Source organism: Protomyctophum parallelum (genome assembly GCF_964188405.1).
Source record: "Protomyctophum parallelum genome assembly, chromosome: 3".
Classification (NCBI taxonomy): Eukaryota; Metazoa; Chordata; class Actinopteri; order Myctophiformes; family Myctophidae; genus Protomyctophum; species Protomyctophum parallelum.
Window position 1 is genome coordinate 11,641,792 of NC_139698.1, and position 250,736 is coordinate 11,892,527.

At 41.6% G+C, this 250,736-nt stretch overlaps 3 protein-coding genes across 19 annotated transcripts; all 3 read left to right on the forward strand.

Annotated features, from left to right (window-relative positions):
- Positions 1 to 5,852: 5,852 nt before the first annotated feature.
- Positions 5,853 to 124,929, forward strand: plecb (plectin b). Of its 15 annotated transcripts, none has more exons than XM_083761880.1 (36): positions 5,853 to 5,913; positions 74,053 to 74,114; positions 79,431 to 79,445; positions 80,301 to 80,390; positions 82,386 to 82,463; positions 82,649 to 82,741; positions 84,038 to 84,204; positions 87,938 to 88,053; positions 88,630 to 88,745; positions 90,112 to 90,231; positions 91,773 to 91,868; positions 92,149 to 92,276; positions 93,865 to 93,958; positions 95,093 to 95,247; positions 95,786 to 96,107; positions 96,256 to 96,333; positions 96,421 to 96,582; positions 97,032 to 97,136; positions 97,510 to 97,605; positions 97,811 to 97,936; positions 98,095 to 98,247; positions 98,508 to 98,662; positions 99,340 to 99,466; positions 100,211 to 100,394; positions 100,722 to 100,745; positions 101,787 to 101,944; positions 102,731 to 102,909; positions 103,140 to 103,278; positions 103,781 to 104,137; positions 104,261 to 104,344; positions 104,452 to 104,556; positions 105,386 to 105,484; positions 107,518 to 110,871; positions 115,969 to 123,082; positions 123,784 to 123,900; positions 124,080 to 124,929. In XM_083761880.1, exons 1-34 carry the CDS (start codon positions 5,868 to 5,870, stop codon positions 122,143 to 122,145), a joined length of 13,560 nt encoding a protein of 4,519 aa, XP_083618006.1. In that variant the 5' UTR covers positions 5,853 to 5,867; the 3' UTR covers positions 122,146 to 123,082; positions 123,784 to 123,900; positions 124,080 to 124,929. The 15 variants fall into 15 exon arrangements, with proteins under 15 accessions (XP_083618006.1, XP_083618007.1, XP_083618004.1 ...); XM_083761878.1 differs by lacking the exon at positions 5,853 to 5,913 and adding an exon at positions 37,746 to 37,812; XM_083761877.1 differs by lacking the exon at positions 5,853 to 5,913 and adding an exon at positions 46,018 to 49,763.
- Positions 124,930 to 165,912: 40,983 nt separating this feature from the next.
- On the forward strand, positions 165,913 to 168,747 carry LOC310856447 (microtubule-actin cross-linking factor 1, isoforms 6/7-like). The gene is made up of 5 exons (XM_083761893.1): positions 165,913 to 165,975; positions 166,380 to 166,497; positions 166,944 to 167,095; positions 167,420 to 167,543; positions 167,791 to 168,747. Exons 2-5 carry the CDS (start codon positions 166,404 to 166,406, stop codon positions 167,811 to 167,813), a joined length of 393 nt encoding a protein of 130 aa, XP_083618019.1. The 5' UTR covers positions 165,913 to 165,975; positions 166,380 to 166,403; the 3' UTR covers positions 167,814 to 168,747.
- Positions 168,748 to 173,657: 4,910 nt separating this feature from the next.
- Positions 173,658 to 182,617, forward strand: slc52a3-2b (solute carrier family 52 member 3-2b). 3 transcript variants are annotated; one of them, XM_083760356.1, is made up of 4 exons: positions 173,658 to 173,735; positions 176,222 to 177,297; positions 179,437 to 179,560; positions 180,952 to 182,617. In XM_083760356.1, the coding sequence occupies exons 2-4, from the start codon at positions 176,267 to 176,269 to the stop codon at positions 181,162 to 181,164; spliced, it is 1,368 nt and encodes a 455-aa protein (XP_083616482.1). In that variant the 5' UTR covers positions 173,658 to 173,735; positions 176,222 to 176,266; the 3' UTR covers positions 181,165 to 182,617. The 3 variants fall into 3 exon arrangements, with proteins under 3 accessions (XP_083616482.1, XP_083616480.1, XP_083616481.1); XM_083760354.1 differs by lacking the exon at positions 173,658 to 173,735 and adding an exon at positions 175,055 to 175,188; XM_083760355.1 differs by lacking the exon at positions 173,658 to 173,735 and adding an exon at positions 175,105 to 175,192.
- Positions 182,618 to 250,736: the final 68,119 nt, after the last annotated feature.

A 250,736-nucleotide genomic window follows, 5' to 3' on the forward strand; every position in this document is an offset into this window, starting at 1 on the left:
AATGCTCCAACCCAAAAACCAAAACACACAACACCCCTTGGAACACCCTGGGTAGAGAAAAACACTCTTGTTTTGCACAGAGTGCAGCTGCAACGGGCCACCTCCTGATGTCGCCCTCGTCCCATTGCTCGATTCGCATATCTCTTAGAGCATGCATTGGTCCCCCACCTCTACCCCCACTAAAACCTATCTGAAATTAAGAAAAGAGGAATACTAGGGATACTTAGCCCCCCCCCCCCTCCCTCGGCAAGCACCCCCCTTGATGATACTGAAATAAAACCATATCGAGGATATTCCCATGTCTCGCTGTCCCCAAAATACACTTGTTACCCAACATATATTTGCATAATTGTCATTAATAACCAAACCAAAATGATACCTCTGTATTTAGCCTGCCGCCCCCTTCATATATTATTCACAAACTCCACATCAGTCAAAAATAAAACAAAAAAAACAACTTAACAAATCCTTGTGGACTGACCTTCATTTTTACACATTTTATCTGTCCCCCCCCTCCCACATTCCCACCCTCTCCCAAAGCATTCCCCTATATTCAAATAATAACCATTGCCTTAGTTTTCTTTTTTTACCTTAAATTCTTATTATACTAACAAATGTTTCAATTCGTCGCAACATCCCTTCAGATGATACTGACCTCCAGGACGTTCATAGATGTGATTCAGAATATCTGGATACCTCTCTGTCCTAGACGTCCTTGGCTGGGATACTTTAATGTCCGTTGCTATTCTTCTTGGTCGTCATCTTGAATGGTGAGTCTGTTGTCATCGGGATTCAATGGACTGCATTTTTTTATGGCTCTGATGTCCTCCAGGTTCAGTTGACGGCTCCTTCTTTTCCCTCCTTGTGTCTTCCACCCGTCCTGCGCCAGCTCCCTGTCGAACATGTCTTGTTCCTCTGCATCCACGATGATTTCAAACTGCTTCAGTGTCTCTCTAGCATCCAGTAAAGATGGGAAGACCTTCTCCCCGGTGTCCAAGAAGATCTTTATTTGGGCCGGGTAGATGGTGCGGGCTTTGATTTTCTTATCTTTCAGCTTTTTAATCACTTCCCACACTGCCTTTCTCTTTCTTTGTAGATTCTGTGAATAGTCGTGGTCAAATGCCACTCTCCTTCCCTCATACTGGATGTTTCCCTGTGACCACGCTTGCGCCAAGACTGTCTGTTTTACCCCATAGTCAAGGAAGCGAATGATTATGGATCTCGGTGTTGCTGTCGGCTCCTTCGGTTTGGGCACTGTGGCTCTGTGCACTCTCACCACCCTTACGGACAGTTCTTCTTCTAATTGCAAATTTTCACACAGGAATCTTTGTATAAAGCCAGGCATATCATTCTTTTCTGCGTTTTCTTTTATGCCATACACACGGATGTTGTTTCGACGTGACATATTTTCCATTTGGTCACACTTAGCAGCTAGGCTGGACTCCTTTTTTAGCAAGTAAGCTAATGCTCTGTCATGTAGCATGCTCCTGTCTTCTGCGTCACTTACTCTTTGCTCTGCCGTAGCGACTCTCTGGTCCAACATGTCCATCCGTTGTTTTATTTCAGTCATGGATGCTTCCAGTCTGCCCAATGAGGTCTTTGTGTCCCTATAAAAGTCACTGTTTTCCGCTCGGAGCTTCCGCAGCTCTGTTAGCATCTCCGACTCCACGTTCCCTCCAACAGCCATGGCTTGCAATGATTCACCGGTTAGCTTTAGCTGCGTTAGCTTCAGCTGCCTTGTATTTGGTCTTAATTCAGACTCCTCTGTGTTTCCTTTGCCCGAACTTTTCGTAGTCTTGCCTTTCACCATTCTTTGACGACCATTTCAGTATATTTTCGTATTCATTTGTTAGGTTTTGATTAGTTTTAAGGCTATTTTGTAAATAGGTTCAGCGGAGCTAGTCTTTCACACGTCTACCTCGGTCATGACGTCACCGGAACCCCCACAGGTTGTTATTGAATCTGCAAAGAACCACCATTAATAGACCTGTCTCTCTGGCAACCACAGATTTCTTTTGAGGAATTTTCTATGAGGGAATTGCAAGCTGCTGACCTTGTGATGTTGGATGTTAGGACCAGGTTTCAATTTGTAAAATAAAAACGGATTGAGGGCCATTTGGAAGTTTAAGTGGTTAAGTGGGTAAGTGGTTTTAGATTTAAAAAAGTGTTAAATATAGTACTTGAGTAGAGTGTTACTCAGTAGGAGCCTCCATTTCTCTCCAGCTCATTTTAAACAGAAAATGCAAAATGCAATTTTATCCAATCAGGATAGAGTACTCAGACAGGATAGGCTACAGATTAAACAAGTGAGAGTGGAAAATATATGAGCAGATAAAAATAAGTGAGTCTCGACTTTAATCGGAAAAAATGTGTGTACTGTTTCTGTGATGTTCTGTTCTTTAGTTATTGGCAGTTAAATGTAGTTTGTTTTCACCAAAAATGCTGTCTGGGAACAGAGGATATTTTTGTGAAATCCTATTATAGAGATACAATTTGTTGTATAACAAATAGCGAAAACATCTATACAGCAAAAGCCTAGGAGAAAATAGCCGATCTACTAACCCATGTTGCATCGGTTATTTTTGAAAAAAAATAAATAGTGAAATATTTAGATTATTTTTCCACTTGTTCCTGGAGAACAATATGTGAATGTGTAAACTACTGCCCTTACTGTGGTTTTAGCTGCTTTGTGGCTGTAATAATGTCTCACTGTGTTTACAGAACCTTTCAGAAAATATGAGTCAGGTTGATGGAATGGAAGCTATACAATAATAGCAGACGATAGGTGGGCCAGGCTGGTACAGCAAAATGCATTGTGGGAATTGTAGGAACACAGTGAATGTCCGAAATCGAAGGAAAAATGTTTACTTCCTCAGTCAATATAAGCTATATCCGGATGACTGTATTGTAAAAATAGTTGTTTCAATAGACTAGAATAATCATAAACAATTAACAGAGATGGAAATCAACAGTGCTTTGAACCAACAACAAACAGGAATCATGCCTGCAAGTGAAACACACAATAAATTAGTCAAATGTGACTGTTGATAAGATAAACATTTCCTCCTTTCTGTTCTTATCTGTCTAGCCGTAAATTATAAATAAAAGAGCTAGCTAGGATTTCCAAGCCCTTGACTCTGGGTTTAGTCATCATGGTGTGAGGGATGTTTGGACCAGGCCCTCTGCTTTCCAGCTCATTATCACCTACCAGAGACATTCCCCATGCTCTGACATGTTCAAGTACAAATCACCCTGAACAAACTACCTGCTCTGTTGTCATGTAGGCTCAACATTTTACAATGTTCCCTGGTGGTATATTTACCTGCGTGTGTCAGAGAGTGAAAATGACTGGAATGGCGTTCCAACATACTGTACCTAATTCACACTGATCACATGCGCTTCACTCTAACCACCTGCAGTAGCCTATACTTCATTGTACGACAGTGTCGCATGGTGAAAATGGCAGCTCTACAGTACAAGTTTATGCAGACATTCTTTTGGACATTTTTGACCGTCAAGTTCAAGTGCACGGTCATGTGCCCGAGACGGAGATTGATAATCTCCGTCAAATTAGTGCTATGAAAACTGATCGCATCGCTCTACAGTCTACAGCCTAGAGGCGCTTGCTGACGATGGGCACATTTTATTAATGGATTAAATAGGCCCGGGCCCTCAAGGTGTTAATATTGGCATGTCAAAGCGGTTCCAAGTCTAAAAGTAGAGGGGTAAATTTTTATGCTCTCAGAGTTAAATTAACGTGGATTAATCAGGATGTTACCGTGTGCTATTGTTAATATCTGATTCAAATTCCTTCTGCCTTCCTTTGCACAGTGTAGATCTCCTTAATTCAACCCATCACTTTGACAAACCAGGGCAGGAAGAGAGAAAAAGAGAGAGAGAGGCACAAGTCCAAAGGGCCACTGGTGTCAGCCAATTTAAACAGTCAAACACATACTGTACGCTCACAGCTGTGGCCATGTGTGTGTCTAAGTGTACACTGTTGGCTGTTAGCTTCTTCTGCTGCTGTGCAAATCGGTGTAAGACGTTATTCAGAAGGAAGTCGACACGTACGACAACCAAAGCTTGATCCAAGAGCTTCATGCTGGCTTGGGCAGTGTGCAACTGTGCACATGAATACATGCAGGGTTTTTGAACACAAGCTATTTGCATTTGCTGAATACTTAAGAATGTTTGGAATTAAACCAAAGGGAACTTATTCAGGTGTTACAAATAATATGTCATCCATCTATATCTATCCATCCATCCTTATTTCAGTTTTAGTTAACTATAATATCCTTGGCTAGACGTCCACTGTTCCCTGTTGCCAAAGATGTGTCACTCCTCTCCTCCCTTTAGTGTTTGTGAGGGCCGGGGGCCTTCCTAGTGTTGAATCAAAATTAGCCTGAATCAAGGCTGTGTCTAGTGTAGACTTGCTCAACAACAGTGGCTGTCATCATTTATTCCCTTGTCTAATTCATATCCTTTGGCTTTTGACCACGGCTTCTGCTGCTGACACTGCAACTGATTTCCTTAGTTGATAAGAGATGACCAGAGGGCAGAGGTCGATATAAAATATCCTTACAGCTTGTTTATTTGTCGTCCTCAGCTGGTAGCTGATGTGATATCTCAGATCTTTAATGATAAGTCTGTCATAAAAGAGATTCAGTTTGTTGACTTTGGACATTCGTTTGTTTTTCAGTAGAGTTTATTTTGGAATAAGTGAGTTTTTATGATAATAGATTGGGTATCATGTAAATGAAAGGGATACTCCCTCCATATTGGCTGCAGATATAATATGAATTTATGGCGATGATTCCTGGGCAGGGAACCAACTGGCACTGCTTTATATTTGAAAACAGGATCTTTCCAACAACAACACTGTCCCATTGTATACTCTAACCACTGTGTTACATTGTGTACGACCCCCAGGGTCAGTACACCTCCAGTATACCTCCTTTTACCACTCTGTTACATTGTGTACGGCCCCCAGGGTCAGTACACCTCCAGTATACCTCCTTTTACCACTTTGCACCAAATCTCTTGGCCAGAAATAGCCGTGTTGTTGTCCCGGAATTGAGAAGCTAGGGTTCACGTGGCTTGACTTTTATCTGTCTTGGATGTTTGTGGTCAGTCTGGGGAACAGTGTCATATGGGAAAAACAAATCAACGATTTGATTTGCTTCTTAATATCATATCCTCCCCCTCTTCTCGCCGTCTTGTTTCTCTGAAGCTGTTATTATCTCCAGCTCTCTCTCTCTCTCTGTGGTCACTTTGTACAGTACTCACATCCTCACATTAAATTATTATTAGGAGACAGGATGTCCAGAGGGGTTGAATCCTGATTGGCTGAGATGCAATTAAGCCGTCCGCCTTTTTGGGCGAATTGCCGAGTGATGGATATGGGTCTCTCACCGAGGTATGCCTCACAATGAAAAGCCCGGCTTTCTTTTAGGTGAAACAGGAGAAGGAGGGAGAAGAGGAGGGGATGAGGGAGGAGCTTCCCCACTGTTCAGATTCCTGTGCATACACACACACACACGCACACACACACACTCACACACACACACACACACACACACACATGGACAAACCCACAGAATGGGTGTGTTTGTGCACATGCTGGTGTATTAGAGGGACCAAAACAGAGTGGCTACCCGGCTAGGAGACCTGGAGTAAGAGAGGGTGGAAGGTGAACGAGAGAAGCCAGATCAAGCTTAGACATTTCTCAGCCTGTAGTGAGAGTTTGGTAGCCGCAGCCTGAGAGGAGAAAGACATAATACCAAGGCTTGTAACCTCACACATCATCACTTCATCTTTCCCGTCATCATCATCATCATCACCATCACCATCACCAACAAGGATTCACAATGGATGGCTCCAGGTCAATCCAAAAGGAGATTATGTCTCTTAAAGGTATTTGAGCTGTTGATTTTCCTGTATATTTGTCAGAATAATAGCTGTATAGCAGGTGCCTGGTGACTTTCTCCAGTGATCCTAGCCCAGAACAATGAGTCATTGATAGGAATAGATGTGTGTGGATGCAGGACAACAGAGTGTGATCAGCGCCGGGTAGACAAACAAAAATATTTAGTTTGTTATTGTATTCCAGGGAGGCTGCCTGGGAGGGGTGTCCGTCCGGCAGAGGCATTGTTTGAAGAGCAGTGGGAGTTTTGCCTGAACGGTCCCAGACTCAGACCTTTAAACCGAACGCTATTGTGTGATATTTGTACATCTTGAGTCATCGTCGGAGAGGGAGAAAGAAATGGAAGTGGAAGGAAGCAGATCAGACGTAGAACGGGCTCCTCTGGTCTGTGTGCTTTACTCACTGTACCTTTGCACTGTTTACATAAGAAAGTGTGTCAGTCACTGTCATAGTGCAGCCGGTGCACAGTGCACTGCACACAGGACAACACAGCTGGTACTAGAATGCATGTAGGCTCCAGTGACAGACCTCAGATTTCCCATGCAAACCCACCAGGCAAATGTGAACAGCCTCTCGGCTTACCTAAACGTAGTAGTTCTCCTACTGTACTTAATGCATGGACGGGGGGGAATTTCTGATCTCATCTGTACTGTACACGACACGTCAAAGCGACTTATCAGGTTTATCTTTCTAAAACCTGTTCCTTTGCTAGTGCAGCATTGTCTGTTGTCACGTTAAAATGAATGACAAGCCGGCTCACTGATCTCCAGAATGTGGAGAATTTGATTTCCCTTGTAGACTCCTCTGCATGGCTTTTTTTTAGCAAGCAAATTGTAGGGGCTAGGCTGGCCGAGAGGAGGGTACATAGCTGTGTATGTGTGTGTGTGTGTGTGTGTGTGTGTGTGTGTGTGTGTGTGTGTGTGTGTGTGTGTGTGTGTGTGTGTGTGTGTGTGTGTGTGTGTGTGTGTGTGTGTGTGTGTGTGTGTGTGTGTGTGTGTGTGTGTGTGTGTGTGTGTGACTGTCTTGTTGCTCGCGAATAACTGGACCGATCACCGAGTGCAGTACTTAGTTCCGACCAGTCATTGGTCCGACAACGACAACATACCTCAAACCCTAACCTAACCATAACCGCAAGCACGGAGCACCGCCAAATGTGTTTTGCACGTTGCCAAGTAGTCCAAGGCAGTGCCTATTATTATTTATTTATTTTAATATTGAATCTAATTTGTGTGTGTGGATATTTTTCACATTTCGTGAATTCATAATTCATCCCTCCATCATCTCTCCAGATGGACGTACAGTTAATTAATATGACATCATCCACAGGGAAACGCCATATGCCATTATTAGACACCGTCTTGTTTTTAGAATGATGAGGAGATGAGGATGACCATGTTTAAAATGTCATCACTTTGTCGTGTGTACCAATAGCTTCACTAGCCTGTGGTAACCTGTGGTTACGGAGCCCTGGTGACAACCATCACCGTCTGTCCGCTCCGCTGTAGTGCTGACATAATGAAGTGACATTATTCTGTTAGAGTGTCTCTGCCCTGCGGTCGCTTCTCGCCTTTAAGGCGTCTTACTGGTGATGATGGGTGCAGTTCACACTGACCATACCCAGCTCAGTGGACTTGTATTTAGAGTGTCCGGCACAAGAGTAGGAGGTCAGTGCTGTGGTTCAATCCCCGGTCGAGTCATACCAAAGACTATAAAAAGCAGGCTCAATGGTAGTGGGGTAACTAAGTCACTACGACATACTGTACTATAGTGTCTTGTCCAAGGGCACACATCAGACTTTTATACATATCAGTCTGCCTCATGCTTCGGAAACGGGAGCTGCACTATATGGGCTAAATGGCTTGGTTCCCAAGGCTACTTTAATTACTCACACTGACCTTGAGGGACTGGCTGATTCATTATGCAAGGAAAGGTCTTCAGGCAAAGAAGTTAGAGGTGGTCTCCGAGATTTACTGTGGATAAATTATCCACCACAGGATCCTTCACCTCATCTTCCACCCCTAACACACACACACACACACACACACACACACACACACACACACACACACACACACACGGCTGCCCCAAGTTTGACACTCCTCTCACATAGCATGCTCATCAGTCTTTCTGCGCTGTCGTGATGTGACGTCAGACCCAAGTCTCACTCTCCTACACAAACTCTCACTCTCAGAAACTTCACGGCTCTCTGAGACAGTGTGTGAGTGTTCACACAGACACACTAATAGCAACACTTTTATTGCATCTCACCGCTGTGCAACATTTGAACAAGGATATCGGTGACCTATTGGAAGTAGGCGATAGCTTGTCTGTGATGCCTGTCCATCACCAACTGCAGCATCAGGGCGCTGGGCACTGTGGCACTCTCTTTAGCGTCAGGGCGCTAGGAAGGCACTGTGGCAGCATCAGGGCGCTGGGCACTGTGGCACTCTCTTTAGCGTCAGGGCGCTGGGAAGGCACTGTGGCAGCATCAGGGCGCTGGGCACTGTGGCACTCTCTTTAAGTGCTGGCGTGGATTGCATGTGTATTTAGCAAGCAATTTATCGCGACATCCATCCGTGACATTTATCGTGACTATCCATACATGATTTGTGCAGTGTATACTGTATAAGTACATCACACACAGCTTCCTTACGGAAGTAATATGACCTTATATTGCAGGTGAGTGCAGCCAGGAAGGAGCTTGATTGATGTGTGATTAATCCAATCTCAGAAGCATCAGAATAGAACTGAACAGTGGCAGTGGTACAGTAGCACAAGAAGATCATATATCAGTCATTGATTCTCTCTCTCTCTGTCTCTCTCTCTCTCTCGTCCCATCCCTTCCAGTCTCTGTATCTCAGCTTAGGATCAATTTCAGTCGGAGCTGCTCTACCTGGGGCCATATAAAATCTGTGATGCATTGCACCGCTCTGTCTTGATAGATTGCTACAGACACCTACTGTACTGTGGGATAATGTGTTCTGTGATAGAATGCTATTATATCTCCTATTGTAATCCTGCAGTATTTTATGGCAGTTGCAGCAAATTAACAGCTAGTGTAGAAGGGAGATAAATGTAAGGCAAAGCAGTTTTATGTGTGAATCTTATTTCAACAACAAGGCAATTCAATGTGCTTTACACACAGAACACCAGGAAACACAATTTTGGAGGTTGCATAAAACAAAAGTGAAAATTAAGAAGTTCAGAATAGGTAATGCAAAATAGGTATTAAAGCCAAAGGCTTTTGGCTCATGTGCAGACATCCCAGTCTCAATGCATAACAATGTCTCTTGTGATTGTTGTGCTTTATTTAACTAAATTGACAAAAGCTAAAAGTAACGACATTTTCTGTATTTTCAGTTAGTTTTCTTTTTTCTTCCCACCCCCCCCCCCCCCCCCCAAACACACACACACACACACACACACACACACACACACACACACACACACACACACACACACACACACACACACACACACACACACACACACACACACACACACACACAGTCAGTCAAGCATGTTGTCTAAAAGGAAACACTCATAATTGTGCAGGAAGCACAGCACAATCATGTGTGTGTGCAGCATTCCATTCTAGGTGCATTCCACACCATAGGTAGTAAGTGAAAGGAAGTCTGCTTCAAACTTGAACTTAATGCTTGCAAAGAAGGTTGAAAATGGTTGACCCTGTTGTAAACAAGTGTAAAGCTTTATCATGTGTCGTCCACACAGTAACGGTTCTTGTATCGAGTTGTGCTTTCGTTTGAAATGTACCCATTCTGCATACTGTTAATAAATACTTAAATCAATTAAACAGTTTGACTGAACTGTTGTTCACTTCTCTCTTTCAGAATCTAATGAGAAATTATTCACCCTGAAAGGGTTTAAAAATACTCTTCTTTACTTACTCCTTATTCAGCACAATACACTGCCTGTAGCTAGTCTTGGCACATTCACTGAACCACACACACTGACTCACGTGTAGACAGTGCAGCACACACAGAGCACGTACACATTCACGCACGCCGCGCGAGCGTGTGTGTAGTGTAGTGTAGTGTACGCACATGCACATGCACACGCACACATCACAGTCATTACAGAGGGAATTCCCTGGCCTGTCTGGGAGTGTTGCTCAGGGAGTTACTGCACGCAGAACCATGCTTGTCATTTCCCCTTTCCCAACTTCCCAGTCAGCGGTGACAAAGGAATCAGTCACTAGAGTGAGCAGAGGAGGTTTCTGCTCCAGCCCTGTTTCCGCGACTTCATGCGTAGCCCTCATTTTCCTCTGTCACAGTGTAGCACACCCCTTTTTCCTGTCCAGGACAGGACTGTGGCATATGGAAGGTTAAAACCTCCAGCCTGTGGCTAAAGGTGGAGGTGGAGGTGGAGCAACGCAGTGGTGCTTGAAGAGCACAAGATTAATGTCTCTGCCGGACAAGGAGGAATTCCCGTGTGAGTGGTAGATATTTGATTTCCCATGCGGGAGTCCAGCATTTGAATCCAGGTGGTTACAGAGGCATAGTTATTGTTTTTAAAGCATAGTTGTTGTTTTTAAAGCTCTAAACGGGTTGCCTCCTCTGTACATTTAGCTTAAAGTCCTACTGTACATTGTCACACGCCAGCTAGAGCTCTGAAGTTGGCTGACCAGCTGGGAAAAAAAAGAAAAGAGAAACAAGAGAGATGACCAAGCCTTTGCGGTGACTGCCCCTAGACTTCTCCATTTTCGTTCTGCCCAGACCCTAGAGGGTTTTAAATCTTTATTAAACACTAACTTTTCCCCCCCTGGCCTTCAATTCAAATTGAGCATTAAACCCTGGCCTTTGCTGTGTACTGCTGTTGTAAACCCGTACTTTTTCGTAATATTTTGTTTGTCTTTTCTTGTTTGCCAATTTATTCTCATTTTAAAGCGACAAAATAGGCCTCTTTTAACTTTCATAAAGTATAAAGTACATCTATTTTTATCCACCCTCTCACCCTCATTTTTAACCTTTTGAGTGCTCGGATCGCCGCCTTGTCTTTTATTCTCTTTTTAATTGACCAGACCTCTCTTTTCGGCCCAGTTCAATGTGTTTGCTCAGTGATTTGTGCCAGTGTGAACAGGGGTAATGCCAGTCTAACTCCTCTCTCAGTTATTTGTGCCAGTGTGAACAGGGGTAATACCAGTCTAACTCCTCTCTCCACTCTGGCTCAGTGATTTGTGCCAGTGTGAACAGGGGTAATGCCAGTCTAACTCCTCTCTCAGTTATTTGTGCCAGTGTGAACAGGGGTAATGCCAGTCTAACTCCTCTCTCAGTTATTTGTGCCAGTGTGAACAGGGGTAATACCAGTCTAACTCCTCTCTCCACTCTGGCTCAGTGATTTGTGCCAGTGTGAACAGGGGTAATGCCAGTCTAACTCCTCTCTCAGTGATTTGTGCCAGTGTGAACAGGGGTAATGCCAGTCTAACTCCTCTCTCAGTGATTTGTGCCAGTGTGAACAGGGGTAATGCCAGTCTAACTCCTCTCTCCACTCTGGCTCAGTGATTTGTGCCAGTGTGAACAGGGGTAATGCCAGTCTAACTCCTCTCTCCTCTCTGGCCCATTGCTCGTTCACAGAATCATGGCCTAGTTTCTTCGGGGGTTGCATGGCAAAGGCACTGTGGCCTAGCTTATGGTTTTCTTGGCTTCTGCAGGCTTGTGTTAACCTCAAAACCTAAATAATAATTATAAAACTTGTGAAGCACCTTTCATGACATGAAATGCAGCTCAAAGTGATTTACAGAGCAAAGAAAAAAGAAAAGCATAAAACAACATTAAAATAATAGCAGTGAATAAGGCAGTGACAACTGTGACATGACGAGCATTTAAAAAGCTCAAACACAAGAGTGTAGAAGTAGGTCTTGAGCTGTGCTTTACAATTGTCTACAGAGGCTGCCTTTTGAAGGTATAGTGGGAGTTTGTGACGGTAAATGACCGTCTTACATCCATCTTCGGAATTCATCTTGTTCTGCATACACTACAGCATGCAGGTCACAGGATTGGAAATGTGCCATGGCACTGAGTTAATATTGTACCTTTTGAAATACCCTTTCTTAACGCAATACACATGCTCATTTACACGAGGCTATTCTCTCACGAACACAGACGTGCCCAAAATACTGTAGCATTTCAGGTTGTTGGTAATCACTCCTTTGATGCATATAGTAGTTTTTCGGGTCCATGTGATCTCAGTGCATTCATGCAAACGGAGAGCAGTGCCAACAACAAACTGAACGGTCACATTATCAGCAGTTAGCTGATTACAGGGTAGCACTGTTTGTGTTCAGGATGGTTTTTTGACCTCCTTTTGCTGCCAAATATTATGAGGCGCCACAGTCGCGGGATAATAATGATGCATGGAATGGATAGGCCTACTCATTTGACAACACAGTGAGAAGCTCTGTGTGTTGTGTATCTGTTTACTTTGCTCAACGGACGTGTGAGTGTGTGTGTGTGTGTGGATGTGTGCCCTGAAACTAGATGTGGAAAAACATTGTGTGTATACGTTTATTAATAGTATACGTGTGAGGTCTACAGTAAATGTCTCCACAATTATAGCAGAATTTGAGAAATGGACAATTTTCTTGGTCATGGTTCAAAAAGATTTGGGGAGTTAGGCTTACAATTAGGAAAATATTCAGATTAGAATCAGGATTAGGATTATTTCCAGGTCATGTTTTATTTAGGGGTTAGGATTTAGAGTTACCTAATTTATCGGTGTCATGCACTGAAAATAGACGATCTATAAGCTCACAACACATCATGGTGTGACGTGTTGTGAGTTTATAGATTTCAGTTATAGTTTATAGTTTTTCAGTGCATAACACCGGGGCAAGTACAACGAACTGAGGCTTTAGGGTTAACTTTTTATATCCTCACACTGTCAACTACAGTAATACTAATGTGTGTATGTGTTTAACTATTTATTTAGCTGACCCATACGGCTTAAATTAACACTCTGGGTTTTACTAGAGTGTACAGTGTGTGTGTGTGTGTGTGTGTGTGTGTGTGTGTGTGTGTGTGTGTGTGTGTGTGTGTGTGTGTGTGTGTGTGTGTGTGCGCGCGCGTGCGCGTGTACGTACACGTACGTGTGTATGATTGGCATGTACGTGATCTTGTGAGAATAGTTTTCTATCACTGCAGCGCTATGTTCCATCTGGTCATCCGTCACCCGTTGTCCTGTAGCTCCACTCCCCGACTCATTAGGCACACACTGAGATGTGAGGGCAGTCAGTTCAGGTTGGCATATCAGTCAGCGGTCATGGCCGAGGAGGAGAGAAAAAGAGTGCACTTTGTACGATCTCAGTGATGTACACGATCCTTCACGATACTAGCAGCAAGATATAGCCCCGCTAGCAGCAAGATATAGCCCCACTAGCAGCAAGATATAGCCCCGCTAGCAGCAAGATATAGCCCCGCTAGCAGTGGGGCTCTGAAGGTCTATTCTAGGGATCTCCCGTTCATTCCCGATCCGATCCCGATACCACAATTTCTGTGTTAGCCGATACTGATAACGAATTCCGATACCAGAGAATAATATTCATAATAATTAATTACTTACTTATCCTAATAATAATAGAGCGAATGTCTGAATGTCTGTCTGTCTGTCTGTCTGTCTGTCAGAAACAAACACTTATCTCCTCATTGCCTGCACCAATCGCTCCCACTTTTCACACAGGCATTGACCATAATAATATGGAGGTCTTAACGAAGCCATTTTTCCAATAAGATTAATAATGAATTTATTAGTGAATAAAAACCCGTTTATTTGTCCGTGCTCTATCTCCGACCGAGCCACACTATTAGCACACATCTCTCCATGCCAAAAAAAATCTGCACGCTCCCACAATCCAGCTAGGCTACTTTTTTACCGACGCAACTGTCATATTTACTGTACAGATATTGTTTTTACATCACCACACGATCATGGAGAATTGTAACTTGAAGAATTGTGTGCCTGTGGAGGGGGTGTGGGACGCATAATTCGATAGGTCACCGTTTGTAGTGTGACGTAGGAAGCGAAACCCAGCCCCGTCGGAGCATCTGTTCTGTGTCCGTGTTGGATGTGAATGACCAGCGACACACAGCCAGGACTGCAGCCGCTCCGAGGACACTGTTTCTGGGCTTATGATCAGTGACACACAGCCAGGACTGCAGCCGCTCCGAGGACACTGTTTCTGGGCTTATGATCAGCGACACACAGCCAGGACTGCAGCCGCTCCGCCGCTATATATAAATGCACCATTTACACTGTCCGCCCCCTCCTCAACCACCTCCTTCGCCGTGCATTATTATGGAATGGATAGGCCTACTCATTTGACAACGACAGCTTACAGCCCTGCGCGCACCCAGCGTGGCTGCGTGACACACTGAACAGCACGATCACAACGGAATGCTTATCTGTCGGGGTCTCGGGGTGGCCAAATGGAGACGTTTGGAGAAGACACATCCCGTGCCGTCGGAACAACACAATGACAAAATACATACAGACAGATGCAATGACAACGACACGTTCCTAAATCACACAAAACATCTAATTCTTATCCTGATTATATAAAGAACAAACTACAACTTGCTTTGAAGCCCAAAAAGCCAACCTCCGCGTTCACCGTTTAATAGCTTATATCTCCACGGGCAGCAGACGCTGAGCGGTTAGGGACCGTCTACAAAGTGCAACACCGACCTTGAAAATATTCAATAACTTCCATTTATAGGCAGAATATCACCACCATATTTACATCACACATCAATGGTGTACTTATGATTGTACTACAGCATTTAATTAGCCTATACTTTAGTGCCCAACCCAACTTCCCAAGACCATCTGTAAACAATTCCCCCCCCTATCAGTAATGTGATCTATTACATCACACACTGAACATGATTTGCTGTTTGCATATATTCAGAACGGGTAAGGACTAGTTTAATTAATTACTTATTTTTATCTTGTGTTGTTAATAGCAGACTCCTCACTAAAATGTGTGCACTTGCAGTTTGGGAAACTCGAACGCAAACTCCACATGCCCCAATATTTTATTTACCCGCCATATAGTGTCAACCCCTTACCCCTGTGTCGGATCTGTGGTTAGACTGGCATATTCGCAGATACCAATATGATCCGATATGACCAAAAAGGGCTGATACAGTATCGGGACATCTCTAGTCTTCTCACATAGGGATTAGTTGACATGCCTAGTAATTCATATGAGAGGCGAGTGGGCAGCCAATCACACAGGCATAATGACAAGCAGGTGCGATCCAGTGAAACTGTTCGTGTTCATCTCATGCACATGCCCGTTGCCAGAGTCAAAGTCCATTTAAACGTTTTATTCCCTTGAGGAATACGGTAGACAGCATCTATACACTTCAGTCACACAATTAGACCATGTAGTTGCTCAATCTTTATTCATTCAAACTCATTGCTAGTTTAAAACTTTGTTTTCAATTGTCACTATACAGATACAGAAGTCTATTTTCTATCAGATTCTTGTCAATCTCAAGTGCGACATATCCATGCCCACAGGCGTCAGGCGTTGAGTGGAGCATGCGTGAGGCTCATTGCATGTGTGTAAACGTAGCGGTCTTGTTTAAATAAATATATTCTCTCCACGTTTACAGCTGAAAGTCTCCTTCACCTCCTTGACTTTTGTAATCGGTCACTTAAAGCGGTCCACCTCCTACAGTACGTTGTCAGAGGTGTGTTTCTGCTGTAGATATCAGATTCACAGCACTTTTCAAATTCTCCTCATAAGATTGAAGAAACGGGAGACAACAAAGACAGGAAGGAAAGGCAGCAGGAGTCGTCGTCTTCTTTTTTTTTCTTGGAAGACTCAGGAAATGAAGTTTCTTCATAGAATCTGTTGATATTAGATGAAAGGCCAGCATGCTGTTTGTCCCTTCACAGGCTACTGTGCAGCGATGCCCCCTTGTGTGTGTGTTTGAAGTTGATATGTTTGCTTGTTCATGTTCAGCATGAGCCTCATGGTTAAGGTGAAACAATGTCGTACTGCGGGGGAATTCTATAACCAAATAAACATTCATAGCCACGGTGTGTCTGACCACAAAGGATTTGCCTCTGTACAGTTGGCTAGGAAGGAATATAACGGAATATAACGAGACCCAGATGAACCTGTGTGTGTTTTTTCTCTCTCCCACAATCGCATTACAATCTATGGGAAAACCAATGTTTAGTTTCCTCATGGGTGGTAGAGTCTCAGTAGACCAAGGCCAGACTGATGATGGTTCTTATCTTGCACGGCAAGTGACTCACTCACCAGGCAACAGAAGTGTCAGACTTTGCCATCTCTGTTGTGGAAATGACAGGCTGGATGAAAGGACAAATGCTTTTATTGACAGACTATATATTTTTCCATTTCAATGTCCAATTTGTGGCAAGCCAGGCTTCATGGCTGTTAGCTTTTTAAGAGCAGTTTATAAGCGAGACTGATGAGCAGACAGACCAAATCTGGCAGTTTTTGACCCGGCTATCAGTGATGGGAAAGGGATGAATCACCATCAAAAACGTTTTGGGGGTGTGTGTGTGTGTGTGTGTGTGTGTGTGTGTGAGTGTGTGTGTGCATTGAGTGCGTGCATGCGTGTGTGCGTGCGTGTGTGTGTGTGCGTGCGACACACAACGGACTGTAGCATGTACCATCATAGCAATCTCTGAGTTGTAGTAGACACTAATGGCCGGCAGGCTTCAGTGTGGTCTATTTGCAACCTAGGTTGCCGCTAGATAGAACAATGGTTGGGGTGACTTCTGTTATTACTCAGGGCAGGAAATTTCCATCCAGTCCTTCCACTTGTTTTCCGCATGTGGGAATTCCATCAAATTCCTTGGCCATGATCCAAAGTGAGATGCTAGTGTGTCTGATTCCACTTTCAGTGCGATGGCCTTGAATGAACCATTTCCTTTACCAAACTATGTCATATTATTCTGAGAACTAAACATTCTTCTAACAGGGCTTTGGACATGCATGCTTGCGGTTTCATGGCCATTTCCATAACCACTTTAAATGTCCTTACATAATCCATAACATCCCTGTTAGGAAAAGCATCAGAGGGTAGTTTCCCTTCTCTGTTGTTGAGCTATTTGTGATAGTGGGGCCCCCATGGGAAAGACCTCACGGCAGAGATAAGCATAATGTCCTCCAATTGATATGGCCTCAGTCATTGTCCCACTAATGGACAAATAATTGCAAAGAGGAAGTACTGGTGAGGTGCTTGTGCTACGTAACCTGAGCACCCTTCACTTCAATTCCTCATATTGTAGTAAACAGTGAATTTTGTGCGTGCGTATGTGCACAAGTGAGTGTGGAATGGATATTTGTGCTGTATGGATGGATTTAAATTTTTTACCCTCACTCAAAATCCTGTATTGTATTGTCACTTTATATAACATCTGATGAATATTTACAATGCTCAATGAGTCATGATAATTAATAGGCATTTATATATGATAATTAATTCAATATCTAGCAGTGAAATTGTACAGAGCATCAAGTACAAATAACTATCAATTAGTAGGACATAGCTTCAGAAGTCAGAACCCAGAAATGGAACTGTCAGAATAGGATTAGCTGATCAGCTAAGGAGGTTTTTAGGGAAAAACTTCTACTACTGGTATAATAATGGCTGTAAACATGTACCATAAACAAGCACTCAAATTGAAAATAGTTTTGTAGACTTTTATTAGCATTTTATTTAGTTTGACATCTTCACTTTACAACTGTTATTATGGTTAAGTTACTGTCATGACACAGTCATCCATTACGTCCCATCTAGCTGACATACTGTAGTGCATCTCCTCACTGCTCTCTCTCAGGTGCATATTGCCTCAAAAGTGAAGCACAATACCAACATACAAATTGACGTCATTCAATTCAATTCAATTTTATTAAAGTTTTATTAAAGTTTATTCAATTTTATTAAACCAATAAAGATCCACCCAGAGCAAGCAATATTGCATTCAGAACTTCTGATGGACTCATTTTTTTACGGAAGCTCCTGCACCTCTGAACTAGTCTCTCTGAAATAAAAAGTGACACATTTTGGGACTACTCATGTTTTCATAATTATTTAAAATACATACTGCAGATAAACTATGTCACAGCTCACCTTGTAGAGACGTAAAGCTTGAACAATGAACATCACTCTCAACTTGGTTCAAACAAACAGTGGAACTACTCATGTTTTCATAATTATTTAAAATACATACTGCAGATAAATTATGTCACAGCTCACCTTGGAGAGACGTAAAGCTTGAACAATGAACATCACTCTCAACTTGGTTCAAACAAACAGTGGAACTACTCATGTTTTCATAATTATTTAAAATACATACTGCAGATAAACTATGTCACAGCTCACCTTGGAGAGACGTAAAGCTTGAACAATGAACATCACTCTCAACTTGGTTCAAACAAACAGTGGATGCCCCCCCCCCCCCCCACCCCTCTAATATTCTCTAATATTGGATCAACAGTTTGGTTCCCTTATCCCAAGTAATAAGAGCCAGAAGGAGAATGGAAAATATTTCCACTTCTGTTCCAAAAGCATGTGTGATTTAGTGTTTTCATCTTCCATTTTTCAGCCAAACAAATTCCTGTTTGCCATTTATTGGTGGTGCCTAAAACGTGAAGGTAAATCATCTGTTCCGTTGGGCCGTCATAGAAGCACGTTGCACTTACTGTATAATGTCTTATGTGTGTGTGCTGGAATTTCATTATGTCAGAGGACATGTAAATAATTAACCCCAAGCACCATCCCCTTCAGCTCAACACCTGCTCATTACGAGTCCAACTTGATACTACACCACGCTTTGCAACTGACCCTCTGGAGACCCATTCCCTGTATATACACACCTGCACTGATTTAAAAATGAAACCCTAGTTGGAGGCAATTCAGTCAGATGATTTAGTTTGTTGCGTACACCTATCTATTAAATCACACTCCTACCTCTCTGACTTACCATACATGCCTTGTTGACATCAAATAAGGCCTAATAATAACACAATATTCTTTCATCTTTGTTTGTGACCCTGATAGAGCACCACACAGAACCCTCTTTCGGGTCCAGACTTGCTGTAGTGTATACAGGTTTAGAAACACAAGTCTACATTGTGCGTTTATTGTGAAGCCTGAGTAGGCCTTCCCACTACACCCACTGGTTCCTCCCCCTCAGCTGACTTCGCACAAAGCCAGGTCGACAGTACAAGCCCACGTGGCGCTGTGCCAATGCACTTAAAGGCTGCAATCCCCTGGCACACTATGAGCCTGTGGGGACAATGTCACCCCTGGGTCTCTTTTCACCTCAATGTCATTTGCCTGACTCACTCTCTCCCTGCTTGCTTGCATGTTGATAACTTCTATCTCTTTCTATATATTCATGTATCCATCCGTGTTAATAACTTGTTTTCCTCAATCCAATATCTCCATGCATCTCTGTTGGATTTATTTTCCCCAGCTAGTGATGTGCCATGTATTCCATCTTCTTGTTCTGCTTTACTGACAAAAATGAAACCGTATGAATCTCCATTATCCCACAGCCAGCCATGTGCAGGCATTTCATTTAACTCGTTTTTTTGCCATCTCCATAAATATATGTACCGCCCCTTTACACGATATATGAAGCCGTTGAGCCGAAAATCAGCTTTTAACATTGGTCCGGTTGCTAGGCAACGCTTCCGTCACCCCCAGCACCAGGATCTTTGCACACGGCCCCATAGCTCCCGTCATTTCTGGCGAAAGATAAAGAGCGTGAGCTAAGAGTTGGACGGGGTCGGGTTATGCTTTTTCTCTTCGTTCCATTTGTATATTAGCAGAATAACTCGGATGGATGGATTATCAAATCATGAAACTTGATCAGTGGGCTGCCCTGAAGAGATCATTATTATTAAAGGTCAAGGACGCAATCAAGGTCATGGTTAAAATTGAGAACGGTTGGGCAGATTTTCATGGAATAGTATAGTGGGAATGATCAGTATAGGCTGTCCAGAAGAGATGATTCACTTTTGGCTTGATTTACGTTTCAAATGATGAACTGGTCCACCGGGTAACTGGACAGAAAGTTGCTACGTTTATAACTAGATTTCACTCATTTGGTCAAAGAATTACGATTTGTTTTCCCCAAAATTAATAAAATAATTCCTACCCTAAAGTATTATTGATATTTGAATTATCTTTCCCGCTCTGCATTTTAGAACGAGCCTAAATGGAGCATGGATTGAGAAGTCAAGTGTGGCCCACTTGATGTACAGTACAGTACTATACAGTATGTATCAAGTGTCCAGCACAAGTAGACCTGCATAGTCTTGTTTTACAGTATGCACGCATTTGTGCAATAGCTATACTGCTAGTGTTACTGTTAATTGTAATTCAAAGTTTCATATTTTAGTACCTTTTAAAAAAAGAACACAAGACACTTGACGTCTTCCATTTAATGGACAGACAGGGTGGTTGTCTGTTTTGTGTTTTCTTTTTCTATTATTTCACTTTCATATCCATCTATTCCCTTTGTGGCCTTGTTTGCTTTTGTTGCGGCTCTGAAACTTTAGCTCTCTGTCAAACACTTGAGCACCACACACACACACACACACACACACACACACACACACACACACACACACACACACACACACACACACACACACACACACACACACACACCACACAGAGGTTTTATTATGGAGGGCGGCTCTGACCTGTGAAGGAGGGGTAGACTCCCATTCTGTTGCTCTGCACAGCGTGACGTGTATGAAAAGACAGAGTGAGAAAGAAACCACAGACTGCGAAAGAAAGTTAAACACCCAGAGAGAGGTAAAGAATCGCGAGGAATAACAGCCGTGAGAGGTCTCTGCCGTGGCAGTTCCAAAGGTCTCTGTCCGTCGGTCGCTGTTCGGCATGGACTCGTACTGCTCGAGCAAAGGTAAGCTGAACCAGCGTGTGAAAGAAAGGAACAACGCTGAGGCTGAGAGGAGAGAACAGAGACGGTGCAGTGGAACAGGTGGAGAGCGTGCGAGAGAGAGAAGGAGGGGGGGGCTTGGCTGTGGGCAGAGGTGTGTATAGAGGCATAGGGAAGACCATAGCAAAAGCAGCTAATACACATCAGTGTCAAGTGTCTATGGACCTTAACCACTTGAACCCTATAGGGTTCAACCGTTCAAGTATAGTATACTACTATTGTATGTACTGAGTTTACAGGAATCCCCAGGGGGTCTGTACCTGCCATGCAGGCCCCCAGCTTTTTTTCCCCTCTGCACTAAATATTTCCGCAGAATGTTTGCTAGGGTTCAAGAAATTGGTTAAGAATCCCGAAATATATTCTCTCACTTCATCAATCATGCTCTGTGTGTGTATGTGAGTGTGTGCATGCTTGCGGGAGTGCGTGTCGTGTGCGATCTTTGAAGATTCAAAGTGATTTTCCTGGTTCTTCTCCACATTATGTAGTCCAAACCATTTATGGTAAAAATGATGTGCTGTTCCACTGGGTTGAGGTGAACATCATTTTTTTAGACAGTACGTTGGGCAGCAGTACAGCAACACCTCAGTGGTCATTTAACCTTGGGAGTTAAATGGACCACTCAGGATTTTGTAGTGTACATGACTCAGAAAGACATCAACAAACACTGCATCCGTGCAAACAGATTATTATTATTATTATTGTTTGTACTGTTTACAGTACATGCTCCTGTCTGTGCTTGCAGGGAACACCAGACAGAATGTGTGAATACCATGCACTAATGACGGTGTGTATACCAAAGTATTTGTAACACTGACTGTGACTGCGTTTATGATCCCCACTCCTTTGGCTATTTAAAAAATAAATGTAAATAAGATTACATTTTTAGCTTTTTGCCTTTATTGATAGGACCTTCTGTTTCCCAGGCGGCCTCTCTATCCATTCACCTTTGGCCACCCATCTCCCACCACACCTACCTTCTACCTACTTATCTAGGTAGGTAGGTAGGTAGGTAGGTAGGTAGGTACGTAGGTTATTCATCCATGTGGGAAAATTGTTACAGAAGCAACAAACAACGCAAAAAACCTTAATAAAATAAGAGTAGGTAGTAAATAGGGGTAAGCTAGGGATAAAAAATACATGCCGTATACTGTACAAATTCAAATAAACAATACATTCAGCAGATATACAGATACTGTAGAAATAATATAACAGGAGAGCAAATCCAGGTCCAGGTGCATAGTTTACAGTATGTCTGTGATTGGGGGTTTAGGGACGAGTGATGGAGTGTGATGTGTTGCTTACCGAGGCAGGATGAGCCAGAACGTGCTGCCTTGCCTGGCCAGAATATGTCATGACGTGGATGAGAGGGGGTTGTCTATTATGATGGCCAGCAGCTTGTCCACCTGCACTCTCCTCTCAGCCACCACATTCACTGGGTCCAGGCAGGCCCTCAGGAAAGAACCACACCTTCCTCAGCAGTCTGTTCATCCTGTCTGTGTCTGCCAGCTTTTATGACGCGGCTTTATGACACACCACCACACAGCAGCGCCACTGACCCATGGAAGACATTAGTGTGATTCTGTATGGACCTGAGCCTCCTCAGCTCTGGCTCTTATAGTAGGCTGGCTCTATGGACTCTGTTTCTACTCCAATCCAGCTCCAGTACAGCTCCAATTCACCAGACATCAGGTTGGAACAGTGCACCTGGTCTAGTGGTCTACTGGGGTCATTTTGAAATCCACCACCATCTCCTTCCTTTTTTGCATGTTCAGCAAGATATTATTTTGGCTTTATTGATAGATATACAGTAGGTTGACAGGAAATGGGGAGAGAGATGGGGGGGGGGGGGGGGGGAGATATGCAGCAAAGGTCGTCGGGGGGCGGGACTCGAACCCGCGACACTCTGGGCCAGCTGCATACGTGTGGTCTTCATACTATTGTTTCTTTGTCTTCATACTAGCTTTTCAGTCAACCTATACATTAAAAAAAAAATGCAATTGTGTGCCATATTTTATCAGAGAAAGGGCAAAACATACTATGTGCAGGTGTCACCGTCAAGAAATGTACAATTTTGTTCCCCCATTTTATATAATGTTTACATGTGCCAATCACCACATCATAATTATGCACTCCTAATTTCCCAACCTTTATCCATGTAGACAACACAGTGTCCACCTCTGGTCCATACAGATGGGTCGGCCGTAGTGTAGTGGGCCTAAAGGTCACTGCCATGTCCACGTGTTGAAGTGACAAGAGACTTGACCCCCTAACAGCCCCCCGCCCCCATCCTGATTCCTGAGTGAAGTTGAAACTTTCCCCCATGGAATTAGCCAAGACCTCCCCTTCCCAAGTAATTGGATGCCAACAGTGGCCTTAAAAAGATGCACTGTCTACACAGTACACACTGTGAGCTTACTCATGAGCCATCATCGTCTCTGTTCCAACATGCCAGTATGTTTGCAGCTCTGCTGCCTGTGTGACTAACTCACTCTAGAGTCCAACAAGCGGTAGTTTGTTGTTATTCTCACTGAATAAGGCCCTTGAATTAAGGCCCTTTTAATGCCAAACTGTCATCAAGCTGTGGCTACATTTGAAGACCCCCTACAGAGTAAAAATAAGTATCTTTCTGTCCGTCTGGGTGGCGTTTGTCTTTCTGCCAGGGACTGCTGTCTCTAGCCCTCCAGATGAAAAGGCATAAATATGAGCTTTATATCGGCTGTTTTCAGTAAAGATATTTAGTGTAGAACCGAATAAGGGGGCCAAGTATAGACCCTGGTCAAGGGCCTAAAGGGTTAACCCATTTTGACCTGAGATCAGATTAAAAAAATGTCTTCTACATCCTCACAGTTTTCTGAAAAAGCTATGTTTCTATGTCAGTCGTTCTTCGATTTTTCAAAAATAGCAGACCTACAAGCTCGTAGCGCGCCACTCGGTGGCGCGCTACGAGCTTGTAGATCTGCTATTTTTCAATAGCTAAAGCATAACGTAATGCTAACACCAGAAGGGGTTCCCGCCTAAATGGTTAAAGTCAATGCAAAAAGTACACATCCATCTTTAGCAAACTGTTGTCAAACAGTGGACCTTTAGCCCAGCTATATTAGCCTGGAAATCAGACAAATCCCTGGGGAGATTGGTCTGGCAATTGCTGTGCAGAACCGGTGCGCCCCAAGGCTGCTGCCTCAGTCCTCTGCTGTACAGCTTGTTTACGTTTGATTGTGTCGCCAGATACGAGAATAACATCATAATTAAATTTGCGGATGATACCACAGTGATCGGACTAATAACCGACGGTGATGAGAGGGCCTATAGGAGAGAGATAGAGGATCTAACTCTATGGTGCGATAACAATAACCTCTCACTTAACACCAATAAGACCAAAGAAATCATTGTAGACTTTAGGAAGTCCAAAGGCATCCACACCCCCATTTCCATCAAAGGGTCATCTGTCGACATAGTTGATAACTTTAAATTCCTGGGCATACATATCACAGACACATTCACATGGTCACTCAACAACGAGTACATCCTCAAGAAGGCGCAGCAGCGACTGTACTTTCTGAGGCGCCTTAAAAAATTTGGCTTAAGTACAAAAGGACTAGTGAACTTTTATCGCTGTATAATTGAAAGTGTCTTAACTGGCTGTATCACAGTGTGGTACGGTAACACGACCGCTCAGGACTGCAACAGGTTGCAGAGGACCATTAAAACAGCAGCTAAAATCATCGGCACTACAGAATTACCCAGTCTCCATAACATCTACACCACTCGCTGTATGAAAAAAGCCCATAACATCATGGAAGACACCAGCCACCCCGCAAATACCCTGTTCAAACTACTCCCCTCCAAAAAACGCTACCAGAGCATCAAATCTCGTACCACCCGTCTCAGTAACAGTTTTTACCCCCAGGCAGTCAGGCTGCTGAACAGCTGACCTTGAACTGTATTGCACTTCACTTCACTTGCACTTTCTTTTACTGTTTTTTTTTTGTCTTTTCTTGCACTATAGATGTTTGTTTATGTCCTGTGTATGTAAGACGGAGAGTGCTCTGAGCAAAATAAATTTCATTGTATGTATACTCTGTATCTATACAAATGACAAATAAACCTGAACCTGAACATTTCACTCACCCCAGAGTTGTGGGTGACCATTCAGAGCCCACTATGCAAAGTGAGATTTTTTTTAATTTTATTTCCCCCCCTGTGATGCTGGAATCTGTCACTTGGAAATAAATCTTCCACACCGAAGTTCCAGACTAATATCTACGCAGTGGTATTAGTCTGGCCATGACAGCCTACAGCTATATTGCTCTACATTTTGACATTTCCTGTCTGGCTGTTATTCAGCAGCAGCAGTTCTCAGATCATGGAATTCCAAGTCCAGGTTTTCATTTTTTTTACAATTGTTTGATTGTATTTACCGTATGTTTTATCTGACTCACATAATATATGCAAAACTATTCACTGTTCTTTGTGTCAGTCTGGGTCATACATTATGTACTGTATACTGTATGTCACTCTGTCCACAGATTTGGCCACCAGACGGTGCTGAAAACACAGCTCAACTATGCACATATAGGTTGTGTTGATTTTAATGGTATTCCAGAGCCGGATTGTTGGGGATGGGAATCTCGCTCAAAACCGCCCAGAAAACCATTGAATGATTGTCGGGGGCATCCTATAACATAAATACATAGAACCAGTGCACTGATGGGTCTATCTGTCACTCTTGCAGTAAATAAGCTCATAATTCATATTGTGTAAATACTTTATCATAAATAACACTTTGCCTCTATTGATAGATTACAGTATAGTTTGACAGGAAAGGGGGAAAGAGTTGGGGAGTGACACGCGGCAAAGGCAACTCTGGCCTGACTGTTGAAAGCAAATGTCAGAGGTCTGAGAAATCCCCCTTTTTAGAAAAGAATGCTGTGCCAATGAATTCACCACTGTCAACTGGGTGGTGATTTATAACCGTGTTGGTTACACACTCCAAACAGTAGGAGGAGAATCGTGGCGGGTGGCTAAACGCGTAATTGAGGAGAAACTGTAGCGCAGCATGAATAGGGTAACTGTATGTGTAATGTACCAGACAATATGGGTGGTCGACTGGTCGTCACTGTTGAGGGCAGACTGGAGTGACCCACTATGTACTATGTATGAGGACACGCTGTAACGCATCCGCCCAGAGCCAAAATAGTTGTGGCATTGATTGATTGGGGCTGAGAGCATTTTAAGTCCACGGTAACACGGTTTTATTTCACCGCTGGAAGAAACTGCAGTCGCTCAATGTTGATAGTATTTATACAGCAGCACTATTTGAAAATTGCACCCTATATGGCCAGAAAAATAATGTAGTCTGTGTGTTTGACTAGGGTTTGACTGGATTGCTGAATTCCTACAATGACCATAATGATGGGCGGCGGTGGCTCAGGGGTAAAGTGGCTGGATGGAAACCGCAAGGTTGCCAGTTCGAACCCGGGCTCTCCCAGAGTTAGTGTCGAAGTGTCCTTAAGCAAGACTCTGAGCGTGCTCCTGATGTGCTGGTTGGTGCCTTGCATGGTTTCCTCCACCATAGGTGTGTGAATGTGTGTGTGAATGGGTGAATGTAATGCACAATCTATGTAAAACGCCTTGAATAAAGGCGCTATATAAATGCACCATTTACCATTTATTTTTTATAATACTTTGGTGCACTGCTCCTCCTTGTGGAAAGGGGAGAGGGCTGTCTTACTGAGACAACATTGTGTAGTCCAGGAAGGAAGTGAGACCAATGTCTGTGAAAAAGAACTAAACAGGAAGATGTTTCTTGTGTCCTAAACAACATTAAAATAAGATCTGGTTGCAAAAGCGGTGAAGTCGCCCTTTAATGCAACCCATAACTAGTACATCTGCAATGGTTGTGGAGGTGGTCTCAGTAATCTTATTCATAGAAATGTAGACCCTGGTGTCATGTATAGGACACATATACTAGTAGAACTTCCTGAAGGTTATATATAAGGTTATCTCCCCCAGTCAGCTCAGTGGCCTTGTGGACAGGTAGAGTGTCTGCCTTGAGACTGGGAGGTCGGGTGTTCAGGTCATACCAAAGACTCTGAAAAATGGGACCCAGTGCCTCCCTGCTTGGAACTCAGCATAAAGGGTTGGATTGGGGTAAGTCCCTGCGACATACTAGCGTCATGTCCAGGGGGTGTACTAGTACATCTAGCTGCCTGACGCTACAGAAACAGGAGATAGGCTCCTGCCCTGTGGGCCTCATGGCTCGGCAAGGCTTACTTAATATCTCCCCCAGCCAAGGAGGTTGCCTCTTGAATGAGCAGTAGGAATGTTGTCTCTCGTGTGGGAGACCAGGCTTTGAATCCCGGTTAGGACATAAAAGTTACGGCGTTGCAGATTTAAATGATGTTAGCTAAATAATATTTTGAATTGCAAGTTATTTGTTTTTATCAGGAGATGCAAGGGGCATAGCCCCATAGCATTTGAAACAACTGTATCATCCATGGTGTAGCTGTAGCAACTCCGGAAATTGGCAGCTGTTGCTCTTAGTATCCAGTAGATGGCAATATTTACAAGTTAACAAGATGTTGGAACATGAGGTTGTCTGGCTGGCGTGCCCAGACACAATAATTGGTCTTACATAATCCCCTTAACAATCACTCCGAGGCCTAGAGAGCAAAAATACTTAGCCTCACCACCACCTTGTCCAAAAGATAATTGCATTACATTCTCACAGTGCATTCACGTAGACCTAATGCAATGAAATTGAAACGAACTTACGTCATAGTCAAATGCATTGATTCAGAACTTCTTGGTGCAGCTGTCAGCTATTAAAAACCAGCAGATGGAATAAAGTTCATTCTCATTGACGTATTTGTAAAGGGTCAGAGGGCATGTTCATTCGCGTCATGCACTACAACTCCCAAGTTTCTGTCCTCAGTAGTAGTTCATTACTATATTTCACTATGTTTCCTGATATTTCACTATATTTTCTGACGTGCCAACTTTGTTCTTTCTGTGTTTTTTACAGGTGAGTGCCTCTTCCATTGTTTCCCTGATGTATGAAGAATGATCTGGATGACTGATGGCATCTCAAACCAATGAGTACTCTAATTCAATGATTCTTAAATCTTAACCTTTTTAATTTCAAGGACTCCCCTAGTTTGATATTAGGCCACAGAACCAAGTTCAATATGATTTTTTTATTTGATCTCTGGGACCACAATCTGGTACACTGTAAAATCCTCAGTGTACAAAATACAAATAGAATCAAGTGGACCCGTTCCATTAGTGGTTCCATTTGTTCCATTTCATCATCACCTTTATTTAAAACTCGGAGTACAGTTGAGGGGCAAGCCCTCATTTAGAATTTAGCCGAGGTTACAATAATACACATTTTTTGTGTCTATCAATTAGATGGGGACCTCGTGGACCCCAGGGGGTTGGCAGGACCCCATGTTGATACCAGTGCTCTGATCAACACCTGTTCGACCTGTTCTTTTTTTATAATTGGGAGCTTGTCCCGTGGGCTTTTAAATACATACACACATACATACATACATACATACATACATACATACATACATACATACATACATACATACATACATACATACATACATACATACATTTCAGAAGTTTTAGCAGTTTTTAAGGACCCACTTTTAGGCCAGTGCACCAGAGCAAGCTCTTGCCTTTTTTTAAACCCTACCCATTTTAACCAAATACATACATACAATATACATACATACATACATACATACATACATACATACATACACATAGTTCATAGTACAAAAAATACAGTTCATAGTACAACAATATATATATATCCTACCCACACTGTGCAAATATATCAAGGTTCAAGTATTGCAGTATTGCACTCTCCCATCATAAGGTCTTCCCCGTTCCCCCCAGTAGTTATAGTTATCTGTTATTGAGTGCTTTGATTGACAGTGGAACACAGGAGAATTTATATCTGTTGAGCTTACAGTATGGTGATCTCACTGATCTGTACCGTCTGCCAGACGGCATCAACTCATATTCCTTATCATTCCTTAAAATGAATGATGGCAAGGTCCATATGGAATGCAGAGGTCTACGGTTTTGTTCTCTGTGATTTGTGCCTCACAGTGAAGCGCTGCAGCTCAAAAGAAGGTGGGTTATACTGACCGTTATATGAAGCTTGGGGAGTGGTAAACTCCACCTCCCGTGACATAACAGCTAAATGGAATGTGATGTATGGTAGTTAAAAGATTTATTGGAAAACAGGAAAAGATACAGTGGTGTAATTTTGGGTTTAGTCTCTTTTACAATGTTTGCAGGTAGTACTGCATGTGTAACAGACACGGCAGTCACAAATTCTGACCCATATAGCATAGAGCACATTCCATATTCACATTTTGAAGAAAAGAAAAACCTACAGGCATGTTTTAAATCACTCAGACGTTTCTGATACCTCTGTTTGCACCATGTCATGTCATGTTTTTGAAGTGTGTCTGCGAGAGCTGTAGTAAAGGGTTGGGCCGTGACTTGCCCTTCCAGACTGTCATCCTCCTCTGAGGTTTCTCTGGAATGCGTGTTCACACTTCACACACCCCATAGGAGTTACCCTGGGTGTTATTGTTACACCTGGGTGAGGCCTCACCCCTATAGAAGAGGTGACATCTCTACATTGGGTTAATTACCAAAGATGCATTGCATGGCCCTGCCTGGGTAAAAAAAAGTTTAAACTGAGGTTTCTTTGCATGCATTTACAGTATTTTTGCTTTGTGAATTTATCACTGAAGAAGGGTGAGAATTTAAATTAACCATGGTTTATAGAGCAGTCAAGGGATGATATTTTGGGGGCGTACGGAAATTGTCTCCCTAAAAAGGATTTTTGCATTGTATTTTGGATTATTGCTGAATAGAAACTCTGTGGCAAATAAAAGTAAACATTACTTAGGCTACATGATTTATTTAGCAAGGTAATCGTCACAAATTAACACGACTTGTGATTTTTGAAGCATAAATGCAATCACCGGAAGTAAAAAGCTAATGTTGGGATATAAAAAAACTACACCATAGTCACATGATTTCAACGGCACCACAGCAAATGCTGTGTGATATGTTTAATATTCCCGACAACCTCTGTAGTCTCATTTAGCTACAGTACATGTTTGCAGCAATCTTTTTAACAGACGTAAAAGCTTTGAGCCATGAGTGAGGTATTCACTCTACGTTGTGTGAAAAACACAACCTAGACACTTTATTTCATGCATCTAACCAAAACCTCACAAAGAAAAAACGCCTATAGACATTGAGATGAGTTGAATCGGAACTGCATTTGTTTCCCCAGGGTTTTAGAACCACAAACTTTAGAACCACTGTTCAGTGCTCTAAATGTTCAGTGGAAGTGGTAAGATTCCCACACTGGATGAGTGGGAATGTTATATACAGTATAGACGGGTGAGGGATAACAATGGTTGTACAGTAACTTTGAACTTTACAATGTGAACAGTTGAAAATGCCAAGAATATAATATACTCTCCAGTAATGATGATACTGTAGCTTCACTGTGATCAGAACCTTCTTTGTGTGTTTTATGAAGGATAATGCCATAAGAATACCTTTTTTTGGCAGGCTTATCAAAGGGGACTGAGATTATAGGCTTTAGTGTTGACTTGGCATGCAGGTTCTCACATCATCACCCGAGGTGCAGAGAGATCTGAGACATGGGTCCCCTATCACTATGACAAAGGAAGTTGAGATCATTTTGAAACTTTAATGCAGTGGGGTTTTTTTGTACATGCTACATTGCTGCCTTTCTATTATTTCTCATTTCCATGCACCAGCTGCAGGTATATAAAATACACAATTAAAATAGAGCCTACATTTCACCCAATGAGGCTATTTACACGTACAGTATTACATTAAACTACCTCGCCCACCTCGCCTTGTTTTGGTTCAGCTCTGGGTCTCATTCATGAAACATGCTTATATTACTTCTTCTTAGCTGAAGTTGTTTGTTGGTGCACAGTACACTCATTCTTAGCTGAAGTTGTTTGTTGGTGCACAGTACACTCATTCTTAGCTGAAGTTGTTTGTTGGTGCACAGTACACTCATTCTTAGCTGAAGTTGTTTGTTGGTGCACAGTACACAAAACTCATGTCTCCTCCGCCCGAGACATGTCTGTCTATGCATCTGGAAATGTGTGAATGCCCTAGGAATGTCACATTCTTTATGCAAAAAGTATTGCCACACGTGGAAGCATCACTCGTCAAAATCTACAGCTGCTGACAGTGAGTCGCAATGCAATTAAGCATTGTCAGATTGTAGATTTGTTATTTTTGACGAATGACAGTGTCGTATCATGGGGTAAAACTAGGCTTTTTATGGTGTTAAACAGGGCGTTGATCTTCTCAAATTATTTAACAGGCACGCGTATCCAATATACGAACGGAACGAGTGTCATTCATCATTAATACACCTGTTTATGCACACAAAGCAAGGCAGTACACACCGTTTCAGTTTCATGAATCATTTACTTGGCACCAGGGCTAAACAAAAATATAGTAGAAATGTAAGAAGAGTTTCTTGAATGAGGAATGTCTCTAATGGTTTTAGGTGAAACCCTCGGGGGAGTTGCAAAGACTTGAAGCGATTTTCTGAGTTGTCAGCGCAGAAACCAGATAGGCTGTTGGCTATAGGAATACTGTGTTCCTTTCTCCCCTGCGGGGCCACACTCCGCCAAGGTCAAAATGTTAACATACACTTAGTGAGAGAGTATAACTTCATATAGTCCCTCTATATCTTTTTAATATAGAACTGAACAGTCATTTGTTATTAGTGTTGTCTGCGGTGCTGGAATGGGTCCACCTGACTCATAGATTGTTTTATGACATTTGAGTGGAAACGGATGTACATAGTGTAGTACTTCACATTGTTTGGACTGGCATTCCCTGTCTTCAACAGTGAATGTTTGCTCTACGGTTAGGTATCACAGTGGAAAACAGGATACAGCTTGACCCAAGCCAGCAATAACGTTATGAGCCAAATGGGAAGCCTACTGTAAGTCTGCTTTTTTTTCCCACTTAATATTTATGAGAAAAAAAGACAATGACAACAAACGGGAAAGAAAAAGAGACAAAAACAAGAAAAAACAAAACCAGAGACAAAAAAGAAACAAAACAAAAAAGAAAAGAAAAGTTACATTTATTAACTTTCCTCATTTATTGAATTCCTCATACATATCAATAGGCTGGAAGAAGAGATCCCACTTTTCCCAGTTTTTATAGAACTTATCCTCTTGTAGTCTAAGTATGAATGTCAGTTTTTCCATGACATACAACAATTCCTCAGTAATGTCCATCCAATGTTCTTTCGTTGGTGGGTCCTGTTACTGTAAGTCTCATTTAATGCAGGATTGGTGGAAAATGTAGGTTTTTTTTGCCCCACCTCAGTTCAATGAAGATAAATGATTGACTATGACATTTATGGCTAAAGGAGAAAACCCTTCGGCAAACATTGAGTTCTGTGATTGCAGGGTTATTTGGTACTGTTCAAATACCTCACCACACTTTTTACAGATAAACTATCTATCTATTATTATCTATGAACACCTAGCATAGGATATTATTATACACCTATGGAGCAGTCAGACCATGAGTCTCCACTGGGTGTGGTTTAATTGTTTGCAAGCATTCAACGCTTGGACACTGGCCAGATGGTGTCTCAAAGACACCGGTGGAAAGAACATTAGAACCCCTGTACGTAGTAGCCGGCGGTTCAGTAAAGCCAGAACAATGAGACATGATATCTCATTCCACCATCAGGGCGTTATGCTCCCTATACTCTTGTAAAGTTATATCTCTTGATTGTTCGCCTGCAGTCAGCGGCAGAGAGTGGCATGATGCCCATCTTATCACGAGTACCACGGCTGTGTGTGTGTGTGTAGTGAATGCTTTACCACACCGCATTGACAGATTCAGATCTTCTCATCACATAGTAGCATTGCTGAACACACCTGTTGAGTAACATTTTATGTTGGTTCATGTACAGTATTCTGATGATTACTTATTTCCGAGGGTGTTGAGAGACTGCTGACAACCCGTGCAAGATCCTCCTCCATGCTCACCTAATTGGATTGCAACCAAGTTTTAAGGTCAAGAATAAAGAGAAAGTCGTTCTACAGTAATGCATTTGTTTTACTACTCACCTATTGCTACTGTAAAGCAACTACAGTATACTGGAAGAGAATTTCCCATATTTCTTTTCATAGACGTTTCAAAACGTATTTATTTATTTAAAGACCTTTAAGCTTCGGACAAAGCCAACAGCCGAGTTGACAAATCATGACAATAAAATTAAAAAATTGGGCCGAACAAATAACAATAAAATAATAACACATTTGTTGTTGTTTTTCTGCTACAGTATTTGTTCGGCCCAAAAAAAATGTTTATTGTCATGATTTATCAACTCGGCTGTTGGCTTTGTCCGAGGCTTACAGGTCTTTAAATAAATACTTTTTGAAACGTCTATTGGAAAAAATAATTGGAAATTCTCTTCTGGTGCCCTAGTCGTTATAAAAGGGACTGCGACGCCCTATATTGTACATGAATTCAACCATGAACTTTATGACTGCTTTTCACAACTTTATTTATTGTGTCCCAAGGATGCCATTGTAAGAACTTTTGCACCCATAGTCTTTAATCACTCTGCAGAGTGACTGTAAAGGTTCACCTGGAAGTCGTTGACTGAAGTCTTTCTAGAAATGGGGCCCTGCTCCTCTGTCCTCACCTCTCAGAAATGCAAAGCAATAACAGGATTGTGAAAAACGCTTAACTGTAACAGATAACATCAAGACACCTCTCAAACCTGCCTTAACAAGAATGCATTTAAAAAAGAAAAACATATTCTCAGAACGAAAGACAGTTAGAATGGCTGAGAGTAGGCCTAGTATATCTATTTTTGGTAACTATTAAATCTTAATTCATGATCTTATTTTTATGTATTTGTTTATTTGATGGGGACAGAGCAGGAGAAAGAGTATCAAAAATAACACTTAAACATTCCAGAGTTAGTAAGAATGGTAGTTTTCATCTGTAGCCTTGATCCGTGATTCTAGTCCCAATGCAAAGCTTGTCTGCAGTACATGGAGCAGAAAGAGCCCTCTTGTGGGAGATCAACTCAGTGAAAGTGAGCGTGCCAAAAGAGCCAAGTAGATAACACTGACGGTGAGTCACTACTGTAACTGATGTGTGTGAAGCAGTAGAATAGACCCTTTCTTTTCTCGGTCACAAACAAAGTAAGTAAGTTACTGCGAGCCTGCCTTTCAGGAAAGGCAGAGCCGTTTATTTTATTTTCTCTCTTCATGCCAGAGGAAAGAATGCAACTGATTCATTCTCTCCAGATGGAAGGGGTTTTTATGGGAATGTGCTTAATAAATCACGCTATATTGTGTGTGTTTGTACATGTGTGTGCATGTGTGGCTCGGACGTGCGTTTCTGTCCCTGTGTGTTTCCTGTACATGTGAGAAACCTTCTCTTCTCTGCGTTTAATCTGTACTGATTGTCAGGACGTCTGTCTATAAATACACCTCAGGCTCTTCAGGTTGCAATGTAAATCTGCCAATGTGACAACGAGCCAGGAAGGCCAGGCTCCGGATCCCGTGTCAGTTTTTTTGTTTGAAGGACTGTTGCCCCTGACAACGGCTAAGCCACATTCCCCGCGACCTCAGCTGCGGACAACACGTGGTATTTACCTAAACTGGTATGAGTGTATGAGTCACGTTGCCATGGCAAACCTATACGGCCCAGCGCGACCACACCCGCCCACGTGCGATTTCTGTCATCGGTGACTCAGTGTGCAAATATTCAAATGTTTTTTTTCATTTAAATCATTAACTGGCCATTTTTTGGGACACTTTTCTTCGTAGTGAGTGATCCATTTTCTTTTTGCTTTGTCCCATGGACAGATAATTTCCTCCCGTGCATTTCCGATTGTGTGCAACCTGAGCACTCTAAACCATAACAGTGTGATGAGGGAATGAATGAGCGCTGCCCTCTCATCATAGCGGTGGTTTGTTGTGCAGTGGGTGGTGCGAACAGGCCGGCCCCCGTTGGCTGGCACTCACCAGCCTGATGTTTCCAACAGCCATTTTATGCTCTCTCTTTCTCTCCACCATCATGGATCATGGATTTCCATTTTGTGCAGGTCTGAGCTCAGCTAAGCAGTGTTGGAAAGTTGGCAAATTGTATTCCCTGAGAATAAGGTGTGTGTGTGCGCGACTGTGCGTGTGTGTGTGTGTGTGTGTGTGTGTGTGTGTGTGTGTGTGTGTGTGTGTGTGTGTGTGTGTGTGTGTGTGTGTGTGTGTCTATGTGGGTGTGTGTGTGTGTCTATGTGGGTGTGTGTGAGCGAGAGAATGAGGATATATGTTTGGACAGGTTGAATTCTGTGGATTAATCAGAACGGCATTCAAATTACTTAGTAGAGGGCAAAATACTATTTTATCTGAAGTGAAGTTTATTGCCTGAGGTCTGGGTTCAGCAGTAGTTCACTTCAGATCAACTTTTAAGCTCCGCTAGTGACGGGCAAGGGATGGCGATGTCGGTCCGTCAGTCCATGCAGCACTTAATTTGTAATCAAATAATATCTTGAAAACTACTGGCTGGATTTCTGTGGAATTTGCAGTGCACCTTTATGTTCTTCAGAGTCTAGACTGTAGTGTACGTAGCACCACTCTTATGCCAACAATTCCACTGGCACACAAGATATTTCAACATTCCATGAATCTTGCTGAGCACATTCAGGCCCCCCCACCCCTAGCCTGGCCCAGCCTGTATGATTTCTGGTCTAGAGGGGCGGGTGTCGGTCGGACAAAAGCGGTGGATCCTATTGGTCCACCGATCTGAGCGTCGGCCCCCGCCCCCCTCCTCCCTGGTAGAAATGGCGGAGAACACTGACGTCACCAAATTTGGAGAGACGCACCTCTGCACTATTAACAGTTAGCGAAATACAATCCTGTATGCCAGATTTTCCAACGTGTTTCCCCAGGTTTTCGCCGAATGCGAACGAAATTCGTCCCCCCCCCCCCAGAGGAAGAACGAGTCATCCCATGCCCTTTCCTCTAGCGCCACCCTCAGGCCAAAATTTCTACTTTTCACACATGGTATTACATAACGAATCGCACTGACTTTAGTGACCACATGGCCTTTCCTAGTGCATTCAGACTGGATCTGATGGAAATGGTGTCACTCCATTCAAGTTACAGTACATTTTGTGAATGGGCGTGCCTGTGTCATTTTGTTGTGCAAAACAAGCAAACAGACTATGTGTTTACCAGAGACCGATTCTGAAATGGAACAACAACAACAAACTTCTCCAACTGGGTCCTGGGCATGAATGTTGCTCCGTTCACTTTGGTGAAACGTCACTTGAGTTGAGCATTTTCAAGTGCTTGATCGTGCATATCACAGTTTGTATCGCTTGAGCGGAGATGCTTAATGTCACATTCTTTACAATGTATTAATGTTGTCAAGCAAACTGAGTTGCATCCCATCTGAATGTACCCTTAGGACACAATGTTCTCATGCTGTCTGTTTTACTACAGAGTTTCTAAATGATGCTGCATTATTTTATTTCACTTTAGAAAGCTTTTGTTGTGTACTACTGTATATACGTACTGTATATCTATCCTTCATTTAATGCTATACCCCCCCTCCCCATTTATAATATTTCTGTCAGGAACACCCTTGTCATATTAACTATTTATTACAACAAATGGAATACAGTTACACACGGCATGATGACTCCGCTCTCAAGAAGCACCTTGAATTAGCCAAGAAGCATGCTAAGCTAAATCTGGGAACGCAATGCTGAAATCCCCCATGGGTGTACCAGAGCTGGCCCAAATTAAGACACTGCATTGAAGGAGTGAAGGAGTGTAGGAGTGAGCCATATTTAAATGGACAACCTAAACACTTATTCAATCAGCAGACTGACAGCTGATACAGCTGGGTGTCCTGTGTCCTGCACGCGATGCTTCATTAGAAAAAGTTTAATTTTATTTTTCATTAGGCTCTTAAAATAATGCTGATCCCTCTGAGTCACAAGAATTTGCTACGTGAGCATGTGTTTAATTAGTTGGTTTACTCTTCTGTTCAATTGGTTCTTTACCCTTCCAAGACTGGGGTTTTTTTAACGGTTTGGAAAAGGCCTAATTGCGCTCCATAAAACATGGTATAAGTATGCAAGAGACACACTCCTAGACTCCTGGGTTGTTCTTGGACACAGTGCTGGTGCCTTTTGCTATTAGCTCAGGTGGCCAAAGTTCGTCATTGCCTTTTGTCTCTCTCCCTTTAGTTCTCTTACCCTCTCTTTTGCAATGTCCACCCATCGTCTTAATGACTTTGGGGGTGAGATTTGCAGGCATTCTCGGACAAGGCAGCCACTGTGCAAGCAACGCCAGTTAGTAGTGCTGGAACAAGACGTGGGTGCTATTCGATGTACTGTATGGGCTATTGGCAGGAGAGGAGGGGCAGCAAAGAGGATGTTTTCTCGCCTTGGATTTATGGCATCAATGTACTGTAGCTTTGTATTTATGGACTGGAAGATGAAAAGAATCCCTTGTTCCTCTGTAACCATCTCCCTCCGACTCTGAATGTGCCCCTTCAGTCCCACCATTCTGTCTTCCTGCCCCGTCTTGCATGACATCAGGCTCCTCCGGACGGCCAGTGGGGTTCACATGGGCGAACACAAGGAGTAGCTCAGTGTGGTTCACAGACAGGGTGGTGGAAACGGGTCCGAGCTGCTGTTATTAGCTGGAGGACGTACTGGACGCACTGGAAACGCCTTTTCACCATCATGTTAGATCAGAGCAGCATGGACGTAGGAGACCCCCTTGGAGACCGCTTCTGGAGGAGCTATAAGAAAGGTACGACCACCGACAGTTCAGTTAGTTCAGTTAGTGCTTGAGAAGGTCAGGTGGGAAAGGAATAAGGTGAGGAAGCAGTAAATGATTCTCCCATTGGTCGGTTTAGAGGCTTATGTCATAATTAAGGGGTGTGGTCATGACTCCACTCATCGTTCCTGTCAGTCATGTTGTATCGTAAATTTCATAATGGAAGTCAACGGGGCTATGATCTAAATATTGGATGAATATTGGTCATACATCATAGACGACTGACGTCATACTGTAGGTGACTTATTTCACAGGCTTCTCATTGAAGTCGGAGATCTTCTGCAATAGTAATGTATGTGGTTCTCAAGATCCACATAGAAGCTAGTTTTATAGCTTTGTATACTTTCTTTATCCGAATATATGTACACATGTAAATCCTGCACGATCCCTCGTTTCTGCGTAGCTGAGCGTGGACTTAAGCCTGATTTATACTTTGTTCCGTGTTGGCGTCGTGCGCCGGAAATAGCCGATCTACAAGCTCCCGGCGCACCACGCCTGGCTGCGTTGTGAGCTTTTAGATTGGCTATTTTCGGCACGCGGCACTGACGTGCAATGAAGTAACACGCGATAGAGCTCTCACAGAGCTTGGAACACAGGAGACGAGGGCTGTTTCAAATCTGTGCACATCGCACTGCTGGAACTCGTTTACTGCACACAAAGACTTTTTGTTCTCCTTCACTGTTGTTTATATAATTTACCACCAAATATCTGAAATCCGATACCTGTTGTTTTTTTCACGTCACAAATGGTAAAGTGATAGTGGTCTTTTGAACGTGTGGCACCACTGAAGTACAGTACAGCATTTACCCCACAAGGCCACATTGAGTATGGATACCAATCTAATTAAAGTTTGGCCTACAGTAGCCCTATTGTGGCTGGAAGTGAGTTTCCACTGGGCTGGTCATTGGAGCTGTAGGGGGCGTAGCTTAGTTGGTCACCATATACCCAACACCTGACAACTTGTTAGACTGAGAGAGAGACAGGGGTGGCGGGGATGGGGGGGAAGGGTGGTCAGTTTATGGAGGGGCAAGGGTTAAGGATGAGTGAAACTTGGCAGCGTTTTTGGGTGCCAAAGATTATTTTTGGAAGGCAAGGGGGACATAATCTGTGACTACACTTCTTTCCACTCTGGAAAAGGAGAAGTCAAAGTGATCCGTGACTTGCAGAGTTTGGAATATATAAGCGAGGCATGTCGTTTTTATTTTACCTCAAGCACATGCATGTGTACTCTATGCCTGTGTATGCCAATTTTCCACTTATAGGTAAAAGAAAAGAAAAATAGGACTGCAGAGAACTTTTGTAGGCATCTTTCGTCAGCTCCCGTTGCGTAGAATGGGACTATAGCTCCACAAGCTCTCTATTATGTAACAGCCAAACTTAAGTGTTGCATGAATCTGAACATATTTATGAGCTACATCTGGAAACGGAGTTAGTTGGCTTAGGTAAGAGAACAGCTCTTAGTGGTCTCCGATTGAATTTCAGCACAGAACTGATTGTACGAATTGTTGCTGTTGAGTGCACAATTTATCTCTATTGTTGGTATAAGTGGTTAACTGACACAATATAGAAATGACAAAAATGAACCACTACAAATTGCAACAATAAACTTTATTTTTTTATTAAGATGGCAGATTATTTTACAAGATGTTCTGGTGTTGTGAAAGACATTCCCCTGGTCAATAAATCAATTTGCATGTTGGAGAGAATGATCAACATGCTTCACTATAGCTCTGAGGCCCCACTGAGCATGTAAGCAATGCATGCAAGCCAAGCACACCAATTCACTTCAATTCATCCATGTTTTATCTCACCAGCAGATCATCTCAAATTAGTTCCCGGACAGTGCAAGCGGGTTAATCCCTGCTGTTTCATCTTGCATTTCAAAGGCCTACTCCCACAGCCTTGCAGTGTGCTAATTCTAAAGTCACGACTGATTGTCATGCCAACATCCAGATATTATTTCAAGGTGACCTCAGGAAGAAGCTGACAACGAGCTATGTGGCATCGATGAAGACACTTTGTGCCATCGTCTTTCAATTACTGCTCACTGTGCTCAGTGTTTAGGAAGCTAATGCAAAATGTTGCAATGAATCAGCATTTAACCTTTACCCTCTGCTAAAGCCCACCAGTCCGTTTCATATTTCAGTCGGTTAGTTAAAAGGTATAGGTTAAAAGGTTCTTTTGAAAGAACACCGGGTGTCAGGTTGCTTTAATCATTCCACACACGCCAAGTACAGAGAGAGGGTCAGTGGACAGTAGTAGTGTCCCAAAATATAGAAATGCTACTATACTGTATCTCCTGTAGATAAAATTATTTGCTTGAATTTGTATGCCTCTGTTGACAGTTGTCCATCTCTCCGTCCATCCCAAACGCAGTAATGCAGTATCTCAGGAACGCCCTAGAGGGAATTCCAAGACATTTGGCACAAACGTCCACTTTGACCTAGAAGTAATAGATGGCCAAAGGTCAAGGTCAATGTAACCTCACAAAACACGTTTGTAAAGTCCTTCAGTCTTCAGAGTCTGAACAGCCAGTAACGGGTCCATTAGTATTTTTTCTTTCATCTTGTTATTGTATTGTTTTAAAAAACAATACAATATAACAAGATGGAGAAAAAAAAACATGACGCAACAAACATTACACAATCTTTAGACATATTTTACACAGAAGCAGAAACAAAACAACTATATTGTATTGTTGTGTCTCTTAGGAACATGTCCACCAACATGTACCTGTATGATGAATGGTAAATAAATCCCTCGCAATTCTTTGTGGCACAACCACGATGCAGTATATCTACCGGTAGTTATCATTTCACCAAAGACACCATAAAGACTGGACATGAAAGCAGGACATCAACAATAAGGGCATTTTATTGACATAGCTGTCAACAGACTAAACAACCGGACCAAAACATCAGATGTTCCTTCGTGGCCTGCATTGATCCCACCAGACCTCACAGTACCGCTCCAGCTGCTTTCAGTAAACTCTATCTTTGAGAGATTCCTGAGTGAGGTGTTAGTCCTCTTACACGTGTCAGCTCTTTCAGAGAGGCAGCTGTCCCCAGGATGAAGCCGGGTCAACCACCCAGACTCACCAGGCCAACATGTTCGATGTAAAGACATTATGAGACACTTTCATTGACAGAAATGTCAGTCACGCTAAACATCTGAATGTTCACGTGCCTCTTTAATTTGTGATTCAAATACGTTTCTCCAAACATGTTTGTGAGTGCTTCTCTCTCTCTCTGCTTCTATTTGCGTAGTCCATACCACCAAATGGATTTATTTACACACATGAATTGTGTTCAAGAATAAAGTCTTCATTTTGCACTCAATTTCGATTTTCCTGCCACATGGCAAAGTACTGTACAGTAAGAGGCATAATTATTTCCAGTTGCTCCTGTTTATTTAGAAAACTCCAGTGCCTCGTCTGTATTGGCCGAGGGAGGGGAGGGAGTCCATTTTGAAGCCCTCCTTCAAACAGAGCTGCCAACTGTAGCTATTGTAAATCCTGCTTGTCAGACGGACCACGCCACTTCTAATTCCAAGACATCATCAGTGCACAGTAAAAATCCAGCGTTAATTTAACGCAGGAAGTGTAAAAAGGGAACGCTAGCCATGAGGACCATTTTAAAACGTCCAGCGTTAAATTAACAATCTGGATTTTTACCGTGTACAGTTCGCTCATGAAATTGAGACACATGGGTCAGATCACAGTGGAAATGTCTGATCGGTAGTTTTATTCCATATTTTCTATACTGTAGTGTCTATGGTATATTGAGCTCGCTGGTATGTTTCAGCTTCAATTGAATTCTGAAGAGGACCGTTCATGTGGATTCATACAATAAATAGCCTGTAGGAAAGGTTCTGCTGACCTTTGCTTTCTCTGAACTCGGCCGTAGTGACTCAGGTCTGGTATCAGAGTGGAAGGCACGTGTGGTGTAGTGTTAAGCCCACAGAGGACATAGCCTTTACGTTGGGCCGCTAGCCAAGCCCCCACAGTCGGTGCCGACGGATCTATTTTGGGAGAAGCTGAAGTGCACTCTCTTACTATATCTATTGAGACCCCCTTTCCCTTATGATTACATTTGTAATCATAATCTGTCTCAATCATATTGCCACACATCATACTTCCATTTGTGGGTGCATATGCTGATCCTCTGAGTCATATTTGTGGTCTGTTTAGACAGTTATGTCCTATCGTATCGAGCAGGGGTTTTCAACTGATTGTGAACGAGGGACCACCACCCTGACTTAGAATCAACCTGGGGACCACTGTTGTGTTGGGTGGGGCTATGGGCTAAGATTAGTGCTTTTGTACCCCTTGCTATGCATCCCATGTGTATTGAATGTCTACAACTTGTCCGTAAATACATGGGCGGTCATCATATAGGTTACCAGGTCATTGAGTTCACTGTTTCTCAACTAGTGGAAAGATTTTTTTTTTTTTTAATCAACAAATCCTATACATTACTAAATGAATGGTCAGTCAGGGACAACATGCAATGCTTCCATGGACCACCAGTGGTCCACGGACCACCTGTTGAAAACCCCTGGTATAGAGCGTGCAACCCCCACCCTCCTCTTTGCATCTATTTTTGACCAATCACTCAGCAGATAATGGCAATCAAATTACCAACGTCCACAGCGTGGTATAAGAAGGCATAAGCACAGCCACAGTCATGGTAATGTGATAGGGACTGCGATAGTTGTTAGGGTACAATTTGCATTTGAAAGATGCTCTTATCCAGAAGTGAGTGCAAAAAAACAATTTTGACACGCACACACGCACACACACACACACACACACACACACACACACACACACACACACACACACACACACACACACACACACACACACACACACAAACCACATTCATATTAAATCAAAATATGTGAATAAGTTACCAACATAGTAGTATATCTGCATAATATAACTAGTCAAAGTACTGTAGGTCAGCACTGACAATTGACTGGGCTCTGGGCCAGTGTAAGGCCCTGTACACACATATCAGACGAACATGCTCTGTGCCGTCCGTGTTTCATGGCGGCCTCAATGCTTTTCCAATGAAAGTCATGTTGTTTAACCAAACAGTTGTGTTTGATGGGGGGAGGGGGGCAATCAAAGTGTTTGGTCAAACCACGTGACTTTCCATTGGAAAAGCATTGAGGCGGCCATGAAACACAGACGGCACAGAGCATGTTCGTCTGATATGTGTGTACAGGGCCTACATCCCCAACTTCACTGAGCTCTTTGTGGACAAACGGTCAACGGTGCATGATTTTTGAAAAATGGCTGCCTTTTTCTTTTCACTTGGTTGGCTTCATTTGCATATGCTCTTGACTTTCCTCCTTCATAGTGAATTTAATTAAGATAAGTTAAGATAAGATTAGATAGGCTTTATTGTTCCGAGGGGAACTTTTCCATGGACACAGACAGTATCTGCTGTTACAAATACAATGACAACATACAGTTGAGTGCATGTATACATTCAGTACATACAGATAAAATCCAGTACAAACACGGACTGCCAACAAATTGCACACTGCCCATGAATGACACTTGAACTGCTTGTTCTGTGGTAACCCATTGTTACCTACACACTGGTAATCCATTGTGTAATCAATGCCATCTTACTTATTCATGCAAGCTCTTTCCCAATCCAAAGTACTCATACTGTACATGCACGCACACACGCGCACCCACACTCAGAAATACCAGTTTGACAGTTCTACAGCCACTCTATGATAGGCCTTGGCATGCCATAAAATATTTCTTTCAAGGCACTTAAGGATGTACGGTACGGGACTTTTGAGAATGTTTCCGCAATCACAGGGTTCTTGGAAAAGAAATGGCATCTCTCAGTAGGGACATATACAATGTTCATAAATCTTCACATACCCTTCTGGCTATAACAGTCAGGATAATTATAGGACACACTACTTGCGTTGCGTGAGGGACATCGCATGGTACATCTGGTGTAGGTGGAGCAATTAATGGTAGAAACCTCTGCTAGCGCCTCCTAATCTAAATAATTGGTCATCAGAGGCAAATTCGTGCTGTGAGAAAGGAGTCTTTCTCATAACAGTCTCAGTAAACATATACGTAAAGTTTATAACCGGCCTGTAGACACTTCCCCAGCTGGGAAGTTTCATACAAACCTTGTTGGTTAGAAAGCATGTATTTAAGGTTCAAGTTTGACAGTTCTTTATTGTTGCGTTTTGTGTACGGGTCGGGTACAAATGACATGTTGACTCCTAGGACAGCAGCAAAGTAACACGATGAACGGAAAACATGAGAAACAAAAACAAGCTGCTATACATTATATAATACACTATGCCAGTGTGTAACTGTAACATTATGAGAGCATTATGCAACTCTAAAAAGACCACTATGCTTTTACTGTAATTACATGCTGTTATATTTAATATACTGTATGGCTTGCGGGTGAAAGCACCTATACTGTATTTCAAAACTATAATGCCTGCGGATTAATTTGGGCAACTTGACTGCTTGCTGACCAAAGGGCCAACATAGCCAAATAGATTAAGGAGTTTGTTTTAGATCACCGTAGGTTTGTGGACGACCGTATGCAGAAGTGACAGCGTCATCCAGCTGTCCAAGAGGGACACATTTATGGACATCCGCTGCACCGCAGCAGCGAAACAGGATATTTGACTCATTCAGACCTGGCTCACTTTATATGGCTGTTGCCATGGCAATTCAAAAGAAAACACTTTCCCACCAGTGTTTGGATGTGCGTAATGGCCTGGGCGGCGATGTGGTTCCAAGCGGTGGACGTATACTATGCATCATCGGTACTGCACGGCCACGGCAGCTTCACGCACTAAAGTCCCTTGAGCTCTTTAACTGCTTCAGTTTCCACTCCGTCTGCGCTTTTGCATAAATGAGAGTAAGTAATTATGTTTTCTCCCTGTCCCACTATCATCTCCTGTCCCAGTACGTCTGGTTAGTGGTAGAGTCCTACTGACAGAGAGATGAGAGCGAGACAGATGGACAGAGTGATCTAGGGGGATAGAAATATGATATCATGTTCCTTAGAGCTTGGAGAAGGTTAGCTAATGGCTACAATGTACACTTCTTTATATAGTTGTGATTGTGGGTTCCCACTCTGCAGCTATATTGAGGTAAACTATCAGCCAGGGGAGCACGACTTTAGCACTTCTTACAGGCAATTGCATCACCTTAAAGAGTCACAACGGGAAGCATTGGTCATTCTCTATATATTTTTTTCCCCACCTGCCGGTTACTCATGACCCACAGAATAAACACAGATATGAATAGGCTTGAACTTGATATCACATCTATTATTGGATGCATTCTACAGGGCTGGAAATAAGCTACAGGTATAAAAGGTTTGTAAAATGTGTGTATATATATATAGAGAGAGAGAGACCATTTTACAAGATCAAGGTCTTGTGTGTCTTTTCTTCAAATGTCAGACTGTGGAGCACATCATAGGCAAAATGTCAAAGCACATCGCTGTCTGACACGTTAATGCTCACACTGTGTTTAGAGGGAAAGTTGTCCAGTGATATCCAATAGGAGAGGTGCAAACTGGACACCTTGAGGTTAGTGACTTACTGTATATGAATGGCCTCGTGTGTCTCGGTGTAGGATAACACTGTCAAATCCAGAGTGTCCGTTTGAACTCAGAGAGTGCGTGTGTAGAAATGAAGGTGTCAGTGTCAGTGTCTACACTACTACACTCTCACAGTTACATTACCTCTCAGTACTTTGCAGTGTACATTCATACGAAATAGGTGTGTCTCTCTTTCATCACTAATCTCCCAGTAGAACAACCCAGTCTTTAAGAGTTTGTGTGTGTGTGTGTGTGTGTGTGTGTGTGTGTGTGTGTGTGTGTGTGTGTGTGTGTGTGTGTGTGTGTGTGTGTGTGTGTGTGTGTGTGTGTGTGTGTGTGTGTGTGTGTGTGTGTGTGTGTGTGTGTGTGTGTCTGGCAAGGGGAGGCGTGTGCTTGCCTGACATGGTATGTGTGTGTAAAAGTGAGGTGGGCGTCTCCGTAAAAGTCATGAGCACCACAGAACGTGCGTGACCATTCTCCATAGGTGTGCTACTCCATTCATTTGACTCTGCTGTCATTCTTTCTGTCCAGCATATCGCTACAGTGTGTCTGCTTTTTTACAAATATTTGTATGTCCTTTTTCCTCCTCGCTGTCATTAGTTTCATTTTATAAGAAGGGCTCATTTTTCCATGCCAGCTTCTCTCCAGCATTAGAAGAGAAGGAAGGTAGGAGGAGCTGTACAGAGTGTGTGGCGCTCTCTCTCTCTCTCTCTCTCTCTTTCTATTTCTCTCTCACTCCCTCAGTTACACACTCTCTCTCTCTCTTTCATTCTGTCATTGCCGTCTCGGCAGCACGGAGCCTGTTCACTTAGAACAGCACATTCTGAACTTTGTTTAGAAGTCTTCCCGCTGAGGAATATTATTTTTCTTCACCGGGGAATCGAGGGGAACAAGAAGAAGCTGAAGAAGAAGTAACGTGAAGAGAGAGGAAAAAAAAAAGGATTTATTAATAGTTTTTCTTTTTTTAATAACAGTTGAAAAGCACGTGGCAGCTGGTTTTGCCACTGGACCATTACACAGTCCAAGGAGTGAGATCATCCAGTTATTACTCTGGTGTCTGGTTCTTTACTGTTAGTCATAGTTTTTGAGGAGACAAACAGTCCTTGAGCACGATGGTGGCTGGAATGGTGATGCCCCTTAGGGAGCTCAGGTCCATCTATGAGCTGCTGTTTCGTGATGGTGTCATGGTGGCCAAGAAGGACAAGAGGCCTCAGACCATGCACCCTGAAATACCAGGCGTGCGCAACCTGCAGGTGATTCGTGCCATGGGTTCCCTCCTGTCTAAAGGCTACGTGAAGGAGACGTTTGCCTGGAGGCATCACTACTGGTACCTCACCAACGAGGGCATTGTTTACCTGCGCAACTACCTCCGCCTGCCTCCCGAGATCGTCCCCGCTACCCTGCAGAGGGTTAGGAGGCCAGCGGCCACCCTGGCGATCGCCCACCGGGCCGCGCGGGTCCAGACCGTTGAAGGTCCCACCTCTTATGTTCCCAAACCAGGGGGCAAAGCCGGGGAAGAGAGCCACGAGGCATTTACTGAACGCCAAGGATATCGCCACAAAAGGACGGGCGACGGAGAAGAAGAGGGCTACTCCCCGCGGACCCCCAGGTTCAGGGGTCGTCAACTTTCTGCCGAGCCCGTCAGACCAAAAGCATCGTGGGAAATGGGGGACCAGGCTCAGCCTCTACCCAGGAAGGGGAGGGGCTTCCGCAGTGAAACGGCAGTGATGGAGGTGAGGAAAACTCTTGAAGTCCAAAGGGAAAACGCTCAGGTGATCCAGGTTCATAAAACAGCCTCAGCACAGGAAGTTTCGCAGACAAAGGCAGCAATGTTAATACCTGTGGCTGCAGTGGCTGCAGGTGTTGCAGCATCAAGGCTTTCTGATGGTCCCCCTTCTATCAAAGCCAATAAGGAGAGGCCCAAGAAAGCTGGGAAAGAGGCTCCCATGCAGCCAGAGGCTGCTGCCATTAAACAGGTTATCTCAGCAGCGCCTGTTGAAGAGGTCAAAGATGAGAAGATGAATGGGGAGGTGTCAGAGGAACCCATTAAAGCAGACAAGATGGCTCCAGCTGAACATCAAATTGCTAAAGAGCAGCCTCAGAAGGCCATAAGTGGCATTACTCAAGAAATCCCCAAATCCCCAGTTGAAACTGCCACAATCAAATCTGTCACCTCAACACCCCCCGCTATGCAGCTGAAGGTAGAAGAGACCAAGGAAGAGGGGAAAGTACCAGCAAAAGCATCCTTTAAAAAAATCGACCAAGAGGAGGCTAAGAAAACTGCCAAAGTTTCTGTCACTCTGGGGACCTCCGCTCTCCCCAATGAAACTGACATTAGCAAGCCAGCACTATCTGCTGATGTAGTCCTGGTGGAGAATAGCATTGAAGTTAAGCTGACTCAAGAGCCTCTTGATGTTAAAAACTTCGAACCCGCTGAAGTGCCCAAAGTTGCTACGGTGACCGTCGCCGAGGAGGCCCCGAAAGTGGCTGTTGATACAGCCATTACAACGATGACTACCTGTATATCGGCACCCACAGCTCCTGTTGAAGAGTGCAACAGTGTCACAGAGGACACTGCAGAGATACACACACTGTCAGACGTGAGTACTAGTGTTACAATGACCTCACAGGTCATGCAAGCTGAAGAAATAATACCAGTGTCTGTGGAGAGCTCCAAATCCGCAGTAGATGACGCTGTGTTATTGCATAATGAGCCCTCTGCACCCCAGCACAATGTTAACATCATCACCACAGAAAGGGTTGTGGAAATAAATACAGTGATGGAGGGGGGCTCTAAATCTAAAAAGAAGAAGAAGAAATCTAAAGACAAGGCCCTTGATGAGGTGACACAAGATGCAACCAAGTCTCCACCACTAATTTCCCCACAAACATCACATGTATCTGCCACCATAATGCCTCTACAAGACAAAAAGTGTGAGGTTAAAACACCTGTTGAAATAGAGATAATACAGGAAGTGGCTGATCAGGTTTTGGATCAGAGCAATGCTAAATTAGGACCAGCTCATTCAGATCAACTCTCTGCAGTGCCCCCGGTGGAGGTTACAGTCACTGCACCGATGGCAGAGAATGTTGAAGTGACCAGTGTACACAAAGTAACACAGGGACCACTATTAAGCTCAACTGATGAGGTCACTGACTCTAAGCTGACCTCAGTGACCCACACAGAGACTGTGAAATTTGAGCAGGTCACAACATTAACTCAGGTGAGAGTAATGACCATGCAAAAGACGGTCAAAGTGGAGCTCACACAAGAAAGCTCTGAACCTGCAGAGAAAGTCTCTGCACAGCCAGTAGAGTCGCAGGAACTTGCAGGTGAGCCTGAGGCTAATTCTCCAGCAAACATAAACATAGCTGTGGAAGAATCCTCAGAGGCAGAGGATAAGGGGGAAAATCAAGCTCCAGCTCCAGCTCAAGTCTCAGAGACAATAATTTCTGAGACTGTCTCCCCACCTGCCACAAAGCCACTAACATTCACAGAGGTGATATCTGTGCCTAAGGCCGCCATAAAACAGGGTCCTGTCAAGGGCCCTGAGCCAGCAGTGACGGATGGACCCAAAAAGATCTCTGCTGAAGGAATGTGCAGCGAGGAAATCACACAGGCAGCAGCTGCTCTCACTGAGGCCCAGGCAGACAAAGGGGAGGAGGAGCCAGCCCTGCTCTCAGAGAAAATCAAGCGGGAGGGCCAGAAAGAGAAAACATCCTCCTCCGCGAGGGAAGAACCCGCAGCCAGAGAATTAGAATTAGCGTCAGCAGCAGCAGAGGCAGTAGGAGCTGAGCAACAGGACAGCCCCCTCACCGAACAAGGGGAGCCTCCCATAGTTGTACAACAGTCGGCCACTCAGGCAGCCCAGCGCAGCACAGAGCAGAGGGAGAAGAGACTCTCCGTGACTGAGGCCTTGGAGCAGGAGGAAGACAGGAAGAAGGATCAGGACACACCCTCTGTCAGTGCCACACCTGCAGCCGCCCAGCCACACCTGGGGGACACCTGTCAGCCCGTAGACCCTGACATTGACGAGGCAGCCATGAGGAGGAAGATTGTAGTGGTCGAAGAGATAATTGAGGTGAGGAAAATCGCCAGTCCTGAGGAGGATGGGGGTCAGTCGCCACCTTCACCGGTGAAAACCGATGAGGAGGGAGAGGAGCTGGACCTGGATGTCCTTGAAGCGCTGGCTATCGAGCGGGCGCTGCTGGCAGGGGCAGCAGCATGTGGCATACAAGGAGCCTCACCTGACGAAGAGTGGGACCACTCGCTGGAAGACCCAGAGGACAAAACCTGGCCTAACTTCATAGAAGGTAAATGACTTAACTTCCTGTCCTGCTTGCTGCATGTGATGTCACTGCTGTTGGTCGGGTTAACGCCCCTTCTTTGAAGTGTGTGAGGTTTGTGTGTATGGGGGGTGAGTTGTATGCTTAGTGGGTTTTATAGCCTTTATAGGTTTTGATATATACAGTAGTTATAGTTGATTGAAGTTACATATCACAGAGCCCATCCTTAATTAACAGTGTAGTGTATTTTTTTATGTGGGCTGGGGAGAGTTTCTCTTTGGGAAATGTTTCAGTGAGATGAGAGTCAGTTTAGATACGGCTGTATAATTCCAACATATATATGTGAATTTACTTGTGGTATTGGTGTCACTGTGATACTAGGGAAGTTGCTCACGCCCTAGTGTAGAATGCCAGATGCTATGCATTTTTACAAAGGCAACAAGACTGAGATTCCTCTCTTATAGACAACCACAGGTGAAAAGTATGTTTATGTTATCCACAAATAGCATACAGTAGGTGGTAAACAAAACATGCCAACACTCATCCTTCATTATCCCTCAGCACATTGATGTGCTTTTAGTGGCAATCATCTCTTAATTAGGAATTTATACTTCTAAAATCACTTTTAACAAAGTTAGGACAACATTCTAGCCATTAACTCAGCTTTTATCTCTCTCTCAGTCACAGCAGTATAGTCTCAAGAGGTAATTGTGTTTATATTAATTGAGCATTCTGAGCTCTCTCACAGACAGCAGTATGTCTCAAGAGGCATCTTTTGTCTGTTTGCCAGCTGAGATGATCCAGACATTCAGTAATTCCGACAAGGTGGAGCTGTGCGAAGCGTGCAGCCTCGCCTGGTCCCTGCAGAGATAGACTGGCGTGCTGGAGACGAGGGGAGAATCAATGACAGAAGGGGGGTGTGGTGCTTTGCTTTTGGGAGCCTTTCTCCACTTTGCTCCATTAGGCCTGCATGTTCTTGGCACAATGAGTATGTTCCTGGCTTTCTACCCTCTCTTGGGTAAGATAAGACTGGTCTGAAGAATGGCCCGGGTGCCCCCTCGCATGTTACGCAATGTTATCGTTAGGATGTGGGGGTTGTGTAGATGATATATTATCGTAACCTGCCACGGCCGCCTGCAGTGCATTTTACACTCCTCTCCCCCGGATTGGAGAACCGACAGGAATGTCCAGAAAATGCTTCTGGTGCACACTAAAATGTCAGAGTTAATTTAACTCTGTGTAAAAATGTATCTGTGATGTTGACTATTTTACTGTGTGTATTGGCTGAAATGAAAGTACAAATCCCTGGGTTTCACTTCTGTCACACACACTGCACAGGGTGAATCAAATTGACACTCTGAATCACAGTCTTATGACTGGACTCGAGTCCTTTAATAAACTTCCTGCTAAATAATTTGGAATTTGGATTTTTGCATTGGATAGAGTGGATAGAGAGCACCGCACATGGGCGTTGCCTGTTGTGGGTGTGAGCAAGAAGAGTCTCGAAGTTGGAACAGTTTGCTCATAGTTCTTTGGGTGTGTTTGTTTGGTTCCACACGTGATAGTTCTGCAGGTCTGGATCTAATTAGCTCCCTTGTTCGTGGATCAATTTTCAGTGTTAGTCATCAGGAAAGAAGTTATTCATTCTGATGTTAGATATATGGTATTAAAGCCACAGAAACAGCCAGCAGAGGCACAGCTTATCATAAGATACAACTCATATTGTATAATTGTATTCATTAACTTAAGGCCTAATAATTTAGGGCATCATTAATATGTAATGATCACATTCTAACTGCATCCACAACAAATAATCATAAAATACAGTGGCCAGAATACAGTGTGTCTCTAGATGAAGACACCACTTTAATCTAAAGTCACATAACAGCTGCAGTACCATCACAACAGATGACCACTCCACACTATTTTAACTAACTCACTGCTGACACCTACTGTCTGCTATCAGTCATTGTCAGCCAGCTTTGATAACCATCTGTACAGACGAGATTTACCATACTGGATTCCTGAAATTCCTATCAACACTTCATATTTCTATAGCCTTAATGTGCTGTAGCTGTGTTTTATGATGTTGTCAATCAAATATATATATAATACAAAATCATATTCAAGATAAGCTTTTTTTTTGTACAGAGACCTAAGTCACTAGGGTATCCATGGTATGTTGGCTAATTGAATAGCTGTCACCAGAATCAGCCACACCCTAGGACCGCGCTTTGGTGGTTTAAATGAGGCATCTATCAGTAATAGCCATGTGGATACCAGGTGCATTTTGGTCAAGCTGGTCACATTAGCTGGTGTCTTTATCTGGAAACATTGCTTCTAAGCTCCTTTTCCAGAAAACAAGTGTCTCCCAAGTGTGAGATTCCAAGGACACGCTCAAACCACTTTGTCGGAGACGTTTACTGTACCAATGGACAAAGGGCGCCTGTGACATTGTGTCACTGACATTTGATTACTGATGAATGAAGCGGGCTGTGCGCCCTCAAACAAAAGCAGGACAACAAGTAGAGTTTGTAATGAGCCCGAGGCGGCATTTAAAGTCTACCCACCACACATCATGGCACCAGGGGCTATTAGAGCAAGTCATATCCCAGACATGCCATTTAGTCTGTATTTCCATCTCTGAAAGTATGCCCAGTGCATTTTTGTGTAATTCATCAAATGCTAGCTATACTCTCCAGCGTGGTCCCTTTCATTACAACAGAACATGATTGTTTATTTTCTCATTTTCTGGTTGCCGTGACTCACCCCAGACCAATCTCAAATCCTAAATTACGAGCCTGACCTTTCCAAGGTGAAAAAAAAAACAACAACCAGGGGACGGAGTCCTGTTAGACGTGTGCCCTCTTATCTATCAATAGCCTGTGTTGTGGCTCAGCAGATAGCCGCCATTGCTGTGTGGGGCTGGCAATCTAGCCACTGTTTTGCTCAAAACATAGTTAACCAGTCTAGCTGCTTAGGCCTATCTCTTACTGCTGACCCTACTATACCTTTGAAATACCATCTAAAGTTCTATTGGACGCATCATGAGATGATATTTCAGGATAGAGGAATAGAGAAATTGAATGTAGAGAAACTAACTAGCATAGATTAGCCTGGCTAAATAGCTACAGTACATAGCATAATGTATAGTATAGTGTATTATTAACTCTGACAGTGTAAAATGGACACAAATTGACCCATTTGTACACTTCCAGAGAAAAATATATTCCCGTGTACACAGTGTACGGGGCCCTAGCTGTGTATAATTCTCCAGAGTGTTAACTGGCACTTTGTATTGCCTCTCGCTGGCATCCACAGAGGAAAAAGGCTGCTGCAAGCAGCTTTAATTGCCGTCCAGTAGAATCTAATGAGCTCTGGCTGGCCAGCGCCAGAGAATGTGTGGGTAAACTGCTGTAGCTAATAGAACCATCTGCTGCCCACTGTAGGCACAACGCAGTGGCACAGATCGATAACACATGGCTTATATTGAGGATTTGGCCACGAGTGATTGGGATGTTAGTCATTTCCCATGGTGCATTTCTAATGTCGGTCCTAACTCCTATGTCAACACAATGCAGAGGCTTTGTGGTTTGACTAATAAAAGTTGCATGCTGGAAGATTGTTTAGCTTTGTGAGCTTTATATAAGTGGAAACACGCAGAGTTTGCGTGTGTCGTACACATACTGTGACGCACACACTCCCGCCCTCCTACTGACGTCTTCCACACATGTTAGAGATTCTGCAGTGTGTTTATACTTATTTCAAAGCTCAACCTATAGCGTTTGACTTTTACCACGACCCTCCAGTGTCATGTCTTTCCTCGGGAGATGTATAACACACTGTCTGCCAGTTCATGATCGATTATTAACGGGAGCAGGACCTCAGGAAGATTTACTGTATATCATAACCACTCCCATATTAGGAGCCTAGGTTAGGTTTCTGTGGCATAAGTGAGCCCATGAGGAATCTCTTTCACAGGGCTCAAGTTTAGAACACCGTATGGGCTATAAGGGCAAACATGAAAGATGAATGGATTGTGGCAGTAGCAGTAGGTCATGGGTTCATGCAGACATTTGAGTATGCCAGCCGTGAGTGTATGCCATGGCATGAACCTCTCTGTCATTGTATAGCCGCCTGCGCTGCACATCCCAATGCACATCCAAACGCACATCCGAACTCTGTGCTCACTTTCATACCTGTTCAGGAGAAGAGACTAGGGCCAGCTGTTCTCCTCCAGAAACTGAAAAAACATACTTAACATTACAGTGAAATGGCATGTACTGTATTGTCTGTCAACACTGCAATTTACAGTGCAATTTACAGGTTGAACGTGCTATTGTTAGAATATGTAGTCCATTAGCGGGCTCCCAAAAGCAAACAGGGATGAGCATTAAGGGAGGTCTGGGCCTCACACCCTGCTAAAACATCCTCCGTCCATCTATCATTCACTACAACAGGAGTTCCACTACTGACATCCAATCCAACCAGGTCAAATTGTGCTGAAAGATTACAGTTCATTCATTATTCCTTATTACTTATTCATTATCTCCTTCCTCTGTTGCTATCATTTGTTTCTGTTTCGATTCAGTTCCAACGTTTTTCCCCTAATGACATCCGATTCACAATCTCAGACACAAACGCGTAAGCTATGTACCGTATGGCACCAATGTGCTTTCTGGCACAGCAGGATTTAGGTGATAAATCTATTGTAAGTATGTGCTGACAGTATGACTCTGCCATATGGTCATCACGCTCTATCTCACTCTATGGAGTCTCAGATGGTGTCGGATCAGTGTCTCGGCCAGGTGGAGACCTGTGACTTAATCTCACAGAATATGTCCCAACGTCATTGCTCAACGAGGGGGGACAGTTTGCCTACGTTTCCCTGGGAATCTCCAGGGACGACATGCCGCCAAGTGGCCGCCAGTGAGCTTCCATCAGTTGCTAAGTCTGACACTGTGTGATCATCTGGTGGATATTTATAACTTGCATGTAGCTGCAGCCCTCTCCCCCGGACCACACTCCCCTCTCAGCCCCCGGGACCCTGCCCCCTTGTCAGTCTGCCGCCCCTCTCTCCCCCTGCCCTAGCAAACGGTTAGGCCAGCAAAGAGTACACTGACAAGAAGAGGGGCAACAGGGCAGTGGAGAGTGAGTGAGCAAACAGGAGCCTCTTCTTCTCCCTCCATTCCCCCCCTCATTTCTGCTCTCTCAACGGCCTCCTCTCTTTCTTCTTCCCGTCTTTTAAATGAAGATCATTCCTGGTAGGTTAACAAGAGTGGACTTGCCATTGTGTGTTTATCTGTGGCCCTTGGCCTGTCTGTCATTCTGGCTATCTGTTTTTAGTTTTCTTAAATTATTGCTGACGGATTGATTTTTGGCAGACACATGTGTGTGGAATGTTTTATGTGCTTATATTAAGAATATCGTTGGCTGGCTTCTTTTAAGGTTTCTTTAGCCTACTGTATGTGTTGCTGCCTGTCGCCGACCCTCTACCTTTAAAACGTGTCCTGCTGTCCTTCCAGTCAGACTGACATCTGATAGACATGTGCATCAACAACAAGCGGGTGTGACTTAAAGAAAGACATGTGTGTCTTGTGTGTGTGTGTGTGTGTGTGTGTGTGTGTGTGTGTGTGTGTGTGTGTGTGTGTGTGTGTGTGTGTGTGTGTGTGATAGCTCTCTATGGTTGGCTTGGCTATTTGCGATAGCTGTAAAAGCAGGGCCACCTGTTATTGTCTCGCATAAGCAGTGGGCATCTGTGAAAGGCCTGTTTGTTGTTGTTGATGTTGCGTGGGGGTCTGGTGGGAGGCGAGAACAAACTTTATAATGTTAGGGTATCTCAGTGACACGCCACCCATGGAGTCTTGTGTTCCCCTACGGGTACGCGGAGGAACTACAGGGGGTGCATGAGAGAATGTGGACAAATGTTACATTCAACCAAATTAAATCAAAAACGTGATTAGTAAAACTGTTGCTGAGAGAAAGCAATACTTGCTTAATGCTTGCTGTTTTATTTTGAACATATTGACTGCATTATTTTGAACATATTGACATCAAAACTTGACTTAAATGTTTTGGCCAACGTTTAAATTAAATCTTGAGACTTGAGAGGCACTAATTGCTCTTTCACTCCATTTCCTTTTTAATGTTGAAAAGTTGTGTTAACATTCATTCATATCATCATTATGCTAGTATGGGTTTTCCAAGCAAAATGTTGTTCTCGAGTAAAGGGAGTACTTGGATTGAGAAATGAGGGAAAGAGAGGGTACTGAAGCCAAAAGCACTTGTATGGCAATGTGGTCCAAGAAACTAGATGACTTTCCTATCTCTGAGATGTTAGTAGTTTTGACTTGAGATATTCATTTCAGTACATGTTGCAATCACAGTGTGATTTAATAGGATGTAACTATCTGGGGATGAGTAAGAAATGGGATGGGAGGATTTCACCAGAGCGATGGATATTTAACATAGTTGTTGGGGCTAGGTCAAAAACAAGCATGGCTCACCTAAGGTACAGTATGTGTGCTTGTGTGGGCTGTTTGACACATACCAGAACACTTCATAACAATTAAGGAAAATTAAAGGTTATTATTCAACACTTTCTGTGGAAACATGTCATCTACAGTAGCTCCGACTAGTTGGACAGACTGTGAAAGTTATCAAATTCATAAGCATAAGCAGGAAATAATATACTGTATCTCTATGTGGTAAAGATCCCCAGGAAACATGAACTATAGCTGATATGATCACATGAGTCAGAGTTACATCAAATAACTCAGTAGGAAATAGGAGGAAATGCCTTTATTTATTAAAAGGCAACTGCCAATATGTTTCGACCTTGGAAGGTCTTCGTCAGAGCGAAGTGAAACAATCAAGCTGTGAACTGGAACCGCAACATTCTCTTTTCAGAAATTAAAACTTGAAAAAGAAGGAGGAGTAGTAGTGGATTCTCAGAAACGTTTTTCGTTAATCCAGATGATTATTTGCTGTGCCAATCATATGTGTTTGAGAGTGCCACGTGAACACTGTGACTAGATAGGCTAATAATGAAGTCTGACAAGCCCATTGTGAGTGGAGTGTACTGTAAACCCTCTGACACACTGACATTTAATCACACATACGTGACGGATACTCCTCTGTACGTTAGGCGGACAATACTGAACAATGGCTCTGCGATGAAGGTCCAGAAGAAGCAGAAAGGGAAATCAAGTAAATAGTTCCAGGGTGGAGAAAACGGGGGGAATTCTAACGGGTCGAATGGCATGTCCTTTTTTTAAATTCCTTGCTCGTCCCCCTTAGTCATACTGCCCCACCCGCCCAACCTCACTCCCCTTTCACCCGATGCCCCCCACCCACCTGTTGTCGCAGCCAAATCTTGTCCCTTCGCTTATCAAGGTCCTAATGCCGGCAAGCCTCCCAGGACACGCACTCCCCGCCCTGGTGGTTTTGGGGCACATAATCACCCTCATCATCGCAGTCTGGCGCTTGAGAAAAAACAACAGGCAAGGTAAGAGATGCAGGATGCATTATGGGATGAAAACTGACCTTTAGGTTCCCATGGAGAGGGAATGCAGTGGATCAACTGGAAGCTGTGTGAGCCAATATTCTCCTCCTCTCTCTCTCTCTCTCTCTCTCTCTCTCTCTCTGTTGGTGGTTAACTCTATACTGCCTGTAGTTTTGTGCTGACACATAGTATTATTATATTTTTGGTGTCTTAAGGGATGGGGACAAGAAGGGAAAATATTCATTCATTCATTCATTCATTCATTCATTCATTCATTCATTCATGTGTTCATTCGTTCATTCATTTATTCATTCAAACAGGCCTAGTGGTTGGAGATGGCTGTAATACACAGTGTACTTCTCTGGTGTGAATCATAGCAGTAAATCAACTTACTTTCATGACTAAATATTGACAGGTCAATCATACATTTTGATATGTAGCACTAGCATACAGTAATGTACACCTACCCAGGCCACACGTCTTCGTGATTTGACATGATGATTTGACATGATGATTTGATACCTCAGACATGTACAGTAGCCAGTGAAGATACCACCACTTGTTTCTCGTGCCAATGCGACGTACTGCCTGGCGATTAAAGCGACTGCCAAAGGGATTAGCCTCCATTACTGAGACTGCACAGTAGGCCTCCAACTTTGTCTAGCATTTGTGTGACCTGAAAGTGACAGTCTGGTATGGCAGCCTCCCCCCCACCCCACCCATAGCCGGTCTCTTCTGCACCTTACACACGTACCCAAACATTCACCGACCACTTTTTGTTGCATAAAAGAGGAAGTCGAGTGCTGGTTCCCAATGTGTCTACGGTCTAGTCACATTTGCTCTGTCTTGATGTGACACACATCAAGACGTTTGTGTGAGACAGGGCGTCTATAGTTTGTGTTTAATTAGGATTAAACACTGGGTGTAGGTGATGGCACAGTGCACCTGTCAGGTTGGAGACTGTCGCAGTACACCAGGACCTGCCGCACCCTGAAATGTCAGACAAAAGTTCAGAGAGAGATGAATGCACAGGTGTGCCCGTCCGTTGAACGGTAACACTTTGATCTCTCTGTTATGTTTAGGTTGGATTCATGTCATGTCTGTGAGACATGAGTGCCCCGGGAAAGCAATAGGATCTCACACTGTTAATGGCTTTATTTTTAGATTCTGCGTATGATTACAATTTTTTTCTCTAGGCATGAAAATGCTACCAAACTTGCCTTAATAATTTACTCTGTCTTGGCTCGGCGCACAGTTAATTTCAGTTCAAGTACAACATTCTGTCAAATCAATTACTATTTAAAATTCAATCATAACAACAACAGAAAGTGTGGAATGAAATTCAGTGTGTTAGATTAATTAACTATAGAAATGATCAAGAAATGAATGTCAAGTATTATGATTTATAGTAATTGGATTGAACAATCCAGACCACTGGTAAGGTCCTTTAAGACTAGTATTACATGTAGGCTTTCCTTGATGATATCTTGACACTAGTCGATATGTGCTCTTCCTCATGTGGAACAAGGTCTATCAGTTGTGCATCAGCTGTATCAGCTGTCCATTTCCACTGGCACTATTTCAGCACGATGACAGCCCTGTCCCCCGTCCCCTCACTACCACCTCAGCTAAAGGCGTCAGAGGAGCATCCGGATCACATGCTAGGCCCTAGAGTCTAGGAGGGGTTTCACCATCTTCTCACTGTGAGAGCTTAGCACGTAGTCAGGTGTACTGTGTTCCGCTGGTGGTCCCAGAGGTGAGAACATGGACACATGCACTTGCACACTCCTTTGACCCTGTTGAAACGAGGTCAGCTAAAAGGTCGTGAGGAAAGGGGAGTGGTTAAGTAAAACTGTAAACACTCTCTCTTTCGCACAAAAGTTGCACCACTCTGCATTCTGTCCGTGACCTCTGACCTCTCGGTCAGTGTTTGTTTGCCAGTTCCCAGGTAGCCATACATGGCACGTTGCCCCTGGGGGTACGCTAGCTAAATATACCGTATTATTTTTTCTGATATGCTCAGCTCCTGTGCGTGTCTTTGTAAACGCATGCTCGTTGAAGGGTATTATTATAAAGCGTGGGTTTTAAAGCCAGGCTTTTAATGGCCTGTTAGATTGCTTTGCATAACTGGCTGGGGAGGGATTTTCCTAGCTAGTTCTCTCAGGCAACACAAGTTGAGCAGGTGCACTACTTGGCTAAATCAAGCTCACATTCTTGCTCATCACAGAATGTTTGTGGATAAAGAATGTGTCAAGTCACTTAAATAAATTGCCACCCAAGTGCAACTTCCTGTTTGAGGTACAAAGGCCAATGCTCCTATTGTATGATGACCATATGTTGTCAGCTCTCAACATCAACAATCGTTTCCCGGTTGTCTCAAATAAAATAAAATAATAGCCGATCTACAAGCTCTCTATGCATTTTGAGCTATTGTCATTCATTTTTGACAGCCATTTTTGCGGTAAAATATATAAAAAATACCGTTATCCAAAATATATATATCCAAAAGTTCCCAGGTTCGATACCCGACCTCTGTGTCGAGGTGTAAGACACTTACTGTAAACCCTAATTGCTCCCTCCCTGCACTCCTCTGTGGGCTGGGTGAAGCTGAAAACTGAAATTATTATTATTCATTAATATCGGTCATTCGTCATCTATTGTTGGTCTGTACTAGTAGTTAAAGGACAACTTTAGTTTATTTCAACCAAAGTTCATGTTTTAGGTTGTTATTAGAGAAAGTAAAGGATGAGTGTTCATTTTCTTTAATTTGCTGCTTTCTTTCGTTTTTGACAGGGGGGGAATTCGAGCATGGGGCTAAATATGTATTTCTTTTTACAAAATGTTATAGCGATTTTCTTTTTTAAGTATTTACTATAGTCCTACTAGACCTCAATAAATTACATCTGGCCACAAAAGATCACAGGATCTACAGAATGTGAAGGTAGCCTACTGGGGGGGTGCCACTGTCATAGGCTCAATATGCCAGTTTGACACATTCAGTAGATCCCGTGATCGTTTGTGGCCAGATGTAATTTATTGAGGTCTAGTAGGACTATAGTAAATACCGTAATTTCCGGACTATAAGCCGCGGCTTTTTACCCATGATTTGAACCCTGCGGCTTATACAACGGTGCGGCTAATCTATGGATTTTTACAGCTAACGCAGAGCCATCTCAGGCTCTGAGCTAATGTAGCTGCGGCTTATAGTCCGGTGCGGTTTATAGTCCGGTGCGGCTTGTATATGGGATTTTCCCTAAATTTGGCTGGTGCCGCTTATATTCAGGTGCGGCTTATAGTCCGGAAATTACGGTACTAAAAAAATAATCCACTTTAGGATAACTTTAGGAAAAATTTGCACATGAACACTCACAATGAACACTCATCTTTTACTTTCTCTAATAATAACCTAAAACATGAACCTTGGTTGAAAAAAACTAAAGTTGTCCTTTAAGTGGTTGACCCTGGCTCTGGTTTGGGCCTGGCCTACGGAAAGAAGTGTGTGCTTCCTGGAAACAACCACAGCTCCTGCTCCGGAGGCATGCAGGCCAGGCATTCGGTGAGGCATTCAGTGAGGGAGAGCAGCAATTGAATTCACCAGTGTATAATTTTAATCATGCCAGGAACTGTGTCGAAACAACCCATGTCCTCCATGCTGCATTGGCACAGCAGACATAACAGAAAGCTCCAGAATTTCTAAATAAACAGTGAACACATGCACCAGGAGTGCATAGGGGACCCAGGGGGGAACATATACTGTATCCGCTGCATTTTGTGGTTGAGATTATTGTTTTTTTTCTGGCCTCTGGGCCCATAAAAAAACACATCCGGTCCTATAATAGAAGGTTATTTATAATCCATCTGGGGGTTTCTCAGTTACCCCCCTTGGTCCCTTGGTCCACTGCGCTGACATCAACACTGTTTACTTTCATGCGCCATGTGTTTTGTGTAGCTGTTGCTATTTCTCAGTCTGTCCCACTGGGGTTTTGGTAAACCCATGGACAGCAGTAGCTGAGGGGGTACGAGAGGCCGGCTGGTAATCAGAAGGTCACCGGTTTGCCCAGTACAGTATACGTGCCGGAAGTGTCCCTGAGCAAGACACTTAACCCCTGCTATTTCTTTTCCAAATGTTGGAAAGGATATGGAGGCTATAGGTTAAAAGTGGATAATAAAGGTCTTAAAAGGGTATCTTTGAAAAACAAAGAAAAGGTCCCACACACTGTCAGACACTTGCCAAAATGTTGCTCTTTATTAGGTCGACGTTTCGGTCGATTAGACCTTCATCAGGACAGACAATAATAAGGTCTGCCTTTTCCTTATTCTACTGAGATCGACTGAGAATGTTCTTACTGTAAATCTTTGGATACTACCCTTTCATCATCTCTCTGATGTAACTGAAAGGGCTTAATTATATGTTCCTTTACAACGGTTGGCTGGTAATAACATGCGTGTCAATTTTGACAGGCTAATATTAATGACACAAAGCATGCATCTTATCTACCGGTTGAGCAGTTTAAACCTGCAGATATTTGTCCATATCAGGCATGACGCGACCCAAAGCCTGGCGTGGTGCCACCCAGGCCAGAGGTCAGTCTGATGTAAAAGGAGTAGACGGAATATTCAGGTCACTGTCCCTTTTAAATGTGACCTAGGTTCTGTTCAGCAGCCTCGCCTGTGACCTGTCATAAAGTCTCACCTCCTAAAGTTGACTGGCGTTGGTCAGTGCGTGTGACCGCCCACGTAGGCCATTCCATCGGCTAGATTATTTATCTGCACTGAAATAACAGTGTGCTATTACATGCATTGCTACAGTAGGTGATGGATTGATGTTTGTGGTTTGTTTATCCTTCAGTGATTTTCCAGGTTACACGGTAACACTGAAAACTTGAGATGAAACAAAATGTATTGATTTATATTAACTCAACCTATCTTGTGAATCACTACCTCTTTATTTTAGTTGGATCAAGATTTTCTTATTTTGTATTTTTTCAGTGTAAGTTCCCCTCCACTGAGTAGGCCTTCATTTGTAATTATGCACATTAGCTGAAGCGGTTTGTGTAAAGTAAATGATGTACTTTGTTGGTTCTATGTGAAATACAACTTTCCGATTGGAACCGGTTTGAAGATGCAATGAGGATCTAGCCTGCATTTCTTCAGGGCTCATTAAACCTGAAGTAATAAAATTGTGACTACTAAGAAGTCCTGTCAAATATCTCACCTCTTTGTCAACTTGTGCCAAATGCTCACACTTGAGCAATATGCACAATGCAATTGTTTATTTTCTTTTTCTTTTGATCATGATGAACTTGCCTAAGCAACAGTACTATTGAATTTATTTATTTTTTACTTGTTTGCTTTATCTAAACTGAGAAAACCCGTTGGGACCATGGTCTCATTTGCGACGTTGCACTGTTACAAGCAAATCATACAATCACATAAAACACAACCATATAGAAATAGCAGTTATATAAAAGTATAACCATATATTCATCATCAGTCAAATCATGAAAAACTATCATGCATAAATCAGCCTATATCAGTACACTTAACATCTGATAATGATTTTGGCAACATTATTTAGAACACAACAGGCTGGAACTTCAAAATCCTTTATAATAATTATGTTTGAATTTTCACAATGGGATTATGGCATCCAATTTGAAGGTCTTGGGAATGCTTTCCATGCTCTAGGAGCACAATAACTAGGTGAAGTTGAGGTTCAGGTTGCTGTGATGATACGGGTGTGGTGATTTTACATTGGACGAGAAAAAGGCAGGGCTTCCACGCAACTGTCACCTGCTGTGAGAAAGTGTTTCTTTCATGGCCCAGGACCAGCTGGCACATGCTGTCAGTTGCACACGTGTGCTGCAGGGGACTATGGAACTACAACCACCAGCATCGTAAAGGGACCTGTTGCTCGCGTTCCCACGGGAATAATGGCAGCCGCGGAAATACCTGATGCTTCTACCGTTAATACGTTGATGTATGCCACGCATACTTTTGGAATGACATACCCGTATGAGCGGCAGGATTATCTCCATGAGATAAGCTATGCAGAACGAAGCAGATTTTTGTATAGTAAAATGTGTTGTGCAGGTGAGTTGACCAATATGGATATGGGGAGGAGTTACACACAGCGCGGACAATGGGAGTGAGATACAGTAGTAGAGCCTACTCCATACAGGCAATGCCTCTCACTTAACGCTGCCATTTATTAACAGATTTTGTTCTCGCCGTTCACTTTAATTTATAGTTAATCTCTTACTTACCGTACTTATTTTTATCTAACAATATTGCTGTATGCCAGATTGACTATTATAAGTTGTTTTTTTGTACACAGAGGCGACAGAGCACTTGTTCTCAGCAGTTATTATTCACACTTTACTATATTCTTATTGTCTGCTACACCAGTTGTGTCTGGAGATACTAAGAAGTATTTCAAATAGAAGTGGTCCAGTACGAGGATAGGTTAGTGTAAAGATTTATATGGTGCTATATTTGTCAAGTCATAGTTAACAATATTGACCTGCTGTTATTGAGTAACTAACCAGATAGGAATTAATGTCTTGGACATAACTCGCTAAATGTACAGATTATTTGTATAGTGAAGGTAGTGAGCAGCAATTTCCAGGGTTTTATTGACTTTCGGAGCTATTTAGGAGTCCATTTACACTTTAATTGTCTACATTACTCAATCATGACACACAATATATATAAAGGTGCACTTAAGTACAATTTTGAGGTATTTGTAGCCTACTTTACTTGAGTATTTCCAATTTCCAGTACTTTTACCTCTACTCCACTACATTTCAGATCCAAATATTGTACTTTTACTCCACTATATTTATGTGAAAACTTTAGTTACTAGTTACTTTGTATTATTATTACAAGTCAAACTTAAATTTATATACATATTTTCTAAATATTTTGAAAACATGAAACTGGATATTCTGCACAGCAAGTACTTTTACTTTTGGTACATTAAGTACATCTATACTTTAGTACTTTTACTCAAGTAAATTTTGATTACCGGGCTTTTACTTGTATTTCTATATTGCAGTATTGATACTTTTACTTAAGTAACAAATATGGCTACTTTTTCCACCACTGTCTATTGCAAGGTATAGGCTACCGTATACTATAGTCTCAGTTCAGTTCCAATCTACGTAAACACACCATCTGGATTTGCTGCTAGGGCTTTGGCACAACCTACTGGTCAGAAATTATAATGCCATATTTTCTCCCTTTTAGAAAGAAGTATAGTGTGGTGGTGGTGGTGGTGGTGGTGTCTTCCTTTCCCCATGATGTCTGTGATTCATGAGAGACTCCAAACACTCACCCTGGGTCTAAAAATACTCCCATGCGTAAGAGAGGTCGGACTAACCCTGCTCCCAGCACACCAGCTACTGTGTGTTTAGGGACGTTGCTACAGCAACACTTCTCAAGTTCCCCTTTTTCCACATTTACAAGGTCCTTTCAAACTCATGAATAAGACCATATGGAACTGGGTTTTTAACGGAAAGGAGATTTGAATGGAACTCTAGGGGGGAATGGGAGGCAAAGGCAAAGGAATAAAGGCTGTTATCTTCCCATACAGTAGCTCTATGAATTTCTTGAGGGAAGAATACAAGCACCTTTGTGATCCATGTAGCTGCAGTTTGACAAGCTCACCCATAGAGGGAGGTTGGGTGTCATATTTAGTTTTCTCGTGTCACAGAGGACAGGATCTTCAAAGATCAACCCTGCGTCAAAACACTCCGAAAGCATTTGCATTGCAGCCAAATGAAAGCTGAGCGAGACAACAATGGTGTGGGTCCCAGATGTGGGACATTCCGTAGAGGGCTTGTGGAGCTGTTTGTGGCTCAATTCGCTATTTTAAAACTCAGCTGTCGGAGTTCATCTAGAGGGGGTTAAATTTGGTTTATGGATTCAACTTCAGCTCTTACTCAGAGCATCTAAAAAGCCTGCAGCCTGGTCGTAGCTCCGTGTGGGTGATGGTGGCCAGTGTGTCAGTCTGGGGACACTGCCAACCATCCCTGTGATTATTCTTAGCTCTCAGACATCCAGTGACTCTTTCTTTTGCATGAACTGTGCCATTGTGTGTTCCTCCAAAAAAAATACTACATACTTTCTTAACACAATAATTTCATATATTTTGTTCATAATTTGGACTTGTTCTTCAGAACAGGCCCAGTACAACTTGCAAGGTTGAATATCACACTGATAGCTTTTTTTTTTAATTGTATTTATTTTTAACCCACTTTTTTTTTAAGGAGGTTTCTTCTTATGTGACATTGAGTTTGGTTTTGCTGTGCTATCACTGTACAGCAGTTGAGACAGTAGAATTCACTATAGCACTATTCATGTTCTGCCTATTCTTCCTGCTCTGTCTCTGCACCACCCGTCTGACCCACCTCTTCATCATGTTTTAACTCCCTCCTCCTTGAACTCCTTCTCCTTCTTCATCTCACATAAGAGTCATAGTCAGATGAGGTGGGTTTTAGGGTGTGTACACTGTACAGGCCGTCTCTGGCTTTATTAACATTCCATTCCCTGCGGGGTGTGGCAGCCGGCGCTTGCTTCCACTTGCTTTTACCTGAAGTGTTAAAAGTGAGGGAAAGTAATGGGGGATTAAAGAAAATGAGTAAAAGATGAAGGAGGGGAAGAGAGAGAGAGGGAGGGGTGTTCACAAAGAATGAAGAGAGAGAGAGAGAGAGAGAGAGAGAGAGAGAGAGAGAGAGAAAACACCCTGTAACCTAACCTGTGTGTTTAAATCCTTTCTAAGGCTTTCTCCTCCCCTACAATGTATGGCGTTGTCTACCCAGCCCCTCTCTAAACCACTTAATGTCTTCAGTAACACTGGATTTATCCCAGTTGTAGATTCTTTGTTTTGCTCACTAATCTGTTTGTTTTCCATGATAATGGTAATGGTTATTGCTTAAAAGCAGATTATTGCAGCTCTGAAACAGCCGCATGTTCTGCTGTGTATATAAATTACCGTGCGGAGAGCAAGAATGGTCTCTGACTCTCTGCACTCACTTTTAAATGGTCTCTCAACCTTTATGACGAGCTGTAGAATAGAAAATAAAATCTGGGAGGCTCCAGAGATTAGAGTTAAAGATTATTGATTTTATCTTTTATGTGAGTTCCCCAACTAACCTCTGCCCTCTTAACTGCAGAGTAAATGTCTCCACTCAGGCGACCTCCTCCCTGCGCAGCAGTAAACAGCATCTGGTTCCATGTGTGTCGTGCATGGAAAATTGTTCAGTGGATTTATAGAACACAGACCAGTGATTAGAGAGACCATTTAATTGAAACAGAGCCCCCAAACTTTATGAAGCACAGGAAGTCATGACACAACCTTGTGCTGGACTATTAAAGAAAAGCTGCTGTGTCTATCAGCGTAGGGTCCATTGGGCCGAGCGGGCCGTGGCCCAGTCCGTTTAGAGCTGGCCCAGTCTAACTTCGAAGAGAGGGGGCGAAAAAACAAGAAAAACAACAAAAGATATGCAAATTGCAAATGTCTGTTTAGCAAACTACAGCATGCAAGCCGCCTTTGTTTTAAATGGTCCCTCATTAGCACGTCAGCAAAATCGTCTCTCCCCCCCCCCCCCCCCCCCCCCCCCACGATGCTAATTTGCCCAGGCAATCATTTGAACCACGCTACGTGCCTGGTGTCTATATTTGAACAAAACAGAAATTTTTTGGACAGCTGTCAACGAGGGCTTATAAGATCTCCTCAGAATGCATGTCTTCACACGGGATCTAGATTTTGTTTACAGTAGTTAACTGGGAAAAAATCCTCAGTTCTTAGGTTAAGCCTAGTATGGGCTTAACTATACCCAGGGGCTAGTTGAGTATGGTGTGTGCAATTTGTGTCTCCATGTGCCTTTAGGTCAAGACTTTCCACTTTTAAATCATACTATATTTGCTTTGGAGAAAGAAAAAAACGACACAGCAAAATGTGAAGTGTTAAATTGACTCTGAGGTTGTAAAAGCGGTCCCAGTAGGGTGCCCCTTTATGCACTGTCCAAACCACAGTGCTCAGTCTATGACGTAACGTCAGTGTGGGAACACGCAGCCCACTGTCCCCATCACAGAAAATAGATAGAACCTCAAACTTTTCATTTACGGAGAAAACGCTGGCTTCGGAATCACACCAAACTGTTTCTGCTTTTAAGAAATATATAAATTGTCCATCTGGTTTTGATGAAGTGAGAGATGAGGGAGCGCTGTAATAAGCATGTTGAGACCTTAATGACATGTCTCTCTGGAGAAAAGAAAAGTTTGCATGACTAAGACGTTCCATGGTCTCTCCGTCCTCGTCTTCTCCCGCGTGGGGTTCCCCTGCAGTATTCCCCATGGTGTTGTAGTAGTGTCTCTACTGGTGATGTCCCTGCCAGGAGGATATCGCTAAAGGCTGTTGTTCCCACCTGTGTGATTCGGGACAGTTACTGTTTTTATACCATTGGGATCGGGACAGTTATTTACAGCAGCATGATGTTTGCTCTGATCTACTTCAGCAGCACAGTCCTGGGACTCTTCTCTTCTCTTCTCTTCTCTTCTCTTCTCTTCTCTTCTCTTCTCTTCTCTTCTCTTCTCTTCTCTTCTCTTCTCTTCTCTTCGGGAAAAGGCCCATTAGAACCTCGTATTGCAAAGAGTGATTTGCACTATAATTAGTTGCACGCCGGTGTCGCACACCAAAAATAGCCCATCTACACAACACTATTCTCAGTGCAAGGCGGTGTACAACCAAGTATAACAACAATGAGACATGAGACGATACAGACCACCCTGACTCACAGATGAAATTTGGCAAGAAAGGTAATGATTTATTCCAACACGCAAATAATTCCCCAGCATGAAAATGCATAATGCATTCCCTATGCTCTAATTGCCATGAAACAAATCGGATCAACTGTTAAAATCCAATTGCAACAGACATGGTGTTTAGCTGTGTGGACTCAGTTGATCTTTTACACTGCATGCCTATGTTCCATAATTCATTTGGACCTACTCAGATTCCCATTAACCACTCCTTAATTCCACAACCTGCCTAGGCGTGGTATCACAAAGGTGTGTCTCCAGATTTGCGAACGTGGCTTTGAATGAAAGAAACATGCACGGTCGGCCACACACACACACACACACACACACACACACACACACACACACACACACACACACACACACACACACACACACACACACGTTGCTTCATGTTCATAGAGGTGCTGTGATGCTGTGCAGAGGGAGAAAGATCCAATGATCCAGTATGATGATGATCTCAGACAGTGAGGGTAATGAGATATATGAATGAACGCTCCTCATGTCTGGAGGATACAGATCAGTTCATTCCTTCTGATGTAGCTGAGCTGTCAGCATACTGGCCTAAAAGGCACTGATTCCAGGTCCCGCACGCACGCACAGCCACAGACACACACTCTGTTCATTTAAAGAGCCAGTGTAACCAATTTGTATACTCTTAGCATGGAGAGTTTTACTGTAGTTTGAGATATACGCCCCCCCCCCCTTCTCTCTCTCTCTCTCTCTCTCTCTCTCACTCTCTTGTTCCATCAGTGTGGTCTGCTATACGATAAACTCTCCTGTCTGTTTTGTCACATGGCTTGAAGATCCCAGCATTACTGGAGTCAACGGCTGTTTGCTTGTTATCCTTACATGTGTCAGGATTAAAACAAGCCAAACACGTAGCACGATTCAAGGAATTTCATACAGAAATGCATACACAACAATGCACTACTGTAGCTTGTTCCTACTGCACTTACTCCTTGTTTTATCACTGAGGGGAGAAGGAATCTCAGAGGAATGCTGTGAATAATGAATGATTAGCCATGCACATGCAGGTGTGTGTGTGTGTGCGTGCCGTGCTTTGCGTTTGTGTGTCACCCTATCTATGACAACCTGGCATCTTTTAGGGAATGAATGACTAATTGTTTTACACCGTTAATCCACGACACTCCAATAAACCAATCATTATTGCGTAGTTGTCTCTGGTGCCACCGTTATGACTTTATTATCACTGAAGTTGTGACTCAGCGTGGGTGCGTGTACAGTATTCGTGTTCAAGCAAGCAGTTGCAAGTACATTGAGGTTCTGGGAGAGTTATATGCTCCTCCACAAGCTACCCTAAAGTGATTAAGTGAGTGAGAGTGTGCATGTGTGTGTGTGTGGCACAGCATGCGCGCCGGCCGCCCCACCACACCTTAGTCCCTCTCTCCCTCCTCTTCTCCCACCACTGTGACGGAGCAGGAAGGGGGCGTGGCGTGCCCACAATGTCCTCCCTCCAAACACGCCGCCACTAAATACACACTCACACATCACGTACGAGGACGGGCCGAGACTCTGTAGCCCACAGGCATCATTTACTGTTCTGCGTTTGAAAGGAGAAGTGAGGGAGGAGGAGGAGAAGGAAGAAAAAGGAAGGAAGGAAGGGCTGAACCCAGAGAGAGAGAGAGGGAGAGAGAGAGAAATCATAGGTTTGTGAAGTGCTGACTGGAGAGTGGACCACAGGACTGCATGCTTGGACTGCCTCCACAGAGATACAGAGGACCGGAGACTGAGGCGCACACACACACAGATTTTAGAGGGATTTGTAATCTTATCATCGTTGTTATTCTGCGAGTGTCGAGCAACACTGAGGGACAGTGACAATGAACTCTCATCAGCAGAGGTACCGGAATGTCTCCTCTGTCTCCTCCGACAGCAGCGTGGGCAGAGACAGAGTGTCCTCTGATGAAGGGTACTACCGGTGGATGCTCAAAGCCACAGACGGAAGGAAAGGTATTCGCATTGATCCGAGTATACGTTTTCATTTAACTCTGAGCTGTATGGGTCCATTTGGTTGCATTTGTACACTTACCGAGACGTACTGTACATTGGTCAGTTGTTTGTTGCTATTTGTGTCCGGTACAGAAGGGATTTAGAGTTTACTGTTTTCTCCTGTGAGACGGGAAAAGGGAAGTATTTTATACGCCTGTAATTTCAGGTTTGGATGGTTTTCAGGTTCTGGGTAACCACTAAGTCCCTAACATGTTGAAGTTGTGGCCTTAATGGCTAGGCTCTGTTATACTTATAATTATCCATCCCATGTGTCTCAGTAGTTTAACTTTCATATTCTGCTGTTGTTTTTCCGCTGAAAGAATGTTTGTTAAAGTATAGTCTTCTTCTACTGCTGTCATGAGGCTTACTGTACCACTTAGATTAATTATATCCTAATGGTAACATCATCAGGGGGAAATGAAACACCAAATGTGATATGATTAACAAAACAGTTGACAGCCTGCTCACTTTGTATTAGAGGTGTAGTGGCATTTTGGGTTGACTTTACCTTGTTTTGCCTGTATAGCATGATTGTATGTATTGCCTGTATTAGGAATTTCACCTACAGTAAATCTCTTTGGAAATGTCAGACATTTTAAAGATGTGCATCATCATGACATGACTTAAACTGCTGACTCTGTTATATACAGTAGATGCACCGTGGCTGTTATGATAGAAACCCTGCCCTGTGCTAGCTTGTACCCTGCCCTGTGCTAGCGTGTACCATGGTTGCAGTCAAGAAGTTGGCTTTAGGCAGCTTAAACTCTTCAACCGTTGTGGTTGCTTGTTTGCATAGTGAGTTACTATGCTATAATTGATGGAATTGATTTACAGTCGAGGCATGGCATGGGTGCTGCAACAGAGCCACCCACAATACTTTGACATTAACATGTCTCTGGAACTCATTTGTTTTCAGTAATATTTGATGCTTGACGTCCAGTGCACCCCCATCACTCAGCATCATAACCTTTCATTCTAAAGGCCAAAGGGGTCCACAAGGAGATTTCATTGCTCAAATATTAAATAATGTGACTTGAAAATAAATAATTTTAGGTAAAGGTGTAGTTGAATGGTGGAGGGCAACCGTTGGGAAACATCTCAGTGTCATTAGCCAGTGGGTTCAAAAGTCACTGACCTTCCAAGCAGAAAGCATATGGACCTTATTGCTGAATGACAGGTGGTGAAAGTTCCACTTGCGTCTCTATGCGACCTGGCTTCAATAACACAACGGTCAGAAATCATTGCCAGAAATAGCCTTATCGTCCTGATGGAATGTAGCCTCTGGGTGCATTTTTGATTTATTATTAAAGCAGCAGTGAATCAATGCCCTGCCTACTGAAACCGTGGTTTTCATTGCAGGGCGTGTCGTCGTATGGACATTTAATAAGGCAGCATGTCACGCCCGTTTGAGACTGATAAGGCATAGAGGACTTTGTCTTTGTGTTCCATATAGTTCTTTCAGATACAACTTGTGAATGAGCTAGATTTATGTTGTTATGTTATGTGAGTCACCACCAGAATGAACCACATGTTATGTAATTCAGAAGGATATGAAGTATTACAATAAACGCTTATATTACCATACAGGATAAAGGCTGTCTCCTCGCAGAAAGCACGCAGATCAGATAGAACTCAATGTATTGTAATAAATCGCAGGAACATGTCTTGTGGTCTGTTGCCAGCATCTACACTCTAAACCACTCATAACACAAAAGGGGGTGTGTTCAGGTGTGTTGTTTTAATGGGTGTACTCCCTAGAGGGAAGACTGTACCTTCTCTTATACTGTTGTCCAAAATCAATAGCCTTTCCGATCACTGATAGGGATGGCTTGATAAACACAACGTGTAATGTTTAAGAAACCATATCATAACACTTCAGCACATCCTTGTTCCTGTGGGAACCAGCCTTCTTCTGTGTGTGTGTGATGGCCCTGTGATGGTGGTGAGAGAGGCATGCTCTTACACACCTTCCTAGACAACGTGGGCACATCTGCCGTGCCGACGATGAATGCTCTGTGATGCAGCGTGACTCAGCTACAGACACGCACCGCCCAGACAGCTGTGGCTGTGATCATGTCTGATTCCACCCTGTGACGTCTTTGTTTCATCAGCACAGCAACTCTTTGGCATCTTGGATAATCCGTTTTCCATTGTTTGATATTGTTTAATATATATATTTTTTTCAAACTCCTCTGCAGTGGTGTTAGTTACAGTGGGGCCAACTGCAAACTAGTTACTGGCTATGAAACATGAAAAGCATGATGACTGCTTGCTCGGCTTGCAAATGTTGAGTTCAGATTTTCCCCATAGCTTTATCATCTCGTCACATGATCAAATAGAGACTTGATATTGGACAACATATTACCCAGCAATCATCCTTGCATATCGGTATAGCAGAACTTCCAAAGAAGAAATTATTCTTTTAATTGAATAGTTATAGTTTATGTGGAATAATCATATTTTTGCTACAAACATTTTCAAACCATGTTGGAAATGGGTTTAGTTTACAATGTACTTCCAAGGTGGCAATCTGAATCGCTCACAAGGGCCCATTCTCTGTTGTTTTTTGTGATCATATATTTTTTCTTTATTGATATTAATTTCATAACATTCATGAATGTGAAAACAAAGTAAAATAGTGAAAGTTATATTAGCATTGTGCACAACTCACAGAAAAAGCTGTCCCCCTAAAGAAATAACCCCCTAGAAACGAGGCCTCCTACCCGACAGGTGATCATTCTAAAAGGCTCTTCAAGGTTCAAAGAGACCGATTTCCACATGCTGCCAGTGACTCCTTCACCTCATGTACACCGGATGTTGATAGCTTCAAGTACACAACTAGATAATGATAATGTTTGCACCACACAAATCCAGCTAGTATCTCTTGTTTGTCGGTCGGTATCTGGCCCACTGAAGGTTAAACTGATCATAATCATTAGAGATGAGTTTAACAGGCAAATGCGGTGCTGTAATCTTATCTCAGACATCTCAAGAGAGGAAAGCGTCTCCCAAAATCTGAACAGCCTTCAAAGAACACCACCCAACACAATGCTGGAGGGGCTGCGCTCTCTATGTTCCCAACCCAACCCCACCCCACTACACCGCAGGCCCCAGTGCAACCGCGGCATTGCCTGCACTGGTTATACAGTACTTAAACCACTGCTCCCCTGTGCAAGCTGTGTGGTCTAATATTTGACTGACAAGTCAAAGAATACATTGTACATACTGTATGTAGCCATACACACTATTTTCATCACTATTCGATCACCATACCTTTACATGTGGCTGCGTGCCATCTACGGTGTGTGTGTGTGTGTGTGTGTGTGTGTGTGTGTGTGTGTGTGTGTGTGTGTGTGTGTGTGTGTGTGTGTGTGTGTGTGTGAAGGGGGGAGAGTGCTACTGTATCTCACAAACCGCTAGATGGCTCGGTGCCAAATGTCTGGCCAAGGAAGCACCTCAGGGCCTTTTTTCCACATGTGTGTAATATTATATTATATTGTGAAATATTTCACTTTCATTTCATAGTGGATGTGAATGGAACCCGGATTGAGCTGAAACTTTGCTCAGAGTCTCATAGTCTGAGATCCACATGGGTGCCATGATGTATTAGACCCCATCGTGTCTCTTCTTTTATCGTTTTGATTTGATTGATTCATTTGATTTGGTTATAATAAAAGAGCACAGAAACTTTCCGACATACAAGTCAGAGGATGAATGAAAACACAAGTAAGCCTTTCGGCTTAAAACAACAACAAAACTAAAAAACTAGCCAACATGACGAAACATCACAACAACAATGCACATAACTACAGACAGATATCAATACACTACATAACTTCATGAGCTCTTTCTAAAATAATGTGCAATCAATACATTTTTCTTTTTTTTTTCTTACCATGTAGGCGAAATCGTTGCAGACAATCCATTGTCTGAAGTCAATGTCTGATGTTCCACTTGTTCATTTTGTGTCCACAGATGAACGGGACCGGGTACAGAAAAAGACCTTCACAAAATGGGTGAACAAACACTTGATAAAGGTAAGGTCCCCGTCGTAGTAATAATAATAATAATGGATTTTATTTATAACGCACTTTATATTCGTGAGAATCTCAAAGTGATACAGCAAATGAATTAAAGCAAAAGAAACAACACACCATTAAAAACATCTAAAAGAACAGGAACATTTAAAACATAAGGGCTATAAAAATGCTTTGGTAAAAAGGAAAGTTTTTAGTGCTCTCTTAAAAGTGTCGACCGACTGTGGGGCTCTCAGGTGGGCGGGGAGAGCGTTCCACAGTTCGGGGGCGACCGAGCAGAAGGCCCGGTCACCCATGGTGGTCTTTATGGGTTTGAGGAGGTTGGTGTTTGATGAGCGGAGGGAGAGGATTGAAGGGTGACAAGTTCCTTGAGGTAGAGGGAGGGGGGGGGGAGGCGTTGCCGTGGATGCACTGGTGGGTTAGCAGGGAAATCTTATATTCAGTCATATGAGATGGGGAGCCAGTGGAGTGAGCGGAGGATGGGTGTGATGTGCTCGTATTTACGCACTCTCATCAGGATCCTAGCAGCGCTGTTCTGAATGTATTGGAGCCTTTGAAGGCTCTTGCTAGGGATCCTGATGAGAATTGCGTTGCAGTAGTCCAACCCGGAGGAGACAAAGGCGTAGTCCTTGATTCAATTCACATTATACTGGAACGCACAGTGGAATTTCTTTGTGCGTTTCTCTGATTTCTATGAGTCATTTTATAACTTTATATTGTTGTTTATATTATTTACTCCTCAAAAGAGGGTGTTTACTGACAGTTACAGATTAATTGTGTGGTACCACATTCATCTCCATAGCTTTAGAAAATGATCTCCTCTGTAATTACTCTGAGAAAGATTATTTTTTAATTTGGGCTTGATTCATGATGCTTGGTGGCCGGATGTTTTATAGCTGGGAGTTTTGGATGTATTGTTAATTTTGTAAAAGGGACAATAAAAGCCGTAATCACAGAGGTTTTGGGGGGGATAGAGTTCCTCAGTCACCTCTAGGCTATGTTTAGGAGGATCATGTTTGGATAGGCTGCTGCTGGTATGCAGATGACATCATGTGGTTTTAACCATCACTGTGACCTCGTTCTGGGCCATTTGGGCTGTAGAACACACACACACACACACACACACACACACACACACACACACACACACACACACACACACACACACACACACACACACACACACACACACACACCATATCCTATTCAGCAGTGGTGGGAAAAGTACTTAAGCATTTCCTATATTCATTAGTGTAGATTTTCGTCTTAAATTCCCATTGACAATGAATGGAGAATGTACGTCATATGTGGACGAGCTAAGCGACATGTTACCAGCATGATGATGTAGGATAAATAAATAATAAGCAATATAGAAATACTATAGAAATACAAATAAAAGGCATCAACGTGTACTTCAAGTACCAAAAGTAAAAGTTATGCATTCGTTATGCAGAATGTATATAATGTAAAGTTTTCATTATGTATACAAATCATTTGAAAATAGCAGATCTACAATGTGTCGCGTTTTCAAATGGCCAAAATGTATATATAGGGCTGAAGTGGTTACTGTATGTTTTGTAATAATAATCTACATTCTACAGTAAATCTACTGTATCTAGTAACCAGTAACTGATTTCAAAATTTCAAAAAGTTTTCAAATAAATGTAGTGGAGTAAAAGTACAATATTCTCATCTGAGATGTAGTGGAGTAGAAGTAAAAGTATCAGAAATGGGAACTACTCAAGTAAAGTACAAATACCTCCAAATTGTACTTAAAGTACAGTACTCGAGTAAATGTACTTAGTTACTTTACACCGCTGCTGTTCAGCTGGTTACCAGGGAGACACAATATTATGCCACCGCGGTGGGATCCCCCCCGTCGAGCTCCTGAAAAGTTCACACTCTTAACACTTGATTGTTTTGAGTCTCGGGTCAGTACTATCTGTATAGCAGGCTCTGACCCACACACGCCTAAGAAGTGTCTGTGTGGGAGTGCAGTGATTACCCACAGGGAAGTCCCCCACCGCACGCACACACCCACACACACACACACACGCACACACACACACACATAGTATAAGTGTGAGGACCTCAAAATGTGTAACCCCCACCAACCCTAAGTAACCTTGCCGAGCCATGAGGCCCACAGGGCAGGAGCCTATATATCTCCTGTTTCTGTAGCGTGAGGCAGCTTGATGTACAAGTTTAGTACACCCCCTGGACATGACGCTAGTATGTCGCAGGGACATTCCCCCCAATCCAACCCTTGATGCTGAGTGTCAAGCAGGGAGGCACTGGGTCCTTGGTATGACCCGGCCGGGGATTGAACCCCGACCTCCCAGTCTCAGGGCGGACACTCACTAACCACAAGGCCACTGAGCTGGTTCAACCAACCCTAAAGCCCGAGTTATTCAGAAAATAACCGATCTACAAGCTCACAACGCATCGCAGCACGATCTGCTTTTCCGTAGAGCATGCTATTTTCGGCGTATGACACTGGCTCACGGCTAAGTATAAGTTAGGCAGACCACCAACCCCTAAACCTAACCTCTAAATGCCTAATCCTAACCCCAAAGCCATGTGAATATTTTCCTAATTATAAGCTTAAATCTAAAATCTTTATTGTAACCATAAAACAATAACCAGAAGAAAAAAATCTTCACAATGTTAACTCTATTTTCTGTACTTGTGGGAACATTTGACCCTCCCAAGTGCGTACGCACGCACGCAGGCACGCAACGACAGGTCTGCTCAAGAGGGGCGCGACAACGCAAGCGAAAAAAAAAAAAGCTAAACAGAATCCAGGTCTGGTGAGTCGCAGGTGTGTGCACGAAACGAGCACGCGCGCAACAAATTCACAGCACCGCGCTCACGTAAATACGCTTGCAAAAATGCAGGTCTCATTGAAAATGAACTATAGGCGAATTAAGCGCGTTATATCGCTTCACGTTTGAAAGGCCCTTAAGTCACATTATTGTCCCACACTTAGCCAGTAGCATTGTGCTGTGAAGCGGGAGGCTTACCAGAAGACCTGCCTGTCATCGGCTGATCGACTGTGTGTAAACTGTCCGTCACCACTCCTCTCCTCTCACCTACCTCACTTACCGGCCCAGAACTCTGGGCTGAAAGGCGGCCAATCTATCACACTGGAGTCACGTCGATGGTGGTATAGGGGTCGGCGACAGGGGTGGGTGGGTCAATTGTAACAAGCCAAACAACTCACTCTGGAGCTTCTCATTAGAAATGAAAAATCATCCCCGCAAAACACACATGGTCCCTCCCCCCACACCCCATGTAAAAATACCCACGGCCTGTATCATTTTGTCCTCCGGAGAAAGAAACTCCCACTGGCAGGCTTAAACCATTAGGGGCCTCCTCGTCATTCGCCATCGTCGCTTGAAAGACCGCTTGATTCAACCTTTTTTAGAAATGAATGGAACAAGCAAAGAAGAAGGGGAAAAAAAGAATTACAGCAGCACAAAGAGGGCATTTTCCTTCCAACAAACGCATGCAGCGCTAACATATTCTATTCCTGATATAAGTGAACGCTCTCCCCCTCTTCTGTGTGATTCTTGTGAGTCATAGACATCTGCGTTCACTTAGCTCCCTCTGAAAAGGCAGATTCAGGTCTGGGTGCATAGTGAATTGGTCAACATTTGCACATGTGCTGCACAGACAGGCTACATGCTGTACAATATGTCTCTGCCAGGCCTAAACTATGTTGTAGTTCCATGTTAAAAACTTAAAATAGGCTGCCACTGTACATGAAAATAGCACATACAATGTATACATAATGAGTAAAATCCTCTGTGTTAAAGTGTGCACAATAATTGAACAGGGACAGGAAAACAATATCCTTGGCAGCAGGGACAGTGTTGTAAAAAGCCAGCTCCTCCTCCTTGATGGGAAACTGATGGTTTTATTGGCTGGCTCAACAGGGGCCAGTCCTGGGTGGGTGCAGCTAGAAGGAGCTATAATGGGTGGTTTCCTTGCAGGAGGGAGAGAAGGCAGGCAGGAGCTTTTATGCAACGTTATGCAAAAGCACTTCACTTGTCTGTGCAGATGGCAGAATTATGCAGCAATACCTATGAACATACCTACTACCTAGCATGGATAGTTCAGTAGAATTATGTAATTCCAATAAAGTAGCGTGTTCTGTTGCCATGTATGCACACACTCCCCCACCACACAGAGACCTCTGAGTGACCTGTGCAGCTTAATTATGAAGTGTTTTGTTTTGATTCACAGTGCAGTTCCCAAACTTCCCATGTGTCTGTGCCGTGGTTAATTTGACATGAAAGCCTTATTTATACTTCGTCGTATGACGGAGACGCATGCCGAAAATACCGCTAGCCAATGTGAGCACACAGGTTTTCACCTTGGCACCTGGGCAACAACAAAGACAGTTCAAATTAGGCTTATATACTTGGGTCTTTTACACAATAATTGTAGCAGCGTGACATTACTTAGTTGCCAGCCAAAACAATGTGACTGCGATCATGTGGATCACACAAGCACCTTGTTCAAAGAGTAAACTACCGGTAGTTTTGGTGAGACTGACAGATGTTCAATGGCAACGTGTAGGAAGTCCCACTTGAAATACCATCATGGAGTAACTAGTTGTGATATCAGCTCAAAGGATCAATTCTCAAATATTATACCATACAATACTAGTGCAAACAGGTAACACACCTATATTGATTTGATAGTAATTATGCGATTGTAATAGTAACTGGGAGTGTTTTGTATGTGTAAACAGTGACCCCTCGTGGTCAAAGGGTTCTTTACATAAGAAAAACAAAACTGTTATCCTTGACAGGAGTGAGTTACTGTCAGCAGTGTTACTGTATGATGTTTTGGGGAAAACGGTGCCAACATAAATGAATCACCTCTTTATGGCAGAGAATGAATATACCACATGGTACAAGACAAATGTATCTCAAGGTCTGCACAAGGTCTTAAGTCAGGATTTAGAAAGCATTTTTAGGCCTCAGTCCTAAATGGGCTAGAATTGACCCGTTGGAGGCTCTGGTCAACTAAGAATATTCAGGTGGTTCTTTATACTATTTCTGTTTTCAATTTAATGGTCCCATTTATACACTAGTACCAACAATGATCCCACCGCTGTTCTAATACAATTCTCTCAAATTGTCATACATCCGTTCATGCTCATTGACTTTCATCAACCTCTTCTGTTTCTCCCTCCCTCCCTCGCTCTCTCATTCCTTTCTGTCTCTTTCTCTTTTCCATTTTATGATCCATCATTCCTCATTTCTCCGTCTCTCATCCTTCCTTCTTCCTCTCCACTCCACCCAGCATCGGAGAGCAGAGGTAGGTACTCCATCAGGACTGTCTGTACCTCAGTAATTGTCTATAGTGGTGTGTGTGGCGAGTGTCTGATTCTGCATGTAGCCCACAGTCCCTGCGGGTCTGGCAGCTGTTCGCTCCCCAACCACCATGAATCACCTCCTTTTCTGTCACTGCACCATTCCTCATCTCTCTCTCCCTCCTTTTTCTGTTACCACATACTGTACATGCAACAGCACCTTTTGTATTAAGGCAGAAACCACACTATTTCGACCGCTGAGTCAATATGCATGCCAACAAAATAATAAAAACCAAAAGAAATAAATGAAATAACTGCATTAAAGGTTATGTTGACAATGCAATGGCCACGTAGTTTGTAGTTGTACGCTGTGTGCTTTTGCACTGTGGTTATTTGTGTAGAGACTAGCCATCAGCTTTGAAGTTTTACTGTTCTGTTTTTTATTAGGAGAACCATCTATCTATCAGCTGTCAGGCTTGTGGCTGCAGCATTCTCCAAACGGACAGGAACTTTGTTCGGCATCAGTCGACGCCAACAAAGTTTTGAAAGGCACTGGCGAAGTTCTAAGTTCTTGTTGAGTTGGAGTATGCAGCAGCCTATAGAGCAGCAGCCTATAGAGCAGCAGGCATCACAGAGAGTGCTGGGCTCTTGACTGCTCGCGGCTATATCCATTCCTGACCTGTGTAGAATTGTACCGAAGGAACATGTACTGTAGCGTTAGCAATTACATAATGTTTGGAGAAACAATCCTATTCAGTATGGTACAGCTATAATCCTAATTTATGAGCTCTCCATCGCGGGAGCATTTATCATGTTAAAACTCAGTCCAACTCTTGTCTTCCTCTCCTTCCTCCTGCCAGGCACAGCGTCACGTGACTGACCTGTATGAAGATCTTAGGGATGGACACAACCTGATCTCTCTACTGGAGGTCCTCTCTGGGGAGACGCTGGTGAGTGGACCTGAACGTTGACCCTGCCCGCTTCAAGCGCCGCCTCTGCTACTGTACCTCAACCTTTTAACCTCCAAAACCAAGCCTTAATCTTGATTGATATGATCTATTTGGTTGCCATAGGGATGGCATATGGAATATAATCCCTGTGGCAAAACAACGTAGTCGGTCGCATCCAAGTTATCAATCAAAAGCTCAAATTGAGTCAAATCTTGCCAACTAAGCATAATAGGACAAAATCTTGCCAAGCTAGGCAGGACATGGTTGAGAAACTACCTGGTTTGACAACTGAACTCTTCAGTCTAATGTCTTTGTGTTCTCCAATAACAATACCTATCTTAAAAGAGAGTTCCATACCTTATTCTTTTAATGATTAAAATCTAAAGGCTTGCAGAACAAACATCTAATTCGATTGCTGGTGTTCTATAACTCAAACACCATTGGGTTCAGACCTCTACACTGCAAAACCCTTAGTGTTATGTTAACTCATTAAGAGATACTGAGTGTGTACGATTCACACTCTGAGTTGAATTAACACTCAGGATTCAGCAGTTTACAGATGCCATGCTGTGCTGCCGTATCGCTCTGCTAATATACCAGCTCTGCTCGTCTTCCTGACACCTCCATAACTCCATTAACCCCACTTTGGCTTTCTCTCTCCCTCTGAACTCTGTGCTCCTGTCTGTCTGGTGCCTGGTTCTCCTCTGCCCCGTCCTCCTTCTCCTCTTCTTCCTTGTGTATGCCTCTTTGCCCTCTCTCTCTCGTGTATGCTGAACGTTTCCGTGTGGCCTTTGCCTCCTCTCTTTGCACTGCTCTTGCTGGGGCTAGCCGAGGGAGAAAGACGTGGTCAGAAGCTTGCGGTTGGTGAGTGGGTGTCTTTTTGTGCACTGACTTGGCCGTGCATAGTGAGTGTGACATGATTTTGCGTTGTGGCTTTCTGGCTTCTCAAAATGTTATTTTGCCTGCTCCTTCATTTAAAACTCTCTGCCGTTAACATGCTTGCAAAACATCTAGTTGCTGGTTATAAACACATTTCATTTTCAATAGTTGCTGTTCGCATTGCAGAACCGATTGACATACTAGACGACAAGCCGGTGCAAGCTTTACATTTGTTTGATAATTAGCTTGTGTCTTTTGTTCCACACTAATCTAATCCTCATTACATCTTGGTTCAATTACAGTTTTATAACAATTTTGTTTTTTATATTTACACAGTTCTGCATTACTGTAAGATAAGCATTTTACCTGGGTCTAAAATGACCTAGCTAATAACTATTAAATCATGTTATTGGCTCTGCCATTCCATGATAACACACCCCTTCATTATTTTGCTATAATGTACAGTAATCAATCCTTTCCATTATGTTCTTTTTTTAAACTCCCATCATTGTATGGTAATGATGAACAACTGGTTTGCGATGCACAATATTGTCGTTTTGGCTGATTGACATTGATACTGATTACTGATCGCAGTATACTTTAGTTTGGTATTAAACAATTGTGTGTTATCCCTTCTCACGTGACTGAAGTTGAACAGTCATTGCAAATGGCACATTCTTTGTCACTTTGTGGTTCTCGAGACGGCACACTCACTCACAAGCACATCGATATGATGATGCCTATATCGCACATCCCTAACGAAAACAATATTTTTTGAGACTACAGAATAGAATTTTCCCAATTAGAGATGCTATAGAGTATAGACTCTAGTCTACACTCTAGTCTACAGCATCTCTATGGGCAAATTCTAGATAAAAAATTAGGCCCATTCTTTGTTTGACAGATCTGTGAGATTCACCAGTCATTTATGTTGGTCTTTCTATCCGTTTTTCTTCATCATTTTGGTTTTCCCCAGTTACAGTAGGTTAACTACAGTTCTACATGTGGTACCACCCCCCATTCAGAACACTAGAGGATCCTTCCTGATGATGGTATCACTCCATCCTGCCTATCATGTTTCTAAAGTTATCTCCTGTTGTCCTCTTGTCTCTCTAGCCCAGGGAAAAGGGCCGCATGAGATTCCACAAACTACAAAATGTACAGATAGCACTGGACTTCCTGAGACATCGGCAGGTATGATGAAGTATTATATACCTCCTTAACTCTTGAGTGTATACAAAGGTAACCAAATGGATGGACCTATAATGATCTTCCAGAGTTACAAATGGATATATTTAAAATTTACATTTTTACTTTGCATGATGATCTCTGTCTTGGGATTTGGCTTCATTCTACATTCTCTTATGCGTCTCTCCCAGGTCAAGCTGGTGAACATCAGAAACGACGACATCGCAGATGGGAACCCCAAGCTGACCCTGGGTCTGATCTGGACCATCATCCTCCACTTCCAGGTCTCCTACTCTGTCAGTGTTATAGGTTCCATTCCCATTATAGCCGCCAACCCCTCCGTCTCCGACCGGGATCTCCACTTCCAACCAATCTGAAGGGATTCTGTGGTTATCTTTCACTAAGAGATTCAGTGGTTATCTTTCACTCTCCTTGTTCACTTGATAATCTAATGAACCCTTTCCTTATCAGACCATAACCACCATAAGAGATACAGTACTAACATACTAAAAGAGGACATAATCAAGTGATTAATCGCTCTTAATCATGGAGATTAGCGACGTGGACATACAGTGTATAATGTTGCCCTGCAGAGCCATTTTATAGAACATGAGTCAATAGTTGTGAGGATATGAGTCAGGCTGTCGCTGGCGCCCGCTGCATGGGAAGGGCGTGTCAGGGTTACAGTAGAGCTCCTGAAATCCAACACTACAGGCCATTTTGATCTCGCAGCGCGGCGCAGCCAAGCTTCTCTTCCTCACTATGCCCTCTGAGCTGCCTGGCACTTATCCCAATCTTCTGTACCAGCCACACCCTCCCTAGTCGCCAGTCAAATGATTCCGAGAGAAATTAAGTAGGGAAAAGCTAAAGGACCATTGTGTCCCACAGATACACCACCAACAGGGTTCCCTTGAAACAAGTAGGAGGGTGTGTGTGTGTGTGTGTGTGTGTGTGGGGGGGGGGGGGTCTGTTCTATGGGAAACTAGCAGTGCAGTGGTTGGCTGGTGGTGACTCATGGAGCCTTGCAGCTCATCTGAGAGATCTAGGGTGGGGCTATCATGAATGGAAGATTTCAATCATAAACACAAACAAAACAGTGGCCACAGCCATAAGCATCCAAAACTCAAGGGAAGCTCAGTCGGCTATGACTCACCTTCATGCTTAACCATTCCCAAACTCCCCAAATGAAATCAGTAATCTGGATGCATTTACACAGAGGCATCTTCCCAGGCCCCACCAGACAGAAGTCCTGTGACCCAAATCAGAAGCAGTCTTCATGTCAATGAGCTCTGATGTCGCGTATTCATGGTCCAATTAGACGGGCCAGAGCAGCACAGAAAGCCTCTACACGACATAGAATAATTGTGTGTGCGCTCTCACGTTCTTCTTCTTGGCTTGATTACTTCTCCACTTGGGATTGACACTCTTTCAATCAAAGTTCTATAGAATATGGATGGGATTCAACTGAAAGTCCAGCTCGATCCTCATTTCCTCGAATGAATCATTTATTTGTCCACATTATTCTAATCATCTCGCACGTCATTTTATCTAACATTCTCTACTGAAACCGTTCCCCTTAGATCTCGGACATCCAGATTAATGGCCAGTCAGATGACATGACAGCCAAGGAGAAGCTGTTACTGTGGTCTCAGAGGATGACGGAGGAGTACCAGGGCATCCGATGCGACAACTTCACCACCAGCTGGAGGGACGGCAAGCTCTTCAACGCTGTCATACACAAGCACCAGTGAGTGGTCAATTTACCATTGACTATAGTAGTATAGTTTGCATGTTTATCGCCTGGATTTTACATTTTCCGCAAGAGTAGCCAAACATGTATTCCTCAGGCAAAGTGCGATATTAGGCTTCTGGGCATCAAACAGGGCTACTCTGCTACAATAACCCTCCTTTGACCTGAAAGTCCCCAAAGTAACCACATGGATCCATTTCAAACTCAGATCTCCCACGTGGGAAACCAAACTATCTACCTCTCAGCCAAAGAGGGAGCTTTTCCATGTCCACCACTATGGACATGAACTTTATGAGCAAAATGTTTACTCGGTTCACTAAGTCTGTTACCTCAAAGTATTGTTTCCTGTTGTACTCTTCTGGGCTCTGAAATGTGAGCTCGATATCTCTACTCACCTTTTGGGCAGTCTCTGTTTCCTGGGAAACTGGCTCTCTGTTAAATCCTTGGGCCCCTCAATCACTGACTTGAAAAAGTTGTGAAATGAATCATCTGACCTCTGCTGCTCAATAATAGCTTGCTTTGCAGTGACAGCACTCTGGCTGTCTCATAGCATTGTGTCAGTGCCTAGGACATTTCAGTGGCTGTATTTGATACTGGATTTGAACAATATTTCATCACAGTGGTATAAGCACAGAGTAATGGTCAGTGATTGAATTTAAAGTGCTAGTACTGTCAATGTCAATCATGTTGGACAGAGGGGTTGCAGGTTTTGGGTTTCATTTTGGTTTTAGTGTCTAGAATGCATGGTTTTATTTGGGGATTACGTGATTACCCTTCTTTCACCATGTCCAATGCATCTCAAATCACACATTTTTTTCTGAGCATCTTAAAGGGCATACATTTTGGCAGCCAAACAATACACTAATATAGCTGTGGGATTGTGCACTTTAAAGCTTACAATTCAATACAATACAATACACCATTGTATGCCTTCCCTCTGCGTACCCCAGGCAATACAATATATTGCACCTTGTCAAAATCCATTTAGCACAGTGAAAACTTTATATATATAGTTGATGGCAAATCAAAACGACCAATAAATTGTGTGTCATCCACCCAGTGAAGCACACTGACAAGCTCTTTGATAACCTTTAAACTAAAGACTTGAGGGTTGTTGGCATCTATGGCAACATTGCAACACCCATTGCAAAACTGAGAAAAGTTAGCTGTTTCACTCGCATCTCTCTACTGACACCCTCTGGTTCACTTAACTGGTTTCCTTCCAGCTGTGTTGCCTGCCATGCTAGTTTTCTGTGCCATAAGCATCTGAGCCACATACTTCATACTCAGTAGTGTGGTTTCCAGGGGGAGGAGGGCAGGTAGCCACAGCTTGGCTACCTGCAGGAGTTTGTCTTGGCAAAATGTGGCATGATTGTGTATCCCTGCTTTCAGTAGTGTGCCTGATAGTACAGGCCCCATTCTGCCTCAGTAAGTCATGAATTCATGCATTCATGTCAACCTGACAAGCCCTTAGGCTAGGAATACCACCTGCAGTGGGTGTTGCCACTTATAATCCGTGACTTTACTTTATATTTTTCTCATAGAGCTGCTTGAAAATATCACAAGTCGTGGTTTGGGCTTGTTTTAAGAATATGATTGCTTGTTTGGAAAATTTAACAAGTGACTTTATTTCTTTGACATTTTGTGGTATGTTTTCCCCAACGAGTGACAATCTGCCTGCTAGTCTAATGATATAAAATGTGTATTATTTGCCCTCCCCCAAATCACCATGCAACTCTATATATTTTTTATTATTATGAATATGCAACCATAATTGTGTTGACTTGTTTTGGGATTATTTTTGGAGGTTACTTATCTGCCTCAAGAGTTGGCAACCCTGGATGTTACCCATCTTTGGAGCATACAGTCTTTGGAGCATACAGTCTGGTGCAGTATGCACAATCACAATACGTTATAAATATGTAATGGCTCATTTACATTCAAAGCCAATAAAGATTATGTTTTATTGACATCAAATAGCCATTGTCTCTGAGCTGGCCTTGCATTTCAAAGGTGGCTAACTCGTGGACACTACCGAGGACTCTAGAAGTGCAATCGTTAAACAATGTGTGGTTTTGTTTTGGAGTCAGGTAGAAAGAGATACCTGCAGGGGCAGGTTCCATTAAACCTGAGCATGTACCTGCAATAGAGAGAGAGAGAGAGAGAGAGAGAGAGAGGCATGAAGCCAGGGGAGGTGTGGTTACCTTTTCCTTGGGTTGTATTCAGGTCACGCTAGCACAGCATTATGTTGTGATTTCTACATTTTCACCTGCGGAGCTCAAACCCTGGTCCTGGGGATGGGGAGGCTCGCAGAGTCCTTTTGTTCACGGAGAACTTTAATTGCCAGCGGTCACCAAAATGTTCAGCTTGAAGAAGAAGTTGAAATCCAAGAAACAGAGTGTCAGCTCGACTGGCAGCGTCTCGGACTCTGTGAGTGATCTGGACGATCGGGTGGTCATGCTCTGTGAAGATGGCCCCTCGAGATGCTCGTCCTGGGAGTCGGATCGGGGCTCTCTGAGCCCAGGGTCGCCCCACGGCGGCAGTGTGTTCCACTCAGGGGACCACCCACTAAGTTGTGGATGGAACTCTTCTAACATAAGCGGGAGAGAGCGCAGCGGCAGCTCCTCCAGACCAGAGAGGCAGTTCTATGTCCGGGAAGTGAGGCTGACGGAGTGTCCTCCCTTTCATGGAGACCACTATGCCGCCTGCGCTACACGACGTGGCAGAGAGCTGTACGGCTGTTCAATTTGTTTATCTCCTTTTACGTTTTTAATTAAGTACGTTTTAAGATGCATTACATGTTGTAGCCCATTCTGTACTGCTGTTTAACGCATCTAAAAAAAGAGGGAAACAAGGATAGCCTGGAGTAGCCTAAAGGTGTGGTTGGTTGCCAGTAAAGAACATGCGGTTCTGGTTATCGTGTAGCTGCTCTTTGCATGGCAGTGCTTTGATACTCAGCTTTTGTTGGACGCACTGAAATGCCCAAAGGAGTCAGTGTACACCTTGATAGATCCGGTTCCAGCATTGTTCTACTGTAGCGTGTCTCTAACAAAACCATGGGGCAGAGGCAGTAAGCGCGGCTAACCTCAAACAACACATGGCCAGTGGTTTCAACATCATGCTACATGAGTGAAAAGGCATAGAGGTAGTTGGCTAGACCAATTTAGATTGACAGTGTTTGTGTTGGTGCCTGGTGTGTAGCCATTTGCTTTTTTATGTGATGAAACTAATAAATGGCTGAACTCAGTTTTCATGACATTACACAGAGAATAGCCAATAGTGTACTATCGTACTGGTCTGGAGGTGTGACTTTGACTGTGCATGTGGAGATCCACCTGTTAAACTAAACCAATCCTCCCCTACCCAGGACTGATGTGGATAGTATTGTGTTCTATACACATCCCTTATTTGAATAGAATTTAATGTTGTTTTAGACAATGAAATCCAAAACCTTTTCATGCCAGGGACCCCTAAAAATGTGAAATAGCTGGGTAATATTGAAATTATGTACAAGCTCACAACGTGTTGCATGGTGATGCATTGTGAGCTTGTAGATTTTTGTTAATTTCCAAAATATTAGAAACTCTTTTTGCGAAACATTGCCCAAATTAGTGACATGCCCAAATTAGTGTCGCCAGATTGACAGTGGTTAAACTGGCACAATAATCGTATTTTTCGATTTTTTTTAATATACACAATAAATCTTTCCTTTGTGTGTGTTTGCCTATAGGCCCAGACTGATTGACATGAGCAAAGTGTACCGTCAGACCAACCTGGAGAACCTGGAGCATGCCTTCAACGTGGCTGAGAGAGACCTGGGAGTGACACGCCTGCTAGACCCCGAGGGTAAGGCTTCAAATTTGACTAATTCTAACAGATTTTGACAGATGTTGAGTAGACAACACAAAAAGGGATACCAGGGTTAACGTACATTGTCTTAATCCCCAAAGATTCAGTCTGACCAGAAGCAGGGATAAAAACATATCCCCTCATCATCCCCCTACAGCTGTTTGAATCCACACAGTATAGTCCTCGGGAAGGGAGTTAGCAGAAAACTGAGGAGTTTACTGTGCATTGTTCTAGCTTCTAATTACATTTTGAAGAACATGAAATGCTAAATCCATAATTACTAAAGTGAATAACATGTGTGGAACATTAATTTGCACCCGTAAGGGTTGATGTGTGCACTTTTAGAGATAAATTAACAATCAGGATTCAGATTGTGTGTGTGTGTGTGTGTGTGTGTGTGTGTGTGGTGTGATGTGACCACTTAGATAAGCTATTGCTGTTTGTTTGTGTGAGGGTAGCCGAGGCAATAATAACAACGTTCAGTCCTGTGTCCATTATGCACATTTAACAACTCTGCATAGTTTGTGATTGTTGATGTGTTGTTAACAGCATTACTTTCTGTGTTTCTCTCAGATGTCGATGTGCCACACCCTGACGAGAAGTCCATCATCACGTACGTGTCGTCTTTGTACGACGCCTTCCCACGAATTCCTGACGCACGTGGAGGTGCCGCCGCCTCCTCCTCCAATGTGAGTGACAGCTGCCACACTCACATCTAACAGCATAATGCAACAAGCTACTGTTGCATTATACACTATAGCGTCCCTATCCCATTCTGACCTGAGATCAGATTCATACAAGGTTTCCACTGGACACACACTGGTCTGAATAACCCATTCTGACCTGAGATCAGATTCTAAAAATGTCAGTCGTTCTTCGATTTTTCAAAAATAGCAGACCTACAAGCTTGTAGATCTGCTATTTTTCAATAGCTAAAGCATAACATGATGCTAACACCAAAATGGGTTCCCGTTCAGAATGGACTATTAGAAGTTTTAAAAATGTATACACATCTTTTGGTAATAGCAGATCTTTTGAATCGCAACGTGGTGTGAGCTTGTAGGTAGAGGGCTCCATCTTGCGGCTCCCTTATCCCTAAACTTATTTGCCTTTTCTTTTTTTTTACTATTTTGAAAATAAATTTAAAATAATTCAACTAGCCAGCTATTTTAACTATTTTAAAGCAGCTTGGACTCCTCATGCATAGAAGGAGGCATGAGGTCAGTCTGCTGCCCCCCCCCCCCCCCCCCCCCAGGTTGGCGGGGACCAGGATTACATTAGATAATTGGCACTGGGTGAAAAAAACGGGTTGCAAAATCGTGGGATAAAAATTATAGTAAAAAGAAAAAAAAAAATCAAATCAAATGTAAGCACACTGAACAGGCTTGGGACTGAGCCAGACAATGAGCTTTTGGACCTCATGACCCGAAGCTCACACAGCAATGGAAGTCCTGTGATCCCAAGTATGACAGGAAAGGATCAGCCCTTCATGTTTTTCCTCTACTCTCTGCGGGACAGGGATAGACCCAGATGTGTGTCATCGTCACTCACCTCTTCACACTTTACGGAAGGTTATTCTCTCAGCCATTACACTGTAATGGTTGTACATGATAGTAGTGACTATTGCATTTACAGTTGTAAAGCAGCATGTTCAGTTATATAGCAGAATCTTTCTGTACTGATTCAGTGCAGCATTGAAAATTCATACACACGCACGCCAACAATGCACACGCACACATGCACTGAGAGAGAGATAGAAAACAAAAGTGTCACTTTCTGTCTCTCTCAATTCAGTTGAATTCAATTAAATTAAAATGCGTTTATTGGCATTGGAAACATACATTTATATTGCCAAAGCAAGTGTGAATTCTCTCTCTCTCTCTCTCTCTCTCTCTCTCTCTCTCGCCCCTGCCATTGCCCCCCATTCAGTCCCGCCTGTTTCTTGTCCTCTTATACAAGACCAGGGTTGTCGGTGTTCAATTGAGTTAGCGTGGTCGCCGTGGTGTGTGTGTGACTTAGCGTGAGACACTGTCGTCTCTGCTGTGTTTACTGCAGGCTCTGGAGATCCGCTGGCAGGAGTATTACGAGTTGGTGACCATCCTGCTGCAGTGGATTCGCCACCATGTCATGATCTTTGAGGAAAAGAAGTTCCCCACCAGCTTCGAGGAGATCGAGGTAGGAAACCACACGAATTACTGCTAGAGGTCGGAGTGTCTAAGTGTGTGTGTGTGTGTGTGTGTGTGTGTGTAGCTGCTTACAATCAGAAAATCTAATCTTCCGTTAGTGGGAAGTAAGTTACTTCATTAGGTGTTTATTACATTCTTCCACATACAAGAGATGTTATGCACAGCTCCTTTTTCTACTAAATAGGTTAGTTGGAAGACAAAACGCAGTAACAGTTCCAGTTAACAGTGGAAATACAGTTTACAAGCTGATCAGCTATGCACAGGGTGGAGCATTGCAAAGACTATGAAAGTATAACGGTAAACCCGGATTCCTATACTTCATTGTACAGTGGTAGTGGTGTCCCATGCCGAAATGTACAGTATTCACAATGCATTGTGTGGATGTGATGCGTTGTGAGCTTTTTGATTGGGAAACAATTTCTTTGTGGTGAAGTCACACAATGATTTAGAAATATCTTTAAAAAAAATGATATCATTTTATCATTTATCTTTCTATTCAAATAATGAGGAATGCAGCATCATCAAAAGCAGAATGCTTATTATTTTAACACTCTTCCAGACAACAAAGTTTACAGCTTAGAGGTCAAACAAATTACATCTCTTTGATAATACAGGCGAACCAATTATGTTTGACTCGGTCATGGGAATACAGAAAGTACAGGTAGAAGAGTTGAGATGAAAAACTATTTCGGTCCATAGTAATTATCCATAATTTATAAATTATAAGGGTCAGGACAGATGTGGCTTTGGGGGACGGTGAGAATAAATTATGCACTTAATTGGTTCTTCGTTTCAACTCAGCGAAACTTAACTAACTTAGTTACTCAGCATCATGCAATCATCTCAATTAGGAGTTGTTTCAGGAGCCCTCGGACAAGGTTTATTTGACTATGCATGCACCTCTTGGTACAACAGCACCTCAAAGGCACTTAAAACAAGGCTCCAGACTTCCCAAAACAAACTGGTCAGGCTCCTACTTGGCCTCACCCCCGAAACCACCTCACCCCTGCCCACTTTGACAGGCTGGAATGGCTTAGGGTCGATGACAGAGTACAGCATCTTGCAATGGGTCTGGTCCACAAGATTCAATACACCACCAAGATACCCATGTACCTGTCTAAATATTTCCTTAATGTTAACGAAGTCCACACCCACAACACCAGAGGGAGTGCAACAAACCATGTGCAACCCAGATTCGGCACAAACAAGGGACTAAATTATTTTCGCTCCTATGCCACCAAAATGTGGAACGCCCTACCAACAGTCATTAAGACATGTGAATCCCTTGACTCCTTCAAAACCGCACCTACGGACGGCTGCAATTCGAAACTGGCCCCCGTAAAATCGGACTTTCACAGTGTATGTGGTGGTGTGTGTGTGTGTGCGCGCGCGCGTGCGTGTGAGTGTGTGTGTACTGTATGTAGAAGGTATACCGTAATAACATCAAGGAAATTAGAAAATAGTCATCCAGAATAAAACAGTGAATACATTATTGGATCGATTTTTTTAATGTAATCTTTCCCACTCTAGATCCTGTGGCGTCAATTCTTGAAGTTCAAAGAGTCAGAACTGCCAACTAAGGAGGCTGACAAGCACCGGTCTAAACTTATCTTCCAGTCCTTTGAGGCAAGTCTTCTCTTCTCTCTCTCTCTTCTCTTCTCTTCTCTTCTCTTCTCTTCTCTTCTCTTCTCTTCTCTTCTCTTCTCTTCTCTTCTCTTCTCTTCTCTTCTCTTCTCTTCTCTTCTCTTCTCTTCTCTTCTCTTCTCTTCTCTTCTCTTCTCTTCTCTTCTCTTCTCTTCTCTTCTCTTCTCTTCTCTTCTCTTCTCTTCTCTTCTCTTCTCTTCTCTTCTCTTCTCTTCTCTTCTCTTCTCCACTAGTTAATGATGACATGTTCACCCCCCCACAGAGTGCAGTGCAGGCTGGCCAGGTGAAGGTCCCCCCAAGCTACCACCCCTTTGATGTGGAGAAGGAATGGGGTCTACTGCATGTGGCCATTCTTGAGAGAGAAAAGCTGCTCAGAACAGAATTTGAGAGGTGAGTAAAACGAAAAAATTGCAGTAATGATATAACTTCTACTTGAGTGCTTCTAATACAATTAAATTAAGAAACAATGTCAGAGAAACAAATTATGCATAATTACATCTGTCAGTGTTGCTATGAAGTAAATAGACTTCTGTCGCCAAGTAAATCAAACAAACAAAAACAAAAAAAGCACAGGTTAAACCCTAAATTTTGTATTAGTGGCATACAGTATGGCTTATTTCATCATTTTGTCTCTTGGTTGAGAGATGGACAAACATTGTGTTTGATGAAAGGCTGCCTTTGTTCACAAAGGAGAGCGATTTATATCGTCATGAAGTGTATTGTCCTGATTGCATCAGGCAGTACTGTAGAAATACTGTAGACCGAATACAAATGTATGTCTCATACTGTAAATGGAGAAGATAAGCCATAGCAAATGTTGTGTTTATTCGGTAGTGCTGGTGGTGTGTTATGCATGGCAATGTGCTGGTCCTTGTCACAAGATTGACCAGGTCATCTGGCGCTCTTGAGTGGCTCGTTCATGGTGAAGAGACATGGAATGGCTGAACAAGCAGAACAAGCATTGCCGTCGCAGAACTGAGACATTTGCCTCATTCAGTGCTAAGGCCAGAGAGAATTACCAGGACACAGGGGGACTGTGAGAAGTTCAGGGTCTCTCTTACCCGGAATAAACCGTACAGAAGAGGGTTGTACTGTGAGAGCCAAAGTTGACCAGGAATAATTCTGAGTGAGATGTATTAGGTTAGTAAAATTATAGACTAGGCATATGGTTTTCATGACAGATGGGCTAGCTTACTTACTTTGTCATGGGTCATGGCTAGTATGACTTTTTTGAGAGCTTTGATTTTTTATAATCGTTATATACACTCGTGGCTTTGTGAGGTTTATGAGGTGGTGCACATGAAGTCATATTGGCATTTACATAATTAAATTCAGATGAAATGATGAATATATTAAAACATCTAAAACTGGTGTCATAATCTACTGTATAATGCAGTATAACATTATTGTATGTAATTTAAGATTATTTGGGAATTTTCTCAAATAAGCAAATGAAATAATGGGAGCAGATTCTTTAGTATGAGGATATTCCTTTTATCCTATCTGTATCTGATTCATGTATCTGGGCATTTTTTCCTAGTTTAAAGAGGTCAAAAAGTGATAGCATAGCAGCTAATAAAGGGCAGAGAGGATGAGTGCAACACAGGTCTCCAGCTGGAATCCAAGTTACTACATTGCGACAGTGTCTACTGTTGGTGGTGCAATCTCTTCTTAGACATTTTAAAACTCAACTCAAGACTCACCTCTTCACTCTTGCTTTTAGTTGAGTTTTAATATCTGCGTTCCTACTCTGTCATGACTGATGTGCTGCATGTTATGTTTTATTTTCTTCTATGTTTTTACGCTTTTATTTAGTTTTTTGCCATTGTTTTATAATTTTAACTATTTTCTTGTGTTTTATTGCTATTTTTATGTTCTGCCCTGTGAAGCACTTTGAGCTGCATTTATGTATGAAAGGTGCTATATAAATAAAGTTATTATTATTATTTTAATGTATGGTATTTCTTTGCTCACTCAGACTCGAGAGGCTCCAGAGGATTGTGGGTAAAGTTCAGATGGAGTCTGGGGTGTGTGAAGAACAGCTCAACCAATTGGAGACCCTGCTGCAGACGGTCAGTCACTTAACAATTTTTTTTGTGAACAATGCCGTTTCTGTGCTTGTATAATATTTTTTCTGAATACCCATATGCCAAATCCCAAATCCCATATCCCAAATGCCCATATGCCATTACTATATCACTGTGATACTGCACTACTGTAAGTACTCTTACAATGGGTATAATGGGTATACTATAGACTAGGGTATGAGCGTGACATCATCATCATACCCGGAAGTTATGCTGGAACGCCTACTGAGTGGCAAAAAACTACTTTCTGGCCTCGACAGCTCATACATCCAAACAGAAAAGTCAGATTTTATTGCATTAAATGATTATTATTTTTTTAAGTACATTTTATTCAAAGAGTTTGACATCATATGCAGTTTTCACAGAAAGAGAATACGACTCTTCGTTTTTTACATTTTCTCCCACAATTCCTTTCCCAGTCATTAAATGACTTTAAACAACATTAAATTAACTTTGTCACTCACTTTGTCACTCACTTTGCCACTCGATCTGCCATTCACTTTATGCATGCGCATACCATCTATAGTACAGATACATACAGTAATGCCTAAACATATATTCGCACTTCGATCATGTTTGCTCTGTTCGTAACCTCAGCTTCATGGGTGATCCCAGGCCACAGATTATTTCAGGGAACCTAGATAAAAATGAGAACTCTCATCTCGGTCTGTAGTAATTGCTGTCAAAACCAGGGAATGAATGCCGTGTTTAACTGGGGTCAAAAGATGCTAAAGTCTACGGACAGGGCCATTGTCCTCAGCTATGTGGCAGGATGTTTTTTAAATGACACATAGCAGTCATGTGACCCAGTGTCCCATCATGAGCAGACTTACAGCCCTCGTTTGAACCAGCTGGCCAGGAAATTATTCATTCCACAGTAACTCAATAAGAAGATGGATTTAAGGTTTAAAGTTTGACATGTGTGGGTGTCGCATTGGAATGCAAAAACATGCGATGCCACAACATACCAATTTAAACCTACAATTCACAACCTAGAAAACCCCTCGGGTAGAGAGGGATCTTTTCCTATGTGTCAGTCACCATCCCTTTTTTTCCCTTTGTGAATGGTTTATGTTAGACATGGTAGAAGATCGTGTGTGTGTGTTCTCATCCCTTCAGGACATTCGTTTGCTGAATGCTGGGAAACCTGCTCAGCACACCGCAGAGGTTGAGAGGGAACTGGACAAGGCCGACGGCATGATCCGACTCCTGTTCAACGACATACAGCTGCTCAAAGACGGGCGCCACCCGCAGGCCGAGCAGATGTACCGCAGGTGAGAGGCACTTCTGCCACGTGAAATAATTAGACGGCTATATTAGCCATTCCTTCACATATTAAAGAGGGAATGCCGTGATCCCCCCCCCCCCCCCACACACACACACACACACACACCCAAAAGGTACTATGATTATACAAGTAGAAAGATTTTTTTCAAAAAAGTGTACAGAAAATGTTCAAATGTTTTTGTGGCCACACGCACTAGTTCATTAAGTATGCCTGGTTTTCAGGTGGGGGTGATTCATCTCAACTGAAGCTACACCCACAGCTGTTAATAAAGGGGACTTTTTGACTCAAAGGCTTTGAGCTTTCAGGAAGAAACCAAAATTACACAGGGAACACATTTCAATATTCTAGCCACACCCTGGGGGCCTATTAGAGTAATGTTAACACATACAAAACTGAAAAAGTACAAAAATCACGGCACTCCGTCTTTAAATACACTGTAAGCATATTGAATAATAATCCGAAGATCAAACATGAACTGAAAATAAAACACTGAAATAAACGATAACCGTCTGTATTTTCCACAGGGTATATCGCATCCATGAGCGCCTGGTGAACCTGCGCAGCGATTACAACCTGCGTCTGAAGTCCGCCGTGACCGTCGCCCAGGCCCCCATGACACAAACCGTGCAGAAGACCGTCTCCAAGGCCCGGCCTGAGCTGGACGACGTGACCTTACGCTACGCCCAGGACCTGCTGGCCTGGGTGGAGGAGAACCAGCGTCGCGTTGATGAAGCGGAGTGGGGCTCTGACCTGCCCACCGTGGAATCGCAGCTGGGCAGCCACAGAGGCCTACATCAGACCGTGGAGGACTTCCGCAACAAGATTGAACGGGCCAAAGCTGACGAGGTATAGTACCAAAGTAGTAAATCCATTTTAGGGTTAGCTATAGGAATTACTATCCATCAATGTGTAACTGTGATTTATGTGTATATAGAGGCATCCCTGGGTTACACTATAAGTTTTATTTCTAAAGTTTCTCTGTGATTTTCTTCAGACCCAACTGTCTCCTGTCAGCAAGGGGACATACAGAGAGTATCTGGGTAAACTGGACCTTCAGTATGCCAAGCTACTGGTAAATACAAATTTGAAACTATTGAAATGAACTTTTTAACTACTACTAGTTAGATGACTATCTAACACCTTTACATGAACTTCCCAGAACTCTTCCAAGTCCCGCTTGAGGAACCTGGACTCCCTCCATGCCTTCGTCAGCGCTGCCACCAAGGAGCTGATGTGGCTGAATGACAAAGAGGAGGAAGAGGTCAACTTTGACTGGAGTGACAGGAACTCCAATATGATCGCCAAGAAGGACAACTACTCGGTAGTGTGCTTTTCAACTTGAACATTCATGTCGTTGTCTCTGAATGTTCATTTTAAACTTCCAAAACCAACACATATTTCTATGCTTAGTCAGTTAGTTTCACAACCATTGTTGACACGGAGGATGCCCTTTTGCGTACAATGTTTATGATGAAACTAACTGATTCCCACCGTTTTAGCACAGGTTGCCACAGGCTTTCGCTTGGCCAATAAATTATTTATGGCAATATTGCCTCGTTATCAATCAGATCCACAGTCTGCCATCAGTCATGTGACAGCACAGTTGACTGGACTACCCTGACATATTATGCAAAACATGGGTTCGTTAAAAAGCCTGACCAAGCATAGACAAGAATAAGAACAGGATAAATGAATGATGGAGCAAATTAACATTAATGTGGTCCCTGCTCCCTGGGTTGTATTATTAATTATAATGTCTCTGTTCTTCAGGGTCTCATGCGTGAGCTGGAGTTGAGGGAAAAGAAGATTAATGACATCCAGGCCATGGGAGACAAACTCCTCAGAGATGGTCACCCAGGCAAGACGACGGTTGAGGTGAATAATACCAATGTTTCCTGTTAAAGCAAAAATGTGCATATTTCCTCAAAACTGTTCCTGGACATACAGAGGTATGTATCAGAGACTCCCAAGGCTTCTGCAACAAAAGCCAAAAAGTCGTTATATTGTATTGATTGTTCAACATAGTTTCTTGGTTCATTTCATATTCTTTTATATAACATTGTTACAGTAGATTGTATTCCTCTGACACAGATTAGAAAGCCAATGTTGCACTAGTAAAACATAATGAGTGTCTCTTATGATGCAGACATTTTCATTTACTGAATACTAGACTGCCACCTGGTGGCGTTCATGTGCAGTGTACATACTCCTTATCTAACCAAAGTAATCTGTTCCTTGACCCTGCCAGGCCTTCACAGCTGGTCTGCAGACTCAGTGGAGCTGGATCCTCCAGCTGTGCTGTTGCATCGAAGCTCATCTCAAAGAAAACACCGCCTACTATCAGGTATGGAACTACAAGTTCATAAAGCGTTGCAGATCAGCTATTATAATGATTCGTTATACAATGAAGTATATAGGGCATACGTGGTTAAAATTATACCAACAGAAAAAGAACATACCTTTCGATAGCGGTCCCATTCAACACTCCACACACGTCAAACCTTGAACCTTAATTCTCTGTCATTTTGTGCCGTTTCTTTCCCCGACAGTTCTTCGCTGACGTGAAGGAGGCTCAGGAGAAGCTGAAGAAGATGCAGGACAGCATGAAGAAGAAGTACTCCTGCGATCGCTCCACCACGGCCACACGCCTCGAAGACCTGCTGCAGGATGCGGCGGTGCGTCATTATTGCACACATAACTGACTTCACAGACCGTGGGACAAATATTCACACAAAGGCTTTTTTACCAAGCGGGGAGATTTTAAGTTGTCCTCCTTGTTTTAGAGCCCAAAGGTTAATTGATTTCCGATTAAATTTATCTTGTTTCACAACAGGATGAGAAGGAGCAGCTGAATGAATTCAAGACTCATATGACCGGCTTGAACAAGAGGTCTAGGACCGTCATCCAGTTGAAGCCACGCAACCCCACCGCCTCTATCAAAGGCAAACTGCCCGTTCAGGCCGTCTGCGACTTCAAACAGATGGAGGTGAGAGTGCCTGCTGTTCACATGTACCATTCTAAATCTATAAATATATCTCTAGACACCACACATAATGTATGGGAAGGTGACCACACATTCTCTGGCCGGTTATTCTCTATAGCGATATACAAAATGATAATATAGCACTTTTCAATAATTATACAATAAACAAAACATACTACAAAACATGAGGATCCATGCAAACACACAAATAGGAAAAGAAAGTGTAATAAAAAATACATTTTGTTTTCTGGCTCCTGTTTCAGATCATTGTCCATAAAGGAGATGAATGCGCTCTGCTCAACAACTCTCAGCCGTTCAAATGGAAAGTGCTGAACCAGTCAGGTCATGAGGCGTTGGTCCCCTCTGTCTGTTTCCTTGTCCCTCCAGTCAACAAGGAGGCAGTGGACAGTGTTGCCAGGTGAGGTCTTGGTCCAGCACAAGCCTGTGTTCATTTGACTATTATGCTTCGTGTGTGCTTCATCGTGCTGTGTCGGGATGAGTTGTTCGCTTTAAAATGTGTTATTTCTGGACGAGCGACACAGTTGTGCAATGTAATATGAAGTAAGATGTGTCGTGCACCGACAACAGGTAGAATGTCTGTTTTCGGTGAGCGACATCATCGTACATTACCGCGTTTAATAATTGCCGAAGTGCATTCTCTTACAGTCTTTCTGACATAGAAGTGCATTCTCTTGCAGTCTTTCTGACATAGAAGTGCATTCTCTTGCAGTCTTTCTGACATAGAAGTGCATTCTCTTGCAGTCTTTCTGACATAGAAGTGCATTCTCTTGCAGTCTTTCTGACATAGAAGTGCATTCTCTTACATTCTTTCTGACATAGAAGTGCATTCTCTTACAGTCTTTCTGACATAGAAGTGCATTCTCTTGCAGTCTTTCTGACATAGAAGTGCATTCTCTTGCAGTCTTTCTGACATAGAAGTGCATTCTCTTGCAGTCTTTCTGACATAGAAGTGCATTCTCTTACAGTCTTTCTGACATAGAAGTGCATTCTCTTACAGTCTTTCTGACATAGAAGTGCATTCTCTTACATACAGTGTTTCTGACATAGTCTCTCTCTGCTCTCTACACCCTTTAGCCTGGATTCCTCACATCAGCAGGTGATGGTTCTGTGGCAGAGACTCCATGTGGACATGAAGAGTCTACTGTCCTGGCAGTACCTCATGAGGGACATCCAGCAAATACGAACCTGGAACATCACAATAGTGAGTTTTATATAACAATATGTTACGGTATACAGTATAGTATACAAACAATAAGATCCACAGTGTCGCTGTGGACACTCTTCGATAAAACAATGTAATGTTTATTCGGAACAATGTTGACCTTCCGGAACTTCTGCACCACAATTGAAAGGAATCCACCTGCGAGTAATTCACATTTTCATATAATGTATTCGTTATGCCCCCCATTGTGTAAATCCACTGAGAAGATTGACCGATAACCATGTGGTAGATTGTATTTATATTGACCACCCACCCAGAGCCGACAATGTTGTTCTAAATTCACTAATGAGTCATTCTGGATATTCGAGATACACTGTAAGACTATTATGAGAGACTATTTAAGACCGCTTTTATGCCTGGACTAAGAAGGTTGATTACATCAAAGAGAATCTAAATTCAATCACAGGGAGAAATTCATTGCCCTGTTCTGTGTCCCGTTATAGCGTGTGTAATCACCAAACAGCAAATAGGAGTTTCTTTGTGCTTGGATGTGTTCTTTGTGCTTTCCTTTTCTTTTGATGCTGTCTTGGGAAAATAAAATAGGAATAGCAACATGTTCTTAATACCATTATACTAGCACATTCTTTTGATTATTTGTGGAATTGCAAAGAATGAATTGCACTCCCGCATTAAAGCCTCCTTTATTTGGCCCAAAATATATACGTATATATTTTTAGTCGAAATTACGTCAATAAGCTTAACTTCTCCTCTTCTGTTGCACAGTTTAAGACGATGAAGACAGAGGAGTACAGGCTGATGATGAAGAACGTGGAACTCCATTACCAGGACTTCATGCGTGACAGCAAGGACTCGCAGCTCTTCGGCCCCGACGACCAAACGCAGATTGAGGGAGAATACGCCAAGACAACCCAGCACTTTGACAACCTGCTTCACTCCATGGAACAAGGTGGCCTATACCTCAGAGTTACTCCAAACTGTTAGTTTTAATTAACCACGTAAACCCTAGCATCCCTATTCTGGGCTCGTCATTTAGGCAAACATTTGGCGGACATTTGTGTGAAAATAACAGATCTGTCTCTGATTGTAAAGCTATTAGAACATACAGTATAGCGTTTAACTGGTTACCGTTGAACGTTTGAACGTTGTTCAAACTGAACTGGCTGCATTTTGTCATTACGTATACTGTAGCAAACATTTGGAATTACTTCTATATGTTGTAGTTAGTGACTGCAGATGTTTAGCAACAGCAGATAACTGTGAATTCACCTTTCAGGAGCAATGGTTACTAAACGCAAAGGTGAGTGATATTAAGCCGAGTGAAGGAGCTCGAAGCTATAGCTCACACGGACAATGTATGGCCATGCGTTTGAGGCTGAGCCATGGATGGGGTGTTCAGTTACAATAGTGCTTTTCACCACACCTGTCTAGAGCAACTGACAGTTCATGTTCCATGTTGTTCGTTGCTATAGCTCATATAGAGTTCTGAGTGGGGCTGCATGTTTATGTTTTTTATTTGCTGAGGATTGTTATCAGGCTTTAAGCTGTGTGATTTTTGCTGTGCGCAAAATAGTTATACCACTAAATAGTTGCCACGGTTGACAATAATAATATTAAGGCTTTTAGCTGAGTGATTTTTGTCATGTGCAAAATAGTCGACAATAATAAAAAGTAAAAGTAATCATAATAATAATATTTGCATATACCGTGAGCGAGCGTGTGTGTGTGCCTGATACAATACACATGCATGTTAGATGCTGTTCCAACGTGCACTCACCAAGCTACCAAGTAAGTATCCACAAACTGCAGTGGCTTGAGAATGCAAATACTGTTCACATTGTGAAAGGACATTGATATGATTTGGCAACCTATCTGCGATGTTATCTCATAAACATGCCATGTTATGCTCCATCACAAACATAGAGCTTCTGTCAAATATTTACCATATAGAATATTGAATCATCTACATTTATTATACTTTATAATACTATTTTAGCATTTTTATTACCTTGACACATACGTTAACCCATTTTGGCGGGAACCCCTTTTGGTGTTAGCATTGTGTTATGCTTTAGCTATTGAAAAGTAGCAGATCTACAAGCTCATAGCGCGCCACCGAGTGGCGCGCTACGAGCTTGTAGATCTGCTATGAAAAATCGAAGAACGACTGACATAGAAACAGCTTTTTCAGAAAACTGTCAGGATGTAGAAGACATTTTTAGAATCTGATCTCAGGTCAGAATGGGTTAATCCTAGTGAGTTCCATCTATGTCCCCAGCTTCAATCAGAGGGATTTCTTTTAAGTATAAATGAAGCCTAATTCCTTGTTGTTACTCCACAGGTGAACAAGATGAGTTCGTCTGCAAGTCCTACATCAGTCAGATCAAAGACCTGCGTCTGCGCATCGAGAACTGTGAGGGCCAAACTGTGGCACGCATACGGAAACCTGTGAAAGAGGAACCTCTGAAACAATTTGCTCAAAAGACCACAGAGCAGAAGGTACTATGCTCACTCAAAATAACTTGGCCATTAGAGTTTATTTATCCATTTATTTTGACCATTTCCTAATCATACACAGTAGTAGATAAACCAGGGGATTTCTAAGACAACAGACAACACAAATACGATTCTGGTACGAGGACAAGCACCACGCAGGAAGACAAAGCTCTTCACAGAGCAGCGTGGAAACATAAGACGGCCTAATTGGTGGACATTTGACACTAATTTTCGCAGAAATTGTCTTCCTGGTTAGAATAAGTAGTTTGAGAATGTATGAAAAAAAGAAAAACAGTCACAGCAGTGACTTAGTGGAAAATGGTCTAGGCGGAGCCGAGTTAGATAGAAAGAGTGAGAGGGAGGAGGGATAAAATTCACCCAACTGTCTGCCAGGCTGAGAACGCTCTGGAGAGGCAAGTTGACATGGAAAGGGAGAACATCGCTGTACCTCAGACTGTTCAGTTTAGGATTTGAATTTGTATGCAACTCAATGGAGGAGGCGGAAGATGGTAACCTTTCTGGCCCGCTGACTACATTACTACTGCAGTTTATATGGTCCGTGCTGGCCCTGGGTTTTTTGGCACTTATTCAACACCTGTGGCCCGTGCAACTGGCACAGAACCCCACACAGGTTGACTCGGATGTGATTATACTTTTTCTTTTCTTTTTTCTTCTTTCCACGAGTTTGATGTATTTTCTTTTTCTTTTGCTGGTCGAGATGTTTTACAAGTTCTCTGTGACTGTGGCTTTGTTTTCATTAACCCCCTCCTTTCTCCTTTCATTCCACAGAAAGTGCAAACAGAGCTGCAGGGCATCAAGCAAGACCTTAGCCAGGTGGCTTTGAAGACACAGGAGGTGTTGACCTCCTCTCCACAGTCCGCGTCGGCCCCCGTCCTGCGCTCAGAGCTTGATCTCACTGTGCAGAAGATGGACCACGCCTACATGCTGTCCTCCGTTTATCTGGAGAAGTGAGTCATGATTTCCCATGAACCTCACTTTTACCATGCATTTATTTGACCTTATTAAATCGGTGGCCATTTTAGTACTTCATTGTATTACTTCATTACTCGGAGTGGGGTTTTCCACCCCGTCCCCAAGTATGAAGTAAGAACAAAATGGCCGCTGTGTGAAGTGAAGTAACGGGAGAATTTCCACAGTGTTTTCATTTTCCAAACTTTCTTATGCTGCTTTGCCTCAGGCTGAAAACTGTAGAAGTGGTGGTTCGGAACACGCAGGGTGCCGAGGGAGTGCTCAAGAAGTACGAGGATAGCCTGCGTGAGGTGCACACCGTTCCCAATGACGTAAAGGAGGTTGAGACTTACCGCACCCAGCTGAAGGTCAGTATCATTAGGCATTGCCTCTGTGTTGTATAAACCTTTTAACAGAACAAACAGGCCTCTGTCCGAGAGTCTTTGGGCAGGAGAGAGCTTTTTTTCCGTTCGGCAGTGTGGAAGTTTGACAGTTTGCACAGTCATTTGTTGTGAGTTTTACTGTGTCAAATTAGGGTTGAGGCTCTTGATTAGCATTATACTCCTGCTCTACTGTATAATGAATTGCATTTTTATGGCGCTTTTCTATGCACTATGTGCCTACTCAAAGCGCTTACAATGGTTCATTCATTCATACATTGGGAGGTGAAGCGGCGAACAGTCGACACCAGCGTCCTCACTTCCCACCCCCAATCCAACCCTTGATACTGTATGTATCAGATGCATTGATTGTCAGTTAAAACCGATTAATGTATTATAGCCAATAGCAACACTGGTTTATATACTACATTATATTGAACATGTGGAAAATCCATTGGTATAAGGACATTGCTTTTTGCTTAACCCTTAGAAAATGCGATCTGAAGCCGAAGGCCAACAGCCGGTATTCAATGCCCTGGAGGGAGAACTGAAGAAGGCCTCTGAGGTCAATGAAAAGATGTCCCACGTGCACAGTGAGCGTGACGTTGACCTGGAGCATTACCGCCAGCACCTGTCTGGGCTCCAAGACCGCTGGAAGCTCGTGTTCCCCCAGATCGACCTACGCCTGAGGGAGCTTGACCAGCTGGGTCGCCAGTTGGGCTACTACCGGCAGAGCTACGACTGGCTGATCAGCTGGATCGCAGATGCCAAGCAGAGGCAAGAGAAGATCCAGGCTGTGGCCATCACTGACAGCAAAACTTTGAAGGAGCAACTTGCCCAGGAGAAGGTACATCGTTTTCCCAGTAATAAAGGTTTTTGTTTTTGTTTGGGTCATTTGTTAAAATAGTGAGATGATCCCATAAACCACATAATAAAACGAACCATGGATTTTTGTTGTTGTTCCAAACAGAAACTTCTGGAGGAGATAGAGAAGAACAAAGAAAAAGTTGATGAGTGTCAAGAATATGCCAAGTCTTACATTGACACGATCAAGGTACAGTAAGCTAAGCATCAACCAAGATGACATAATATTGTGAATATTGTACAGCGTCATATTAAGGAAATATAACTATGATTTTAACCCTTTCTTTGTTTTGACAGGATTATGAACTCCAGTTGATGGCCTACAGAGCTCAAATGGAACCACTGGCCACCCCACTTAAGAAGACCAAAATGGATTCTGCATCTGATAACATCATTCAGGAGGTTGGTTTCTGACAAACTACCGTGGAAAAACCGACGATTAGGGAAAATGTGTATTATGTCTCTGCTGTTGGGAAGAAACCACCTATAGGTAACTCCAAAACGTAACTTTTTCAACAAATGAAAAATAAACTTTTTTCAGGAAATTAAAAATTAAAAATTAATTTTTTGGGAAAAAAACAATACTGCCTCATCAAAGTTGGTGTTGTGACTTTATATAATTATTGTCAATTACTTCCATGAGACGGGGAGAGGTGGTGGAGTTAGTTGCTTTAGCAGACAGTTTGAGGGCCTAATGGAATGAAGAGGTTTTGTCCGAAGCACTTTTTACTACTTTCCATTGGTTCAATATTTTCGAAACGACACAAAACCTCAAAGTTATGTGGTGTCCTCCTCCCAACAGCAACGATATTAGGACTAGGAGGTGACTAACCTCGCCTCACCAGGCTTTCCACCGCCACGGAGGAAAGCCTGGTCTCTGTTTCAAAAGTCTGTATGATCCGGGCTGGGGCCGGATGATGTGGTTACGTCATGTTGTAGTATTGTTTTGTAGTCGCCAGACAGGATGAACAGGCGGCGACAACTTCCTTTTCCCTCTCAATAAAAGCTCTCGCTTACGAGAGCTTTTATTGCTTTTATTCAAACAGGAAGCAACAAACAGCTTCCTGTTTGTTGTAGGCAAACCATTGCCTACAACATGACGTAAGCATATCATCCGGCTCCAGCCCGGATCATATACCGAAATGAAATGGTGCCCAGGCTAGGAGGTGACCTACTCCGGCAGCATAAAACGATGACCTTTATGTATTGTCTTTTTCCTCTGTCTTATCAGTATGTGACTCTGAGGACGCGCTACAGCGAGCTGATGACCCTGACCAGTCAGTACATTAAGTTCATCACAGACTCACAGCGCCGCCTGGAGGGCGAGGAGGTGCGTGACATCTCACTGGGGTTCAGAACCAGTCCGAGGTCTAACTTTAACCCAACCAACCGATTAATCAACCAAATAACCAACCAACCAACCAACCGGTCGACCGTCCAATCAACCAATCAACCAACCAATCAACCGACCTTCCAACCGCACGCATGCATACACACACACACACACACACACACACACACACATGCACGCACATATTATGTTCACTCTTCAACACCCCCGCACACACAATTAATGTACTGGTGACGATTTGTTCCTTTGCATTTACATAAAAGCATGAAACATTGGCATACTGTAGCTAAGCTGTAGTATTTCCCATAGCCATGTCAATATTTTAATAAGATAGCAGTGTTTTAGGGATCTTAATTCAAACAATAACCCGTTGTGGTGGACGCATGCTGTTTGGAACTTTGGAGTGCAGTTTGAAGTGAATGCATTAGTGAAATGTACTGAGAATAATGCGACCAAGGTTGAAGAGCATCCCCACTATAAGTTTAAAATCATTTAAATTGGCCAATCCATCTTCATTCATTGGATGTGAAGTGCTGTGCCATTGTAGATTTGCCATAGGGGGGCTTTCTTTCACTGTGTTGTTTTTTTCCTTTGCTTTTCTCATTGTCTTCTTTGTATTTCAAACTTCTCACTATGCCTCGAGTCAGGCTGTTTTCCATGGTCTTCAAATGGTCCTTTTTCAAATTAACTCGAGTTCAAAGTCTTGATTTCTTTTCTAACCCTTATTTTCCTTTGCTTCTCTTAACTGCTTGCCAGTGCTTTGTCATGATGAATGCTTAACTTGTATGGGCGTTAAAGAGGAGAATTATACACAGTGCGTCAGGTATCTATCTATATCCTTCATTCTGTCTCTCATCCTCACCCATCTCTCTCAAACTATACTATATATATGTATTTGCCTGATCTGCTTTCACTTCTTTCTTATGTTACTGCAGCAACTTTGCCAATTGTCTTTGCTATTAAATACTTTGACCCTGCGAGTACAAGCAACACAATGCATCACATTGTGATGCGTTGTGAGCTTGCAGATATGCTACTTGTTTGCTATTTGTCGTTTGACAAAATATATATACAGTATATAGGGTTTAAGTGGTTTTAACAAATCCTTCCTTCTTCTACTATTTCTATTGCTCACGGGCACTATCAATCTTGTTAACCTACTGCAAAGTGGTCTCTTAGCCTAATGCTTGACCGTCCTTTTGGCCTTGTCTGTCCTTTTTATGTCATTTTCTTGACAAGTGACATAAAGAACCCCCTATGAATTGAAAGAGATCAGAAGAAGTTACTGAGGATGAAATCTGAGAATCCCATCGGCAAATATTCGGAAAAACAGCGACCCCTGTTAACAGTCTGTCTTGAGAGACTACTGAGGATGTAAATGGCTACTTTAAGCAACAAGCCCATCTCCAATGTATAACAATGATGTATCTAGTGTAGTTTTAATATTAGAGTATATATAGAGCAGTTCTTATAGTTTGTAAAATGGGATGAGTGAGGTGTTATACAAGTGGAAATTTGAGCATTGCTCATACCACTATGGTAGTCTAAACCAGATGAGCTCATGTAAAAGGAAAGAATCTTGCTGATATGCAGTTTAATGTTGCGCACATTTGAGAGTAATATTTTAGAAAAGAGCTACAGTTGCATGCCATATGATTTCGTTGCTTTATTGTGAAGTGATCTTTTGTTTCCATACATTAATTGATACATCCCTATCATCCATTTGTCTTGTGTTGTCTTGCCTTGAATAATTACTTTTAACTGCATCGTGAATTTAACATCATCTTAATGAATATGCAACTAAACGTGTGACTTGATCTTTGAGCTAACTTTTAACCTTAACATGGTAATACAATACATTAAAATGCTCATATCAGTGTGTTTATACTGTGATTACCAAAGTAATTATAGTACACACTCATTTGAGTTGGTTAATGTGAAGTGCTACCTATAATTTAACCTTTCATGTTTAATTACAATTCTTCCTTTACCATTTGCTTCCACTAATACAGAAAGCTGCAGAGAAACTCAAAGCGGAAGAGAGGAAAAAAATGGCTGATATGCAGGCCGAGTTAGACAAACAGAAGCAGTTAGCTCAAGCTCATGCAAAGGCCATTGCCAAGGCAGAGCAAGAGGCTCGTGAGCTGAAGCTGAAAATGCAGGAGGAAGTCAGCAGGAGAGAAGTTGTGGCTGTAGATGCAGAAAAGCAAAAGCACAACATCCAGCAGGAGCTTCATGAGCTCAAAAACCTCTCAGAGCAGCAGATCAAGGACAAAAGCCACCAGGTTGAAGAGGCTCTGCAAAGCAGGGTCAAGATTGAGGAGGAAATCTATCTCATCAGGATGCAACTGGAGACAACGGTGAAACAGAAATCCACGGCAGAGAACGAGCTACAACAGCTCCGCAGAAAAGCGGACGAAGCTGAGAAACAAAGGAAGGCTGCCCAAGAGGAGGCAGAAAAGCTCCGCAAACAAGTCAATGAGGAGACCCATATGAAGCGCAAAGCAGAGGAGGAACTCAAACGCAAATCTGAAGCAGAACAGGAAGCTGCAAGGCAAAAGCAAAAAGCCCTGGAAGACCTTGAACAACTCAAGATGCAGGGAGAGGAGGCCGAAAGGCAAATGAAGCAGGCAGAGGTAGAGAAGACGAGACAAATCAAGCTTGCCCAGGACGCAGCCCAGAAGAGTGCCGCCGTTGAGCTGCAGAGCAAACGCATGTCCTACATGGAAAAGACCTCAAAGTTGGAGGAATCTCTTAAACAAGAGCATGGCACTGTCCTGCAACTGCAGCAGGAGGCCACGCGACTCAAGCAACAACAGGGGGACGCCGAAAAGGCCAGGGAGGAGGCTGAAAAAGAACTTGAAAAATGGAGGCAAAAGGCCAATGAGGCTCTCCGCCTGAGGCTCCAGGCTGAGGAAGAAGCCCACAAAAAGAGCATTGCCCAAGAGGAAGCTGAGAAACAAAAAGAGGAGGCTGAGCGTGTGGCCAAAAAGAGAGCCAAAGCTGAAGAGTCTGCACTGAAGCAGAAGGAGATGGCTGAGAAAGAACTGGACAGGCAGAGGAAGATAGCCGAGGGCACAGCTCAGCAAAAGCTCACCGCAGAACAAGAACTTATACGCCTCAGGGCAGACTTTGACCATGCAGAACAGCAGAGATCTCTCCTTGATAGTGAACTTTACCGACTGAAAAACGAAGTCAGCGCAGCACAACAAGACAGAAAGCAGCTGGAGGATGAACTGATCAAAGTGAGGAGTGAAATGGATATGCTCCTTCAAATGAAGACCAAGGCAGAGAAGGAGAGCATGTCCAACACAGAAAAAAGCAAACAGCTCCTTGAGACCGAAGCGACCAAAATGAGGGACCTGGCAGAAGAGGCCGCCAAACTTCGATCAATTTGTGAGGAAGCCAAGCGTCAGAGGCAGATTGCTGAGGAAGAGGCTGCTCGTCAGAGAGCGGAGGCCGAAAGGATCCTTAAGGAGAAGCTTGCTGCCATCAATGAAGCCACTCGTATGAGAACAGAGGCTGAAATTGCCCTGAAGGAGAAGGAGGCTGAAAATGAGAGGCTCAGACGGCAAGCTGAGGATGAGGCTTACCAGAGGAAGGCTCTGGAAGATCAGGCCACCCAGCATAAACAAGACATTGAGGAGAAGATAGTCATGCTCAAGAAGTCGTCTGAGGCTGAGATGGACAGACAAAAGACAATCGTGGATGACACTCTGAAACAGAGACGAATTGTTGAAGAGGAAATCCGAATTCTCAAGCTCAACTTTGAAAAGGCCTCATCTGGGAAGCTTGATCTAGAGCTAGAGCTGAACAAACTGAAAAACATTGCAGATGAAACTCAACAAAGTCGACTCCGAGCTGAGGAGGAGGCCGAAAAATTGAGGAAACTTGCGCTGGAGGAGGAGAAGAGGAGGAGGGAGGCAGAAGACAAGGTAAAGAAGATCACTGCTGCAGAGGAAGAAGCAGCCAGGCAACGCAAGGCAGCACAAGAGGAGGTTGTGCGTCTCAAAAAGAAAGCAGAAGAAGCCAGAAAGCAGAAAGAAGAGGCAGACACAGAAGCAGAGATGCAGATTGTTGCAGCTCAACAAGCAGCACAGAAATGCAGTGCGGCCGAACAGCAAGTCCAAAGTGTTCTTGTCCAGCGGAAAGAAGACAACCTCATAAAGCAGAAGCTCAAGGAAGAGTATGAGAAAGCCAAGAAGCATGCTAAAGAGGCAGAATTAGCTAGGGAAAAGGCAGAGAGGGAGGCAGCTCTTTTCCGTCAACAAGCAGAGGATGCGGAACGGCAGAAACAGGCTGCTGAACAGGAAGCTGCAAATCAGGCCAAAGCTCAGGAGGATGCTGAGAGGTTGAGGAAGGAGGCAGAGTTTGAAGCCGCTAAAAGGGCACAGGCAGAAGCTTCTGCACTCAAACAGAAGAAGCAGGCCGATGCTGAAATGGCAAAGCACAAGAAACTGGCAGAGCAAACACTGAAACAGAAATTCCAAGTAGAGCAAGAGCTCACAAAGGTAAAACTGCAGCTTGATCAAACCGATTCGCAGAAATCAATCCTTGACGAAGAGCTGCAACGCTTGAAGGATGAGGTTGGCGATGCTGTCAAACAAAAGGCACAGGTGGAGGAGGAGCTGTACAAAGTCAAGGTCCAGATGGAGGAGCTGCTCAAACTGAAACTCAGAATTGAAGATGAAAACAAACGCCTCACTAAGAAAGACAAAGACAACACACAGAAAGTCCTTGAAGAAGAGGCTGAGAATATGAAAAGGCTTGCAGAGGAAGCTGCTCGACTCAGCATAGAGGCCCATGAAGCTTCACACCTGAGACAGCTTGCTGAAGCTGACCTCAATCAGCAAAGAGCACTCGCAGAAAAGATGCTCAAGGAAAAAATGCAAGCCCTACAAGAGGCATCTAAATTGAAAGCTGAGGCTGAAATGCTACAAAGGCAGAAAGACTTGGCCCAAGAGCAGGCACAAAAGCTGCTTGAAGATAAACAATTAATGCAACAGCGTCTTGATCAAGAGACAGAAGGCTACCAGAAGTCACTTGAGGCAGAGAGGAAGAGACAGCTGGAGATTAGAGCGGAAGCAGAGAAGCTCAAACTTCAAGTGTCTCAACTCAGTGATTCCCAAACCAAAGCTCAAGAGGAGGCTAGGAAATTCAAGGAGCAAGCAGATGCAATTGCTGCCCGTCTCCATGAGACAGAACTTGCCACCAAAGAGAAAATGACTGTTGTAGAAAAACTGGAAGGCCAAAGACTAAGCAGCAGCCAAGAGGCAGAGGAATTGCGCAAAGCTATCGCAGGCCTAGAACGCGAGAAGGCTAGACTGAAAAAGGAGGCTGAAGACCGTCAAAATAATTCTAAAGAGGTATTGTGTCAAAAATGGCATAACAGTGCAGCTTATGTCATTGTTAACCGTCTATCTGAAAACTAACACCACTTTCCCGAATTGTCTTTAATTATCCTTTATTCTATTTATCAAACCTACTAATCATGAAATCACACCCTTTTCATTGTTTAATTCAATTTCTTTGATTTCATCATCATCATCTTTACGGTGCACTATGTTCATGTTGATTATATCCTGGAATGTTGGAATGCTTTTATATTTTCCCGCTTCATGTTTTGTTTTTAAAAATATAAAAATATAAAATTGCGTTCCTTAAAATCATATCAGATAAAACCCAATCAAATGAAAGCTGTATTTAAAATAGAAAAAAGATAATTGATCTGTTTTATGTGAGGAACAAAAATAATGCAACACCAACCAGAAACCCACCACCGGAACCCATTTATTTTTTATAAACCGGATTACATGTAACACGGCTCAGTTTTAAAATGAATACCAGACTTTTTGGGTTGACGTGAGGTTAATACAGTACATTCCTAGCACAAATCGATTGATTGATTTAATACTTTAAATAAGCGTTATTCATAGTCTGGATTTTCTGTGGTGAGGTGACCACCGCTTCACTCAAAACTACAACATGACGTCACTGAGCCGTGGCGAAGAGCAAACCACCGCTCTCCCCAGCCCTTCTCTCTGTTTTTGAGTGGTGCAACCACTCCAAGGAATTCAATTCATCAACATAGCATAAAAATAACACAAAAATACACATCATCAACAAATATAAAAGTGTACAAAGGAGAAAAAGGGGGGAAAAAATGTCGGCAGTGAATGTCGTAAGATCCTAAATGGAAACACACACATCTCAAAAGTTTGACGGGTGCTGAACAAAAAAGAACATACAGAAAAAGAAGGTAGGATGTCTGCACACCGTTCTTAATAATACTCCCAGTAGTATTTTATTTAAGATTCAACGTTTCGACCCTATCGGGTTTTCATCAGGAATGAAAGGCAGTGAATGTCAAAAATATGCAGTTGATGGAGGTGGTCTATTCCTTTGAGAAATGCAAACCCTGGGGTTGAGTAGGACACCAACTGGTTGACAAGGGCAATACAGTTAGGCCAATATAGGCGATAGTCTCTTAGATCCACCATCTTGGCTGTAGTTCAGACCATAGACATATAAAGGCTAGATGACGCAAGGCGGAGTCTCCAGCGTCGTTCACCGGTGGCCATCTTGCTACAGTCCTACGTTCTGTGGTAGCTGATGATCAGCTCAAACAAAAATACTCATAACTCGCTCAACTTTTGACGGATTTACAAATGGTTTTCGTTTATTACAAACGTAATCAACGTGGCTATGATTCAGGATGTTTATCTGCTGTTATATCATATATTTATATGTCATACGTCTCTGATATGTTTATAACAAACCAAACTGTTTGGAAATTGGTAGAAAATTGAGCAAGTTATGGTTATTTAAAAAGTACATGCCCCATAGACACAATGTTATGAGCGGGCGAGCTACCTAGTGAAGCACACCGCCACGTAGTTGACGTCGCTCTCCATTGGCCAGCAGTGCGGAAGAGGCATCTAGCCTTTCTTATATATATATCTATGATTCAGACATTCTTGCAATTACCTTTCTTCATCAGGAGAGGGAGACAATGGACATTAATTGTAGCTTTAGGATCCGCAATAATAGACGATGATAAAAAATAAAGGGTAACATAACGTCATTTTTTGTTCTTTAAGTTAGTTGGACAATTTGTTTCTATTACAGATTTTTACATTTTCGTGACCTTTGACATTAAATGACTCCTCGCAGCCATCACATAAGAAATCTGAACAATTATACACTTTCAAACTAATTTGACTTGCCCCCCTAGTGGTCGGTTTTCAATGAAACCATTGGCATTTTATGCTCCCGGCAGCCATCGTGGACACCATCTTGAATAGATGCTTTTCTAGTTGTTTGTTTTTCGCACACCCAATGGTAACAGAATCCATTGAAAAACTCTATGGGACATATCTAATAGTGGTTTCATTGCAAACCGACCACTAAGGGGAAAGGCCAAATTAGTTTGTGATGTTTTTTGAAAACCTTATGCCCATACCTAACACCATGCCCAAATTCAAAAAGTAGTTATGAAGTGCATAATTGTTATGATTTTTTACAATCCCAGTTTATAGGCATTTTATCTCATAGCCACCGTGGACGCTGCCATGGTTGTTCATTTTTCCTAAAATTTGTGTATGTTATTTAGCACATCCAAAAACAGAATAACAGAATCCAAAAATCTATTTTATCAATTATTACTACTAGTCCTTACCCCCCCCCCCCCCTTTGTGGCCGTGAAGGGTACTGCGCCCGGGTGCGTTTGTAATTGACTAATAAATAAATAAATAATCATTAATGTTTCTGACAGACACACGGACACACACACACACTCAGACATTCGGTTAATTATAGTATGATACGTATCTAATATTTGAGTCTGTGCAAACAGACCACTAGGGGGTGCACCCAACGAGTTTGCACAGCTTTTTCAAAACCTTACACCCATACCTAACACCACGCCAAAATTAAAAAACTAGTCACCAAAAGCCAAATCTTTACAAGTCTGCCCCCTGGACCAAATTGAACCAGGTAGTCTCGGGACCATGGACCTTTCCTAAAAGTTTCATGTTAATTTTATTCTGCCCTTTTGCCATAAAGTCGATAAACAGAGAGCCTACCGGGAAGGCATAACCCTCCCCCGTTGGGCCATGACAGTTAATTATGCATTAAACAATTAGGAGCTAATGAAAGAAGGGAAGTTCAGTCATGTTTCTAACAATACCTATACAATAACATCTAAGCATTATACAATGATAACAATAACAGAATTAAAAGAAAAAAGCGCCAGATAGGCGTTGTTATTCCCTATAAATTCATGAAAGCTCCTGAATATCCTATATTACATAATATTGCACAAACTAGCTATTGTAAATGTCAAATTAATCAATAATGCATAGCCTAGTCCTAAAATGTTAACAAAATATTTTGTTTTACCGACACGCTTCCATTGTTCTTTTAGCATTTTTCTTAGCTGCGGAGTGATAGGCTATAGAACTGTGCAAAGGCAGACTTCATCGCCATGGTATACCACACCTATCAACCAATCAGATTTAAGATTTTACCAACCCGTTTTATAATTGTCACCATGCTGTAATTACCAATACATATATTTCCTTGTAAGTTGTTCCCAAAAATATGTTGAATTTATCGTCATAAAAAAAAAAGAAATCATAGGTAGAGTCTACATAATACACATGTAGGCATACACGGTATGTCCAGATTGTCTATTACAATACTGTATGCAATGTCCCCCACAATTTAAAATTATGTAAGCTGCCCTAAAAAGCCAAAGTGCAGTAACTATGTTTTTGGACACACCAACTTATTTGTGTATCCCAAAGTAAACACTTTTAAACCCATTATCGGACAATTGTTTTTTTCCAGTAGTGACAGCACTTTGGCTTTGTAGGGCAGTATGGGTGAAAACATTACACAGAAACGGTAGCCGCTCAGATCCCCCTCCTCTCTCATACTATCATTGAACAGGGATGTACAGTGTAAGATCACTCAAGTGCTATTTGTAGTCTGATAGTGTGTGGTTGTCACAATGTCACCACCAAAATTGTAGAAGACAGAGCAAGGCAAAAGACAGTTGTCTCAAAAATTATTAGTTAGGCCCCGTTTACACGACAGCGGTTTCCATAGAAAACGGTAAAATAAAATATCAGATGTGCTTCCGTTTAGGCGTTTATGGGGGTTGCAAATGAAAAAAAAAGAAAACCCCTTCCAGAGTCGAAATCTTCGAAAACTCTCCGTCTTCATGTAAATGGGCAAAACGATGAAGCAAAATGTGAGCAAGCGCTCCCTCGCCCCGCTCATCCTACAAAATGTAAATGTAGCGAGCCGCTGCATTGGTTAATGTAAACAAAAGCCTTGTGTGTGGTAAAGTAGAAGGGAAGTGGTTCTAGTACGCATGCGTCTATCTGGCAGTGTGTCACTCCACCTAGCCACCTGGCATGCACACTACAGCGTTTTCAATCACTGTTGTGTCTCCGTGCAAACGCAGAATAAAATGTGAGAATGGAACGGGACTTTGCCGCTTTGTCTAAGACCAATGGCGTGTAAAAGTGGCCTTTTACTGTAATAAGTGATTTGTGGCATTAAAGATGTTCAGTGTATAAACCATTAAAACCATTCTTCATTAAATACATTTATTATCACTGGCAACGTTTTCCAAAATTTACACAAATTGTTTAGTGGCCAAAAACGTCAAGACGTCTGATTGACGTCTTTGTAATGGATGCCACGGGCGTCAAGACGTCTCTCCCTCATCTTGGCAATTTTTTTTTTTTTTTTTCTTATAAAAATATATATCTTTTTTCATCCATTTTTGAAAATTCCTCTAATCTGGTGTACAGGTGATGACATGCACATTACATGCATAATAGAATTACAAATTATTTCTTTCTTTATAATGGGAGAATTGGCACTCAGAGCCTAAACTGGTGACCACCAGGTGGAGCTTTTTAATATAGTTACTTAATAAGTAACTGGTAATCCTATTGCTATTTCACCTGCTGATAACTACATAATGTAACTAAGCTAAATTATTATACAGTATACACGTTTAAAACCGGTTTAGTTATCTTAACCTTTCAATAATTATAATTATCAAAGAAAATAATCCAAACATTGATTAGTTAATTGATATTGTGGCCCACTACTTCATACCAGCGTTGGGAAATATGCTCTAGCATCATGCTCCATGGTTGTTCGGAAATTAAAATACATAAATTCCATTAAAATGTCATTAAAACAAAACTATTTAAAAAGTAATCCCTGCCAAAACAAAAACAAATCTTATATTAGAACAGAATGGTTCCATAAACTTTTAGTAACTATTAATAAAAAAACTATTGAAATTTGATTATGCATAAGCACAGTGCATTGTACAAATTATACCTTATAAGAAATTAAATCAAGCCGAATGTGTGGAGAATATGCCATACATCATAAAAAACCTTTTTTTAACTTGATTTTGTCTTTCCTCCCATCAGATGGCTGATGCTCAGCAGAAACAAATGGAGCAGGAGAAGACGTTACTCCAGCAGACATTCCTGAACGAGAAGGAGATGCTGCTGAAGAAGGAGAAACTCATAGAGGATGAGAAAAGGAAGCTGGAGAAGGAGTTTGAACAGGAGGTCAAAAAGGCCCAAGTCCTCAAAGACGAACAAGAGCGCCAGCGAAAGCAAATGGAGGAGGAGAAGAAGAAACTCCAGGACACCATGAACGCTGCCCTCAGCAAGCAGAAGGAGGCTGAGCAGGAGATGCTGAACAAACAAAAAGAGATGCAGGAGCTGGAAAGGCAGAGGCTAGAGCAGGAAAGGATCCTGGCAGAGGAGAACCAGAAACTGCGGGACCAACTGCAGCAGCTTGAAGAGGCTCGGAAAGCATCCGAAATGGTCCCTGTGAAGGAAGTAGTCCTAGAGACAACGGTGATGACGACAAAGAGCGTTTTCAATGGTCAAAGTGCCGTTGATGAAGTGGACAGTGTGGTTAAAATTGATCCCTTAGCCTTCGATGGCATACGTGATAAGGTCCCTGCAAGCAGACTCCGTGATCTGGGTCATTTGAGCAAAAAAGACTTTGATAAACTGAAGAAAGGCAAAACAACTGTGCAAGAGCTTGGCGATAATGAGAAACTGAGAACCATTCTGAAAGGGAAGAACTGCATTGCTGGTCTGTTGACGCCATCTAAGCAGAAAATATCAATCTATCAAGCATCGAAAGAGAAGAAGATCACTCCAGGTACAGCCATGATACTCCTGGAAGCCCAAGCAGCTACAGGACACATGATTGACCCCATAAAGAACCAGAAACTCACTGTGAGCGAAGCTGTCAAGGAGGGGCTTATTGGCCCTGAACTTCACAATAAAATGCTTTCTGCTGAGAGGGCTGTTTTAGGCTACAAAGACCCATACACCGATGGAAGAATCTCTATCTTTGAGGCTACGAAGAAGGGTCTGATTGAACATGATCAAGTCATTAGAGTCCTTGAGGCTCAGATAGCTACTGGTGGCATCATTGACCCTATTAATAGCCACCGTGTTTCAATTGAAACAGCTTGCAAACAGGGACAATATGACACAGAGATGAACAAAATTCTGGAGGATCCCTCAGACGACACAAAGGGATTCTTTGACCCCAGCACACAGGAACCGTTGACATATGCTCAGCTGATGGAGAGGTGTATCACTGATCCAGACACCGGTCTGCTTATCCTGCCAATCACAGATAAGGCTGCTCAGTGCTCTAGGATTTACACAGAGGAGGAGACCAAGGAAGTATTCAACAAAACAACTGTGTCTATGCCATTTGGAAGATTCAAGGGCAAAACAGTTACTATCTGGGAAATCATTAATTCTGAGTACTTCACAGAGGACCAGAGAAAGGACCTTCTCCGCCAGTACAAGACAGGCAAAATCACAATAGAAAAGATTATCAAGATTGTGATCACTGTAGCAGAGGAGAAAGAAAAGAAGAACGAAATTGCCTTTGATGGCCTGAGAGCCCCTGTCCCTGCCACTGAGCTCCTGGAATCCAAGGTCATTGACAAAGATCTGTACAACAAACTGCACAAGGGTAATACAACAGTGAAAGAGGTGTCTGAAATGGTGCCTGTCCACAAAGCACTGAAGGGTACAAACTGTATTGGAGGCGTGGTTATTGACTCAACAAAGGAGACAATGTCTTTCTATCAGGCAATAAAGAAGGACATGATGAGGGAAGGACTTGCTTTGAATATGCTGGAGGCACAAGCAGGAACAGGATATGTCGTCGATCCTGTAAAGAATCTGAAGCACACTGTCGATGAAGCTGTTAAAGCAGGTGTTGTTGGCCCCGAGCTACACGAAAAACTCTTATCTGCAGAAAGAGCGGTGACAGGATACAAGGATCCATACACTGGAAAGACTGTATCTCTCTTTGAAGCCATGAAGAAAGATCTCATACCTAAAGAACAAGGAATCCGTCTGCTTGATGCACAGCTGACCACAGGCGGCATCATCGATCCAGTGAAAAGCCATCGAGTCCCACATGATGTTGCCTGTAAGAGAGGCTATTTTGACGATGAAACTAACCAGATTCTGCACAACCCCACAAATGAAACAAAGTGTTTCTTTGACCCCAACAAACAGGAAAATGTCACCTACTCAGAGCTATTCAAGAGATGTGTCACTGACAAGAACACTGGCCTCCAGCTTCTTCCCCTTTCTGATGAAGCCATCAGCACAAAAGAGGTGCAGACATACACTGAGGCACAGACCAAAGAGGCCATGAATAAAGCAATCATAGAGCTTCAGTCTGGACCATTTAAAGGAAGGAAGATGACCCTCTGGGAAATCATTAACTCTGATTATTTCACAGAGGAACAAAGACTTGACCTTATCAGACAATACAGGTCAGGCAAGGTGACGATTGAAAAGATCATAAGGATTGTCATCACGATTGTAAACGAGAAAGAGGCCAAGAAACAAGAGCAGTCCAACTTCAAGGGTCTCAGAACTCCTGTCTCAGCAAGCTCCCTGTACGACTCAAAAATCATTGACAAATCAACCTTTGACCTACTGAAGCAAGGCAAAACTACACCTAAACAAGTCAGTGATAATCCCAATGTCAGACAATATCTCCAGGGTTCTGACAGTATAGGCGGTCTCTATATGGACTCAACAAAGGAGAAAATGACCATCTATCAGGCTATGAAGAAGAAGCTTCTTAGACACAACACCGGGCTTTCACTTCTTGAGGCCCAAGCTGCCACTGGCTTCATCGTAGATCCATTGAGAAACCAGTGTGTGTCGGTAGATGACGCTGTGAAATCAGGACTTGTTGGGCCGGAGCTACATGAAAAACTGCTCGCTGCTGAAAAAGCTGTCACTGGCTATAAAGACCCATTCACAGGTGAGAAAGTCTCTCTCTTCCAAGCAATGCAAAAAGAGCTCATCCTGAAGGAGCATGCCATGCCACTGTTGGAAGCACAGATGATCACGGGAGGAATCATCGACCCTGTAAACAGTCACCGTGTCCCCATTGATGTTGCGTACCAAAAGAATATTTTAAACAAAGAAACTGCCAACACCCTCTCTGAACCATGCGATGATACCAAAGCTTTCTCAGACCCCGAAACTGATGAGAGTGTAACATACAAGCAGCTGAAAGACAAGTGCACAAAAGACCCAGAGACAGGCCTGCTTCTCCTCACACTGTCTAAGCCTCAGTCGCCAACTCCAACTGTTGTGGAGAAGACATACCTCTACACTGAGGAACAGACACAGAGTGACCTGACCAGTACCCATATTGATCTTCCAATAATTGAAGGTCTCGCTGATAAGCAAATGAATCTTTGGGATGTACTGAACTCTAATCTACTCCCAGAGCGGGAGAGAGAGAGGCTCATGGCCGAATATCGCTCTGGTAATATCACTAAAGAACGCATGATCATCATCATTATCGAGATAATGGAGCAAAGGGAGATCATCAGAGGGGAGAGTGCGACGTCATGTACCACAATCAGGCGGAGGATAACTATCGAAGAGCTGTACAATGCCCGCATCATTGACCTGGAGACGTACAATCTCCTCAAACAAGGCAAGAGGAACATCCAGGACATAATGGAGCTGACCAGTGTGAAGCAATATCTGTATGGCACAGGATGTGTTGCTGGGGTCATGACTGACTCCATGTCTAAGATGAACATCTACCAGGCAATGAAGAGAGGCTTCTTGAAGCCAGAAATTGCGCTCAGCCTCCTTGAGGCACAAGCTGCCACAGGATTCATTGTTGATCCAGTGAAAAATGAAACTCTCACTGTTGATGAGGCTGTTCGTAAGGGTGTTGTTGGCCCAGAGATCCATGATAAACTGCTGTCAGCTGAGAGAGCAGTCACAGGATACAAAGATCCATACAGTGGAAAAACCATCTCTCTCTTCCAAGCAATGAAGAAAGATCTTGTACTGGAGGAGTATGCCCTAAAAATGTTGGAGGCCCAGACTGCCACTGGGGGCATCATTGATCCTGAATTCCAATTCCACCTCCCAGCAGATGTTGCCACACAGAGAGGGTACATCAACAAGGAAACCAATGAGAGACTGAATGATTCTGTGAAGGGATTCGTTGACCCTGTCACTGAGGAGAAGCTGTCATATGCTCAGCTGCTCAAGAGATGTAAATTTGAAGGTGGGCTGCGTGTCCTGTCCCTGGGAGACAAGAGGCTTATGTTCAAGGGACTGAGGAAGCAAATCACTATTGAGGAGCTGCTTCGGTCACATATCATTGACCAGGAGACTGTCAATCAGTTGAATGAAGGTCTCATTTCAATGGAGGAAGTTAGCACCAGACTATCACGATATCTTGAGGGCACAAGCTGTATTGCTGGTGTTTATGTAGAGACCACTAATGAACGTCTGTCAATTTACCAAGCCATGAAGAAGAATATGATCAGGCCAGGCACTGCCTTTGAATTGCTTGAGGCCCAGGCAGCCTCAGGGTATGTCATTGACCCAATCAAAAACCTCAAACTGACTGTCGACGAGGCTGTCAGAATGGGCATTGTCGGTCCAGAATTCAAAGACAAGCTTCGCTCTGCTGAGCGTGCAGTGACAGGTTACAGAGATCCCTATTCAGGCAAGACAATCTCTCTATTTCAAGCCATGAAAAAGGGGCTCATCTTGAAAGACCATGGCATCCGTCTCTTGGAGGCACAGATTGCCACCGGTGGAATCATTGACCCTGAAGAAAGTCATCGTCTGCCAGTCGAGGAGGCATTTGAACGTGGACTCTTTGATGAAGAGATGAATGAGATACTGACAGATCCATCAGATGACACCAAGGGCTTCTTTGATCCCAACACCGAGGAAAATCTAACTTACCTTGAGCTCATGGAAAGGTGTTTTACTGACCCAAACACTGGCCTGGTGCTTCTGCTTCTCAAGGAGAAGAAACGTGAAAGGAAATCCTCCTCCAAGTCTTCTGTGCGTAAACGCAGGGTTGTCATTGTGGACCCAGAAACAGGCAAAGAGATGACTGTGTATGAGGCCTACAGGAAAGGACTCATCGACCACCAGACCTACCTGGAGCTTGCTGAGCAAGAGTGTGAATGGGAAGAGGTCACCACCACCTCCTCTGATGGTACTGCGAAATCGATTATAATTGACAGAAGGTCAGGAAGACAGTATGATGTTCACGATGCTCTCACACGTGGTCTCATTGATCAGAAAGCTCTTGATACATATCGGTCTGGAAACTTGTCCATCACAGAATTTGCAGATATGCTCTCTGGAAACAGTGGGGGCTTCCGCTCTCGCACATCCTCCTTTGGGTCGACCACTGGCTCCACCTCCATGAGCCCCATACCCACGATTAAAGCACCAGCAGTCATCTGGAATGACCCAGCAGAAGTGACCGGCCCCGTAGCTGGAATCCTGGACACAGACACTCTGGAGAAGGTGTCGATCACTGAGGCTATGCACAGAAACCTGGTAGACAACATCACAGGTCAAAGGTTGCTGGAGGCCCAGGCCTGCACAGGTGGAATAATTGATCCCACAACTGGGGAGAGATTCACCGCCCCTGAAGCAACTGAAAAAGGTCTTTTGGATAAAGTCATGGTTGATCGCATCAACCTGGCCCAGAAAGCATTCAATGGATTTGAGGACCCCAGAACCAAAACAAAGATGTCTGCCTCCCAGGCTTTAAAGAAAGGCTGGCTGTATTATGAGGCTGGGCAGCGCTTCCTTGAGGTTCAGTATCTCACTGGTGGACTTATTGAGCCAGACCTTGAGGGCAGAGTGACTTTAGATGAGTCCATCAGAAAAGGCACCATTGATGCTCGCACTGCTCAGAAGCTGAGAGATGTCAGTTCTTACTCCAAATATCTAACATGTCCCAAAACCAAACTCAAAATCTCTTTCAAAGATGCCATGGACAGAAGCATGGTGGAGGAAGGGTCTGGTCTGAGGCTGCTCGAGGCCTGCTCACAGTCCAGCAAAGGCCTCTCTAGCCCCTACAATGCCAGCGGGCCAGGGTCTCTCAGTGGCTCCCGGACCGGCTCCAGGACTGGATCGAGATCAGGCTCTCGGAGAGGCAGCATTGATGCTGGCTCTGGCTTCAGCATGAACTTTTCATCCTCCTCTTTCACCTCCTCCAGCTCCACCGGCGGCTACAGCCGCCGATTCTAACCAGGATTAGTTAACCCTGGCCCTTAAAGCACTAGCAGTTAAAAGGCCAATAAGAACATGGGGCCTCATCAATTATGATGCCAATGCACACTACAGTTGCATAATTCATGAGGAATAGTTTAGGTTAAAAATAGATAAATTATTTATTCTGCTATGCACGTGGTCACATTAAGAAATGGCTTGGTAGCTGAAAATGTAGTTATTTCATATATAATAGATATCTAAGCCCATGCCTTACATATCCAGCCTTAACTGCTACGAACTGCGAGAAAAGTTAATATTGAGCATCAAATCAATTTATATTTTTGAAAGAAATACAGTGAATTTCTTTTTTTTCCCAAGTGACCACAACTGATTTTATAGTTTGCCTTTTATTCTTTTTAACAAAACTTGTATACTTACGCGTCTGAAACTAATATATATATATAGTATGTACTTTGAAAAGAGATATTTTTCCAGTATTCCTTCTTTTCCTTTGACACATAAGAGTATCTTCTATTTTTTTGTTATCCTTTTGATGATAGACAATGAGATATGCCAACATAGATATACTGTAGTGTTCAACATTATGTAGATGCCTTTACATTTTGTAAATGTTTGTATAGAGGTTGGCCCGATTTATTTTAGTTTCATCTGGCTTAGCCAGCTCCTCGTCGAGTAAGACAGGAAAATTACACGACCACAATAAAACACTGGAAAAGAGTGCATCCATTAAAATTATGTGGACCCCCAACCATCATTCACAGCCATTCTTACAGTGCACTCATGTCCCCTTGCCAGTGGACTTTAACATCCCATCTGTTGTTCATTATATCATTATTGTATACACTCCATTACTGGACAACCAATTCAACCTGTGTTCCTGGTAAACTCAGTCCCAAGGTGGTGTAAGGCTTGGTCCTGCTGTCCCTGACCTGCAACTGTTGTTTAGGTTCTTGTAAGTTGCTATTTCTTTCTTTTCTTTTTTTGTCTTTACTCATCTGTTATTTTTTTTGTCAGATTATTATTTTCCTGTTTCCATTCCCCCCACCCCATACAACTCGCTTGTAACTTGATTTAGCAGGCAAATAATTTGTGTTCCAACTTTATTATTGCTATGTATTGATGACAGTGTTGTTTTTGGCAGCAAATTTCTATTTTAGTTTTAGTCATATACGGTAGTCTGAGTGAAACTTCATTTAGTTTTAGTGACATTTTAGTCACCTGGAATGTTTTAGTGTTAGTCTAGTTTTAGTCGACTAAATGTCATGAGATTTTCATGAAAATACATTTTAGTCGACTAAATCAACTGTAGATTTAGTCAACTAAAATGTATTTTGGCGGTAATGGCTGATTTTACACTTGCTGAAAATAGCCGATCTACAAGCTCACAACGCGTCGCACTGCGTTATTCAGCTATTTTCAGCATGCAACCAAGTGTAAAACGACTTATACTGGATCTCTTGTCCACTAGTCCCTCATTAACATTTTAGTTTAGTTTTTATTTGTTGACGAAATTGTCAATATAGTTATAGTCATCATGGCTTAGTTTCCATTTAGTCTTTGTCGGTGAAAAAGGGTAGTCGACGAACATTTTTCGTCTTAGTATTAGTCAACTAAATCAACACTGATTGATGAATCTGTATTTCTTTTTAACAGCTACCCCAACCCTTCAGCATCCACCATGGGAGTTCACATACTCAATTAGCAGGGGCTTACGAACCAATCAACTTGGATGGATTTGTGAGCCAACATCACCCTCACCCAATTATGCAGGTAAACAAACTATATAAAAGCCAGTACCACCACATCCATTTGACATAATTTATTTATTTGCATGTTCATCTATGCTTTTTTTCTCTTTTTCATCAAATTTCATCTTTTGTTGTCTTTTTTTATATGATTTGGTTTGATTTAAAATCATAATTGTGTTTTTTATTTATTTTTGTTTCTAGATCTGCCATTGAGTATGTCCTTTCTTCCGTTACACATCACATTTGAAGAAAGTTGAGACTTGTGAGCCTGACACCATCTTGGGATGCATTAGGAACAATTCTTCATCCATCAACTTTCTGTATTTAATCATTACTTGAATATCAATGCCAATCATTATGTCCACATATTTCTTTTGGAAAAGCTGGCAATGCACACATGTGTGGACTTTCATGTCTGTTATTATGAAGATGAACTGTAGCCATTGTATATAGTGCATCTTCATTTACGTAGTCTTAAGTCCACGAAGTAGTTATTTTTCTGTAATGTCTCACTGTAAATTCAGTCAAAACCAAAGTGCTAACATTATTTTTTTGAGAGATGTGCCATTTGTTACAACACACATTGCATGAATGTATGTTTTATATAGAAATTCTACATTTCAGTTGACAATTTGCTACTCATTTTCTTGAGAAACTGAAAATGATTTTGAAGCATTATCTTTTATTTTTGCTTGAACTCTTTTCCTGTGCCAAGTGTTTCTGTTCTGCTTTGAATGTGTTTTACCACTGTAAATCCTTTATATTCTGTTTTCATTTTTCATCATGTTTTTGATATTATTATGCCCTGCATGTTTTATTAACTTTACAAAGAATGTTTTGGGTAAAGATAGATGTAAAATAAAGAAAGTAAGTGAAAATGTAACTACTCAATAACACTTGTTTTTATATGCTGTGTAACGTTAGCAGCATTTAATTAAAACTAACTGGTTGGATATCATTATGAACAGATATTTGCTTTGAAAGGCATGGTGAGTGGATTCTGTATGTTTTAAAGATAACACTATAATGTAAATAAATGTGCTTTCAACAACTACGCTTCTCATTCATATAAACACAAGATAAACAAGGAAAACTTGTATTTAGCTAGTGAACAATGTGTATTGATTAAACTCAACACACATCTCTAGAAAGAGCCACAGGGAAATCTTGACAAGCCTAAATATAATTGCTTTTAGTTACCACGAGAGGGCACTGTAACATTAAGTTACGTATTCAATTCAACCTCAAATTTCCTCCGAGGTGGTGGAAAGCCTGGTGAGGCGAGGTTACCCTGAAATAAGTGAGTCTACTCTAAACTAAGTAAACTAAAGAAAGACCGATTATCTGACACAACAACAACACTTTCCACAGTGTTTAGTTGTTACATACATAAGCCTACAACATGAATCATGACATAGGCCTATTAGTGTTAGTTAGTCAGTACAGTAGCCACGCATTAGCATTTTATCTTTTGATTGTACCATTTGTGTGTGCCAAATGTTAGCCCACACGTGTGATGGAAGAGCCTGTCATCGCCAGCAATGGGACATTCACTTCACATAATTCTTCCCTGAGCTCCCTTGGCGACTCAGACCTCACCCTTTCCCTCCCAACCCTGTACCCTCCATCAGAACCAGGAGACAGGGAGGTAAGGACCCTCAGAATGGAGTAGTAAAATGTAAATAGTAGGCCTAGCAATAGCATCATATGACAGACGGATCATAATTGTACTTCGCCATACAACTGAGTTGCTTCTACTATGGGCTAATTGGTTTTCACCCCAAAATACGATGTCTCATGTTTTTCATTCCAAAATCAGTTACAAGCATATGTCATCAAATAAGTGGTGCAAGCATGATATAGTCCAGGGGTCGGCAATCTTTTTGACTAGCCGCAATTTGCAACTCTAGATTTGCAAATTGCGGCTACTTTTTGACATGAAGTGCCATGTTTTAATTTTCTTGATAGTCAGTGTGCCACAGTTCCATGTCAACATTAAGTTAGATTATTGACACCACATCAAAATTTAATATGTATAGGCCTATAAATAACTATTTTGATTGTTCATATGGCTATACATATACCTTTATTTTCTTCTTTTGAAATAGTTTAAATGAATGTAGACTTATGTGCAGAATGCATTTAGATGTGAGGGGACTAAATTTAACAGACTTTTTATATTTCATTTAAAAAGAAGAAAAACACATGGGGCCTATATGCCAGTGATCTCACCCAGCTCCCTGTGCCAATGTTGGCATCCATGCCTAGGGTGGCCTACCCCTGATATAGGATAAGCTAACCTTAGGAGTAACATAAATAAATATATAGCCTACATGCTTACCATACATTCTTCAATTATAGTGGCTTTATTGTTGCCTCTTTCAGGATGAAAGAGATACTTTGTTTGGGTCACCAACGCTTACGTCAAAGGATCAGACATATGGGTATGGCAATTTTATGTTGTAAAAGATACCTTTTAATTAATAGATGACTGCAGTCAGTTTTGGTGAAAACAGTTTGATTTAAAACCTAGGCTATGTATATACCAATATGTGTTTGGATTGAAATAAGCATTAATGGATGTGTGTGATTGTGTCGTGTGTGGCCTCTTAAATACAACATGACCACCAACTGACAGGCCAGACCCAACAAACAGCTTGAGATGACAGTTGGTTGATTGTCTCAGATTTGTGGCCCAGTGTGACTGGAGCCTCTGGATGTTCCAGCAGTACAAAGACACATAATAGGCCTATATGTAGATGTGGAATGGGTTCTGTGCGCAGTGGACACATTCAGATGCAACAAGCTTCCAGGCCAACAGAAGACAGATGCCTCGGATCTAATGATGCATCTTTTAGCCATTTTCCTTGTTGAGTAAAATCCATATTGATTAGGTACATTATTTTGGCAATTCGCTTCAAAGGAAAGGCTCGCTCGACTCAAGGACATAGTCCATAAGGGTTCAGGCGTATCCTGGGTGGCGGGTGCAGATTCAGATTCATAGAAGGAGAATAAAATCTGCACTCTCAGTAATAGTCTTTAGGAGTTTTGTTTAATAATGATATAGGATCCGCAGCAGCAGTCAAACCAAACAGGCGCGTTTCAGCGCACAGGCCTTCGTCAGTGTGGGAATTTTGTACATTATTTTGGCTAATTTTGCCAATGCAACTTGCAATTGTGGAATTGAGTCCTGGCTTATATTGCGTTAGGCTGTCTATCTCTTCATCAACCTTACTGCTATATGCTAGTGCTATAAGATTATGGACAGATATTAATCATAGGTATAAGATTATGTACAGACACTGGGATGTGGGTCAATTAAGCCTCGTGCATATTACAACAGTAACAATAAGGAATTACACTACTGTATCACTGTACTCAAACAATCAGTGGCGTTTTTTTATTCGTAGACTAGTGTTATTATTATTGCCATTTGATCTGTGTAATCTCTAGTCTACACGTAGGCCAATAGCTATTATGTAATAGTCATCTCTGCTTCAGGAGAGACACAGAGGACCAGAGCCAGTGGCAGTGTGAATTCAGGGAACAAATCAGAGCCCTCAGGCACTGGCTGAAGAGCATGGAGATGAGATTGCCCCCTCAGGAGGACACCACGGTCAGTTGGGCTGTACTGTATGTCTCAATGTATTCCTCTATGCCTCTCTCTCTTTCCATACCTCTGCCTCTCTCATCACAGCACTTGGTTCACTTCATATGGATTTATTTTTTATTCTCACGTGCTTCAGTCATCAAAACGTCCTATACCATACATCAGCCTGCTCCATGGGGATCATTGTCCCCACACCAAAGCATCGCTGAGAGCAAGATGAAGAGCCACCTGGGAGTGCTTGCTAAGAGAAATGGCCATCATTAAATGCACCGAAAGTTTGTGTAAAGTAAAGTTGTTATCCTTTGATATGATGCTCTCAGGACTTGACAATAGCTGTCTTATAGATCCTTGTGGCGGCAGCGGGCGGTTTGTGTTGTAATTGTGAGGGCTGGGTGAAAACTGAAGAAGAGTACAAATGTGGCCAGTCAGTTGTGTCGAACCTCATTCATTTAATCCACTGTCCCCATGGTGTGGGGTAAGCATGCCTAGCAAATGCTTTTGGATCCACAGAGGGTAATGCTGTCCAAACAGTAGTAAACTGCAAAGGAGGAGAGACAGGGTGGGTGAGAGAGAGAGAGAGAGAGAGAGAAAGGGGGGTGGGGGAGTGGGTGACAGAGAGAAGTATTCTTTGACAATGAGAATATGCAAGAACAAGATCATAGGGAAAAGGAAGACAACATGAATGCATTTTTATGTGTTGCAAATAATAAACATGCATAAAGAAAACAACAAAGTCAGCACACTGCTATAGTATACTTTCTCCCACAGTTTAGTTTAGTGTAAGTATCGGATAGAAGTTTCAGTCACGTCTGGATCTTCTCCAGCAATATACTGTCTCACACAGAGACGGTTTATATACAATGTAAGAAGAAGTGCAAGGGATTCTGGGTTTTAGGATGCAGACACATGCATGGACGGATCCTGAGGTGGTCCTTCAGCATGTCCTGCAGTGAGACTTCTTTAGGATAAGAGAGACTGGGTAATCGGGCTCCATTGTGCCAGTGCTGGACAGCCAGGCTCACCAGTGTGGAGGCCCTCGGCACACATGAGCGAACATACTGAAAGGACATTAGACTCAGATGGGAGGATGAGGCAAAACGAGAACGAAAAGAAAAAGCAGGAGCTGGCAGCAAGAGCTTTTTGATGTGGCCATCGATCGAGGAGGCGTTTGTTGTACACGAGTTACTGTTTATATGTTTGGGATTACAGTAGAATGGGTGTGTTGTCTGTGTTGTTGTTGTCTGATTTTATGACTCAACATTGACATAATTAATTCAGCCTTTTAAATAAAGGTCATTGTTTCTACAGTATATTGCACTATTCGGGTAAGCGCACTCCAGTTGAAAGTTCAAAGCCAAGCAACAAAACATTTACATTGATACAGTGATTTAGCAGTTAAGATGGTAAGGGTTCTTTGAATAGCCATAGTAAATGGTTGGTCAACCCCTTCAAATGCTTTGTGCATTCATCACACAAAAGGATTAAGTGTCTTTGATGTATTTTATTGTTATAAATTGGCTTTAGGTAATTTAGTGATGGGGTCCATGCAAGTGCTCCATTGCCCTGATTGTTTGATTGTTTTATTGATTGTATGGTGGGGGGGTTGATTGTAAGGAGCGACAGATGACCGAATGAAATGAGAGAATGTATTTCTCAAGCTAATGCATTCTCTGATGCAGCCCTACTGTATATCAAATGTAATAATCAATGACTAGGGTGAGTTTGGGGAGATATTCTTTTGTAAGAAATTCAATGTTGTCAAATCACTAGCCAGAAAACCGTCTGTTTTCTTTGGGATGCACAGGCATATGGTATGTCTTAAGCCATATTTTAAAAAGAAAAGAAAATTGCAGATGTGCAACAAGCCAGCTCACATTGTGTCATGATGCGACGTTTTGAACTTGTAGATCTGCTATTTTAAATTTCCTGAAATATGTCGCCCGATATAGGGACGCCCGTTTGAAGGTGGCTAAAGGAGTGTTATTACTCTTCATGTGACCACCACACTCCGACTGTAGGTGCGCTACCCGTTCAAAACATATCAAAATAACGGTAGTGGGTCGCACACACCAAGACTTCAGTTAAAAATATTTATTGCATTTTTGAACAGGGACAAACGTTTCGGCTATCCAGCCTTCATCAGTGTGAAAGGAGTGCTGTGAAATGGAAGGTTGTGGCGTTTCGGAGAGCTTTTGGTTTCTGCAGCCTTTTATCTTTATCGCACTGCATCCGACCACAGACCTTTGTCATGGTAATGCTGTCAGTCTGCTCCGCCGCTGGTCCCAGTCTGGGCCTGGGGGACTCGTTAGTTAGTCGCATGAATGAGGACATCCCCCTCGACTCGTACAGACCCTTCAACAGCACACAGGAGAGAGAGCTACACACCTGCTGTTCAGAGCACGCTGCAGCACATCTTAACCTTCTTAACCCAGTTAGAGCAGGGTGGTCCGCTAAATGAAAGACCTATCTTGTGCTTCGTCGTACGGACATTGTCGCGCAGATGTAGCTAAAATAGCTCACAAGTCAGTTAAGTCACAACGTGCCCCGAATGCACAACGTTGTGAGGTTGTAGATTGGCTATTTTCACTATTTCTGAAAATAAATAAATTATTGAATGTTTTTTCTTTGCCTAAAATAGGGGTGGGTCTGTGGGTTTTATAAATATTTAACTAAAGAAAAGTATTAACAAGAGCTTGTGACTAAATAATATGAGTTATTTTCCCCATTTCCTGAAATCCGCCAGACACCAACGATAGGGAATGCCACTCGCTTTAATATTGCACATCTTCAAGGTCACCCCCAAGCTATTTTGTATTAGGATCTCCATTAGCTGAAGCCTTATCGACTGCTTGTCTCCCTGGGGTCCTGGGGGATTATGAACAAGTATAATTTCAAATCAGGTAACCAAAAACAATGTTGTTGTCATATTCATGTAAAGACTGGAACTGGTCTATTGAAATAGAATGTCAGGCTGCTTTTATGTAATGTCTGATCATGGTAGCACCTTCACTGCTTCATGTTCCATGCACTAGACAGACAGGTTTGTTTCTGGTTTGTTTTTGGCTAGATGAGATATTGAATATAGACTGAGCCATATTGGAATAAAGAAAAATGCCTGTTACTCCTGATTAACAACTTTTCATCAACTTTACCTCGCCTTTCAAAAACACGTCCGTTGAAAACACTGTAATGACGTAATAAATTATGTCACTAAGAAGTCGAAAAGGCACTCAGTCTATTTGAACTGTCGGATTAGGGTCAAAAGTTCTTGTGCCTTTTCAGTACCGCCCGCCCCCTTCACCGATGAGGAACTGCTGAATAAAGACTCTTCTGTGTCTTAAAGCGCTCTGGTTTCCCTGAGGTTGTGGCAGACGATGCATCCCAAATAAGCCCGTACACACAACCTACAAACGGGCTTGACCGGGCCCAGCAGGAAGGGTGAAAGAGCAGAGCCTATTATCCTTCCCCTCTCTCCTCCTGACAGCCAGCAAACAGCATCCCTGCCCTCTTATGCGGCCATAACCTGTGGGAACAGAGGCCTGTTTTCACTGCCGTGGATCACCTATAGACTATATAGGACTAAGGATCAAGTTCAATAGCAGGGTGGAAGATAAACTGTTTACAGACTCAAACAGGAGGTTTTACACCCCGATGGTTTATTTTCTATTGCTAGGCCTGTCATGTTTACAGAAACAAGTAATATGTCTACTCTGTAAGAGTATTTCCATTCAAAGAGATTTTCCATTCAAAGAGATGGTCATTGCCACATTACAGCCCCGACATTTGTTTGCCGTATCCCGTTGTTGAATGGAAGATCGGGACTCATCGTTATAAATCCTGTCTTTGAAATCTAAGGAAGAGTTGAGTCAAACACGGCGGCCTGATGATGTGGTTGAACCCTCCTAAATCGTCTTTTCCTCAACCACTGACTATGAGTCCCAGTATCCAGCCGGCCCAGCCGCGTCCAGGCAACCCAGTGGGGAGGACAGCCAAACCCCACATTTTTCTGAGAAGCAAGCTCTTCTGGTGATAAATGAATGGTGCATGCTGAATGGTGCTTCTGCTCTGACCCTTATAAGGGACCCCCCTCTTGTTTCATGTCTCCTGAAGAGGGCCTAATTACCATGTACTGTGGAGGAGCCATTGAGGTTTTATTTAATTTGAGGGCAGAGGAGCAGGGGAGATGGTGGAGGAGGGGAAAACAAGCCTCTATGATTAATCTGCATCAGGTCCTCTGGCGCACACATGGGGCTATGATCAAATTCGGTCACCCCATTCACAGCTAATTTGGAATCACATTCATTTGGGAACGCCCCATGTTACATCTCATTTTGGAGACGATCTTATCCAGAGCAACTTAACAAACGGGAAAAGGGGCGCCCAGTGGAGCGCAAATCTCCTTCCAGAGGCACGCTTCACTGTTAATATTAGGCAGTAACGTCAAACTGGAAAATGTCTGTCTCTGTGTCAGGTGCGAGTGCATGCATGCTCACGCACTGTAGTTGTGCAGGCCCGGGTCGGGTGTACAGTATATTGTCATGTTTAGGATGTTAGTGTTATCATACTTGGGCTTTAACTGAACGGTCATAAAGTGCACGGCCTCTTTCTTTGTATCTCACTCTCTGTGTTTTAGCGTCAAGCCCACTTGTGCCGGAAGGACAGGGGCATTGTAATTGGTTGGTCCCAGTGGCGCCGTCGAGGGGAGGGGGGGTGTCATGACTAACATTGTCTGTGTATTAGCCACGACATTAGACACCTTGATCAAGTTGAGACTAAGAGCAACTGCAGTTAATTCCTGCACGTATGCAGCCAATACAACGACTATTGCGCAGCTAAATAGAAACGGTGCAAGACCATGACATGCACCAGCGCCGGTCGGGAAAAATAAAAAAATAGACCAGGCATCCCCCAATTCATAACTAAATGACCCCCCCTCCGGTGCCTATATAGTTTGTCTGTATACCGGATGAACAGCTTGGTTTTGAATCTTTTAATTGGCTATCACTAGTCTCCATAGTGTCACAGTCACAGACTCTGCCTGTCTAGCTCTTGTAATTCTATGTTATGTTCTAGTTGTTTTGGTTCTATGTTGTCTTCCCCAGGTGTTTCTCATGTGTAATCACTAATCAGCCCTCCTGTGTATATTAGTCTTGTTCCCCAGTCAGTCCTTGTCCAGTCATTTCTTGGTGTCACTCCTTGTTCAGTGTTTGTGTTGTTTTCCCTGTTATTTTATAATAAATCACCCATCTTGCATCTTGAACTCTGTCTGCTTGCTGTCCTGCATTTGGGTCCTCACCACACCACCGGAACGTGACACATAGCCTTGCCAGCACATATCTCCTAGCTTGGACTCATGGTGGGTTTGAGGTTATGTATTCACAAAAAAAACATTGTTGTCGGTAACATTAATCATCATCAAAAACCTGGCACATTGTGAAACTGCGACAGTACAGTAAATGTGGAATATATTGGTGAAAATATGATGGATTATTTAACCCCGAAATATAGTGTACGGAAAATATGTTTTGTTTTGTGTAGTTAAACCATGATCATTCATTTTCTGTTGTTATGTTAGCAATAGTTCCAGGAAGTGAGGTACCAGGAACAGTTATAAAAGTACAGGAAGTGAGGCGGTTCCATTTTAGGTATCAAAATGAGTTTTTGCTGGTGGTTCGTCAAAAAGACTCTTTTAAGGCCAATACTAAACCAGAATCAGACATTGATAAACGACAGTGTAGTGGGACCGGAAAACTTTGAGATCTAGAGAAAGTTTGGTCAAGGAACATTTCTGAGGGTTTAGCTCTGAATCCCTTCTGAACTTTTGGACAAAGGGGGAACCTGCTGTGGCCTCCTGACTGGAAGGTTGGTTGAGGAATTAGCACCTTTCGAGACCCTTGTTTACATTTTCTGTATTTGGGAAGTCGGTAACCAGGGTCCCTTGAATGTCCATTCACCCTCCTTGGTACGCACCCATTACGGGTGCGTACCAAAAAGCGATTGTCCAATGCCATTTCAAATACTTTAGCCACCGTTGCTAAGGATGTCAAGCTTTCGTCATCTCATACAGTAGCTGTCATTTTGTGTAGTGTTATTTTGCATGGCTGTGTTTTATTTGTTTTACACATACACAGCTTAAAGTCAGATTACATGACTGACCCACACAGGTGATGAAAATAATACTAATCACCATGGTTTTACCATGCATTACATGAAAACTCCTGTAGGACAGTCGTAAGTTGATTGAGTTGGATACTGTTTCTCCCTCTAACATTTCCTCGTATTTGTAGTTTATTGAAATTTACCTCCCGCGCCGTGACTTTTGGGATTACTTTTTCTGAACTTTTGAAAGGAACTGTACGTTGTGGGATTTACATTTGTACTTTGAAATCTTGATTGTTCAATTGCATTGAATTATTATTTTGGTTTGATCAAGTTTAAGTCAGATCAAAATATTGCTATTTAAGTTCAGAAGCAACCGTTTTGTGTTTTCCTTTTGGTCTGCAATACAATTTGCCAATTTGGTTACAGTATAAAGAATTACTGACGCAGGTACAGGACCTTTATTTATTTTAGTTCTTTAATATAACTCAGACATACAATGTTATGTTTCTGATTGTTATAACCTCATGGTTACTGTGGAATTCATTGGAACCTTCAACTTGACATCAATCAAACAGTAAACGGGTAAAGTGAATAGAGAGCTAAGCATCGGTTCAAATACCATACGGTAGCTACTATCTAAATAATGTATGCAGCATATAGCATGTGAAGTAAATTAAATAACACAGTGCATCTATATAAATAATGTAGTACATACTGTAGCATATAGAGGGTACATGGGCAACTGGCGGCCCAGGGGCCACATGCAGCCCCCACCTTCACTTAATGTGGCCCTCAGGTTAATATCAGAATACTGATATGTAATTGATTTCAGCTAATTACTAGTATTAAAGTGTTATTGTCTTTTTCATGTCCAATGTATTTGTATTTAGTTGATAAAGTTAACATAACTATAACTAAATGCATTTGAAATTAAATAAAAAGGTTACTTTTCAGGATTCCAATTCAAAAATGGCAAAAAAATATTCAGGATTTCAATTCAAATATAGCAAAAATAGCTGATCTACAAGCTCAAAACGCGTCGCTTGTAGATTGGGTATTTTTGCTACGACAGTAATATGCAATGTGGCCCTCTGGAGTGAGTGTGGAAATATAGTAGCCCTCTCCATCGTCAAAGTTGCCCACCCCTGATATAGAGGGTATGCGCATGCATAAAGTGAGTGGCAAATTGAGTGGCAAAGTGAGTTTAATGTAGCCTAGTTTTAACGTCATTTAATGCAATCAGATAGGACTTTTCTGTTTGGATGTATGGGCTGTCAAGGCCAGAAAGTAGTTTTTTGCCACTCAGTTGGTGATTGTTGTGATTTAGGTTGACCTTCTGTAAGGTCTCGGAAACAGAGCAGAATGTGCAGGAACAAACATGCATCTCATATCATATACTGTATTGCACATACAGTACAGTCAGTCCCTCTGATGCAGTAGTAGACAATCATCATGTCATGGTTATCAATATGCTCATGCAGATAAATGTTTTGTCACTGAGTCAAGGAGCTGAGGTCATATATCATAACAGTGGTGATGATGATGATTATGCCATTGATGATTATAGAGGGTCGTGCACACCCATAGTGACATACAGTAGGTTTCATATGTTTATTCAAAGAAGTGTATAGGTCGCTCTATATCGTGTATAGAGGGTATGCACATGCATAAAGTGAGTGGCAAATCGAGTGGCAAAGTGAGTTTAACGTTGTTTAATGCAAGTCGTTTTTTTGCTACTCAGTCTGCGTTCCCGCATAACTTCCAGGTATGATGATGATGATGATGTGATATGCATACACTCTATTCAGTACTTTATTGATTAATCTCACACATGGGTATGAGTACAAAGCTAGAAGCGTGTGTAAACTTCCCGCGGTGCTACTGTTTTCCTCCACTTCAATTTAATTACATTTCTTATGTAATTTAATCCATCACTGCCAACCCCTACTGTTAGTCTTGCATGTCGCCCCTGCTGCACGTTGACATCGCCAGACACTCCTTTTCACCTGACAGTGAGGACTTTCACCGGGAGGGCATAACGCATGCAGAGAACAGGTGCCCTTTACCAACCTGTAGGCGTCACCAGTACGGTGACCTGCCGGCTCTCCCACCCACCCGCCAACACGGCCAATTGTGTTGTTTTTGGAGCGGCCAGCCAAGCCCGGGTGCACCGTGGAGGAACCGAACCCCATTCCCCCCACCAGTGGTGGGCAGGAACTTTACCCCTGCACCACCCGGGTGCCATGCTCTCGCCTTTTTGGAGGTTTGAGCATTGCATGGCCTTATGTGTGATTACTGTGAAATGGAGGGGGGGGGTGTTTGTTGAAGAGATTTAATTAGAACAGTGAGGGTAGGGGATGGATGCTGAATGCCAGGATCAGGTGCTGTTGATTCACAACAATGCTTAACTGGCGAGGCAGCGCATCCTCCCTGCCAGCTCCTCAGTACCAGAGAAAGCGAGAAAGGGGGGGAGGGGATAAACACAAGCACTTGGCTGCTTGTAAAAACAGCTGAATAAGACACTACAGTGTAAGATCTGGAGCGATACGAAAATACCACACAGATTGTGTAGTGCAGTAGGTCTTATATCAGGGCACGCTATACATTTCAGAGTTTATGAATGAGTCTGATGTGAGTCTTTTGTCAGATGAAGGTGTCTGGGCACATAAAAGGATATTCTTGCATCAATACCAAGGTACACAGGGGGTTAAATAACTTGACCCCGAAGGGGTCATTCCATTCCATTCAATTCATTCTTTTTTTCTCATCAGCAGCCAGAGTGACAGGCATTTTCTGGTTTTCTTTTTTACACCCTTTGCTTTTGTCTTTATCGTGCACTTTGCATACGTTTAGAGGGGGTTGGGACAGAAATGGGTCAGTAATGCAAAAGCGGTGGTGGATACTAGGCACATGGCTCCCATAGTCCTCTGAAAAAACAAAGCGGTTTTTATAGCCTAGTTATCACTCTCACCAGTCTGCTTTGTTTTCATTCATTATGTGTTTTAACTGCTATAGGAAGAATAGTAATATGAACTGAAAAGTTAACTCTGGTTAGGATAATTAACTGTGGTCATTTCAGGTCACAGTCAGGTCGCAGGAAAACAGATTGAACCACTTGTGTGCCTATATTGAGCATGTCAGGCAAACGTTTTCTAAAGAATAAATGGCAAACATAGAAGATCAACATGTTGTGATCATGTAATTTAATCTGATTATTATTGCTGTTCATTGTAGGATGAAGTACAGGAAAAGAGCATAAAAGACAATCCACAGCAGTAGGCCTACTAAGATCTACACACCCAATACTGACAGTGTTAAATCAGACCACACACATCTAATTAACTGACTTTGTATTGACAGATCCAGAGACATATTCTCATCCATAGATTTTCCACAAATCAATGTACACCAGTGAGAGCGGTATCGATTGCATGCTCTTACATTAAATGGTACAGTCGTACAGTATATAATAATATATGTATGTATGCAGGAACAGGGACAGCCAAATTCCTCCACCTCATCAGGATGACGAATACATAATGTAATGGCAGTCTGGAGCAGTTTGGGGGGAAAAACACGCAGAGAGAGAAAGATGTGCTGTGTAATGTGAACCACATGCGGTTGTTCATTGAGTCAATGATGTGGTTCGTCCACCGTCTGCCACTTTCTCCGGCGATTAATCCTCGCAGACACACACTCAAATTAATGGCCATGTGGATTATGTAGGAGGTTTAGGGGCGGGTCATCTGTGTGTCAGAGAGGGAGGGAGAGAGAGAGAGAGAGAGAGAGAGGAGTTCACATCAGTTTGTTTTTGCTCCAGGGCATAAGCAGTGCACCTCTGTGTGAAGGTGCCACCTGTACATGTGTATCTTGGGTTGCAGGCAGTGCACCTGCTGCTACACCTGTCCACTTCCACTATTCCCTGTAGACCTGAAGACACTCATCGTCAATCCTGTCTTGATCCAGTTGAGTCCTGTATTCAAAGGTATAACTAAAACATATTTGTTGAACAAATAACAAGAAAAAAAATGTTTTTGTCGCAACAGTGAGTGGGGAAAAAAACAGATGCTGTTTTCCTGTCGTGCACTTGATGAATTGATGATGACAATAGAAAGTGAGATTGATATGCACACACAGTGGGGGTTCTTCCTTTGGCGTTCCCAGGCCAGAGCCAGAGAAAGGACTTTACATTAGCCATGCAATGATCGGTATTTTGCGTTCGCTCTCCCGCGCTCTTTGTTTTTGGGTCAGAGTTGTAATGGCTGGAAGTGGGTTGAAAAGTAATCTGAGATGTTTTACAGTAATTAGTCCTCTTTGTTGCTGCCGTGGAGACTACTGCACTGCCTCTGAATGGACTGGGGGGCTGGGTGTTGGGGGGATGATGGGGGGGGGGGGGGATGATGGGTGGGGGTCCCTCCTTTTGTGGCCCGTGCACCGCTCTCCCTGTCTATTCGTGAGTGTGCTAGAGAAAGCAGGGGTTGAGGCAGCTGTCACTTAACATGTGAATGTTTTGAGGGCAGCCCGGGGGTCTTTTGAAAACTCTCCCTTTTTTTCTCTTTTCGTGCACACCCCCCCTCATTTTTCACCCGAAGCAGCATGGAGTTTCTGAGTCGAAAGAGAACCCCATAGGAGGAGCTTTGGGATGAGGAGGAGGAGGGGGGATGAAGAGGGAGGGAATGAGGCAAGAAGAAGGTATAGGGTGCACGTTGCCGTCTCAACTGCCTGCTACAGGAACAACCTGAGCAGTGCCGGAGACTGTGCCACTGCCCCACGGCCACAGCACGGAACTGCCCTCCATGCCGAAACTCTTCTTGGCCCAGAACTGTGGGAGTACAAGAGCCGTTGGGCTACATTGTGCCCGCCCGGGTGCAGTGGTGCACTATCCCATTGGCGGCATTAACAAGGAAGGAATTCCTCTATTCGCAGCTCCAACAACAAAGAAGAAAGGGAGAGGAGCCGAGCTGGTGGGAGGAGAAGTGAACGGAGGGGAGGGCAGAGGAGAGGAGGGGTGCACCGTGGAGGGAGAGGAGGAGGAGGAGGAGGACATTGTTTGCCTGTGGCTGTGGGCAACGGAGAAGCATGAGTTTTCAGGGCATGCGCGAGTGTGTTTGGAAAGTGTGTTTGTACTGTATGTGTGAATGAGTGCACCTGTATGTGCATGAGGGTTATGTGTGTGCGTGGAGGGGGAGCATGCATGTGTGTGAGCCAGGAGCGTACATGTTGGGGGAGGCCATTCAAAGGATGCTCAAACAAAGCTGGATTTTTTTTCTCACTCTCTCCCTTTTTTGAATGGTGATTGAAGCCTTGTTGAATTCCTTCACTCTAGCCATCGTGCCCGGCTCTGCTTCAGGGTAAGTAACGCGTCATCATGTAACCGCCAAAAACTGACTGTAGGCCAGGATTGGCTTAAGGGAAAGTTTAGTTTTTTGGAGTTTGCTGGTCAGTGGTTGCACCAGTTGCAGCACAAACCCATGTGACAATGCAAAGTGGGCTATTTCTCTTCACTTGTCTTGAGCAAGCCAAAAGGGACCGGGGGCCATGGACCGTGAAATGCCAGGGGTGTTCTTGTTCCAACGTTCCCAATAGAAAGTTGTGTCGGCAACATGAATGTATCATTCTGTAAGTAGTATACAGGCTTCAGCTTGATAGTCTGGCACTGTGTAAGCGGTGTTTCAGTATTTTTACTGGTAAGATGTGGGATACGTGGAGAATCAGATGTTATGTGGTAAAACTAATTTATATAAAGAAATTAAATGGGACATCATGTGATTCAATTAAAATAATGAGAATTTTTGGGTAAATACAGTATATTTTTTTTTATAGGAAACACTTTAACCAGTGTATGCTGCATAGTGAGTGACTAACAATAGTTTTGTTGTTTGACCTAAGTGCATTGATAAGATCATACAAAACAATTAGCATACCTTGAACCATAGTGAAATTAGTTGTCATTGTCATTGCCCTATACTGATATGTGTTGCATGCTTTGTTTGGGGCCTGTCTTTCTGGTGAACGGATGACCTTGTTAGATATCCACCCCAAGATGTTATGAGTCTCATGGGTGAATGCACAGCTGTCATTCTTGATTAGGGACCACTATCATGATTACTACTATAGGCCCTCCGTGAATGGACGCTGACACAACGTTACGTGTCTCTAGTACTGTTGTGATTAATGTTCACTATTTGCATTCTTTAATTGAGCCAATGTCTGTTGGTCTCCAGGCAGAATGAAATGGGCGTGTGGTTGATATCATGTAAATAGGTCACCAGTCTATTGTACAGTGTGTTGGTGTGTGGTGGGTGGTGCCCAAAACAGGTTGTATTATTAACACGTAATAACAGGATTATCTCACATAAAAAAACCATCTGTTAAAGGATGTAAAGTAATACTTATTTTCTATCAATGATACACCCCATGAAGCCTTATATTCACAGAGATTCTTGTATTTGCATCGCATTCCGAAGCCAAACAGATGCTAATTTCTTCGGTAGGAGACTCAAATGCAGGCCAATTGAGTCTCCTACCGGAGAGTCCGCCTCAGGAATGCGATAAAAACCAAAAAAAAGCATCCATGAATTCAAGGCTTCATGGGCTGTGTAATTGATAGAAAATGTGTACTTTCTTTGAGTGAACTACTCCTTTAAGACTACATTTTACGTCAGGAAATAGATACCAAATTCAAATATATATTCTTTCAATAGGTTTTTAAAATAACAATCTCATTTAATGCTCCATTGAGAGTCTGCTGTACAGTGACTATAATCAGATTCATCAGGAAATGTGAGTGCGGTCATATATATCGTAAATCAAAGCTGAGCACATGTAGGGAGGAAGGCAATTGGTCAGAAGGACATGCGCAGCCTAGTCTCAAGGCAGGTTGAGTGCAGGAGGGGGTTAGGTCATCTCTCTGATACGGGATAAGTGGAGGATTGGCTGTCTGGTTCATGCTGGAGTCATAGGAGTCAAAGGATGTTAAGATGATGTCATTCTGAGATCACTTTATGTCTATAGGTTTTAGTTGGGTCAACCATACCTGTTAAATAAAGCATTAATATACCAGAGGAGCTCAGCTGGCTTGTGTGTGCATGATCGGTTTGTTTTGGTGGCCAGGATAAAACATTAAATAAAGAGCATTTTACTGTACTTGTTAGATGGCATACGGCAACATCATGATCTTTACATGTTGGCAACATGTGTATTGTAAAGATCATCATGTAATTCAGAAATCGATTAAACACATCAGGTGCAGCAGTAACCAGACACGGCACAGCCTTGGTCTTGAATTGTTAACCCATGTGGACGCGGCCTCAGACACACTCTGCTCTCCTCAGGAGACTGCCGGGCCGGGCCCAGTGATGTGAGCTAACTGAGTAATCATTGATCTCAGGCTTTTGTCTGGGCACCACTCTCTGATCTGACTGGGTGCTCCCCGGTGGATCCCATGACCGCATCATGTGCTGCTCGGCAGAGACATACATGATGAAGGTAATTACTAGCCTAATGCAACATGGAGACATCTAATTAAAATAGCTCAGCTTTTTTGCACCCTCATCTAATTAAAGGCGGTGATCTATCTGGGTTCTAATTGGTTTCATCACTTCTAAGGCAGAAGGAAAAATGATTTGATTTGCATACAGACAGTAACAGTACATTTTAAAGTGCTGATGCTAGCACAACAATAATGCTTTGTTCTGCTGCAGACTTTATTGTCGCTAACCTATGTTAGTGCAGTCTGAACTCTGGCTGTGCTATTGTATGTTCATTGTAGCGCAAGTAATAATTAGCATCACAGATAGACACATCATGGTGAAACCGTTGTCTTCTGCTCCGACGACCCAGAAAACGCACTGAGCAGGTCCAGGAACCAAATCGTCCCCATTTCCCCCTTCCCTTTTACCCAGATTGGCCCCCTGCTGATCTGAAGTGACTAGACGTGACCCGGGGTCGCCTGTGGCAGTCTCCATGGGCTGATCCTGGCCATCCCGAGAAGAGGGAGAACACTGAGCCACCCTGTGTTCGCCTCACCTCAGCTCCCCTTGACCAACATAATTACACTCACCTTTAGCCTGCAAAACAATGAAGGCACTGAACTGGGGGGCAGGCACACAAGTCTGTCACTGCCAGTATTAATTTGATCAGATTGCTTGAAGCAGCACGTGTCACATTGAGTCAGATAAGATGTTGGTGATCAATCTAACTTGTTGACGGTCAATATGTCATGATAGAAAATGTACATGTGTAGTGTGCAGCACCTGTGTCATACAGACAGGCCAAGATATGAGGTCTGCCCTGGTTTGTTGTTATAACATTTATGAAGTTTCCTAATAAAACAACAGCTCAAGTCCCATTCACTCCCCAGTCCCCCTGTCCTCTCCTAACCTCTTCAGTTCTCACGTTCAATATTGGTGATTTCAACTGTTGTTTTGACTGTCGTATCTGATCAGAGTGTTAATAGGTTTCCCAGGACTTAATTGACTTCTAGGTCACCTTGGATAGATGCACACTTTATGTAGGTAGTAAATTGTGGGAATGCTGCAGGATTCTGATTCCATGGCTGGGTCTATGAGTTCAAATATTTAAATTGGCATTGACTTTGATAGGGATCATCTATGCTATTTTATTCAGTACAATGTACAATAATGTGGCATTGTCCTCATTCAACATTATATTTCTAAGCAGATCCCTAAATCTGTTTTTCTTTTCTTCTTTTTAAGTAAAATGTTTGCAATCTGTGTTGGACAGCAATACTAGATAATCACAGCCCTACTGATATGCTTTACAATAGCATTAGCTCAGTTCTACTAGTACAAACTACCGTATCAATTGTAATGGGATATTCTGTTGCTTAATTGTTCATTTGATCGACTCCACCATACTTACTGTATAGTCATTTCAGGAATCCTTCAACAAAACATTTTACTACTATGTCCACGATCAGTCCTGAGTCTGACTAGGTGGAAATATAAGTTAGCTAGCTAGCAGAGTGATCCCCTACAGTTCATGTTTTTCGGTTTTGTTCTGTTTTCAACGACTTACATTCATTGTCTTTAAATATTGTATTTGAAACTGAAGGATGATCAAATAAACTAAACTAAACTAAAAAAGAGTGATCCCCTACAGTAAAAGAAAAAGGTCCTGTGCTAGCTGCTGTTGTAGTTTGCGCTATATCGGCACACATGGAAAAGCCGTTTTACCAATCAATACAAACTGTTGTGATTAAAAAAGAAGATATGTTTACAATCTATGATGACCAAGCCCCCTTGTCTTATTGTAGGCAGCTGAAGGATCTTCTGCATGCATGGCCGAGGGGCCTCCCCTCACCTATTACCTCACTAGCTCCTGGGCTGAAGGAATATGGGTAACCTCGTCAGCCGGCCCAGCTGCCTGGGCCAGAAGTCCAAGCATGTGAGGTCAGACGAGGACTTCCTGAAGGAGTGCTACCAGCGAAGGATAGAGCGGCAGACCCCAGAGCGTCATGGGGAAGCCAAACGAGAGGAGGCGGTCAGCGACAAGCCCAGGGAGGATGCCGAGAAGGAGAGCGAGGAGGAGGAAGCACAAGAGGCCGACAAAGAGAGGGAGGAGGCGGTTCGCACGCCCGTCTCAGACAGAACTCTCCGCAGCTCTCCTGCTCCTACGATCGTGAGCACCAGTACTCTGGATAAAGGCTGGCACCACAGCACACCTTCGCCAACAAAAACCTCCAGAAACGGGACGCTGACTAGGATAACCGTTCCACCGGAGATTGGGAGATCTCCGCTGGCTTACCCCGACAAGAGCTCGGCAGAAAGGCGGGCCAGCTTCCAAAGGAGAGACTCCCGGGAAGGAAGCCCCTGGCACTGGAAGACCTTGGCGTCCCGCGAGGTCACCGAGGTCACCGAGGTGACCGAGACGATCGTGACGGAAATCGTTGAGGTCACTGAGTATCCGAGCGGAGATAAAGGAGGTGACCCCGTAGTCACCAGAACTGTTAGGGTCCTGAATGGAGTCGCGGAGGAACTTGCCGAGGTCAATTGAAAACAACACTAGCCAACCTCAATGTCATCTTTCCACATCATTCTTTGTTTCATCATCTGATCATCATCAGCTGTCACACCTCATTATTAGCAATGTTTTCTTTATATTATTGTTTTTACTAGCATATTGGTCGGCCTTAAAATTACTACTGTATGATACAACACAGCATTCTTTTGTAAGGTGTTTGCTTTTATACTGTATTGCAGATACAAAGTGATGGACACTCTAGCTCTGACCAGGATTCCAGCCTGGACAGATGGAGGGTAGGTTTTGACATTTTGGCGTTTCTGGTGTTAAATCTCGTAACAAATTCCATTGTGTGTCCAGCTGTAGCTGTGTCGATACTGTACATACATATACTACATGTCTACTGTAGTAGCTACTATAATCTCTGTATTGTCTGACACATACATAATCCTTCTGATTATCAAGGGAACAAGATCCGCCTTAACTCTGAGGGATGAGTCGACAGAAGCGGAGCCTTACCTCCCAAACCTGGAGGCGTTGCTTACCTGGGTGTGTGAGATAGAGGAGCTCACAGCCAATCAGAAGCCCCCATCTTCAGAGGTCAAAGTAGTGAAAGCTCAGCTGCAAGAACAGAAGGTGTGTTAACACTAACAGAACAGTGACGCCATTGTGTCAGTTCTTAGTTACTGCAAAAAAGAAGAAAGAAAAAAGTACCCATAGGCTATACAGTAGCTGAAAGATTGAGAGACTTACCTATAGAAAGGGCTCATGAGGTAACGGAAAGAAATGCACAAACGCTTCCTTTATGTCATCAATTATACTTTATTCAGTGATGAATAGGTGGGATTCTTTCTCACAAAGAGCATCAGTATGGCTTTGTAAAACATTTCCTGGGGGTTCGAAAAGGAACAGAAAACCCATCCACCATTCAGCTGGAAACGGCTCCTATTGTGAGTTCAGTTGAGTTCAGTGGATGAAGTGAAACCTGCCTGATTCTTTTTAACAATGTAAGCGTGACACATGAGACAGGGCTTTATTTGCACTGACACAAAGGCAAGTTAACAAGAAGAGGGCACACATACATTCCCATTCTCACAGCCAGAAAGTTACATTTATCAGGAATTATACCGTTAATAATTCATAAACAATGTTGAATACAGGTATTTGTACCTGTACTGTATATACTTGTTGTCCTCATTTTAAGTTTTTCCCAGTTTTGGTATTGTCAGCATATTTTGTCAGAGGGACAGACAGAGATTTCACAAATTTATAGCAGGATAAATATAATATATGTGTCTATTATGTGACTATAATTGAAATATTGTAGGATACATGCCTGATGAAGGTCTGAAGGTCTGACCGACCGAAACATTGCTCAATAAATCTAACTATAAGTGAAGACGGTGTGCAAGATTCTTTTTCTCTACTTCTCAGTTCCAGTTATCCGACGCACCTGTCCATTGTAGGTGTTCAGAAGGACTTTTTCGTATAGGATACAGTGAGAAAAACACGTTACATTGCCAAAATGTATTTTTTACATCAGTTCACCGTGTCATTTCTCAGCTCCTGCAACGCCTACTAGCGGATCGGAGGAAGAGCATGGAGGCTGTGATGTTGGAGGCTCCTCGGCTAGCCGAGGCCCACCCGGGAGAGGAAGGGGAACAGGCAAAGGTCAAGCTCTCCACACTCAGACACAAGTGGGGGGCTTTGCTTCAGGAGGCCAAGCAAAGGTCAGAACAATCCCTGCATGGCAATGCTTTTGCATGAGGTCTGCTCTGCTGTGTGACAGGAATTGTATTCAATGACTGGTTTTACGGCTAATGCAGCCAAATGCTTATACATTTTGCATAATTTATCACTTGGATGGTGCATAATGATTTCGTGTTCACTAGTATATTACTGTACGTATATATACAGTATGATGGTGCTATGAATGCCAGCCATGTAAAACTAAGACTCAATAACAACTAATGGTGCTTGTGAACCGCTGTTGGCAGGAGGGCGAGCCTGGAGCTCATTTTGCCCAGGGCCCAGCTCTTCCAGGAAGGGGTAGATGGCCTGCAGCAGTGGCTCATATCTGTGGAGCAGGACCTTGCAGAACTGCGAAACGCTGAGAGGGTGATGCTGCATGTCCCCGAGGCGACACAGCGGGCCAAGGTTGGAATGATAAGGCCACATCATAAATAGAGACTTTCACACTTTTATTTCTATTTCTGCTCTGAGCTAAGGGTAGGGATATCACACATTCCATGTTTTGGGAGTTCTGTTAGCCCGGGGCTAATCGAGCGGCAAGCCCTGGGCTAACAGGGGTCTTACTCCGAGACTATATAATATAAGCATAGTAGGATTCTGCTTAATCCTAGGTTTAAAGCACCGTAGGGTTTCATTTATTGACTTCTAACATTTTCCTTTTGCTCTGCAGGCTGCTGTGGAAGAGATTAAAGTGAAAGGCGCGGAGTTAGGAGAAGTACAGAAGTCAGGTCATGATCTCATGGAGGCAATATCAGGTAACAATGTAAAAGAACAAACTACCGTAATACAACTTAACGTTGCTGTTGGGAGGAAACCACTATTTGTTTTGCATAAATCAGTGCTATTGATTGCTATAGTGTTACCCTTTACGTCTGTGTGTTGTTTCAAAAATATTGAACCAATGAAAAGTAGTAAAAAGCGCTTTGGACAAAACCTCTCAACTCCATTGGGCCCTCAAACTGTCTGCTAAAGCAATTAACTCCACCACCTCTCCCACTCTCATGGAGGTAATTGACAATCTATAAAGTCACAATACCAACTTTGATGAGGCAGTATTGCTTTGTTTTTGGAAAAGAAATATATATTTTTTTATTTCCTGAAAAATGAACATTTTGGAGTGATTTCTTCCTGACTGCAGAGATAATTGACGTTGCATCAGTAGATTTAGACATTTATTTCATCGTCTAATAATGTAAACACGTCTTCGTCTTCCATTTTGCTGACTCAGAGGAGGAGGCCGTGCAGGTGCAGGAGAAGATGGACGCGCTCCGCATCCGCTGCTCCGTGCTGAGCCTGAGCAGCCTGGACGTTCTGCAGCGGCTGCAGCAGGCCCTGGAGGCCTCCAGCCGCTGCACCTCCAGCCAGGAGGACCTCCACCTGTGGCTGGGACGCATCGAGAGGGAGCTGCTGGGGGCCGCGGGGGCCCAGGCGCACGCTGGAGACGCAGTACTGTGTGCAGCGGAGAGACAGAGGGTAAGGACCCCAACCAACACACAAACAAACGAACAGAGCACACACGCCCACTCTTATTAAGTGCCAGCTGGTGCAGGACAGAAGTCAAACTTCCCGAACTGTTTACTGTAAATAATATTCTTTTTGATTTCTAACCGTTTATATGATGTTTGTGCAATGTGCATACTATATATTTGTATGTCATTAAATGTTTATTGTGTGGGATTTGCGTTACATAATATCTTATGGCATAAATGTGACCTTTTCCTGGTGTTAAAGGCTGCATTACAGTACAATAGTGTAATTTTCTTAACTTTTTTTCCCATATCACCCAGCCCTAACCGCAGGCATTATTATCAGCAGATTTGATATCAGCAGTGTTTATATTTGTGGTTGTGTCTTGTTTGTTCAGTTGGAACAGGCGGTGGTGAAGGAGATGGCCTGGTTCAGAGACACAGCGCAGGGTCTGGAGAAATTAAAAGACATAACTTTGGAACCACAACTAATATCAGAGCAGCTCTATGAGCAGAAGGTCAGCATGTTGTTAGAAAACTTTACATTTGGAGAATATAATATAGTAGAACGCACTGTAAACTGGTCTGTGATTTTGTCATTTTGGAGAAATATCTTTGTGTTATTAAAAAAGTTAAAATGCTGATATCCCTTGAATAGATTTTGGCTGTGGAGATTCTCCAGCACAGGTTTAACATCGAGAAGATGGTCAAGATTGCGGAGATCTTGCTAACATACAGTGATGACGAAACCGGGGATTTACAGGTATACAATACCAACCAAACACTGCGTCTATCACCCACTGTGCCACAGTTAATGTCTAATACCAAGTTTAACCCATTCTGGACGGGAACCCCTTTTTACAAACTCAACTACGAGCTTGTAGATCTGCTATTTTTGATATATATATTTTTTTAATGTGGCGCAAATCTTTGAATATATATTCTTTCACAGTGAACGTTTTTAATCAAATCTTTGCTTCTGGGAGGTCCCTGGAACAACACATTTTCAAATGGGGGTTGACGGCCAATACATCACATTTTTTGGGTCCTTGACATTAAATATTGAGCGAGCACCACTGATACAGAAACATAGGTATTTCAGAAAAGTGTCAGGATTTGGAAGACAGGCCTAAATGGGTTAACAACCAATTGTATAAAGCTGTGTAAAGTAAAGAGAAATTGTCCAGTGTACCGGCCATACCGACAATAGCCAATCTGTAGCCTGCTGGTTTCCAGCCTGATTCGCTGAGTTCCGTGAATTTATTTTGACAAAACAAAATCATGGACCGCAGCGAATCAATCTGCACATCTCAACACATTGTGAGCTATATTTCCACTGTGGCATGGCCGTCGTACGACGGAGAGTACATTTTGTCATTGTTTTCAACCGTTTCTCCACGCAGACTCCGTTAGAGGCCTTACAGGAACAATGCAACACCACGTCAGCCACCAACTCCCACGTGGTTCTGCGGCTCGAGCACGCACAGTCACTGCTGCTCCAGTTCTCCGAGGGCCTGGCCGAGGTGTCGCCATGGTTACAGGAAACCCAAGCCCTCATTGGCCAGCTGTCCTTGAGCACCATTAGCTATGAAGCTTTCCGGGAACAACAGGAGCTTTTACAGGTACTGTACAGGAGCAGCCCTGCCTCTTCAGTCTGGAGTGCCAATTTTCCTTCTTTGTGCCATTCAACAATAAAGTCCTTTTTATGCTCCAGAAGCCATGCTAGCATGTTCCCCCTCAGGCACAAGAAGTGTTCTGTTCAGCTTGTACGCTTGGGTTCATTAATGTAATCTACTTCCTGACAGGATTACATTTCCACCACTTCATGAAGGCATTTCTTGTTTCTCTGCCATTTCATGAAAAGTGAGACAATGTGAGATTTCTGCCCTTTCCTATTCCTCCTCCTCCTCCTCCTCCTCCTCCTCCTCCTCCTCCTCCTCCACCTCCTCCTCCTCCTCCTCCACCTCCTCCTCCTCCTCCTCCTCCTCCTCAAGGAATTCAAATAAAACAGCATTTTGTTCCTGAGCTATTCATCATTACTTTCACTATTTTCTGTGAATTGACAATAGACAACCAAACATTTCAAGTTGTTTTTGTGGGTGCAAAACCTAATATGTATTTTTGCTGTGTTTATTCTCCTGTCTTCTCCCCCAGGGTCTTAGGGAGTCGATAGCGGAACACAGGCCCCTGATTGCACGGTTGTGTTCTCTGGGCAAGCGTCTAGCGGAACTAAACCCCTCGGAGGGAGAAGGCTTCTTTCTCAAGGCCACAGAAGCTGAGGAGCAGCACAGAGCCATCAGGGACAGAGTCAGAGAGGCTGCCAGTCTACTGGAGGAGTCTCTGCCACGATACGCCCAGGTGAGAACGCAAAGTTACTATGTTTACCCAGGGTAACTGGACTAAGCTCAAGAACTTGTTTACAGCCAGGCCCTGCTCATAGAACATTTCATGGTAGGGGTTCAATGCCTTGCTCAAGGGCACTTCAGCGGTGGTAATTTTAACGTGCCGGTCCGGGGATACGAACTAGCGACCTTCCGATATCAAGACCGCTCCGCAAACCGTTCGGCCACCACTGCCCACACAAGAACAGCTAGGGCATATATAAGCCTCTATGAACTCAACTAAGGTTTTCTACTGTAGCAGTTCAAATGTCTGCTTTTATATTATGTTATTACTATGCTACTGCAATGTCAATGGAGTTGAAACAAAGTAAATTTTACTCTTATGTACCTGTGCACAAGCAAGACGTGACTATAAAGAACCTTTAAAGTTATATTCAGTGATTTCACTTAATTCAAATATCACTTATTTTTTAGTTTTGTTGTGATAATCCTCCCTACTATAGAGTGTGCTGACCATATATAAAGAGTTCCTCCCTGTCCCCAGTTAACCCCTGGGGGTCAAAAAACCTACGGTTTCATTTTCGGCTAGGTGGCCCAGCCTTCATCCAATCAGTAGAGAGGGGCCGTCCGCCAATCATGATCGAGCGGGGGCGGGCCTTGGTGTGTGTGCTGTTGGCCTGTCGCGTGTCCCCCTCCCCCCACTGTAGTGTGTGCATGTGCACATCTTGTTACCCTTACCGGGGCGGACCGGGGTTTTTTCCAAATCACCCAAATCACTGAATGCTCTTTTAATGTGAGACAGTCACAGACAACATAACTAAATAAAACAAGATGAACACAAGTAAACACTCACTCACGCTTCCATGATGACTTAACTTATTATGGTATTATGTTCTGTGCCTGTAGCTGAATGAAAGGATGACTCTGATCAGAGACAGCCTGGACCGCCTGCGGAGTCGCATGCAGGGTCCCACCTCTCTCCAGGGCCTGACCCCGAGGATCCAGGAACAGCTCCAGGACAATAAGCACACCCTTAATGAGCTCTCCAAACTGGAGCTGGGACTCAGCACTGTGAAGACTCAGGCTGATGAGCTACTGGCCAACACCCAGGCAGCTGGCGATGGATCCATTGGAACAGGTAAACGTTTGACTTGAAATGCTCTGAAAAAAAAGCGTAAGCGTTCCTTTTTGGTGTGTGCCAATTAAAAAAAATTGAAATGTGAGTACTTTGTCCGCCATTTATTCATTTTTTTGGTGCTACCTAACATTTTAGATTAAAGAAAAATCCTACTTTTTGATTGTTTGACTTGATATTTATGTTGCACATGTGAAGATGCATAAAGATAAGATAGTTACATGGAAGAAATACCTTTTTAGTTGTTGTGGCCATTTTGTACAATTGGCCACAGTACAATTGCACATGCATACTTCTATAACTCCCTCCTTACTGGCCTACCGGCATGCGCACTTTAGCCTCTCCAACTGATCCAAAATGCCCCAGCTCGCTTGGTCTTCAACCAGCTAAAATTCTCACATCACATGTCTCTCCCCTTCTCCGCTTTCCCAGTTTTTATCTGCTGTGATCTTAACATAGGAAAACGGTAGGTTATTTACTGTATCTCTTCTTTCTACTCCAGCCATCCAGGAACGTGTGTCTAGCCTTTCCCAGCTGTGGGACGAGACTCAGACCCAGGCCAAGGAGAGGGACTGCTGGCTGCTCAAACTCCTGGACCTCGCCATCAAGTTCTGGAGCGATGTCAACGACCTGACGGTTGCGCTCAACGACGCCCAGCAGGCACTGTTGGACCTCAACTCCAGCCGGACCAACTCAGAGACCATCCGCCAGAGCTTGGAAACCATGCAGGTTGGTGTGCACTGACTAACGTGACTAGAGTGTGGCGCGCGCAAAAATTGTAGATCAGCTATTTTTGGTGTGCAACACCGGCGCACAACTACAGTAAGTATAAATCAGGCCTTAATTGATCATTCACAAACTGTTGGTTAATGAGTTATTAGTGTTTAATGACTAAAAATGTTTAATAGTTGGTTGCCTTATAAATAGATCATGAACAAGCAATTAGTAAACATCCTACAAATGACCTAAAGGAGTAGTTTGCCCAAACAATGACTTATTTTCTGAAAATGACTTATAATGGAATCCTGCAGAGTCTCAGGTAGAACTTAAGACTCAAATAGTCCAAGAGATTCAAAGAGAGGAGATACTGAGTCTCAGGCCCAGGACTGCGACAAAAACAAAACAAAATCTCCATAAATTCAAGGCTTCATGTTGTGTAATTTTTGGGTGAACTGTTCCTTTAAGTACCATAGAGTTCTAAAGGATCAAGGGGGACTGCCGTGTCCCCTACTATTCATTTTGATGGAAGTTGCTCAGTGGCGTTTTGAAGCACCCGGAAGAACGCTCTACTTCGAAATGCGGAAGTGCTCAATGTTAAACCTGAGCTGCATGGGGTTTCCTCATGCTAAATGCATGGGCCTGCCTGCATTCTCGGCTCTCACCAGTAGGGCTCAGCGCTTCAACGCTGGCCAGCCTTACTGGGGGCTTGGTACTACAAACCCTCTCTGTAGCCAACTCCTACTATTCTACCATCATTAGTACAGGAAAAGGCAACACCAGAGCGCTCTTCTATGGAACGAAATGCATTTCTAAATAGATCATACATGAAAAAGAGATTTTGGGGTACAGTAAAAACATATCTACATATCTATCTAACAGGTGGCAATGAACAAAGATAAGTCATGCATTCTGAGGTCCAAATCTACCCCTATGTGTCTGTAACTTTGAGAGTTTACACATGGAATCAAAACCAAGATTTGTACACTCTCACAGTTAAATAAACACTGCGGATTGTACAGTGTGGATTGGTGTCCCAGTCAGAGATAAAGAGCTGGGAAGGGGGGGAGGCTATTGCATATCAGCATCACTGCAGTTGGCCCATGTCTGTTGGCCGATAATAATGATGGCAAATTGATTGCCATAGCAACCTCAGCCCAGGCAGGCTCTGGAAATCCCCCATGCCACGGAGCAGACAGTCTCTTCATGCGGTCACTGGGTCAGAAAGGCACTTGTTATTCATGGTGAACAGTATCAGTATTAGTTATTTTATTTGGATATGATCAGACGATTCTGACCACACAGATTTCAGGGGTGTGTGTGTGTGTGTGTGTGTGTGTGTGTGTGTGTGTGTTTGTCCACGGCTAACATCACAAATTAGATCAAATAGTGAACAATTATTTCTTTTTTATTTTATGCATAGAATCATATCCATAAATATACAATGCTGTATATCATATTTTGTCCAACATCTAGCACATTATTAGTACATCTTAGTAAATGATGAATAGTTTAAACTTTATAATAAACTATTATAATAATACTCATGAATATTAATATAAAATATATGAACTGATGTTTCATACATTGGTTTAAAATGCCTTTGTAAATATTAGTACACGGTGAATAGCAACTTTAGAATAACATTAACATCCCAATTAAGGTATATAACAAATATATTTACTACTAAGTGTTTTAAACATAGATTAATTTGTGTTTAGATAGGTTTGTTCTCTTAAGATAATAATAATAATATCTGGCGGTGCTGATGGCCTGGCCCTAGTGGTTCAAGTGCATATCATATTGGCTCTGACGCAAACTGACAACGAGTCTCAGGTTCGATACCAGAGCCCGACAGAACTTTGCTGTGCATCACTTCCTGATTCATGCTTTTATCACAAATGATCCCTTTATATGTTGGAGCTAAGCTACTGGACTATGAATATTCCTCTATTTCCTGCCAAAATCTCCACTGTACCATATATATATGATCATAATCAGCTTTGTTGTCACATCACAAGGTTTACAGAAGTAAAATAATCACACCCATGTGAAGTGAGGAGCGCTCTTATCATCATACGTCATCATACAGACAGTACATCATCTCATTCTCAACCAATGGCACATCTCCCACCCAATCACTTTTGTCTTCAATGTTTGTCACAAACATTAAATCCCATTGACAATGGACAATTTTGAGTGTTTGTGTAAACACAAACATTACGTAAACACAAACATTGGAGACGATGGTGAGGACGCAAATTCCGATTGGCCGTAATGAGATGATGTATGATGATAAGAGCGCCCCTCACTTCACAGTTCACACAGGTGTGATTTTTATTCATATAAAAAGGATAATAATTATAATTGATGCTTTATGTTAGAAATTAGAACACGTTTCCCTTTCCCCCGCAGACTCTAAGAGAAGACATTGACAGTGTGCAGGGGGATCTGGACACCCTGGGGATCCTGGGAATGGACCTGATGTCAGCCTGTGGGGACACGGACAAACCAGAGGTCACCAAGAGCTTAGATGAGGTTGGCTTTGGAGTTGTCAATTATTTCGACAAACTCATTAACCATGGTTGCCCTGGTTGGAAAAATGATAAATAGCCCTCTGCATGTCCTCTGCTACAGCTGTATTGCTCCTGGAACAACCTGAGCAAACTGTGGAGCGAGTGTCACCGCAAGCTGGAAGAGTCCCTGCAGCTGGCCCTACATTATCAGGACACGATGCAGGTGTGTGTGTGTGTGTGTGTGTGTGTGTGTGTGTGTGTGTGTGTGTGTGTGTGTGTGTGTGTGTGTGTGTGTGTGTGTGTGTGTGTGTGTGTGTGTGTGTGTGTGTGTGTGTGTGTGTGTGTGTGTGTGTGTGTGTGAGCGCACGTGTGTTTGTGCATGCATCTGTGTAGGAATGTGCATGTGTGTGGGTTCCATGGCACAGTGGTTCTCAAACTTTCTCGTGCCAAGGAACCCAAAACTGACATGTATTTGGCTGCGGACGCCAATTCTAAAAATATGTTGTGCCAGGGACCCCCCTCGGCTCAGAAGAGAAGATTTATGTTAAAAGAAATCTAAATTATGCTAAAAAATCTAAATGATTTTCAAAAATAGCAGATGTATCTGCTATTTTTGAATAGCCAACATATTAATGGAAACCCCCCACCCCCCCAGGCCCCAGGACCCCACTTCTGAGAAGCGATGCACTAGCACATGACTTCTCGCATGTGTGCACACACAGCTGAGTTGATGGCGCAGCAGCAAACAAATTCTCCATTTCTCAGGGTCACAATGGGATCGGCCCAGACAGTTGGCCACCACTGTCTGACTCCAGTAGTGTTGTGTGGCATGCTGCCAATGAGAAGGCTAGTCTTTTATCTGGCAGAAATAATGAGTCTCACTTCCCCGCAGCTCTGCCGAAGAGTAGCTGACAGAAAATGCATTCCTTTGCCAATGGGAAACAAATGACCTCAATGGTGTTAACTGTGTGATACACCATTGATGGCACAGGATGGAGAAAGTGGATGAAATGTATCAAAATGTTGCTGTTTCATCATATAAAAATGTTAGCAAGAATTCAACAATGAGCGTACTGTAACAGGCAGTACATAAGAGATGTGATATAATGTTTGTCTATAACATTGTTTCATTTCACCAATAGGGTCTTTTTGAGTGGTTAAAGTCAGCAGAGCTGAGGTCCACAGAAGAGTTTATGGTAGAAACCGACTTGGAATCAGTCAAGGAGCAGCTATGTGACCTCAAGGTGAGTTCATAACATTAAAATACTGTACATCCAAAGCTGGTCTGTAATTGACAGTCAGTGTGTAAATCGTTTCTCGATGAGAGCATCTGCTAAATGCTTACCGTAAATTGTAGGTCCTAAAGTTTATGACCTTCATATCAATATAGTTAAATCCATCAACTATGTTCTCTCAACGACTCTTAACATTTGCTCCAGGAGTTCAAACGAGAGCTGTACCAGAAGAAGATCGAGATGGAGAGCCTGAACCACCGCTTTGTGTGCCGGCTGTCCCCAGGGTCAGAGCGCCCCGGCTCCATCTCACCGCTGTGTGACTTCAGACTGCGCTGGGACAGCCTGGAGGCAGAGACCGTCAACAGACAGGTGAAGGACTTGGAAACATTTTGGACACCCGTGTTAATTTTCACAGCATTTATTTAATTTATTTAGTCTTAGTCATGGTCTTTTCAATACAATTCCATTTAGTTTTAGTCATAAAAAGTATGTTTTAGTTTCAGTCTGGTTTTAGTTGACTAAATATCATAAGACTTTAGTCGACTAAATCTACAGCTGATTTAGTCCAACTAAAATGTATTTTAGTGACCCGTGATGCCGTAGTCGGCGTAGTGCCTGATTTATACTTAGCTGCATGCCGGAAATAGCAGATCTACAAGCTCACAATGCTTCGCAGTGTAAAGACCAGCTATTTCCGGAGAGCAAAACCCGAGCATAAAATGCATAAAGCATAAAGCATTTTTCGTCATAGTTTTAGTCGACCTAACTAACACTTGGACACATTGCCACAGACTTGTTGACTGCCAAACAGTGTCACAGAACAACCTTTTAAAACATAACGTCAGTAATTGTTCCCTCCAGTCCCATGTCGTGTTGCTATATTTCAAGCATAATGTCATTGGCCCAGGCCGTAGCGTAACGGTCTGGGCACCGGACTGGTGATCCAGTCGCGGTGTGCCGCGGGTTCGACTCCCGGACCCGACACGGCCTTTACCGCATGTCATCCCCCCATCTCTCTCCCGTTTCCTGTCAGCCTACTGTCTGTCCCTTAAAAAATCAATAAAAGGCGTAAGCCGCAAAAAGAAAAAAAAAAAAAAAAAAAAAAAAAAAGAAAAAGCATAATGTCATTGATGAATCCACCTCATTATGTCTGCAGCATCAGCTGGAGTGTGCGCTGCTAGGTCTGGGCCAGTTCCAGAACACGTTGGACGAGTTGCACACCTGGCTCTCTCGTACTGCTGACCAGCTGCAGGGCAGCCGGCAAATCAGCATCGATCTTCAGTCCTGTGAGATAGAGCTGGCCAAACACAAGGTCGGTGCTGTTTTAATTACTGTATATACAGTCTACCAAAGCTCTTCAGTCTACACCAGTAATTCCTAATATCTATGCCTAAAAAGCAGATCTTCTTTTAACTATAAAGTGAAGCAGTTATGAACTGAGGCCGATACTAATTACAGATGTGCTCGTCCCCAGGTTTTGCGTAACGACGTCATGTCCCATGTGCGTACGGTGGAGTCTCTGAACAAGGCTGGCAGGGGGCTGATGGAGGTCGGGCCCTGCGACAGCCCCCACAGCCTGCAGTCCCGCCTGGAGCAGCTGAACGAGCGCTGGGAGTTTGTCCGCTGCGAGACAGAGCGCAGGCAGCTGGAGCTGGAGAACAACCTCAGTCAGGTGAGAACACACAGAGAGTGGGATGGAATGGCCTCCTCCCATGCTCAATGTACTGTATACTGTGCAATTATTAACCCATTTAGAGGCCGATTCTATGTCTTCTAAATCCTAACAGTTTTCTGAAATGTTTCTATGTCAGTGGTGCTCAACTCTTTTCATGTCAAGGACCCCAAGAATTATCTGTATTTGGCCGCGGACCCCCATCTGAAAATATGTTGTTCCAGGGACCCCCCCATAAGCAAAGATTTCTGTTAAAAACGTGATATATTCAAGATTTGCGCCACATTTTCTAGATTTTTCAAAAATAGCAGATCTACAAGCTCATAGCATGGTACTCAGTTCCGCACTATGAGCTTGTAGATCTGCTATTTTTTCAATAGCTAAAGTATAACATAATCCTTAAAACACCTAAAGGGGTTCCTTTAAGCACTGGTGCCCTCTAGTGGCCATTGTAAGAAACATGACTTTATCCTGAAATGGGAGATTAATATAGTGCTACCCTACTCATTCCTATTCATTTGCAGGTAAGTCTTTAAAATTATCATTATTTTCTTACCGTAGGTTCAAGATGTTACAATGGAAATTCAGGATATTCTGCAGTGGTTAGAGAACACAGACCTGAGGCTGTCCTCCACTAAGACTGTGTGGGGGATGCCGGACTCTGCCAACGAGAGACTCAACGCACACCTGGTGAGACTATTTGAAATGTAGACATTTAGCAGATGCTCTTATCCAGAGAATCACTCAAAGTGCATGATCTGAGAAATTTACACGAACGCTATAGTCAACAAATGACAAGATAAATGGTCCGCAAAATCAATTTTAAGTTCCTCAAAGTAACTAGAATGCCAGATAAACATCAAACCTAGCATCTACTGTATCTGAACAGCATGCTATAACATAGTGTTTTTAGGCAAGGAAACAGTACTATGTCTATCTAAACATTAAGGGATTGTATCTTTGTGTAAAGCCCATTTGCTCCCTCCCCCTTGACAGGAACTATGCAATGAGATGGAGTCTAAGCTTCATGCCTACACAGACGTGAAGAATGCCATCCACAGGATGCTGGAGAGCAGTGATGTGGCCAGGGGCTCTAGCACCGAGCACAGCCTGTGTATCCTGGAGCAGAAGTGGGCCTCCGTTCATAGCAAAGTCCAGGAGCGCAAGGTGGTTAGACTCTTTACATGATCTGCATCTGAAAAGCACTTCTATCTCATTTCTATAATACCTCACTTTGGAGCAGCTATTATGTTCACATTCACACAAACTGCGACAGTGGATCACCGTTACCCATGCATTATATTATGTGTTCTATGTGATAAACATTAACACACAGACTGGGGAGGGAACCATGCCAGGATGCATGTAAACAAACCTGTTGCTCATCAGGAGCTTTTAGGACACTTGAGCATGGGCTGCATGCAACAGATAGAAACCTGGAACCTTACATAACAACTAACGGCTACTGTACCTACTGAGCCACTGCCACCCTGCCTCAACATTGGGACATAAATAACTAATTAAATTAAATTAACTGCTCTGAAAACTTCAGATTTTAATTAAAAAATGTAAACATACACACATATAGCGGTTATCCTGGTTATTTATACATAATATATAATACATCTAAGGTTACAAAAGGGGGTTCAACCAATAGGGGTTCCCGGTCTAAATAGGTTTGAATAACCAAAACTACAACCCCTCTGTCTTCACAGGCGAAGCTTACGGAAGGGCTGAGTTTGTCGAAGGAGTTCCACAGTAATGTCCAGGAACTTCTCACTAGGATGGCCAAGTGTGAGGAATCCATAGGAGGTCTACCTGCTCCCAGCTTCGTCTTGGATACAGTGTCCTCTCAGCTTCAGGACCACAGGGTAGGTTTCTTTAGGAGGAGTAATGCTCGCAGAAGCATGCAGTAGACACAAACTCTCAGTCCATTTAGTCTGTCCTAGAATTCTAGTTCGATTCAGACTTCCATTCGGGTGTATTTTTGGATTTGCTGCCAGGTAATACTTTTCCCCTCCGTACTGTAGGCCCTGGTGAATGAGGTTAGCTCTTACGGCGAGAAGAGGATGGCCGTGGAGAAGGCAGGCTCCAGACTGACGGAACTGGGCAGGAAGGAGGACTGTGATGTCATCCAGAACCTCATCATGACGGTGCAGGACCGTTTTAAAAAGCTGCACCAGCGCGCCATGGAAAGAGGCAGGACACTGGACGAGGTCAGAAGGAACGCCAAGCAGGTATGGATACAGCACAGCAGTGGTTCCCAAACTTTTTCATGTCAAGGATCCCCAAATTGACACTAATTAGCCCGCCGACCCCCATTTGAAAAGGTATGCCAGGGACCCCCATAAGAGAAGATTTTTACGGCTCTAACAGTGATTCTCAACCCGTTTAATTTCAAGGTCCCCCAGTTTGACATGCATTAGTCTACGGACCCCCATTTAATGGCATTTCTATCTCTGAGACCCCCAATTTATATTGTAAAATCAATGTTAATTTAACTCTGAGAGTGTACAAATGGAACCAAATATTTGGTTCAATTTGTACACTCAGAGTTCCATTTGGTTCCTAGCTATCATTTAGCTGGGGACCCCCTGGAACTCCCTCAAGGGCCCCTAGGGGTCCCCGGACACCACTTTGGGAACCACTGCAGTACAATACATCTATTCTTCAGTGGTACAGTGTTATTGTTGCCTTGTATCTGTTGCAAGAAGTTGTATTTAATTACCGGACCATTCTCTCACGATTCAGTTCAGTGAATCTTGGCACCTGCTTGTGGACTGGATGACTGAAGTGGAGCAAACACTCGACACGCATAAAGAGATCGCCGTGTCCCATGAGGAGATCAAACAGCAACTCATTGAGCAAAAGGTGCGATGTGTAAAAATTACACCCTCAATTATGTGGGTTAGCGCATTTAAAACCGAAAAGTGTCATTTTATTTTAGATATTTTGCTATTCAAAAATAGCAGATATACAAGCTCATAGCACGTCACTTAATTAGTCATGCGCCGTGAGCCTGTAGATCTGCTATTTTTTTATTATCGTGAAAATGTGTGCAAATCTTTGAATATATCTATTTTTTAAAGCGAGCACTTTTAACTCAAATCGTTGCTTTACGGGGGGTCATCAGCCATGTAATGTCATTTTCAAGGAGACCTGCATTTGTGCGCTGAGAAATCGCGATGCGACAACGCAAGCAAATTTACATGAGTGCGGTCCGGTGAATTTGTTGCGCGCATGCTCGTTACGTGCACACGCCCGCGACTCACCAGACCTGGATTCGGTTTAGCTTTTTTTTCCGCTTGCGTTGTTGCGCCCCTCTTGAGCAGACCTGGATCAACCTTTGTTGATCTTCAGGCAACAACGCCTGCGTTCCTCGCTTCCCGTTTGAAAGGCCCTTAATGCTGAGGATTTGTACTGTTTCTCAATCAGGAGTTCCAGAAACTTCTGCGGTCCAAGAGGCCCATGTATGAGGCAACCCTGAAGAGCGGCCGCGGCCTCCACGAGCGAGCTCAGACGGGCCAGGACAGGCAGCACCTGGAGAACCTGCTGGCTGAACTTAAAGACTCCTGGGATACCATCAATGGAAAGTCTATGGAGAGGTAATACGCATGTAATATAACACTCCCAGTGAGATAGTTCATGGAAACAACAATGTAAAATACATAATTTAACCGTACAAAAGCATTAAATCTGACTTTTACTTGGACAGAGCCATGCAGAAAATTGAATGAGTGTCTCATCTGACTTTTATCTTCACAGGCAACACAAACTGGAAGAGGCACTGCTGTTCTCGGGGAGATTCACGGACGCTCTGCAGGCGCTCAACGACTGGCTGTACCGAGCAGAGCCGCAGCTGGCCGAGGACATGCCTGTCGGCGGGGACAAGGACATGGTCAGCGGTCTGATAGACAAGCACAAGGTACGCACGTTTACACCATGCTGGATGGATCATGTAACGCATCGACATTAATTACGACTCAATACACGTGAGCTCACGCACACGCCTCGCGTCGGATTCTGCTTGAACAGTTCTCAGTGCAAATCTTTGGCTTAAAGATATATATATATTTGCCTTTTATTGATAGATTACAGTAGTTTGACAAAGGAAAGGAGGAGAGAGATGGGGGGGGAAGACATGCAGCAAAGGTCGTTGGGATCGGGACTCGAACCCGTGACACACTGTCAGGCTTACCAGCCTAGGTGCCTGGACCGCTCGGCCGGCCCAGGACTAGCATCTGTGATGGGTACAGGCTTTAGTTTCAACATACTATTGGTCCGACTGTCATTAGAACGACAACCTACCTCAAACCCTAACCTAACCATAACCGCAAGCGCGGAGCAGCGCATGTTCGCCAACCTTAATCTGATCGCTGTTTCCGCATGTCGGTCCAATGGTGTGTCGGATAAGCGTGCGCAACCCTCTGTGATTTTAACCAATTTATCCATTAGTTTTTACTTTGGCTTTTTTGAAAAATCGTGAAAATGTGTGCAAAAGTTTTAATATATAAAAAAATGTAAGCAATCTTTTTTTATAACTCAAGTCTTTGCTTCTGGGGGTCCCTGGAACAAAGGTATTTTGGGCGTGTCGGTGGCAAAATACATATCATTTTGGGAGGTTCTTTTTTAGTTTGAGCACCACTGATATAGCAAAATATTTTTTGTTTGTTTTTCTTCTTTTTGTTTTTGAAAACTGTTAGGATTTAGAAGACATTTATAGAATGAGCATGAGGTCTTAACGTGTTAACTGGAGCATCCCTCCCTCCCTCAGGTGTTCCAGAAGGAGTTGGGGAAGCGTGCCGGGTGCATCAGGACGTTGAAGCGCTCCGTCAGAGACGTGACGCGGAGCAGCACGGTGGACGGACACTGGCTGCAGCAGCAGATGGACGAGCTGGAGGGACGCTGGGAGGCCGTGTGCAAACTGTCCGTCTCCAAGCAGGACCGGCTGGAGGCTGCGCTGCTGCAGGTCACTCTATATAATGCTGTCGGGCAGAAACCTCTGATCTTCGCATTTTGACTTTTTGTGTCATAAATTAATGCCCTACTTGTTACACAAAATAGCAGATAACGAGCTTGTAGATCTGCCATTTTTGCTATTTTAGTTTTTCAGGAAATGAAGAAAACCTTATACATTTAAAACAAAGCAATACTGCCTCATCAAAGTTGGTATTGTGACTTTATATATTGTCAGTTACTTGCATGAGAGGGGGAGAGGTGGTGGAGTTAGCCGTTAGTGGGCCCAATGGAGTTAAGAGGTTTTGTCCGAAGTGCATTGATTCATGAAAACGTCAAAAATGTGGTTAGGTGGTTTCCTTCTGAAAGCAATGATTAAATATTAACTTTTTTGGTGGATTTCCAATAATACTCCTCTATCAATGCTTACTCCTGTCAGGCAGAAAAGTTCGACAATCTCGTCCACTCCTTCATGGAACGTCTTTCAGCGTCCGAGAGAGTTCTGAAGTACGGTGTGATCCCTGAAGAGGAGGGCGCGTTGCTGGCCTTCCGAAAACAACACGAGGTCAGTCAGTGTGAATCAACGACTATACACACCAGTTGAAAACTGACCTTGAGGGAAACACTGACGCGAATATATAGAGAATGACTGGGCGGATGATCAGAGGGCAGTAACATTGCGTTTCCCCTCCGACAGGAGTCGATGAGTGCCCTGCAGGCCCAGGAGGTGGAGCTGGAGAACATCAGACGTCTGGGTGAGGAGATCCTCTCCTCCTGTCATCCAGACTCCATCATCACCCTCAAATCCTGGATCAGTGTCACCAAGACCCGCTATGAAGAGGTGAGTGTTCCATACAGCTGCATAGCAAACTGTATCTTATATATCGTTGCTGTCGGGCATTCTTGTTATTATACTTTGGGTGTTTTTTCGTGAATTAACGCCCTACTTGATCGTCATACAAAAATATAAAAAGTAGCAGATCCTTCATCCTTGAACTTTCGAGCTACTTGTTTTTTTGTTTTTTTTTAATCCTGAGAACAGTTTTGTTTTGGACATAATGAGGTTTCCAGTTTCCACCCGGCAGAGACGATTTGCAAACATAATCCGAATGAATTACGATGGAATGGCAATTACTGTAGGTTTGCGCATTAGTGATTACTGAGAGAAAACAAAGCAGACAACCCGCAACACTCCAGGTTAGAAGAATATCCTCATAGGTGCAAGGCTCAGTAATACAAAATGGAAAACAGAAGAAAGTGCCAGCACTCAATAAATCGTGGACGTGTTTCAGCCAAATGGGCCTTCCTCAATGTTGAGACAACGCTGAGGAATTAAGGCCCATTTGGCCGAAACGTGTCCGCTGTTTGTTCGTCAGAGGAAAATAAAGCATGTGAAAAGGACATTTATTGAGTGCTGGCACTTTCTTCTGTTTTGCAGATTAGTGATTACTGCTAATGATGGAAGTATGTAGAATTTACAGATTAATTAATTTACATTTACAGCAGAGCACGGTATAGGCTAGAGCTCCAGGTCAGCATTTTCCAAGACTCGACACATTGAAGTGTAATAGAACAAAAAAAAACGAAATTAGTTTTTTAGCTCTAAAATGACTATAACTGCAGAATGTCAAGAGTTGAGAGAATCTAAATGTGATTGTTTGTGACTCAGGTTCAGACATGGGCTCAGCAGCAGGGACAGAGGGTCCATGCTAGCTTGTCCACACTGGAGGCGGAGAGAGAGGAGGTGCAGAGGCTTCTGGACTGGATCTCCTCGGCAGACGAGGCCCTCAACCTCAGGGAACAAGAGCCACTGCCGGAGACTATGGAGCAGAACCTGGGTCTCATTGCACAACACGTGGTATGATATTTGACGTATTATGTGGTGATCTAACTGACGATATTATCTGCTATGTTTTATTGCATGGTATGAATTACTGTAGCCAATGCTGTTTCGTTATTTTGAGGACAGTAAAAAGCTCTGAATTAGTCAAACCATGGCACCATAATGTAGATCTATGTTTACTGTACATGTTTCATTATGTTTTCATGATACTGTGGGTCAGTGTTTCTCAAACTTTTCAATTTAAAAAACACCCCTTAACTCTGACAGTATACAAATGGAACCAAATGGCCCCGTTAGGGTACATTTGGTTCCATTTGTACACTGTCAGAGTAACAGACTTGTAAGGGTCAATTGAGAGCGCTGAGAGTCCCTGGATCCCACTTTCAGAACCTCTGCTCTGGGTAATCTATAATGTCGAAATAGAGAAGAATAGTGCTACTGTGTCATTATTCGTCACAGTCAGCTTTCAAACATTAGTATGTGCACTCTAGATAATTGACAGGGAATCCCATGTACAGTGCCTCTGTATTCAGACATCAATGACCACCCACAGGTGTTCATGGAGGAGTTGAACAAGAAGCAGCCAGAGGTTGAAAATGCCACAAAGTCCTGCAAACACAAGACTGTTCCCAAACAGCAAGTTTCACCCAGCAAGAGGCCACTGGCAAGTAAGTCGACCCTATGCCAATATTTCACAGTACAGTATCCAGCAATTCTATCCAATGCAATGCAAACAAGGCTAGGAACATTTGGGAATGATACAGTTGAGCTTGAGCAGTTGAGCTTGGTTGCAAAAGTGTGTGAGCTCAAAAGTGTGTGTGTGTGTGTGTGTGTGTGTGTGTGTGTGTGTGTGTGTGTGTGTGTGTGTGTGTGTGTGTGTGTGTGTGTGTGTGTGTGTGTGTGTGTGTGTGTGTGTGTGTGTGTGTGTGTGTGTGTGTGTGTGTGTGTGTGTGTGTGTGTGTGTGTGTGTGTGTGTGTGTGTGTGTGTGTGTGTGTGTGTGTGTGCTTGTGCGTGTGTGTGTCCAGAGAGAAGGAGCACACTGAAGGTGCCGCCTGCTGTGCCCGTTCCCCTGGAGCACCTTGACCCCCAGACCCCCCGGCTCAGTCAGCTGGTCAGCCAGTGGCAGAAACTCTGGCTCCTGGCTGCAGGGAGACAAAGCCGCCTGGAACAGTATCAGCAAAAACTCAAAGAGGTCATTGTCTTATTGTTCTAATCTGGACCCTCGTTGTCCTTAAACATGCCACGCTACTTCTGTAGCAATGGAGCAGCTCCCCACCAGTGTTCATTTAGTGCCGACTAAATAACTATGACTGACGAAAACTAAATAAAAACTAAGCAATGATGACTAAACCTGTGACTGGAGTATTTGACAAAATGTCATCAACGGATAAAAACTAGATTAAAATAGTGGAGGAATTAGTGGATAAGCGATCCAGCAGAACTAAGACGACAACTCATTATGCTTGCCCATCTACAAGCTCACAATGTGATGCACTGTGACGCGTTGTGAGCTTGTAGATCGGATATTTTGAGTATGGCATCACAGCCTTCCAAAATGTATTTTAGTAGACTAAATCAACTGTTTACTGTAGATTCAACTAATATCTTGATGATATTTAGTCAACTAAAACTAAACAAACTAAAACACTTCAGGTGACTAAAACTAAATGGAATGTTATTCAAAAGACTATGACTAAAACTAAATCTAAAACTAAACTTGATAATATATACAGTATACTGTGATGTAAGTTGAAGTGTCTGTATTTTTACCTTTATACAGATGGAAGAATTTGCAAACTTTGACTTCAGCGTTTGGCGCAAGCGCTACATGCAGTGGATCAGCCACATGAAGTCTCGGATCTTAGACGTGTTCCGAGGCATGGACCGGGACCAGGACGGACGCATAAGCCAGAAGGAGTTCATTGATAGCGTCTTAGCATCCAGTAAGAAGCTCACTATCCCAATACAAACTCACACTCATCCCTTTCCTTTAGTAGCGCTAGTACAAAGGTTGAAAATGCTATTGAAATAAATGACACCTACAACGTTTTGAGTATTGAGTTAAATATAAATAATGTACTAATAAACAGTGGTGTAAAGTAACCAAGTACATTTTACATTTACTAAATTACTGTCGACTACAATTTTTTTGTTTTTGTTTTTTACCTTTATTTCCAATTTTACGGGATCTACAAGCTCACTTGTGAGCTTGTGAGCTTTTATTCTGTACTCTGCTATACAGTATGTATTTCTTCATTGCATTATTGATACTTTTACAAATTACGAGTTATTTTTCTTTCCTCTATTATAGAATTCCCCACCAACTCTCTGGAGATGAATGCCGTGGCCAGTATCTTTGACCAGAATGCCGATGGCTTCATTGACTACTATGAGTTTGTAAGTGCCCTCCACCCTAGCAGAGATCCCTACAGGAGACCACTGGATCCAGATCAAATCAATGAAGAGGTATTTACAGAATAGAATACTCTACACATTAAAAGTATGATTACACGATGTTCTGTTTTTTTTTTTAATGTATTATTAGAAGTAAAAGATCGAGCCATATTCACATGGTTCCCATTTTGCTCTCATCTCATACCCGGGCGAAGGAGAACCCTTACCCCACTTCGTTCTTAGACGTCACCAATATTGTACGTTGTTGAGAAAGTGCCTCGTCCATGTTTCTTTCAGGTGAGTCGGCAGGTGTCTCAGTGTAACTGTCCCAAGCGGTTTGAGGTGGAGCAAATAAGTGCCAACAGATACAGGGTGAGTGAAGCTTATACAACACTAACAGAAGGGCTGCAACTATGGATATGCTTCTTAGCAAATATTCTATTGATTACTTTTTCATTTAATTCAGTAATCAAGAAACATATTGGTTGGATAATAAAACAATATCAACAAATCAAAGCAAGAACGAATTTCATTAGATTTCTTTTAGATAATTGACTACATCGATTAATCTATTTAACCAACTTTTTATACTTCATACAATGGTGTTTTGCAAAAGATTGGAACATGCAATGTGACACGTTGTGAGCTCGAAGATTGCCTGTTTTCCGTATTTCAATTATAGATCATCTTTTTCTAATTAAATGGATAAAATGGATTAGATTTGCACTACTACTTCACAAAGTTGTAATGTCTAGATGTTGTTCTGATTGCCACAGTTCGGGGATTCCCAACAGTTGCGGATGGTTCGCATCTTGCGCAGTACCCTCATGGTTAGGGTTGGTGGTGGCTGGACAGCTCTGGATGAGTTCCTGGTCAAGAATGACCCTTGCAGAGGTTCGTAAAAGAAATATCCATATCAGTGTTCCATATCGGTGGTTCTGGGGGGACAGTAAAGTGACAATTTGTGTACCTTTTAATACATACCTAAAACAAGCCCAAATTGATTAAATCAATTAATTACCAGCTGCATTATTATTATCTGCGGCGATCCGCTATAACTGCTTCTGTGTCAGTTTCAGCACCGTAGTTTAAATACTTTAAATGCTCTAAGGCGGAACTATTGTGTTCTGAGTCGTTCGTTTCCGCCCGGAAAATATTTGCGGTGCGCACATACATCAGCCAATGAGAAAACCAGCTGGAGTACAGTACTAGAGGACTACTGGACTAGCTGGCACATGGATTATAGACTCAGCTTGCTATTGCGGTCACGGCCTGAAAAGGAAGATAACCACTGGCCTATATGAACTTCCCTTCTTTACTTGTCTGTTCTAACTCGCCAGTAGTAAAGGGACGGACCAACCTGAAGATCAAGGAGAAGTACCTGTCTCCCGGAGGTGGCTCCTCCAAGGGCTTGTCCGTCAGCAGGTCCAACTCTAGCCTCAGTCTCTACAGCAGTGCCTCGGCACCCACCAGCCCTATGACGCGCAAGAAGGTGAGAGGACTGTCTTGTCTGAATGCTCTCACGATGCGTTCATCAGCAAAATCAGAACATTTTTTGTGGATAATTTACACATAGAATCTTAATTTTGTGTTCTGTTTTCATTTTCTCTTCACCCCATACCAAGTTAGTTTACACACAGTGCTGTCCTTTAACTTTTTTCTAAAAGTGCAACTTGCACAAAATAATGTCATCTCTGGTGTGCCAATAGGCCAATAGAAACATGAATATTTAATCAACCATTTGGCTTTTTTATTTTACATAGGAAAACCTGTTGGTGTGCAAAGTGTTTACAATGCATAATTGTTTCTGTTTCAGGCATTGCTACGCAGGAGTTACTCAGGCGACCGTTGCATTCGTCCTCGGAGCTCCATAGCTGCCTTGGGATCCGACCTACAATTCTCAACTGCAGCGGATGATAACTCCCCATCATCACCATCCGGTTAGCCAGTGGTTCTGTTTTTGATATATAGATATTTGTTCAGTACATAATAATACAATATTTTCCCTAAAGAGTAGGTGTAATGAAACTTGTTTTAGTATGTACAGTAGATTAGTGCTCACTGCATTTTACAGAAGTTATTTCCCAAACTTTATAGATACAGGCTTAGTACTAGACCATAATCTGTCGGGCGATTTCTCCTCGGGGATGAATAAAGTCCATCTTATTTCATCATGTCTTTCAGAAGAAGCTGAGAGATTGCCCACCTGATCACCTCTTCCTGCAGTGTGTATTGTAACAGTGGGGGAACCCCAAAACAGTCTTTTAGTTTATTTTTCCTTTATGTAGATATGAGAGAGAGAGACAGGAAGCTGAGGACAGAGAGGGGGGAAAGCAACACAGGCCTCCCTCCGGCTGGAATGGAACCGGCCCGGGGATGTTGCAATTCTGAGGTTAACGTACTATCCTGTCCTCCACCCCAAGTCTTGGGACAGAAGGATAAAAGGGCTACATGCCTCACGTCTCACAAAGAGACATGAAAAACAAAAGGAATGGACCATTTTGCTCCGAACTGAGTGACAGTGTTCATAGTGAGTTCAAATCTGATGCAATATGAACATTTCCCACCTTACAGTATCTGATTAAACACAAACAAAAAAGGATTGGAGGATTTGCATGGATGTTTCTTGCATGGTAATCTATTGAAAATCAGATTTTTGCAACCTGTCATCAAATATCAACTGTCAGACCTGTGTAATGACTGCCAATTCAGAGCAAATTGCCAATCAATTCCACTTCAAAACCACTTCATCCCTGACATCTCTATTTTGAGCATGTCATTATAGGCAAAAAAAGAAAAGAAAAACAGTGTCTGACACTGTCCTACAGTACGTTGTACAACAAAGTAAACTAGGGCTCAAGTGGTTAATCCAAACAAACCACTTGGATTATGAATGAACTAAAATGGCATTTTGTGGTGTTTTACAATGGACATGATGTGAATTTAGCAGGTGCACTACTGCTGTGTATATAACAACGTGTTTGACATGGTGTGATGGTGGGATACTGTCTCCAAGTGACCGTCAAAACGTGACCATGCCAAAACCATGCACATCTGAAGGCTGCGTTGCCCTTCACATTTGTGATTTTTTTTACATGACTTTTTAAATGTACTTTTCATGGGGAGAACATTGCTGGCAGGGCCACAATATAAATTTAAGTTTTAATTGTATTATCACTATTATTATTATTATTTTAACAGAAACTATACAGTAGGTGCCATTATCTGTTTAAGATGTATTTCTTATGTTCTTCAAGTATTGTTTTAAATGCTACATATCCTGTAATGAAACAATGCACTGAATTAAGATGGGCATGGGTCATTGTCATTTTGTAGAGATTATTTTCTCAGGTTTGGTTCTGCCTTTTTAATTAATGTGTGTTCTGTGGAACGGTTACTGTGAGATTGTAGATGTTGTTGATTTACTCATTCCAATGAAAGTCTCACTTGTTTGTCTGTTCTGCCTCTAAAATGCACATATTCTCAGTTGGAGTTAGTGCATTATTCAGTCGTTGAAATTGAACATTCATGTGTAATCAAGTACACTGTAAGAGTATCAAAACATTTTAGCTGCCTTGTAAAAAAGGCAAATCTTTTTAAGCTGAAGTTTACTTTATGTATGCCATAATATGTTATATTCACAATGTTTCCTATCAATGAGATCGCTTTTCCTTTCTTTTTGATTTCTATTACTCGGTCACTTTTAGCCAAAGCAGTGTACTTTTATGTTGTATGTCCTTCTGTCAATGACATTATTGACTCCATTTTGCCAGTGATTATATTGTTGCTCTCGGGCAGAAACCTTTTATTTATTTTCTTTTTCAGAAATGAATGCCCTATATTTTGTCATATGATAGTATCATCAAAAAGTTGCGAATCTAGCCAATCTACGAGCTCACAACATGTTGCATGGTGACGTGTTGTGCTTTTATAATGACATGCCCAAAATAGGGTGGTTGTCTGCCTTCTTTTTTTCTTTTTTTTTTTTATAAATATTGAATCCATGAAAAGTATTAACAGAAGCTTGTGCCTAAATAATGACACTGAATCTATTGGAACAGGTTATTTTTCCCATTTCCTGAAAAGTAATCTCTCAAGAACAGATTCTGTGCTGCGAAACAAACAGCAGAGGGTGCTGTTTTTCTGTTTTTTTTCCGATGTGTTCCCAGATTGCCTGAAAAGTAAAGTAATAGTTCTGGACATTCAAGGTTTCCGCCCGACAATTTATCCATAATCGATTCAGTAATTTTCATAGCTCCCCTACTGCTTTATATCACACATAAGAGTTTTGTTTTGTTTTGTTTTGTTTTGTTTTGTTTTGTTTTGTTTTGTTTTGTTTTGTTTTGTTTTGTTTTATTTTATTTTATTTTATCCATATTACACTCTTTCCAGTAGCCTACATTACCTCTTAACAGCATCAGCAGAACATAATGGAAAGAAACACCACAGACATTCCCAGAAGATGTGTACCTTATGTACTGTAGATGCATTTTGTACCAATGATGTGTACTATTTATGTGACTGGGTGGCTCAAAGGTAATTCCACAAGCCTTACGACACTAGTATGCACCTTTTTGTCATTATAAAAGGTACACGTTTGTATCTTTTTTTTTAGCAAAAAAAAAAGGATATATCTTTATAGAGCGATAAACCTGAAAGGTACAATGTTACACCTCTTTCCTGAGAGTTTGATAGCTGGTCAGGCTGCTCAGTGTTGTTCTGTGCCTAGCTTTTACTCTGCGTTGTCAGGTGCAGTACAGCCAGTAAATATTTTACAAGATGTTATTACGAGTGTAAAGGTACAGTACTGTATTTGTATGTGAAGTTTGTATTAGATCTACCTGAGGTTGAGGGCAGTAGCTTGCTTATACTCACCAATTGCATTTGGGTCTATGCAGTTCTGGATATGTTTTTTAAGTCTATATAAATGTTTTTACATACAGTACAACCCCGTTTTTATTTTGCCTATGTTCTTGGGGTGCGTGGACAATTTACTGTCCTATAAACCTACAATAGTCTGAATTAATTTGCTATGCACCCTAATATGTCCGTACTGTACATGTTTATATATACCAGCACTGGCTCTGGTGTCTAATTTAGGGAAACTGTAGGAGAATGTCACTAACATTGTAAAAAAAATATATCTTTTTGTAATTAAACAGAAAAAACCTTGGTGTACTAAATTAATACTGTAACTTTTTAATAATGTGATGTTTATACAGTGGAAATGGATGAAAATGTGCTTTAGAACAGTGTTCCCTATCAAATATCCAGGTACCTTACTGCCTCCCACACTAAACACTTAAATGTAAGCATTGTTTCCACCCGGAGACCAGGATACTGACCAGAATACCAAAACCAGGATACTGACCAGGCTACTAACCAGGATACTGACACCAGCATAATATGGTACTGACACTGACTCCAACATACTGGGCAGGATACTGACACCAGAATTTTCACACCAGGATACCAGGTTGCGGATACTGACACATAGCATCACAATAATGAAATATCTGCACATTTATGTGTTTTGCAGTAATGTATATAATCACAAAAGTAAACTATCTTTAATTCACAAGGAAATGTCCACGGGGGTTCATTCACTATTGAGGCAAGCTCAAACGAAGGCGCTCAAATCCAGCCCTACTCTGCCTCTCATTTGTGGTAGAATTTGGGTGTGTGAAATGCAATCAGAGTGGGAATAGAATTGATGTCTCACTCCCATGTTGTCTGCCTCCAGCCACAAACTTGCCATAATGAAAGGTCTATTTTGGTTTGAGACTACATGTATTTGGCCTTGGCCTAGTGGAAGTGCAGGGAAAGAACGTTATCAGCAGGTCGCATAGCAACGCCAGCCTCTGTGCTTTCCCGGTCTATGGCCATCAATGACTGAACCAAGGAAGATGAACTCTACGTCGCTACGCCATCCTCATCCTCAACACTGAGGTGAGTCACAGTTGCAGTACTGTCCTGTGATTACATACAGTAGTACTGTAACAGTACAGTTCACATTTATGTCCGATTCACTTGAAGTTCTGTATGCCAGAACTCCAGAGTTCTTATCACCAACTGTTTTCCAAATGTCATTATAACTAATATTATTTGCAAATGCAGTATACCCACAACAAGCTAAGAAGGCTTGCTCTAATGCAGTGTCAAGGGACATTATGTTCAATCTTGGCAGGCTAAACACACCACACTGACAATAAAACAAAATGGTCACAGCTGCTGAATCGCCACAATAATGCTGAACCTCACTTTTAAGTGTGACCTTGGCTAAACTATCTGCGAGTTTACATGAGCTTAAAACAAATCGTGGCTCTGCTATGGAAACGGCATTGCAGCACATATTTCTCTTGGCAGTTTATTGACTCCTGCATAATTGCTTTCTCTAAGACAGGAAGAAATAGACTTTTTAATTGAGTTTTGGCAGTGTGGAAGATTCACAGCTTGCCTTGAACCGCCCAACATTCACCTTAATCCCACCGCCAGGGTGCTTTAATGAAGGTAACAGTAATAAAGGGCTTTGGGTGTTATGAAAGATACTTTGTATTCATTCACTTCAAAATGTCGTTTAATAGGAGAATGAAGTAGAAAGGCAAGGCGCAATGTGTAGCCTACTGGTAGGTGTACCGTACAAGCAGTGGTGGAAAAAGTACTCACATTTGTTACTTAAGTAAATTTATCAATACTGCAATGCAACTACTCAGTTACAAGTAAAAGTCCGGAATTCAATATTTACTTACTTACTTACTGTACAAAAGTATGTGTATCAAAATGTACTTAAAGTACTAAAATTAAAAAGTACTCACTATGCAGAATGTCCCATTTCAAATCTAAAAAGTAACTAGTAACTGAGGTTTTCAAATAATTGCAGTGGAGTAAATGTACAACAATTGCCTCTGAGTAGAAAGTATTGGAATTTCTTGTAAAGTACAAATACCTCAAAATTGTACTAAAGTACAGTAAGTACATTGCTTAAGTACATTTACGTAGTTACTTTCCACCACTGCGTACAAGTTTGAGACAAAGAGGTGTGGGCAAATATTCAACGGAGGAACTCGGGTCAATAATTCCACAGAGGTGGGTGCTGGGGGCAGTGGGGGCACTCAAATCAAATGGCATTCAGTCAAGCTGCTGCCCATTGATGTGGTCACTCATTTGACAAGGAATTTTCACTGAACAAAAGCCATTTCTGAGCCCCAGCATCCACCCACACATCACAGACCGTTGTCGAGAGTCGTCTTATGGTTGGCCAAACCAGTGGTTTTCAAAGTGGGGGCCGTGGCCTCCTTGGGTGCCGCAAGGGGGTGCCAGGTGGGCCAATGGTAAAAGATAGATGGTGGGGGGCAGGGGAGTTAATTGAAAATATATTAGAACAATATTGAGCGCATGTCATTATTGTCTAAAAAAAAAGAAAAAAAAAGACTTTTCTGCTTTTCTCTCAAAAAGCATTCAGCAATTGTGAAAATAGCAGATCTACAAGCTCACAGCATGATGCGTTGCTTTGTCTTTTTATGGCCATTTCACAATAAGGTAGCTATAGCTACAACCAGAGGCTATGGCTATTTGGTCCTTGTCATGGAAATGTTTCGGGATCCTTGGTCTAAGACCTTAGACCAAGGGTCCCGCTGTACACCACCACCTGGCTCTAACCACGAGGTGAGCCTTCAGAAAGTGTTGGTTCCTTCCAGAAATGTTTCACCTTCTTTACCCCATTTGACTCCTTCTACAGTGAATGCCTCTCCCTCATATTCTCATCCACCCCTCTCTCCTTCTTCCCTTCCAGCTCCTCCCAACCCCTGTAGTCTGGGACTGTTTCTCAGACTGGACCCCCTCTGACCGCTGGCTCAGCCTTCGGTGGTCATGTGACGGTGAATCAGAACCAACAGTGAAGTAAGCCGCATACTAGAACGTACTAGGCACAGCAGTCCAAGATAGATACCATAGATACATTTGCAACCTGCAGAAGGTCATTGTCCTGTTTGTTACATTGCACTCTTACTGTGTTGTGTCTGCAGGCGAGCATCTTAACCGTCGACCTCTTGGATAAGAAGCAACATATTCTGCCGATTCACATGCATTCCAGCACCCGGGGGTGTTTCAGCGTTCAAGGAGTTAACATCCAGGTAGGTTTTTATTGTGTGGGATATAGTAATTTCTGGGGGTAATATATGGATAATGATTATTCTTTTAAATCACCAATGTGTTTGGAATTGTGTGTTTGAGCTATGACAACATTTCCCATTTTCAAATTATATTCTTTTGAATTGTTTGCATTTTGTGCTGTATTTATTATTGATTAAAACATTTTAATTAGGCAGCTGTACGTGGTAAACCACAATTCAGTGAGCCTTTAGTTGTACTGCTGTTTGAAACGAAGGTCTCATGACTCTCATCTGAGAGATCAAAGACAAGTCTGTAATCTCAAATATGCAATATTTCATGTTGTATTTATTTCAACACAAACACATTCTGACTTAAGGATTTATCCAGAACCACAAATGCAGGAGTATGAGGTTTATTGTATGTATTTCCTGATTCGTTCAGAGCTTAACAATACTTGCAACAACCCTAGGCCCATGACAACATATCAGTTGAACAGCTATCTTGAAAATGTACAGTCGAGAAATCAGGTTCAGTTTGAATGCATAATCATCAGATGCCAGAATCATGCCAGTTCTTGCATACCATACTTCAGGGCTCAAATAATTAGCTGGGGGCCTCATTTCAATCAGGACACGTGGCTCAGAACTCGTGGCTCAGAACTCAACAGTAACAACATTAAGCTGAATTCAGAACTATCTCCAGCCACAATATACAGTCACGTTCTCAATGTTGACGTACCGTATAGGCCTATCTATTTGTAACTCTGCATGACCTATATTTACTGTACAGTAAGTAGGATTTTACAGTGTGTGTGTGTGTGTGTGTGTGTGTGTGTGTGTGTGTGTGTGTGTGTGTGTGTGTGTGTGTGTGTGTGTGTGTGTGTGTGTGTGTGTGTGTGTGTATATATATTCTCTACATATTGGAGAGGTATGCAGCTAGCAGCTGTCCCCTTCATAGTCACACGACTCACACTACCAGTCTACCACCTCCTACACGTCCTGGTGAATAAGGGGGCAGAGCCCAAGGTCACATGTGCTGGTTGGATGGAGGGGGAGAACAGGAAGGGGGAGAACAGGAGGAGCTAGATATCTAGATGTGGTGAGCCCTCCCCCTGCGTCTCCTGCTCCATGTTTCACTCTGCTCTGAACCAGGCCTATATACATGTCACAGGCAGAGGAAGAGCACATGGCTGGAGGATTTTGAACAGAAGCCTCCAATAGCACAACATTAACGTGTCACAGTGCGCCTGCGTAGTCCCTCCCTGTCTGGGGCATTAAGAACACGGAAGCAGTGTGTAGCCTGTCACTGTGAAAGTGTGTGTGTGGGTAGAAGGAGGGGGTAGGGAATGTATAAACACATGACACATGCACTTGCCGGCTGATGAAACGAAAAGAATGGGTATTGATCACAATGGTGTGAGAGGTTAGCAGCATATAGAGATGAGGGACTATTCCTGACTCCACTCTGAACAAGGTAGGTGAGTGTCCCCCAGGACGTTTGATTGACTAGGAACGTATAGAGAAACTACAAGGTTGCTATAGATATCTATAACACCCACTAGCCTTTTCAAGTCCATCTGCACCATGCGCTGTGCAAGCCTGTCTTAATGTAATGCTGAAATGTAACAGTGAAGGTTAACAAATGGCTTGGAAAAATGCTTCATTTATTATGTATTTATGTGAAGCACTTCTCCCTGCCATACCAATTAAACAGACTTGAATTGATTAGAACGAGAGTTTTAAAATAATAATACTTGAATCATAATACATTTGAGACTTTTTAGGAAAATGTTTACCTTTTGTTTCTTCAAAAGAAAGTGATATGCAGCACATGATTTGAAGTGTGGCTGGCATTCACATTCCAAGTGTGAAAGTGTGTGAAAGGTCCTATGCCAATTTGCCAAATAGTATTAGAGATTATAGAAGACGAGGTGGGTGTCCCTGGGGGAATAGAGAGAACGAGATAAAGAGAGGGAAGGTCATTTCAAGCTTCACGGGCACATAGTGAACAGCAATGTCAAGTAGCCTTTCATCCGCTCTGTTAGGCAGAACCTGTTAGGCCAAACCTTAGGACTCATCATGACTCTTTTTATGCTTTGTCATCTATGGTATTTGAACATGGCTCTCTTACAAAGCACGCACGCAAATGGTTCTCATGTGAATAATCGTGCATTGATTCCTTTCATTTTTAATGTCTGAAATGTCTATACCACTTAACTTGGAATAACTATATCCTATAATTTGTTAATAGTTAATAATTAAAAAACTCTTAGATATTGAGTTTGTTCATGATTTGTTAACCATTTATCTATATCTATAAATGCACCGTGTGTGTGTGTGTGTGTGTGTGTGTGTGTGTGTGTGTGTGTGTGTACGTCTGAAAATTTGATGATTACAATTAGCTATTAACTATTTACTGTATAAGGGATAGTTACCAAAATCTGTTTTTAGGTGATGTGCCCACTCTTGTAGTGCATAATCTGAATATGTTCCTGATCATGTTTCAGATTGTGTAAATCCGTGTTTGCTGATATACCCTTCAAGCCTTCGCCATGTCGCTGTTGACCCATGTCCTGGCATGCCTGTTTGGCATGGGCTCATGGGTGGCCATCAATGGGATGTGGGTCGAGCTGCCCCTGGTCGTACCAGATATTCCAGAGGGCTGGTACCTGCCCTCCTACCTCACAGTCCTCATCCAGATGGCCAACGTAGGCCCTCTCTTCGTCACTCTCATGCACCGCTTCCGCCCGGGGACACTGGACGAGCGGCCCATCATCTACTCCATCGTAGGACTGGGGATTGTTTCCACCTTTCTCCTGGCTTTCTTCTGGAAGCACACGGTAGCTATAGGAGGCACGATGCACAGTGTCCCCCTTCTGGTGTTGAGCTTTCTGCTGTCTGTGGTTGACTGCACCTCCTCAGTAACATTCCTGCCATTCATGATGAGGCTGCGGCCTCAGTACCTCACCACGTACTTTGCAGGGGAAGGACTCAGTGGCCTTGTGCCCGCTCTGGCAGCTCTGATTCAGGGAGTCGGGGTGGTCCACTGTCAAAACACTACTGTGGGCGATACGGTCAATGGGACACTGAATAACTCCACTGTGAGCGGTAGTGGCGAGCTACAGGCCATCTACCAGCCCGCTAACTTCTCCGCCCAGGTGTTCTTCGTCTTCCTCAGTGCAATGATGTTCGTGTGCCTGGTGGCCTTCATCCTTCTCAACCACCACCCGGCTGTGGCTCGGGAGAGAAAGAGCGATCTGTACTTTGGTGGAGATCTGGTCCGGGAGAAGGCAGAGCAGGGTCTGTCTCTGCACACCCAGAGTCCAGAGCAGAAGCCTATGATCTGTCCGCTGGAGGCTCCCAGGAGGCGCAGCGCTTTTGGGAGGGGGACATACAGTGGTCTCGAGGTGGTGTTCATCTTTGTTGTGCTAGCCTGGGTCAATGCCCTCACCAATGCTGTGCTGCCCTCTGTGCAGTCCTACTCCTGTCTGCCATATGGAAACAAGGCCTACCATCTATCCGCCAGCATGGCAGCTGTTGCTAACCCCGTGGCCTGCTGCATTGCCATGTTCTTGCCTGTCAGGTAAGCATCGTCTCTAGGCAGAGATTACACATCCTTAATATGCTATAATACCGCATTCAGAATAATACTGTTTACTATCAAGGTTCAAGGTTCAAGGTTGTTTATTAGTGTCCCCGAAGGGCAAAAGGTTTTACAGCAGGTCATAAGGCTTGAAACACATATAAATACATCAGTCAGACCAAAGTTATTGCTGCTGGTCGCAAGCGTGCGCTGCGCCCGGCCTACTTGCATCTTCAGAAAAGAAAAGAAAGAAAGAAAGAGAGGGGGGGGGGGGGGGGGGGGGTAAGAAGACATCACATCACATTTCAAGTAAGATGATAATACTCGGCTGTGCAGGCACGTTTCTGGGTGGGGGTGGCGGGGGCATACTATGATGTGTTACCCAATGTATTTTAAATAGTTCCAGGTAGGTTCTATAATAAGCATTGTTGTGGTGTCTGTATTGGAGATTGGTTCAACACAAATTTGTGAAACAAATGCAATGAACAAAGTTTTACAAATGCAATGCAACAGTTTTACCGTATTTAATGTCACAATCAACTATCAACTTCTCAAACTAAACGCGTCTTTGGCTTCCTTTGTCATATTGTTTAGTGCAAACCTGCAAAGTGTTTGTATTGTCAGTATCTTATGCTGTAATTATAAATTATAATACTAATTTTAGTTACCACTTTTCTGTCACATTTTCTACATACATTACATTTTCCCTCATGCATTTAACGCTATTATGAGCATGTTGGTGATTCACTCTAGACGCCTTGAATGCAGCAAACTTCCCATTAAATAGCCAACACAATACTGCGTTAAAAACACTCATAAACATCTAAATGTAGTCAGACTGTTATTGCAGTGGTTTTTAAGTTAATTTTTTTTAAGTTCAAATCTCAAGGCACAACTGTATGCTAGAAAAAAAACTAAAAACAATCTACATTGGATTAAATTACAGTATACATTTACTATAATGACACACCCAATGATGATGCCATGTTGAAAGTGGTTAAAATATATTTCTTAATAAATAGAAATTTCCTCCAGTATTGGGAAATGAGTGTGCATGAACTAAGTACTGATGGTAAATGAAAACAATTCAAGATTTTTGTATAGTTGTATATTAATAATAATAATGTGTGGTTGTCAGGAAATCCCCAGGCACACATGGGCTTGTCTCATCACTTTCTGTCTCTTTCTTGTCAACATGTCAATATGACACCATGCAGTGTCTTTTGTTGATATTCTGCATTCTTTAAGATATTTTCTTTTTTGGCCTTTATTGATAGATGTATAGTAGGTAGACAGGAAACGGGGAGAGAGATGGCGGGGGAAGACACGCAGCGAAGGTTGTCGGGATCGGGACTCGAACCCGCGACACGCTGCCATGCTGGACTACCAGCCCGGGCCAATATTCTGAATTCTTAACTCCCCAGAGTCCCCATCATTAAACCAAATCCAGTGACTTTGATTGATGCAATACTGAGCATGGATCAGATTCTAAATACTAACATTTATTTATTTCACTGCAGATATAGCTAGTCTACATATTATTCTTTTGAATCATCCTTGTTTGATCGCCCATGTCTGTGTACTTGAACGTGAGACACAGTGTACTTGATATGTATTGTGTACTGCCTGATCTGTAGCATACTTTATAGTTAGGCTACGAGAGACATCTCAGACAGCAAGGTCAGCCTTGCTGCAGCCAGTAGGCACGTTATTATGTCTCATATCTTGTTGTCACGTCATTACGATCCAGCACTATATATGTTCCTGTTAGTGTAATAAACTTTGTGAACCTTTAGCGTGATACTGTCTCGTGTCACGTTATTGTTCTCCCGGGCCCGCCGCTGCAGTCGCCGTAGCGAAGGAATACTTCAACCGGATTATCACACACCACCCAGCCTGCACACACTACCTGTCTGTCAAACCAGACGAGGGTCCAGTACTTAGAGTTTAAAACAATCCTTAACACTTAAATTCAATTCATTATTTGAATGGAAATGACCTTCCTGCCCTAGCATTTGGGCTTTGTGCCCTAAAGAAAATGGAAAACACCAAAGGCCAAGTGGCCTTGCTCCTACAATGATTCAATTGTAGGCCTGCTACTGAAACTGACACATTTCTCTTCTGCATCTTGGTCTCCAGGTCTCTCAACTTCATGGGCTTTCTGACAATCATTGGGACAGGCTTTGGAGCTTACATCATGGCTATGGCTGCCTTGAGTCCCTGTCCATTGCTGGTTCACACAACCTCTGGAACGGCAATTATAGTAAGAATTCATTTCAGGCTCAAAAGTATTGTTGTATAGTATAGTATGGTATTGTATATTATACAGAAAAAGAGAAACTCATCTGCTCCAAAAGTTATACTTTATTGATGACGTTTCGAGCTAATTGGCTCTTCATCTGGTCAAACTTGAGATGTGAGTGATCCACCCATTTAAAAAGACACCCACGGGTCTCGTTACTAGTCAGTGGGTGGAACCAACACAACATGGTCATCAAATCAATTAATCAAATATCACTATATAGAGTGTTTCACATTTTTACGATCCACAACAGTGGAATAAGCGTAAATGGACATCATGATTAATAGAATCTATATAAGAATTCACATAATCAGGCATTATCTTAGGCAACAATTCAAGGATATATAAATATATATCCTAGTTACAGTAAAGAAATTATTAAAAGCGGCTGATAGGAAAGTCCTCATTCATTCCCTTTGGGGACATTGTGTTTAAGGTATAAATCCAAAAGGATTCACGCTGTAACAGCAATCTATTCAGGTCTCCTCCTCGCCTGGGACATTTCACATGTTCAATCCCCTGATATCTGAGTGAGCCACAGTGTGTTTAGCGGACATGAAGTGCATTGCAACGGGGCTCTTAGGATCTTGGTTGCGGATGCTGCTTCTATGCTCGGAAATGCATGTCTTTAGCTGTTGATCTTGCCAACGTATCCTAGACCGCATGGGCATATTTTAGCTGATATATTACATTTTTGGTTGTGCTTGTTATAGTGCCCTTGACTTTTGAATCCATAGCACCTCTACCAAGTGATGTGCGTATCCTATTCATTTTTGTATATTATACACACACAATAGAGCGTCGCAGTCCCGCCCCCTACCAGGGCCCAGGAAATGAGTCCCCGTTCATTTTCCTCATAGACATTTCAAAATGTATATATTTAAAGACCTTTTAAGCCTTGTACAAAGCCAACTCGAGTTGTGATAAATCATGACAACAAACACAATTTTTCTTTTCGGGCCGAACAAATAATTAGAAAGAAGAAGAAAACGGCAGGTTACACTTTTTTCTTGTTTTTCTTCTTTGTAATTATTTGTTTGGTCCAAAATATTGTGTTTATTTACATGATTTGTCACAACTCAAGTTGGCTTTGTACGACACTTAAAAGGTCTTTAAATCAATATTTTTTTAAATGTCTATGGGAAAATGCATTGAGAATTATTTCCTGGGCTTGGCGTCGTCATGAAAGGGGGCGGGACTGCGACGCTCTATACTAGTCAGGAGGTGTACAGTATCATAAATGTATCTGAAAAGCATTTATGGAATGTCCTTTAATTATGGTCACCAATAGCCTATAGTGATACATTAAATAATATTTGCATTTATTTGTCTTTGTTAATTGTCTGCTGTAGGTAATAGCCTGGATCCTGTTTGTCCTGACACTGTCCTACATAAAGGTGATCATTGGTGTGATTCTGCGGGATGAAGGACACAGCGCCCTTGTGTGGTGTGGAGCAGTAGTGCAGCTGGGCTCCATGCTTGGGGCAATGTCAATGTTTCCTCTGGTCAGTCTCTATGGGCTTTTCAAATCAGGTGATCCCTGTAACACCAGGTGCCTAAAATAGGAACAGGGGGCACGGTGGCACAGTTGGTAGTGCTGTCGTCTCACAGCTAGAAGGTCCTGGGTTCGATTCCCGCTCAGGACGCTGTGGGTGCTGGTGGCGTGTTTCCTCCTCCTCAGTGCCCATACCCGAGGTGGGGTTGGCGAAAGGGCCTTTCTGTGTGGAGTTTGCATGTTCTCCCCGTGTCCCCTAGGGTAGGTACCCTCACAAAAAACATGCAGTAATCCTGGTCTCTAAACTGCCTCCCCCTGGCCAGCCGGGGCGCCTGATGGAGGGGAAACTCCCCCCTGTCAGGTGTAAAGGAGCAACTTGGACACTCAGGCATGAAGGAAGCATGAGTTCAAATCCGTTGCTCTCCCCATGTCCCCCATATATGGGGACTAGGTTGGCGGAGGGTGTGTAGAGCCCAGGATCACATTAGATAATTGACACAGGGGTGAAAAATGGGTTACAAATCAAAATTTTATAAAGAAAATAAAGTAGGGACAGAATATGTACGACACATGGTCACATTATAAATGCTACTGACTATCTGTGTCACTCAAAGGCAGCAACACTAAGAAATAAAAGATCTAAGCCCACACCACGCCACAACGAAAAATGTTTTGGACATGCACGCCCCTGATTCAAACTCAGGTTTCCCGCATGAAAGTCCAACATCTTAACCACTACTAGACCAAAGGGATATCCCTATGGACTGGGGAGATATTAGACTTTTGAGGCCATCAGGCAGAGGCTCCCTGAGCCACTCTGCTACACTACTCACCACCCTTTTGACCTCCCACGGGGAAACCTGATTTGGGTCACAGCACCAATGTAAAGCCTGGGATTCGAACTCTGAGCCCCAATGCTACACAAGGTTTCGGCCCGACACACAGCGATGATATAAGTTCCACTGATTTCACATTATGTTCAGGACACAGTTATGTTTTTGTTTTTTTAGCACTAAACACTTATACAAGTGTTGAGTGTATGTGCAACCACTGTAATGTCACTTCAAAAGATGTTCTGTATATGGTTAGAAAGTTTATCTTACCTTTTTATTTTGTTTCTGTTATTTATTGAATTGTGAACAAAGCAGTGGGGGAAGCTGGGCTGGTTCCCTGTACAGTAGGAGTGAGTGTGTCAAAATCATACTTTTAAGGTCCCAAAGACAATGACAAGATTAGAGCATCTTTTTTTCTTTTTTTCTTTGACGTATGGTGGTTATCAAGTACATCAATAATTGTTAATGGCATTCTTACCTTAAGTGCTTTAAAATGGTGCCTTCCTTTGGACTCCTAGAAATCGAATCTGTAGTTTATTAGTTTACATTTAGTGTGAGTTGTATAGGTTTTTATTATTATTATTATTATTTTGTAATGAAATTATACGCTTTGTATGCAGCTACAGTTATGTACTGGTGTCGTCCTATTATAATTATGAACAATGTCAAATAAAATGTTGCTTTACTGTGCTACTGTAGCATGATTTCCAAAACACAGCAATTCACAAATGACCATAACAGATCAGACTGAGAACACCATTCAGGAACCATAGTCAGCACTAGTGTCTTGAAGGACCACTTCACCACTTTTCAACCTATCTTCAGATAAATGGTCCTCAGTTGTCATGGTAAAATACCACCATTTTTGTCTACTCGGTATGTGGGCATTTGATCTTTGTAGATCAAATTAGGTTGACTGTATTCATTTTCTCAGCAATTCTCTGTTGAAGCCATTTGACTTGTCACAATCACACACTGTCGGAGCCGGGACTTGAACCTGTAGCCTCCTGATTCCCAGGCAGGCTCTGCACCCAGTGAGCCACTGTATGTACAAAAAGCCAACTAGATAATGATAGAAGAGCCAGGGGCTTGTTTCCATTGTGGTTCATAAACATTCGAACGTCTAGATAAACAACAGCACAACAGACAATAGACACATTTTATTTCTTTATTTTTGTATCACTGTTGTTACTCAAAGGCAAAGGAAGACTGTGCTGTTGCAGGTAGCACGTAACTCAGTGAGTTAGGTCATTGCCTACATGATCTGGAGGTGGTGGGTTCAAGCCCCACTAAAGTCTTTACTTTCAAGACCGATTTCTAGAAGAACAACTTTTTTTTTTTTTTTTTTAAAGCAGCGTGAATTGACTGGTACCAGTGGGCTGCTCAAACGGGACACCACAGGATACCTTGACGGTTCAAAAAACATGTTGGGTTTGAAAATAAACCATTGATGTGTGAGCATTAGTAGTGTGATTATTTGATGTGCCAAAATCTGCCATTGAGCCCCATTTGAAAGCACTATATTTCTAAAACTATGAAACATTTCAAAGATTCCTTTTAAGGCAAACATGTCCACCGTAAGATGAACCTAAATAGGTTTGAATGGGGTTTCTAGGTGTAAGTATGTAGGACTAGTAGCACGCACAAGTTTGTGCTATTGCCATTATTGAGAATGCATTGGGCGTTTAAGTTAAATAATTCAAGCGTAGCGTTAGTTCATTGCGGCACGGAGGGCAGATGGTTTATATATGTGTGTACATGGTTCCCCCTCATTTATTCCCCCTAGTGATACTGCTTCTTTAAATCCGCTGCCTCTCTAGGCCACGCCCTCATTCCCACAGTGCAATTCAGGCGGCTACTTAAGCAGCCTCAGTGCAGCGCCTGTGTGATTTTCTTTTTCACTTAGGCTGTTCATGCTAATATTGTCACCATATTTGTTATTTGAACTCACCAGTGGCCATGGTTATGTCTGGAGTGGTCTTCTGATGAGTATAAGTTGTGTTCGTTGGAAGTTTGGTGGGATGCTAAAGCAGAGTCCGCTTGGTGGATTTCATGGTTCAATGTTGCTGCTCAAACCCATAAGGTATCCTGGTAATTAACATCTTAGTCCTCGTTGTGGAATGATTTTGCAGCTCAGCCCACCCAACAGTGATTCCTGATTGTCTTGAAGGATCTACCATGCCAGGTGATGCCTTTTATTCTTCTCTGTGTGTGATTAATTATGGAATTTAAGCTGATCAATAATTGTGGCTAAATAACATTGGCATTCTCACTCAATCGTTTGTTTACCATGTGGGAAATCCAGGAAGTCTATTGCGCAATGCATCATGGGTACTGTAGTCTTAGCCCTCCAAGCAGAACCCAATGGTAGCCTACTGAAGTTTCTGACATTTTTTAGACCCAGACCATGGGGTCCTGTTCCAGCAGTATCCTGCCACCTGGTACGCGGACATACATAAAACATAAACAACGTGGATAACGCCTGTCTGCGCTCTTTGACGACTTTTTTTCGTGTGAGGGCTTCTGAATCTGTGAAGTATAAGTACCCATACATGCCGCTGCGAATATCTCCGTTAAGCCGTTAAGTATTTTTAATCTTTGTTTGACCGATTTGGTCGCTTTGATTCTTCTCTTCCTTCCTTGTTTATTGACACCTCATTGTACCGCCTATCTGGCTAGCTAGTGGCGCTATAGCTATGACAGAGCAGATCAGAGGCAGGGACGTAGCCGGCACAAGCCAACCGCACACCGGGAGGCGGTACAATAAACGGTAAACAAACAAGAAGAAATAAAGCGACCAAATCGGTCAAACAAAGATTAAAAATACTTAACGGCTTCCGCGCCACAGGAGATATTCGCAGCGGTACTTATAGTTCACGAATTCAGAATAACTCAAACAAAAAAAGGCCGTCAAAGGCCGCAGATACGATGTTACGGAGCATATTTATGTCCGCGTTCCAAAATTCCCATATGAAAATATAGTTATGAACAGGGACCCTACAATAAAGCGACATCCAAATTTCAGAAAAGCTTTATGGAGGGTTCCGAGAGGGGCTACTGTAGTCTATGCAACCAAACTCCACCATTTTAGGAGGGGCAGAGATGTTCTCATCTTGTTGCAGCAGTTCACCCTGCCACTGAGACTAATTGCTCAAAACTGTTTGAATTCTTTATAAGTGCTGCGGTTAAGCTCATATATGGAAGGTATTGTGAATTTTATGACTAAAGCATGAAACTTTCAGGATATCATCTACACATCCCAAGGTTTGATTTCACACGTGGAAACACTTTCTGACTTCTCCACACGTCCACTCCTGGAAGCGACTGCAGCCAGACGCTTCTCGACTGACCTCTGGTGACCTTGAGGGGTAATTGACCTCAGAATTGCATTTTTGCACGTTTTGCTCCATTATTTTCCACTATAATAATTTATTATGTTTGTTAAATGGAAGTTTTGTTCTAATGAATGACAACTTAAACCCAAATAGTCTACAGAAATGGTGAATCATGTCAACTTTTATGATATAAAGGTTATGACATTTTTATAACATTAAAAACATCTAGGGGAGCGGTTAAGCTCATGGAAGGTATCGTGCATTTTACGACTAAAGCATGACACTTTCTACAGTGCTAGCACAATAAAATAAAGATGCAGCTCTTCATTTAAAACATTTAACAACAATTAAAAACATATAAACATTGCCTCCAGTGTTTCCAGAAACATGAGGAGAAGACTGTGTCACTCTGGGTGATCCCTGTTAAGGCCATAATTAATACATTCTTTGATTCCCTCAATCTACACATGAATCTAAACATAAAATTCCTCAGTACAGCATGAAAGGTGGGTACATTACTGGTCACAAACATTTCACTTGCACTGCTATGGAATGCTATGGAATTAGGGCCAATGCTATGGAATTGGGGCCAATGCTATGGAATGCTATGGAATTAGGTCCAATGCTATGGAATTAGGGCCAATGCTATGGAATTAGGGCCAATGCTATGGAATTGGCACTATCTCGATGGTGCCGTTTCTCGCACTATCTCGATTTAAAAAAAAGGTGAAAATAACGGAAAGGTGACAGGCCCAGTGGTATTCAATTGGCGGCCCGCGGAGCACCCCCCTTGTGGCCCTTTTTGAGTGGTGCAACCACTCCTACAAGCAGCAATGTCCGTGTACCTGTGTGTGTATGTACCTGTTTGTTTGTATGTATGTATGTATAAGTGAGCACCAGTATGTGACTTAATAATAGCAGTAGGGGACGCCAGAAACAGTGAGAGGGGTAGTAGCAGCAATGTCCGTGTGTGTGTGTGTGTGTGTGTGTGTGTGTGTGTGTACACCTGTTTGTATGTATAAGTGAGCACGAGTATGTGACTTAATAATAGCAGTAGGGGGCGCCAGAAACAGTGAGAGGGGTAGTGCTGTGTCTCTAATGAGAGAGAGTGAGAGAGAGAGAGGGAGAGAGAGGGAGAGAAAGGGGGGGGGGGGTGGAATTGCACCACTCAGTTCACACGAGTGTGATTTTTTTTTATATTATTCTGGCAATATTAGGAGGGCTAATGAAAGTTACAGGTATGGTGTGTGCGATATGATGGCATTTTTACTGTTGAAAGAAATGTAAATTATGTGATTCCTGTTGGACCTGTAAATTACAACAAAACAAACTAAGGCACTGGTTGTGGTACTTCCTGGATTACCAGAACGGGGTTCAACTCCCTGCGGTGCCCTGCTCAATTTGTTGTATTTAAATGGTTTATTTTTATATCATGTTGCCGTTTCATATATGATAACCCCCAGGTTCTCTACTGTGTTTGTACTCCATACAGTTTTGTTACCAAGTCTATTTATTAAGTGACAAGCCCGAAGGGAATCTTGGTCCCTTATTGTGTCTTTTTCTCTCTTCTCCTTCTTCCGCCAAAAATAGCAGGTCTGGCTGAACCGTGCTGTCGGGTTTTTGCGAAACTTGGCAATATGGTAGAGGGCCATGCCAAACGGTGAGGACGCGAAGCCCACCACCATTGGCCAAAGGGTGGCGCTATAGCACTAAAACTGAAAATGCAAAATTTTAAACGGGAAAAGCTCAGGAACCGTTTTACGGTGAGCAATACAACTTTGATACACATGTGTCCTTCATGCCGAACAACTTTTGTGTTGATGATTTCGGAAGTCATATAGTCCATCGTTTCGGAGCGCATGCTATAGGGCTATTGCCATAGAGAATGCATTGGGCGTTTAAGTTAAATAACTCATAAACTATAACACATTTCAAAGTAAAAAGTTCCAGCATGTGTCTCCACAGTAAGCTGAATAATAAAAAGTGTGAATGGAGTTTCTAGGTTAAAGTGACTTTTGACGTGCCAATGTCTGCCATTGAGCCCCATTGTAAATTTGAAAGCACTATATTTCTAAAACTATGAAACATTTCAAAGATTCCTTTTCAGGCAAACATGTCCACCATAGGATGAACCTAAGTAGGCTAGAATGGGGTTGCTAGGTGTAAGTATATAGGACTAGTAGCATGCCAAAGTTTGTGCTATTGCCATAGAGAATGCATTGGGCGTTTAAGTTAAATAACTCATAAACTACAAAACATTTCAAAATAAAAAAGTTCCAGCATGTGTCTCCACAGTAAGCTGAATAATAAAAAGTGTGAATGGAGTTTCTAGGTGAAAGTGACTTTTGACGTGCCTATAGAGCTGCCATTGAGCCCCATGTTAAGTGTCTCAAATTTGAAAGCACTATATTTCTAAAACTATGAAACATTTCAAAGATTCCTTTTCAGGCAAACATGTCCACCGTAAGATGAACCTAAGTAGGCTAGAATGTGGTTGCTAGGTGTAAGTATGTAGGACTAGTAGCATGCCAACGTTTGTGCTATTGCCATAGAGAATGCATTGGGCGTTTAAGTTAAATAACTCAGAAACTATAAAACATTTCAAAGTAAAAAGGTTCCAGCATGTGTCTCCACAGTAAGCTGAATAATAAAAAGTGTGAATGGAGTTTCTAGGTGAAAGTGATTTTTGACGTGCCAATGTCTGCCATTGAGCCCCATTGTGAATTTGAAAGCACTAGCTATATTTCTAACACTATGAAACATTTCAAATATTCCTTTTCAGGCAAACATGTCCACCGTAAGATGAACCTAAGTAGGCAAGAATGGGGTTGCTAGGTGTAAGTATGTAGGCTTCTCTGTTGTTAGCAAAACATGCTAATGTTTCTCATCCTCCGCAACACCCATTCTCATACACCGCTATACTTTTAAGTATGTTGCGGTAGAGAGAACGTCATCATTTTTGACCATGGGCTATAGCCCATACCGTACGGCATACTATAGCATGCCGTTTTTCATATTTTTTGAGGATTTGAAAAAAAAAAAAAAAAACGATGGGTTATAGCCCATCGTTTTTTGGATTTTTAGATTTTTTTTAAATCCTCGTTTTTCATCATTTTTGACCATGGGCTTTAGCCCATACCGTACGGCATACTATAGCACGCCGTCTCTCATCATTTTTGAGGATTTGAAAAAAATGAAAAATAACGATGGGTTATAGCCCATCGTTTTTAGATTTTTAGATTTTTTTTGAATCCTCGTTTTTCATCATTTTTGACCATCCCACTGAACAATAGACGTGCGTCTAAAAATGGGATAAAAAAACGTCTAAAAATAGACGTCGAAAAACGTTGAAAAATAGACGTCTAAAACACGTCTATTTTTAGACGTTTTTTATCCCATTTTTAGACGCTCGTCTAATAGCCCATACCGTACGGCATACTATAGCACGCCGTTTTTCATCATTTTTGAGGATTTGAAAAAAATGAAAAAACATGGGTTATAGCCCATCATTTTTTTAAATTTTGAAAAAAAGATTTAACCTTGTTTTTCATCTTTTTTGACCATGGGCTACCGTACGGCATACTATAGCATGCTGTTTTTCATCATTTTTGAGGATTTGAAAAGAAAAACGTCTAAAAATAGACGTCTAAAAAACGTCTAAAAATAGACGTCTAAAACACGTCTATTTTTAGACGTCTATTTTTAGACGTTTTTATCCCATTCTTAGACGCTCGTCTAATAGCCCATATCGTACGGCATACTGTAGCATGCCGTTTTTCATCATTTTTGAGGATTTGAAAAGAAAAACGACAAAAAACAGACGTCTAAAAATAGACATCTAAAACACGTCTATTTTTAGACGTGTTTTAGACATCTATTTTTAGATTTTTATAGCCCATCGTTTTTTGAAAAAAAAAATTAACCTTGTTTTTCATCATTTTTGACCATGGGCTATAGCCAATACCGTACGGCATACTATAGCACGCTGTTTTTCATCATTTTTGAGGATAAAAAAAAACAAAACATGGGTTATAGCCCATCGTTTTTTGAAAATTTGGAAGAAAAACCCCCCCTCGTTTTTCATCATTTTTGACCATGGGCTATAGACCATACCATACGGCATAGCACGCCGTTTTTCATCATTTTTGAGGATTTGAAAATAATGAAAAAAAAAAACATGGGTTATAACCCATCGTTTTTTGAAATTTTGAAATAAAACATTAACCCTGTTTTTCATCATTTTTGACCATGGGCTATAGCCAATATCGTACGGCATACTATAGCACGCCATTTTTCATCATTTTTGAGGATTTGAAAAGAAACAAACAAAAAAAACATGGGTTATAGCCCATCGTTTTTTGAAATTTGGAGAAAAAAATATGTAACCTTGTTTTTCATCTTTTTTGACCATGGGCTATAGCCCATACCGTACGGCATATAGCATGCTGTTTTTCATCATTTTTGAGGATTTGAAAAGAAAAACGTCTAAAAATAGACGTCTAAAAAACGTCTAAAAATAGACGTCTAAAACACGTCTATTTTTAGACGTTTTTATCCCATTCTTAGACGCTCGTCTAATAGCCCATATCGTACGGCATACTGTAGCATGCCGTTTTTCATCATTTTTGAGGATTTGAAAAGAAAAACGACAAAAAACAGACGTCTAAAAATAGACATCTAAAACACGTCTATTTTTAGACGTGTTTTAGACATCTATTTTTAGATTTTTATAGCCCATCGTTTTTTGAAAAAAAAATTTACCTTGTTTTTCATCATTTTTGACCATGGGCTATAGCCAATACCGTACGGCATACTATAGCACGCCGTTTTTCATCATTTTTGAGGATAAAAAAAAACAAAACATGGGTTATAGCCCATCGTTTTTTGAAAATTTGGAAGAAAAACCCCCCCTCGTTTTTCATCATTTTTGACCATGGGCTATAGACCATACCGTACGGCATAGCACGCCGTTTTTCATCATTTTTGAGGATTTGAAAAGAATGAAAAAAAGAAACATGGGTTATAACCCATCGTTTTTTGAAATTTTGAAATAAAAAATTAACCTTGTTTTTCATCATTTTTGACCATGGGCTATAGCCAATATCGTACGGCATACTATAGCACGCCATTTTTCATCATTTTTGAGGATTTGAAAAGAAACAAACAAAAAAAACATGGGTTATAGCCCATCGTTTTTTTTAATTTGGAGAAAAAAATATGTAACCTTGTTTTTCATCTTTTTTGACCATGGGCTATAGCCCATACCGTACGGCATACTATAGCACGCAGTTTTTCATCATTTTTGAGGATTTGAAAAGAAAAACGTCTAAAAATAGACGTCTAAAAACGTCTAAAAATAGACGTCTAAAACACGTCTATTTTTAGACGTGTTTTAGACGTCTATTTTTAGACGTTTTTATCCCATTCTTAGACGCTCGTCTAATAGCCCATATCGTACGGCATACTGTAGCATGCCGTTTTTCATCATTTTTGAAAAAAAACAAAACATGGGTTATAGCCCATCATTTCTTTAAATTTTGAAAAAAAGATTTAACCTTGTTTTTCATCTTTTTTGACCATGGGCTATATATAGCCCATACCGTACGGCATACTATATATAGCACGCCGTTTTTCATCATTTTTGAGGATTTGAAAAGACAAAAAAACACTAAAAACAGACGTCTAAAAATAGACGTCTATTTTTAGATTTTTATAGCCCATCGTTTTTTTTTTTAATTTTGAAAAAAAGAATTAACCTAGTTTTTCATCATTTTTGACCATGGGCTATAGCCCACACCGTACGGCATACTATATATAGCACGCCGTTTTTCATCATTTTTGAGGATTTGAAAAGACAAACGTCTAAAAATAGAAGTCTAAAAAACGTCAAAAAATTTACGTCTAAAACACGTCTATTTTTAGACGTATTTTAGACGTCTATTTTTAGATGTTTTTTATCCCATTTTTAGACGCTCGTCTAATAGCCCATACCGTACGGCATACTATAGAACGCAATTTTTCATCATTTTTGAGGATTTAAAAAAAATGAAAAAAAAAAAAAAACATGGGTTATAGCCCATCGTTTTTTTTTTTTTTTTTTAATCCTCGTTTTTCATCATTTTTGACCACCCCACTGAGCAATAGCCGGCTATTAGACGTGCGTCTAAAAATGGGATAAAAACGTCTAAAAATAGACGTCTAAAAAACGTCTAAAAATAGACGTCTAAAACACGTCTATTTTTAGACGTGTTTTAGACGTCTATTTTTAGACGTTTTTTATCCCATTTTTAGACGCTCGTCTAATAGCCCATACCATACTATAGCACGCCGTTTTTCATCATTTTTGAGGTTTTGAAAAAAATGAAAAAAAAAACAAACATGGGTTATAGCCCATTGTTTTTTGAAATTTTGAAAAAAGAAGTTAACCTCGTTTTTCATCATTTTTGAACATGGGCTATAGCCCATACCGTACGGCATACTATAGCACGCTGTTTTTCATCATTTTTGAGGATTTGAAGAAAAAGAAAAAAAAAAAAAAAACATGGGTTATAGCCCATCGTTTTTTGAAATTTTGAAAAAAAAATTACCTCGTTTTTCATCATTTTTGAACATAGGCAATAGCCCATACCGTACGGCATACTATAGCACGCAATTTTTCATCATTTTTGAGGATTTTAAAAAAATGAAAAAAAAAAAAAACATGGGTTATAGCCCATCGTTTTTTGAAATTTTGAAAAAAAAAGTTAACCTCGTTTTTCATCATTTTTGAACATGGGCTATAGCCTATACCGTACGGCATACTATAGCACGCCGTTTTTCATCATTTTTGAGGATTAAAAAAAAAAAAAAAAAAAAAGAAACATGGGTTATAGCCCATCGTTTTTTGAAATTTTGAAAAAACATTAACCTCGTTTTTCATCATTTTTGAACATAGGCAATAGCCCATACCGTACGGCATACTATAGCACGCAATTTTTCATCATTTTTGAGGATTTGAAAAAAATGAAAAAAAAAAAACATGGGTTATAGCCCATCGTTTTTTGATTTTTTTTTAATCCTCGTTTTTCATCATTTTTGACCACCCCACTGAGCAATAGCCGGCTATTAGACGTGCGTCTAAAAATGGGATAAAAAACGTCTAAAAATAGACGTCTAAAAATAGACGTCTAAAACACGTCTATTTTTAGACGTGTTTTAGACGTCTATTTTTAGACGTTTTTTATCCCATTTTTAGACGCTCGTCTAATAGCCCATACCATACGGCATACTATAGCACGCCGTTTTTCATCATTTTTGAGGTTTTGAAAAAAAGTGAAAAAAAAAAAACATGGGTTATAGCCCATTGTTTTTTGAAATTTTGAAAAAAAAAGTTAACCTAGTTTTTCATCATTTTTGAACATGGGCTATAGCCCATACCGTACGGCATACTATAGCACGCCGTTTTTCATCATTTTTGAGGATTTGAAAAAAATGAAAAAACATGGGTTATAGCCCATCGTTTTTTGAAATTTTGAAAAAAAAAGTTAACCTCGTTTTTCATCATTTTTGACCATGGGCTATAGCCCATACCGTATGGCATACTATAGCACGCTGTTTTTCATCATTTTTGAGGTTTTGAAGAAAATGAAAAAAAAAAAAAAACATGGGTTATAGCCCATCGTTTTTTGAAATTTTGAAAAGAAATTAACCTCGTTTTTCATCATTTTTGAACATAGGCAATAGCCCATACCGTACGGCATACTATAGCACGCAATTTTTCATCATTTTTGAGGATTAAAAAAAAAAAAAAAAAAAAAAAAAAACATGGGTTATAGCCCATCGTTTTTTGAAATTAAAAAAAAAAAAGTTAACCTCGTTTTTCATCATTTTTGACCATAGGCTATAGCCCATACCGTATGGCATACTATAGCACGCTGTTTTTCATCATTTTTGAGGTTTTGAAGAAAATGAAAAAAAAAAAAAAACATGGGTTATAGCTCATCGTTTTTAGATTTTTTTTAAATCCCCGTATTTCATCATTTTTGACCACCCCACTGAGCAATAGCCGGCTATTAGACGTGCGTCTAAAAATGGGATAAAAAACGTCTAAAAATAGACGTCTAAAAAACGTCTAAAAATAGACGTCTAAAACACGTCTATTCTTAGACGTGTTTTAGACGTCTATTTTTAGACGTTTTTTATCCCATTTTTAGACGCTCGTCTAATAGCCCATACCATACGGCATACTATAGCACGCCGTTTTTCATCATTTTTGAGGTTTTGAAAAAAATGGAAAAAAAAAACATGGGTTTTAGCCCATCGTTTTTTGATTAAAAAAAAAAAAAAAAAGTTAACCTCGTTTTTCATCATTTTTGACCATGGGCTATAGCCCATACCGTACGGCATACTATAGCACGCCGTTTTTCATCATTTTTGAGGATTTGAAAAAAAAAAACATGGGTTATAGCCCATCGTTTTGTGAAAAAAAAAAAAAAAAAGTTAACCTCGTTTTTCATAATTTTTGACCATAGGCTATAGCCCATACCGTATGGCATACTATAGCACGCTGTTTTTCATCATTTTTGAGGTTTTGAAGAAAATGAAAAAAAAAAACATGGGTTATAGCCCATCGTTTTTTGAATAATAATAAATAAAAGTTAACCTCGTTTTTCATCATTTTTGACCATGGGCTATAGCCTATACCGTACGGCATACTATAGCACGCCGTTTTTCATCATTTTTGAGGATTTGAAAAAAATGAAAAAAAGAAACAAAACATGGGTTATAACCCATCGTTTTTTGAAATTTTGAAAAAAAAAGATAACCTCGTTTTTCATCATTTTTGACCATGGGCTATAGCCCATACCCTATGGCATACTATAGCACGCTGTTTTTCATCATTTTTGAGGTTTTGAAGAAAATGGAAAAAAAAAACATGGGTTATAGCCCATCGTTTTTTGAAAATTTGAAAAAAAACATTAACCTCGTTTTTCATCATTTTTGAACATAGGCAATAGCCCATACCGTACGGCATACTATAGCACGCAATTTTTCATCATTTTTGAAGATTTGAAAAAAATGAAAAAAAAACAAAACATGGGTTATAGCCCATCGTTTTTTGATTTTTTTTCAATCCTCGTTTTTCATCATTTTTGACCACCCCACTGAGCAATAGCCGGCTATTAGACGTGCGTCTAAAAATGGGATAAAAAACGTCTAAAAATAGACGTCTAAAAAACGTCTAAAAATAGACGTCTAAAACACGTCTATTTTTTGACGTGTTTTAGACGTCTATTTTTAGACGTTTTTTATCCCATTTTTAGACGCTCGTCTAATAGCCCATACCATACGGCATACTATAGCACGCCGTTTTTCATAATTTTTGAGGTTTTGAAAAAAAAGAAAAAAAAAAGACATGGGTTATAGCCCATTGTTTTTTGAAATTTTGAAAAAAAAAGTAAACCTCGTTTTTCATCATTTTTGAACATGGGCTATAGCCCATACCGTACGGCATACTATAGCACGCCGTTTTTCATCATTTTTGAGGATTTGAAAAAAACGAAAAAAACAAAAAAACATGGGTTATAGCCCATCGTTTTTTGAAATTTTGAAAAAAAAAATAACCTCGTTTTTCATCATTTTTGAACATAGGCAATAGCCCATACCGTACGGCATACTATAGCACGAAATTTTTCATCATTTTTGATGATTTGAAAAAAAAACATGGGTTATAGCCCATCGTTTTTTGATTTTTTTTTAATCCTCGTATTTCATCATTTTTGACCACCCCACTGAGCAATAGCCGGCTAAAACACGTCTATTCTTAGACGTGTTTTAGACGTCTATTTTTAGACGTTTTTGATCCCATTTTTAGACGCTCGTCTAATAGCCCATACCATACGGCATACTACAGCACGCCGTTTTTCATAATTTTTGAGGTTTTGAAAAAAATGAAAAAAAAACAAACATGGGTTATAGCCCATTGTTTTTTGAAATTTTGAAAAAATAAGTTAACCTCGTTTTTCATCATTTTTGAACATGGGCTATAGCCCATACCGTACGGCATATATGTCAAACTCAAGGCCCGGGGGCCAAATCAGGCCCGTGAATGAATTATCTTCGGCCCGCGGGATGATATTTAATTAGTATTAGAACTGGCCCTCTGGTATATTATTGCACGGACCACCATAATACTACAAGTCCTGCTTTGTGAGGATCATAGAACAGGAAACTGAGCATAATAATAATAATGCATTTTCAGTTTTAAATGCATTTACTTTTTTGCTGTTTGCCGTTTGGGACGTCCTCCTGACCGCGGTGCCCCGTGTGTTGAAACACAGTCCGGCCCTAGACTTCTACCAATTTCTTTATTTTGGCCCACCGTGTATTTGAGTTTGACATCCCTGCCGTACGGCATACTATAGCACGCCGTTTTTCATCATTTTTGAGGATTTTAAAAAAATGAAAAAAAAAAAAAAAACATGGGTTATAATCCATCGTTTTTTGAAATTTTGAAAAAAAAATTAACCTCGTTTTTCATCATTTTTGAACATAGGCAATAGCCCATACCGTACGGCATACTATAGCACGCAATTTTTCATCATTTTTGAGGATTTGAAAAAAATGAAAAAAAAAAAAACATGGGTTATAGCCCATCGTTTTTTGAAAAAAAAAAAAAAACAGTTAACCTCGTTTTTCATCATTTTTGACCATGGGCTATAGCCCATACCGTACGGCATACTATAGCACGCCGTTTTTCATCATTTTTGAGGATTTGAAAAAAATGAAAAAAAAACAAAACATGGGTTATAGCCCATCGTTTTTTGATTTTTTTTAAATCCTCGTTTTTCATCATTTTTGACCACCCCACTGAGCAATAGCCGGCTATTAGACGTGCGTCTAAAAATGGGATAAAAAACGTCTAAAAATAGACGTCTAAAAAACGTCTAAAAATAGACGTCCCATTGTTTTTTGAAATTTTGAAAAAAAAAGTTAACCTCGTTTTTCATCATTTTTGAACATGGGCTATAGCCCATACCGTACGGCATACTATAGCACGCCGTTTTTCATCATTTTTGAGGATTTGAAAAAAATTAAAAAACATGGGTTATAGCCCATCGTTTTTTGAAATTTTGCAAAAAAAAGTTAACCTCGTTTTTCATCATTTTTGACCATGGGCTATAGCCCATACCGTATGGCATACTATAGCACGCTGTTTTTCATCATTTTTGAGGTTTTGAAGAAAATGAAAAAAAAACAAAAACATGGGTTATAGCCCATCGTTTTTTGAAATTTTGAAAAAAAAAATTAACCTTGTTTCTCATCATTTTTGAACATAGGCAATAGCCCATACCGTACGGCATACTATAGCACGCAATTTTTCATAATTTTTGAGGATTTGAAAAAAATGAAAAAAAAAAAAAACATGGGTTATAGCCCATCGTTTTTTGATTTTTTTTTAATCCTCGTTTTTCATCATTTTTGACCACCCCACTGAGCAATAGCCGGCTATTAGACGTGCGTCTAAAAATGGGATAAAAAACGTCTAAAAATAGACGTCTAAAAAACGTCTAAAAATAGACGTCCCATTGTTTTTTGAAATTTTGAAAAAAAAAGTTAACCTCGTTTTTCATCATTTTTGAACATGGGCTATAGCCCATACCGTACGGCATACTATAGCACGCCGTTTTTCATCATTTTTGAGGATTTGAAAAAAATGAAAAAACATGGGTTATAGCCCATCGTTTTTTGAAATTTTGCAAAAAAAAGTTAACCTCGGTTTTCATCATTTTTGACCATGGGCTATAGCCCATACCGTATGGCATACTATAGCACGCTGTTTTTCATCATTTTTGAGGTTTTGAAGAAAATGAAAAAAAAACAAAAACATGGGTTATAGCCCATCGTTTTTTGAAATTTTGAAAAAAAAAATTAACCTTGTTTTTCATCATTTTTGAACATAGGCAATAGCCCATACCGTACGGCATACTATAGCACGCAATTTTTCATAATTTTTGAGGATTTGAAAAAAATGAAAAAAAAAAAAAACATGGGTTATAGCCCATCGTTTTTTGATTTTTTTTTAATCCTCGTTTTTCATCATTTTTGACCACCCCACTGAGCAATAGCCGGCTATTAGACGTGCGTCTAAAAATGGGATAAAAAACGTCTAAAAATAGACGTCTAAAAATAGACGTCTAAAAAACGTCTAAAAATAGACGTCCCATTGTTTTTTGAAATTTTGAAAAAAAAAGTTAACCTCGTTTTTCATCATTTTTGAACATGGGCTATAGCCCATACCGTACGGCATACTATAGCACGCCGTTTTTCATCATTTTTGAGGATTTGAAAAAAATGAAAAAACATGGGTTATAGCCCATCGTTTTTTGAAATTTTGAAAAAACAAGTTAACCTCGTTTTTCATCATTTTTGAACATGGGCTATAGCCCATACCGTATGGCATACTATAGCACGCTGTTTTTCATCATTTTTGAGGTTTTGAAAAAAAAAAAAAAAAAAAAAACATGGGTTATAGCCCATCGTTTTTTGAAATTTTGAAAAAAAAATTAACCTTGTTTTTCATCATTTTTGAACATAGGCAATAGCCCATACCGTACGGCATACTATAGCACGCAATTTTTCATCATTTTTGAGGATTTGAAAAAAATGAAAAAAAAAAAAAACATGGGTTATAGCCCATCGTTTTTTGATTTTTTTAATCCTCGTTTTTCATCATTTTTGACCACCCCACTGAGCAATAGCCGGCTATTAGACGTGCGTCTAAAAATGGGATAAAAAACGTCTAAAAATAGACGTCTAAAACACGTCTATTTTTAGACGTGTTTTAGACGTCTATTTTTAGACGTTTTTTATCCCATTTTTAGACGCTCGTCTAATAGCCCATACCATACGGCATACTATAGCACGCCGTTTTTCATCATTTTTGAGGTTTTGAAAAAAATGAAAAAAAAAAAAAACATGGGTTATAGCCCATTGTTTTTTGACATTTTGAAAAAAAAAGTTAACCTCGTTTTTCATCATTTTTGAACATGGGCTATAGCCCATACCGTACGGCATACTATAGCCCGCCGTTTTTCATCATTTTTGAGGATTTGAAAAAAAAAACAAAAAAACATGGGTTATAGCCCATCGTTTTTTGAAATTTTGAAAAAAAAGATTAACCTCGGTTTTCATCATTTTTTAACATAGGCAATAGCCCATACCGTACGGCATACTATATCACGCAATTTTTCATCATTTTTGAGGTTTTGAAGAAAATGAAAAAAAAAAAAAAAAACATGGGTTATAGCCCATCGTTTTTTGAAAATTTGAAAAAAAAAATAACCTAGTTTTTCATCATTTTTTAACATAGGCAATAGCCCATACCGTACGGCATACTTTAGCACGCAATTTTTCATCATTTTTGAGGATTTGAAAAAAAACAAACAAAAAAAACATGGGTTATAGCCCATCGTTTTTTGATTTTTTTTTAATCCTCGTATTTCATCATTTTTGACTACCCCACTGAGCAATAGCCGGCTATTAGACGTGCGTCTAAAAATGGGATAAAAAACGTCTAAAAATAGACGTCTAAAAAACGTCTAAAAATAGACGTCTAAAACACGTCTATTCTTAGACGTGTTTTAGACGTCTATTTTTAGACGTTTTTTATCCCATTTTTAGACGCTCGTCTAATAGCCCATACCATACGGCATACTATAGCACGCCGTTATTCATAATTTTTGAGGTTTTGAAAAAAATGGGAAAAAAAAAACATGGGTTATAGCCCATTGTTTTTTGAAATTTTGAAAAAAGTAAGTTAACCTCGTTTTTCATCATTTTTGAACATGGGCTATAGCCCATACCGTACGGCATACTATATCACGCCGTTTTTCATCATTTTTGAGGATTTAAAAAAAAAACAAAAAAACAAAAAAACATGGGTTATAACCCATCGTTTTTTGAAATTTTGAAAAAAAAAAAATTACCTCGTTTTTCATCATTTTTGAACATAGGCAATAGCCCATACCGTACGGCATACTATAGCACGCAATTTTTCATCATTTTTGAGGATTTGAAAAAAATGAAAAAAAAAAAAACATGGGTTATAGCCCATCGTTTTTTGAAATAAAAAAAAAAAAGGTTAACCTCGTTTTTCATCATTTTTGACCATGGGCCATACCGTACGGCATACTATAGCACGCCGTTTTTCATCATTTTTGAGGATTTGAAAAAAATGAAAAAACATGGGTTATAGCCCATCGTTTTTTGAAATTTTGAAAAAAAAAGTTAACCTCGTTTTTCATCATTTTTGACCATGGGCTATAGCCCATACCGTATGGCATACTATAGCACGCTGTTTTTCATCATTTTTGAGGTTTTGAAGAAAATTAAAAAAAAAAAAAAAACATGGGTTATAGCCCATCGTTTTTTGAAATTTTGAAAAAAAAATTTACCTCGTTTTTCATCATTTTTGAACATAGGCAATAGCCCATACCGTACGGCATACTATAGCACGCAATTTTTCATCATTTTTGAGGATTTGAAAAAAAAACAACAAAAAAAACATGGGTTATAGCCCATCGTTTTTTGATTTTTTTTTAATCCTCGTATTTCATCATTTTTGACTACCCCACTGAGCAATAGCCGGCTATTAGACGTGCGTCTAAAAATGGGATAAAAAACGTCTAAAAATAGACGTCTAAAAAACGTCTAAAAATAGACGTCTAAAACACGTCTATTCTTAGACGTGTTTTAGACGTCTATTTTTAGACGTTTTTTATCCCATTTTTAGACGCTCGTCTAATAGCCCATACCATACGGCATACTATAGCACGCCGTTATTCATAATTTTTGAGGTTTTGAAAAAAATGGGAAAAAAAACATGGGTTATAGCCCATTGTTTTTTGAAATTTTGAAAAAATAAGTTAACCTCGTTTTTCATCATTTTTGAACATGGGCTATAGCCCATACCGTACGGCATACTATATCACGCCGTTTTTCATCATTTTTGAGGATTTAAAAAAAAAACAAAAAAACTAAAAAACATGGGTTATAACCCATCGTTTTTTGAAATTTTGAAAAAAAAAAATTTACCTAGTTTTTCATCATTTCTGAACATAGGCAATAGCCCATACCGTACGGCATACTATAGCACGCAATTTTTCATCATTTTTGAGGATTTGAAAAAAATGAAAAAAAAAAAAACATGGGTTATAGCCCATCGTTTTTTGAAATTAAAAAAAAAAAAGTTAACCTCGTTTTTCATCATTTTTGACCATGGGCCATACCGTACGGCATACTATAGCACGCCGTTTTTCATCATTTTTGAGGATTTGAAAAAAATGAAAAAACATGGGTTATAGCCCATCGTTTTTTGAAATTTTGAAAAAAAAAGTTAATCTCGTTTTTCATCATTTTTGACCATGGGCTATAGCCCATACCGTATGGCATACTATAGCACGCTGTTTTTCATCATTTGTGAGGTTTTGAAGAAAATTAAAAAAAAAAAAAAACATGGGTTATAGCCCATCGTTTTTTGAAATTTTGAAAAAAAAATTAACCTTGTTTTTCATCATTTTTGAACATAGGCAATAGCCCATACCGTACGGCATACTATAGCACGAAATTTTTCATCATTTTTGAGGATTTGAAAAAAATGAAAAAAAAATTGACGCTAAAAAAACATGGGTTATAGCCCATCGTTTTTTGATTTTTTTTTAATCCTCGTATTTCATCATTTTTGACTACCCCACTGAGCAATAGCCGGCTATTAGACGTGCGTCTAAAAATGGGATAAAAAACGTCTAAAAATAGACGTCTAAAAAACGTCTAAAAATAGACGTCTAAAACACGTCTATTCTTAGACGTGTTTTAGACGTCTATTTTTAGACGTTTTTTATCCCATTTTTAGACGCTCGTCTAATAGCCCATACCATACGGCATACTATAGCACGCCGTTATTCATAATTTTTGAGGTTTTGAAAAAAATGGGAAAAAAAAAACATGGGTTATAGCCCATTGTTTTTTGAAATTTTGAAAAAAGTAAGTTAACCTCGTTTTTCATCATTTTTGAACATGGGCTATAGCCCATACCGTACGGCATACTATATCACGCCGTTTTTCATCATTTTTGAGGATTTAAAAAAAAAACAAAAAAACAAAAAAACATGGGTTATAACCCATCGTTTTTTGAAATTTTGAAAAAAAAAAAATTACCTCGTTTTTCATCATTTTTGAACATAGGCAATAGCCCATACCGTACGGCATACTATAGCACGCAATTTTTCATCATTTTTGAGGATTTGAAAAAAATGAAAAAAAAAAAAACATGGGTTATAGCCCATCGTTTTTTGAAATTAAAAAAAAAAAGGTTAACCTCGTTTTTCATCATTTTTGACCATGGGCCATACCGTACGGCATACTATAGCACGCCGTTTTTCATCATTTTTGAGGATTTGAAAAAAATGAAAAAACATGGGTTATAGCCCATCGTTTTTTGAAATTTTGAAAAAAAAAGTTAACCTCGTTTTTCATCATTTTTGACCATGGGCTATAGCCCATACCGTATGGCATACTATAGCACGCTGTTTTTCATCATTTTTGAGGTTTTGAAGAAAATTAAAAAAAAAAAAAAACATGGGTTATAGCCCATCGTTTTTTGAAATTTTGAAAAAAAAATTTACCTCGTTTTTCATCATTTTTGAACATAGGCAATAGCCCATACCGTACGGCATACTATAGCACGCAATTTTTCATCATTTTTGAGGATTTGAAAAAAAACAAACAAAAAAAACATGGGTTATAGCCCATCGTTTTTTGATTTTTTTTTAATCCTCGTATTTCATCATTTTTGACTACCCCACTGAGCAATAGCCGGCTATTAGACGTGCGTCTAAAAATGGGATAAAAAACGTCTAAAAATAGACGTCTAAAAAACGTCTAAAAATAGACGTCTAAAACACGTCTATTCTTAGACGTGTTTTAGACGTCTATTTTTAGACGTTTTTTATCCCATTTTTAGACGCTCGTCTAATAGCCCATACCATACGGCATACTATAGCACGCCGTTATTCATAATTTTTGAGGTTTTGAAAAAAATGGGAAAAAAAAACATGGGTTATAGCCCATTGTTTTTTGAAATTTTGAAAAAATAAGTTAACCTCGTTTTTCATCATTTTTGAACATGGGCTATAGCCCATACCGTACGGCATACTATATCACGCCGTTTTTCATCATTTTTGAGGATTTAAAAAAAAAACAAAAAAACTAAAAAACATGGGTTATAACCCATCGTTTTTTGAAATTTTGAAAAAAAAAAATTTACCTAGTTTTTCATCATTTCTGAACATAGGCAATAGCCCATACCGTACGGCATACTATAGCACGCAATTTTTCATCATTTTTGAGGATTTGAAAAAAATGAAAAAAAAAAAAACATGGGTTATAGCCCATCGTTTTTTGAAATTAAAAAAAAAAAAGTTAACCTCGTTTTTCATCATTTTTGACCATGGGCCATACCGTACGGCATACTATAGCACGCCGTTTTTCATCATTTTTGAGGATTTGAAAAAAATGAAAAAACATGGGTTATAGCCCATCGTTTTTTGAAATTTTGAAAAAAAAAGTTAATCTCGTTTTTCATCATTTTTGACCATGGGCTATAGCCCATACCGTATGGCATACTATAGCACGCTGTTTTTCATCATTTGTGAGGTTTTGAAGAAAATTAAAAAAAAAAAAAAACATGGGTTATAGCCCATCGTTTTTTGAAATTTTGAAAAAAAAATTAACCTTGTTTTTCATCATTTTTGAACATAGGCAATAGCCCATACCGTACGGCATACTATAGCACGAAATTTTTCATCATTTTTGAGGATTTGAAAAAAATGAAAAAAAAATTGACGCTAAAAAATAAATGGGTTATAGCCCATCGTTTTTTGATTTTTTTTTAATCCTCGTTTTTCATCATTTTTGACCACCCCACTGAGCAATAGCCGGCTATTAGACGTGCGTCTAAAAATGGGATAAAAAACTTCTAAAAATAGACGTCTAAAAAACGTCTAAAAATAGACGTCTAAAACACGTCTATTTTTAGACAAAAATGATGAAAAATTGCGTGCTATAGTATGCCGTACGGTATGGGCTATTGCCTATGTTCAAAAATGATGAAAAACGAGGTTAATTTTTTTTTCAAAATTTCAAAAAACGATGGGTTATAACCCATGTTTTTTTTTTTTTTTCATTTTTTTAAAATCCTCAAAAATGATGAAAAACTGCGTGATATAGTATGCCGTACGGTATGGGCTATAGCCCATGTTCAAAAATGATGAAAAACGAGGTTAACTTATTTTTTCAAAATTTCAAAAAACAATGGGCTATAACCCATGTTTTTTTTCCCATTTTTTTCAAAACCTAAAAAATTATGAAAAACGGCGTGCTATATTATGCCGTATGGTATGGGCTATTAGACGAGCGTCTAAAAATGGGATAAAAAACGTCTAAAAATAGACGTCTAAAACACGTCTAAGAATAGACGTGTTTTAGACGTTTATTTTTAGACGTTTTTTAGACGTCTATTTTTAGACGTTTTTTATCCCATTTTTAGACGCACGTCTAATAGCCGGCTATTGCTCAGTGGGGTGGTCAAAAATGATGAAATACGAGGATTAAAAAAAAATCAAAAAACGATGGGCTATAACCCATGTTTTTTTTTTTTTTTTTTTTTTCAAATCCTCAAAAATGATGAAAAATTGCGTGCTATAGTATGCCGTACGGTATGGGCTATTGCCTATGTTCAAAAATGATGAAAAACTAGGTTTTTTTTTTCTTCAAAATTTCAAAAAACGATGGGCTATAACCCATGTTTTTTTTTTTTTTTTTCATTTTCTTCAAAACCTCAAAAATGATGAAAAACAGCGTGCTATAGTATGCCATACGGTATGGGCTATAGCCCATGGTCAAAAATGATGAAAAACGAGGTAAATTTTATTTTCAAAATTTCAAAAAACGATGGGCTATAACCCATGTTTTTTTTTTTTTTTTCATTTTCTTCAAATCCTCAAAAATGATGAAAAATTGCGTGCTATAGTATGCCGTACGGTATGGGCTATTGCCTATGTTCAAAAATGATGAAAAACTAGGTTATTTTTTTTTTCAAAATTTCAAAAAACGATGGGCTATAACCCATGTTTTTTTTTTTTTTTTTTTTCTTCAAAACCTCAAAAATGATGAAAAACAGCGTGCTATAGTATGCCATACGGTATGGGCTATAGCCCATGGTCAAAAATGATGAAAAACGAGGTTAATTTTTTTTTCAAATTTTTTTTAAGAAAATGAAAAAAATAAAAAAAACATGGGTTATAGCCCATCGTTTTTTGATTTTTTTTTAATCCTCGTTTTTCATCATTTTTGACCACCCCACTGAGCAATAGCCGGCTATTAGACGTGCGTCTAAAAATGGGATAAAAAACGTCTAAAAATAGACGTCTAAAAAACGTCTAAAAATAGACGTCTAAAACACGTCTATTTTTAGACGTGTTTTAGACGTCTATTTTTAGACGTTTTTTATCCCATTTTTAGACGCTCGTCTAATAGCCCATACCATACGGCATACTATAGCACGCCGTATTTCATCATTTTTGAGGTTTTGAAAAAAATGAACAAAAAAAAAAACATAGGTTATAGCCCATTGTTTTTTGAAATTTTGAAAAAAAATGTTAACCTCGTTTTTCATCATTTTTGAACATGGGCTATAGCCCATACCGTAAGGCATACTATAGCACGCCGTTTTTCATCATTTTTGAGGATTTGAAAAAAATGAAAAAACATGGGTTATAGCCCATCGTTTTTTGAAATTTTGAAAAAAAAAGTTAACCTCGTTTTTCATCATTTTTGAACATGGGCTATAGCCCATACCGTATGGCATACTATAGCACGCTGTTTTTCATCATTTTTGAGGTTTTGAAGAAAATGAAAAAAAAAAAAAAACATGGGTTATAGCCCATCGTTTTTTGAAATTTTGAAAGAAAAATTAACCTTGTTTTTCATCATTTTTGAACATAGGCAATAGCCCATACCGTACGGCATACTATAGCACGCAATTTTTCATCATTTTTGAGGATTTGAAAAAAATGAAAAAAAAAAAAAACATGGGTTATAGCCCATCGTTTTTAGATTTTTTTTAAATCCTCGTTTTTCATCATTTTTGACCACCCCACTGAGCAATAGCCGGCTATTAGACGTGCGTCTAAAAATGGGATAAAAAACGTCTAAAAATAGACGTCTAAAACACGTCTATTTTTAGACGTTTTTTATCCCATTTTTAGACGCTCGTCTAATAGCCCATACCATACTGCATACTATAGCACGCCGTTTTTCATCATTTTTGAGGTTTTGAAAAAAATGAAAAAAAAAAAAACATGGGTTATAGCCCATCGTTTTTTGAAATTTTGAAAAAAAAATTAACCTCGTTTTTCATCATTTTTGAACATAGGCAATAGCCCATACCGTACGGCATACTATAGCACGCAATTTTTCATCATTTTTGAGGATTTGAAAAAAATGAAAAAAAAACAAAACATGGGTTATAGCCCATCGTTTTTTGATTTTTTTTAATCCTCGTTTTTTGATTTTTTGACCACCACACTGAGCAATAGCCGGCTATTAGACGTGCGTCTAAAAATGGGATAAAAAACGTCTAAAAATAGACGTCTAAAAAACGTCTAAAAATAGACGTCTAAAACACGTCTATTTTTAGACGTGTTTTAGACGTCTATTTTTAGACGTTTTTTATCCCATTTTTAGACGCTCGTCTAATAGCCCATACCATACGGCATACTATAGCACGCCGTATTTCATCATTTTTGAGGTTTTGAAAAAAATGAAAAAAAAAAAAAACATAGGTTATAGCCCATTGTTTTTTGAAATTTTGAAAAAAAATGTTAACCTCGTTTTTCATCATTTTTGAACATGGGCTATAGCCCATACCGTAAGGCATACTATAGCACGCCGTTTTTCATCATTTTTGAGGATTTGAAAAAAATGAAAAAACATGGGTTATAGCCCATCGTTTTTTGAAATTTTGAAAAAAAAAGTTAACCTCGTTTTTCATCATTTTTGAACATGGGCTATAGCCCATACCGTATGGCATACTATAGCACGCTGTTTTTCATCATTTTTGAGGTTTTGAAGAAAATGAAAAAAAAAAAAAAACATGGGTTATAGCCCATCGTTTTTTGAAATTTTGAAAAAAGAATTAACCTTGTTTTTCATCATTTTTGAACATAGGCAATAGCCCATACCGTACGGCATACTATAGCACGCAATTTTTCATCATTTTTGAGGATTTGAAAAAAATGAAAAAAAAAAAAAACATGGGTTATAGCCCATCGTTTTTAGATTTTTTTTAAATCCTCGTTTTTCATCATTTTTGACCACCCCACTGAGCAATAGCCGGCTATTAGACGTGCGTCTAAAAATGGGATAAAAAACGCCTAAAAATAGACGTCTAAAACACGTCTATTTTTAGACGTTTTTTATCCCATTTTTAGACGCTCGTCTAATAGCCCATACCATACTGCATACTATAGCACGCCGTTTTTCATCATTTTTGAGGTTTTGAAAAAAATGAAAAAAAAAAAAACATGGGTTATAGCCCATCGTTTTTTGAAATTTTGAAAAAAAAATTAACCTCGTTTTTCATCATTTTTGAACATAGGCAATAGCCCATACCGTACGGCATACTATAGCACGCAATTTTTCATCATTTTTGAGGATTTGAAAAAAATGAAAAAACAAACAAAACATGGGTTATAGCCCATCGTTTTTTGATTTTTTTTTAATCCTCGTTTTTTGATTTTTTGACCACCACACTGAGCAATAGCCGGCTATTAGACGTGCGTCTAAAAATGGGATAAAAAACGTCTAAAAATAGACGTCTAAAAAACGTCAAAAAATAGACGTCTAAAACACGTCTATTTTTAGACGTGTTTTAGACGTCTATTTTTAGACGTTTTTTATCCCATTTTTAGACGCTCGTCTAATAGCCCATACCATACGGCATACTATAGCACGCCGTTTTTCATCATTTTTGAGGTTTTGAAAAAAATGAAAAAAAAAAAAACATGGGTTATAGCCCATTGTTTTTTGAAATTTTGAAAAAAAAAGTTAACCTCGTTTTTCATCATTTTTGACCATGGGCTATAGCCCATACCGTATGGCATACTATAGCACGCTGTTTTTCATCATTTTTGAGGTTTTGAAGAAAATGAAAAAAAAAAAAAAACATGGGTTATAGCCCATCGTTTTTTGAAATTTTGAAAAAAAAATTAACCTCGTTTTTCATCATTTTTGAACATAGGCAATAGCCCATACCGTACGGCATACTATAGCACGCTGTTTTTCATCATTTTTGAGGTTTTGAAGAAAATGAAAAAAAAGAAAAAAAACATGGGTTATAGCCCATCGTTTTTTGAAATTTTGAAAAAAAAATTTACCTTGTTTTTCATCATTTTTTAACATAGGCAATAGCCCATACCGTACGGCATACTATAGCACGCAATTTTTCATCATTTTTGAGGATTTGAAAAAAAAAAAAAACATGGGTTATAGCCCATCGTTTTTAGATTTTTTTAATCCTCGTTTTTCATAATTTTTGACCACCCCACTGAGCAATAGCCGGCTATTAGACGTGCGTCTAAAAATTGGATAAAAAACGTCTAAAAATAGACGTCTAAAACACGTCTATTTTTAGACGTGTTTTAGACGTCTATTTTTTGACGTTTTTTATCCCATTTTTAGACGCTCGTCTAATAGCCCATACCATACGGCATACTATAGCACGCCGTCATCATTTTTGACCACCCCACTGAGCAATAGCCGACTATTAGACGTGCGTCTAAAAATGGGATAAAAAACGTCTAAAAATAGACGTCTAAAAAACGTCTAAAAATAGACGTCTAAAACACGTCTATTTTTAGACGTGTTTTATACGTCTATTTTTAGACGTTTTTTATCCCATTTTTAGACGCTCGTCTAATAGCCCATACCATACGGCATACTATAGCACGCCGTTTTTCATCATTTTTGAGGTTTTGAAAAAAAAAAAAACATGGGTTATAGCCCATTGTTTTTTGAAATTTTGAAAAAAAGAGTTAACCTCGTTTTTCATCATTTTTGAACATGGGCTATAGCCCATACCGTACGGCATACTATAGCACGCCGTTTTTCATCATTTTTGAGGTTTTGAAGAAAATGAAAAAAAAAAAAAAACATGGGTTATAGCCCATCGTTTTTTGAAATTTTGAAAAAAAAATTAACCTCGTTTTTCATCATTTTTGAACATAGGCAATAGCCCATACCGTAGGGCATACTATAGCACGCCGTTTTTCATCATTTTTGAGGTTTTGAAAAAAATGAAAAAAAAAAAAACATGGGTTATAGCCCATTGTTTTTTGAAATTTTGAAAAAAAAAGTTAACCTCGTTTTTCATCATTTTTGACCATGGGCTATAGCCCATACCGTATGGCATACTATAGCACGCTGTTTTTCATCATTTTTGAGGTTTTGAAGAAAATGAAAAAAAAAAAAAAACATGGGTTATAGCCCATCGTTTTTTGAAATTTTGAAAAAAAAATTAACCTCGTTTTTCATCATTTTTGAACATAGGCAATAGCCCATACCGTACGGCATACTATAGCACGCTGTTTTTCATCATTTTTGAGGTTTTGAAGAAAATGAAAAAAAAAAAAAAACATGGGTTATAGCCCATCGTTTTTTGAAATTTTGAAAAAAAAATTAACCTTGTTTTTCATCATTTTTTAACATAGGCAATAGCCCATACCGTACGGCATACTATAGCACGCAATTTTTCATCATTTTTGAGGATTTGAAAAAAATGAAAAAAAAAAAAAACATGGGTTATAGCCCATCGTTTTTAGATTTTTTTAATCCTCGTTTTTCATAATTTTTGACCACCCCACTGAGCAATAGCCGGCTATTAGACGTGCGTCTAAAAATTGGATAAAAAACGTCTAAAAATAGACGTCTAAAACACGTCTATTTTTAGACGTGTTTTAGACGTCTATTTTTTGACGTTTTTTATCCCATTTTTAGACGCTCGTCTAATAGCCCATACCATACGGCATACTATAGCACGCCGTCATCATTTTTGACCACCCCACTGAGCAATAGCCGACTATTAGACGTGCGTCTAAAAATGGGATAAAAAACGTCTAAAAATAGACGTCTAAAAAACGTCTAAAAATAGACGTCTAAAACACGTCTATTTTTAGACGTGTTTTATACGTCTATTTTTAGACGTTTTTTATCCCATTTTTAGACGCTCGTCTAATAGCCCATACCATACGGCATACTATAGCACGCCGTTTTTCATCATTTTTTAGGTTAAAAAAAAAAAAAAAACATGGGTTATAGCCCATTGTTTTTTGAAATTTTGAAAAAAAGAGTTAACCTCGTTTTTCATCATTTTGAACATGGGCTATAGCCCATACCGTACGGCATACTATAGCACGCCGTTTTTCATCATTTTTGAGGATTTGAAAAAAAAAAAAAAAAAAAAAAAACATGGGTTATAGCCCATCGTTTTTTGAAAATTTGAAAAAAAAATTAACCTCGTTTTTCATCATTTTTGAACATAGGCAATAGCCCATACCGTACGGCATACTATAGCACGCAATTTTTCATCATTTTTGAGGATTTGAAAAAAATGGAAAAAAAAAAAAACATGGGTTATAGCCCATCGTTTTTTGAAATTTTGAAAAAAGAATTAACCTCGTTTTTCATCATTTTTGAACATAGGCAATAGCCCATACCGTACGGCATACTATAGCACGCAATTTTTCATCATTTTTGAGGATTTGAAAAAAATGAAAAAAAAAAAAAAACATGGGTTATAGCCCATCGTTTTTTGATTTTTTTTAATCCTCGTTTTTCATCATTTTTGACCACCCCACTGAGCAATAGCCGGCTATTAGACGTGCGTCTAAAAATGGGATAAAAAACGTCTAAAAATAGACGTCTAAAAAACGTCAAAAAATAGACGTCTAAAACACGTCTATTTTTAGACGTGTTTTAGACGTCTATTTGTAGACGTTTTTTATCCCATTTTTAGACGCTCGTCTAATAGCCCATACCATACGGCATACTATAGCACGCCGTTTTTCATCATTTTTGAGGTTTTGAAAAAAATGAAAAAAAAAAAAACATGGGTTATAGCCCATTGTTTTTTGAAATTTTGAAAAAAAATGTTAACCTCGTTTTTCATCATTTTTGAACATGGGCTATAGCCCATACCGTACGGCATACTATAGCACGCCGTTTTTCATCATTTTTGAGGATTTGAAAAAAATGAAAAAACATGGGTTATAGCCCATCGTTTTTTGAAATTTTGAAAAAAAAAGTTAACCTCGTTTTTCATCATTTTTGACCATGGGCTATAGCCCATACCGTATGGCATACTATAGCACGCTGTTTTTCATCATTTTTGAGGTTTTGAAGAAAATGAAAAAAAAAAAAAAACATGGGTTATAGCCCATCGTTTTTTGAAATTTTGAAAAAAAAATTAACCTAGTTTTTCATAATTTTTTAACATAGGCAATAGCCCATACCGTACGGCATACTATAGCACGCTGTTTTTCATCATTTTTGAGGTTTTGAAGAAAATGAAAAAAAAAAAAAAACATGGGTTATAGCCCATCGTTTTTTGAAATTTTGAAAAAAAAATTTACCTCGTTTTTCATCATTTTTGAACATGGGCTATAGCCCATACCGTACGGCATACTATAGCACGCCGTTTTTCATCATTTTTGAGGATTTGAAAAAAATGAAAAAACATGGGTTATAGCCCATCGTTTTTTGAAATTTTGAAAAAAAAAGTTAACCTCGTTTTTCATCATTTTTGACCATGGGCTATAGCCCATACCGTATGGCATACTATAGCACGCTGTTTTTCATCATTTTTGAGGTTTTGAAGAAAATGAAAAAAAAAAAAAAACATGGGTTATAGCCCATCGTTTTTTGAAATTTTGAAAAAAAAATTAACCTCGTTTTTCATCATTTTTGAACATAGGCAATAGCCCATACCGTACGGCATACTATAGCACGCTGTTTTTCATCATTTTTGAGGTTTTGAAGAAAATGAAAAAAAAAAAAAAACATGGGTTATAGCCCATCGTTTTTTGAAATTTTGAAAAAAAAATTAACCTCGTTTTTCATCATTTTTGAACATAGGCAATAGCCCATACCGTACGGCATACTATAGCACGCTGTTTTTCATCATTTTTGAGGTTTTGAAGAAAATGAAAAAAAAAAAAAAACATGGGTTATAGCCCATCGTTTTTTGAAATTTTGAAAAAAAAATTAACCTCGTTTTTCATCATTTTTGAACATGGGCTATAGCCCATACCGTACGGCATACTATAGCACGCCGTTTTTCATCATTTTTGAGGATTTGAAAAAAATGAAAAAACATGGGTTATAGCCCATCGTTTTTTGAAATTTTGAAAAAAAAAGTTAACCTCGTTTTTCATCATTTTTGACCATGGGCTATAGCCCATACCGTATGGCATACTATAGCACGCTGTTTTTCATCATTTTTGAGGTTTTGAAGAAAATGAAAAAAAAAAAAAAACATGGGTTATAGCCCATCGTTTTTTGAAATTTTGAAAAAAAAAGTTAACCTCGTTTTTCATCATTTTTGACCATGGGCTATAGCCCATACCGTATGGCATACTATAGCACGCTGTTTTTCATCATTTTTGAGGTTTTGAAGAAAATGAAGAAAAAAAAAAAAACATGGGTTATAGCCCATCGTTTTTTGAAATTTTGAAAAAAAAATTAACCTCGTTTTTCATCATTTTTGAACATAGGCAATAGCCCATACCGTACGGCATACTATAGCACGCTGTTTTTCATCATTTTTGAGGTTTTGAAGAAAATGAAAAAAAAAAAAAAACATGGGTTATAGCCCATCGTTTTTTGAAATTTTGAAAAAAAAATTAACCTTGTTTTTCATCATTTTTTAACATAGGCAATAGCCCATACCGTACGGCATACTATAGCACGCAATTTTTCATCATTTTTGAGGATTTGAAAAAAAAGAAAAAAAAAAAAAACATGGGTTATAGCCCATCGTTTTTAGATTTTTTTAATCCTCGTTTTTCATAATTTTTGACCACCCCACTGAGCAATAGCCGGCTATTAGACGTGCGTCTAAAAATTGGATAAAAAACGTCTAAAAATAGACGTCTAAAACACGTCTATTTTTAGACGTGTTTTAGACATCTATTTTTAGACGTTTTTTATCCCATTTTTAGACGCTCGTCTAATAGCCCATACCATACGGCATACTATAGCACGCCGTCATCATTTTTGACCACCCCACTGAGCAATAGCCGACTATTAGACGTGCGTCTAAAAATGGGATAAAAAACGTCTAAAAATAGACGTCTAAAAAACGTCTAAAAATAGACGTCTAAAACACGTCTATTTTTAGACGTGTTTTATACGTCTATTTTTATACGTTTTTTATCCCATTTTTAGACGCTCGTCTAATAGCCCATACCATACGGCATACTATAGCACGCCGTTTTTCATCATTTTTGAGGATTTGAAAAAAATGAAAAAACATGGGTTATAGCCCATCGTTTTTTGAAATTTTGAAAAAAAAAGTTAACCTCGTTTTTCATCATTTTTGACCATGGGCTATAGCCCATACCGTATGGCATACTATAGCACGCTGTTTTTCATCATTTTTGAGGTTTTGAAGAAAATGAAAAAAAAAAAAAAACATGGGTTATAGCCCATCGTTTTTTGAAATTTTGAAAAAAAAATTAACCTCGTTTTTCATCATTTTTGAACATAGGCAATAGCCCATACCGTACGGCATACTATAGCACGCTGTTTTTCATCATTTTTGAGGTTTTGAAGAAAATGAAAAAAAAAAAAAAACATGGGTTATAGCCCATCGTTTTTTGAAATTTTGAAAAAAAAATTAACCTCGTTTTTCATCATTTTTGAACATGGGCTATAGCCCATACCGTACGGCATACTATAGCACGCCGTTTTTCATCATTTTTGAGGATTTGAAAAAAATGAAAAAACATGGGTTATAGACCATCGTTTTTTGAAATTTTGAAAAAAAAAGTTAACCTCGTTTTTCATCATTTTTGACCATGGGCTATAGCCCATACCGTATGGCATACTATAGCACGCTGTTTTTCATCATTTTTGAGGTTTTGAAGAAAATGAAAAAAAAAAAAAAACATGGGTTATAGCCCATCGTTTTTTGAAAATTTGAAAAAAAAATTAACCTCGTTTTTCATCATTTTTGAACATAGGCAATAGCCCATACCGTACGGCATACTATAGCACGCAATTTTTCATCATTTTTGAGGATTTGAAAAAAATGGAAAAAAAAAAAAACATGGGTTATAGCCCATCGTTTTTTGAAAATTTGAAAAAAAAATTAACCTCGTTTTTCATCATTTTTGAACATAGGCAATAGCCCATACCGTACGGCATACTATAGCACGCTGTTTTTCATCATTTTTGAGGTTTTGAAGAAAATGAAAAAAAAAAAAAAAACATGGGTTATAGCCCATCGTTTTTTGAAATTTTGAAAAAAAAATTAACCTCGTTTTTCATCATTTTTGAACATAGGCAATAGCCCATACCGTACGGCATACTATAGCACGCAATTTTTCATCATTTTTGAGGATTTGAAAAAAATTGAAAAAAATAAAAACATGGGTTATAGCCCATCGTTTTTTGAAATTTTGAAAAAAAAATTAACCTCGTTTTTCATCATTTTTGAACATAGGCAATAGCCCATACCGTACGGCATACTATAGCACGCAATTTTTCATCATTTTTGAAGATTTGAAAAAAATGAAAAAAAAAAAAAAACATGGGTTATAGCCCATCGTTTTTTGATTTTTTTTTAATCCTCGTTTTTCATCATTTTTGACCACCCCACTGAGCAATAGCCGGCTATTAGACGTGCGTCTAAAAATGGGATAAAAAACGTCTAAAAATAGACGTCTAAAAAACGTCAAAAAATAGACGTCTAAAACACGTCTATTTTTAGACGTGTTTTAGACGTCTATTTGTAGACGTTTTTTATCCCATTTTTAGACGCTCGTCTAATAGCCCATACCATACGGCATACTATAGCACGCCGTTTTTCATCATTTTTGAGGTTTTGAAAAAAATGAAAAAAAAAAAAAACATGGGTTATAGCCCATCGTTTTTAGATTTTTTTAATCCTCGTTTTTCATAATTTTTGACCACCCCACTGAGCAATAGCCGGCTATTAGACGTGCGTCTAAAAATTGGATAAAAAACGTCTAAAAATAGACGTCTAAAACACGTCTATTTTTAGACGTGTTTTAGACGTCTATTTTTTGACGTTTTTTATCCCATTTTTAGACGCTCGTCTAATAGCCCATACCATACGGCATACTATAGCACGCCGTCATCATTTTTGACCACCCCACTGAGCAATAGCCGACTATTAGACGTGCGTCTAAAAATGGGATAAAAAACGTCTAAAAATAGACGTCTAAAAAACGTCTAAAAATAGACGTCTAAAACACGTCTATTTTTAGACGTGTTTTATACGTCTATTTTTAGACGTTTTTTATCCCATTTTTAGACGCTCGTCTAATAGCCCATACCATACGGCATACTATAGCACGCCGTTTTTCATCATTTTTGAGGTTTTGAAAAAAAAAAAAACATGGGTTATAGCCCATTGTTTTTTGAAATTTTGAAAAAAAGAGTTAACCTCGTTTTTCATCATTTTTGAACATGGGCTATAGCCCATACCGTACGGCATACTATAGCACGCCGTTTTTCATCATTTTTGAGGATTTGAAAAAAAAAAAAAAAAAAAAAAAACATGGGTTATAGCCCATCGTTTTTTGAAAATTTGAAAAAAAAATTAACCTCGTTTTTCATCATTTTTGAACATAGGCAATAGCCCATACCGTACGGCATACTATAGCACGCAATTTTTCATCATTTTTGAGGATTTGAAAAAAATGGAAAAAAAAAAAAACATGGGTTATAGCCCATCGTTTTTTGAAATTTTGAAAAAAAAATTAACCTCGTTTTTCATCATTTTTGAACATAGGCAATAGCCCATACCGTACGGCATACTATAGCACGCAATTTTTCATCATTTTTGAGGATTTGAAAAAAATGAAAAAAAAAAAAAAACATGGGTTATAGCCCATCGTTTTTTGATTTTTTTTTATTCCTCGTTTTTCATCATTTTTGACCACCCCACTGAGCAATAGCCGGCTATTAGACGTGCGTCTAAAAATGGGATAAAAAACGTCTAAAAATAGACGTCTAAAAAACGTCAAAAAATAGACGTCTAAAACACGTCTATTTTTAGACGTGTTTTAGACGTCTATTTGTAGACGTTTTTTATCCCATTTTTAGACGCTCGTCTAATAGCCCATACCATACGGCATACTATAGCACGCCGTTTTTCATCATTTTTGAGGTTTTGAAAAAAATGAAAAAAAAAAAAACATGGGTTATAGCCCATTGTTTTTTGAAATTTTGAAAAAAAATGTTAACCTCGTTTTTCATCATTTTTGAACATGGGCTATAGCCCATACCGTACGGCATACTATAGCACGCCGTTTTTCATCATTTTTGAGGATTTGAAAAAAATGAAAAAACATGGGTTATAGCCCATCGTTTTTTGAAATTTTGAAAAAAAAAGTTAACCTCGTTTTTCATCATTTTTGACCATGGGCTATAGCCCATACCGTATGGCATACTATAGCACGCTGTTTTTCATCATTTTTGAGGTTTTGAAGAAAATGAAAAAAAAAAAAAAACATGGGTTATAGCCCATCGTTTTTTGAAATTTTGAAAAAAAAATTAACCTAGTTTTTCATCATTTTTGAACATAGGCAATAGCCCATACCGTACGGCATACTATAGCACGCTGTTTTTCATCATTTTTGAGGTTTTGAAGAAAATGAAAAAAAAAAAAAAACATGGGTTATAGCCCATCGTTTTTTGAAATTTTGAAAAAAAAATTAACCTCGTTTTTCATCATTTTTGAACATGGGCTATAGCCCATACCGTACGGCATACTATAGCACGCCGTTTTTCATCATTTTTGAGGATTTGAAAAAAATGAAAAAACATGGGTTATAGCCCATCGTTTTTTGAAATTTTGAAAAAAAAAGTTAACCTCGTTTTTCATCATTTTTGACCATGGGCTATAGCCCATACCGTATGGCATACTATAGCACGCTGTTTTTCATCATTTTTGAGGTTTTGAAGAAAATGAAAAAAAAAAAAAAACATGGGTTATAGCCCATCGTTTTTTGAAATTTTGAAAAAAAAATTAACCTCGTTTTTCATCATTTTTGAACATAGGCAATAGCCCATACCGTACGGCATACTATAGCACGCTGTTTTTCATCATTTTTGAGGTTTTGAAGAAAATGAAAAAAAAAAAAAAACATGGGTTATAGCCCATTGTTTTTTGAAATTTTGAAAAAAAATGTTAACCTCGTTTTTCATCATTTTTGAACATGGGCTATAGCCCATACCGTACGGCATACTATAGCACGCCGTTTTTCATCATTTTTGAGGATTTGAAAAAAATGAAAAAACATGGGTTATAGCCCATCGTTTTTTGAAATTTTGAAAAAAAAAGTTAACCTCGTTTTTCATCATTTTTGACCATGGGCTATAGCCCATACCGTATGGCATACTATAGCACGCTGTTTTTCATCATTTTTGAGGTTTTGAAGAAAATGAAAAAAAAAAAAAAACATGGGTTATAGCCCATCGTTTTTTGAAATTTTGAAAAAAAAATTAACCTCGTTTTTCATCATTTTTGAACATAGGCAATAGCCCATACCGTACGGCATACTATAGCACGCTGTTTTTCATCATTTTTGAGGTTTTGAAGAAAAAAACAAAAAAAAAAAAACATGGGTTATAGCCCATCGTTTTTTGAAATTTTGAAAACAAAATTAACCTTGTTTTTCATCATTTTTTAACATAGGCAATAGCCCATACCGTACGGCATACTATAGCACGCAATTTTTCATCATTTTTGAGGATTTGAAAAAAAAGAAAAAAAAAAAAAACATGGGTTATAGCCCATCGTTTTTAGATTTTTTTAATCCTCGTTTTTCATAATTTTTGACCACCCCACTGAGCAATAGCCGGCTATTAGACGTGCGTCTAAAAATTGGATAAAAAACGTCTAAAAATAGACGTCTAAAACACGTCTATTTTTAGACGTGTTTTAGACGTCTATTTTTAGACGTTTTTTATCCCATTTTTAGACGCTCGTCTAATAGCCCATACCATACGGCATACTATAGCACGCCGTCATCATTTTTGACCACCCCACTGAGCAATAGCCGACTATTAGACGTGCGTCTAAAAATGGGATAAAAAACGTCTAAAAATAGACGTCTAAAAAACGTCTAAAAATAGACGTCTAAAACACGTCTATTTTTAGACGTGTTTTATACGTCTATTTTTAGACGTTTTTTATCCCATTTTTAGACGCTCGTCTAATAGCCCATACCATACGGCATACTATAGCACGCCGTTTTTCATCATTTTTGAGGTTTTGAAAAAAAAAAAAAACATGGGTTATAGCCCATTGTTTTTTGAAATTTTGAAAAAAAGAGTTAACCTCGTTTTTCATCATTTTTGAACATGGGCTATAGCCCATACCGTACGGCATACTATAGCACGCCGTTTTTCATCATTTTTGAGGATTTGAAAAAAAAAAACAAAAAAAAAAACATGGGTTATAGCCCATCGTTTTTTGAAATTTTGAAAAAAAAATTAACCTCGTTTTTCATCATTTTTGAACATGGGCTATAGCCCATACCGTACGGCATACTATAGCACGCCGTTTTTCATCATTTTTGAGGATTTGAAAAAAATGAAAAAACATGGGTTATAGCCCATCGTTTTTTGAAATTTTGAAAAAAAAAGTTAACTTCGTTTTTCATCATTTTTGACCATGGGCTATAGCCCATACCGTATGGCATACTATAGCACGCTGTTTTTCATCATTTTTGAGGTTTTGAAGAAAATGAAAAAAAAAAAAAAACATGGGTTATAGCCCATCGTTTTTTGAAATTTTGAAAAAAAAATTAACCTAGTTTTTCATCATTTTTGAACATAGGCAATAGCCCATACCGTACGGCATACTATAGCACGCTGTTTTTCATCATTTTTGAGGTTTTGAAGAAAATGAAAAAAAAAAAAAAACATGGGTTATAGCCCATCGTTTTTTGAAATTTTGAAAAAAAAATTAACCTCGTTTTTCATCATTTTTGAACATAGGCAATAGCCCATACCGTACGTCATACTATAGCACGCAATTTTTCATCATTTTTGAGGATTTGAAAAAAATGGAAAAAAAAAAAAACATGGGTTATAGCCCATCGTTTTTTGAAATTTTGAAAAAAAATTAACCTCGTTTTTCATCATTTTTGAACATAGGCAATAGCCCATACCGTACGGCATACTATAGCACGCAATTTTTCATCATTTTTGAGGATTTGAAAAAAATGAAAAAAAAAAAAAAACATGGGTTATAGCCCATCGTTTTTTGATTTTTTTTTAATCCTCGTTTTTCATCATTTTTGACCACCCCACTGAGCAATAGCCGGCTATTAGACGTGCGTCTAAAAATGGGATAAAAAACGTCTAAAAATAGACGTCTAAAAAACGTCAAAAAATAGACGTCTAAAACACGTCTATTTTTAGACGTGTTTTAGACGTCTATTTGTAGACGTTTTTTATCCCATTTTTAGACGCTCGTCTAATAGCCCATACCATACGGCATACTATAGCACGCCGTTTTTCATCATTTTTGAGGTTTTGAAAAAAATGAAAAAAAAAAAAACATGGGTTATAGCCCATTGTTTTTTGAAATTTTGAAAAAAAATGTTAACCTCGTTTTTCATCATTTTTGAACATGGGCTATAGCCCATACCGTACGGCATACTATAGCACGCCGTTTTTCATCATTTTTGAGGATTTGAAAAAAATGAAAAAACATGGGTTATAGCCCATCGTTTTTTGAAATTTTGAAAAAAAAAGTTAACCTCGTTTTTCATCATTTTTGACCATGGGCTATAGCCCATACCGTATGGCATACTATAGCACGCTGTTTTTCATCATTTTTGAGGTTTTGAAGAAAATGAAAAAAAAAAAAAAACATGGGTTATAGCCCATCGTTTTTTGAAATTTTGAAAAAAAAATTAACCTCGTTTTTCATCATTTTTGAACATAGGCAATAGCCCATACCGTACGGCATACTATAGCACGCTGTTTTTCATCATTTTTGAGGTTTTGAAGAAAATGAAAAAAAAAAAAAAACATGGGTTATAGCCCATCGTTTTTTGAAATTTTGAAAAAAAAATTAACCTTGTTTTTCATCATTTTTTAACATAGGCAATAGCCCATACCGTACGGCATACTATAGCACGCAATTTTTCATCATTTTTGAGGATTTGAAAAAAATGAAAAAAAAAAAAAACATGGGTTATAGCCCATCGTTTTTAGATTTTTTTAATCCTCGTTTTTCATAATTTTTGACCACCCCACTGAGCAATAGCCGGCTATTAGACGTGCGTCTAAAAATTGGATAAAAAACGTCTAAAAATAGACGTCTAAAACACGTCTATTTTTAGACGTGTTTTAGACGTCTATTTTTAGACGTTTTTTATCCCATTTTTAGACGCTCGTCTAATAGCCCATACCATACGGCATACTATAGCACGCCGTCATCATTTTTGACCACCCCACTGAGCAATAGCCGACTATTAGACGTGCGTCTAAAAATGGGATAAAAAACGTCTAAAAATAGACGTCTAAAAAACGTCTAAAAATAGACGTCTAAAACACGTCTATTTTTAGACGTGTTTTATACGTCTATTTTTAGACGTTTTTTATCCCATTTTTAGACGCTCGTCTAATAGCCCATACCATACGGCATACTATAGCACGCCGTTTTTCATCATTTTTGAGGTTTTGAAAAAAAAAAAAAACATGGGTTATAGCCCATTGTTTTTTGAAATTTTGAAAAAAAGAGTTAACCTCGTTTTTCATCATTTTTGAACATGGGCTATAGCCCATACCGTACGGCATACTATAGCACGCCGTTTTTCATCATTTTTGAGGATTTGAAAAAAAAAAACAAAAAAAAAAACATGGGTTATAGCCCATCGTTTTTTGAAATTTTGAAAAAAAAATTAACCTCGTTTTTCATCATTTTTGAACATGGGCTATAGCCCATACCGTACGGCATACTATAGCACGCCGTTTTTCATCATTTTTGAGGATTTGAAAAAAAAAAACAAAAAAAAAAAACATGGGTTATAGCCCATCGTTTTTTGAAATTTTGAAAAAAAAATTTACCTCGTTTTTCATCATTTTTGAACATAGGCAATAGCCCATACCGTACGGCATACTATAGCACGCAATTTTTCATCATTTTTGAGGATTTGAAAAAAATGAAAAAAAAAAAAAAACATGGGTTATAGCCCATCGTTTTTTGAAATTTTGAAAAAAAAATTAACCTCGTTTTTCATCATTTTTGAACATAGGCAATAGCCCATACCGTACGGCATACTATAGCACGCAATTTTTCATCATTTTTGAGGATTTGAAAAAAATGAAAAAAAAAAAAAACATGGGTTATAGCCCATCGTTTTTAGATTTTTTTTAAATCCTCGTTTTTCATCATTTTTGACCACCCCACTGAGCAATAGCCGGCTATTAGACGTGCGTCTAAAAATGGGTTTAAAAACATCAAAAAATAGACGTCTAAAAAACGTCTAAAAATAGACGTCTAAAACACGTCTATTTTTAGACGTGTTTTAGACGTCTATTTTTAGACGTTTTTTATCCCATTTTTAGACGCTCGTCTAATAGCCCATACCATACAGCATACTATAGCACGCCGTTTTTCATCATTTTTGAGGTTTTGAAAAAAAAAACAAAAAAAAACATGGGTTATAGCCATAGACTGTAAAAAATATGGACAAAGCGTTCTCCGGGTCTAACATGAACGTAAAATGAAGCCTGAAATCGCTTCATTGTAAATCGCCATCTTTCTAGATCCGTTTGGTACCAGCTGGCCATTGGCTGGCTCCGTTTTGGACCAGCTGGCCATTGGCTGCCCAGACAACGAGGCGGGACTTCCCCCCTTCTTCTCCGTTGGTTTTTATTTTGACTCGAGTGGGAGGGGAATCCCGATCATAGACTGTAACGCCCCTCAGAACATACGCGATGGTTTTTTTTCTTTATGGTCATTTTTTTAATTAATGGGACCATAATTTTCCAAAAAGAATATTATGACATTAGAAATGAGACTTTAAACTAGTGACTGGAAGAAGAAAGTATTCATGACCATGTTTATTAAGGTAATACAGTCTAGGTGAAGTTGGGCCAAAATACATGGGCCTCTATGGAGCTATGGGGCTTTTTGGGTCCAGCCCAGCGCCACAACAGGCCATTATATGAACTACCGATTTCAAATGAGGCTTCACGAAATATCTGGCTGACTGCCCCCCTGGTTATAGCCCATTGTTTTTTGAAATTTTGAAAAAAAGAGTTAACCTCGTTTTTCATCATTTTTGAACATGGGCTATAGCCCATACCGTACGGCATACTATAGCACGCCGTTTTTCATCATTTTTGAGGATTTGAAAAAAAAAAAAAAAAAAAAAAACATGGGTTATAGCCCATCGTTTTTTGAAATTTTGAAAAAAGAATTAACCTCGTTTTTCATCATTTTTGAACATAGGCATTAGCCCATACCGTACGGCATACTATAGCACGCAATTTTTCATCATTTTTGAGGATTTGAATAAAAAAAAACCAAAAAAAAACATGGGTTATAGCCCATTGTTTTTTGAAATTTTGAAAAAAAAAGTTAACCTCGTTTTTCATCATTTTTGAACATGGGCTATAGCCCATACCGTACGGCATACTATAGCACGCCGTTTTTCATCATTTTTGAGGATTAAAAAAAAAAAAAAAAAACCAAAAAACATGGGTTATAGCCCATCGTTTTTTGAAATTTTGAAAAAAAAAGTTAACCTCGTTTTTCATCATTTTTGACCATGGGCTATAGCCTATACCGTACGGCATAGCCTACTATAGCACGCCGTTTTTCATAATTTTTGAGGATTTGAAAAGAAAAACGTCTAAAAATAGACGTCTAAAACACGTCTATTTTTAGACGTGTTTTAGACGTCTATTTTTAGACGTTTTTTATCCCATTTTTAGACGCTCGTCTAATAGCCCATATCGTACGGCATACTGTAGCACGCCGTTTTTCATCATTTTTGAGGATTTGAAAATAATGAAAAAAAAAAAACATGTGTTATAGCCCATCGTTTTTTTAATTTTAGATTATAATTTTTTAACCTCGTTTTTCATCTTTTTTGACCATGGGCTATAGCCAATACCGTAAGGCATACTATAGCACGCCGTTTTTCATCATTTTTGAGGATTTGAAAAAATGGGAAAAAAAAATGAAAACATGGGTTATAGCCCATCGTTTTTTGAATTTTAGATTTTTTTTTAACCTCGTTTTTCATCTTTTTTGACCATGGGCTATAGCCCATACCGTACGGAGCACGCTATTTTTCATCATTTTTGAGGATTTGAAAAGAAAAACGTCCAAAAATAGACGTCTAAAAAACGTCTAAAAATAGACGTCTAAAACACGTCTATTTTTAGACGTGTTTTAGACGTTTATTTTTAGACGTTTTTATCCCATTCTTAGACGCTCTACTAATAGCCCATATCGTACGGCAGAGTTCCCCAATTAATTTTCCTCAAGGGCCATATTTTGACTAGCGTACCAGGCTGGGGGCCGAGTCTGCACGCGCGAGGTCGAGGTCTTGCCCTGAAAATTCATTTTCAGGGCAAGACCCCATTTGAAAGGGATGCCCAGTTTGACATGCATAGGCTACTGACCCCCATTTAATGCCATTTATATCTGGGACCCTTAAAAAAAAAAAAACATTTTTGTTTTTTTTTTGGAAATTTTTTCATGGGCCACAAGGGGGCGCTCTGTGGGCCGCAAATGGCCCGCGGGCCGCCTATTGGGGAACCCTGTCGTACGGCATACTGTAGCACGCCGTTTTTCATAATTTTTGAGGATTTGAAAAGAAAAACGTCTAAAAATAGACGTCTAAAAATAGACGTCTAAAACATGTCTATTTGTAGACGTGTAATAGCCCATATCGTACGGCATACTGTAGCACGCCGTTTTTCATCATTTTTGAGGATTTGAAAAAAATGAAAAAAAAAACAAAACATGGGTTATAGCCCATAATTTTTTGGAAATTTAGATTTTTTTTTTAACATAGTTTTTCATCTTTTTTGACCATGGGCTATAGCCCATACCGTACGGCATACTATAGCACGCCGTTTTTCATCATTTTTGAGGATTTGAAAAAAAAAAAAACAAAAAAAAACATGGCTTATAACCCATCGTTTTTTTAAATTAAAAAAAAACAAAACTCGTTTTTCATCATTTTGACCATGGGCTATAGCCCATATCGTACGGCATACTGTAGCACGCCGTTTTTCATCATTTTTGAGGATTTGAAAAGAAAAACGTCTAAAAATAGACGTCTAAAAAACGTCTAAGAATAGACGTCTAAAACACGTCTATTTTTAGACGTGTTTTAGACGTTTATTTTTAGAAGTTTTTATCCCATTCTTAGACGCTCGTCCAATAGCCCATATCGTACGGCATAATGTAGCACGCCGTTTTTCATCATTTTTGAGGATTTGAAAAGAAAAATGTCTAAAAATAGACGTCTAAAACACGTCTATTTTTAGACGTGTTTTAGACGTCTATTTTTAGACGTTTTTTATCCCATTTTTAGACGCTCGTCTAATAGCCCATATCGTACGGCATACTATAGCACGGCGTTTTTCATCATGTTTGAGGATTTGAAAAAAAAAACTAAAAAAAAAACACATGGGTTATAGCCCATCGTTTTTTGAAATTTAGAAAAAAAAAAACCCTAATTTTTCATCATTTTTGACCATGGGCAATAAATAGCCCATACCGTACGGCATACTATAGCACGCCGTTTTTCATCATTTTTGAGGATTTGAAAAGAATAACGTCTAAAAATAGACGTCTAAAACACGTCTATTTTTAGACGTGTTTTAGACGTCTATTTTTAGACGTTTTTTATCCCATTCTTAGACGCTCGTCCAATAGCCCATATCGTACGGCATAATGTAGCACGCCGTTTTTCATCATTTTTGAGGATTTGAAAAGAAAAATGTCTAAAAATAGACGTCTAAAACACGTCTATTTTTAGACGTGTTTTATCCCATTTTTAGACGCTCGTCTAATAGCCCATATCGTATGGCATACTATAGCACGGCGTTTTTCATCATTTTTGAGGATTTGAAAAGAATGAAAAAAAAAAAAACATGGGTTATAGCCTATCGTTTTTTGAAATTTTGAAGAAAAAAAAATTACCTTGTTTTTTGAGGATTTGAAAAGAATGAAAAAAAAAAAAAACGATAGGTTATAACCCATCATTTTTTTTTTTTTTATATCCTCGTTTTTCATCATTTTTGACCATGGGCTATAGCCCATACTGTACGGCATACTATAGCACGCCGTTTTTCATCATTTTTGAGGATTCGAAAAAAAGAAAAAAAAACATTATAGCCCATCGTTTTTTATAATAATGCTAGGTGTAAGTATGTAGGACTAGTAGCATGCCAAAGTTTGTGCTATTGCCATAGAGAATGCATTGGGCGTTTAAGTTAAATAACTCAGAAACTACAAAACATTTCAAAGTAAAAAGTTCGACCATGTGTCTCCACAGTAAGCTGAATAATAAAAAGTGTGAATGGAGTTTCTAGGTGAAAGTGACTTTTGACGTGCCAATGTCTGCCATTGAGCCCCATTGTAAATTTGAAAGCACTATATTTCTAAAACTATGAAACATTTCAAAGATTCCTTTTCAGGCAAACATGTCCACCGTAAGCTGAATAATAAAAAGTGTAAATGGAGTTTCTAGGTGAAAGTGACTTTTGACGTGCCTATAGAGCTGCCATTGAGCCCCATGTTAAATGTCTCAAATTTGAAAGCACTATATTTCTAAAACTATATGAAACATTTCAAAGATTCCTTTTCAGGCAAACATGTCCACCGTAAGATGAACCTAAGTAGGCTAGAATGCGGTTGCTAGGTGTAAGTATGTAGGACTTGTAGCATGCCAAAGTTTGTGCTATTGCCATAGAGAATGCATTGGGCGTTTAAGTTAAATAACTCATAAACTACAAAACATTTAAAAAAAAAAAAGTTCCAGCATGTGTCTCCACAGTAAGCTGAATAATAAAAAGTGTGAATGGAGTTTCTAGGTGAAAGTGACTTTTGACGTGCATAGAGCTGCCATTGAGCCCCATGTTAAATGTCTCAAATTTGAAAGCACTATATTTCTAAAACTATGAAACATTTCAAAGATTCCTTTTCAGGCAAACATGTCCACCGTAAGATGAACCTAAGTAGGCTAGAATGTGGTTGCTAGGTGTAAGTATGTAGGACTAGTAGCATGCCATGCCAAAGTTTGTGCTATTGCCATAGAGAATGCATTGGGCGTTTAAGTTAAATAACTCACAAACTACAAAACATTTCATTTCAGTAAAAAAGTTCCAGCATGTGTCTCCACAGTAAGCTGAATAATAAAAAGTGTGAATGGAGTTTCTAGGTGAAAGTATAATATGAAAAGGTTTGTCAAGAACGGCTGCATCCATAACTAGAAAATTCGCAATTTAAAAAAATTGCAGAGTGTGGTTGCCGCAGTGGCTTACATATGCCCCTCCCACTAATATTGCCAGCCAATTACAATTTCAAGTCACGCCTTAGATCATGCGTAAGTAATTCAGAGGGGATTTAACCCCCGAAATTCATGTTTTTGCGACAAACGGTTACATTTCTCGCATTTGCGGCGCCCCCTATGGATGAAAATGGAATTGCTTTTAGAACTTGGTTGATTGAACCACCCCGGACATGTGATTAAAAATTTGGGATGGATTGGACATTCCGTTCGTGATTTATGGCATTTTTGTGATATAGGCCCCTCCTACTAACTTCGGAAGACGATTACGGTCGAACGATACGCACTACCAAAATTCTGCATTTGGTGTTTTAATTGGATATGTCCAGAGATCTTGTGTGCCGATTTCTGTGAGATTTGGACAAAATATGTAGGAGGAAAAGCAAAAAGTTTGTTTTGGACAAAATTCAAAATGGCGGAAAATCTATCATGGCGGAAATGGGCGTGGCCTATATGGGGAGATGCGTCATGACCCTACGGTTCAAGAGTTACCTACGGTTCAAGAGTTATAAGCCAAAAGGTAAAGTGGGCTGTTATAGCGCCACCATGAGGCCGACCTATAAAATTATAATTTTAATTAATTTTAGTGATAATTATGAAATATCCCTAAAAGTTTTGTAACTATAGTGATTACAGTCTCCGAGGAAAAAATACTTGAATGTGATTTTTTGCCTTTTCCCATTCATGTCAATGGGGAAATTTAATTCACTAATAAATTCATATCAATTAAACTATACAACATTTCTCTTAACAAAATACAAGCACACGATTCCCGATTTTTCCGGTCAATTTGACATATGGCTCAAGTGCGTTCAGCGTACAGTGTGGGAGGTATAAAGCGACAAAAAAAAGACTACTCCCGTGAAATAATAATAATAAAGTGTTACAATTACTAGAGTCTGGTTGCCCATTCGGGCAACCACACTAATAACAGCAGGAAGGCATGGGCCACAATCCACCGTCTTGGCAAAGACCACACCACCCATAATTCACAACGGTCACAGCAAACTCTATTGCATCACAACTGGTGTAGTTATTGGATGGAGCCCGCACACCACCAAAAAAAGAAAAACAACATACTATAGTATGCCCTCCGTGACCATGGACTTTAGCCTTTCGCTTTTCTGCGATTTAACCTTTTTTCAAATCCTCAACAATGATGAAGAATCGTGCACTATAGCGTGCCACTTAATGACCTTGACCAATATCAATGACCTTGAGCAGTATAAATTACCTTCAATAAGACTAGTAAATGACCTTGACCAGTATAAATGACCTTGACAAGTACAAATGACCTTGACCAGTATAAATGACCTTCACCAGTAGAAATGACCGTGACCAGTATATGACTGTGACCAGTAAACATGACCTTCATGAGACTAGTAAATGACCTTGACCAGTATAAATGACCTTTATAAGACTAGTAAATGATCTTCACCAGTATAAATGACCTTGACCAGTATGCGGTCCGTGACCATGGACTATAGCCTTTTGCTTTTCCTTGATTTTCACCTTTAAAAAATCCTCAACAATGATGAAGAATCGCGCACTATAGCGCGCCGCTCAATGACCTGAGACCATGGACCAATGAATGAAATACAACACATTGAGCAGGGCACTGCAGGGAGTTGAACCCCGTTCCGGTAAACCAGAAGTCCGACACCAGTGCCTTAGTTTTTGTGTTGTTGTTCATTTAAAGGTCCAGGTGTGCATACGCATGTGCGCCTGTGCGTGTGTAGGTGCATGTGTGCATGTGTGTGTGCACGCTTCAATGACCACTGTTGGACCCAATGGCGATCAAGGACCTCAGGGAGCCACCCATAATTCACAACGGTCACAGCAAACTCTGTTGCATCACAACTGGTGGCCAACAGTCGTAACCAACACCGCCGCCGACCCACAGGAGAATACCATCGCACAGTGGTATCAGACCAACCACAATCAGCCAGCCCTCAAACCAAACCATTCGACCTAGAAGAACTCGAAACCCGGAAAAGCAGCAGGGATTGATGACATACTGGCAAAAATTATACAGCACCTGGAACCTAACGCAAAGACCTGGCTCGTGGGGATGCTGAACACATGCATGGCACAGAAAACCATCCCTTCTGTCTGGAGAAAGGTCAAAGTGGTTGCAATCCCCAAACCTGGCAAAGACCCATCATCCTCAAAGAGCTACCGACCCATTTCCCTCCTCTGCATCACCTACAAGAGAGGCTGCTACTCCAACGCCTCATACCACTCATAGACACCAAGCTGACTAAAGACCAAGCTGGTTTCCGTCCCGTCCTGTGCTGGACAGAGCTCAACCTCACCCAACACATTGAGGATGGGTTTGAGGGAAAACAAATAACTGGAGCAGCAACTGGAGGGCGAAGCAAGCACGCAGGCAGCTTGTGCCTGCCTGCGTGCCTGCCTGCCTTCCTGCCTGCCTTCCTCATGTGGAAGCTGCATAGTTGACTTTGTGTGTGTCTTTCTTTTTCTGTCTGTCTTTCTTAGGATGAAGATCAAGGTAGACGCCGTTGGAAGGCTCAACACAAGCCGATGCCCCTAGAGATCCATCCCAAAGCTTCCCTCAGGGAGTCCAGCAAGCCAGCTAGCCAGCAAGCCCGCCCAGTCAGCCAACGCAGCCAGCCAGCTCCGCCAGTCAGCCAGTGTAGAAAGTCAGGCTGACAAGCCAGAGCATATCAGCCCTTGCAGTCCGCCATTGCAGCCATACCAGCCTTGCTCAGTCAGCTCAGCCAGGCCTCTCTCGAGGCCTGGCTCTCTGTCTGCCTGGCCCGGTCTGCCCTGCCCTGCCTTGCAGCAACAGAACCAGCCTTGCTAGCAAGCCAGCCAGCTCAGAATACGAGCTCAGCAAGCCAGCGCAGCTGGCAAGCACGCAGTTAGTCTTAACCAGTTTCAGACAGGCAGGCCAAGGCAGACAGACAGGAAGACCGAGGCGCCTAGGCAGGCAGACAGGCCAGGAAGGCAACAAAGTGCAGGCAGGGGGACTATCCGGCCTAAGGCTGCGCTGCAAGGGTTGGAGCCTGGCCAGCTCCTGCTGATCTCCGCTGAGTGGCTGTGGCTGCACAGTAAGGCTGCAGTAACCTAGTCTGGGCTTGTTGCTGCACTGGCTTGCTCAGCTCGCATTCTGAGCTGGCTGGCTTGCCAGAAAGGCTGGTTCTGTTGCTGCAAGGCAGGGCGGGGCAGACCGGGCCAGGCAGACAGAGAGCCAGGCCTCGAGAGAGGCCTGGCTGAGCTGACTGAGCAAGGCTGGCATGGCTGCAGTGGCTGACTGCAAGGGCTGATATGCTCTGGCTTGGCAGCCTGACTTTCTACACTGGCTGACTGGCGGAGCTGACTGGCTGCGTTCGCTGACTGGGCAGGCTTGCTGGCTAGCTGGCTTGCTGGGCTCCCTGAGGGAAGCTTTGGGATGGATCTCTAGGGGCATCGGCTTGTGTTGAGCCTTCCAACGGCGTCTACCTTGATCTCCGTCCTAAGAAAGAAAGACAGAAAAAGAAAGACACACACAAACCCAACTATGCAGCTTCCACCTGAGGAACCGAGACGCGAAAAAAGAACTGAGCGTCACTTGGGATGGTCACAAACTCTCCAACCATACCCACCCCATGTATCTTGGAGTTACACTGGACAGGACACTCTTCTTCAAAAAACACCTGGAGAACACAAAAGCCACGGTCAACACCCACAATAACATCCTGTGTAAACTAGTGAACTCCAAGAGGGGCGCAGACCCACAAACAATCTGTGCAACTGCCATGGCCCTGTCTTTCTCTACAGCAGAGTATGCCTGCTCAAGCTGGAGCCGATCACGTCACACCAAATTGGTCGACACAGCCCTAAATGACACCTGTCGCATCAACACGGGATGCGTCAAGACAACACCTGTCCCGTGCCTTTATGCGCTAGCCGGCACCTCCCCCCGCACATCAGACGACTGTGTATCGCTCAAGATGAATGGAGAACACAGGAGATAGACAGTGAAGTTGGGAATGAACGAAGGAAAGTCTGGAATTAAATGATAGAGAACACCTCACACACACATAGTTTCCTTTTGTGGCTGTTTACATTCGAGGGTCGCCGGTCCTCTCGAACGGAACAGTTTAACGTCATGCCCAGGACGAAAAGATATAGAGAACACCAACATGACAAATAACAGCAGGAAGGCATGGGCCACAATCCACCGTCTTGGCAAAGACCACACCACCCATAATTCACAACGGTCACAGCAAACTCTATTGCGTCACAACTGGTGTAGTTATTGGATGGAGATGAAGAATCGCGCACTATAGCGCGCCGCTCAATGACCTGAGACCATGGACCAATGAATGAAATACAACACATTGAGCAGGGCACTGCAGGGAGTTGAACCCCGTTCCGGTAAACCAGAAGTCCGACACCAGCGCCTTAGTTTTTGTGTTGTTGTTCATTTAAAGGTCCATGTGTGCATGTGTGTGTGCACGCTTCAATGGCCACTGTTGGACCCCATGGGGATCAAGGACCTCAGGGAGCCACCCATAATTCACAACGGTCACAGCGAACTCTGTTGCATCACAACTGGTGGCCAACAGTCGTAACCAACACCGCCGCCGACACACAGGAGATTACCATTGCACAGTGGCATCAGCCCAACCACAATCAGCCAGCCCTCAAACCAAACCCTTCGACCTAGAAGAACTCGAAACCGCAATGGGAAAGTTGAAACCCGGAAAAGCAGCAGGGATTGATGACATACTGGCAGAAATTATACAGCACCTGGAACCTAACGCAAACACCTGGCTCGTAGGGATGCTGAATACATGCATGGCACAGAAAACCATCCCTTCTGTCTGGAGAAAGGCCAAAGTGGTTGCAATCCCCAAACCTGGCAAAGACCCATCATCCCCAAAGAGCTACCGACCCATTTCCCTCCTCTGCATCACCTACAAGAGAGGCTGCTACTCCTGTTTACATTTGAGGGTCGCCGGTCCTCTCGAACGGAACAGTTTAACGTCATGCCCAGGACGAAAAGATATAGAGAACACCAACATGACAAATAACAGCAGGAAGGCATGAGCCACAATCCACCGTCTTGGCAAAGACCACACCACCCATAATTCACAACAGTCACAGCAAACTATGTTGCAACACAACTGGTGTAGGTATTGGATGGAGCCCGCACATCACAGGTATAAAAAAAACGTTCTGTATTGAAATACTGACAACGTTTCGATCTATTTGATCTTCATCAGGTCATGTGTACACAAAACATACACTTTTATACTAAGGGAGTGCCCCCATCAACCAATCAAAACACCACATTTTGGTGCCCCTCCCATCACTGCAGGTGTGACACGTCAACCCTGAGTGAGTAGGTGGGGACCCAGACATATTGATGTAAATATAGTCTGTTCAGAAATGTTAGTGCCTCTCATAGAGCTTGTAGGTGATGCAGAGGAAGGAAATGGGTCGGTAGCTCTTCGGGGATAATGGGTCTTTGCCAGGTTTATGGATTGCAACCACTTTGGCCTTTCTCCAGACAGAAGGGATGGTTTTCTGTGCCATGCACGTGTTCAGCATCCCCACAAGCCAGGTCTTTGCGCTAGGTCCCAGGTGCTGTATCATTTCTTCCAGCATGTCATCAATCCCTGCTGCTTTTCCGGGTTTCAACTTTCCCATTGCAGTTTCAAGTTCTTCTAGGTCGAAGGGTTTGGTTTGAGGACTGGCTGATTGTGGTTGGTCTGATACCACTGTGCGATGGTATTCTATGTGGGTCGGTGGCGGTGTTGGTTACGACTGTTGGCCACCAGTTGTGACCAAGACCGCCAACGATCAACAGGAGAATACCATCACACAGTGGTATCAGACCAACCTCAATCAGCCAGCCCTCAAACCAAACCCTTCGACCTAGAAGAACTCGAAACTGCAATGGGAAAGTTGAAACCCGGAAAAGCAGCAGGGATTGATGACATACTGGCAGAAATGATACAGCACCTGGGACCTAGCACAAAGACCTGGCTCGTGGGGATACTGAATAAATGCATGGCACAGAAAACCATCCCTTCTGTCTGGAGAAAGGCCAAAGTGGTTGCAATCCCCAAACCTGGCAAAGACCCATCATCCTCAAAGAGCTACCGACACATTTCCCTCCTCTGCATCACCTACAAGAGAGGCTGCTACTCCAACGCCTCATACCACTCATAGACACCAAGCTGACTAAAGACCAAGCTGGTTTCCGTCCAGGCCGCTCCTGTGCTGGACAGAGCTCAACCTCACCCAACACATTGAGGATGGGTTTGAGGGAAAACAAATAACTGGAGCAGCATTCAGAGATCTCTCTGCTGCCTACGACACTGTCCAACACCGCACAATGGTCAGGAAAAGCCTCCTCAACAACAGGCGCTTCTATGTCCAGTTAAATGACCAGAGGAGTAAATGGAAAGCCCAAAAGAACGGCCTACCACAAGGTAGCCTGCTCGCCCCCTCCTTTTCAATATCTACACAAATGTCCAGCCACTACCCAAAGTAGTAGTACTGGAATGAAATGATAGAGAACACCTCACACACACACATAGTTTCCTTTCGTGGCTGTTTACATTCGAGGGTCGCCGGTCCTCTCGAACGGAACAGTTTAACGTCATGCCCAGGACGAAAAGATATAGAGAACACCAACATGACAAATAACAGCAGGAAGGCATGAGCCACAATCCACCGTCTTGGCAAAGACCACACCACCCATAATTCACAACAGTCACAGCAAACTCTGTTGCATCACAACTGGTGTAGGTATTGGATGGAGCCCGCACATCACAGGTATAAAAAAAAACGTTCTGTATTGAAATACTGACAACGTTTCGATCTATTTGATCTTCATCATGTCATGTGTACACAAAACATACACTTTTATACTAAGGGAGTGCCCCCATCAACCAATCAAAACACCACATTTTGGTGCCCCTCCCATCACTGCAGGTGTGACACGTCAACCCTGAGTGAGTAGGTGGGGACCCAGACATATTGATGTAAATATAGTCTGTTCAGAAATGTTAGTGCCTCTCATAGAGCTTGTAGGTGATGCAGGAGGGAAATGGGTCGGTAGCTCTTCGGGGATAATGGGTCTTTGCCAGGTTTAGGGATTGCAACCACTTCGGCCTTTTTCCAAACAGAAGGGATGGTTTTCTGTGCTATGCATGTGTTCAGCATCCCCACAAGCCAGGTCCTTGCGTTAGGTCCCAGGTGCTGTATCATTTCTGCCAGTATGCCATCAATCCCTGCTGCTTTTCCGGGTTTCAACTTTCCCATTGCAGTTTCACGTTCTTCTAAGTCGAAGGGTTTGGTTTGAGGGCTGGCTGATTGTGGTTGGTCTGATACCACTGTGCGATGGTATTCTATGTGAGTCGGTGGCGGTGTTGGTTACAACTGTTGGCCACCAGTTGTGACCAAGACCGCCACCGACCCACAGGAGAATACCATCGCACAGTGGTATCAGACCAACCACAATCAGCCAGCCCTCAAACCAAACCCTTCGACCTAGAAGAACTTGAAACTGCAATGGGAAAGTTGAAACCCGGAAAAGCAGCAGGGATTGATGACCTACTGGCAGAAATGTTACAGCACCTGGGACCCAACGCAAAGACCTGGCTTGTGGGGATGCTGAACACATGCATAGCACAGAAAACCATCCCTTCTGTCTGGGAAAAGGCCAAAGTGGTTGCAATCCTTAAACCTGGCAAAGACCCATTATCCACAAAGAGCTACCAACCCATTTCCCTCTGCATCACCTACAAGGCTATATGAGAAGCTGCTACTCCAACGCCTCGTTGCCACTCATAGACACCAAGCTGACTAAAGACCAAGCTGGTTTCCGTCCTGGCCGCTCCTGTGCTGGACAGAGCTCAACCTCACCCAACACATTGAGGATGGGTTTGAGGGAAAACAAATAACTGGAGCAGCATTCAGAGATCTCTCTGCTGCCTACGACACTGTCCAACACCGCACAATGGTCAGGAAAAGCCTCCTCAACAACAGGCGCTTCTATGTCCAGTTAAATGACCAGAGGAGTAAATGGAAAGCCCAAAAGAACGGCCTACCACAAGGTAGCCTGCTCGCCCCCTCCTTTTCAATATCTACACAAACGTCCAGCCACTACCCAAAGTAGTAGTACTGGAATGAAATGATAGAGAACACCTCACACACACATAGTTTCCTTTCGTGGCTGTTTACATTCGAGGGTCGCCGGTCCTCTCGAACGGAACAGTTTAACGTCATGCCCAGGACGAAAAGATATAGAGAACACCAACATGACAAATAACAGCAGGAAGGCATTATAAATTACCTTCATGAGACTAGTAAATGACCTTGACCAGTATAAATGACCTTCATAAGACTAGTAAATGATCTTCACCAGTATAAATGACCTTGACCAGTATGTGGTCCGTGACCATGGACTATAGCCTTTTGCTTTTCCTTGATTTTCACCTTTTTTTTAAATCCTCAACAATGATGAAGAATCGCGCACTATAGCGCGCCGCTCAATGACCTCTGAGACCATGGACCAATGAATGAAATACAACACATTGAGCAGGGCACTGCAGGGAGTTGAACCCCGTTCCGGTAAACCAGAAGTCCGACACCAGTGCCTTAGTTTTTGTGTTGTTGTTCATTTAAAGGTCCAGGTGTGCATACGCATGTGCGCCTGTGCGTGTGTAGGTGCATGTGTGCGCACGCTTCAATGACCACTGTTGGACCCAATGGCGATCAAGGACCTCAGGGAGCCACCCATAATTCACAACGGTCACAGCGAACTCTGTTGCATCACAACTGGTGGCCAACAGTCGTAACCAACACCGCCGCCGACCCACAGGAGAATACCATCGCACAGTGGTATCAGACCAACCACAATCAGCCAGCCCTCAAACCAAACCCTTCGACCTAGAAGAACTCGAAACTGCAATGGGAAAGTTGAAACCCGGAAAAGCAGCAGAGATTGATGACATACTGGCAGAAATTATACAGCACCTGGAACCTAACGCAAAGACCTGGCTCGTGAGGATGCTGAACACATGCATAGCACAGAAAACCATCCCTTCTGTCTGGGAAAAGGCCAAAGTGGTTGCAATCCTTAAACCTGGCAAAGACCCATTATCCACAAAGAGCTACCAACCCATTTCCCTCTGCATCACCTACAAGGCTATATGAGAAGCTGCTACTCCAACGCCTCGTTGCCACTCATAGACACCAAGCTGACTAAAGACCAAGCTGGTTTCCGTCCTGGCCGCTCCTGTGCTGGACAGAGCTCAACCTCACCCAACACATTGAGGATGGGTTTGAGGGAAAACAAATAACTGGAGCAGCATTCAGAGATCTCTCTGCTGCCTACGACACTGTCCAACACCGCACAATGGTCAGGAAAAGCCTCCTCAACAACAGGCGCTTCTATGTCCAGTTAAATGACCAGAGGAGTAAATGGAAAGCCCAAAAGAACGGCCTACCACAAGGTAGCCTGCTCGCCCCCTCCTTTTCAATATCTACACAAACGTCCAGCCACTACCCAAAGTAGTAGTACTGGAATGAAATGATAGAGAACACCTCACACACACATAGTTTCCTTTCGTGGCTGTTTACATTCGAGGGTCGCCGGTCCTCTCGAACGGAACAGTTTAACGTCATGCCCAGGACGAAAAGATATAGAGAACACCAACATGACAAATAACAGCAGGAAGGCATTATAAATTACCTTCATGAGACTAGTAAATGACCTTGACCAGTATAAATGACCTTCATAAGACTAGTAAATGATCTTCACCAGTATAAATGACCTTGACCAGTATGTGGTCCGTGACCATGGACTATAGCCTTTTGCTTTTCCTTGATTTTCACCTTTTTTTTAAATCCTCAACAATGATGAAGAATCGCGCACTATAGCGCGCCGCTCAATGACCTCTGAGACCATGGACCAATGAATGAAATACAACACATTGAGCAGGGCACTGCAGGGAGTTGAACCCCGTTCCGGTAAACCAGAAGTCCGACACCAGTGCCTTAGTTTTTGTGTTGTTGTTCATTTAAAGGTCCAGGTGTGCATACGCATGTGCGCCTGTGCGTGTGTAGGTGCATGTGTGTGCACGCTTCAATGACCACTGTTGGACCCAATGGCGATCAAGGACCTCAGGGAGCCACCCATAATTCACAACGGTCACAGCGAACTCTGTTGCATCACAACTGGTGGCCAACAGTCGTAACCAACACCGCCGCCGACCCACAGGAGAATACCATCGCACAGTGGTATCAGACCAACCACAATCAGCCAGCCCTCAAACCAAACCCTTCGACCTAGAAGAACTCGAAACTGCAATGGGAAAGTTGAAACCCGGAAAAGCAGCAGAGATTGATGACATACTGGCAGAAATTATACAGCACCTGGAACCTAACGCAAAGACCTGGCTCGTGAGGATGCTGAATACATGCATGGCACAGAAAACCATCCCTTCTGTCTGGAGAAAGGCCAAAGTGGTTGCAATCCCCAAACCTGGCAAAGACCCATCATCCTCAAAGAGCTACCGACCCATTTCCCTCCTCTGCATCACCTACAAGAGAGGCTGCTACTCCTGTTTACATTCGAGGGTCGCCGGTCCTCTCGAACGGAACAGTTTAACGTCATGTCCAGGACGAAAAGATATAGAGAACACCAACATGACAAATAACAGCAGGAAGGCATGAGCCACAATCCACCGTCTTGGCAAAGACCACACCACCCATAATTCACAACGGTCACAGCAAACTCTGTTGCATCACAACTGGTGTAGGTATTGGATGGAGCCCGCACATCACAGGTATAAAAAAAACGTTCTGTATTGAAATACTGACAACGTTTCGATCTATTTGATCTTCATCAGGTCATGTGTACACAAAACATACACTTTTATACTAAGGGAGTGCCCCCATCAACCAATCAAAACACCACATTTTGGTGCCCCTCCCATCACTGCAGGTGTGACACGTCAACCCTGAGTGAGTAGGTGGGGACCCAGACATATTGATGTAAATATAGTCTGTTCAGAAATGTTAGTGCCTCTCATAGAGCTTGTAGGTGATGCAGGAGGGAAATGGGTCGGTAGCTCTTCGGGGATAATGGGTCTTTGCCAGGTTTAGGGATTGCAACCACTTCGGCCTTTTTCCAAACAGAAGGGATGGTTTTCTGTGCTATGCATGTGTTCAGCATCCCCACAAGCCAGGTCCTTGCGTTAGGTCCCAGGTGCTGTATCATTTCTGCCAGTATGCCATCAATCCCTGCTGCTTTTCCGGGTTTCAACTTTCCCATTGCAGTTTCACGTTCTTCTAAGTCGAAGGGTTTGGTTTGAGGGCTGGCTGATTGTGGTTGGTCTGATACCACTGTGCGATGGTATTCTATGTGAGTCGGTGGCGGTGTTGGTTACAACTGTTGGCCACCAGTTGTGACCAAGACCGCCACCGACCCACAGGAGAATACCATTGCACAGTGGTATCAGACCAAGCACAATCAGCCAGCCCTCAAACCAAACCCTTCGACCTAGAAGAACTTGAAACTGCAATGGGAAAGTTGAAACCCGGAAAAGCAGCAGAGATTGATGACCTACTGGCAGAAATGTTACAGCACCTGGGACCCAACACAAAGACCTGGCTTGTGGGGATGCTGAACACATGCATAGCACAGAAAACCATCCCTTCTGTCTGGGAAAAGGCCAAAGTGGTTGCAATCCTTAAACCTGGCAAAGACCCATTATCCACAAAGAGCTACCGACCCATTTCCCTCTGCATCACCTACAAGGCTATATGAGAAGCTGCTACTCCAACGCCTCGTTGCCACTCATAGATACCAAGCTGACTAAAGACCAAGCTGGTTTCCGTCCCAGCCGCTCCTGTGCTGGACAGAGCTCAACCTCACCCAACACATTGAGGATGGGTTTGAGGGGAAACAAATAACTGGAGCAGCATTCAGAGATCTCTCTGCTGCCTACGACACTGTCCAACACCGCACAATGGTCAGGAAAAGCCTCCTCAACAACAGGCGCTTCTATGTCCAGTTAAATGACCAGAGGAGTAAATGGAAAGCCCAAAAGAACAGCCTCCCACAAGGTAGCGTGCTCGCCCCCCTCCTTTTCAATATCTACACAAACGACCAGCCACTGCCCAATGCCTAATGCCAGCATTTCATCTACGCCGACAACCTCTGCATTACGACCCAACAAGCAGACTTCCAGAAGATTGAGTCTGTCCTTGAAAGTGCCCTCCAAGAAATGTCAAGCTACTACAATACAACCACCTGAAACCCAACCCATAGAGAACACCTCACACACACATAATTTCCTTTCGTGGCTGTTTACATTCGAGGGTCGCTGGTACTCTCGAACGGAACAGTTTAACGTCATGCCCTGGACGAAAAGATATAGAGAACACCAACATGACAAATAACAGCAGGAAGGCATGAGCCCCAATCCACCGTCTTGGCAAAAACCACACCACCCATAATTCACAACGGTCACAGCAAACTCTGTTGCATCACAACTGGTGTAGGTATTGGATGGAGCCCGCACTTCACAGGTATAAAAAAAAACGTTCTGTATTGAAATACTGACAACGTTTCGATCTATTTGATCTTCATCAGGTCATGTGTACACAAAACATACACTTTTATACTAAGGGAGTGCCCCCATCAACCAATCAAAACACCACATTTTGGTGCCCCTCCCATCACTGCAGGTGTGACACGTCAACCCTGAGTGAGTAGGTGGGGACCCAGACATATTGATGTAAATATAGTCTGTTCAGAAATGTTAGTGCCTCTCATAGAGCTTGTAGGTGATGCAGGAGGGAAATGGGTCGGTAGCTCTTCGGGGATAATGGGTCTTTGCCAGGTTTAGGGATTGCAACCACTTCGGCCTTTTTCCAAACAGAAGGGATGGTTTTCTGTGCTATGCATGTGTTCAGCATCCCCACAAGCCAGGTCCTTGCGTTAGGTCGCAGGTGCTGTATCATTTCTGCCAGTATGCCATCAATCCCTGCTGCTTTTCCGGGTTTCAACTTTCCCATTGCAGTTTCACGTTCTTCTAAGTCGAAGGGTTTGGTTTGAGGGCTGGCTGATTGTGGTTGGTCTGATACCACTGTGCGATGGTATTCTATGTGAGTCGGTGGCGGTGTTGGTTACAACTGTTGGCCACCAGTTGTGACCAAGACCGCCACCGACCCACAGGAGAATACCATTGCACAGTGGTATCAGACCAAGCACAATCAGCCAGCCCTCAAACCAAACCCTTCGACCTAGAAGAACTTGAAACTGCAATGGGAAAGTTGAAACCCGGAAAAGCAGCAGAGATTGATGACCTACTGGCAGAAATGTTACAGCACCTGGGACCCAACACAAAGACCTGGCTTGTGGGGATGCTGAACACATGCATAGCACAGAAAACCATCCCTTCTGTCTGGGAAAAGGCCAAAGTGGTTGCAATCCTTAAACCTGGCAAAGACCCATTATCCACAAAGAGCTACCAACCCATTTCCCTCTGCATCACCTACAAGGCTATATGAGAAGCTGCTACTCCAACGCCTCGTTGCCACTCATAGATACCAAGCTGACTAAAGACCAAGCTGGTTTCCGTCCCAGCCGCTCCTGTGCTGGACAGAGCTCAACCTCACCCAACACATTGAGGATGGGTTTGAGGGGAAACAAATAACTGGAGCAGCATTCAGAGATCTCTCTGCTGCCTACGACACTGTCCAACACCGCACAATGGTCAGGAAAAGCCTCCTCAACAACAGGCGCTTCTATGTCCAGTTAAATGACCAGAGGAGTAAATGGAAAGCCCAAAAGAACGGCCTCCCACAAGGTAGTGTGCTCGCCCCCCTCCTTTTCAATATCTACACAAACGACCAGCCACTACCCAATGCCTAATGCCAGCATTTCATCTACGCCGACAACCTCTGCATTACGACCCAACAAGCAGACTTCCAGAAGATTGAGTCTGTCCTTGAAAGTGCCCTCCAAGAAATGTCAAGCTACTACAATACAACCACCTGAAACCCAACCCATAGAGAACACCTCACACACACATAATTTCCTTTCGTGGCCGTTTACATTCGAGGGTCGCTGGTACTCTCGAACGGAACAGTTTAACGTCATGCCCAGGACGAAAAGATATAGAGAACACCAACATGACAAATAACAGCAGGAAGGCATGAGCCACAATCCACCGTCTTGGCAAAAACCACACCACCCATAATTCACAACGGTCACAGCAAACTCTGTTGCATCACAACTGGTGTAGGTATTGGATGGAGCCCGCACTTCACAGGTATAAAAAAAACGTTCTGTATTGAAATACTGACAACGTTTCGATCTATTTGATCTTCATCAGGTCATGTGTACACAAAACATACACTTTTATACTAAGGGAGTGCCCCCATCAACCAATCAAAACACCACATTTTGGTACCCCTCCCATCACTGCAGGTGTGACACGTCAACCCTGAGTGAGTAGGTGGGGACCCAGACATATTGATGTAAATATAGTCTGTTCAGAAATGTTAGTGCCTCTCATAGAGCTTGTAGGTGATGCAGGAGGGAAATGGGTCGGTAGCTCTTCGGGGATAATGGGTCTTTGCCAGGTTTAGGGATTGCAACCACTTCGGCCTTTTTCCAAACAGAAGGGATGGTTTTCTGTGCTATGCATGTGTTCAGCATCCCCACAAGCCAGGTCCTTGCGTTAGGTCCCAGGTGCTGTATCATTTCTGCCAGTATGCCATCAATCCCTGCTGCTTTTCCGGGTTTCAACTTTCCCATTGCAGTTTCACGTTCTTTTAAGTCGAAGGGTTTGGTTTGAGGGCTGGCTGATTGTGGTTGGTCTGATACCACTGTGCGATGGTATTCTATGTGAGTCGGTGGCGGTGTTGGTTACAACTGTTGGCCACCAGTTGTGACCAAGACCGCCACCGACCCACAGGAGAATACCATTGCGCAGTGGTATCAGACCAAGCACAATCAGCCAGCCCTCAAACCAAACCCTTCGACCTAGAAGAACTTGAAACTGCAATGGGAAAGTTGAAACCCGGAAAAGCAGCAGGGATTGATGACCTACTGGCAGAAATGTTACAGCACCTGGGACCCAACGCAAAGACCTGGCTTGTGGGGATGCTGAACACATGCATAGCACAGAAAACCATCCCTTCTGTCTGGGAAAAGGCCAAAGTGGTTGCAATCCTTAAACCTGGCAAAGACCCATTATCCACAAAGAGCTACCGACCCATTTCCCTCCTCTGCATCACCTAGAAGAGAGGCTGCTACTCCAACGCCTCTTGCCACTCATAGACACCAAGCTGACTAAAGACCAAGGTGGTTTCCGTCCTGGCCGCTCCTGTGCTGGACAGAGCTCAACCTCAACCAACACATTGAGGATGGGTTTGAGGGAAAACAAATAACTGGAGCAGCATTCAGAGATCTCTCTGCTGCCTACGACACTGTCCAACACCGCACAATGGTCAGGAAAAGCCTCCTCAACAACAGGCGCTTCTATGTCCAGTTAAATGACCAGAGGAGTAAATGGAAAGCCCAAAAGAACGGCCTACCACAAGGTAGCCTGCTCGCCCCCTCCTTTTCAATATCTACACAAACGTCCAGCCACTACCCAAAGTAGTAGTACTGGAATGAAATGATAGAGAACACCTCACACACACATAGTTTCCTTTCGTGGCTGTTTACATTCGAGGGTCGCCGGTCCTCTCGAACGGAACAGTTTAACGTCATGCCCAGGACGAAAAGATATAGAGAACACCAACATGACAAATAACAGCAGGAAGGCATGGGCCACAATCCACCGTCTTGGGGAAAAAATAGCTGATCAATAAGCCCCAAACGCGTTGCACTGCGACGCGTTTTGAGCTTGTACATCGGCTATTTTTGCTACAACAGTAATATGCAACGTGGCCCTCTGGAGTGAGAGTGGAAATATAGTGGACTGTGGAAATATAGTCTCTATCGTCAAAGTTGCCCACCCCCATTCTAAACACTACAACATGCAGAGGAGAAGTCATAACAGAACCATCTAAACACTACAGCATGCAGAGGAGAAGTCATAACAGAACCATCTAAACACTACAACATGCAGAGGAGAAGTCATAACAGAACCATCTAAACACTACAACATGCAGAGGAGAAGTCATAACAGAACCATCTAAACACTACAGCATGCAGAGGAGAAGTCATAACAGAACCATCTAAACACTACAGCATGCAGAGGAGAAGTCATAACAGAACCATCTAAACACTACAACATGCAGAGGAGAAGTCATAGCAGAACCATCTAAACACTACAGCATGCAGAGGAGAAGTCATAACAGAACCATCTAAACACTACAGCATGCAGAGGAGAAGTCATAACAGAACCATCTAAATACTACAACATGCAGAGAAGTCATAACAGAACCATCTAAATACTACAGCATGCAGAGGAGAAGTCATAACAGAACCATCTAAACACTACAGCATGCAGAGGGGAAGTCATAACAGAACCATCTAAATACTACAGCATGCAGAGGAGAAGTCATAACAGAACCATCTAAATACTACAGCATGCAGAGGATAAGTCATAACAGAACCATCTAAACACTACAACATGCAGAGGGGAAGTCATAACAGAACCATCTAAATACTACGACATGCAGTCATAACAGAACCATCTAAACACTACAGCATGCAGAGGAGAAGTCATAACAGAACCATCTAAACACTACAACATGCAGAGGGGAAGTCATAACAGAACCATCTAAATACTACAACATTCAGTCATAACAGAACCATCTAAACACTACAGCATGCAGTCATAACAGAACCATCTAAATACTACAGCATGCAGAGGAGAAGTCATAACAGAACCATCTAAATACTACAGCATGCAGAGGAGAAGTCATAACAGAACCATCTAAATACTACAACATGCAGAGGGGAAGTCATAACAGAACCATCTCTAAATAGTAATACTACGACATGCAGTCATAACAGAACCATCTAAACACTACAGCATGCAGAGGAGAAGTCATAACAGAACCATCTAAACACTACAACATGCAGAGGGGAAGTCATAACAGAACCATCTAAATACTACAACATTCAGTCATAACAGAACCATCTAAACACTACAGCATGCAGTCATAACAGAACCATCTAAACACTACTCTGTTCACCTCTAGTCGATTATTTATTCAGCCACGGACCACCATTGTGAGCATAGAGTATATTATGAATAGAGAAGGCACCCAGAGGAAACCCTGAGGCGAAATGGACATAGTGGCCGAATGAAGGTATTGCAGCCTGGCCCCAAACACATGAACGCGCTGGTCCGTTGACTATCATTGTGCACGTTCACGACGGCAGCACGCTAGCTAGCTAACGAACTAGCGTGCATCCCAGAATGCTTTGTTCCTACTGTGTTGTGTTCATATATGTTACTACTACTACTTTATAAAATCATGATCCAGTAGCCGAGTGGTTAAGCCGATGGTATGTGAACATCCGGGCCCGGGTTCACTTCCCAGTCGATGACCGAGTTTATTTTCTTCTTAACAAACACAACACTGTTTGTTTGCATCAAGTCGAGGTCCTTTATTCATTCCGTATCTGAGCCACGGGACCACCATTTTTAGGCTCAAATACTGAATGAATAATGGACCTCGACGAGAAAAGCTAAAACAATTGTGCTAGTTTGGTAAGAATGAAGCTAACTCTCAGTCCTCGATGGGGACTCGAACCCGGGCCCTGTTGTCTACTAGGCGCCGAGAGTAACCATTCGGCTATTGGAACACGGTTTTACAGAGTGGCACGAACATAATATATAAACATCACAACAAGTTAACATATAAAGTGATCACAGATGTTTGAACAACAACAACGTTAAGTATTAAATAACATTGAACGTACCTGCTTGCTGCGGACACGACGACGACCGACATGGTGACGTGGCAAAACAACACTGAGCAAAACCCCCTCCACGCGTCTCTTCCGTATTTGAGGGGGGGCGGCACTTCCTTCCGGGTATGACGTGAGGCCACGCCCGCGAGGACGTGGAGCTTTCTTGATTTGAGGGGGGGCGGCACTTCCTTCCGGGTATGACGTGAGGCCACGCCCGCGAGGACGTGGAGCTTTCTTGATTTGAGGGGGGGCGGCACTTCCTTCCGGGTATGACGTGAGGCCACGCCCGCGAGGACGTGGAGCTTTCTTGAGTAAGACCCGGAAGCGGGTTACGTCACGGCTTATAAATAGTCAATACAGACATGAGTCCCCTTCCTGGCAGCGTCCTCAGTGGTCTAGCGGTTTAGACACCCGACTTTGAATTAAACTTTATAGAACTTCACGGGTTCAAACCTCTCTGATGTTTTTCTCAATCATTGATTCACAATACCAGAATGCACGTTTAATCATAGTACATAAAGCAGACAGCCCTGTGATTAAACCTTCAGCATTACATTACACTGCAACCCCACTGTGGCTATACCTTTTTATTCACAATGCAAAGTTATTGTACTCCTAATAATATATCATGGTGTAGTCTAGCTCTGGTTTGATTGATTGATTTAAATATTTTATTAATAGTTTGTAGAATTACAGTACATTTCAAGCACAAACTCAATACAAAGACTGTTAACTGTGAGTGGACGACCCAATTAAGCATTACACTTGTTTTAGAGGGTCCACATTGTTCAATTCATCAAAAGTCCACATTGTTCAATTCATCAAAAAACAACATTATTACAAACCTACATTATGTGGGATCCTTTAGCTTACAAACGGAGTGACATTTCTGGCCACAACGTGGGTGTCGCTGGGCTGTGGCGCTGCCAACTGACTTTTGTGTTTCCCTCTGCTTCATGATCACCTTTTAGTTCCTTTATTACAGCGAATCAAAGGTGTGTGAAATACTTCTGTAATTAATGACTTGCTGACTATCTCGCGATTTTAGCCTGGATTTAGTGTTCACGCCACATAGGCTATACATTGAAGACCACATAGGCTATAGCCAGAGATGGGCAGTATTTGAAATACATGTATTTGAAATACGTATTTGAAATACTTTTTTGTATTTTGTAATTTGTATTTCGCTGAGATGGAAGAAATGAGATGTATTTTGTATTTAAATACATTTTTTGACCCAGTATTTGTATTTTGTATCAAAATACATTTTCAATATATTTTGCCCATCAGAGATGGGCAGTATTTGAAATACATGTATTTGAAATACGTATTTGAAATACTTTTTTGTATTTTGTAATTTGTATTTCGATGGGGATGGAAGATGTATTTTGTATTTTGTATTTAGATACATTTTTTGACCCAGTATTTGTATTTTGTATCAAAATACATTTTCAATGTATTTTGCCCAGCTCTGGCTATAGCCTACATGAAGACCCGACTCCAGCAGCAGAACTGACAGGTAGGCTACAGTACCAAAAAAAAGCCCTATCTTGACCACAGAAACGCCCCTAAAAGACACGGTATCCTACCGTCGGTATACGTGTAACATAGTGTGTATAAATTGGCAGATTTTATTTTTTATTTTGCACGTCACTTTCTGACTTTCCAAAGGAAACGTTTTAATGCCTTATTGCTGTGTTGTTGGTGATTTGTGGATTCGTTTTAGATCAATCAGGGATCTGTTAATAACGTAATACTGTACTGCAGTCTGCAGTTGTTCCCAAATCCACATTTGTTGAGCCCCCATTAGACCCCCATTAGACACTACTTGATATGTATCAAACAAATTTGGCTAATAATAAATTAATTAACATAATTTCAAACATTAAACTATTTAAACTTCTTCACCTGAACTGACCAGCTCGGTGAAATAACTCAGTACTCAAAACATGTTAATTTATATCAATTTTATTTATAACTGCCAATGTCATGTAAATGTACAACGCACAAAATGTATGTCACCATAACCAAACATGTATTTCTACTTGATAAACCTTATTTATTGGAAGACGGAGCACTTGCAGCATGTATAGATTTTGAGTCTATAATTTTGTTCTAAATACCTGCAAATTGACAAATTGTACATAACTCCTGTACTGGACGCTTTATCGTATAAAGTAAAGAAAATAAAGAACCAGACCACGTGATTAGACAAAAAGTCTCTGCAAAAAAAAAAACAGTTTCTTACCCAAACTTACAAGTGAAACTTCAGTAGTATTTAACCCATTCTGACCTGAGATCAGATTCATACGAGGTTTCCACATGGACACACACTGGTCTGATTAACACGGTTCTGAATGTGAAAATCTGACATAACATTTCTATGTTCCGCATCTAGAGCCATACTGTAAAATAGATTCCAGCCTCACAAGAACTATGCATACATTTCACCTGGGCTGGTGGTGATTCACATTAAATGCCAGCAAAGCCATCCATCCTTTAATCACTTGAAACATGTGAAATTATCCTTTACAAATGTTCAAAAACAGCCTCACAATGCTGTGTTGTGAGTTTGTAGATCAGCCATTTTTACAATTGAACATTGTTGTGCGACTAAGTGTATATATTATGTAGGACTTAAGAGGTTAATTACAAAATGATGTAACAATAACTGAACGACTTCTACAAACATCTGTCAAAGGCATCACAAATGTAAAAAAATTGCAGAGTGTGGTTGCCGCAGTGGCTTACATATGCCCCTCCCACTAGTATTGCCAGCCAATTACAATTTCAAGTCACGCCTTAGATCATGCGTAAGTAATTCGGAGGGGATTTAACCCCCGAAATTCATGTTTTTGCGACAAACGGTTACATTTCTCGCATTTGCGGCGCCCCCTATGGATGAAAATGGAATTGCTTTGACATGTGATTGAAATGTGGTATGGATTGGACATTCCGTTCGTGATTTATGGCATTTTTTGTGATATAGGCCCCTCCTACTAACTTCGGAAGACGATTACGGCCGAACGATACGCACTTTCAAAATTCTGCAGTTCAGTTTTAATTGGATGGGTCCAGAGATCACGTGTGCCGATTTCTGTGAGATTTGGACAAAATCTGTAGGAGGAAAAGCAAAAAGTGTGTTTTGGACAAAATTCAAAATGGCGGAAAATCTATCATGGCGGAAATGGGCGTGGCCTATATGGGGAGATGCGTCATGACCCAAGGAATCCAGGGAAAAAATATTTTTTATTTTACGACCTATGGTTCAAGAGTTATAAGCCAAAAGGTAAAGTGGGCTGTTATAGCGCCACCATGAGGCCGACCGGTAAAATTTTAAGGTTAAATAATTTTAGGGATAATGTGGAATTATCCCTAAAAGTTTTGTAACTATAGTGATTACAGTCTCCGAGGAACAAATACTTGAATGTGAATTTTTGCCTTTTCCCATTCATGTCAATGGGGAAATTTAATTCACTAATAAATTCATATCAATTAAACTATACAACATTTCTCTTAACAAAATACAAGCACACGATTCCCGATTTTTCCGGTCAATTTGACATATGGCTCAAGTGCGTACAGCGTACAGTGTGGGAGGTATAAAGCGTCAAAATAAAGACTACTCCAGTGAAATAATAAAGTGTCACAGTTACAAGAGTCTGGTTGCCCATGGGCAACCACACTAATAATCTAGACATATGCAGTGTCTGCTGGTGAACACTAGATGGCAGAATCTCGGTTTCCCAGTCTGACAAACGACTTTAAACATGTAGTTTCACCTGCTCTCTCGCTTGCTTGCTCGCTCTCTCTCTCTCTCTCTGTCTCTGTCTCTCTCTCTCTCTCTCTCCCTCTCTGTCTCTCTCCCTCTCTCTCTCTCTCTCTCTCTCTCTCTCTCTCTCTCTCTCTCTCTCTCTCTCTCTCTCTCTCTCTCTCTCTCTCTCTCTCTCTAGAAGTGTATATATTTGTATGTCTCTAAATGTAAATGATGAATTGAACAAGGTAAACAAGTCTAGTGCTTTATTGGTCGTCCACTCACAGTTTGTATTGAGTTGTGCTTGAAATGTTCTGTAATAATGAGTTTTGTGGAATGGTAGTTGTTTTGCACTTCACTATAGGAAACCACTAGGTGTCACTGCAATACTGTACAATAATCAAGCGTACCCTACAGCAGTCTACAACCCAGCAGCAGCAGGACAGCATATATGCTTCATGCTTGCTACTATTTTATTGAGTAAAATGAAAGAAAATGTCATTATTATTATTATTTTTGCTGCATTACTCACTGTAGATGCAGCCTTCGGATCCATTTGTATGTTTTCCATTGAATATAAGCTTTAGTTCTCAGTACTTATACTATTTCCTAGAAATGACTGTAGGCTATAGCCTATAATACAGCTCTTTGCAAAAGCATGCTGTTGTTGAAGCAATGTCAGTTCCTGTGTGTGTGTGCACATCAGTGGTTCCCAAAGTGTGGTCCGGAGACCCCCAGGGGTCCTTGAGGGAGTTCCAGGGGGTCCCCAGATAAATGATAGGTTGGAACCAAATGGACTCTTATGAGACTGTATCTCTGAGACTGTACAAATGGAACCAAATGTACCTGTTAAAGTTAAAGTTAAATTAACATTGATTTTACAATTGATTTTACAATATAAATTGGGGGTCCCAGAGAGGCCTACCTGCCCAGAGATAGAAATGCCATTAAATGGGGGTCTGTTAAATTAAACGGATTGAGAATCACTGCTAGAGCCGTAACAATTTCTTCTCTCAGAGTCAGGGGGGTCCTTGGCATATCTCTTCAAATGGAGGTCCGCAGGCTAATTAGTGTCAATTTGGGGGTCCTTGACATGAAAAGGTTTGGAAGGTTTTAAATGTGTTGTTTGCTCTCCGACTCTCAGTATTGTGGAGTGATACATCTCTCTGGTGTATTTACCCAGGTTGTTGGAGTCATGTCTGGATCACTTCCTCCTCCCAGTAAATCAGTGAAAGTGGTTTATCTGTGCAGGTGTGTGTGTGTGTGTGTGTGTGTGTGTGTGTGTGTGTGTGTGTGTGTGTGTGTGTGTGTGTGTGTGTGTGTGTGTGTGTGTGTGTGTGTGTGTGTGCGTGTGTGTGTCTGTCTGTGTGTGTGTGCGGGCCTGCGTGCAAGTGTGTGTGTGTGTGTGTGTGTGTGTGTGTGTGTGTGTGTGTGTGTGTGTGTGTGTGTGTGTGTGTGTGTGTGTGTGTGTGTGTGTGTGTGCGTGTGTGTGCGTGCGTGCGTGTGTGCGTGTGTGCGTGCGCCCATGTGTGTGTGTGTGTGTGTGTGTGTGTGTGTGTGTGTGTGTCTGTCTGTGTGTGTGCGGGCCTGCGTGCAAGTGTGTGTGTGTGTGTGTGTGTGTGTGTGTGTGTGTGTGTGTGTGTGTGTGTGTGTGTGACTGTGTGTGTGTGTGTGTGTGTGTGTGTGTGTGTGTGTGTGTGTGTGTGTGTGTGTGTGTGTGTGTGTGTGTGTGCGTGTACGTGTACGTGTACGTGTACGTGTGGGTGCGTGCGTGTGTGCGTGCGCCCATGCGTGTGTGTGTGTGTGTGTGTGGGCATATGTGTGTATTTATCATCGTTGGGAGTCCATGGGGACAAATAGGAATGAGGAACTTGTGGCCAGTCATAGTGTGATTCAGATCCCAATGGTTCCCCAATGAACATCTGGGGTCATCATCTCCCGGTGTCTCATAACTCACCTATGCTCTTTATGTCTCCTTGTGGCTTCAGTGGTTAAAGTGTGCCATGAACCAACTGACCTTCACAGCAATGTCAGCCCCCACCGGGGAAAAGCTCGGAGCATCGCACAGGTGGACTGTCTGACTGTTCGGAGTGCCATAGTGGTGATACCACTACTAGGGCATTAGTGACACACTTTTGTATCTCGTTTGTGTCTGTCTGTCTGAAACTCCCTCCCTCCTATAGAGCGTCGCAGTCCCACCCCCTTTCATGACGATGCCAGGCCCAGGAAATAACTCCCAATGCATTTTTCCCATAGACCTTTCGAAACGTATTTATTTAAAGACCTTATAAGCGCCGTACAAAGCCAACCCTTGTCGTGACAAATCATGACAACAAACACAATATTTTGGACCAAACAATAATTACAAAGAAGAAAAACAACAAAAAAAGTGTTGTAACCTGCCGTTTTTTTCCTACTTTCTAATTCTTTGTTTCGCCCAAAACATTATGTTTATTGTCATGATTTGTCACGACAAGAGTTGGCTTTGTCCGTGGCGTAAACGTCTTTAAATAAATACATTTAAAGACGATTTATTTTCCGGGTCTCTCGAGGGGGCGGGACTGCGACGCTCTATAGAGTGTTGCCGTCCCGCCCCCTTTCATGACGACGAGCGGCCCGGAGGAGAATTTCCCATATATGTTTAAAAAAGTATAAAGAAAAGAGGGAAGCGCGCACAACACCACTGTCTCATTCAATCTCTTGGAACATTTTACCGGGTGCACAGTCAGGAAACACTTTAGAAGAAGGAGAATACCAGCACTCACGGAGTCCTTTAAGGCACTTTATTGTTTCATCTTTACAAGGGAAAGGTAAGCTGCAAGCAGCAACACAACGAATGCGTTGAAAATGTTGTAAACAAGGCAAAGTGTCACATTTATACTGTCCGACAGTGCGACATCCT

Excerpts from the sequence above, each read along its gene's own strand:
- LOC310856447 (XM_083761893.1), top strand. The coding sequence starts at position 166,404 with ATGGTTCGCATCTTGCGCAGTACCCTCATGGTTAGGGTTGGTGGTGGC. Across the intron at positions 166,498-166,943 it reads CAAGAATGACCCTTGCAGAG|TAGTAAAGGGACGGACCAAC; the intron begins GTTCGTAAAAGA and ends CTAACTCGCCAG. Across the intron at positions 167,544-167,790 it reads CTCCCCATCATCACCATCCG|AAGCTGAGAGATTGCCCACC; the intron begins GTTAGCCAGTGG and ends GTCTTTCAGAAG.
- slc52a3-2b (XM_083760356.1), top strand. The coding sequence starts at position 176,267 with ATGTCGCTGTTGACCCATGTCCTGGCATGCCTGTTTGGCATGGGCTCA. Across the intron at positions 177,298-179,436 it reads GCCATGTTCTTGCCTGTCAG|GTCTCTCAACTTCATGGGCT; the intron begins GTAAGCATCGTC and ends CTTGGTCTCCAG. Across the intron at positions 179,561-180,951 it reads CCTCTGGAACGGCAATTATA|GTAATAGCCTGGATCCTGTT; the intron begins GTAAGAATTCAT and ends TGTCTGCTGTAG.
- plecb (XM_083761877.1), top strand. The coding sequence starts at position 46,562 with ATGGTGGCTGGAATGGTGATGCCCCTTAGGGAGCTCAGGTCCATCTAT. Across the intron at positions 96,583-97,031 it reads CCAAGAAGGACAACTACTCG|GGTCTCATGCGTGAGCTGGA; the intron begins GTAGTGTGCTTT and ends TCTGTTCTTCAG. Across the intron at positions 110,872-115,968 it reads GTCAAAATAATTCTAAAGAG|ATGGCTGATGCTCAGCAGAA; the intron begins GTATTGTGTCAA and ends TCCTCCCATCAG.